The sequence below is a fragment of the Coturnix japonica genome, chromosome 2, assembly GCF_054131305.1.
Source record: "Coturnix japonica strain WE chromosome 2, WE-NBRP24, whole genome shotgun sequence".
Classification (NCBI taxonomy): domain Eukaryota; kingdom Metazoa; phylum Chordata; class Aves; order Galliformes; family Phasianidae; genus Coturnix; species Coturnix japonica.
This window is the reverse complement of record NC_140664.1, coordinates 72,620,950-72,860,632: the sequence shown is the minus strand read 5'-3', so window position 1 is coordinate 72,860,632 and position 239,683 is coordinate 72,620,950. Positions and strand designations below refer to the sequence as shown.

At 41.6% G+C, this 239,683-nt stretch overlaps 3 protein-coding genes and 3 long non-coding RNA genes across 20 annotated transcripts; 4 read left to right on the top strand and 2 right to left on the bottom strand.

Moving 5' to 3' along the window:
• Window positions 1–310: 310 nt before the first annotated feature.
• LOC107309643 (uncharacterized) lies at window positions 311–5,347 on the bottom strand. Of its 2 annotated transcripts, none has more exons than XR_014942762.1 (3): window positions 4,770–5,347; window positions 1,224–1,307; window positions 311–367 (listed from the first exon to the last, which is right to left on the bottom strand). It is a non-coding gene; the product is annotated as an uncharacterized LOC107309643 (long non-coding RNA). The 2 variants fall into 2 exon arrangements; XR_014942763.1 differs by having other exon boundaries at window positions 325–367; window positions 1,115–1,307.
• On the top strand, window positions 4,292–18,358 carry TMEM170B (transmembrane protein 170B). Its single transcript, XM_015854592.2, has 3 exons — window positions 4,292–4,771; window positions 12,090–12,260; window positions 15,872–18,358. The coding sequence occupies exons 1-3, from the start codon at window positions 4,675–4,677 to the stop codon at window positions 16,000–16,002; spliced, it is 399 nt and encodes a 132-aa protein (XP_015710078.1). The 5' UTR covers window positions 4,292–4,674; the 3' UTR covers window positions 16,003–18,358.
• Window positions 18,359–21,661: 3,303 nt separating this feature from the next.
• On the top strand, window positions 21,662–74,825 carry LOC107309642 (uncharacterized). 5 transcript variants are annotated; one of them, XR_014942760.1, is made up of 11 exons: window positions 21,662–22,589; window positions 25,444–25,545; window positions 25,649–25,787; window positions 32,383–32,593; window positions 43,268–43,438; window positions 45,343–45,453; window positions 47,359–49,827; window positions 50,368–50,490; window positions 58,132–58,280; window positions 63,602–67,611; window positions 68,305–74,825. It is a non-coding gene; the product is annotated as an uncharacterized LOC107309642 (long non-coding RNA). The 5 variants fall into 5 exon arrangements; XR_014942759.1 differs by having other exon boundaries at window positions 57,934–58,280; XR_014942757.1 differs by lacking the exon at window positions 58,132–58,280 and having other exon boundaries at window positions 21,663–22,589.
• On the bottom strand, window positions 46,873–76,068 carry ADTRP (androgen dependent TFPI regulating protein). Its single transcript, XM_015854591.3, has 6 exons — window positions 75,395–76,068; window positions 68,316–68,450; window positions 66,853–66,954; window positions 56,270–56,385; window positions 52,748–52,899; window positions 46,873–47,773 (listed from the first exon to the last, which is right to left on the bottom strand). The coding sequence occupies exons 1-6, from the start codon at window positions 75,545–75,547 to the stop codon at window positions 47,730–47,732; spliced, it is 702 nt and encodes a 233-aa protein (XP_015710077.2). The 5' UTR covers window positions 75,548–76,068; the 3' UTR covers window positions 46,873–47,729.
• A 47,771-nt stretch (window positions 76,069–123,839) lies between these two features.
• LOC146761936 (uncharacterized) lies at window positions 123,840–128,468 on the top strand. Its single transcript, XR_014943569.1, has 2 exons — window positions 123,840–126,054; window positions 126,573–128,468. It is a non-coding gene; the product is annotated as an uncharacterized LOC146761936 (long non-coding RNA).
• A 1,057-nt stretch (window positions 128,469–129,525) lies between these two features.
• HIVEP1 (HIVEP zinc finger 1) lies at window positions 129,526–237,915 on the top strand. Of its 10 annotated transcripts, XM_085540252.1 has the most exons (12): window positions 130,755–130,922; window positions 132,345–132,491; window positions 186,028–186,081; window positions 202,807–208,739; window positions 214,939–215,072; window positions 216,351–216,526; window positions 218,920–219,024; window positions 227,540–228,057; window positions 230,810–231,883; window positions 234,606–234,714; window positions 235,569–235,778; window positions 237,362–237,915. In XM_085540252.1, exons 2-10 carry the CDS (start codon window positions 132,452–132,454, stop codon window positions 234,612–234,614), a joined length of 8,043 nt encoding a protein of 2,680 aa, XP_085396378.1. In that variant the 5' UTR covers window positions 130,755–130,922; window positions 132,345–132,451; the 3' UTR covers window positions 234,615–234,714; window positions 235,569–235,778; window positions 237,362–237,915. The 10 variants fall into 10 exon arrangements, with proteins under 10 accessions (XP_085396373.1, XP_085396378.1, XP_085396376.1 ...); XM_085540250.1 differs by lacking the exon at window positions 235,569–235,778; XM_085540253.1 differs by lacking the exons at window positions 234,606–234,714; window positions 235,569–235,778; window positions 237,362–237,915 and adding an exon at window positions 189,456–189,563 and having other exon boundaries at window positions 230,810–232,534.
• The last annotated feature ends 1,768 nt before the right edge of the window (window positions 237,916–239,683 follow it).

Genomic DNA, 239,683 nt, shown 5'->3' with positions numbered 1-239,683 from the left:
GTGAGAAGAATGTTTGTGAGATGGTCTTTATTACCTCATCAGGACTTGGATTATTTTTAGGGAAGGGCGATAGCAACTGGTGCAGTCAGAAGTTAACGTTGTATATACTGGGAGTATTGCCATTGCATTCTTTGCCACTGTGGGTGAGATCTTACTTCTCCAAGTAGTGATAAGTTTTGTATTTTCTTCTCTATTGCCATACAAAGCAAGAATTTAAGACATACTTGTGTACTGATCCAACTACAAATATCTTAAAAGAATTTTAACTGTTTCCTCCCAGTCATGCAGGCAAAGCAGTTTTCATACAGCTCAGCTTACCAATCTGGTCTCAGTGTGCAGTTTCTCCATCGTTGGCTCAGTGGAGGACCTGAGAGAAGAGTGCGAGACTCATTTCCACCGTCAATGCCACCTTAAATGATTGAATTGTCTGTGAAGCTGCACTTTTATTTAACAAGGGCTTCGGACAGGGAGCCGAGCAGTTAAAATCATTATATTTGTTTGCAGAATGTTTCTGACTGTAGGCATTTCCATGCAAGCAGGTGCAGACTACTTTCATGCAGTTCTGTAGTATTCTCTGTTACCCTCCACTGTAGGTGCTCTACACCAAAAACTCTTTTTTTTCCCACATCAAAGAAGGAAGGAGTTTTTCAGAGCTGCTTACAGAGGGAGGCCATGCCCAGACATAGCTACTGAAGCCGCCTTTTGAGAGGAATAGTATGCTTTCTGTTCTCACCTTTTCCCCTGTTCTTAAGACTACTGAGTATCATGATAACCGACTTGGAAAGGGCTGGAACAAGTGCTTGTGAGGGTGATAAATAGCAGCTCAAACTTCACTTTTTATTCTCTGTATGGTTTTTAAACAGATAGAGCTTACAGATCTAGCAAATCAAATATTTCTACCACTGGTGGTACTAAATTGCACGCAAAGCACTGTGGGCTGGTAGCCAGAACAATAACAAAGCTGCCCTGAAAGTATTTATCTTAAGCAATACTTTTTACTTCTCATTGCTGTCTATCTGAAAATTTCAGTGTGAATTAAACCTCGCAGGTAAGGTTATCTCTCTTTTCCAACCGCAGAAATAGAAAACCAAAAAAGGCTACAAATAGATCTTACTGATCCTTTTGTGTTCCGAGTACCATCCAGGCCCTGGGACCTGCAGAAGACAAGAGGGCTATTCACAAAGCATGGCACTGCGTAAAGTGAATCTGGCCATGTGACTTACCTGTCGACATGGGGTTGGTCTGGAAAGAGATGTCATGTCTCTTAATTCATGGTTGTGTACTTCAGTTACACTGCTGTTTTTTTCCTGTTAGAAGAAATATCATTGAAGAGTCAGGCAGCGCTAGTATTGAAGAGCTTGGCAGTACAAACAAGCACTTAGAAGAAATACTTTAGAGTGTGGCTTGATAACACAAAGTATTTTCAGTACCATCAAGTCATGGTCCAAAATAAATGCAAGATGTAGTTACTGTTTTAACAATTGCAACTACCTGCAGTTTCATGTACATTTGATCTTCTTTTCCTAAGAAGGGTTTAAAAAAGAAGTGTTGAGGTGCCCTGTATTGTAAAATGACCATAATTATTTACATAGCTCAATGGGAGGTCTGTAAAATGTATTGTACCATTTAAAATTAACTTAGTGAATACCTGTTAAAGAAGGTTGCATTAGAAAAAGAGCAAGAATTTTAAGTCCATTCATAGATTAATGGAGGCAAAGTACTGCATGGATATTCTGATTTCAGTTCTGATTCCAGGTCTTCTTAGACTGAGTCAAACAGTAGTCAACTTAACTAATGTAAATGTAAAATGTCACATTTTCATCAAGAGTTTTATTTCCATAGTCTTCCACAGAGACTGTATTGTGCTGATATATGTAATAATTCATGCTTCTTTACCGATTCCCCTTTATGTATGTAAGTCCATGTTAAAATAACATGCGATCTGTTGCATAGAAACTCCACCATCACATAGAAAGGGCAAAAAAACATTGGGATAGAATTTCTGCGAAAGACTGTAAAACATCCAACGTAGAAAGACTTGAAGGGCAAGTTAGTCAAACTCTACAAGAGCAGGTTTGAAAAGCCAAGGCCTTTTGACATTTGGCTTAAGAATTCTGGATCTGCTGCCATTGAGAGAGATAGTCCACCATGTTACTAGTGAGATCAGAAGACAAATTCCTATCCTCATAGCTTCAAATTCCCTTCAAGTCTTTACCTATATCAACCCCAAGCAAAAGCTGGACTTTAGATTTTCCTCTCCTAGTTCATAGTTCAAACCAATCATAAATCTTTGCCACATAACTATACTTTCTGAAATTATCCAACTTTCTACTGTTGAGCAAAATGCCATAAAGTAGGAAAAGAAAGAAATAAATCAGCTCATACCTACAGCAAGGGAGGAAATAGGAGGTATGGCAGGAATTCAAAGACTTGTTATAATGGCATCAAAATGTCCGGAATTCAGATTGGACCTTCAGAATGGTCCTAAGTCAGATACGCTTGTGGTGGGCAAAAAAAGTGAAATTAACCATTTAATCAAGACATATGAGTCAGATTTTAAGTTTCATCAGATTGTGGCAGAACTGGAGGAACTGGGGATAGAGAAATGGTGGCAATACAGCTGTCTGTTTATAAAAAGGAAGAGGAAATATTCTCCAAAATGTCACCTGGATTAGCCTGGATTGGTAAAATGGATGACTAGGTTATATAAATCAGCACAGTAAATACCTTGGCTTAATCAAGAACTTTGTAAAACAATACAAAACTAACACACTATAAAGGAACAAAAATACATAATAGTGGCTTTTATTGACAGAAAATAACCCTTTCTTATCCACTCCAGCTAAATAGATAGTCTTATTAAAAATAATTATAGTTGATAGTTAAGGGGAAGATATTCTGCCATTCAAAGTTCATTCCATTTACCTCAGTGGACGTTGAATGAACTGAGGAAGAACCTATGTAAGAACTTTGGTACTGCAAAACACAGAATTCATTTGTGCATAGCACAACTGCCCTGGGGAGAAAACTAGGAGTTCTGAGGAAATGTCCTTTTTTATCATGCTGATGTGTCATCTCCTGTCTGCTTATGAGTGCACTGAGTAAGGAGCAAACAAAGTGAGGAGAGGTGGAGCTTGATGTAAGGGTGGGGGCTACAGATCATAAATGTTACAGATACTTGTGTGTGTGTATATATATATATATATGGTTGGAGCTTTAACTGTGGAGGTTTCAGCTACAGGCATTTCAACAAAATTTACATTATTTGAAGCTGGGTTTCCCTGAATCAGAAAAGAAATGCAAATATATTTTGCAAGTTAGATGTGATAGTAATTAGGATTGTATGAACAAGCCATGCATAACATTCTGTACTCTGGGGAGTGACGTGCTTACGTGAGGGTTAAATAAGTCGTTTAATGGAGGAACAAATTTCTCTACCAAACCACCAGGGGCAACTTAGTTTTCAGTATGAAACCTGGTAATAATCTTGATCTAACAAAAGAGTTCTTTGAAAGTGTGAGCACGAAGTAAACGAGACCTTTAACATAAAGTGGCACGGTTGATTCAATAGGCGGGCCTGACTTAGAACGGCGATGCCGAGATCTTTGGTAACGCCGAGCTCCATCTACTGGCGTGCGGGAGAAAACAGACTTGCGTGTACCACCTCCTCCCCTTTGACAAAAATACCTTCTTCGGCCTTGGAAACTAGCGCTGAACGAGTTTTGGCTTCGATCTACTTGTGGGGCTGTTCTCATGCTGGGGAGAGCTGCAATATTTAGCCTATGATATCACCTTAGTTCCTCTCCTGCTCTGCTGTAAAGGCATCTCCATCTATCATCGAGACCAGAGGCTGAGATCGCCTTTCAGCCTTTTAAGAGCTGAGATTACCAGGCCGAGTATCTCCAAATGACCCAGTTCTGAAACCACAGCTAACTGCAGCTGCCAGCTCTTCTGAATGAGCAGTAACTGTTGTGCAGAAAGTGGTGGTCTTGGGGAGGTGGGGAAGTTCTTCACTAGGAGAGTGGTTAGGCCCTGGAACAGGCTGCCCAGGGAGGTTGTGGATGCCCCGTCCTTGGAGGTGTTCAAGACCAGGTTGGACGGGGCCCTGTGCAACCTGATCTAGTAAATGTGTATGTTTGGTGGCCCTGCCAGGCAGGGGGGTTGGAACTACATGATCCTTGAGGTCCCTTCCAACCCGCAGCGCTGTGAGGAGCGGGCAGGTGAGCGGGCACCGCACCTCAGCGTAACGCCGCGTGTAGGGGCGGGGGCGAGCGCGGCCAATCAGGGGCGGGCGGGCGGCTCGCGCGCGACCTAACGGTCACTGGGACCCTGCCCCTTCCCCGCTCCGCTCCCCGCGCCCTGCACTGCGCCTGCGCCGCCGGCGCCCATCCCCTCCCCATCCCCTCCCGTCCGCAGGTGATGCTGCCGCCCGCGGGCACGGCGCCGTTATCGGAGGAGACGGCGGCGATGGGGCCGGTCCGCTCCCCGCCCCGCCCCTGAGCCGAGGGGAAGCGGCATCGTGGCCGGTCCCACCGCCCGGCTCCCTCCGGCCGCCATCTCTCCCCGTGGCCCCGTTCTCGATGTCTCCCCGGAGGCGCGGAGGCCCCTTCACCGCCTCCCCTCCGCCCGGCTCTCCGGCTCCCGCGCCCCCCGGCTGAGGGGCCTTGAGCCACCATGAAGGTGGAAGCGGGGGATAACTCCATGATCAACCTGTCGGTGCAGCAAGTGCTCAGCCTCTGGGCTCACGGCACCGTCCTGAGGAACCTCACCGGTGAGCTCAGTGGGGAGGATGCTTTCCTTGCCTGCCTTGTCTTCCCGGTCTTTCGTGTGTGGGTGGGGCTGGAGCTGATGAGAAGCTGAAGGTGTGTTTGATCCTTGAGGTCCATTCCTTGAATGATCCTTGAGGTCCATTCCAAGCCATTCTATGGTTCCATGGGCTCCAGCGTGTTGAGTGAAGGGCTGTATAAAGTGTGTGAATGCATAAATATGCTTGAGGAGGTGGTTTTTCTTCTTGCTGCGGGTGTGTGCTTATCAGCATTTGAAGGAGAGTTGTAAAAAAGCAGAGACGAGTGTGAGAAATAGATGCTTTTTGTGGTGTTTTTTTTCCTACTCTGGGTATGCCCCTGTACAATGAGAGAGGTGTGAGCAAATGGAGTAGCAGATGTTTCCTGGCAAGTAAGCACGGTTTTAAGCATCAAGGATTCTTAAAGACAAAGCCATTGTGTCACCCTAAAGCTCTGAGAGAGACGAGCAAGGCAAATCCCTGCTCCCTGCTACAAGGGAACCTTGGCTAGCTTTGGCAACAACTGGCTTATTTCCTTTCTGCCTCACGCTGAGAAAAGGATTCTGACCTAAGGGCTGCTATGAGACAACCCCATAGGCATGCAGTGGTGAGGTGCGTCTCTTGGCTCCCTGTTCTATCCAGGCTTCAGGTAAATCACAGACTTCCAGCTCTGGACTAGAAGGGGTTTTGTATCGGTAGCAAAGGTGTCACTGAGTGTGTTCTTTCTACTGTTATAGGGGTAGAATAGTTGGTGACAGATTAACAGTAAGCCTTGAGTTAAGGGCATTCTTGGTGCTTTTGCAGTGTAACAAGGCGTTGCACGAGGTATTTTTGATGTGGAATGGTTGTTCTTTATTGAATTTAAAGAATATGAAGAATAATTATTTATCCATGGTAACACCGATGGGGAATGAGTTAGTGCTGGTTGTTCCTACAGCTGTAAGCTGTTGTGTGGCACGACAGCAATGAATGGTTTTAGTGTTCGATGTAAGGCATTGTTCCTCATTGTAACCTAAGAGAGGTTTTAAAAGTAGTAACCAATAATACTGTAAAATACTGTAAAAGGTAAAAGTAGTCTATGTTAGCTTACCCTGTGTTGTTGAATGTAGAGGCTTGTGTTGTGCTGTATGGCTTCTAAAGTCAGTGTCTTCCTCCCCGTACCCTTAGGTTGTAGTGTCCTATAGTGGTGATCTTGAGACTCCACAGCTGTTTTAATATGTTTTAATATAAACCAATAAAACAAACAAAAACTACCTTGAAAGTGAACATTTATAAGAGATCATGGGAGTCACATAGAAGATGCTCAAGGTCTACTTCATGTATTCATGCATTTTTCCCTATACTCCATCCTACGGTTATTTGTCTAGATTGTCGTTGTACCTTATCTTGTAACTTCAATGGACTAGCCTCTCATTTATGATTTAAATGCTCTTCAGCAAGTTCTTCTCTTCCAGTTTACACAGCAAGAATCACAGAATCACAGAATTGTAGGGGTTGGAAGGGACCTCTAGAGATCATCAAGTTCAACCCCCCTGCCAAAGCAGGCTCAAAGAGCGTAACATCTCAAACAGTGATTCGACTGAGTGCTCCTGATAGCATACAGGGCACCCGATTACAACCATGCAGTTCTGTAATTCAAACCTCAGAAGCACGTGTTACTTTGTTGACTGAAATTTGTATCTTTGTATTCAGAGCACAGATACTTGCTAGACTTAATTTTGTAGCTAATGGTGATAGACTGGATACATAGATGAAAATAACAAGACCTAGAATTTGACATAGAAAATTTGGTTGGTGCTGTTGCCAAGGCTTTTTCTTGTCTGTTTTTTGTCGATGAAGTGGCCTACATGGCACGAAGCTTACAGGCAGAGGATGGGATTTATCTTTCTTAAAGGGGTAAGAGTCTTTTTGGAAAAGCTGTCAGGGCTTTAAACTAAAGTTTTGAAGGAGAGAGGAAGGTGGATAATGAGTCTGTCCATGAGTAGGTGCGTGACAGCAAATCTGTGTTACAGGGACAGGGTGCTAGTGGGCACCAGATGTGTTGGCAATGCTGTAATACACTTGAAGTCTTGTGATGATGAGCCAAGGACCACAGAGGCAATAGGAGAAGGCAGTGGGGAAACTCGGGGAAAATAATTCTAAGGAATGATAGAGTTATTCTCTAAGAAAGCGAAAAGGCCGGCTGCCCAGCTGAAGCACCTCTACACCAATATGTGCAGTTTGGGAAACAAACAGGAAGAATTGGAAGCCACCGTGCTAGAAAACCACAGTGTAGTTGCTGTCACTGAAACCCATTAGGAAGATTCCTATGACTGCAGTGTGGCTGTCAGTGGCTACAAGCTGTTCAGAGTGGATGAGTGTGGATGGAAGGGAGGAGGAGTTGCCTTCTACAGGTGCCATACCCATTTCTAAGGAAGATCTAGTGTGAAAAGCTGTCCCAGAAGAACAGCCATGAGCAAGTCAAAAGCCTGAGAATGAGAGTCAGAGACTGAGACAATGAAGGGAGATGTGGTTAGTAACAACTACAGGCTGTTGGATGAATTAGAGCCTGTTGATGAAGTAGCTACAGAAGGCATTGTGATCACTGGCTCTTGTCCTGCAAGGGTTCTTCTGACACCTACTGGAAAAGTGCTGCAGTGAGCTGTGGGCAATACAGGAGGCTCAAAAAATGCATAACTTTAGGATAACTTCTTGAGTCAAGAAACAGACAGCCCTACCAGAGGGATGCAATACTGAGCCTGTTGCTCACCAACGAAGTGAACAGATTGGTGACATCAGGATTGGAGGCTGCTTGGGCTGTGGTGAGCATGCAATGGTGGAGTTCACGCTCCTTAGGGATATCAGACAGATGAAAGTAAAATCAGGATGCTAAATTTTAGGTAAGCCAGATTCCAGTTCTTCAGGAAGTTAGTCAACAGAATCCCCTGGGAATTTGTCCTCAAGGGCAATGGAGCAGAGCAGTGTTGGCAGATCTTTAAGGAAGCTTTCCTTAAGGTACGAGAGCATCTCCAGGTATAGGAAGACAAGGAAAAGAAGGAAAGAGATTGGCATGGCTGAACCAGCACCTACTGGTCAAACTGGGGAGCAAGAAGAAATGCACAGACAGGTTGGGCTATAAGGAAAAAGGTATACTATAAGGGTAGTGAAACACTGGAACGTGTTTCCTTGTTAGATGCTCTGTCACTGGAGACATTCAAAGTCAGGCTGGATGGGACTCTGAGAACCTGATATTGTTGTATATGTCCCGTTTCCTTGCAATGAACAGGCAGTAAGTGACCTTTAACAGTCCCTTCCAACTCAGATGATTCTATGAATTACAAGTCATTCAAGCCCTGCTGCTTTTCCTGGTAAAAATAATAAGAATAATCCCACCCAGTGCAATCTGTACAACGAATCAGCTATCATTGCTTGTAAGGATCTGGAGCTTGCTGCTAAGTAAAGCTAAATCTTTGTTGCTACACCAGCAAAATACCCCACAGGTATATTTTTTTGACAGTAAGTTTTGTTTTCGAGGCAGCAGCAATTGATCATGTCAGTTAGTTTATACCTCTTAAAGTACGAATCTTGTATATAGCACATATGTATCTGTTGTGTCAGCATGTTCTTAAAACACTACAGTTTAATTTTCTTCTCATGTTTAGGCATCAACTACAGGGTTCTTTTTTGATCAAGCAAGATCTTGACCTTTTGTGCTCAGAAGTGTGCACTGTTTATTACTTCATGGAATCCTTGATCAAGTTTGACCTTGAATGTATCTAAGGAGAGGGCATACACGGCCTCTGTGGGCAACCATACAGCCATGTTCACTGCTTGTCTAATTCACGAGCAAAAGTGTGTGTTGAACTACTAAGCATAAAGATGAAGAAGAAAAGAGAATAAGCAAGTACAGCTTTTTCTGTCTTTTCTTTGGAAACTGCTCAAAAGATACTTGTCCTATTTCAGGTTTGAGGACTGAGATGATATTCATAGACTCATTGCAGTCACAGAATGGCTTGGCTTGAAAGGAACCTTAAAAGATTGTGTAGGTCCTGTTCCCTTCCATGGGCACAATTACCACCCACTAGATCAGGTTACCCAGGGACCCATCCAACATGTCCTGGAATACCTTCAGGGATGGGGCATCCACATCTTCCCTGTTTCAGCACCTCACTACTCTCTGAGTAAAGAAATATCCCCCAGCATCTAATTGAAATCTTTTCATAGAATCATAGAATTACCCAGGTTGGAAAAGACCTTGAAGATCATCAAGTCCAACTGCAGCCTAACCATAGTACCCAAACTCTAAAAGCCCTACACTAAATCATATCCCTAAGTACCACATCCAAATGGCTCTTAAACACAACCAGGGATGGCAATTCAACCACCTCCCTGGGGAGCCTATTCCAGTTTTAGTTTAAAACTATTCCCCTTGTCCCATCACTTTCAGATCATATAAAAAGTCAATCTCCCTCCTGTTTATAAGCTCCCTTCAAATACTGTAAGGCTATAATGAGTTCTCTCTGGAACCTTCCCTTCTCTAGGCTGAACAAGTCCAGCTCCTTCACCCTTCTGTCTAGGAGAGGTGCCCCAGCCATTTGATGATCTTTGTTGTCTCCTCTGGACCTGCCTGGATGCAGCATTCCGAGTGGGTCCTTGTGAGGGTAGAGTAGAGGGGTACAATTGCTTCCTTTGCCCTTCTGGCCACCTATCTTTTGTTGCAGCCTATTATATGGTTGGCCTCTTGTGTTGCAAGTTCATACTGCTGGTTTATGTCCAGCTTTTCATCTACTTGGACTTCCAAGTCCTTGGCAGGGCTGATCTCAAGGAGTTCTTCTCCCAGTCTGTGCTCATATTTGGGATTGCCTGACCCATGTGCAACACCTTGCACTTGGCCTTGTTGAACCTCATTAGGTTCACATGGGCCCTCTTTTCAAGCTTGAGCAGGTCATTTTTTCATACCTGTTACTTCCACCTTCTGTGTCTTCCTAAATTAACTCATTTTTATGTTTTTCGTCATATGCAAATGAAGATATTTAGGCTTCTGACCTTTATCTGCTTCCCATCCAGCTGCTGTGAGTGAATGCCTACATGTTTTAGCATCTGTAGTAAGTCTGGCAGAAATAGATGTTAAGAATGATATATAATAAGACTGTATTGGAAGAGTGCTGATGTATGTAATGCTACCTGCACTTCTTGCTTTGCTGACTTTCCAACACTATCTAATTGAAAGCCTAAGCCTCTGTGAAGTTATAGTCTATAACTGGATTCTTTAAACACTACAGCTGCATTTGTGGGAATCAGGAAATACTGCTGGATGTTCTATAATTTCCTTTTGAATGCATTTTATATATATGTTGCTTTAAGGAATAGGAGAAAAAAGTGGGTGCCAAAGAACTCTATTTTATGTTCCTTTACCCAATAGGACATTTGGGGCTGTTCTGTTCTGTCATCTCCTGCCCTAAATATAAAGTGCATGACAGTACTAATTTTCCTAAAGGTTTATTTGGAGTTTAGGATCAAAGTAGTTGATCACTATGCAGTTATTTTGTTGTGTAAGGAGTTTCTAAATATTAATGAATTCTTAGTTATAGGTGAGTAGTTAAACCTTTCATAATCTTTTATTTCCTTCTAACACTACAGTTACTGTAAGTCTTCCTACGACTGGGAAATCAATTCCATTTTCTACCTGGTGGAAGGTTTAGCAATGACCACAAACACTGATTTCCTATGGGGCACTGCAGTGCCTAGTAAACTCTGTTGAAATTCAAGGATGATGATCACAGAATTGTAGGGGTTGGAAGGGACCTCTAGAGATCATCGAGTCCAACCCCCCTGCCAAAGCAGGTTCCCTACACCACGTCACACAGGTAGGCATCCAGGCGGTTCTTGAATATCTCCAGAGAAGGAGACTCCACCACCTCCCTGGGCAGCCTGTTCCAGCGCTCTGCCACCCTCAGTAGGCATGTTTTATGTATCAGGATAATGTGATTTAAAATTTCTGATACAAAAAATTGGGTAGCTGACTTAATTGCAGGGAAGAGTGCTGCATCCAGAAAACAAGTAGCATTTCTGCTACACTATTTACTGGCAAACAAGGCAAAGCCTCCTCTTATGTGTAAGAACAAGTTAATTTTGAAACAGCGTATTCAACATTGCATTGAGCTTCCAGCATATTAGTTTTGTTTTCTTTAAGTCACCTGATAGATGGCTCAACCACATTGTCATGGAGGACAAGGTATAAGGTCTAAGATATTCAAGTAATAACAGATAATAACTAAAAACAGATGAGGCCTGCTAGGACTGCAAAAGTGGTTCTTCTCCTAAGCTATCTGTGCCCATGGCAGATTAGATCAGCCATTACTGTCTTCCTTAAACCTAATGTAGTGGAAATGCTAAGTCGTGACTGGAACCAGTGGTTGAGCAGCTGGTGGAAAGGCAGGGCCAACCAAGGGGAGCTCAGGTGCAAGCAATGCACCTGAGTGATTGGAAGGGGTGGAGCCAGGATCCATCCCTTTGCAGATCTCATTTAAGGGCTGGCATTGGTGGTAAGAGTATCTCATCTGGAGATCCCTGCGTAGCTGGGGACTTTACAGGCCTTCCAAAGGTAAGTAGTTTCTTTCTCATATTTCTGCACCAAGAGTACTTTAGTTCTGATCCTCCTGCAAAGTTGTTTATGACCTAATTCAGGGCTGAGGGTAAAGGGGTGGAGAGCTTTGATAGTGCTGCTTAGAACCAACGTGTGTGTGTGTGTGTGTGTGTGTGTGTGTGTGTCTGTTGGTATTAACTATGTGTACTCTTACTAGCAATTTTCCTTGCTCTTCTCTTGAAAGGGTCTTTTGGTTATCCTTAATGGACTGTGGTTGCTGTATAGCGACTGTTCTTTCTCCACAGCCTTTCACAGTCCTCTTTGCTTAATGTGATGTATTGATGTATTTTTGAATTAGCTAATTGGGTTGTATTTCTGCTCAAATGACTGACGTGTGTCAAGCTGCAATAATACGGGCTCACCTGATAAATAGTATCCTGCTGTTGTAAGGACGCTTACTTTTTTGGGGGGCAAACTGCAGCAGAAACTCTTAACTAAATTTTTTCATCTTTTTGTTGTTGTTGTTTTGTTTTCCTTTTAAAGCATAGTAGCACTATTCATTTAAGTTAGACTGCTGAAAGAGGATGGCGTCTTGATCATATGCTGGTGTTTTCATGTTAACTCCTTTCAAGACCAAAATCACTGTTGCACTTCTTCTACTATTGATTGTATGCATTGTTTCTAAATCTTTTATGATGCTATTGTCTGAGAAATATTAATCTTTTCACTGCTTTCTTTCAGAAATGTGGTACTGGGTTTTCCTCTGGGCTCTCTTCTCCTCTCTCTTTGTCCATGGTGCTGTGGGAGTATTAATGTTTGTGATGCTGCAGAGGCATAGGCAGGGGAGGCTGATCTCTGTCATTGTGGTCAGCATTGGATTTCTGGGTTCTGTAACTGGAGCAATGATAACCAGTAAGTCTATCTTTTGCGTTTTTACTTATTTACATCTAAAAATAAAAATACGTTAATTGCTTATTAAGGATTTTGTGTTAATTGCATAGTAATTCTAATGACTATGATGGCTAAGTTGTTCTTCCTATTATGTAAAGGTAAAATGACTCCAGAATTGTTAGCAGATGGTTATCTTACTCTTTCATTTTCTCTGCTTTGTGTACCAAGATATTCAAGTATCAATGGTCAAGAAGTAATATCATTTGAGGATCAGAATTTACAGTCCAGTCCTATTGTAATTGTTGCCAATTTTGGCCACAGGTAGTTTTTTCTTTCTTTTTTTTTTTTTTTTTTATTTTATTTTTAAAATCATTTTAATCTATCAGTACACTTAAAGCCATCAGTTTCTTTTAGAAATGAGGTCCATATTCCATTGACTTTAGGACTGGCTTCCTTACTTTCTTCTTTGGGCCTGCCAGAGGCTTTCATATTGCATCTGGAAAAGATATTGCTCTTTTAAAGGATGTAGAGGTGCTACGTACCTCTACAGCAAAGGATACCTGTGGCTTTTATTCTGTGTTTCTAATGAGCATATAATAATCTGAACTATGCACATCACTCAGAACAAACCTTTCCAGTTTTCCGTTGTCTTCAAATTGATATTTTTCTAATTTATTTGGGGTAATGGTTATTATTAAGGAGTAATGACAGTAGTTGTCATTCCTGCTCTGTTCTTCCTCTCAGGGAAAAAAAAGCCAAATAAGTGAGCTATTTGTGCTATTAACTTAGGTACAGTGCTCTTCAACAGGAGCATCGGTTACAGCATTTCTAATGGTATTATTCCAAACTCAGCCACCTGAGAAATATTTTACGTTTTTTATTTCTTTGTATTGGGATGTTAGTGTCTTATCTGTGGATATATTTTTTCTGTTAAAGCAGTGTGCTAAAAGATGAGTAAATACAAGGTTCATAGTTAGAAGTACTACTTCAATCTAGCTTATAAACGGTCTGTAGTATCTTTCCCAAATAGGCAAGAAAACGGAGTTTTCAGTTTGGGTTGAGCAGTGGGAAATAGTATTATTTCCATAGGAAATAAGCTTGTACTTACTGTCTGAAACAGTGCTGGAAGAATGGAGTTCTCAACACTGCAATCAATGGATTGAATGTTGTCTGTAGTAACTTGAATGGTAGTTTCTGTCCAAACACCTTCAGTGTTGTTAACAAGGAGGTCTAACTTGAAAGGTAGTAGAACCTTTGAAGGTAAGGAACTGTAAAACTAGAGACCACCATAGGGCTTTAAGCTCTTGTCTTTGAGCTGTATAGGTTATCAGAGTAGGGGTAACGCTTCAGCATTAGACACTCATGGTTGTTTTGCAGCAGATTTTCTCATGCTTTCTTAGACTTTTGCAGCAGATTTTCTCATGCTTTCTTAGACTGAAAGTTCTTATTGCCTATTAAATTTAAAATTTGATTAAAAGTACGAACTTTAAGAAAGGCTTCCTTGGGGGCTTTCTTCAGAATTATGTTTTAATGATGTTTTAATTGCTGCATATTTCCCACCCTGACATTTTATTGTTTAACAACATTTGGTGTTTTCTTTTTCCTTCTAAGGTGAGGCATATGGAACCAATTAATGCCTTATATTGCTTGTTATGCTGATATTGAATTGTCCTGTGTTTAAAATGGCAGTGGCGCTGTTATTAGGTCAGCAAAATGACCACTTCTGAAGAACAAAAGCTAGGAAATGTAATGTTGAATATCCAAGCAGAAGTTGAATATCCAAGCAGAAGTGGGGAAATCTGTTTCTGACATGAATTTACTTCGCCTCTTTTATCTATGTATGGAAAGAGGAGCGGTGCAGTTGTTTTTTGATATCTGAATTTACGTGTCAAAGTGTTTGTGGAAGCAGTACTGTTTGTGTGTAAATAATGTATTTCACTAGGGAATTTCTCTGAGCTTGCACTGTAGACTTACGTTATTCTCACTGGTTTTGCACAGAGAGATGAAACTGGATGCCCCGTCCTTGAGGTGCTCAAGGCCAGGTTGGATGGGGCCCTGGGCAACCTGATCTAGTAATTGTGGAAGTTTGGTGGACCTGCCAGGCAGGGGGGTTGGAACTGCATGATCCTTGAGGTCCCTTCCAACCCGGGTCATTCTGTGATTAGCCAAAAATGCCAAGGTGTCTTTATTTCTGGACAGTACTCATGTGAGTTATTTCATGCTGAAAGAAATTCTTTGGGGAAGCTTCTGAAGACAAGTAAAATATTAAAAAAACTGGCAGCTTTTCAGGTTTCCTCGAGTTGGAAAGGGCCATCATGTACTCTGGAAGCATTTAACTGGACTGCATTTGAGATATCGCATACAAAAGGTCTGTAGTTGAAAACCCCAGTATTTTCTCTAGGCAGGGGAATTAAGTACTCTACAGCAAATACTAGTAGAGAAAATACCAAAAACAAAAGCTGTTCTAGATAAATTTGAAGTGTGGATTGAATTATTTTTATACCTACTGACACAGCTGTATACAAGCTTCTTTTTTCTATTTTGCATAAGCATTTGTGTATCCTTACACTAAGAAGAAATTTGAGAAGAAAATGTTATTTATTAGCATGACAATTTTTTGAAAGGCGGATGCAAAGATTTTCTTTCTTAGGCTCTTATTTCAAGTCAACACAACCATTAATTTGCTCTGTTGCTTTTGTACATTAAATTGTGTGCCCTGGTGGCGCAGTGGTAGGAATGCCGCGTTGCAACACCTGAGGTCTGGGTTCAAATCCCCCTGTGGCGCAAGTGGTAGAAGTGCCGCTCTGTTACACAGAGGCTCGAATCCCGGGGGTTGGACTCGATGATCTCTAAGGTCCCTTCCAACCCGCACGAGACTATTACTAAATGCGCTTGAAGAATTCACCGTATGAAAGACAGTAGGAGGGAGTTGAGAACAAGTGACTTGTTTTTGGTGCAATGTATTGTATATGGGTAAAGTCTGGTCATTTGGTGTTATATTTCAAAGGAGAATTTGCATGCAACTGCACAGGAGAAATGGTTTCTTAATTTTATATAACAGAAAAGCTAATGATGTTGGTTAAAGTCTTTTCTCCATACGCACTCATGAATTACAGTGTAAGACTTCTTGATCTTTTTCATGTTTTGCTTGATTTGCCAGACAACTGTTAACTCTTTAGTAGTTTAAATCAAAGCTGATTAGCACAGTATGACCTGATTGTTTAACAGAATATGAAATGAAACAGATAGACATGTAGTTTTTTTAAGGCATTTTGTAGGTGTTCACAGTCTTAATGTTATTGTCTTCTCCCTGTCTGTATGAAGACAGTTAAACCACAATTTGGGCTTGGTAAATTCTAGATGCATGTTTTAGAGGGTTTGGCTTTTTTGCTAATTGCTTGTGTTGGAACAGTTAATCTGGTTCATTTGGCAAAATTATCCCCGAAGGCCTTTTGATGAAACTAGGAAAAGTCAAGTAAGGCTAAATAATTGCATAATGCCGTGAAGTAATTCAGTGTTTGGTAATATTCTAGCAATAGCTAATGCGTAAGTACAGTAAATCATTTGTCATATATTTCAACCTTAGTTTTACTTGTGTAATTTGACCATTGTTTTTTTCTTGTGATTCTTAGGTGCTGCAGTAGCTGGAATTTACAGAGTAGCAGGAAAGAATATGGCTCCCTTAGAAGCTCTTGTCTTTGGTGTTGGACAGACAGTACTGACATTAATTATATCATTTTCAAGGATTCTTGCAACGCTTTGAGACTTATGTAAAAAATAATGTCAACTAGCCTAAGAAAAATTCTCTAATCTGAAGAGAAGCTTCCTGCAAGTGGATTCATCAGTTATGAACGTGAATTCTAGTGCAAGAGAAAGGAAGTGATGAGGAACAAGCACTACAGATTTAGAGGTTCAGTCAAATGAACAGACTGTCCTCTAGTGTCTGAACTGTTGTACTTCTGCACTGCGCCTTATGTGCCTCAGTCAAAGGCAAGGTGTGATCTTTGTGCACAACGTTGAGATGAAGCACCTTGAGTAGCTGCCAGTCAGGTTATGCTTGGTAACGGGATCATTGTTCTTATCAGTGTTTTAATAAAATAAAGGGATGCTCCTGAGAATTGCTGCATGTGCCAAACTTGGACTTCAGTTCTTAGTAATTGACTGGATGAGCTTTTTGACACTGTAGTTATAGAAGAATGCTGTGGGTGTACACTGATCTCAAGTGGAATAGTAAGGTAACTAATTTTTGTACTAACAGATTATTTCTTTGAGTGTTCTTATTCAGCACTAAACACAGCACTTAGGTTTGATTCAAGCAGCTGATAAATATTGATGGGGTTTACAAAGTACAATTGGAGCAACCCTGTTGCAATTACCACAATCTTAGGATGACTTGTGGCAATTTTTTGAAGGTGAGCACGTTGCTTCTTCCTGGTCTTGGCTCTTTAGATGTCAGTAGTTTAAAGAGACACTGTGAGAGAGGTACAGTTTATGTGTGTATGCATCATAAAATGATGCTTTTCCTAAAATTATTTTGTCATAAAATTACAGATGGTTACCAGCACTTCTGAAAACCCTATAAAGGTATCTGCTGCAAGTTAGCTCCCTTTATTTGCTTAAGTGCTGGTAGGACTCTCAAGCCTACACATTTTTTTTAAAGAACAGGCAAATATAACACAGACTCTAAGAAAGTTCACGTATGACACAAATGGAAAGGGATGAAGAAAAGGGATACCAGTTTTCTACAGAACAAAGATGTTTGTTTAATAAAGTAGTTATCTTACTCCAAAAGTCTGGAAGCAGGGCAGCACTGATGTATTTACTACCTTGTTTCTGAACACTTTGTATTCTTGGAAAGGTTAAGATACCTGGAAGTTTCTATTACGTAGCTTTCAGTAGATTTTGTGCTTTTCTAGTTTAAAAGGATCAGTAGTGTTGTGCATGTGAGATGTCTTAAATGTGAATGCTTGGAGTGAATAGAAATTTTAATGCTATTTATGATGTGCAAAATTTAAAGGGCACGATGTTCTGTATGAGGAATAAGACGTCTTTTACATCTTTATTCAACTGGATATTTTTCAGGAGTTGGTTATTAATGCTGACAGGAAGAGTAAATTGCCCAAAGGTTTTGCTGTTAAGATATCAAAGAGACTTTTGAAACTGCTGAAATCATTGGTATCTGCTGTACAGCTAAAATAATATGGTCCAAAAGCAATTTACAATCAAAATACATTGCTCAGTGCTTCAAAATATTACAGTGAATTTACTTGCCATTATTTTTCTCCACATAAACTGCTGGGCTTTTTCACATGCTAAAGATGCTGATAATTCTTCTGTTTAAAAGTATTGTCAGGTTTTGGTGGCTTTTTTTGGGAAAAAAAATGTACAAAGTTACAGTCTATGAAGGGAACAAGATAAAATAGAGCTTTATAAATGTTTTTAATATTATACTTTGGTTTTGAATTGCTTTAATATGTGGCTGAATGCATATATTCTCATTACTTGGAATGTTCTCAAAGCTTATTTTTCATGGTTTAATTTTTGTTTTTTGTTTTTGTTTTTTTACTTTCTGCTGATAGTTTTTGAGATAACAATCACTGCACTTTAGACAACTAAATTTTTGCATCTGTAAAAAGGCAACTTAAACTTCTCCCCATTGTTTTATGATATGGGAAAAATGGTTTTGGGTATCTAAATCTAATGGAATAATAAAAAAAAAAAAATTGAAGATATTTTTCCTAATGTGCCTTGTTATACGTATTTTCTAGGGGAGAAGATTAAAAAGGTTCTCTTTGTTCTTGTTCTATTTTTGGTATTATGAATGATTTAGTTATTTGATATAATGTTTTATTCAGTAGGCATTAAAACATTTGTTTGACAACTTGGAAATATTTGTCTAGATCAAAACCAACCTTCTCACAAAGCATTGTATTCAGTAGCTTAAATTGTCTGATGACATTACCTCACCCTTCTTTCACAGTTTCATTGAGCATCTCAATTCTTATTTATTATATGGTATCACTGTTCAAGGACTTGTTGTCTTTCACCAGTTTAAATTGTCTGACTACCGCAAACTTAAGCGATGTATGTAACTAATAAAATTTTATTGATTAACTTCATTTTAATTGTAGTGCCTATGAAATGTCTTCCATTGTAACTTCTTGGACAAGGGGGCATCCTTGCACGTGTTAAATAACCTTTCTCCAAGTAACTTTTATTTTATGGATCCTATTAATGGCTTCAAATCAAGTAGGTGCTTAACTGTGTTCTGCTTTATATGGCATTATCACCTACCAACAATCAGTAGGCAGATACAGTGCCTAGTTAGTGTAACAGAAAGAGTTGCGTGTTTGGATGGGAAATTGGTCTTAGCTATTTATTGTTAAGGGTAAATGAGGCCAATTTAAGTTTTCCTTGTTTGTGGTGTAATAATTCCAGAAGAGAAAGTAAGTGCGAGTGGTTTATGCGTCTGAAACTTTCAGGATTCGCTACAATTCCATAGGAACAACATTGTTAAATAAAAGGTGCGCTAATCAAAGCAAGGTGTGTGTGTGTGTATATATGAATGATGGTTCTTTTGGACATGTATTCTATACCTTACACAAATAGACAATTTAAAAACTTACACAAGAAAATTATTTGGGATAACCTTTTGTCTTTCCTTGTTAGCATAGCTTGTATGTGAAGGGCACTGATGGTACTGATTCGCTTTGAACAATAAAGCATTGTGTGAATGACTACACAGGATCTTTTTGAGCTATCTTTAAACAGCTCTGCATTATATCACTAGGCACATTCTATGCATTGGTTATTTATTCTTGTGAGGAACAAGTAACGCCATCTTTAGAGGAGGTTATAATACTTGAGTTTGTTATTTGCTGCAAAGACAATTCTGCTGCTTTGTTAGAAACTGCTGTTGACAAAGATACAAACATTCCTCACGCTTTTAAATGTACCTCTATGATCAAAAACTTTGAGAAAATCCTTCAAGTAGCTCTTTAAGTTTGTGGGTAATTCTGGGTTTATAGAACTAATCTGTGTATTAACACTAGCAGTGTGATATTAAGTTTATGCTCAGCTTCTTAAGGAAACAACCAGTTCTAAACGTTCAACAGAGACTTAAGAGAGTAGCCCTGATTTTTATGTTGTGCAGCTTTCTTATTTTTAAGGTACAGTGCTTTTACTATTATAGTATTTCTTCTACAACGCTGGACATTGGGATTTATTTTTGTTACTGTTTATATCTATTTGAATTGTGCTAGGGTTGGGGAATGAGTTGTATATTGCCATTTGAGAGGAAGCTGAAAGAGAGTCAAAGCTCTGATAACCAATAAAATGGATTTTATTGGTGCTTTGTTTTTTATTTACTGAACAGGTTATAATAATGCATTTCCTTCAGTAAGCTGCATCTTTTTCTACAAGGCTGCTTAAAGTCACTCATGTATAATTCCACAGAATAAATTAATTTTCATCTTTAGTCAAAGTTGCGTTCCTAGGCTCAGATGAAGCAGATCAGATTTGGCTTAAACAAGGTTCAAGGAACGTAGTTGGAAATATGGTGAGATCTTTTTTTTCTTTCAGTTACTGTTTTGTTTCCAAAAATATGTGTTCATCACTTGTGTCTTTCAGTTATGGGGAAAGTAAGAGTACAGCATAGTAGGATGGAAATTGCAACTTTAGTAGCAAGTAATTTGAGATATTCATAGCATTGACATGAGATGCACTTGAACTTATTTCTAGTGATGTTTTTGATAGCTGGCAAGTCTTTGGGGATGACTTGCAAACATACTTGTTCTTCAGCATGCTAATGAAATCCAATTTTTTGCAATTCAAGGCATATCAGACTTTGATTTTAAGCTGTTTTGAATTCAACTTCCAAATAATATTTCGCTAGTTAAATTTTCATAAGGAAAAATAGTCATTCTTAACTTCTTTGTAGCAATGAGAATTTCTATATTAGGTGGTGTTAAATAGAGGAAGTATACAGAAGACTCTCTATATTCTTTCTCATAGTATATGAGCAGTTGAAATAGTGTTTCATGAGCTGTCATAAAGTGTTGGAGTCTGATATATCTGAACAGAGCTGCTAATGTGTAACATGTTCTCCACTCTGCTGTCATAAGGTTTTTCACATCAGCTTGCCAGCTACTACTGTGAGCAGTGTCTTATTTGTGCATCTTGCAGTCCTGAAAAGTAAAATTAATGATGAGGCACTTAAGGAGAAGTAATTCTTGGCTCATTCTCTTAAATCTTTTCTCATAACTGATTATATTACCTAGAAATAGCTGTTTTAAAGTATAATTGGATTATCAAGATGTTCTTCATTTCAAGTGAAGTAAATGATCTAGACAATCCAGATACAGTAAAATCAATCTATTTTCTTATGATTGTGGCTTAGCTGTATGCTTTAAAGCTGATGTATCAAATGCACAAATAGGTGGGGGATAACTTGCTTTGAATTCTATACAGAATTCAACGTGTAAGTGGCTTAGAATCATAGGATGCATTATTATATCAACAGTATCTTTTGAATGGCTTGTTAAAAATAAAACCAACACAGCTCTAACCTGTGAGCCCAAGACTAAATTAAGTAATGAGCAATGGCTGCTTGAATCCTTGCTTGTTGCTTCAAAATGGACTAAGTATTCTTTGTGCAAGTTTTTGGGTAAGTTTAACACAACTGAAAAAAATTATAGGATTAAAAGTCAATTTTTGTGGCCTTTAAATTCAGTGGGAAAAGTGTTCTGTACTCTGTTACAGTGATGAAATCTTCAGCTAGGTGATATTTGTTTCTGGACCTAATTGTGCCTATTTCAGTGAAAGTGAAGTTGCTATAGAAGACAGACTTTAGCCTTAGTGTCTACCATTGGATACCATGTAAGATAAAAAATGGTGTCCTGATGGCATCTGTTTTGACCCTCTTGTGCCAAAAGTTGCATGTAAAATACATTTAAATTCAGTGCACATATTTAATAACAAAGATGTCTCAAGTCTGCGTCAATATGGTTCTACTTAAGGCATTCCACCAGGCATGACAGGTATAGAAACAATTTAACTCTGAAGTATTGATCTAGAGAAACTTTTTTCCTTCAGAAACATTTCCTTACCAATACTGCTGGTAGTTACCAAATGCGTTAAGAAGGTACAGATTGAACGCTGGTAAGATTGTTAGTGATTAAAGGAAAATGGATAGTATGTCCTCAAGTGCTTCTTTTGTGAACCGGGGAAAAAGAAAAGGTAAAGTAAATTCCAGAGAGATTTTTGAAGAAGTAATGGTTGATTTAAATGATGTTCTATTTGAGATTTAACTTTTACATTTAATTTGGGTATTTAATGCCAACGTTGTATAATCTGATTCCAGATTATCCATCAGTATAATATATATTTATGAGGCCATCAGAGCTAAATATCCAAAACCTTTTGATATTATGCCTGAGGGTTTTACTCATTTGAAATGTGCTTAACTTTTATAACAGCTTGAAAGATAACACATATAGCTCATCATGTAGCTATGCATCAACCCTTTTTTTGTGGAATAATCTGTATTGCAGGTGAGCTTTAAGTAGGCTAAAGAGTCACTATCAAAGTAAGTAGTAAAAATGGTTTATTGAAGTAAAATATTGAACCTTGAAGCCACTTCTACAACTTATTAATACACAGAGGATACAACAATTCAGAATTCCCAATAGTAGATCTCACTGCCCGGTGGTATGAGTTACTAAAGAGCTATGGTTCATAAGGGGTCTTTCAGCCTTGAGAGATGACCCAACTCATGGGAAGATCACTGCCTTGCAGCCAGCAGCTTAGGAGCTCAATTGTACCATCATATTTATGGAATAAAATGCTTCGCCTGTAGTCAGGTTACAAAAGATGGGAAAAGTAAGTATAAGACTCCTTGAACTCTCAACTACTTATGTTCCTTGTTAGATTAGTCTTGGAAGAGCCTCCTTATATTCATGTGTTAATTACAGAATCCATTTTCTGGTTTCAAAACTTGGGAACATCAAAGCATGTCATGTTACCTGCTTTTGTGTGAGTCTTTCAAACAAGATGTTGGAATTAAGACAGTTCATAACCTTATTACAGTACAGTGCTTTGTTTTTAAAGAAGCTTAATTCAATATGAGTGTATTATTATGTCTTAGAGATGCCATTTTTACTAACTCTAATGAAAGCTTTGTGATACTCATATTAAGTGGAAGTATGATTTTATTTGCTTTCTATTTTATTAAATCATTCTCCTTCTTTCTTCATGCAGACTGAGATCGCTGCTTTTATAGACCCCTTCAGCTAATTTCTCATGAGCATCTTAGTGGACTCAGAGTATAAAACCAGATTGCTGTAACTTAAGGTAGTGTTGCTTTATTGCTTGACTTTTTGTTGTGCTTTTATTATTTGCAAGTAAATGTTTCTGAGACAAGCTTTGAATGCAGGTGGTAGAGGCACAAGAATGGAAGTTGGTCACAACGCTCAAGTCTTCCAATTATAAACAAGGGATGTGCATGATACTGTGTTGTACCTTACATAAAAATATTCTTTCATATTAACTGCATTTTGGCAGAGATTTTTGCACTGTGTGAAAGGGAAGAAGCAAGGACTGAGGGGGAGAAAAATTGTGATAACAAGAGAAGAGGGTGGATTGCATGAGCTTAATCTAAAAGTGTAACTTTAAAATAGTTTTCCTTTTCTGCAAGGAGAAATGTGTATATATATATATATTTAATATACATAAAAATATAAATATCAGCATCAAATATATCCATTAATGTTACTATTTTGAGTTATGACAATGTCGTCCATGATGGTGGCAGGGAGAAAGTACTGAGACAACAAAAGAAAAGAATTTGTTGGGAGAATTAAAGGCAAATTCAATGGAATCTCCTTAATTGCTCATTTGCAAAAGCTCTTTTAAGAAGGAAAGAACCTTTCTCTTTCATATATACCTTATCTTGAGTTTTTCATGTATCTCACTGCAGCAAAACATAAGCTCTGAATCTTTTCCTTCATACTCCTGAATGAAGATACAGTCTTTGTATTAAAAGATTATAGATGTAAAAGAATTGGATAGTTTTTTTTTTTTTATCCTAGTCAATGCTTGTAATCAAGCACATTTTTTGCAAGGCAAAAGTTCTGTCGCTAGGTGGTGATCTAGGCTTTTGTGTGCTTTCTGCTCTTCCCTTCTCTCCCACATTATTCCCATACTGCATTTCCAGACGGTGATCAAAACAATAATCCTTACCTCCAGCTCAGTTTTAAAAGCTGTTTCAGATTATCATGTTTACACATGTAAAAAGACTTAACGCTTGAAGTCTAGGTGCAAACAGAAATAATTTGTCTACATCGTTCTCCTCCCAGTTGTCTTTTTTGTTTATGATGTCCTGTACTCAAGACATGATTATTTATGACCAGCATTGTTCTTGTGAGTATTGTGCTGTATAACATGAATGCTTTTAACACTTGAAAGCTACATAAACAGGTAAGAAAACAGAGTTGAAACACTTAAGAGAACACTGGATTGCACTTTATATGGCTTGCAGGTGACATAGCTGATTCTTTTTTTTTTGATAGAGTAGAACAGCGCTGTCTTGATTTTTGTAGTCCAGGATACAGAACTTCTGACTGGTGTAAATATGAAAGGAGTTGTCAAACTGGTACAGAACCTCCTTGCATTCTTTCAGTCCATGTGGTGCAGATCTAATTCCGCCTAGTGACAAGGTGGGAATTTTTTAGTAGTTCACTAAACATTTTCTAAGCTGTCCTCACTTTGCTAGTACAAGTCAGAACTCAGTCTTGCATAGCCCTGCTTTAGGCTCACTTATGTCAGCATATTGCCATTTCATTACAGCTGTTATTCCATCATGTGTTTTGGAAAGAGAGCTATAGCTCTAACCCTTTTGCCCTTATATTGGACATCTATCTAAATGTTCTTTGAATACTTTTCTTTGGTAAACTCTATTGCTGGGTCTTACATATCAAATGTGACCATGCTGGTATCTTTGACTGAATGTGTCTCCCAGAGTAACTGATGTACCAAAAAGCTTCTTACTAATAGTGTACGTCTCCCAAGCTCTTGCATGTGGAGATAAACTAGTCATCTGTCAGTTCATTATTGCATTATCTAATAGTGAAGAAACTCTTCTTCAGTGTTCTTCTGTTTCTATCACTTTATATATAGCAATAGTGATTATTTTGTTCTATGCTAAGTAAATTAGTTGGTGGCCAAAAGGAAGAAAAAAGATCTAGAAATAGTCTTGGTGAGTTTTTTGGGTATTTTCTTCTATAGTTCATTTTTTCTTTCCAATTCTAGAAGTTCGAGAGTTCTGTTTTATATACTAGATACTTGAGAATGAGACACTTCAGTATCAAGACAGGGCCTTGCATTCGTCTTTACAAAGGACTGTCCATCTGAGTAATTTCTTTGTTGAGAGGGTCCAGGCCAACTGATGTCCTGACTGGCCTTCTTCATGAAGGTCAGACCTGTGAACAGTGAGATCAGTCAAAACTGGTTTTGATTAGACTGAGAGTGAAACCTGTCGATTCCCATCAGCAGCAGAGCTGCTATACAGGACCTCATCTCCTTAACTATCCTTTAGTGAACTTCAACTCCATCAGTAATTATGATGCAAAAAGAAAGTGCCTGAAATTCCTGTGATAACATAAAAATAAATAAATAAAAAATCCACAGCCATACTTTATCTTATCTGTTTAAACAGTCGCATAATCACAGTGATTTTATGTCCAGAATTGAGATACTCATTTTCATATTTAAGTTTTAACTTCAAGCCTGACTTTACTTCCCAGGAGATTGGCATTTTGAACAATTCTGTCCATATCGTGCTTTGAATTTGATAAATGTTATTTTCCAGATTGAGTGATTGCTTTGGAAAATATATTTCAGACAAATATGCTTATTTGAGCTTGCAATGTTGCAGAATATTGGGGAAATTCAATACTATTTTGGAATAGATTTATGAATGCTAGGTGACCTAATGTGGAAGGAGTTTTTTTTATCTTGTGTTCTTTTATTATGTTTTAAATAATGGAATCTGTCTTTTTTGATGTTTTCTGGCACTATTATCATAAAAATAGCAGCACTTGCATTGCTTTCCATGTTTGACATTTCTCATCTTGATTAAGAAGCGCTCTATGATATAACACAAACTTGTCTGCTGTGTTTGTTAATACTGCTTTTTATTTATTTTTAGTGAAAATGTATTGTTTTGTAATGGAATGGAGGAAAAAAAGGACTTCAGTCTTTGGAGAACACTGGCAGTTTAATGTGAACTCCCTTTTTTTGCAGCAGAAAGGTAATTTTATTTTATCAGCACACGAGTGTGGATATTAAGAAGCTTAATACCAATATCAAAATTTGGAGATGTTTTTTGAAGGGTTTTGCTTTTTTTTCCTAAGCAGGCTAAATGCATCTTTTCAGTTTTTGGAACTCATATGCTTACTAAGTCATCCAACTAATCACTTGAGGTGGGAAAAGTCTGTAGCAACTTTAAACGTCAAGATATTCTGTGGAAAATTCCATCTGAAAAACAAAACGGTGAGTCCCTGTTACAGACTTTCTATGCTAATAACAGTAATGTTCTGACCTTTACCATAGGTCTGAGGGGTGGTGAGTTTTCTGCTAAGCTTGCAGTGCAGTAGTTAAGCGTCTGCCTTTGCTGAGAGGCCTCTAAGCATGTACCGCTTAGTGTGTGGGTCATATGTCTGAAGGATACAAAGTTTATTTAAAGTATGAGATTTATTACTCCAGTAATTGAACGAAAAGGGTAAGGCAAACATTTATTAAATGCCAGAAATTGCCTGATGGGCTATTGTTCCTGCTGTCAAAACACTAACTTAGAAGTGCTGGAAGATTCATTGCATACATTCAAACACTTCTAGTTTTGAACTTGAACATGTAGAGCTTGAAGAAATAATGCCGTCATTCAAAAATAAAACTAAAAGGTCAATCTGAATTCTGAAAGTATAAGAGGAACTAATGCTGGTAGCAGTCTTCCTTCTGTGACCAAGAAGTGCAGTGTAACCCCACCAAAAACCCTGTGCTGATCAGCACTGTGATCTGGGTGAGGACGTGTGGTTACAGTTGACTGGGAAATTGTTGCCTCTGACTCTGGATGTCAGTGTGAGGGACCTGATCTAGTAAAGGTGTATGTTTGGTGGCCGTGCTAGGCAGGGGGGTTGGAACTACATGATCCTTGAGGTCCCTTCCAACCTGGGTCATTCTGTGATGGAGGTGATCTCTGTTGGTGAAGTTTCAGTTATCTGGACTATGAGCCTTATCAGATGGCTGATGTGCGTGCACAAGGCTTGAACGTGCCTTTGCTGTTTGGTGAAGTGGCTATTAAATTTTTTTAATGTATATGTTTGCAAGGTGCAGCGTAGTGCAATGCTTCTTCAGACTTCACTTCCGCTGATCTTCCTCAGAGAGTTTGACATCATTCTCTCTTGGCTCAAAAAGGTTCATCCCAGTGATTTCACCCTATACTTGAATCAGTGATTCAAGTCTGCATGTCCAGTAGCCCCATGCCCACAAGAGCAGTTTATAACGCAGCATCTGTGTTGAACTGCTAGTGACTGTGTAGCACAATCAGCCCAAATACTACTTCAGAATAATCAGGTTATGTCAATTGATTTCTTCTGCTTCTCTTCTAGAATTGTCAGGGAGTTTTTTCTTTCCAAGCTCAGTTTCACAAACATTCAATTTAATATTTGTATAATTGAATTGCTTGGCTTGGGCTTTTACATGGAAATAAAGACTGAGTGCTCCTGTGTCTCATGATGTAAGAGCATGCAGTGTTTAGGGGGATGAGGTTGAGGGGTCATAGCATTTGCAGCTGGACCTTAGTAAAAAAAGAGCTGTGCAGAAAGTGAACTTGGTGTTAGTTTTTTCTTCTGCCTACAGCAATGAACAGTCTGTGAGATCTCCCAACTGCTTACAGAGTAAGCTTTTGTATAAATAGCATGTGGAGTTGTAGTGTGTTCCAAGGCTGACCTAGGTGTGAACAGCTTTAGGAGCAGTTTGCTGTGTTGTTTTTTTTTTTTTTTCCTTCCATATCACTAATAGGTGCTATTTTACTACCTTGTCATTTAGAGGTTGTTGATGTGGTTATTGCAGCAGCACTCTGCTGAAAGGCTGTAATTTACATACACTTATCTCTGCTCTTTTCTGCTTCCCCTGGCCTCCTGTAATTTGCTTGTTACAATGAGTATGATATTAAGTAAAAACATGGAATGTATTTCTTTCATTATTGTAGTCAGCTGAGGTATTTTGATACAAAATAAGTCCTCTAGGCATGCATTGCCTCATATGCACACTTACCAAGGCAACGCAAGCTGAAGTGAAAGCATAATTCCTACTGTGTGCTGGCCTTGCAATTCAGAACTTTATTGGTTTGCTATTAATACGTTTTTAAGAGTTTCTAAATCTCAGCTGTCAGCTAGATCATATTCATGCTGTATGTTTGTATCTATGTTAAAGCCATGTCACCTTTTCAGCAGTGATTACTTTCTTCCAAATAACTCTTAATTTTTGCTAAGGGTTTCTGTCTGATCTCCCATTTTTTAATTAAGAGGGTTTTAATGGTTTGATTTATATTCTGTTGTTAAACGACAGCTGCTTTTGCATGTCTTGGCACCACTCCCCCATTGGAACTCACCTCAAAATATCCATAATGATTTGCCTTTAATTACCTGGGACGGTTGGTGTTAAAATTATGGTGCTATGAATGGACAGCGTCATATTCCGTTTCTCTGGGAGTTGCTTTTGTCTGCATCTTGTTGGCCGTATTCTTTATGTGGCCTATGGAATAGTAAACTTTTCTTTTATGCAATTTGTGATAGATATTAAGCAGGCTGAATATCTATTTTTAAATCTACGGGACATACAAACTAAAAGAAAAAAATCCTATCATAGTAGGGTCAGGCAAAATTGTTATCTATGGCACTGAGCACTTTTTGTCTAGTACCCTAACCCCTACTGTCCTGACCAGCTGTGGCATGTCTGATTGCTTTCAGCTGTACAAAAGAAATATAGTGGGTGATTTATGTCAGGCAAGATGATGTCAGCATGTAGAATGTAGTTCTTGGTTTTAAGGAGACTGGAGAATCATACAGGTGAACAACATGAGAAACATTCTCTTTGCCTTTCCCCAAGTAGCAGGGAACTATCTCCAAGGAGCTGCAGGGATGTGTGAGATTTTTCATGTGTGCCTACAGTATTTTGCTGCTCTTTTTTATTTGTGATGAGGAAATTGTGTTGCAGATAGAGTGGATAAAGGAGAAAAAATATATTAATATAGTAACATCCTTTAGGTTGAGACTGTGGTTGCTTTAGCAAGCCAAGGAGAACAGCTTAGGGTAACAATATTCCCTAGCTAGAAGAGGACTATCTCAGCTTTAGTTAGAGAACATGGAATGTTTTAAATTTGCTGTTGGTAAGCTGCATATTCTAAGATCTCTGATATGTTTTTCTAAGCCAAAAGACATTAAAAACAAACAACCGAACAAAACAAATGATACATTGATGCTTCATCCTTTGCAAATGACTGTGTTGCAAATAATACATTCTAAGGTAGCACTATGTTGTAAAAGATGACTTGGATTGAATGGGCTTAGGGTAGAGCAGTTTTCTTCCTCTTAAGTTTTCAACATTTCCCTGGGGTAGCAGTGTCATGAGGGGAGGGCTGAAGGAGTAGGAAAGGAGAATATGAAGTCCTGTTGATGTTATGTGACATGTGTGAATTAGGAGTAGGGTGAATATTCCCTATCCCAGTACTGAATGAATAGTGATGTTAGCCCTTCAGGAGAATTGCAGTTACTTTTAAGCACGCTCTGATTTATTTTACTAGAAATATTTTTGGGTAGCTGTTCCACGCCACTTATTTTTGTAAGTAAGCACTCCATGCTTTGCTGAAGCAGCTATAAAAGGAAGGCATAAATTAGTAAACACTTCTCACTCATGATTCTTTGTTGCTGTACATTTCGTGGATGCATTGATCCAGTGTCAAAAGAAAGGTCCCGTTTACTTTTAAATTATTCCTCTGGTGATAGCACGCTCAATCCACATAAAGGCAGAACAAATGTCAGATATTTGAAGAAAGAGGCTGACAAAATAAGATGTGTAGGGCTTGGTTTCCTTGGATATTTTATAATATGAAATAAAAGCAAAATTCTGCAGTAAGAGGGCCCATGTACACATCTAGGTAGAAATAGCTTACTGAGACTGTGTGGAAGAATTATGTTACAATAAGCCTCTAAGACTGGGGTGTTAAACATCATCACGTGGAAGATACAACTCTTGGGTACCATGATGCTGACACAAAAGACTAAAGATTCCAATTACTTCCATAAAATGTTTCCTTACTTTCATAACTGGACAAACACTGACGACAAAGTCCTAAAACTCTTCACTCATTCTTTTCACCACAATCATGATATGTCTAAAAAGCCCAGTAAAAAAGGAGAAGCAGTCGTTCAACATGTTACCCTACTTACTTCCTTATGTTTGTGCCTGCAGTACGGTGGCACATTGTGCACACTCATGTGCATTAGCGGTAGTGTGCTATGCTGCTATCTGGAGTGCAGTCTTCAGTACGTTCATTAGAGTATGGTTTTTTTCCTGGGTAAATGGGTGTCTACTGAGAGGAAGTTTCAGTGGAAAAAGTTGCTGAGTGATGTGGGAGTGTGGAAAGAAGTAAATGAATGGCTGGTGATTTAGGGGGAGAGAAAGAGATGTACAGGTTGGTTCTGAGAGTGAGAAACAAGGCATTTCAAGCCAAATGCCTGGCGGGTGAGGAGGTGGCAAACAATTAGAATGAATACAAATGTCTTCTGCTTTCTTTGGAAAACATTTTAAAACATGTGTTAGGAAAAGAATTAAGGATCTGTAATAACAGAAACGGCAAGTCTGATAATTAGCCAATTTAGCCCAAACAATAGATCCAACACTCATAAATAAGATCACTGTCTTGTCTCTGAGCTGTCACTGAGTAAATCAAGTCTTCTGTAAAACATGTTTTGAATGAAGACTAGTTAGCTCCTGTATAGCGGCTTCTTATTTTCTTATAAAAGATACAACACTAAAACCAAGCAGCAAGATGTTCATCTTGTCTGAATTTCACAGTTTTCGTTTCAGCTTACACTGAAACTTTTTGCAGAGATGATGATTCTGGGGAGAGGGTGAAGTCTCCAGTTGGTACAAATGATCAGGGACCTGTTACTCAGCTTTATTTTGCAGGTGGTTTTGCAAAAGCAGTAGGTAATCCCTGGGCAATTTAGATACCTAGTCAAATTGTATAAATAGAGAAAATCCTGAGCTGTGTGTTGGGATTCTGTGGGAGGAAAGTGCTGCATCTGCTGGTGGTTGAAAACTTACTTCCCTTTTAGTTCTCAAGCTTCGTAGCATGCCTATGGCAACATCCTCAGTCCACCTTCCTGGAGGTTAATCACAGGTCAGAGGGTGCATCTTCATTTTCCTTAAATTAGCTTTCTCTTTCTCTAGGGTTTCCAGCTCCCTCAGTGCAAATGATGAGGAATGAAGGGTGATGCACAAGGCTTTTCGTGCTGTACCAGCCCTGCTTGGCCATTTCGCTTCTCTTAAACTTAGTGTTTTACATCAAGCTTTTCCAGAGTCAGTTCCTGGGATAGATTCTGCATTTCACATTTGAACAACAACCTAACTGGCATGCAGCCAGGAATGGTAGTGCCTGGGGAGGGTAGGAAGAAAAGAATCTTAAAGGAAATAATTGTATAGGAGGTTTCTGAGGGTGATGAAATTGAAAATAAGAATCAAGTCTGTAATAAAACTGTGATGAATACGTACGTTCAACTACAAGTGGTGCCTGAATAGAATATTATTATTTTTGTTGTTTTATTTTTCAAATGTGCTGTTCTTGTTTTGTTGTTCTTGTTTTTTTTAAACCAAATATATTAACCTCTGCTAGCTGATCTGAATTGGAAAATTAAATCTGAGCAGCTCTGAACACTTGCGGAAATTCAAACCATAAATCCAAACCCAGAATCCTTCTCCGATGTGTGTGAAAGAGTTCATAGAATCATAGAATCCTTAGAGTTGGAAGGAACCTCTGAAGGCCATCTTGTCCAACTGCCCTGCAATGATCAGGGACAAGCACAGCTAGATCAAGTTGCTCAGGGTCTGACCCAGCCTAATCTTGAAACACTCCAGGAATGGGACATCAATCACAACACTAGGTAAGCTGTTCCAGTCCCTCAGCACCATCATTGCAGGAGATATTCTGCACATATCTAACCTAAATCTACCTTCTTTGAAATTCTGAAACCATTTCCCCTTGTTCCATCACCACAGACCCTGCTGCTTTGCATTTCTTTAAACTCGCAGGTGGGTTGCAGGTGTAATGGAGAAAGTTTTGTGTGTGGATTACTGGTGAAACAGTGGGCTGATCATTTTATACTTTTGAAAGCAAGGTAAAATTAATCTCAATTTCTGTGTGCTTCTTTGGGAAATAGATATGCTGACAAATTACATTTGGAAAGGCTCAAGGCAAGGCTGGATCCAAGCCCTGGGCAACCTGATTGAGCTGTGTGTGTCTCTGTTCATTGCAGGGTAGTTGGACTAGGTGGCCTTTAAAGGTCCCTTCCAACTCTAAGGATTCGATGATTCTGTGATTCTAAATAGCCTTTCAGCACTTTCTTTTATCAGGTTGACATTTGAGGTACTCTTAATTAGAACCTGCTGGAGTGCTTGTGGATCTTGTTCAGTCCTTGCCAATTTATGGTGACTGTTAACACATAAATCTTTTATTTAGTTTTTAAAGTACGGTGATCTAAACAGTGCCCTATGAAGTCTGTGAGAGATCTATCATACAGATGGAGCTGGAAATAAACCCTGACCTAAGCATCAGTACAAAATACCTACAAATGACACAGCCACAGAAATACAATAAGCAACAGTGCCAGAAGTGAAAACTCACATAGGACACCCACCTGTGCTTGCTCTTTGGTAGTTCTGTGGTCCTGTGGTCTTGAACCCTTGCACAGTAGATGGGTGTTTTGTATTTTGGAGGGGTGTTTTTTGGATGTTTTTTGTTTGTTTGTTTGTTTGTTTTGCTGTGGATATGTTTTGTATGCACAGTGACTAACTTGCTGCAATTCAGCTCATTGGCAGGAAGGCCTTCATCTCGCTGTCGAAATGGTGCTCTCATACTCTGCTATGGAGAAGTGTTCTTTGATGACACTGAAGAATTTTTAACAAAGCAACACCATAGAGGTCTGCATTATTTGTACTGTTGCTGGCAGGAATATCTGAGTGCTTCACATCTAAAATAAACCTGAGATTTGCTGCTTCCAGCACCAACTGAAAGCAAGGTGAGGTAGTATGCTTGCTCTGATTTGCTAAAGTGCAATGTAATTTCCTTATGAGTGTTGGTATGCTCTTGATCATCCTTTTCACAGGTCCTGGAAGGACACTGTGAGCTGTACTACTGTTAAGTCTCCTACTGCAGCTCTTATTTAATATACACATACTAGAATTGTCTGTTACCCTAACATGGGAGTTCTGTTTGGTCTCCTATTCCATTCACCTCTTTTTCCCTCAGCCTATGGTACTTGGTTTGTAGGCTAGTATCAGTGACCAACAATGAATAACAAATGCATAACAAAGTAATTTCATGATGTTTATTAGCACAGATGGGTCCCTGAACAGTGGCAAAGAATAAAAGAATGAGTACCTTGAAGTGTACCCAATTTACAAGCAGCTGAGAAGGGACTACTTAATTACAAAGGCTAAATGAAAAGGGTGAGAAGTCTAACTTGGAGAGATGGGTTTAATCTTCCTAGCTTGTGGTTAGTGCTACATCTAGACAAGTACTTATTTCTAATGTAAGATGGAACTGTTTGTTTACCAACTCAAAATTGTGGCATTTCCTTTATTTTCATAAATAATATCTCGGATGTGTATGGGTGCTTTCTGTGTACTTTTAAAAGAAACCAAACAAACTGCTTAACAAGTCTTACAGCCACTTTCTCCTGTTACTTTAAGGTTAGTCCCTCTCAAAACCCCCTGTCTGTTTGGCTTTATTTTCAGAAAAAAAGGCTAGAAGTGAGTGAACTAAATCTTTCCTTTTCCTTGAAAGCACAGATGTCTAAGGGAGCCCTGCTTTGCAAGGACTTCTGCAACCTTTGTTTTTTGACTCCTCAGGAATGTGACACATTGTTATCACAGTTGCCTAAGAGGCTTTAGCTGTGGGTTTATCATATACTGCAGGCTCATGAACTATTTCCCCAGGGACCACGCTGCATTCTTGATTTACATGGTGTCTCCTCGCTAGCCAGCACCATTCAATTCCTGTCCTCTTGGCATCCTGTCTTAGAAACTGACCTTCTATTCTATGTTGGCTGCCCTGAGCTGCTATTGAAAGAATGCCTGCTGTTCAGGAAGGCGCACAGTGGTGTCTGGCAAGGGAAAACAGTGCTGGAGATTCAGTGATGCAAACACATACATACTAAAAGCCATCTCAGGAAAAACAACCATGTTTATGTTCCTGTCTTTGAATTGATAAACTGTACATATTTGGAATTTTTCTATATTAATACAGGTGCAGAAGAATGCAGAGGCACGTTAAAAAAGAAAAACCCAATGCATAAAGCCCCAGCTTCCAAAACACTTACTTATTTCCAACATGCATTTAGGGAAATGCTAGCGTGGAGTTATGGTCTCTTGGTTATTTTTGTGTGTGTTGTGTCTTTTCACTTCAGTTTTTTAAGGAATTCAGTTTTGAGATGAAGAAAATAAATATTCCCTTTTTGGGAATACACCGCCAAATTGTCAAAGTTTCTTGTAGTTCTTGAATAGTAATAACTGCAGATCTTGATGAAGACATCTTTGGGCTTTGCAGGATCCTTGCAGAATGTTTTTAATTTGATGGACACTATCTTAACTGAGGACACAGGTAAAAGCTATGTTATATATTTGGAAACGTGCTTGCCATCTCCTCAACATATGGGAGTGACCCTCTGAAGGATATTCTCATGATAGGAAAAGCAATCATATTCTTAAGCATCTCAGAAATAAGTGTGCCAATTATAACTTTGCACCCACAAGAGCTTTTAGACTGGACACAAAGAAAATGTTTTTCTCTTATGTTCATTAAGATGTCATTCCAAACTGCCCACGCACTCCTGCTTTAGAAAATGGAACAGTAAGCAAAATTACATTTCCTGATTTATTTTGTACCAGTTTCTTGCAAATCTCACAGTTCCCAATTTATCAAGGTAGTGAGGTGTATATTCAGCTGTACGTGTGCAGTTTTCAGTGAGCTTATGGTGAAGTTCATGCTTAGTCACACTGGCAAGGAATTTATCTTGTGCAGTCTAATCAGTTTGCTATATTTAAGAAACACAATCTAGCTGAGTCTAAGGGCATTGCATATATGGAAACCCTATTTGTAGGGAGCATGTGTATATGTATAGTGTCTTTTGGAATATCTGTCTATGAGCTTATGCACATGGAGTCTCTTATAGCATATAGACCTGTGATCACTTGAAACATGTCTAAATATGTATTTAATGAGCATAAGTTAGGCGATGTGTTAGAGAATAAAGCAAAGGAACAGTTTGTTCCATCTATTGCTCTCTTACATGTAAATCCACTCCCCAGGCTGTATATCTGGAAACAGAGGTGCTCCTGAGTAGGTTAGCTACACTAAAACAGTGTAGAGTTTGGCAGATCCCTGACCTTATTGAGAGGAACCACAGTGAGGTGTTCGTTCCTTTATTTATTTCAAATATATGTTCATTTTTTCCAACATGTTTAAAGGCCTTGCCAAAGAGCAGTGTCCTAGTAAACTCTGGCTTGCTACCGAAGTGTTCTTTACTCATTTCAGTTTCAGATATGGCACTCATCATTAAGACTAATCTCAAAACAATAGAAGAGTAATAATAATAACAAATTCCTATCTTCCTGAGAGATTAGGTAGAAGTTCATGCCCTGATCCTTTCTTTCAAATATAACCTTTTCCAATCATAGTTTTTAATGCAATTTGAATGTTAGCGGAGACCAAACAAATGGTTATACTACATAGAGCACTGAGCAGGAAGGTTTTCCCTCATCATTTTAATGCTTGAAAGATTCATAATTGCATATTCTCTTCTCTTCAGATATTTGTCTTCGGTGCTGACAAAGCTGATACCAAGAGTCAGAAGCTAACGTCCTCAAGCATGTACTTTTCCAGTTTTCTGTCAGTGAGTTTTAGGGCTGAGTGACATTTTGATGGAGATGGTGCTGAAGAGCCTGGTATAATGGTTGGCAGCCCTGCCCGTGGCAAGGGGTTGAAACTAGGTGATCTTTGAGACCCTTTTCAACCCAAGCCTGATTCTATGATTTTAGGGGTAGGGAAGACCTAGGGAAGAAAGCTATGAAAGCTTTCCCAAGCTTCAGTGTTAGAGAGTGTTCTGCTGTTGCTCTGTGCCAAGCTGGAGCTGGGAGCGTTCTCAACCTACAACTTTCTTCTTCATAACATCCCCTGATTTTTATGTTGGACACTAAAAAGGGGTGATGTATGTGCATGATCACATAGATTTGGTGAAGAGAATACCCGAAACATATTGCTATCTTTCCTAAATGAACTCCTGCTTATGTAGTAATGATGCAATTAAAAATAGATACATTAAATAGCATTGTCGTAATTGCAGTGTATCTGAAACTTGTGAGGTTAATCAGTAATGGGGATAAAAATGCTAGCTGACATCCATCACCTGAATGACACAGGGAGACAGCTGAAGGTAATGAAAAGCAATAAATAAACACACATAAAAGAAAAACCAAGAAATTCCTCAACTGGACCGCTAGTGTTTCTTTGCAGTGTCTTTACATTCCTGACTAGTTAGATGATGTTTCTTTGCAGCAATTACGTATTCATCCACCCCCCACAGGGGCCCGTGTCCTCTTGTAAGTGTTAACGTGCATTCTTCTCTGACAGTTTTTGGGTCATGATAATTAGAGATAGTAAAGACCCTTTGGATCACCATGTCTTTCCCTCAGCCAGTACACTTCTGTGATTTGTTTTTGGTTTTTAATAGGAGATTAAAATTTTCGAAGCTTTGATAGATCAATTTTAAAGTGACTCAAGATGATGCAACTATTCATTTCTAGGGAGACTGTTTTGCACCATGTAGACCTGAAGGAATAGTCTTTTTAATGGTGTTTTCTTATTTTTCCTTCCTGCAGTTACTTTTTTCATCTGATAGGCACTAAGAATTTCCTATAACTATTGAATTTTGAGCTTGTTCTGTCATGGGCAACTGCCTACTTAATTATGTCATGCATTACCTCTATCCCACCTGGACCTGCAGGTGGACCTGCACTCCACCTCCTCTTCCTTGTCCTCATCTCCATCCCCCATTCTCATCCCACAGCTGGAGTCCTCTCAGATGGTTGGTGGCAACAGTCCACAGTCTTTGTTTTCTGTCCTTATAAAATCAATCTTAGTTCCCTTTACAACAAGTTTACCAATCGAGTTGACTGAGGGAATCCAGTATATGTAATGTTCTACAATTTTAGCAAAAGTTTGATACTGTTCTCGTATTATCCTTAAAATCCTTTTAGACAAAATGTCCAGCGTACAGTCAGAAAAATGTGTGGTACAGCGTGTGAACAATGTGGATCCCTTCCAAGTCAGGAGATTCTATGTTTCTTCAGCTGATCTGCTGCTATGCTTTGTGAGCTGCTATGGAAGGTCTGACTTCATTTTCCATTGTGCTTTGGGTGTGCCTCTTGTCCTCAAACTGAGATGAATCCTTCTCTTCCATTCCCATGTCATCTTTCTCCCTGCTGTATAGCCTTGTATTTATTGAATGCCTTGTGTGAGGGCGGACACAATCAGAGTCCAGATTCATTAAGTAAGCGTTACTTGTGCAATAATGTGCTACTGTTAATATTCACAGAGAAGCAAAATAAGTCTGAACGTCCGATATTCTGTTCTTCCTCCAGAGCTCTGTATTGTACTAGCCTAATGCTAAACTATTTCTTGTGCATGTCATACTCAATTATGAGCATTGTCTGAGTAGAGCAATGAAATAGCTAACGACAAGTCTCTGGCACAAAACTAATCTACGCCACTCATTTTTCATTCTGATGTGAATTTGATACATTGGCAGACCAATTGTATTAGAAATTATGCTTCATGAGTAGCGCTCATTTCTTTCATTAATTACGCTATTTATAACAATATGCAAACTGTTCTGTGCTCTAAAGAAACAAAAAGGTTTCTTAGGACGTGCGGAATAGGCAATGTCTCAGTCACAGTGAGTTAAACAAAATATAGGTGTTACAACTGTGAATCAATTCTAAATGGACCTTTTGTCTCTGTTAGCTGCCTAGTTTAGATAACTACTTCACTAGTTCAAAAGTTAGAGAATTAGAAAGGTAATAATGAAGATTTTATTACTATCATAAAGAATAAATAATTTTTTTCATTTCTGAAATGTCAAATTTCAGGTGAAAATCACAGTACTGCTTGGGAGGATATCGCTTCTTGTCCCGCCTAAGGAGTAAAAATCTTCACACTGATTGAATATTCACTAACAAATGTGGATGAAATGAAAGCTAACTAGTACCATGCTTAAAAACAAATAAATCATTACTGAAGAAAACAAAAAGGAGAGGAATATCAATTACCATTCTGTTTCTTAGTTATAGTGGTTTCTGTTTTGAGAAATCCCGAGCAGATTGTTCCCTTCTATTTTGAGAAGGATCAAAATTGCTGGTCTGCTGTATCACACCTGACCTATGCTCTCTTATCAGGGAATTGCTCATGTCTTTTTTTTTCCTTCATGGTCTGGGGGATTCAAAGATTAGTTATATCTAAGGACTTGGCTTCATCTGTTGTGAGATGCTGACTGATCTGTAGAAGTCTGGTTTTGTTGCCACATTTGGAACAACTAAAATCCAACAAAAGGGTAAGTATTTTTGTTTAATTAAACTGAATGTGGTACTCTGTGATGAAAACTTCCTGATTTCATTGAAAGATGATAACCATGATCCAACTATGAAATACTTTGCTAACAAGGAGCCTGTTATCTGTTCCTGGTCCATGAATAAACTTTCAGTTAAACAGACTGAGAAAGGGAACCCTACTGGATTTGGGAGTACTTACCATTCTTTCATTTTAAGCTAAAGAACGCAAGAGGTACTAAATGTCTTCTCTATATGGAGAATCTGAGAGCAGCAAAAAAAGACTGAATACAAATATATGTTAGCACGAGCTACTCAGTAATATAGTCCAACTTACGGCTATTTTCTTACATTTCACATATGGAGTGAAGTGTCAGGTAATAATTACTTTGTGTAGATTACCAGACAACCCTTTTTCCAAACAGAAAAGAAAAGCTTTCTAAAGGACAAGGGTCTAAATTTTTACGTAGGTTAAACACTACATTTGTCAGTACAGCTAGGAACAGAAGTTGATCCATCTTTTCACTTTCCCATGTGCGTTTGTATTTCAAAATGCCTGATTGTGTGGGAATGCAATGATGTTCATTTGCTTGGAACTGAGATGAGAGTTAAAGAAGAGGAAAATCCAGCCCCTTTTTTTTCTCTCATCGTTTTTGTGCAGGAATTCTCAATCTTATTTTGGTATTTGAATCCACCAGCTATAAGCAGCCTGGCTTGAGGTTGAACTCAGTGCTGCACAGCTGCAAATAATGTGTTTTGTCAAATCAAGTGGTGCCTCTTTACTGTAAGTTCATTTACTGAAGTTGTTGCCAAAGCATGTCCCTGTCAAAGGATCAGTTTAGACTGGTACAAAGATAAGGCTTTTTTCAACTGTCTGCATGATACAGAGTTACCGATCACAGCAAAGTAAGGATAAGGTGCTCTGAGCTGTTCTGTTGGCAGTAGGAAGAGTAGACAGGGGAAGGTGATTGCGTGTGAATAAAACAAATACAGAGCCGTAATTGTGACAGAAGAACTTTGCGTGATTGCAAAGCTTTGATAGCTTTGCGACTTCATGGCCAAAACATTACTGAAACAATGGATATGTTTTGTAATGTTTGCTAATTAAAACCATAATAATAGCATGTGATTATATGCAAATACATGGTTGAGTGGATAGCCAAAGTTAAAGCCTGATGGAGAAGAAACAATTTTGCCAGCACTGATCCAAAGACCAGTATAAGCAAAGGGAATAAAATAGTGATGTTGTGCTGGGAGCCAAAAGGCTTCTTCTGTTAAGCCTGCAGTGCTCTGGAGAGACCTGGCTGCAAGTGGTGTGCAAGGAGCTTTTGGTTATGTGCTTTTCTAATTCAGGGTAATACAGGCAGTGCAAGATCTCTATGGCATGGTCATCAACAGCAACCAATTCTCCTTCCATTTGTTGTGTGGATATTCTGTCTAGACATGTTTTCATGTGCTTCCATCCAGAAGCAGTGGATGTCATCAAGTTCCTAGGTCTTGTATTCTCAAGACCATTTCTCTGCTTGCAAACGTGTTGCATGATATAAAGCCTCCATCTCATTTTCAGATTTAGTTATTATTTTGAGGGTATTTTGATAATTTTAAGTGGAAGAAGCACTATGCTAAGTCAGTGACTCTAAATGTGGATAGATTTGCTGCCACTAACTTCAAATAGAGCTGTGCTGATACCCGACTTAAGATCTTACCCAAAGTACCTGCACATCTATTCAAACAAAGCATTGTTTAATACGCTCTTAGGAGGAAGGTCAGTCTGCTGAAAGAGAATTTATGATCATTATCCTCTGACATTCAATCACGCTTAAAGCAGCAAGGAAGCCATTCCTCTGGGATATCAAAAACTCTATTAATACTCAGCAAACTTTAAAACTTAACCTGAAAAATCTCTTCATTAGCTTAGGGTTAAGAATATTCTGTCATATTACCTTGTTTGCCTCGGAGCAGAAGTTTAGAACCAGAGAGTAAGGAGATTCAGTGCTTCAGTGAGGTCCTGAGGGGAAGGAAGAGGGAATCGTTGAGAAGGAAAGATATTCATTGTAGTGAGTGGTGACTGGCATCTGTCAGGGAGTCAAGTTTGGGATGGAGGAGGAGGAAAGGAGAGATAAAAAGAAGGCGGCTTTCTGTTAACTCAGAATCATCGGTTTAAGGCAGACATGGAAAGTTTGAATGACAGAAGAGAAGAGAGGTGGTCCTAATGTTTCCAGCTCCTTCAGGGAACAAGGGAATGCCCTGAAGGAGAAATAGAGAAGAGCTACAAAGGCAAAGCTTGCATTCAAATTTAAAAGCATTCTTCAATATTTAGCTTTTAGAAATGCTTTCAAGAATCAGCTGAGGGACAGATTGTATAATAGAGGTTGAAGTGGCGACAATTACTTTTTTGGATAAGAGCAGCCTTGTCAAGGAAGAAGCTGTGAAGTTTCTCTTGTAGGAAAGCTGGGAGAACAGAATGGGGAGCAACTAAATGGGGCAGCTGGAAGCAGGTTGTCATGTTAATTGGTGGCTTTTCTGGGTTATATGTAGTGTCATGTTTTGAGGCCTAGTTAAAAGTACAGCAAAGGAAATTATAGTTGGGTGTATTCTGGAACAAATATATAGGGGAACAAATATAAAGGGGAACAGAAAGGGAGATGTTTGGAAATAGGACAGAGCTGTTTCTAAGGCTCAGGAAAAGATTTTCCTGCAGTCACTGCTGCAGATACACACCCTGGCTGCTGCACAGATCCGTGTTGCTGGGTGAGCTGTTGTTCCTCAGAAAGCAATGCACCGAACCAGGAGACCAGTGCATAACAGTGCGCTTGTGTCACTTTGGCACAAGCAGAGCAAGCTGCTCTCCTCCCAGTTCCCCCCCTCCCCTCACACAGGAATACCCTAATCAGGGAAATATGTGCTGGCTGCTTAGCAGAGGGGTCAGATCCATTTGGATGAAATTCCAGGGCTGCTGTGATAACAATGGCAGGAAGTGAGGACCTTGAGCCGGCTGTTGTGGCTGCCTACCTTCAGCAATAGGGTGCTGGAAGCTCTGCCCACCATCTGCTGCTCCGCACTGCCCAAAAAGCCCTGGTTGTTCCCCGCACCGTGGAGAACTGAAAGCTGGCTGAATGCCATCAGAGCTAAAAGGCAGGAACCCCCCAGTAACCAGTGAGCATTATTCTGTGACTGAACCTGAATCACCTCTTTAACTCTTTGGGGGGTGGGAATCTGTATGTGCTTCATGTGGTCATATGTGTTTGCAGGCAGTGAATTCCCCTCAGCCCAGTGGGAATTCCTCCTGCATGAACATTGCTATAGAAATGCATTATTAAGCCTGATTCTCAGATATTTTCAGTTCATCCTAGTAAATCAAGCCTGTATGAGGGAAATTGTGCAATGTTTTTTGCTCTTCAAGGTATATATATTCTAATACAATAATTAATTTTCATTCTCTCCGCTGCTTTTTTGTTTTTTTTTTTGTTGTTGTTTTCTACTTGACTGAACCTTCCCATCAGTTAAGATAGGTGTGCAAAAGGATCTGACCCAGGGCAAGGGAGCACGTCTGGCATTTCCTGGAGCAGTGCAACAGTGCGAGTGCTGCTCTCTGGGAGGTGTTTGCCTATCTCACTCTGACCCTGAGATGACAAGGAGGAGGAACCTGAAGGCAAGTGCAAGCTGAAAGGAGCATGAGCACATTTTTCATTTCTAACATGCCATGGAGTGCTCTGATTGCCCGATAGCAACTGGATGGGAAAATTCTGCCTTATCACTTAGTTTCAGATTTCTTTCTCCTCTGGGGGCAGGAGACAGCACTTACATGCACAGGCAAAAAAAAAAAAAAGTGGGAGTGCTCTGTGAATGCTCTGATGACTAGAAAACTGCAGGCTCCAATATCTAAATAAAACAAACCCGGGACTCCTAAACAGCACCACCTCAACCACTGAAAAGAGCTGCATTTTTGCTGTTAGTGTGTTCACCATTTCAGTCTCATTCTTGTTGTGACTGTTTTTCTTCCCCCCCACTCCCTCCCCAGCTGCTGACAACAGTGCACTTGTGCAACTATTTCCTGCACTTTCCTTCAGGTCATTTCCTTCCCTTCAGTTCTGAAAGGAGGTTGAACTGTGTCACCTCAGCTGACCAGACTTGCACCCACATCCTTGTTTCCTACGTGCATGGATGCTGGGATCAAAGCGTGGATGTTGCTGCTCCCACATGTGGAACATACTTTTGTGATGAACATACACATGTTCCCCTAGGGCAGGCATGTCCAACCAATGGCCCACGTGTGGCCTGGCTCAGTTCTTCCTGCAGCTGCCCTGTGCCATCATGGCAATGGCTCTGCCCTACCAAGCGGCCCAGCCTGGCCCCAGGCTCACACCCATTGTACATCAGTGTGTGATCAGCACCGCATATGCTGAAAGCTGGACATAGAGAAGGTGTAGTGCAGCGCTGACTCAAGTGATAGCAAATAATTGTGTGCGTTGTGGTGCACTGGCTAAAATGCAGTCCTGTGAGCAGCTATCTAGCTACACTTATGTGTTTCTCCCTTATAAGGTATGTTTGCATTTAAAGAGAGCATAACTCAGCCTCCCTCGCGGTCTGGTCTTGTTGGCCACTTGGGGCCTGACATTTTTCCTCCTTTTTTTTATTATTTGTTCTTCAGCGTTTCTCTGCTATTCTTCTGTGACCTTGTAACACCACAGATCATTCATCAAATACCCAGCAATGGCCAAACAGAGGCCCGTTATAACAAGCATACGCAGCATTTTGCCAGCAACAATATGCTGTGGTTAGTAAATATCATGTAATTGGATAGCATTGCATGGAAATCAGCTTTGGTGCTTGCCAGATATTTAAGCTGTACTTTAAAAGTAAAAATTAGAGAATAGCTGCCATCTGAGATAGCTGAAGTGATATTTTTGGCCCATTGTGGTTTTCCTATTCTTATGATTCAGATCTTAGGTTAAAGTTCAGGGCTCTATTTGATCAGAGTCCAAGACTCAGACTTGGATGTCTGAGAGGTATGATGGAAAGATGTGAATGAAAACTTGAAACTAGTGTTTTCACACCGTGAACTTCCATGGGCTTTTCCTTTCTTTCAGGCTGTTCTTCATCAGTGAGATAAATGTAAAACTACAGAGAGTGAATGACCGATAGCACAGAGACTGTCACCGTTACTTTATATCCAGAAATATGCAGAAAGCAACAATACGAAGTTCTCCTGGATGACCAAGATGCCATAGCCATGACTTGAGCTGTCAGCAACAGAAAAGGTAAGCTGCTCCTTTGCTTTTTGGGCTTTGGGTAGGAAATAAGTTCAGTTGCGGTGGGTAGCGGATGAGGAAGCCGAGCACAGCCTCACCATGAGCGGCGCTGCTCCGCGGCTGACCGCCAGGTGGCGCTGTGGTGCCTCACAGCCACGGGTCGGGCCGAATTGGGAGATCGCCCCCAAAAATCACAGCATCATTTTGTACTGTAAAGCCAAGGGGCTCAACTCGAGTTCCTTTTGCTGGGGTGGCAAGTCAAGAGCTGTCATGTGTGCTCTTGTTGCAGTTTTATGCTTCAGTCTTCACTGGCAAGTAATCCTCTCACATCCCTCTAGTAGAAGGTAGAGACTGGTGGAGCAATGTACCTCCCTTTGCAAGTGAAGGTCAAGTTCACAACTACCTGAGAAACCTGAGCGTCCTATGGGTCCCAAGAGATGCATCCTAGAGTCCAGAGGGAACTGGCTGATGTAGTGACTAGGCCATTCTCAATGATATTTGCAACATCTTGGCAGTTAGGTGGTCTTTGGTGAATGAGGAAAAGGCAAAGCTGTACTTTAAGAGTAATGAAAAGAATGACCCAGGGAACTGCTGACCTATCACCCTCATCTCTATCATAAATATAAAATCATGGAACAGGTCCTCCCAGAAGCTGTGCTAAGGTACATGGGTAAGATAGAGATGATATGGGTGAACCAGACTGGCTTTACCAAAGGCAACTCCTGCCCAACCAGCCTTCTTGGTTTTTGTGATGATGTAGCTGTGTCAGTGAATGGCGGAACAGACACTGATGTCATCTATCTGGACTTCAGTAAGGCTTTCTAGATGTGGTCCCCCATAACATTCTTCTCTCCAAATTGGTAATGTATAGTTTTGACAGGTGGACTGTTCAATGGATGAAGAACTGGTTACAGGATCATACCTAGAGAGTGATGGTCAATGGTTCAATGAATGGAAATCAGTGATGAGTGGTGTCCCTCAGGGGTCTGTACCGGGACTGATGCTCTTTAACACCTTCATCAGTGACAGTGACAGTGGGATCAAGACACCCTCAGTAAGTTTGCGGATGACACCAAGCTGTGTGATGTGGTCAACATGCCTGAGGGATGGGATGCCAACCAGAGTGACCTACACAGGCTTGAGTAGTGGGCCTAGGTTCACTTCATGAGGTTCCATGAAGTCAAGTGCAAGGTCTTGCACCTGGGTCATCATAGACCCCAAAGTGGGAGATGAAAGTCAGGGGAAGTGATCCTGCCCATCTGCTGTGTGCTGGTGAGACTTGACATGAAGTACTGTGTCCAGGTGTCATGTCCTCAGTACAGGATCTGTTGGATCTGTGTCCAGAGGGATACATAAAAGACATAAGTGATGGAATACCTTCTCTATGAGGACAGGCTGAGAGAGCTGGAGCTGCTCCATCTGGAGAAGAGAAGGCTCTGTGGAGATCTGAGAGCCACCTTTCGGTATCTAAAGGGAGTCTGTAGGAAAGAAGGAGACGGGCCCTTAAGCAGGGTCTGTTGTGATAGGACAAGGGGAAATGGTTTTAAACTAAAAGAGGGAAGGTTTAGATTGGTTATAAACAGAATGTTTTTTTCACAATAACAGTGGTGAGGCAGTGGCACAGGCTGCCCAGAGAGGTGGTGGAAGCCCCATACCTGGAGGCATTCAAGGCCAGGCAGGATGGGGCTCTGAGCTCCCTGATGTAGTGGTCTCTTTTCACTGCAAAGGAGCTGGAGCATAGATGACCTTCAGGTGTCCCTTCCAACACAAACAATTCTATGGTTGTATGAACAGCACTCAGTTATGTTGTAGAGGTTGAATTTTGACCTTAAAACCCTGGCAGGGACCCAGACCATGAAATCCACGTGGGAAATTGGAGGGGGAATAAATTAGCATGTCTGTGCTTTTTGCAGAAGTGAACTGTGACAAAGGTGTGAGCTGGGATGGAAGCTCCTCAACATGGTGGAGACTGTCTCCCAGCTGCTGCTGCTGCTGCTGGAAATAGCTTGGGGTGAGCGTATGGGGTAGGTCCATGCGGTGCTGCTCTGCCATGAACAGCAATCCCTTTTATGTTTACCAGTGCTCTCAAAAGAAAACAGAAAACAAAAACAGTCTTGTAAAAAGCAAGTCCAGCGATAGGTTACGGTAATAGGTTGGTTTCTTTTTTTATGTACTTTTCCTCTGGTGAATTTAAACCTTCATTTTCTTTCTGCCAAACAAAAGTGGCAGGTCTTAGGGGTATTAGGTAATTGTGGTTGTCAGATTGTACATAGTGCTGGGGAAATATTAATTGCTGTGTTTTTGCCCGAGGCTTTATGCAGCAGCCCCTTCATTTACCTGGGAGCAGGTCATTTCCCTCCCGTTCCAGACTGTGTACTGTTGAGCAGCATGAAAGGATTCCTGTATGGCTGCACTGTGTGTGTAGGCGGGCATCTCATTCAGTAATAATTTCTAATTTATACAGTCATGAAAATCTGCTGCTATAAATAAACAGTTCTGACTGACTTAGTGTGCCTACTCAAAACAAAACGTGTGAGAGAGGGAGAGACTGGAAGAAAAATCTAGGGTAAATGTCATAAAGACCAGTGTTCCTTGGTGAAGCCCACTATAGAATCATAGAATGGCCTGGGTTGAAAAGGACCACAGTGATCATGTAATTTCAACCTTCCTGCTGTGTGCAGGGTCGTCAACCACTAGACCAGCCTGCCCAGAGGCCTTCATAAGGAAAATGTTTATGGTCAACAATGTACAGTTTGGTGGACCACTCTGGCTGGTGGGTGTAGGAAGAACAGTCCCATTGTCAGGGCCCAGGCTTTGTACTGAGCTTCCAACATTTACAATGCTTGCATTAGGTTATCAGCACAAGAGAAACACAATAAACCAAATAACCATATAAGGAGTATCCTGAACTCTCTTCTCTTCCCTAACTCGCTGCATGGCTTTCTTCTGTCTGCCTCTCAGCAATATTTCCTCCGACCGGCGTCTTTCAGCTGAACCCTTTCCACACTCTCCTTCAACAGAAAAGCTGTGTGTCATTTCCTATATTCCCCCAGTGAAGTTAGCTGGAGTGCGTTATCTAGATGGACTGTGAGCTGTTGAATGTGCACGTGTTATCTTACTGCATTGAGCCAGTTTGCAGGCTAATTCTAGGGTGTAAACTGTGCAGTCTAGAACTTAATCAGGTGCTTAACACCTGAGAAAAACAATTGTACAAACACAGTTTTTTTTATTGCTCACAACATCTTTCAATTTTCCTAAGCTATAGCAGCACTAAAAAGATGAGAATAACACCCTGGTGATCTGTGTGCACGGTCAATCTGAGCTATGGGCTTGGGCAATGAAGGCAGAAGTATTGCAGCTGGTTTCAAATCCTCATTGAAACGCGATGCTAATAACAGAGATCTCTCCCATTCACACTGACCATGAAGGAGTGCTTACACCACTGCCAGTTTTGTCTGTTTATTGGAGTTTACAAAGCACATCTCCAGTGTTTCAGATGTTAACAAGATGTTGGGGCTAATAACAGAAATCAACTATATTGAGCGAGTTTAGTAAACATGTGAATGGAGTGTAATTATATGGCAGGCGGCTTTATGTTAAACAGTGCTTTAAATTAACGTGCTTTCTGTCAAAGCAATCATACAGTCAGTATAATTAGGTTACTTTTGCTACAAGATTAACTGAAACCAAGAAAAAGGGGAAAAAAAAGTTGTGTTCAGATTTCATATTAATGTGTGTGTGTGTGTGTGGAGGGGGGGATATTTTGTGCATTAATATTCCAGAATGTTTCTCATTAGAAGAATTTGGCTTCGTGGTGAACTTTCTGAGCAAACATTCCTAATTGCAGTCCTTGTTAGCCCAATTTGTTATCTATCTAGCTTGGAAGTCACAGCAGTGTTAAAATTATCCCTCATCTTAATTTCTTCCAGACTTGATGAAAGGCAATCCAAACAAGAGCTGGCTTGCGTGCGCGGGTCCTTCACGGTGTGGTGCCAACTTGTGAGGGAGTTCATTTACCAGTGACAAGTTTTAACCGTGGACGCATCCCGACGTACGTTGTGCAAGAGACGAGAAATCTGTGTAAACAGATGAAGATGATTTTCTGATTCATAGCAGTTGCGGAGTTATCATGTAAGAGGCAAACGTTTCACATTTTCCACCAGTTTTCCATATGTCTGATGACATAATGGCTTCACCAGAAGCTGCAACGCATTGGAGAAAGGATTCATCACAGCTGCATTTATTTTCCTCTACTTCATGGCTTCAGCATTCATGGGGTGATTGGCTTGAAGAGGAGCGTTCACTTGCCTTTCCGTTTGTAGTCCAGTATTACTATTGAATCTCCTGTTCCGAGGAAGAGGAAAAAAGAATGTTTAAAAAAATATATATAAATAAAAAGGCAGAATATCTGAGGACTTCTCTAGCTAAATCAGGCATGCTGCTGGGAGGTGGATGTGAACCTGTCCCCAGCCTGCCAGCAGGAGCCGAGCTTGGTGGGGATTAAGAGCAAAATGCCTTGGACCAGCTGCCTGCAGGAGTCAGAGGAGCCTGGGATGTCACTGGCAAGTAAGAGATTACTCAGTTTCTTCAGGAGAGACTTCTAATCTGCCAAGGACCACGTCCTTGGTTGAGAATAGTGGTGCTTCACTAGTGGAAAAAGCCTCCGCCACCGAGCAGCCTGGTTTGCTGGCACCTTTATCATTTGAAGCATTGTCTCAGCCCCTGTTCATGTGTGCTGATGATCACCTACTCACAGAGAGCCCTGAAACAGTGTAATTGCTGTGTTGTACTTACCTCCAGCCTGCACAGCATGTGGCAATTGACCTGATAAGTAACAAAGCCCTGGCATTTCTTCCTTCCTAAACCATCCTGTGAGCATTTAGTGCTGACCAGTACAAAGACATCGGGGAATAACAGACTAACCTATGGGGCCGGAGACAGCATATTAACAAACACCTGTTTGTATCTGCCCTCCAGTGATGAAATCGTAAGCCTGGGGTTGCCAGAGCTTCCGCCTGTGTGTCCCTCTTTCCCCAGTGGATCATCAGATAAACCTGTCAGCACCACCACGGCATGTGACAGATGGTGTGGGTTCCCTTTAAACAGCTGAACTCCTGTATCAAGGGGTAATCTACAGCTTGGGGGAGCGGCAAGTATGATGGATATAAATATGCCATCACGAGTTTGTGGCTTAACTGCAATGAATGAATGAGGCAAAAGTGAGCGTTCATACGTGGCCTGCAAACTCTGGCCTGTTAAACCCTCTTAAACACAAGTCCCTTTCATCACTGGCAATATTGTGAGACTGTAGACTGAAATAAATGGATATACATTGGGCTGTTACTGGCCAGTCTTAAGAGGCTCGATAGAACAAATGCTCTTGATAGAACAAATGAAGTTATATTCTAGAAAAATTAATTTTTCTGTTTAAAAATCCCTGCTGGACCCTACAGAAACAAGAGGACTGTCATAATGAAGGGCGAGTTCTGTCTCTATGCTGACAATTAACCTGCAGAGCATTAGCGTTTTAGGGTTCATACAAAAGCTGCTGTTTGTGAACCTGTGCCAGCACAACTGTAGGATGACTTCTCATCCCGCACAGCTTTGCTTTGTGCCCTTCCGTTTGCCACTTGGGTTTCTGCAATTGCAACTCAGTAGCTGCTCAGGAAAACGCGAGCGTCAAGACTTCAATTGTATGGGGGTATTACTTTGTATTGTGCAGGTTCCTCTGCCATCACACGGACTGGGTATCCCAATAGCTGAGCACACAGTATTAAGGGAGCTTGGCTTCACAAGCACATAGGAACAAAAATAAAAACCAGGGAAAACAACCCAGCTCCTAAAACGAGTTATATGGTTCTGTAAAATACATCTTGCAGAAAGGTACTTCAGAAAGAAGAGGGAAAATATGTTAACGAGAAGATTACCCTCTATTTTTAGCTTAGCCTTGGGTGAATGTATTTCAGTTAAGACTTTCCAAAGCACTCAGGAGCTCCTATGGGTTCTGTAAGAGCACATCCACCTATGCCTGAGGCTGTTGCTAGTTGCTCACCTATTGCTCCTATTCACCTGCGCTTCAGAACATGAAAATGAAAACAGCTGCTGAAGGTTTTATCAGACCTGCTAGACAAAAGGCAAATGAATCCTTCGCATCTTCAAACGCTGGTGCCAGAGACCTCACCTGAAACGTTGCTTTGTCTGAATTGGAGAACTTTGATCCTGAGGATCTGTTTGTCTCAGCTGGAGCAAAACCTGAGGGAAGGTTGCTTGGCCTTGCTGTTCAGGGTTTTGCAGGTCAGAGTTGCCTGCATGATGTTTCCTACCCATCGGGAAAGAGAGAAGCTATCACACAGTTCATCTTTGGCACCAAGACCCCTCAACCAAATTCTTGGGCTGAGGTAAATATATGGCAGTGAAAGAATCAGCCCATTGTTTCCAATTATCCTCTTTGGAGTTTCTGTATTACTCAACATCGTCTAGTACTCCAGAAACTCTGGGATTTAAAACAACAAAAAAAAAGTCATTACTTGGTACTATTTTCTGTGCCTCTCGGCCTGTGCAGCTGGGTTGCCTTAGTTACCATGAATCCAACTGTGAGACTGGAGGGAAAGGCAAGTGAGAAATGATACATTTTTAAAGCCTCTAATACTATATGAGGCAGTTTGTCTATAAATAATAAAACAAATTTAGGATCTGGCATCTTTGGGCTGTTCTGAAAAGGCAAAAAAACAAGGTTATATTATTAAACAGCCTGCGTTTTTAGCTCGCAGAAATGATGCTGCATCTTTCTGGTGGAGCACAGGACATAGCTTTGAAATGACATGCCCTAAGCTGAAAGTCGCTATCCTTGGACTTTGGAATAATTTGGAGCTAAACATACGTTTATGGGTGGAAAAAACAGTAGCTGTTTATGTAGCTAATGCTCTTTGTTTTGGCAGAAGTGGTGGTGGCCTTTAGCTACAGAGGATCATGGCGGAGTCCTTATGGAGCACAGCGCTGTGGGACAAGCTTCATTTGCTGTCTACAGTTCTCCACAGGATGCGAGTCCTCCAGGAGACCAGGTGTGATGCTCTAGCTGAGCTATTTGTTAATCACTTCTTACCTCTTTGAATAAGCACAGCTTATCTCCATTGCTCTAGGCACAGTCTCAGCCAGCAGCAGCCCAGGCAGGTTTTGTCCATTCCCACTGCAAATTGCTTTGCTTTGTTGGTTTGGGTTTTGTTTTGTTTTTGTTTCATGTGTGTGTGTGTTTTTTTCCATGGCTTATTTTAACTGTATCATCTCTTACTGTGATGAGAAGGTGAGATGGGAAAGGGTAGGATGGAAAAAAAATAGGTGGAGGCATTTTTTTGCTGCAAGAAGGAAGGTACGTTGGAATTGCATCTTCATTCTATTTGCAGCTGTTTTTACTCTGGCAGCACTTAGCAGAAGATTTGTTTCAGTCAGGAATACATTAAGACTCTGGCACACTGTAATTTGGAATACCTTACCTCTGGCTGTGTTTCAACACTATTGGGATCTTGTTATCAATACCAGCTTAAGAAAGTCATGCCTTTCTCTTGGGTGGACACAGTCAGGAAATGGATCGCCAAAATGATCTGAGTTAAAAACAACCCCTGCTTACAAGAAGCACGCGTGGTGAAGTAGGAAAGAATTGGAGGTGGTGGGCAGGAGCTCATTGAGATGTTATCACTCCCAAAGCCCCCATCTAATCATACTGCAGGCTCAGATGCCACTGAGGGACCATCTATTAGGGTGTAGCTTGCAGCTTTTTGTATCAGTGTGCTGTAAATCTAGGGAATGCCATCAGTCCTGGAGGTAAACAGCTGAGGATGCATTTAAACAAAGAGGGAGAAAGTGAGAAACATAGATGGAGAGACAGAATCAGCACCTGGAGAGGGCCTCCGTGGGTTGTGAGAGCATGTTAGACATCAGCAGAGAATATCATGCATGCTGCACTCATATATATCCTCTGCAGTTCTCTAGACCTGAAATTGCTACTACTTAGTCACTGATGAAAAAAATCTGATTCCTGACTAATATGAGACCTGATGTCTAACACAAGACCTAAGCTGACTTGTGGTGGTTGTGTTGTGGTCTTGGATTAAACAGAGAGGTCAGAAATTACTCATAGTAATGGTTGCCATTTATGCAATGCCTCTTTAACCAGAACTAGTGCTGAGTGCCTGCAGATCTGTTTTCAGTTACTCAGAATCCTCATCGTGCATCATATTTATTCAAGCCTAGGATTCAGCCAAAATTTCCAGACTTGATATGTAGAGCAAGTGCCTTGTTTGCAAAGGTATGAACCACTGAACTTGGTTATTCAGCACATTTGAAATTCAATCTGCTGCTCTGAGGTAGCTGGGTACGGCTGGTGAGAGACGAGCTACAGACACTCCACTTTGGCTTGACAGGCATGTGAGACTTCACAAAATGGATCAGGCATCAAATGCTCCCTGAGAACAGAGGGAGGTTGTCTTATTTACTTTCAGAGGTGTTTCTGCAGGGCTTTTTCTTTCATCAAAGATCTAGTTTAAGAAATTGCAAATGTTCACACATTTGTCCCAAATAAAATACACACGTTTTCTTGACAGAAACGCTTTCATCCTCAAAAACTTAATCTTGAATGAAAAAGGAATGAGGCAACCAGAAGGGAAAACAATTAATAATAATAAAGTCCCATACCAGACTCTCAAGCTACATTGGTACTCTTTCCTCCTCCAGCTGTTGTCCTTCTAAGAGACATCATTTTTCCTAAGTGCTCGTTTATTCAAGTAAGGTTGACTTTCATTTTCTTTAAAGCTTTACTGGTCATGCCACTACTGAAGCCAAAGGGAGATGTTTCAACAGCCCATTAAAACTCCCCAGTTGCTACACTCACAGAGCTCTCGCTTGGATAGACTAACGCCTTCCTATAGATCGGTAGTAAACTGTTCCCGAGTCTGATAAACACCATGTGACATAGGTAACTTTTAGGCAGAGCTATTTTGCTCCTCTGAACCACCGTTTGAGAAGGAATTCAAAATACAGCGATTATGCTGGTGAGAGGCTCTTCTCAAGCCACATTGGAGAAAACTGCCCCAGACCTTTGTTTTTGCTTGGTAGAGTTGGCAACCTTCTGGTTTGTTCTGTTTTCTACTAAATATTTAGGACATGGCAATCTCTATCCCAATGTAACCCCCAGTACCAGTGTTTGAGTATCCCTCTTCCCACCTGCCTTGGTGATCATAGAGATTCATTTGATTTTTTTTTTTTTCCATATGGATAGAAATAATAATAATAATAATAATAATAATAAATAAAAATTGGACTGACCCCATATCATACGGTTTAGGAACTCTCCAAAATTGTAGAAACAGATGATGATGGCAAGGCTACTGATGAAAAAGGCTCCGAGCCCAGCTGGACTGAATGAAGCAAAGAGAGGGTATACCCACTCTCCTGTTACAAAATAAATCCACAGGACCCTGGGTGAGAGGAGAAACAATGTTTGGTTAGGGCTATTCAGTTAGAAGAATCCCTTGTTGATTTCTAGCTTCTTAAGTGCCATGTTATCAAAACAGTATTGACACAGAGAAAATTAGCTCAGCAGTTGATGCATCTTCTCAACATTTGGGCTCTTTGCTGTGAAGCACGCTTGAAGCACTGCTAAATTAGATGGATTTTGGTGCAGGTTGAAGTATACGTGATGTTCCGTTGTCACCTTAGTGGCACTGGCTATTAAAACGGTAAAACAACAGTAAAATAGCAAAATGCTCAGAAATACAGGTGTGCACTTCAGTATAGAAGTGAGGCTTGTTCAAATAAGCTCCTACATGGGCGTTTCCTCTTTAGTTACTGTGACTTTTCAGTCCCCATCCAGAATCTGAGGGTCTGTGGTGACAGAGGTCCTGTTTCTCATTCTCTCTATCCTGCTGATGTTGAATGCTGCTTTTGAAAGCAAGAAGAGGGGTTTCAGGAGATGACAGGGCATGGGCTATTCTCTTGCACTTTTTCTTTTAGTCCAAAATTATTAAAGGAGGAACAAGTGGGTAGGGAAGAGACGTAACCACTTTGCTCTTTTGCTCTAGAACCAATTGCAAGGTGCTGGTTTGGAAGAGGGAACAAATGCAAAAGAAGTTAACTATGTCTGATGTAGACCCTCTCTTTCTGCCTTTTTCTTCTCTCAAGAGGAGACCTGTGCCTGTGGCCAGTTCACTGATACTATTTATTCCATTGCTTACAGCTCCTAAGAGTGGATGGCAGCAAGTGGGCTGCTGTTTTCTTAATACATCTCAAATAGTAAAACAGAGTGAAAAATACCTTTATATAATGAGGAACGAGATTGTCTTGATCTAATTTAGCTGGCTGGAGTGCCTGATGGGAAATCTTGAACTTAAAAAATTACTTGACCGTTCCAGAAGGACTAAAGCACTTTCAGTTTTCTGACCTGATGGAAGCTGTGCGTAGCTGGGTTTTCATCTTGGGACCTACCTTCAGGTTCATGAGTTTATTCATTTTAACCACAGAATGGCTGATGTATTTATTTATTTATTTATTGTTAGGGATTTCATAATACACAACCCAACAACCTGCTGTTAAACATATGTGCAGTGTTCAGGGATTAGTTATTCTGTACATTTAGTTTCACCAAATTTCAATGTTTAGTAAGCTTTTACAGTGATAATTTAAAACCATACAATGCCCAGAGTTATGGAGGAGATAGACTGAGAAAACAACCTGTGTATAACCAAAGCCACCAAACTGCTGTGAGACTGAGAACAGTGTACAGATACTGGAGGAAAGTGATGTGCAGCAGCCTGATAAGGCAGCTTGATGCAAGGAAGAGGTTTACCCTGTCCTCTTGTCATCCATCCATTAAAGTTAATGGAAGCTCTGAATTCACCGGAGGAAAAATAAAGATGTTTCCCTAGGAAATTATTGAATGGGAAGAATGGAAGGAGAACATATTGGCCACATACGAGTTTTCTGAGGTAGTGGTTAATGCAAAATTAAAAGGTTATGAACTGAAAATGAGTATGCAGTAAAAGAAAAATGTTTTGATTCCTAACAGAGATGAAATATAGGCATATTTTAAGAAAGCCATCAATGTCTAGATTGTGTGTGTGTGTGTATTTTAGGTCTTTATAGATGGTGTGCAATCTGTAATGATTTATATTCCCTTACATTGGTAGTTTGATCTTTTCTCCAAAAATGCATGCACCGTTGTGAAGAGTAAGATTTATTTTGTCCTGATCTTTATTGCTAAATTGATATTGCCACTGAAATGGGAAAGAGCTCGCTGTTGTTACCTCCTTTCTGAGATTTAAATTGACAGTTCTGAAATTTATATATTCCTCACCGCTTTCAATGTGATGGCTCCAGGAATAAGGCAGGAGATGCAAGATCCATCCATGCAAGAATTAACATGTTGAGCAGTTCTCTTGGCCCTGATGTCCTTTAGCTGGAAGCTGCCCTTTCTTTTTAATCCTATGGGTATTCAAAGCTATCAGAGGCATGTATCTGGTGCAAGAAGTCACCAACTGCTTGATTTCTCACTGCCTTGGAAGGACCTGGCAGCTCTCAGCCCATCGATACAAGAGGACGGACAGTGTGATTACAACAAATAATTTTGAGTTGAGTGACAACTCAAAATGAGGCTTTTAGGGAACACTCTGTGTTGACTGTGAAACATAAGGCACCCAAGAGGGTCTATTTAATCATCAGGTAACAGTAAAACATGTGTACATGTTAAGATTTCAGTACACAGACTGAAAATCTTTTCTGTTAATTGGGGAGCCAGGGGGGGGTGGTAGTCCTGTGTGCTTCAGGCTTCCTCATGGGCATGAGGCAGAACTGACTGGAAAGAACTTGGCAGGGAAACACGTCTCTCACAGCTGTAATAGTATTAGGCTGTGGGCTGGATTAGGATAAATGGCTCCAAACTGAGTTGCATAACACAGAGCTAAAGTCTGCTGCTTCCAAAGCCGCTCCTATGGGTCTCGCATCATGGGAGTGTTTCATTTGTGAGGCTTATTTTCTGTTCCTCTGTTTCATTCAGTGGGCTGAGGTTACTCTCACCTAATGGGTGGGTGGAAGTGGGAAGGCTGGATCCCTGTGTGGTTCCAACTGCTTCTCAGAAAGCGCTGGGTGAGTGTACTCTGAAACTATGCAGATCCACTTCAGAACTGAGTCTCAGAGTGATCTGAAATGCAGGCAGCTGCCCATAACCTGGATGCTATGAGCAGGAATGGATGCAAACCCAGCTCCAGGGGTATATATGCACATAGAGGAGGTGGGTGGAGGGCTATGGACAGGGTGAGGCCCTGTTAGATGGCCTTTATTCTCTCAGGATCCCTCTTGGACAAGGTAGTGATAAAATTGGGCATATAGCTGGCAATGTAGGTGGTGTCTACTAGTGGAGATGGATGTGGAAATGGTACAGATGCCTCCTCAGTACCCATCATTTTGCACCTGCCTCTGAGTATCACTTTCTAACTCAAGTTTCTAAATCCAGCCTTGTGCTTCTGCGAAATATCAAGCTGAGTTCTGCTCCTTTCCTGCTCCCCTGGCTCCTAGACTTTGAGAGCTGATGTTTCTGATAATGTAGGGTCTTCTTTAAATAGGCTGTGAAAGAGCAGGGGATACCAGGTGCAGCCTCAGGAGCTGTACTTAGTTGGAGGAAACCAGCTCTGTCTGCATCTGGAAATGAACTTCGTGAGCACCACCTGATGTTTAAATGTCTTATCCACAGGCAAGATTGTTGTCTGAGGGGGAACTTAGCATAAGTGTAGAGCGTGGCCTTGGTTTACAAAGCAGATCACTTGAAGTATGTGTTTTAAAGTACGTGGTTCTTACCAACTGACATAAAGAAAAGAGACACATCCTAACAGGAACAGTCCCTTCTTCTTTGCTGGGTAGCGATGCGGTGTGGCAAGGATTTCCAGGAGAGCAAGTGGCAATACAGCTGTGTGCTGTGGAGAAAACAGAGTGTGTCACAGAGTGGCTGCAGCGCTGCTAACAAAGCTCGAGAGCTGGCATGTGGGCAAAGGGTATGGTACAATGGGAGAAAACTATTGCAAAGATTTTCACCAACTAGTCAATTAAAATCCTAGTAACTAAACAAATGGTTTCATTGGTAGTTGATGGGAGAAGGTGAGCAGGACAGCAGAGAAAGATGCACAGATTTAAAAAACAGAGAAAAGAGGGGAAAAAAGCACTGAACTTAGTAATGTTTTGTTTCTCCTGTGAAGTCTCAACCTGCTGGATGCATAGCATGCCATTTCCTCTTGCCCAGAGGAGGAGGTTCTATTACCTTCAATATATATGTTTGTCAGAAACTGTGCTGTGTATAAGATATGGTAGTATGGTATCAAAGATTTATTGCTGTATGTAGTATGAGATACCACAAGTACACATGAAATTCTTTAGACGCACATTGATCTCTAAATGCACATGTGTACAGCATGGATGAAAACGTTCTTTATCTATTTCTTTAAGAGGCAGACATCCATTTTTGTCTGTCGCTGCCAAGTAACAGCTGACTGTACATACTCCCTCAAGACCTTCAGTGTGCTCCCGGGAGTTGCTATTCATACCTGGCTGTCGCACTACCAAAACAACCCATCTGTCTCAGTTATCATTTCTCAGAGAAAACAGAGAGAAAAGATTTACTTGATGTTCCGGTTTCTCTCACTGATTGGCACCAATATTTTCTTCTGTTCTGCTTCACAAATACATTCTTCAGCTCTCTGACCCTGACAGTTGATGGGAGAGGTCTAGTTGTATCAGTACAAATGATTTTCTACTAATTTAACCAGAAAAATGCCTCCAGTGCATACACTTTCTTTTCAAATATAATCCCTTTAACTGTCTTTCACTCCAAAATCTATGCATTAGGCTGCATACTGCCGCATTAATGGTAGTTATTTTTGTTTTGTTTTGTTTTTTCCATGAGTGAGCAGCTGTTAGTCTTCAAATGAAAATGAGATGCCCATGGAAGACAGCAATGATAGAAAACTTCTTCATCCTCACAATCAGGCTTTAGCCATTCACCATGGATTTGCCCATTTTGCAAAGTGGATATAAGTTCTGGTTTTCATTTGACGTACAACAGCCTACAGAATTCCTTAGGGTAGCAAGAGATGTCCTTTCTAGTCCTTTAATTAACTTAAACACTTTTAACAACTATTAGCTGGTTGCTTCTGCTTGTATTTTTGCTGTACTGAGAAGAATTTAGTACTAGTGACCTGGTGAAATAATGCTTTGTTAAAGCAGTTTTCAGGTAAGGGTTATTTTATATACTTCCTCAGTTTGGGGCTTTTTGTTCTCAGAGTGAACAGTTAAAAAGCGCAATTCACCAGTATGATGCTGCTCTAATAGAAAAAGTATATGATGCTCTGGGAGCATATTAACAGGAAAGTTGTGTGTAAGAGTTGGGAAGTTACTGTTCTACTCTATTTGACACGGATGAGATTTTGGCTTGCATTCTACCTCTCATCAAGCACACTCCATTTTGACAGGGGCAAATTATTTGGAACATACCCAGAGAAAGAATGGCACAAATGACAAGAGACCAAATGAATGGGAAAGCAGTCCAAATGCTGGTAGTAATTCATTATTGAATCTTGAGAGAAAAGGAAAATGGGAGAGACTTTTAAAGACTGAAGATGCTGGCACAGCCATGACTGTGATGATTTCGTTCTCCATATCCATCACAGGTAGGACCAAGAATGATTGGCTCAGTTTTCCTCTAACTTTACAAACTGAACTGGCTTACCAAGGGTTATCATGCAGACTCTAAAGATGATGCAAAAGAATGAAGAAGCAGAGGGTGAAAGCATGGAGAAACAGGGGGTCTCCTTTTCTGGTAAGAATGCAGTCACACTAAGACCACTGTGGGTCTGGGTAGCCTGGTCTAGTGGTTGGTGACCCTGCCCATGGCAGGAGGGTTGCAACCAGATGATCATTATGGTCCTTTTCAACTCAGGCCATTCTATGATTCTGTGGTGATGACCACCAGCATTTCTACTTGTTTAACAATCCTTTATCTAAATTCATGCATCTATGTGTTGTCTTACAGTATGGCGATTCCACAGGAAAAGAAAAAGAGGAGAGAAAGGCACCTCATTTGCAATCTCTCAGTTTCTCTCATCTGCTTCCATCAGATGATTATAGAATCATAGAATTACCCAGGTTGGAAAAGATCTTGAAGATCATCAAGTCCAACCGCAGTCTAATGATGGCTCAAGACATCCCACCGCAGCACTTTGACCTCATCAGACTGCAATGCTCTCTGTTACACTCACAGAGAGCAGCAAGCTGGTAGTAGCAAAGGCAAGCCCACTACGCTAACATGTGTTGGCAATGGGGAAGTTTAGGAAACCTGCCGTGGTTGTGAGAGACCTTTTATTATCTGTTGATTTAGAAAATGTTGATTTGCTGAACTATTCATTTTTTGGTGGATCCTCCTCTATTGGAAGAGATAGAGAAAATACTCAGGGGCCTGTAGATCAAAAAAAGTTTGAAAGTCACTAGTGAAGCTGAAAATATGGGTACTTTTGGAAATAAACAAGAGTTTAGAGGTAGGAACAAGTTCAGATTTCTTCTATGCCTGATCTGTAAGGGTGTGAAGATGAATTTCCCTCTTGCTGGAAGAGTACTGCCACCACCAAGAGCAGGAAAGCTGTTCAGGAGTAGGGCCGCCTGCCTCTTGTTTTGTGAACAGTTTCTCTCAGCTCATGGATCTATCCTGATTTGGAAGAGGAAAAAGGAGAAAGATAAAAAAAAAATAGGAAAAAAGATAAAATGAAAAGAAAGCAATCTGTTGTAGTGTAGGAAGGCTTTTTTTTCCTCCCAAGTCTAATAATGACATTGGTATAGAATTTATTAATGTGCGTGTTGTGTTTTCTATACAAATCATTGTAGATTTCTAAACATATTTTGCCATACATTAACCCAATTTTACATAGCCGTGTATTGTCAGCTTTTCCTAGCTAGAAGGTCACTGTGTATGTTAACTAGATGCGCTGTCAAGGGCCATTTATATTTGCCATGCAGATAACTTCTCAAGACAGATACTTCTCAGTTAGTTCGTGCACATTCAGAATGATAATGTTTAACCTTTTGGTTTTGGGTATGAAGTTTCTCTTTTCTTTACACATTCAACCTAGATACCAATTGCTGGCCTGGAGAATGTGTCTCTGCTATCCCAGAGTCTGCTGGTGACTTCACATGTTTCTGCCAAGGCCAGTTTGTCCATGAGTGGTAAAATCACAGTGGAATTTCTACTGAATAACAGCATGTTTACAAGAGCAGATGAGTTCCTCACGACGCATATTTATACAGCGGATACCAGAGGAAAGCATAGCTTGCCACAGAACGCAGAGCCTGCCCTTTGCCTATGACACTCCGTTAGCTTTCCAGATGATTTCCCTCTCATAGCTGATAGACGCTGACTTTGGCAGCATCATTAGCGATAGGCTGTGTATCATAGCTAATCATATCTGCTGAAAGGCTTTAAAGTCTTTTCACATCCTCCTCAAAAATGATGTAGTTTTTTTTCTCCCTCTCATTATTTTTACCACTGGTCTCTAGTCCACAGTTCATTAAGCAAACTTTCAACCCTGTTTAGTTATGCTTTGTCTAAAGAGCACAGCATCGGTATGGGGCCAAATTCAAACACGAAGTTTTGCTTCTTTCTTTAAAGAAAACATAATAATTAAGCTCAGATTGACACAGATCAAAACATTGGCAAAAACTGCTGGAAACAGTGACTCAGTTTTTTGTTTTTTTTTATTTCAATTAACAGTTTCTCAGTTTCATGTATAAACAGCAAAACTGTCAAAAATAATTATCTTGGAGAATAAACTATTTTACTGCAAGGTATGGAAAACTGGGTATAACAATAGTGGTGTGTACTGGTCTGGCTGTTAGTGAACTGAACTGAATCACAGAGACATTTTTTGTCTTGGTAGGAAACCTGCTAGTACTTATTTTTCTGCTCTTTTAAGTATTAATTTACTTGTCTAACCACCTCTGTTTGACGAGGAAAGCTCTTAGCTTACAAGTTTAGTAAGGATAGAAGCATTCTGAGTAGCAATTATTTTATTTGTAGAGTGGGAAGGAGAAGGTTATGGGACTTTAAAAATCATTATTTTATTTACAAAAAGCATCTATTTTTTTTTAATTCTCTTTCCAGTCATTTGACTGAAAAGTCTTCCGTGGCTCTTTTTGTCACTTAGGGTATTCAGCTTGGACTTGATTTCCTTGCTCTTATTCTTACAAACTCAGGTGAATCTGACCTAATTATAAAGTTGTAGATTCTTTTTGCTCGTGAACTTTGGCATTTGACTGCAGGGGAAAGGGTTTCTTAAATGTATGTTGCTTGTTGGCTGAAATATTGGCGTGCTATCTTGTCTCCTACAGAGAACGATGAAATTAAAACATTTTCCTGTTTCTCTCTTCTTTTGTTTCCTGCCCCTATGTTGTCAGTTGTTTCCTAGGATACATTTCAGGTTCATGAGTTTAAACTGAGATAAACAGCCCTCACTGGATGTTATTTCCACTGTTGGGCAAGACCACATGGAATTTTCACTTCCAGTACATGTTATTTGAGTAATTTGTGTTTGTTTATTCAACATTATATACTTGCTGTGCCGTTGAGAGTATAAGTAAAAGCAAGTTTCCTAGGGCTAAGAAGACGGGGTTGGTCTGAGCTGTTGTTCAGCTGCAGGTTCCAGCTTTGCTGAGCTTTACGTCCATGAATATTCTCCCCAGAGCTGCTGAGATCACTCACACGCCTAACGCGTGCATTTCAGTTTGACTCAGCTTGACCCTGTTTGACTCCAGAGTCAAGGAAATGATGCCACGGCTGACCATAGCTGTTTGTTTCTCATTTGTCTGCATTTACATACCCTCTGTGTCTGCTTTTCATTAACATGTGAGACTTTAGCAGGGATTTTCACAAACATTTAGCACGGGCCAAACTAAATTTAATTGGGCTCAGTTGGACACCATTAAGTGCTTTTGAAAAATTGCCCGTCTTTTTTTTTTTTTTTTTTTCCAGACAAATTCCCAAGGGTGCTTGTGAGCTGAAAACCATTCATGGTAGATACCCATGTTTGTGTCTTCTCATAATAAAACTAAATGGCTTCCTGTCACCATAGACACTGTTTAGTTTTATACTCCTCATAACTTTCTGGATCCTGGCACGTCCATGGCTTCATCTTGAGATAAATTCCCTCTTTGGATTGATCTTGCAGAAATACTCTCTTCATTCAAATGCCTCTGTTAAAATCTTGTTTTATAGTTTGCCCGCATCCATGTTTAATTCTTCTTTCTTTTTTTAGAGTGGGAAAAGGTCTAAGCAGCGCTGTTCATTAAGATACTCATTAAGATATTTAACAACATAACTAATTTTCTCTTGGAGTTCTCAGCTGTCTCTCACAATCTTAGCCATGCTCAAGAACTCATAAACTATTCAAACTTGTATAGATAGAGTAGGAAATACAAGGAGCCCTATTATGAGCAGACGTGGTACCAAGTGAATTGGAAGCTACTTCTCTATTTAAGTCCAGCAGCACTCTGCACTGAACTTCAGCTACTCTCCATGTTTGCCTTTCCTGAGCCTATTCATGCTCATCTTAAAGGCATTATTTTTTGCATGTTTTCAAAAACATGTAGGTAGTTTGGGAGCGCGTTTGGGAAAATGGATGAAACATCAGACCTACTGTAAGATCAAAGATAAAGAAGTATCCGAGGTGACATTTCCTGTAGGCATTTTTTGCAAACAAGGTCTTGGCTGAATATCTGGATGCTTACTAGCAAATGTTTTGTATCCGTGTCAAGGACAGAATTTTAATTGCATTTCTGCCTGGCATTAGATGCATAGTCTAGGAGCTGATGTTGCACTGCAGATGGAAGCTGACATGGGACTGAGATGACATCCTTCACTGCAGAATACTTTTATCCAGATGTTCCTTCTCAGGGTGGGATATGAGGAGTGCACCTGTGCGCACCAGAGTAGCAGCAGCCAGGGAGGATACCCTGCCATAACATGTGTCTGTGAAACACATACTTTCTCACTGAGGAAATGAGCTTATTTCAACAAAAATGGGAACTTCAAAAGATATATATGTAGTGCTGGGGAAAATGAAGCATCTTTGCACTTAAACTGTGTAGGGTGATTAATTTAATATGCCATATCCCTCATGCACACATTCTTCTTCTTTGCCAAAAGCTGAATGTAATTGGAAGCCTATGAACGTCCATAGGTGCCAGACAGCTTAAAATTGAGATCCTATGAAATACAAACAAATTGAAATATTTGTCTCTTGTGTAAGTGAGAAAAGTTACTAAGCATTAAATACCAATTGCAAGAAGAATTATTTGAGATGGCCAAAAATGAAACTGTTCTTGTGTGGAGCAGGAGTCTAACTGGAATGACTTGGACAAGCAGGTTCTGCTTTACACAGTGGTTTGGCATCCCCCAGGCTGGTCAGTGTCACAGCAGCTTCCTCAAGTATTAAAAGATATAATAGTCTACATAGGTACCCTCATACACGTGAATTGCATTCAGACACCTCATTTTCTTTTCCAGATGGAGGTAAGCCATACTGTTACAACAACATTTCTGTTGGTGTGGCTGTGTCCACATAGGAAAGGCAATGGTTTAGCTAGATACAAGCAGCTTGTAGACGCCGACAAGCTCCAAGATGAGAAGAATATCAAGTCTTGATACTATTTTTACTGTCAGGGCACTCAAGTTGTTCTTTGACCCCCCTGTATTTCCTTTTTACTTTCAGTTTCTCCTTGACATTTTAGCTTCACCAGAGCAGAGTTCAAGGGTATTTGAAAGGCTCAGATGATGTGGCTTCTATTGTCTACTTTGCTGAGAGTCTGCCAGGTGTTTTTTGCTTTGCCTCCATTTATCATTGCTCCTTTTTAATTCCTAGCTGTTATGCTTACAAGATCTTCAGTACAGTAACTATTCATAACTATGTGTCATTAAAATGCCTAGGACACTAAAATGCTGGTTTTTTTGGTTTTTTTTTTTTTTTTTTTTTTTTTTTCCAAGGAGATGGGGTAGTATGGCTACGTAATAGCATAGGAAAATGATAGCTAAAATTAGCCAAGTCCTAAAAATAAAGGAAAATGTATTTTTTTAAAAAGAAAATTTGCGTTTTACAGGAACTGTGACTTGTGAAAAGAAAAGAAAAGAAAAGAAAAGAAAAGAAAAGAAAAGAAAAGAAAAGAAAAGAAAAGAAAAGAAAAGAAAAGAAAACTCCTCCTTTATGGAAACACAACTATAGTATTTCCATTTTTGGAAATGCATCTGCTCAACATTGACGTATTTTTGAGTGATCTCTTCTGACCCTACACTGCCCTTTTTTGTTTAGCATCCAATTCCATCAGCCCCTTCAAAATGTGGTATTCCCCTAAACTACCATTAGGTTGAATAATACATGCATATGATTTAATCCAAGCTGTCTCCAGCAGTTAGTGGTCTTCTGGAGAGTATCCAGATACTGCTTGAAAAGAGATAACTGGGAAAGAAATAAACAATTTTGCTTGACGAATGGACCAGTGTATCTTTTGTCCCAACCGTCTTAGTCTAGTAAAAAAATCTTGTTCAAATGCAATTATTTTCTTAGAGATGTAAGTAGTAGTTTTTTCTTCTTCTGTGATTCTCAAAGCTCGGTACAAAAGCAGCATTGTTATCCCAGTTAAATGGAAGATGCAACTGAGGCAGAGCCTGTGGGGTAAACTCAGTAGAAAGCTATAAGAGAACCCCAGGTAGCTTGAATTATTGGGCTGCCCTCAGTTATTAGTAAGATTCTTTTCTGCATTAGCCATCTTTTCTGTAGAATAAGAAATGTTTCAGCTGAGATGGTTAAATCTTGCCTAAAATGGAAGTACTGGATGATTCTGGCTACCTGGTGGGAAGGCGCTGACAACTTCCCACTCTGAGAGCAGGGAATGTGAGAAAAATAAGTGGCTAGTTCATTTTTTGCAGGGAAAGCACTGAAGCATCACTGTGGACTCGAGAAGATTCATATTCCTGAAGTGATTTTGTACGCTTGTTTTTTAGGCTCACTGTTTAGTTACATAACAACATATGCTTTCCCTATTTACCATGTTAAAATAGGCTGAGATAAACTCCCACTGCAAATGATACAACGCTGACGTATATTGCTGATACACTGATGTCTTTTTCCACCAAAGTCACATAGCTGCTGCCTCAATCTGCTGTGAAATGTCTGTAATCCCAGAGCCATAAAGCATAGCAATGTGCAAGAAACTGAACCAAAGAAAAAGCATCTGCTTGACAATCAGTACCTGGGAGATTGCCCCTTAAAATGTTGGTAGCTCCCCCATCTTCCCAGTGAGTATTTTGGGTTGGAAGAAATACCTCAGCTAAGACTGAAGACCTGAATGCTGTTGGGCTGGAAATAAAGCTTTTTGTAATGCTAAAAGAGAGGGTTTTTTTTTTTGTTGTTTTTTTGTTTTTTTTTTTTTTTCCCTGAAGGGCACTGAAGATTTATTTCCAAATCGTTTTTGTGGCATTATTAGAATCTTTGCCTTTGGCAATAAGAACTTTGCTACACACCTCACCTGCTTCCACAGCGAGGAAGAAGAGGTAGTTCTATCAGTTTCTTTTGGAGGGCTTATCTGACTTCTTCCAAGCTGGACAGTGCAGTGCATGTTACTGCTGTGTGGTGTGCAGATGATTTCTAAGAGGCCCCAGGATGAAGAAGTGTCCCAAAACACACGGATTGTCAATAGCACGGATCAGTCTGCACTCATGGCAGATGTCTTACACTCAATAGCTAAGGGAAGGAAAATGTACCACCCAGAACCTGTCAAGCATAAGATTGTCTGCGGTGTATTAAGAGCTTTAGAAATAAAATACCAGGTTGTGATAGAGGTTTGCTTTATGTGAAGTTTCTCTCGTCAAAATAATTTTGAGGAAGAATTGTTTTCCTTTTTTAACACTCGTTTTTGACATTTCCGAAATGGAAAAGCTTTTTGTTGTTGTCAAAATGACTCTGTTATGAAATGTAGATGTAGGTAGAGTAAGGAAGGTGTTATAATGAATACATGTTAGGAGTTCCTGCAAATACTTCTACCTTATGAAATAAAACTGCAAGTTCTTGCAGATCTCAACCTTCCATGTCATAAACAAATGTGGAAATGGAAAGGGCAAATTCTCAGCTGTGCACCAGGATTAAAACAAGAAGCAGAGCCCGTCTCCCCTCACCACCATCCTGTATCCTCCCTTTCCGCAGTACATCTTCTACTGGGAAGATTTTAAAATTCAGCCAGCCACCAATGCTCAATTCTGGACCTGAAGCCAGTATGATATTGAGGACAAAAGGAATCTTTTCTCTATTTAAGAAGGAACGGTGCCCTTTTCCATCTATTCAGAGGTTTGCACTGCTGCTTAAGAGCCCCAGTGGAGATAGATTGGTGGGCAGAGAGCAGGTGATAAGGTTAAAAGTGCACGATGGCTGCTGTTTATCAGTCGGATATCAGCAGTGCGGACGTGCCTATGTGTATTTGGATTCCAGACACGTACATTCAAAAACACGTATCAACCAAAGGGCTACTCAGAACTCTCAGCAAATTTACCTTAAAAGCACAGTAGAGCTGCTGCATTGGGTTGAAAAGGGGTGCACTGAAGAAATGAAGTCCGGAGAGAAGTGAAGCTGAGACTTCTGTGCACTTATTTCATACTTTCTGGCTCCTCTGATTTAGCCTAGTTCTGAACCTCTCCCTTCTCTCCCCCTTCCCATGAGCCCCATGAGGCCTCCCTGACCTTACAATCCACCCACGGTTTCCATGTTACTGTCATCCTCCTTACACTTGACTGATGAGAAATATGTGATTATTTAACACATCATAAAAACAGCCAGAGCAAATGAAGGAGAAATCTGGAAAGTATTTTTAGAAATCTGTAAACAATCATTTCAATTCAGCTATTCAAAGCTGTGCACACGTTAGCTTATTAGCTGTTGAGCTGTCAGATGTTCTTTGGTTCTTTCACCTTTTTTAAAACAAAATTAAGAAACGCTTTGTTATACTCCCAGCCATTTTGTATGTCATAGACTTCTGTTTGCAGAAACAATTTCTTTTTTCTAGCTAGAATAAACAGAGAAGGTTTTTCTTCCCTGTGACTGCACATCATTTCATTGGCTTCAGAGGTTTGACAAGCAATGATTCACTGACATTCCTGGTGCGCTAAAAGGCTTCTCGAGGCAACTTGGAGCACATGCATCTGTTTGTTGTGTACAGCTCAACATCAACGTCAGATAAGCAGGAAGGAGGAGGTGAGAAAGAAGAAGCTGTAAAACTTTTCTGGAAAGATGCCCAACGCAATGGTGGGGCGCACATTGCCAAGGCTCTCTGCTGTGCAAGAGGCAGGGGTGTTTGTTACTCACCATGGTGTGATTTAACCAGGATGGAATGACTCCATCAAGGCTTTTGGGATAAACCAGCTCTCGGTTGTAGGTATACAGGATCCAAAAGGATATAGAAACAAACTGGAAACAAAACACAAAAGGGAAGACTTTTCAAAAGGAGAGAAGTGGAACTGATGGGATTTGGATAGAGCTTTCTTTTTTGAGAAGGTAAAATATCTCCCATATGAAAAATGGTGGTGTTGCCGCATAATCTTATGTATCTCGCATGTTACAACATAAAGAATTTACACTGAGGTGCAGTGTTCTGTGCTGATAATGTGAGAAAACTCCTTTTATAAACTGACAGCACTGACATTTCTGTGGAATGTGTGATTAACTTTAAATGTTTCTTCCCTTTGCAGATGGGATTTTTTTGATGGTCCAGAAGTTATCTTTGAGAGATGTGCTGTCAAGCCACACTCCTCGGTACTGAAGTAAAAACAGACCTTGCTAAGGCAGCTCACCTGAAACTTACTCTACCTTCACACTTCATAAGCTTAATCTCTAATTTTCAGGTGTAAGCAATGTGGTGGGTACCCATCTTTTCCAATAAAGGAGAACTGAAAAGGAGGAAACAAACTCTGGTGTCAGCTACCAAGAGCTGGAAGCTGATTTGCTGTTTCTTGTCCTGGCTCTGCATTTGAGCATACATCATGTCACCTGGAAATATGCTGGAAGAATGTGGCTATGTTGTGCCTCCGTGCTGGTGAAGATGCATGGGGGATAGGACAGCACATGGTGAATATCGCTGTGCAGAGAAGATAAATTAGCCCATCCCACAGTCTCCATCCCTGGCAGAATTTCTTTAGTGAGCCAGCTGGCTGAGCTGCTTGGGGACAAGACTTAAGCAATGTTTCTCAGCCCTGTGAGATTGAGAGGTGACTACAGGCTTCACTCACACACAGTGGTACCCACATGTTTAAGTATCCCATGGGTTCTAAAACTCAGCATCAGACTCCTTCACCAGTCTGTGAAGGAGTAGGTTGTCCATGGTGAATCTGATGTAGGCTATGACAATAATGTCCTGTGAAGCTGTATCTCTCTGGTGCTTATTGTAAGTCATGCTGGAGTCAGGGAAGGAGGTTTGAGGTGTTGTTGTCTCCCAAGAACCCTCTCGTTCTCCTGGCCCATGCTGCCCTTTTGAGAAATGCCCTAAGTGGATCATTCCAAAGCTATTTGGGACATAAGATTAACAGAGGGGTTAGACTTCACCCTTTGGGGTCAATCTCTGTTCATTCGGGGACAGCAAGCCTAAAGTTTTCACAAGAAGCTTTGTATTCAATCATGGACACTAAAGGCTTATACTGTCTGCTCTGCTAGGTGGTCTAAATCTGTTTTCAAATGGTAAAAGAAGGTCTAAAATCCTTATTTGTTTGACATACATGCTTGTTTTTCTATTCACATCTATGTAAATGTTATTTTTATGTACAGAATTTACTTACTGTGGACACTGGAAAAGCCAGGACGCTGAAAAGAAGGTCTCTGCTGGAAATTACGCACTTAGCACATCGCAGTTCCTTAAGTAGCCTCAAGACATCAGCCAGGAAGGACACCCCATAGAAGACAGCCTGCAAAAACTAAAGTAATTACATCTAATGAGGGAAACTCATCCAGCTTTAATTAGCATGTTCCTTACTGAACTCCATTCTTGCTCTTCAGGGAGCTGTGTTGTTCGCGAGCTGCAAGCCCGCGTGAGGGAGATAGCTTTGGGCTAAATCTTTTTTACTAACTGAAAGTGATTAAATAAAGTAGTTTGGGAGATAACTTCAACGGTATCTCGTTTAACAGACTAAACAGAGATGTGTCATGTGATTCGGATCGAGGAATGGGAGGACATGTTGAAAGCAGCTCCATCGCGCCTTATATGTTAATGTTGTTATGTTCAGTGTATCAGAGGAGGAACAGAAGTAAACAAAATTCGGGATATGCCAGGAGATGTTTCCTGTAAGGGAACTCCTTGATAGCTTCTCCCATGGTTTAGTCAATGCGGGGTCTTCTCTCTGGGTACTCACAGTGCAGCTGACCCCAGGGCTGTAGGAGCCAAGGAGTTCAGAATGCTCTAGTATGAAAATCAGCTGCCGAAGTCACCAAACCAGAACCTCTGTTGCTTAACTCAGGGAGATTCAGGGAAGTATTTCAAGTGCTTGAAAGCAGAGATCCAGACTTTACTAACTAACACCGAGTGCATTAAAACATTTATGACTAATGAATTTTGGAGTGCGTGTGGGATGATTTTCCTTATAAATCATATGCAAGTTATGAGTGTAGGGCTGCTTAGGAAAGATGGTAGGAGGATTTTGTAAACGATCAGGTAAGTGCAATGTGACAAAACAGAATTCTGCAAATTGCGTGTGAAATTGTGTGTGAAATTGTGTATGAAATTGTCGGAATATTGTGGTTTAAGCCAATACCGCTTTTTCTGATTACTTTGTTTTCTTTCACAGTGCTATGCAGCAACTCATGCTGAACCAGATGTGTCAGACACACAAAGCCTAGCAGAAAAAATCTTCTCCTGCTATCTCGCATTCAGACAGCTGAGTCTAGTTTGGTTCTGTTAATTCATGGGGTAGCCTCTTCTTTAAGGCTAGAGTGAACTAAAGTGATGCAACGTGGGGAAATCAGCCTACAGCAAATTCTGGACTAGCTAATGATGCTCAAATGCTGTGTTACAGCTTTCAGGATGAGATCTCTTTTGCCATGATCTTATTCTGAATCAATGTTTATTTCGAGAAAAGTATCTGAAGTTGTTGCTGATTACTTCATTCGTTTGTGAAGGAGCTGAGAAGGGTGGTGCTTGGGAGGGGACAGAATTAGTGCAACACTTCTCCTTCCAAAATCCCTGTTATGAAAAGGATTGAGGGAAGGAAGGGCTGATTTCACCATACCCATCTTCACACTAGGACTTCTGCAAGTTTTGATAGAGCATTTTAGAGACTAAGGTGCCTTGCATGAGGCCACTCAGCATGAGGTGATGCATCACCTAGATCAGCTGCAAAACCTTATGTTTCCTCTGTAGAGCATAAAGTGAACAGCTGCATTTTTAATATAAAAATACACACATGGTTTTGTTTAACGCCAAGGTGTCTAATCCAGCTCTTTAAATGTGGTTCCCAGCACAGCTTCATAGAATCGTAGAATGACTTGGGTAGGAAGGGACCTCAGAGATCATCCAGTTCCAATCCCCTGTCACAGAGAGGATTGCCACTCAGTGCCAGCCAGGGCCCCATGCGACCTGGCCTTAAATGCCTCCAGGGAAGGAGCATCCACAGCTTCTCTGGGCATGAATCTGAATCCACTTGGGGATTCAGCCCTCCAAGTCATGGTTCTGGTTCATAGAAGTATATGCCAGGGTGTAGTTTGTTTAAAGCTACACACATGCACAACCCAAACACATGTTCGTGTGCTTGGCTTCACCAGGACACCAAAACCAAATCCTCGAGGAGCTAAGAAAAGCCTGGTAATAAACAGAAGCTCTTGTTACACCCTGTAGAGCCAGCAGTAACTTTCTGTAAAAAGCCTGAAAAATGAGTATGAGGGTGGTGACAATCTGGTGACACATAATGACTAACGACCAATAAAGCTGTTAGGGAAAGGCATGGTTCCCAGAGGATGGGGCTATTATTATCTTGTTCATGTTCAGCCTTATATTAGTCATGGGACAGAGAGAGGCTTCACCCTCCCCATGAACCTTCAAAATTAATTAAAATAAACATATCTGAAAAGAAACAGAGAGTTCCAAAACAGTCATGTCAGTCTGTTAAATATTCTCTCTTATTTAGGGGAGAAGAATGTTATCTTCTGAATGGAAAGTACTCATCCAAATATGTAACCCGATCCATTTCTCTAGCTGAGCACTAAGAGCATCTCCGGGAGAAGTCTAAATTCTGTCTCAGCAGCTCATTTTATGTACTGCTTATACCTCGACCCACGTCCATCAGGGTGAATTCAATGAGTTTTCAGTCACTTTGTGATCACCTTGTATTTTCAGAAGCAATGGAAAGACATACAAATAATTTCCAGAGCAGAAAACTGAACCTAGCAAAAACCATCCCTCTGATAGGATGGGCCAACAGTGACTTAAATCAGAGCTCCCAGCTTGCAGTGTCTTATTAAAGTGGTCTTATTACTGAAAGAAAAATGTGTATCCAGATCTAGTAGCCCTTCACTAATGGACTAGATGACCTTTAAAGGTCCCTGCCAGCTCAAACAGTTCAATGAGTGTTGAGAAACATTGGGAAAATGTTGAGATTTAAAAAATAATTTTAAAAAAGACATGAAGACATGAAATTATTCCAGATGTCCTGTGAATTTCCCAAAGATCAGAAGCATTCAGCTAACTTAACGATATATATAAGTTGTTATAATGATAACAACTAACCCAAGGGGAAGAATATGGATATGACAATCCCTTTTGGAGAGATGTTGCTTCCTTTTGCAGACCCTATGCAACTCCATGGTGCTGTGGAAACCCTTCATTTGCCAGATCCATTTTCCATTTTTCTATCCACTTCACTGATCAAAGGAGTGTTTCTGTTTAACCCATTAGATGTTACAGTCAACATTTAGTGCAGACACATGTGCCTACATATATCTGAAAAATAGGTGCACTAAATGCAAGGTCTATTATGAAATGCGTAAAAAAAGCTTCTAGAAGAAGTGAAAATGTTTCAGTGATAAGAGGCAAAAATGTATGGACTAAAATGGGGCAGGAATGCAATTAATGGTTTTTCAAGGTTCAGTGTGCTCATTGTTCAGTGATTTATGAATAGATTTATGGCAGAGAGCAGACTTTCATGAGCTCATCTATTTCAGGCAGTGAATGATTCTGTTTGTGTTCTTTTGTATCACAGACAAATAAATACAGAACTGCTTTTATCTAATATTTCTGCTTGTTCACTAGTCAGCCAATTAACTCCTTTAGTGCAAAACCCACTTTCCTTTTTTCTTTATTTCTACAAATATATATATATATATATTGTTCCCTTTCTCAGTTTTCACTGCTATGATCACTAGATGGATAAATGAAAGTGAAGGAACGTGAGAGCTGCAGCTCTCCTGGGAGCACCACATGTCTGCATTGTACACAGTGCTCGAAGAGGACCGTATCTAGAAGAAATTCCTCCAGCATCCCTCCAGCAGAGCTGGGAGTCAAACTGCATTCCCATCTCCTGGAAATCATCATGTTTTCACATATTTCCATAGCAGATCAGAGCAAGCTGGCCACAGCAGCTTTCTGCTGGATTGAATTTAGTGCCTTTTTAAAGTGCAATTCCAAACTGGTAGGAGGGATTGTTTGGGAAAGTTTCCGAATGATGCTAGAATCCAGGCAATCATGGCCTGGCAGGAAAGAGGTAGAAGAGCTGAACCAGAGCTCTGCATGGCTCTGGGGAAAGCTTCAAGGGCACAGCTTAACATGGCGGCTCCTCTGCATCAACACAGTGTGCTGGGAGCCTCTCAACTCTTCCATGGCACTGTGCTTCCTGGCACCCTGAGGCACTCCTGGGCCTATTCCCAGCTGTGCAGGAGCACAGCACAGTGGCTGTTTGTGGGCAGTGGCATAGGGAAGGAGTTATCTGGGTAACCACTGATTTTTTACAAGGAAATGCAATGCTGGGGACGTGTACCTTAGAGGTGGGCTCTATCCCATGCAGCAGAGTTAGGGTGTCAGGCAGCTTCTCTGAGGCAGAAGGGCTGCCTACCACAGAAGAGGAATTTTGCAGCCCATCACTACCTCCCTGCTGGCTGACAGCTCCCTCGTAGAGTTGGTACCAGATCAATCCATGGTTAAAGACTGGAGATGAAAGACTGAAGAAGTGGAGCAAGGGTCCCCACTCACAGAGATTTAATGGGACCGGAGCTGCTCAGCAGATTCATAAATGAGCTGGGGAAGGGAGTGAATATGGAGGTGGTAAAGCTTCATAAGTCTTTTTCTAGTATTATTATTTTTTTCCTGTTGAAGCTAAGCCTGACTGTGAAATTGCCAAAGAATCTCAGGACACTGCTAGATCAAATAGAAAGGCAGAAATCAGTGTGTGGGTAAATGCAGTGCAGAGCATTTCAGGATAAAAAGCATCTTTAGTTATATGTCTTGAAATGGTGGGCTCTAAATTAGCTATGGCCCTTCAGGGAAGAAATCTGGGGCTCAATGCAGACAGCTGCCTCACACTGCTGGCTCCTTGCACAATGGTCATCAGAAAAAAGAAACAGAAAGTTAAGAAACAGACTGGGAAACACCTTTAAGCCACCGTACATATACGTGTGATGTTCTCAGAGCTCAACCACTGTTCTACTTACCCCTTCCTGGAACTAGAAAGCATAAGGAGAAAGGCAACAAGGAAGTTTTAATGAAAGAAGTGGCCCTTTGTGAAGATAGATGAAAGAAGCCGAGACTTTCAGCTTGAAGAAAAGAATAACCAGGGGAGGAAATCTCGTAGAGGTCTGTTATGGGTAGCAAAGAGAAAGTGAACAAGGACGGACAATCAAATTGTAACATAGCAGTAAACGGGCACCCAATTCATGGTGAAAATGAAAAGCTCTTTCAAAATGAATCGCTCTTTCACACAAGGCATCGTATTGTGGAACTCATTGTCACGGGACATGGAAGGAACGAGAGGTATAAACAGGTATGATTTTTGTTTATAGAGAAGCCTATAGAGAAGTAGGCTTTGCATAAGTACTGGCTATCTCAGCTTAGGTTTACCTTCTTGGCTGGGTAAGTCTGGATGCCACTGGAAGCTGCAAGCTGAGAGGGCAGAACTGCGGAAAGATCATTTTGTACCTACACACAGTCTTGTCTTTGTGCATGTAGCCTTTCCCTGATCAGCCACTGGATACTAAGTTCAAGGGAACCCAAATACCCATTCCAATGGATATTTCTGCTTCCCAAAACGCTGCAAGGGGGGCGCTTGTTTTCTCTTCTAAACTTAATGCTTTAGGGGTTTGTGGCATACAGGGTGGTAGATCTCAATATAACTGTGCCTGGGGGTGCAGGATGGAGGCGCTGCTTTGACTGAAGGCATGGCTGGTGCTTTAATGGGGACAGCTTTAATCCAAAAAAACACAAAGGAGAGGAGCTGGGCACACAGGGAGAAGCTTGTCCACGACTCAACTATAGATGTTTTAGGCTACTGACAGATGTCCCAGCATGAAATATTGAATATCCATAAGGTAGTTGAATCCTGGCCATTTGATTGATGGCATTTTAGAATAAAATAAAATAAAATAAAATAAAATAAAATAAAATAAAATAAAATAAAATAAAATAAAATAAAATACACTGAAAATTTCACAAAAAATCTAAGTGTACTGATATGAAGATAAGTCAGGAGCAAACCACTCATGTGTCATCCTGACTGAAGTAAAACACATACCCTCATCCTTCCATTTGGAGCTTGCAACTGACTGCTCCTTGATGCCCAGGCTGGTATCAGCCACTCTGTGTGCCATTAACTTGGTTGCAAATATTTCCTTGAATAACAGAAAGAGTGAGGCTGGAAGGGACCTGTATTTCCCAAATCCCTGAGGGTGTTCAAAAGCCCTGCTTGAAGCTGGGGACGCCTTAGGCTTCCAATGAACACTGCAGCGAGGTGTCTCCTTCTGAAGAGTAAAATTAAAGACAAATACATCCAGTGCCAGGCTTCCAACTGATACTTAACTCTGACTGTCACATAGAGCAAACAAAAGACCAAAGGGACCTCCATCCCCTCGGTCACCTTCAGGTTAGCTGAAATCTGTCACCTGCAGGAACTCTCTCCCTCTGCTCAGCTTTTCCACCCCGCTGCTGCCATCACCACGAGTCATTGATGAACCTCTTGGACTGTGAACAAGTACTCAACCTCAGAATATCTCATGCGCTCTCATTTATGTCTGCTTCATATAATGTCAGCATAATAGCAGAACCAGAACGTATTATGGTCTACATTTTTCAGCGTAATTTTAGGAAATGCAGCAAACAGTTGACAGCACTATTAAAACACATGTAATAATGTCACGAGCATCTCTCCGTAGGCTGGAATTTCTTCCCCTTATGTTCTGAACTGATTTTCAAAGTCTGAACGCTTAAATTAACAATATGCCATGCTTTGTTTCACCCTTGCTCGAATTTAAAGGAGATGCAACATATTAAAGAGTGGAAGTCAAATTGCAAGCAGCGTGATAACGTGCATTGCTGTTGCTTAACTAGTAGTTAAGGGTTAGATTGCATGCATCAGTTCTGCTGGACACACTCTACTTTATGCCCTGCTTCTCTCTGGTAGCTCATCTTTCACAAAGAGGCAGCTTGCTGTGGAGTGCTCACTTTTCGGAAGCCAAGCAGCTTGCCAACCAATGCTCTTTCTGTATAAAACCTGTGACTACATTTCACTGCACAAGCACAGGCACCCACTGAGCTCCCTTTGGGCTATAATCCGTTAAAGGAAGCAGTTTAACAGCAGCAAATCCACCAGCTGCATATGTCTTGAGGCACAGACGGCAGACAAACAAATAGACATATTGGTATCACTGTACAACACAATTTGCTTACCAGATTGAGGACTGTCAAATATTTCCACTGCCCACCGTAAAGGAACACTTCAGATGGCCGTTCTTCTGTTCTTAGATGTGCGAGCGAATAGAGGACAAAAAAATACCAGGCAAGAACAAGGCAATGGTACGCTGCGAGAGTAGAGATTTCCATGCTTTAGCAAAAAGCAAGTGGTAATCGGTCTGAAAGCAGCTTTTCTTTTAAGGCCCTCAGTGGCTGTGCATGGGAGGCAGCAGGGAGGGAGGGATTGTTGCCTCTGAGCAGACTCAGGCCTCTGTGTGCCACTTTATCACGTTGGTAGGAATATTCACGATGCTGTGAACCTTGCTTCTGTTTTTCCCCTTTTTACTGCAAAGAGAGGCTGGAGGGGGACGGGGCGAGAGGAAGAATAGGCTTACTCCCTGGATTTAAATGCCTTGCACAAGATTAGCATAGATTAGTTGCAGAGTTACATAAGTTTTTTGGTGGTTGGTTTGTTGTTTGGGTTTTTTTTAAATGAAGAAGTCTGGAGGGGAGCTTTGATACCGATTTTGTGTAGCTGACTGTGGTGCAAAGGAGTGAGTGAAAACAGGCACCGTTCTGCTCGCTTGTAGCTCCAGGTATAGGCACAGCTCTGATTCATTTTGAGCAGCTTTTGGGACTGCCTTCCCTTGTGCCGAAGGGAAACACAGTGCTCAGTGAAAGAGAAACTGAGTTGTTAATAGGCTGGGGAGGTGGGAGGGAAGTTGAGAGGATTAGTAGGCAAAGGTTCTCTGGGTTGAAAAACACTGTGTTGACATTTTTTATGGGAAAAGGCTCAGCCTCTTCCACGCTGCTGTGTGCAGCTGGAGCCCTTCATGAACAAAACCCCGGTGGGGATGGAGACACGAGGCATGAGTGTGGGTGACAACACCAGAGCACTGTGCAGAGCTCCTCACACAGCTGCTCCCCCAGACAACCTCTCCCACAGTGTGACCAGCTGGGGTAAAGGGGAGCAGAACTGACACTCACACCATGGACACGGGGTGAAGATCTCATGGAAATGCTCATTTTACCCTCCCCTCCTGCCCGCCTTGCCCTAATACCCTGATTAGCACTGGACATTACACCCAACACTTCCTATCTGGGCCCATATAATCACAGTGCTGCCAAGAGTAATTGCCACCTGGGTATTTTACCATGCTCGAGCCCTGCAGGATGTGGCTCCTCTCAACACTGCAAAGGCTTTCCTTAGTCAGGGCTTGGCATTGGCCAAGCACATTACATAAAATGATGTCTTTTTGCACTTCACTTGTCCTAGATGGAGCATTGAGCAATCTGCTGTGTTTTGAGTTGATCTGTTTTTTCTCTTGGATTTATTTTTCCCCTCTGATACTGGACTTAAGGCTCCATGTGGGTTGATTTGCTATGAACTCAGGCAGCGATTTGCATGTATGTTGGGAAATAGCCCTTTCAGTAAGACTAAATTGACCTCTCCCCTGGTTTGGAATACCCACATTCTAATACCCTAAACATTCCAACCCAAATGAGATATTTCTGACTCATTTAGGGAGATGGAGATGTAGATGTTTTTGTGGTTGTTTGATGCTGAAGGAGAGAAAAATATATATACAAGGAATATGTTTTTGGACACTGAGAGGCCATTGGCCTTTTCCAAGGAAATCCAGCAGAAAACAGTGTCCAGTTGCCTTCACAGACAGTCTGATGAGGGGCAGTGTGGGATGAGATGTAAAGGCCTCGATCTGCATCCCTCAGGCTGGATACTAGGAAATAAATTACTTTCAGAAGAGTGGTGATGCAGAGGCATAGGCTGCCCAGGGAGGTGGTGGAGTCACTGTCCATGGAGATGTCCAAGAAATGTGTGGGTATGGCATTGAAGGATAAGGTTAGCAAGCATGGTGGGGGTGGGTTAATGATAATTTCAATAGTCTTTTCCAACCTGAATGATTTTATGATTCATGAGCTTCTTCCTCTGCAGCTCATTAAGACATATTAAGACTAGTCCCTGCAACAAAAGGCAAGAGTAGAATAGGAGTATGGCATGGAAGGGCCCTTTTTATTATTGATTTGCATATCAAAGGCACCTGGCATTCAGCACTTAACAAGTTATCTTCACACCAGTCTTTCTGATGGATTTGCTACAGTGCAACTTTAAAAACAGGAGTGTCTGCTTTTGCTCAGCAGGTTCCTGAATTCATGCAAATAAATGTAAATGTATGCAAAATGGCAAGGTATGTTTTTCTTTTCTGGAAGATGGTGGCCGGTAGGGCTGAGAAGGTGTCAAGTATGGTGACAGTTATTTGATGTGGGCACCTGTCCCACAGACTGAGACCATCTGCTTTGTTTTCCCATCTACAAGAAGCAGGATACGTACCCTTCAGCCTAGATAAGGAACGTAGTTTGGATGCAGAAAAATCACAAAGAAAGGATGAGTACCAGGTATGTCTGAAGTCTCACACACCGTGATTCACAGTCTTCTTGTGCTGCCAGTGCAACACAGGGAGGAAATACACTGGAAAAGCAGTACATTATGCCTTCTCTCCATTGGGATAAACATCTATTCAACGTTCAGTGGAACAGAAAATTCAACCCAAAACTTATTTTTTTTTTTCTTTTTTCTTTTTTTGCAAGGATTGAAGAGGAAGAAGGAGCACATCAGGATGTGGGCATATCTAGCACTGCTGCAGAGCAAACAGGATCTGCTTGGTACCACACCTGAGCTCACGTGTGCAGCTGAACTACATGAATGTATTAGTGCTCCCAGCCTGTCTGTGGTGAGAGTGAAAAAGGGAGTGATGAGCCCTCACCTCCATGATGTGTATGTTATGATGCGCTCAAATGGGCTGCAAGGGGTAATACGCAGAAAAAGCTGCATCCAGGGATTTGGAGGCTGCTTCTGCTGATAGAAATAAATATTCCTGCTTTCTCCTGGGCTAGAAATTGATGAGGTGCCTTTCCTATTACACTTTACACTGGCAAGTTTCGCTTTCTGCTAATGCTGCCTCCAGTGATGTCAAAATGGGGCTAAGCAGGAAATTACCCTCAGGTGGATGCCTCTAAGGGCAGGTGGGAGGGAAAGACTTAAAGCCAAGGAAGCCACACAGAAAAGGTTTTGGGGTGTGTGAAAGCCAAGCTGGGTCTTTGCACCTATCTTCTTTCCTAGGTGCGCTCTAGGAGTTTCTGAGTGATGTGCAAATGGAACTTGCTTCTATCAGAGGGATTTTGTTGGGTGAACAAAGCATAAAGAGTGAGGTAAGTACAGTTTTTCTTCTAGTTTTCTGATGCTTGTTTTAATCCTCAATGCAGTTCTGTTACCCTAGGCTTGAGTGTCATAAATTGTTCACTGCTAATTTGTTGCTGTTATCAGCTGGCTTGTGTTGAGCATGGCATCCCCTAAAGCAGAACCCATGGCTGCCCTTCTGTGGTATCTTCTGTATTTTATGTGAGCTTTTCCAGAGCTAATAGAGCATATCTCAGCTGTGTTCTGGTAGCTGTTGGTGATGTAGGGCTTTGTGTAGGGATACACCGTCTGATGAACGTTAGCCAAGAAAGCTTTTTAGCATGTAGAAGTAGTCTGCCTGAGCTTTATATCCTTGGGGACATTTTGTAATAATGGTTACAGAAACAATTCTGTGACTGTTCTGACAGCATAATTGACAAAATTGCAAGCCTGGTGAAGTTTGCTCCAAGCATCCTCAAATCCTGAGGCAAGCTCCTGGAAATCATGTGGTTAGTGTAATTCATGAGACTTAATTCTTTCTGATTTTATTTGTCTCGGGCTTTAGTAGCTTCTAGGGGTCTGAGTTTTCCAGCTCTTCCTCATAGCTGTGTGAGTGACAAATGTAAAGATGCTCTAACTACTTATCAGGGCTGAGGGCTTTGCCTTATTGCATGGTGGTGATAGCTGCAACCAATAAAAAGCAAATACCCTGAGAGTCTGTTCATTCTCCAGATTTCAGAGCTACAACTGCTACTTGCTGCTTGTGGGAAGCAGAAAAGCTCAACTGTTGAAAGATGTCACGCATCCTTCTGCATGGGCCTCTCGTTCTTATCTTCTGTGAGATTTTATTTATGTGGATGTTTAAGGCCAAGATGGGAAGTGATTTATCTCATCTTGACAGGCTTCTTCTGAATGGATTTAAAAGACTTGTTCTATGTTGATTCTATGTTGTCGAAGTCCAGGGGGGTTATTTGGTCCCCTGGTTATTTGGTCCCCTGGTGGTGACAGCTGGTGTGCTGGTGGAAGCTGGATGCAGTAAGTGGCCCTGTTTGTGTCTGTGCCCCGATTTCATTCTGTGCAACACAGTGAGTTGCATCGGTGTTTAAACTGTGCATTTATTCATGCTGCTGAACAAAATGTCACTGTGATACAGAAACAACTCTTCCAGTGTAACAATAACTAGCTTGACACTTGTGACAACGTAAAATGGATGAAAATTATGACATTACAGTGAAATATTTCCAGCAAAGATAAGAATAGAGAACTGGCTTCAACAGACATGGAGAAGGCTGAGGTACTCAGTGAGTTCTTTGCCTTGGTCTTCACTGGCAGCCAGGCTTCACACAGCTCTTGTGTTCTGGAACTATTAGGTAGGAGTTAAGGGATTAAAATCTCTTCTGCCTTAAGGCCAAGTGTTGCATTTGAGCTGGGGCAATTCCAGATATGAATACAGACTGGGAGAAGGACTTGAGGGTCCCAGTGGATGAAAAGCTAGATATAAGCCAACAGTGTGCACTTGCAACCCTGGAGACCAGCAGTATCCTGAGCTGCACCAAAAGATGCGTGGACAGCAGGGAGAGGGAGGTGACTGTTCCCCTCTACTCTGCCCTTGTGAGGTCCTGTGTGGAGAACTTCATCCAGAGCTGGTTCCCCAGCACAAGAAAGATGTGGAGCCCTTGCAGAAGGTCCAGAGGATGATCAGAGGCTGGAGCACCTCCCCTCTGGAGACAGGCTGAGGGAGCTGGGCCTATTAGCCCAGAGAGGAGAAGGCTCCAGGGAGACTTCATTATGGCCTTCCAGTACTGAGGGGAGTGGAGAGTGTATAAGCAGGAGGAGGAGATATTTATTTTTACTCAGAAGATGGTGGGGCACTGACACAGGCTGCCAAGAGAGGTTGTGGATGGCCAGTCCTTGAAGGAGTTCAGGGCCAGCTTGGATGGATTCTTGGGCAGTCTGATCACTGGTCTTTTAGGTTGTTCGTTGGGTTTGTTTTCTTTTGACTACTACACACATTTTAGTGATAACCACTAGATCAAGTTGATGATCTTGAAGGTCCTCCCCAACCTAGAAGCTTCTATGATTCTTCTTGTCCTGTTCTCTAGCACTGACCCCAAATAATGACAGTGGGGCTGAGCCACTTTCCTGAACTTTCTCTCTCATACATACAGCTGCTCTCTAGTTCTAAATTTGCATATATCTTCCTTTTCCTACCTTACTGACAAAATCCACCTTAACATTTTCGTTGTTGCTGCTGGCTTTGTTAGATGAAGCACGTCGTCATGCTTCTTTTCCTTATGGCTATTTTCAGGGCTGAGTAAAAGCGCCTCCAGCTTTTGCAATGCTTCGCTAGGCTACTGGTAGATAATCAGATGTACCTGTGAGGACTCTGAGATTGGGATTTTGCCATTTGCAACAAAACACTTGTACTGTTCTGATCCTTCTTGCATTCCTCTGACAGCATGTTTCATGAATGTTGCACCTGAGGTTTCTTGCTCCATGTGCTTTAGGTTCCTGATGGAAACTGAGACTGTTTGTAGATCTTAGACTCCTGGACCAGCTGCTGGGGGCAGTGGTGTTTGCTGTTGGCTTCCTGCTTTGTATACTTGAAATTTTCTTGCATTCTTCCTTCCTGAAAGTGGGGGTGGAGAAGAAATCTAGGAACTTGACCCTGCCAAATTCAAGATGCGGGTTATCAGCTCTTTCTGCTGTTTACCATTCATGCAGCTGAAAGCTTCCTGTATTTGGCAGTGAGTTTGAGTTCATCTGCAGCCTGCTAGACAGAGCTTTCTCCTTGTTTTCATCAGTTCTTCTGTTGTTTGATTTTAGACTTGGGAGTGATCTGTAGCAGTGCTTTCTGCTTGCATGTTGTGAAGCCCTTTAAAAAGGGAAAGCATTGTGATTCCTGCTTTGAAGGAAACCTGAGCTCCTGGACAAATTGTTCAGGGGTTCTGATTCCAAAGTAATATGTGGAAATTGGTGAAAAGACAATGGTTTTGAGTTGTCTTTTCTTGCCAAACCATGCCCCACTGTAGTGGCGTTGCCTGTATTCACATGAATGAGTGCTGCAGGTGGTTGTGAGTGAGTGTCTTACTGGTGATGGCCATGGCTGGGAAACAGGCAATTAATTGAAGAGCACCCAGACCTGGAGGAGTCTGTTGCCGGGTACCATTAGCACCAGCCTTGTGTGGGCCCAGCTGGGATTTGGCTGAGGCTGCAGCTGGGCAGTGCCAGCTCCCACAGAGAGGAGTGCTGGTGCCACCTAATGAGGCACCAGTGCCACTTCTCTCTATGCCCTGGGCTGCCAAGAGGAAATATCGGCTTCTGCGTCATTAGTGACAGCCTCATGGTGCTGAATGAGCCTTTGATCCCTTCCTCCCTTGCAAAACTGCGTAGTGGGTGGTAAATTAATCCCTGGAGTTCAGCCCAGCATGTGTATAGAAAGCACAGTGGAAAACGTAGGTGGTGTGCACTGATACTCAAAGCCAGAAGCTTGACTGTGTTCCTGGGCTCCGTTTGGCATGATTCCACTGGCTTTGGTGGCAGAAACTCTCGTTTGTGCAGGTGTTCATAAGCACGTCTCTGCTTCTTTCCTCCTCTCTGTGGAAGGGGGTCGTACAATAGATGTGAATGGAGATGCTGTTGATTTCTGTTAAATGTGCAGTCACTGCGGAGAGAAGCAGTGTTTGATTTCATAATGCAGAGCCTGCTCAGCTGGCAATGTTGCCTTTTCTTGAAGCCACAGTAGACTGAACCAGGACGCTTCTCTCTGAAAAGAGGAGAATCCAGGCATCTGTAGGAATGTGTGAAAGCCAACTGCGTGCACTATTTGGTGCATCACTTGCTGTGATGCTGGACTTGCAGAAGCCATTCCAGCAGCACCTCCAACTTTGCAGAGCTACTGTAAATAGTCCTCATCAGCAAGCCTAGTGTAATGGGAAGCAGCAGGCGAGCTCTGAGAATGGAAGCCCTTCTTTAGGGCTGCAGCAGGAGACTTGTGTGCTTTAGTGTATGGCTACTTTGAATGCATACGACCCACAGACAGTGGGATACTCTGATTACTTATTTGTTTTTTGTTCCAGATATATGGTGGGGAAAATCTGGCTTGCCGCCCCGGTCTGTGACACATGCAGACTTTCAAAAACATGTTTGAAATTTATTTCTGAAGTAGAGACAAAAAAAAAGCCCTCCATTCTAATTGGTCTCACTGAATTCACCTTTACTTTGTGAGCTTCAGTGGTTAACTTTGCATTTAGGCCACGGAGAGAAATTTAGCAGGTAAAAAAGATGAAGGTGAGGAATGAAAAATATCCTACAATCTACAGGAAAAAGGTATGCAGATGAAAAGAGACAGCAAGAAATGGAAAGGAGAGAGAGAGAGAGCACACAGCTTTCAGGAAGCTGAAGCATGATTCTTCCATTCTTCCAGCTGTCCTGCTTTTCAAATGTAGCAGCTGATCTGTGCAAGCAGGTAGCTGTCAGCAGCAGCAGTCGTGACTGCCTTGTTGCCTTTGGGTGCTCTCTTCCTAAAGGAGGATATGTTGTGAGTGCTGCTGGTTTGGTGAAGTAGGAAGGGAAATTCTGTCTCCTGGAATCCCTGTATTTAAATACAAGTATGTATGTATATGTGTATTGTCCACCCACTGATGAACCTTACCTAGGTTGCTTCATTCACAACAGAGCAGCTCTATGGTGGAGGAAGGAGATTTCTGAGTACTTTGGCATGACACTCTGGTATTGGACTCTTCTGGCTCAGAAGTTGCATTTAACTTGCAGTTTGCTTATTTTTTGATTATGACACTGACTAAAGCAGGATGAATGGGAATGCTGAGTAAGTCCAGCATATCCCTATGCTGCTTAGTACTTGTGTTATGTAACTGTAGGTCTTCAGTGAAAATCACAAAGCATCAGCAGTGCAGACTTTGTGGAAAAAGTTGTGGGAAATCATTAGCAGGCCTCTTTTCTTCTTGCCTTGTTCATTTTCCAGCCAGTTATGTTTTTAAGGGTAGAAGAAATAGTTTCCAGTGGTGATTGTTATGAACAAGCAGAGAGGCACAGTGCAGCATCTTGACATTTGAGTGAAGCACTGGGGGAAGAGATGTGGTTTTCTTGGCAATGCAAAATGCTGTAAAGAACTGCTGTGCTTATCGCTATTGTTGTCCTATTACCTCCTGTCCCTTCCCCAAATCAGGCTGTCCTACCAGCTGCCATGAGGACCCTTGCTCTGCATTAATGCATCCTCCTTCCTCAGTCACTGCAGTTTTGTCACAGCCTTCAAAGGCAAACTCATGACTCTCCTTCTTGCTCAACTGTTGAGGTGAAAAAGTGGTTAATGGTAATCAAGCTCTTCTTTTCTCTTCATACAAATCACTCTGTTACCCCTAATGAATGAGGCTTTGTTCCCTCAAGGTAATCCTATCTCTCCATGCTTCTGGTGGAATCTTTCACTGAGGACAAACCCATTTTCTTTTTTTTTTTCCCCTGCTGTGGGGAAGTAGGAAAAAGCAGAAGATAGACATGCTTTTTCGCACTGGTTTTATTTAAGTTTTGGTAAGCCTTGCTTTGAAGCTGCTTGTAGCTTATTGGCCTGACATGTTTGTTTTGGAGAGAATGTTCCTTATTAAGTTAGTGGCAGTTATATGCAATATATGTTTTTTTTAACTGTGGCAGCTACCCAGAGGTCCCAGAGGATGATATGTTTTTACAGAGAAGATGTTGGAGTGGGTGAAGAATTGTTATGAGGGGGTAAACAACACAGAAATCTTTGCTCCAGAGAAACTGACAACCATCTGACCTCTCTGCTTTAGCTTTCAACCCTCCTCAAGCACCTGCTGGGCTTCCCTTCCAGAGCTGAGGGCATCTTTAGCCTGGTTCTGGTCACTCACTTCCTTCCCCATCTCTCGGGACTTTTGGGTTGGGAATGCTTGTATGATGGTGACAGGCCACAAAACATATGGAGAGGAGCTATATCTGGAGGTGCTGTGACACTGGGGTTGATCCTCGCAGAAAGGGGAAGAGCATGGAGTTCCCCAGTGAGAATGAGTAAATGCGTTGCTTTATGCCAACATCAGAAATACAGGCCATATACTGCTTTTTTTTCCCCTTTCACTTCTCTATTTTTTCTTTAGAGCAAAGGAGAATCCTCAGACCCAATTAAAAAAAGTCTGCATTTGTTTCATTTTCACGCATATGTCATGATTTGGGTATTCCTGTGGTTCTGCAAGGGCCGTTCTCAAGCGTGCACAAGTGAGGGAAGCCAGGGACAACTGGGGCTGCTCAGCATGAGGGTTTGGTTTCACAGAGCAAGGCCCTGCTCAGGGCTTTGTCTTCCACTCCCCTGGGTACTCAGAAGGGGCTGCTGCCTGCAGAGGTTGCTGCTCTTGTGCAACAGCTGCAAATCATCTCCTAAACCAGCCAACACTGAGCATAGCTTTGTTTTGCTACCCTGAGTATTGTGAGGTGCTCAGTCCCAGGGGTTGTGGTGCTCCAGGGCTACCCTATAGGTGAGCCCATTCAGGGCTGGGGATGTTCACAGCCATCCAGGGCAAGGCAATTTGCTTTTAGAGACCAGGCATCCTTGGGAATACAGCAGAAAAACAAACTGCTCTCCTTTCATTTTTTCCCCCTCCTGCTTAGCAGTCCCCTGGTGCTTTGCCCTCCCTCGCGAAGCTCCCACAGCTCCTCCGCCAGCATCTCCCTCCCAGCCGCAGCCCGCGATTACCACCGCTGCTCCCCAGGGATGCCTGTGTTTAGCAATGTGCCACCAGAGACACCCCACGTGGCACAAAGCAGCCCAGCCTGCATCAGCCTGCAGATGCAAGGCACTTTACTGTGCTTATATATACATACACCTATAGGAAAGAGATGATTTAGCTGCATAAATTCTCATTAATGGCAATGAGATTGCATGGCTGACAGCTCCAGGAAGCTGTTTGATAGCTTGCTCCTGACGTGCAGATTTTGAAGCCTGTGGCCGTACCTGGTGATTAGCTTTTCAGCAATAATCTGCTGCCATGAAAACAGAGCCTCTCAGTGGCTTGCGTGAAAAGGCTCCTGAGTGAGCGCTGTGATTCATAGCCAAAAATAATACATCTCCCTTAAACAATGCCAGCTCTGTGGTCCAGGCTGACAAAAGCCAGTTAAATTTAAAGGGACCCTGTTAGAACAAGGCCTAAAAATAACTCCGGCCAGCTGTGTTTTGGTGAGTGGGTGCGCGCTCACATGGTGCTGTCCTTCTGCTCTGCCAATTTTGTTTTTGTTGTTGTTGTTCTTTTCCTTGCCTGACTTTGTTTCGCTCTTCTCATGAAGCAAACACAGGCTTTGTGTATCTGTAAGTATGTTCCTCTTTCCCTGTCCTCCTCCTGGACAAGTGAAATAAAATATATACAGAGTGTGCATGTATGGAGCACATCTGCTTGGAGAGCAGAAGAGCTTTGGTTGGTTTCCTTATCTGAAGCAGAAATCAGAGCAGATTTGTGTTTCCCAGCATCATTTGCCGAGTCCCCTTTCCACTATTTGGAGTGGTACAACAGCTGCTGGAGAATCCCTTGCAGAGGCCATGATAGGAGACACCGCCCCTCTTCCCAGAGGTAGCTGCCCTGTTTGCTCATCCCTCCCACATACCCGCCAACATTCCTGGTGATGTCACTCTGAATGGTTCCTGCTAACTGGGAATAACATACCCAAATTGCGCAATTACTGACCGAGATAATAACAAAAATGGCCCAAGCATTTCCATCCCACTCTTTTTCTTGTGGACGTAGATAGGGATTGCAACACTGAAAAGTGAGGCAGAGGTTGTTTTGAAGAGAGAACACCAGTGCTGTTCAAGCACAAGGAAACCATAAAATTCAATCAGGTGTCTTCTTGGAATTGACAATGTTCACTGCCTGATGTTATTTCCAAAAGAAATCATGAGTGAATGCTGGCATCTTGGTATGACTTTGGTATCATATGCTTTGATTTTGCTGGAATACCATTTTGCAGGGGATCTCATGTTCTCCCCAGTGTGGTTTACCTACTGTGGATGCTTTCAGCATCAGCAAGGTCTGATGTGTATTTTGCTGTAACAATATATATGATGTGGTTGGCTACAAATTTGGCTAGTGATAGGAAATTTAAACTTCTGCTTGCAATTTAGCAGGTTTCTTTTCTAGAATGGGTTTCTTCTTTGGCTTTGGGTTTACAAATTCTGCATAGGAGAGCAGTGTCCAAGGGTGAAGAGGGTATCTGCCACCAGGGAAAACAAAGAGAATGGAGACTATCAGACAGTCTCAGATATTCCTGCAGGCTTACACTGGTTGGAGGTATAACAAGCAAGAGACCCTTCATTTTGATCTCATTACTGTTACTGAAATGACAGTGGATTTCAAAAGGCTTTTCATCATAAGAAACAGAAAGGGCATCTTCAAGATATTCTTCTGAAAATAGTTAAATGGAAGACCCAAGTGTGTAGCTTTTTTGCACCCGTTGATCTGATCTTAGGCAAGACAAGGACCAAAACAGTTCACTTCAGAGCACTTTAGCTTTCCATGTTAGCAAATTGTCCACAGCTCATCGGCATGGATTCATTACTTGTCCGGAGAACCAGAGGTCAGAGCAAGTGTTGCAGAAAACTTTTGTGAGAAATAAGTTTCCATTTCTGCAAGAAGCTACTGGACTACATCCACATCTTCTGTTTACTTTCTGCAAATTGACTTACTGGGGAGAGTGCTGTGGAGTTATTTTAAATACAGAAAAGGCAAATGTTACACAGTAACGCCCAAAAGCAAATTCTGAATTAATAATAGACATTAGCTTTTGTTTTTTTCCCCCAAAAAACTGGAAATAATCATTCAAATACAGCAGGAGTGCTTGATTTGTGTTCAGTCAGGACTAATCAGCACAGTCTGAGTTTTGAATGTTAAATCATTATGGAGTCTGTTCACAAGTGATCTACATGACAAATTATACAGGTAGTTACATGATTAATTATTTCAACACATATATATATGTGTGTGTGTGTGTTGAAATTATATTATTTCAACACTATATATATATAAGGTTGGTATCTGCTGGCAGACAGTATGCAAGTGAAGGCAGATGTGAAGGAATACAGACAATAATTTCCTATGGACAGTTCACTTATTTCTGAGCTTGATTTTGAGGTTTGCAGTTCTTAGCTTTTCTGCAGTACCTGCTTTACATTCATAAGGGAGCCTTCTCTCATTGACAAGTTCTGGGTGTGCCTTGGAGGGAAGTACCTCAGTGCTATGAAGGTGTGACTGGTGCAGGTCATATGCAGTGCTCCCTCTGGAAGAAGATGCCTCTTGAACATGTTGTGCTCCCATCTGGGTGTTGATGCCATTCCCTTCTTGTTTATGGGTTTGTTAGCTTGTTGGTTTATTAGCCTGTGCCTCCCTGTGGGGTGGCATCATGCAGAAAGGAAAATCTTGTGTTTGGTGTGGGTGTATCACAGCCCAAACTCCATGGAAGCGTGGTCTGACTTGAAACATGCAAATTCAGACTTTCTAATGAATTTTATAGGGTTAAGGGAGAGAGTAATATCATGTTTTGGGCTTGGATTGCTTACGCAATAGGCTGCGCAGCTAATTAGGACTTATTTAGGCACAATTTGTATCTGCAGAAAGAGCCTCAGAATGGTCTGATATAGCGATCAAATGTATGTGGTAAGAATTATAACATATACAATGTTTTTGCCAAAATGTTAATTTGAAGTAGGTTTTATCAAACTGAATTTCACCCAAGGTTTTTGTTAAGGACAAATCCTAAAAGTAGAATAAATAAATAAATCCCAACAAACTATAAATCTCTTTGTAAAAGGACCCTGGGCTCTCCCGTTGCTATCATTATCATCTTCCTGTGACCTCCAGAACAATGAGAATTTTCTGACACTGTCATCTTCATCCGTTGGAATGCGTCTCTGATTTGCCACAAATTAGGCAATGATTGAAAAAGAGTTGCAGAAAATGCCTCCTGTTTGTTTTTTTAAGAAGTTCCATTGTCAGCAGCTGTTTTTCATCCATGGCTCTGTCCCCTCCCTGTTTCTGCCTTTGCAACTAAATCCCACCAGTGAAACTGAACCATAAGATAAAATTAGCTTGGTTATCCAATTTGAGAAAGGTGCAAGAAATGAAAAGTATTGTCGTAAGTCAAAGGGATTGCGCTTGATATTTTTTCGCTATTAAGAGGGTTTTCAGTCATCAGATTGAGCAAGTACGTTTTTGGGGGGGCTGTTTTATTTGTACTGTATTTTCAGTGAAGAATTAAATACAGAGCAAACAAAGGAGTAATGCAAGACGAGATCACCTAGGAAGTTCACACGTGGCTTTGCTTCCCTCAGTGATAGGCCTCTCTGCTGGAGGTGAGAACAGAAAGCTTCTGGTCTGCAAGAGGAACATTCCATTTCACTTCCTCCAGTCAAAACTCACGCATATGACAGGACAGCTCACTGTGATGCGCTTGTTCAAAAAGTCTCATCCAGGAAATTAAATGTTTCATTCTCTGTCTGTTGAAGCCTGTAGAGATCTCTCCTCATTATTTCAGCTAGTGCTGGAACAGGGGCATAACTGATCCTGGCAGGAAAATGAAAACCTTCTGGGGAATCCACAATAGCTTTCAAAAAGTACATTGCTGTGTATATGGTTAAGATGCCTTGCTAGATAAAAGAATATTGTATGGAAGTTACTATGCTTTAATTTTAAAAAAGAAAACCAACAAAACACAACCAGTGAAGTTGGCTAGTTGACTAGATAACAAGAATATCCCAAACTCCACAAGTGTATGATAGCAAATATGCATCAACAGCTTGGAAGAATCTCTAAATACTGGAGATTAGGGAGAGGTCTATTCAGGCAACCCTGTATTCTAACTCCTTCTTAACTTAATTCACTGTGATGAATTGTATTTTCCCCAAGGGAAGAGCAGAAAGGTAGATGAAGTGAAACTGGCTTAGTTGTTTCTCTGCCCCAAAAAACATTGATAAGACCCATGCAAAATTTTCAGTTCACCACCCTTGTTGCCCTTTGTGATGGGCATTTGATTAAGTGTTGAACCTTAAGATGTCTCTTCCAATCTCAGCTGTTTCCAGTGGGTACTCTACGTGGTGGTGTGTGGCAGTAGGACAAGGAGTAATAGCCTAAATCTTGAGCACAGAAAGCTGTGTACTATCATACAGAAGAACTTCTTTATGCTAAGGGTGATGGAGCACTGGAAGAGGTTGCCCAGGGAGTCTGTGAAGTCTCCTATGGAGATAATTAATTAAGACCCATCTGGACACCTACCTTGTGCAATCTACTGTAGGGAACCTGCTTTAGCAGGCAGTTGGACTTGATGATCTCTTGAGGTCCTTTCCAATCCCCATGATTCTGTGATTTAAGGTGATACAAGGCCAAAAAAAAACCACACACAAAAAACCCCCATTCTTGTACTGTCACTGCCATCCAGGCTGATTCAGCTTGGTATCTCAGAGTATGCCAGGGAGCCTGTCTGAAGATGTTTGTTCAAGCTGCTTAACAGCTAGCTCTGTTTTGGACATCTGCTGGCACTGTCTAAGATGCTCCTGTTGGAGTCATCCATAAAGCAGTACCTGCATCAGGGCTAGGGTTCAATCCTGATCCCCTCTTTGTACTGTTGGCATAGCCGGTTTCCAGTCTTGGTGAGTGAGAATAATAATGAGGTGAAGAATGGCAGAGCCTTTCAACAGTTCAGGGCAATGAAAAGTGAACTCTTTAGACCACACTGCAGTAATTGTGTGTGCTTCCCCTATTGATATATGTCTCCATAGTTCTGGCTACAGTTTCTCATAACAGCAAATATCAGGGGAAAAAGATAAAATATGTCTAGCAGAACAACGAGACTAACAATAATGCCCCCCAGACATGCTTTTTCCAACCCAATCCTTGGAACACAAAATAGAAAACCAAGCCAGAATCATGGCTTTTTTCTTTCTTTCTTTTTCTTTTTTCCTGGAGAAGTATGAGATGTGGCAACAAGGAACAATGCAGTACAATGACTTAGCGGAAAGGGAGATACTGTAATTTGGCGCCTTGCGTGGCACACAAGCAGTAGTTTCAGATATGCTTTTCCACATGGATGAACGTCAGCATTACCAGCAGCTCTTTCATCTCCAGTTCTAATCAGAGACACAAAACTGTATTTGTAAGTGCCTATATGTGTAAGGGTAGCAAACAGTGGAACTGAAAGCTTGAAAATGGAATTCAAAGGACCAATCATCCCTGTGATTGTTCTTGTTATGGAACAATCTTATGATGATGCCTATATTTTACGGAAGGGGTGATGTGTTTCTTCCCAAGCTGCCAGAGGAAGCTGCTCTGTCTCTGTTTCATTTCCCCTGGAAATGAAATGTAGAGTTTTTCACCTGGCAGATCAATAGCCTTTCAACATCTCCCTTCCTTCCCCCACGCTTTCCAAATGAATGTCTGTTATTTGGAAGCACAACAGAAAAGAAGACAGAAAATGACTAGAGAAAAAATTGAAGCAGAATCTTTCATTTAAGCAACTGTAATGCAAGAAAAAGGGACGAAATACGATTGTTGGGCTTCTTTTTTTCTTCTTTTGCGTGGTGAATGAGGCTGTTACTGCATAATGCTTCTGATTTGTGGACGTTGGGTCCTTTTTTGATGACAGAGAAGCAACCAGAATCAGCGTCTTCACTAGCATGCTCTGCACCTGGCATTTCAAAAACCTTCAGTGTAGATATCCCCAACTTTTGCTGGGTGCCTGGCAATGACTGCTTTGAGTAGGCTGGATTGGTCTTACTCTTGTTTCCTGCTAGGCAATTGGATGTACTCAAAGTTGTCCCAATAAAACTTAAGTATTGCCAAGACAACAGGATTTGCCTGTCTGCAAAGGAAAGATGCTTAAAAGTGTTCCTACATTGCTGCTTTGGAGATTCTCAGGAAATCGAAGTTTTGCCTTTATGAAAGGTAGGAAGAGAATCTGTGGGCAGATCATCCAGCAGTGCACCTATCCTCAGATCGCTGCCAGTGTCTGATAGCGTACATTTGGTATTTGTAGTCCTCTCTACTTTTTTTTTTTTTTTTTTCCATTGCTTCTGAGGAGTCAGGACAGCAGCAGATCTTGCTTGTCTCTGGTAGGAGCCAAAGCAATGAAGGAAGAAGAGTAGGCTGAAGAAAAGTAGCAGGTACGGGCTTCTCAAACATCTGATGGCTTAGAGAACCCAAAAGGGAGGCAATGTAAGGAGCAGTGGTTTTCAGAAGGCTCTAGGCCACTAGGGGTATTTAGGACTCGCAGACAAGATCTTGGCACTCTACTGAAGTTTGCATTTGCAATCTCGGCTACATTTTACACTGGCCTTTGTCCTGGATGAATGTTGCCTTTTCTGCAGGACAAGTTGTCTTTTCAGCAATGTTTAACTGTATTTTTAATGTGAATTATCATGTTGTACGGTGCAGCTTCTGAAACAGAAAGAGAGGCTTTGAGAAAGCTTTTTGCTGGCAGTAAATTAGATTCAAGTTTCTGTGATAAGCTGTAATAGCTCTTCAGAGCAGATGTGTTTTATCAATTTAAGAACACAGACTCAGAAAACATGTACTGCGTTTAGACTTTCAAAAATGTATTTTCATGTTAGTGTGTACATAGTCAGCAATAAATCTGTAGAAGCCATTACTTTCTTTCAGTTAAACATGATGCAGCTTGCACTGCACCTATTACTTACATGTGGGGGGTTGGAGGAGCTTTTTGAGTTGTATGTTGCTTCTTACAGCACTGGCTGAAATTATGGGCTATCCAGCCTAGGTTTGGCCAAGGGAAAATGCACCCTACAAGGCAGATAATCCAGATGCTGTTGTATAGACCCATAGCGCACAGGAGAAGCCTCACACAGTTATATCTGTGATCCAGTTCCCTGACACAGGGGCCACTGTGGCTACTGCTACACAAGGCGAGAGATACATCACTGACATGCCCTCCTCCTCCAAAATGCTGTTGCTTTCAGCCCTGGAAGAGGATGCTGGTGAAAGCTGCCAGCTGGAGCTGTGCTAGACTCCCAGCAATACCCCCTCATTGCTGCACTGCCCCTGCATCTCGCTCTGCTCAGGGGATGGCCCTGTATAGTGTGACAGATGTCAGATAGGTTGTACAGTCCTGTGACTGTGATCCACAAGAGAATCAACCCAGTCCCCATCTCGTAGATGCTTCTGTGACAAATCACTGTTGAATTTTTATGGTTGGAATGGAATAAAGTCCTTTCCATTGCCTGGCCATCTACCTCTGTTTTGCAAGAGCACCAGTCTGTAAACGAGGCGCTTGTACTCACCCCAGCTGTAAGAATTGATGAATACTGCCAACCAAATACTTTTAAAATCTTTTTTTTTTTTTCCTGGGAAGAGCATATCTCAGAGCAGGCTGCTCATTTCTGCACAAATGTCTGTTTTTCAACCAGGCTGTGAAAATAGTCAACAGAATTTTCATGACATTTTTCACCAAAAAAAGCAGTCAAATGAGGGAAGGTTTTGCTAAGCAGCAGGTTGATCTCTTCACTGCTGTAGAATGTTGGGTGCCCATACATTGAGAGAAAGACCTTGAATAGAACCTTTCCAATACAGCCCATGTTACTTCTGTGCATGGAACATTTTCCATGCCTGCTGGTATAATGACTTGCTAGGATGAGAGAATTAAGAGGCTACTTGAGATTTCTTTCTTTCTAGCAATGCTTTCCTAAGGAAGCAAGTATTATGCAACAGCATTAACTGTCTGGACTGGACCTCACAGTGGCTGAATCCTTTGGTTATTTTAAAGAGTCTTGCAAAGGAGGAGAATGGCCAGAGTCACTAGTAAATTCTGTCTGTCGTGAATATTAGAGACCCAAAAAGTAAAAGACAAAATGTTTGCCCCAGATTCAGGCAAAGTCTGCAACATCATTATGTTTGTTGCTAACTGCTCAAATACTCACATTAGAGAGGGAGTTTACGAATGTCCCAGCCAAAAAGCTTCCCTGAGAGCTTGAAATCAACCACAAGAGACAGATCTGCAAGAAACTCGCTTTCATTTGGTTCGAGTGTGTGAGGGACTGGCTCTCAAACCTCTGATTCCCTTCACCATTTCTATATGGCTTGATTCCTTTCTGCAGCTTTCTTTGCAGCCTTGAAAAAAAATGCTCAGATCTCAAATATCTAAGACAGCTTTCCCCCAAGTAAGGCAACGGCTGCTGGTAGACACACACACTCAGGACATACAAGGAATCTTCCAGAAACCCCTGCAGAACTGAGGTCAAGCAGAGAGAGTTAGATGTTTTGTCTTCATTGCATCTTTCAGTTGCCTTCAGTCCTCAGAAAAGCCTCTAGGGTTTCCAGGCTGGCCCTACTGATGTGACACAATGCTGGCTGTGTTGTTTCCTGTGATAGTTAGATGTTTTTCTGTTTCATTCTGTGGTTAGGTTGAAAGGGGTTGCCCATGGTTTGGGATTTCCACTTCAGTTCCTTCTTTCAGCATGGAGGAAATTCACAACTTCTCCTCTCAGTGCAACGTGATGTGGATCATGACTGTTCTTGTGAAAACCCTTTTCTAGTGTCATTCTGCCTGGAGTTTCATGACAGCAACCAAAACAGATCTGTTCACTTTCAGTTATTTGCAGAGTGGAACAGCTCCAACTGTAAATACTGAATCTGGTGGCAGAGGAGCCAGCAGCCCTGTGGTACAAGTCCATACAGACATCCCCAGCCTGTGTGATATGGGAACCTGAAGTGGTTCTGTCTGCTGGAGTGCCCTTACATCAGACATTGCTTTTGTCCTCAGAGTAATAAGCTTTGGACAGGATTGGGTCAAGAGCAGAGAAGCTGGTAAATGCCAGTGTGGTGTGTAGGAGGAAGTGGCTGTGCCAAAGAAAGCCACAGAAAATACAGCTTCACATTACCTCATCTCTACTTCATGTTCTTCAGCTGCTGGGCTGAGTTGTCCTGGAGCAGGTTTTCTCACCAAACTGTGCTCCTTGATTCCTCTATTTTAGGATCTGGTGTTCAGTAGGATGACTGCTACTTCTTATTGCAAGATTCTTTAAGGTCTGCCACCATGGGCGTTGTGACTGGCTAATTGTGAGGTCTCTTAGCTTTATCCTGAAGTGAAGAATAACACCTGAAGTGAAGAATAACAGCCCTTGTAAGCATGTTGGCCACCTGTAATGTTCAGGTGGGTGGCTAAAAAGGCGTGGAAGGAGATACTGTAGGAAAAAAGTGCTTGCTTATACCTGGATTGAATGGTCTTCTGGTGGCTGAAAGCAGTGCTGGCAGAGAAATGTTGTATTTACCTATTGCTTTTCACTTGTTTGGCCCCAGGAGATGAGAAGTGGAGGTTGTGGTTTCTGCAGCTGGTGATTCAGTTTCACAGATTGCTGTCCCTGGTTGGCTGGTGGATCTGCTGACTGACTTTGGAACATGGCAACAAGGCTCTGGCTCACAGAGGCACTCTCAAGGAGTAAAGATCAGTACAACTTCACTTTTTGTTTGCTGCAAAAGCAGGGCTTTAATTTTCCCTTAGATGTAATTCTTCTTTAAAACAAAACCTCCATGTACCAAAGTCGTGACTTTGGATTGCAGCAGGGGAAAAGAATGAGTCACATGGTTATAGTCATGCAACCACCATAACTTTACTTTCTGCAACAGCCACATAAAGCTTTTTCTTAAGCACTGGATATCTCCTAGACAGGTTAGAATGAAAGAGTGTGGAGGTATGGTTGTGTGATTTAAGAGGAAGGGTGCTAGAAGACTTTCTTAGAAAGGCTGTATTGGTGCGTTTTTATGCACTGAAAGCCATTTGCTTGACAAATTCCATGAGCATCTATGGTGTTACTGCAGTGACTGGAAGGCTGAGGCTCATGTCAGTGTGCCTACAAACTCTCTGACAAGAGCAGGTGACGTGGTAAATTTAAACCAGCCGAACAAAAATATTGGCAAAGCCGCAGGTTATTATTTTGTTTGGGAAAACTTAAGAACAAGTGACTGTGACCTCAACTGGGAGGGCAGTGAACGCTCCTCTTATTTGAAAAACAAAAAACCAAGAAAGAGCAAATTTCTACAAGCTGTCATCACAAGTATGGACAGAAGGGTGACTGCGCACCAAGCAGAGCAGAAAGCTTTCTGGATGTGTTTCGCAAGCTCTCCCACAACCAACCTTTTATGGAAACCCCCTGAACAATCTGGGCTATTTCATAGTGCTTAAACTAAAGCTACCCCACCAGCTTGCAGATGGATTTGTGAATGCACTGCTTAACACACACGTATGCGGTGTTCCTCTTGCAGGAGCACTCTGCAGGCAAGGGAGGCAGTGGGGCTCCCACTGGGTGCAGCTGAGTTACCATGGCAGAAACAGGTCCTCTGTTCTGGCAGGTGGGGAAATGCTCCTCTCAGAGCTGTCTGGGCTTCCTGTATCTCCAAGGACACTGTCAGTGTTATAAATAGCAGTGCTGGGGCTAGGAAGGAATGCAGGGCTGTGACTAATGCTCTGTTTGAATAAAGCGCCTTCTGCTGTGGATTTATGTTTTTATTTGCAGTTTACATCCAACATTTACAATCTCCCCTTCCTGGTGCATGTGACAGATTCGGTAGGGCGAAACTTCACTTTGTATTGGTAAACTCCAGTGGCCCCCAGTGTTGGGCCTTTTGCGGGTCTCTGCCTAAATGTAGGAGATATCATTTCCTATAAGAAGGACTCTAAGGCTATACCTGTGGGTTAACATATTGTGTGAAATGTTACTGGGGTGTGCAGATGTTAAAGCATCTTTCAGGAGCAAATGGTTTTCTTTTTGTATGTAAGTGGAGTTGAGAATTCTACTGGCACAGACTTCATTGTGTGTGAAACAATCTGAGCTTTCCTCAAGATTTAATGGCTATTTAATGAAGAATTAAAAATTCAGTAGTATAAACAAAAATATCAGTCTGAAAGCATATTCCTCATCCTCACAGACTCCTATAGGAAGCCTTGCTGCTTAGTGGAATCAAAGCTGGCCTTGAAGGAGCAATGGGAAGCAAATTGGACTATTACAAACTCTTTGGAAAAACACAAACTAAAACCCAACAGCTACATTTGTCTCATCTTTTCCCAGATGTTTCAGCCACTGCTTTATTAATGCATATGAGTGCTACTAATAGCACCCTAGGAAGGCATGTCCAGTCACACTTTGCATTTTACCTCTCTGCAATTTTTTGGCTCTCTATTAAACGGCTGGTTGGATTACTAATTATAAGTCAAAAATGGCTTTCCACAATGATTTCAGAGTCTTTAATTTCCTTCAAGGTCCAACAATGTGTGTTGTTGACAAAGCTCAAACATTCACATCTCCATTAGCCTGAAAAGGCATGGAAGATGTGATAACCAACTTGGCACGTTGCTCAGTGTGAGAAGTTGAAGGGGCCAGCTGCAGCATATGCTGGCAGCATATGATGAAGAAACATGCCTGATACAGGAATATCTGAGCAGATAAATGCTACTGTGGCTATTGGGAAATCCTGTCCTGCTTTAGCATGGCCATCTGCTTCAAGAGGGTATATAACTGATGGCACAGATGATCTAGAAGTGTTGGAATGGACCTTAAAGATCAGTCAGTTCTGTCCCCCTACCATAGACAGTGCTGCCCCCACCAGCTCAGGCTGCCAAGGACCACGTCCAACCTGGCCTTGAATGCCTTGAGGGATGGAGCACCCACAGCTTCTCTGGGTAGCTGTGCCACTGCCTCACCACCTGCCTGCCCTTCAAATCCCAACTCTCTCCAATTTAGAGGACCATATCAAAGGTCTTGCAGAATTCTTGGTAGCCAGTATCAATCCTTTGTCAACTGATGTTGTCACTCCACTGAAGAAGGCTACCAGATCATGGATGTGATGTGCCCTTGGTGAAGCCATGTCGACTGTCTTGGATCACTTCCCTGCCTTATCCATGTGTTAGCATAGCTTCCAGAAGGATCTGTTCTATGGCCTTTCCAGGCATGAGGATGAGGCTCACTGTAGTTCTCTGGATCTTTCTTTCTGTCCTTCTTTAAATAGTAAAAACTCAGCATCCTTAATTGTGTCCTTATTGTGTAGATCAGTATGGGGCTCCTCTGCCAATATGTAGAACAGGGTATGCTCAACCCAGCTGCTTCTGACCAGTGGGAAATCCCACCGGGGGAATCTCAGCAGTGAAATAAATCCATTGCTTCAAGAACTCTGCTTTTCTGCCATGTTGTGAGTTCAAACTGTGAGGAAGTGAGATAGTGGCTGTTTATTCTGGGGACTTTTGACAGGCACCCATTGCATCCATTGATGTTGTGAAGGGTCCTGGAGGGGATGAGGAGCCTCTGCCAGTGATTGATCACAGACCTTCAGCCTCTTCAGCGTAATATGTGCATCTGACCCTGAGGCTGAAGAGAATAAATGCTTGCTCTCATGACACACAGCAGGTGAGATCATTGCTTGAGGAGTGCCAGACAGTGTCGTAATAGTCTCACATGCTCATCTTCTGGATGGACTAATTTTGCTTAAGCTTTAGAAGACAATTTTTTGTTATTTCTGAAGTGGATCCTTTCCTGATGTGGTAAATGGCAATAAAATCTGCTTCATGTTCTCAACTTTCCAGAGAAAAAGCAACTCTCAGGTCAGGGCAGCACGTTGCAGATGGCCAAGCACTGCAGTTGGATTGATGACTTCTAACTTGAGGGCTGTCTGCCATGTATACTGAGTCTGCCCGAGGAGGGTTACATCTCATTTAAATAACTATGCCGTATCCAGAGAACCACCCAAATCCAAGATCCTCTCCTGCCATTCACTTTCCATCTTGTTAAGAGAAATGGAGGTGGACTATAGGCAGAAAGGGTCTGTAATCTACAACTATATCATCACTCTCTACAACTCTCCGAAAGGCAGTTATAGTGAGGTGAAGGATGACCTCTTTTCTGATATAACAATGATAGGACAGGAGGGAATGGACTCAAGTTGTTCCAGAGGAGGTTCAAGTTGGCTATTTAGAAAAATGTATTCTCAGAAAGAGTGGTGAGGCACTGGAATTGGCTGCCCAGGGAGGTGGTGGAGTCACTGTCCTTGGAGGTGTTCAAGAGCCATGTGGATTTGGCACTGAGGGACTTGGTCAGTGGGCATTGAGAGGGTGGGTTGGTGGATGGACTAGATAATCATGGAGGTCTTTTCTGATCCTGGAGGTCATTTCCAACCTTAATGATTTTATGATTCTGTATTTTGTTTACCAAGCTGGTGGAGTTGAGATCACAGGGCAGGGAGTATTATCCAACATTACACTTGTTGGCTTAAAGCAACCTGTACAAGTGTGTTCAATTCTCCTGGAGAAAAATGGACTTGTAGTCTGTATCTCAGCTAATATCTCAGTATCCAGGTGTTGGGGAAAGACTGCAAGATGCCACAGCTCACACAACTGTATCTCTGCCAGTGTCTGGCAATTGTCAATGAATGTTAATGGGCACAATTTTTTTCCACACTGAGGAATTCAGCAGCACACTTCATTCGCACTTCCAAGTTAGATGCCATTTTGTCAGACTTCCCCTCTGCTACCATCTGTCACATGGCAACAAAATGTAATGGGATACTGGTATGAAGGTTCATTCACTACTGCTGTCCTACCAACATCTGCCCCTGACATTGTTGGCGAACATAATAAAATAGGAAGAATTACTTTTGGAGAAGCCCTGTAAGATACATGAGAGTCAGCAGTGGCCTGAACCCTGTTCTGTTTTCAGCCCATGCAGTGCCAATTGCATACCTGTATGTGGTTGTTGTGAGCATTGGGTGCAGGCCCCAGGGCCAGGTTGGCTGCAGAACAGGTTGGGTTGGGCCACAGGTGACCCATGGGTTGGTCAGGTCAGACTTTGAGGGACAGGAAGGAGCAGGAGAGAAGGTGCTGGTGGAGAAATGGCCATGAGGGACCACAGCATCTGTGCAGCCTTGCAGCTGGATAACAGAAGTGATGAAAATGCACCCGTGAGCTTGGCCGCCATGGTTTATGCTCTTGTGGCTCTTGTGACCTCTGCTCCCAGGCCATAGGGTTGCTTCATATTACACTTCTGAGAAGTGGAAATGACCTAATTGCACTAAGTTAACCTCACACTGCTTTAGTTCTGTTTATTATACTGAACTCTTTTCTTTTTCTAGATCACTTCTGCTTCCCCTCCAGTAAAGAGTGCTGACCAGATTATATATTATTCAGAAAATACACTGGTCCTTGTTACAATATTTAGCATTTTTTTCCCTCTGTTCAAGCATCTCCAAAACTTCCATCAAGGAAATTAATTTGAAGAGCTTTTCTTTCCTTAAAACCTTTCAGTTATCAAATACCAGTACTGAAAGTAACTACACATTTCTGTTTCATAAAAACAGATAAAAGGTAACAGGAAACGCAGCCTTCTTTGTACCCCACTAAAAGTTAATGGGATCTCATTGTTTCACTCTCCTACAGTTATGAGTGCTGCCTTATATTGCAGTCTGTAGAACCATAAATAAACCTGTGCATTTATGCACGTAGATGGTGACTCAACTGCTTCAGATAAAAGGGTCTTCCAAAATCATCATCCGATTTGGGAGAGGAGAGAAATTTAGCAAGTAATGCTCAGTGTGATGCAAAATTAGAGAAGCAGCAAAATAGCAATTCTAACTACCCTCCTCTAGAGTATCAGATGTGTGTATTGACGCAAACAAGAAAACAGGGCTTAATCACTATTCACTCCAGTTATCTTGCAGTGCATAATGTTGGAATATCTCAAAATATAATGGCTTTTGTCCTGATTGGGATAGGTTTTATCTTGGCATAAGCAGGAGTAGATACTGCAGTATGGGTGGTACTGTTCATGTCTGGTAACAAGCTTCAGCAGCCACCTGAATGTGTGATTTTTGCTGGTCCCTGGTCAAGCAGAGGGTAAGCAGTGGAGTAATGCTGCGGTTTCCCTGCCTGAGCTGATTTACCGTGCTGGTAAGTCTGTCACTAATAATAGAGCAACTGAAGCCAAGGGGAACTCTAAGGCAAAGCAGGGATTTACAGTAACCAGAAAGCAAGGGTTTAAAAGCAGCCAGGAAGAGAGATAATTGCAAGTTGCAGTGTTCTTAAATTGTAATATCAGGTGCAAAGCATTAAGGGGCCAGCCTAACAGCGTGCGTCCATGCAGATCTGCACAAAACACTTGCCTGTTCCTTGAGAGTTTTGTTGGCATCACCTCAACAATCCCCAAACGCAGGCTGAGCATAGATCTAATCCAGCAAGGAAATGCTTGGAGGTGAGATCTCTCAGCATCTTGCACTGAATTTAGAACTGATCTGAGTACCAAAACTTCCATTCCAAATGCTTTGCTAAGAATCCCATTTGGACAGGTGAGAGCTTTATTTACCAGGCAGACGCTCCTCCTGTGCTATGCACAGTCTGAGTTTGTGTATGTGTTGAGACAGCGCAAGATGTATTGCTGCTGGGGAACACCATGGTTAGAGGAGGGATTTGAAATAGAAGAGGTATCAGTAACTTAGAGGGGAGGAAAAAAAAAGAAATAGCAAAGCAAGGTTTTTACCATCAGGAAGGGGGTCCCCTTGTAGCTTTTATTCTGTATTTTATGGAGCTGGGTGCTGGTTTCTGGCACCCTGGCAGTGTGCTGTTTGGGGATGCTGCTTTTTATCAGTTTTGTGTGATCCACGATCCAATCGGCTGCTGGGCTTTTATAGAGCTTTAATATGCATCCCTTTCTCCCCACTGTCATCCGTTATTTGCATTTATTAACTGTATGTACAACTGCAGTGTTCTTCAGCTTAGTTTTCAGCTAAGAAACAAAAAGAAGTCACTGCATTGCTGTTGCTGCATAGGGGCAATCTCTACTTTTAGAACTAAAAAGACTGTCAAAATAAGGAATTTTTTCTTATGCTGATGCGCTGCATCACATGCTGGGCTGGGGGATGGTATGGGAGGCCAGTGTTGTGCAGGAGAATGGGGCACAGGACCTCCATCCCCACTGAGCTGGAGCAGCCAGGTGAATGGATGTGTCCTGCACCACATCTTGGCTCCTGTGGGAGCTTGCTTTGTTCAAGCATAAGGCAACCAGGCTGTGCTTACAGATCTATTTTTGCCGCTGCTAAGTTTGAATTCCCTATAAGCTATTGAGTAGGGCAGGAAGAAATAATTCTTCTGGGAAAAATGACTCTGCTGCCCTTTTGGATGCAGTGCTGAGACCTGACCTCTGGGCCGGTGTAGGCCTATTTTTCCAACACGAGTTCTGGGCTCAGAAGCTGCTGAAGTGACACTTTTTCACTTGGATGTATAAGGCCACACACCAGCTGATGATGTCTCCTACCCAAAGCACGTCTGAAGGACTTTTTTTTTGCCTCTGAAAAGATAAAGTCTGTTAAACTAACCCTTCCGGTAGTATGCCATTTCAGTGTTCCTGGTCAGACAGCACTTATCTAAGTACATTAGCAAACTGGTATTTAGATCAGTGTTTCTCTGTTACAACTTCACCTGACTGATCTTATCTATTTTAAAGCTATGCTATTTTACAGGAGCCAAAATAATGGCTCGTCCTTTCCAGCAAGCGTTCCTGAAAGCTTCGTTACACTGAGCTTACCTGGGACGTTATATCCCAGACAATTTTGACAAATCAATCATGCTGTCTTAATTCAGAAACAATGATGAGCTTTACTGTTCCTGTGTGAAGATCTTTTGTTTTTATCTTCTAGCTGTGATTATCGCTCTTCATTATCATAGAAGGATTTCATCCAGCTTTGAGTTTCGGTGTGCTTGAATTCATTATACTGCCTAATTTTTATTTGATAAAAAATGACAATAGCTAGGAATTGTATTGACAGAACTTTATTGAAGATAATTACTCAATAGGAATCATTCTGGATGCGTTAATCAGATTGAAAATTTGCTTCAATTTTACAGCACTCCAGCGATAAGAAGTGTAGCTATACACATTTTCCTTGCTAAATTGTAGCTATAATTTTGTTTAAAACTCTTTGAGTTCTATCAGGTAAATTTGAGCTCCCCAGAGAAGCCTGTAACACCTAAGCTCAACTTCTGAGATTTGATTAATTCGCAATTGAAGATGATATTGCTGCAGGCAGACATCTCGCTCGCTTCCCTGCGATGGCAGGTTGTCACTTGCTTCGGGAAGATGGCTTGGTGGGAAGGCTGGGAGAAGCTGCTGCCTCCCTCAGTGTAATCAAGGCAAGGGAAGAGCTAAAGGCCGAGGTTCCCCCTCAGCCCCTTTTCTCTCCAAGTTTCAGCCACCGACTGCTATGGGACTAGACACAGTCTCTCATTTAACCATGCACATAACTCGCTTTGGGATTTCAGAGGCCTTACGCTCAGCGCTTTGCAGAATCAATATACCAACATAAGAAATATTGATTGTAGCTTTCAGTGTGGTTACGCACATTTTCCCTCAATAGGTTGTAATAATTTGCTCTCTTGGTAATGATCTATGTCCACTTGAAAGAGTTGTCATAATTGAAAACCTAAAACTACACCTTTGTGTCAATCTGTTAAAATCCACTCGGAAGCACAGGACTCCTCTGTAATATAGTGGCTGTTTCCCATCTTTAGCTAGAAACTGGTATGCATAGGACTGGTTTTCCTGTAACTGCCTTCTGATGAAATACTCCAGAAATGATTTTCAGCCGAAAGAAAAAGAAAACAGTAAACAATGGAGTGAAGGGAAAAAAAAGAGATGAACAATTGGCCGTGCACTGAGGTACATCTACGGTGTGTTCACACAGAGGAGGCATTCAGTGGCCACAATAGCTTATATAGGCTTGACCTAGTAAGTGGTGTAATTGTCACTCAGACATATTCAACTGGTATTTATTTCATGTCATATCTAAAAATGAATCGAGTCATAAAAGTGAGAAATAAAGAATACCGAAGATAGGAATAATAGATGTAGAAGGCAGACGAAGACAGAATGATCATGCTGAGAAGTCATATTGAGAGTGTGCATTATGGATCAGTTAATTCTTTTGTAGGCTATTAATTCAGGGTTTATTTCCTAGTGCTGAAGCCTTGTTGCCCTGATGCATTTAGACAGAGGAATGAAATGAAAAGATGGGGTGGGCATGATTCACCAGCCAGAGGAGAGAGTTCCCGCACATGGCCCACCCTTCCGCATGTTCCATCCTTCCCACTAAAACACTTTCAGATTCTCTTCTAAATCTTGGAAATCACTTATGTTATTGTGTTTCAGCTGGTTTATTTGTATTCATTTTCCTCTTAGCCAAATAGGATTGTTTATTGGGAAGCATTACAAAACACTGCTGTGCATTCCAGTCACTTTAGTTTGTCTGTTTGCTTTCTTCAAGTCTCAGAGGCTGCTAGCTGCTTGTTCTGAGGGTCTGGGCCAGCCAATTATTAGTGTTCATCTTAATGAATCAAGCTCTGGGGCAAGGGCATAAGAAAGGTGGTGTTTGATTTCAGTGTTGTGCTTTCTTTGCTTGGCTGGGATGCAGATGGCCATAGCAAGTAATCCTAATGTACTCTTGACATGAACGAGACAATTTCTTTGCTTTTCTGCTGATTTAAACAAAAAAAGAATCAATCTTATTACTTCAGAAGATGCTAACAGACCTGCATCGCCTTACATGAGATTCATTTTCTTGTCCCTGTTATAATGTTCCTTCCCCTGCACTTTTGTTCAAGAAGAATTTAATTTGGTTAAGCAGGACCTCTAACAGGCTGTGACAAACCAACTTTAGTTGGTTTACATGATTATATTATGTGAATTTGCTCAGTCTTTCTAGGAAAAGAGATAAAAATACTGTGTAAGATTATGCAGAGCAATCTTCCGTATGCTTAGGCTAAGCCCAGGTGTAAAAAAATGGTGATGTGGGAAACTGGCCCCTTACTTTTGCTCATTTTCACAGCCATAATTACAGACCTGTGAATTAGATGCTGGGAAAGCAAAGCTTCACAGTTGTATTAATGAACTCAGCTTCGTTTCCTGCTGCTAGCCAAGTACTTTCACGCATGAGATACTGCATAAACCCCCTAAACTATCTAAAGGATAGGTTTAAAATGAAAATGGAGTCGAAGTGATGGACTGTTTGCAGAAAGGTTGCAGACAATTAGAGTTATGGTGTCATTCATAGTCAGCAAAAGCATGTTGGTGGTTTTCCTTGGGCTTGGCATTGGGTGACAAAAAGCTCAAGAGGACTTCAAAGGACAGATGGGAGTGGCTTTTTGTTCTTTTGATTGTTAGTTTTATTAAATCCATACTTAGAGAAACTACAGGTTTTCTCCATCTTGGATGTTTGTAATATGGTGCTGTAGTGAGAGAAAAATCTTGAAATTGAAAGTAATTTTAGAATAATGTGATTGACAGATATGCCTTCATCAGCGTTGCAACATAGAATTTCAGCCACCTCTTGTCTAAAAATATATAGCACGTATATTTCAGGGAGAGCAGAAGAAAATAACAAAGTTTTGACAAGAAAGTAGATTTTCCTTCTTTTGTGGGGGGAGCATCTGGCTGCCAAAGTATTAGAAAGAAATTTCTGTAACAGGAAGCCATCCCTTAATTGTCCTCCATAGAATTTGTCTCTGGTGGACGCCACTTGGTTCCATGATGATCCAACTTCCTTCATTTCATTTTGATGGAAGTTTTTCACACCTCTTGTTCCCACTGAAGTCCAGTTTATGCTGCAGTGAAAATGGTGTGACAAAAAGCAGAGGTACAGATTGCTCTCTTTTCTTGTTCAGCCTATTCTGCAACTCTGCCCATGGTAAATTTGCAAGATTAAACTCCAAGTTACTCATACTTTATGACGAATCTGAGGCGAGGGCTGAAGTTTGGGGCTTTCATCTATTTGCTAACATTCATATCTTTCAAGGTCTACGGTAATAAGTTAGACTTACCCAAGGTCCCCTGCATTGCTATCTCTGTTTAATGCAAGTCATTCTTGGGAGTACAGATATAACTATATGTGATTTCAGTATGAGTGAGCCCCGTGTTTTTCTTGAAAAGGGCACTGGAATCAGATTATATTCTTGCAGCATTTTATCTTCTGGCTGAAAACTGGACTTTTGGATTGTAGTTTTGCTTAAGCTCACATCACACTGTACTTGGGCTTCTGAACAGTTTTTGTGCAGATTCAGTAATTTAACACTTAAAACAGCTAACAAGTTAAGTCTGTGGAGATCCAAAATTACTTCAAATGTTGAGCTGCAGATGAGGAAGCTTACACTGATGAAGAAATTAAAGGCAATTTGTGTGTTTTAATTCTATAAAATCATAGCTGGTGACTAAGTCACTGATGTTACAGAGTGCTGGGAATGCAGTATTTCTCCAGGCTGCTGTGGATGTACTTCTTGTCTTGACTCGTACAGAGATATTCCAGGCACTGGAGGGAGAAAGGCCAGGTGCTGTGATCAGACTGTACAAAGGGATATGTAATTACTGCACAACACATTGCTTTCATATAATAAATACAAAGGTCATCTGAGAGAGTGAAGAACATCTGTGCAGGAAATGTCCTCTCATCTGATCTTGTCTTACTTGCAGAGTTTTCCAGTGCAATTATGCCAAGTTCTCAAACAAGTATATGGTTTAGTAGTAGTGTTAAGGCAAGGCATTGAAGGCGTATCAGTGCTGAAGTGTTTGTCATTGCAAAAAAAAAAGATAAAAGTCTTCGTGTTTCTTGAAGAAGTAAAATTCTGAATTTGCTGGAAGAGGATTAAGGGAAAACTGCCCGTGTAAGAAATATGGGGCTGGGTTATGTACATGTTACCGAGCTACCCTCACCTGAAGTGATGAAGTACCTCAGCTTAGCTTGTCTGGTAGCAGAAACTTATGAGTCACTTTTGCAATGCTTGACCCTGACACCAGCAAATAAATCCTCTGAACTGGGAGGGATGGTCAGAAGGAGAAAATAAGATAATACATAGCCAGACTTAGAGATGTGCCTGATTTGTTAGCTGAAGAAATATGCCTTCACATTTTCCCTCTTGCTCTGAGGATGCAACACTTTATCTTCCTACTGCCAAGGAAAAGCTTGGTCACCCCTCTCAGATTAAGCGATCTACTTATCTCATCAGTTCCCGCTGACCCATTATTTATTTCACAAGTTAGAAAGTTGTCAGCATTGCGTAAGAACCATCAGCATGAATATTTGATGACCACAGCTCCCATAAGCAAAACAAATCCGATATACTGCTAGCAGCCATTAAATATTCTGTTTACTCCATAAATGTACGTTTTTAGAAATCTATTGAGAGATGCTGTCCAAGGAGACTTGATGCTTGGTATTTATTATGAAGCTTAGTTTTGAATATAAATGATGCAGTTCCCCGAGTGTCTAGTCAACATTTACATCCTCAGTACATATTCCGACGTTTAATGAACGCCTAGAACGCAGCATCGCTTTTGCTTCTGACTATTGTGCAATGAAATGCAATGACTTTTCAGTTTACACTCTACTGGGATGCATCTGAAAGCTACAAGAGCAAGTTGATATTTTAATACGCACCAGTATTTTTAAAAAGTGGAATCATTTTAAACTATGTTTTATGCAATACTTGGTTGTAAATGCATATTCTTGCAATTTTCAATCCTGTTAAAACTTTAACAGCTTTGCAAGAAAATCTCCCTGGATTTGCAAGTAGACTTCTTTGTGTTTTGCTATCTCTGTTCGGTGCTGCAGAGATTTGATTTATCTGTGCTGAAATGTACAGCTCCAGTGATTTATACTGTGAATAATGCCAACTCTTTCTCCAAACTTTGGAGTTCTAGATAAAATAAATAGATTTACAACAAGATTTGGGTTATAGTTGTTTTTATTACTAACCTCAAAAATGCGTTACAAAGACAGATAGTTAGGAGTGTTCATCAGGGACTGGTACCCTGCCTGTAGGGATATTTAAGTGAAGATGTCAAAATATAGGGTATCAGGAGGAAGAAGAGAGTCTTTTGCTCTGCAGTTCAGCCATAGAGAAGATGTTGAGCTTTTTCCTTAAATGCAGACATTTATTTTAGGAGAGATGTTTGGTACTAAATCTTCCTGAAAACCTGCCCCCGAAATGGAAATTGTTTGCACAGAAGTGTGGGGAAGCAGGGAAGACAAATTGGCATCACATATTCATGTGGCCAGAGCATGGTGGGCTGGTTCTCCATGGATAACCAAAGAGAGTACTACGCAAATCTTATTTAAAGGGGTCTAGTTGTGTGTCAGGATTGTGAATCTGTGTGGAAAGAGCACTTGTATTCTATGATGTAGATACATATTTTTCTCCAATGGTACAAAACTGGCAAAATCATCTAGCGATACGTAATATGCAAGTTTCACCATAGTAGATGAACAAAGCCTACATTCATTGTTTCTGTATTCACAAGCACCACAGATTGCCAGATTTTCCAGAAGCTTCTATGAACTTTTTAACCATCCTCCATGGTTCACATACTTTCACAGACTTTTGTGTCAGTATTTGTGGTAGACGTTCTGCAGGTAGCATCAGAATACCTACAACTTTTCCACAAAGCCTAGTTTGGCTAACATGCAATTAGATGTCTATATTTTAGAAGCCCTGAACAATGAGCAGAACTACCTGCACCTCATTCTTAGCAGTCACTGAAAGAAACAGACAATTCTGTGTTTCAAATACGTGAGGCAAAAAGCGGTGCAATGGTGGTAATCTGAACCCATTGTGCCACACAACGCAAAGCCTTTACTTCTTGGCTAGCAAAAGACTATGGATCTGATTGAGCTGAACATCTTAAATCTGTATCTTTAAAAAAAAAAAAGAAAAGAAAAGAAAATTGTTTACACCATATTAGCAGACAGGAAAAACCATGCAAACCACAGTCAAAAAAGAAGATGAAGTATCAGATGTACCTTTTACAATGTTTTTTCTTCTCTTTGCCAATGAGTATAACATCGCTGTAGGAGTCTGAAATTAAACCATTTCCCTGTTGATTTGGTTTGGCTTTTTTCAGTTGGAAAGAAAGAAAAGAATATGCTTTTCTCTTCTCTTCTTTTTCTAGCATTGCAAAAGCCCCGCAAGGATTCCCTTCAAAGAAATCTGATCGGTGGTTTAACACAATATAAAACATTATGTAAAAGCACTAAGAAATATTCTCATAGAAGCCATTTGGGAAGGAAAAAGAGACAAAAACAAATGTTTCAGACAACATTTCCGAAGAAAGATCTATCATTTTCATTATTTTTAGACTCAATTTTTTTCTCACTCAAGCACATGAAGTATTGGCTTTTCATATGTGTTTTGTGCCAGAGCCCAAGCTGGGAGCAAGGTGTCTTTCTGCTCTTCAGTATTTGTGATGGGGGAGTTCAGGATCCTGAGGGAAGGAAACACGGCTAGAAACAGGATTACAGCCTGGGACTTCAGGACAGCAGGATTTGGCCTCTTTAGGCTCTGCTTGGAACAGTCCCATGGGAAAATGCCCTGGAAACAAGAAGGGTCCAGGAGACCTGGCTGACTTTCAAGGATCACCTCCTCCTGTCTCAAGAATGGTCTATCCCAATGAGCAGGAAAATAAGAAAAGGTGTCAGATGGCCTGCATGGATGAACAAGGAAAATAAGGTGTACAAGAGGTGTAGGGTGGGCACCACAAGGGCAGGTGACTCAGAAGGAATATATGGGCACTGTTGGAGTGTGTAGGGAGTAGTTAAGAAAAGCCAAAAGCCATCTGGAATCTCATGCGGGACATGAAGGGTGACAGGAGGGCTTTTTCCAGGTACACCGTCATGACCTAATGTGATTGGTGACATGATTTGGTATGATCAATCTGCTCCAGAGGCTGATACATAGGCCAATGCTGTTCAAGCTCTTTGCTGATGATCTGGGAGATGGTACATGGCGCAGGCTCTACAGTGATCCAGATAAACCAGAGCTGGAAGGAGTGGTTGACAGGATAAGAGGGCTGTGTTGTCATGTAGAGGGACGTCAGCAGGCTGGAGAAACAGCTGACAAGAACCTCACCACCAATGGCAGGGATGCTTCTGCCATGCTCCTGGGGCTATTGCTGCTCCACAAGAGCTGTGGGCTGCAATAGTCAGAACCCTGATGCAAGTGGCTTCCCTGCTTTACAGAAAGCAGAAGCGGATGCAGCTCCTTGTTAGGGTCATCCCACTCTAGCACAGAGTAACTATTACTTCATCTAGTGGAATTCCTCTGGATAGCTTTGTGCTGTTGTGAGAGGAGGGGGGAAAAAAAGGGCTGCTAATTTTGGATAGTCGTTGCTGTGAGAGTTAAAACTACGAAGAATTTTATTGGCCTGCTGTGCTAGAAGGTAAATATAGGGGCATCAGGAATTTCCCTCCAGGCCAGATAAGTCCCACATGAAATATTTGAACTTTGCAGGCATGCACACCCCATAAGGCAATGCTGAGCATTTAATCTGAGTGGTAACATAAAGAGAGCTCACTCCCCAGAAGCTCTATGCAAGAAGGCAGCTTATTCCTTTTTCTATGTTTAATTCTTATGCTGTTATGCATGAGGTCTGCTCACCATCTTCCTTACTTCTTCCTGTGCAGTCCTTTTCTCCGATCCTTCTTCCCAACAACACAGAACTGAATTTACACTAACTCCATCATGTGGATTTACTTCATGAGCGTTACTTCAGCAAACCTGAGAAAGTTATTTACAAGTTCTGTAGTTTGTTCTTTCATTCCTTAGTTTTTTTCTGTTTCACTTCTTAGAAGTCTATGGGAGGTGTTTGTCAATGTAAAGATAAAAAGTATAGCTAAAAATAAAGGTAAAAAATGAAAGATATTGGGAAAAAAAAAAAAGAGGGAATGAGAGAGAGAGAGAAGAAAATCTACCAGTTTCCAGCAAATCGATCTGTTCTGGAACCAGTCCTCTTTGGACGTATCCCAAACATTCACTCTTTGTGCAGACACCCAGAAATCCCAGGATAAATAACTGATATTGTTCCAGTGTAAACTCCTACTCACATGTAAGCACTCACGGACAGCTCGTTGCCTGGAGAGGGAGGGGACACAAGATGTCTGGTATGAAAGAGCAGGTCAATGGAATTATTCCTAGAAACTTTTGAGATGTTTTTGGAATGAGCTCACTGTGTTAATGACTGCTGCTTTCCTATGACTGCGCGTGCTGGTGGGGTAGAGGAAAAGTGTGCTATGGCCATGAACTTGAGTTTTGCATGCTTTACAGAGAAAGCGCTCTGGCTGGGAGTGGACTGGGGGTCTTTGGTCCCCCTATGGGGCTAGGGGAGTGAATGAATAATATAGACAAATAAGGAAAATCATAGCCAGCAAGCAACACCCACACCAAAAAGGATAGTATAAGCATGTAGCTTGGCTTAAGATTTCTTCCAGAAGTGAATATAAGAAAAAAAGACATATAAGTCTATTTCCTTGTTATATAAGTTGTATTTTCTGAAACAGACCATTTAAAGTTTATGCTTATTCTCTTTAATCTTCTCCCAGTAAAACAACAAGTAAAAATATATCTCTTCAGCCTTTCCTTATGCCTCCAGCCTTTGATAGTTAATGGAAAGGGAGTTTACAGTAATCATTTTGTACAACAAGGGAGAAGTTGTATTGTCTCAATCACATCCTAGAGCTTTTCTATTTTAGATATATTACTTTGCAGCATTCTCCTGTGCCTGTAGATATTAATAAGACTGTGCCATTCAGATTAGAGCACCAGATGAATTCACAAAACTAACTGAAAAGTAGAATTAATGGAACCTGTCTCACAGCCAAGTGTCCTGTCATCTCTACACAGCAGGTAAGCTGGGTAACTGCTGTAAAAACTAGAGTCATGCACAGGTGTTGAAAGGTACAAAGAGAAGTCACTGTTGTGCAAAAAACTTATGCAGTCTTCCTTCAGGTACTTCATGCTCAGTTTGTGTTTCCTCTCCGTTTTAAATTGGATATTCTTACTGGGGAAAATAGGGTGATCAAAATGAGCAAGCAAACTAGAAACAAACATGCCAGCATCTTCCCAGCCTTCTGGCTGATAGCACAAGGCAGCATGTTGCAAACTTCCCATAAAGAAAGTGCAAAGCAGTCAACTGCTCTGAACTCAGCTGTAGCATATGCAAACTGAAATAATTGCAGTATTGCCAGCTGCAGCATGAGAACTTCAGGGCTGAGAGAAGCAGCTCCCAATGCTTGTGTCAAGGGAGGGTGTGACACAGGCTTTCACGGTAGTTCCATCAGACAAGGCACAACAAAAGGAGAAGTGCAGTGTGCCCTTTTGCTGATGCTATGTCTGATTTGTTTGGTTCTCTGTGCATTTCTGCAAAACTGTGAGCATTGGTTTTTGCAGCTAATTGTGCTCTTGAAAGTGACAGACCAGGAAATTATAATTGCAACACTCATTTAGGAGGCTGCTTTTGGTAGGATGCACTCTGCATCAATCTGTAAAGCTGTGCCGTGAAAAGTCATTTGATTTTGTGGAGGATTTCGATCTTGCAAAATCTGGTTGCTTTCCAGATTGGAAGGAAACCTAAATTTCAACATTTTCCATGAAAAGAAAAACCCTTGGGGTCATTGTGCTTCTGGCAGGCTGCTGGAGAAGGGAGGATGCTGGAAACTCAGGACTTTACACGTGATTATAGCAGGACCAGGCGCAGTGGTCCTTAAAACCACAGTGTTTCCCACTTTCCTGCAGAGCTGGGATGTTGTGGGCTGGTGATTCAGTTCCTCACCCCAGCAGTTTGCATAGTGAGTCTTGGAGAGCTCAGTGCTGTATGCCTAGTTCTGCCTTCCCTCCTCCATGCATGAGCTGGTCCAGTCTATAGAGTCTTTTCTTCATGGCTTTGGGTTTCCAGGCACGTTACTGAAGTGAGTAACCCCTTCTGAGAACTGAGCACTTGGCACCCAGCTCTGTAGGAGCCTTGGCATCCAGTGCCAAATTCATGTAGCTGACTTGTCTTTGGTGCCAGCTCAAATCTTTGTCAGTGCTGAACTTGACCTCCATGTAGTGATTTGCTGTCACTGATGCAGGCCCTGAGAGTGGTGTCAGGTCTCAGAGACTCCCTGACAGCTTAATCAAACCCTTTCCCAGAGCATAGCTCTGTGGGTATTCTGGCAGACTGCCTCTGTAGGGACACATGATAGCTGCAACATATAGAGCAGCCTTTGCAAAAGGTTTCCAACCACATCCCCACACTCCCTTCCTGCCCCCTCGACACTATTTATTTTAGGCAGCATGAGAGCAGCACAGATCTAGACAAAACAATAAAATGTCTGTGTGCCATAGAGGGCCTCAGTTTTCTCACCATGTCAGGACATTCTTGAGTACTTTCCTGGGCTGTGCTGTTGGGAACGCAGAACGTCTTCTCTCTGGACCTGACCATACACCATGGACCACAGCAGCTTTCCTTTCCTTCAGTGAGCCCTACCTATGCCTTCCTCCTTCTTCCAGAATCAACATCAACCAGAATGACAGAACTTGACACCGTTTTCCTTAACACACCTTTCTCACTGTCAAAACCTACTGGAAATGTCAGCAACCCATCTAGTCCATTACATCAGACAGACCTGTACTTTCACATATATACATCCATGCTTCATCCATCCACTTCCCAAGCACTAGCCCCAGGAAAGGTCTCCAAATGTGAGAGGTCATGTAGCAGTCAACAACTGGACATTTTCTAATCACAGTATCTTCAGAGCATGTGATGTAGATGAGTCGGCATCTTCAGACAGCTTTTGGCCAATGAGGACCATTAAGTGTTGTACTTGTGATTCACTTTGAGACTGAACATAAGTTAAGTGACTGGAAGAGGGAAAATTGTTTCTAAGGATGTGAAATATTGCCACCATTCCCCATTTTAAATATGCCAAAGGAAATAAGGTGTCATGTTAGAATACTGGACAAATGTTGACACACTACTTCTACTTCAAGAGCCAAATTAGACTTCTAGGGGCTTAGTCTGGGCATCTTAAGCTTCACCTGAATACAAAAAGGGTTGCTGGTGCTTAACATTTCTGGGAAATAGGCCTAGCGTGCACTGGGTTGTGTTGGTGCTCAGCCAAGAGCTTAGGAAGCACAGTCTTTTCTCTCCTTCTGCAGCTTTGGGGCAATCTGTTTTCTTGCAACAATACAGAACAGTACTAAGAATTTATGGTTATTTTGAATGGTGGCAGACACTCGATGGAAATCTCCATATGTAGGTCTGGATAGAGATCTGAGTTTGTTTTCTTTTTTCCTTTTTTTGTTTGACCATCTAGAAACTTTGTACAGGAGGAGGCCAGAAGAGCTTAGCTTGTTCAACACATCAAAACCCGAGTTGCAAGAGTGGTGTATAAATACCTGGTAAACAGTGGAAAGATGAGTGGTGCTAATGGATAACGTTAGCTAAGACGAGATCTAGCTGGAAGCACGGCACTTATAAATGGAAAGTATACTTTTAAGGGGAATGATAGAATTGCCCGCCCCCTTCCTTTTAAAGATAGAGCTTTATCACTTATGAGTGGTTCAGATGTACCATGTCTGCCAGCCACAGCAGGGAGCAAAAATCAGACACCCAGAAAATCTTTCCAGCTCTAAGGTCCTATAAGAAGCTTGTGCTATTGAACTGATAGAAAGCTGCCAGAAAAGGAATGCTATTTGAGCCTAAGCCTGCTCATGGTGAATTCATTTGAAAATTCAAGCAGATGATTTCAGGGTAATTATTATTATGTTGCTTGCTTAGCTGCAGCTGTGATTTTCTTTCTGCATAGTGTAGACAGAGCTTTACAAAATGTTTCCCAGCACCTTCTGTGATAATTAACAGCTATATGTAAACCCTGCCTATTGTTGCAGATAGCACAACATGTTCTAAATTGCATGTTTCAGATTAGAAATGGATCAAAATATGAAAAGACAAAACAATAAAATCTTTAGAATTGGTTTCACTCTTCGAATTTTTTTCAGCATCTATAATTGCTCTTGGTTATATTCTCCTCTTATTGCATATGTGTGGACCCAAAGCTTTCATGGAAGCTTTGTGAAAAAGATTGGAAATAACCACTCGTCTCCAGAATTCAAGAGGTGCTTTGGTATCTGGTTGTACAAGAATATATGAGAGATTTTTTCTCTTCAAAAGAATATTCTCTCTTGTTTCCTTTGCTCTTGTATATCTGATCATTGATTATGTTTGCTAAGACCATGGTACCAAAAAGCGCAAGGCCAGATTGTGCTGCAGAATTTTGTGTATGAATCGAATGGCTGTTTTTCGCAAGAAAAGGTCCCATGAACTCACAGCTTGCCCCCAGATGATCACTGGTTGGATGAAGGCTGAAGATGCCCAGGCCCCTTACAGACAGTCTGATGTAGGAATGAGACAGGCAGATGGTTACTTAAGATATGAAGTTGTAGGGCATAGGTATCCAGCCCTTTGGTGTGCCTGGGCCGCATGTAGTGAATAAAAATTGTCTTGGGCTGCATATATGTAGGTCACTCAAAAAGTAATCCTACTTATTTCCATGAGAACTACGACAGATAAAAAGAGCACAATAACACTGTTTGATAAAGCAAATCTGAGCTACAAAACACTATTTTTAACACAATAACCACCATAAGCTCTGCATTTTCACCAACAATGAACAAGAGCCTGAATGCCATGCTCATAACAGTCTGCACCAGCAGAGGTGACCCACTATCACCACAGCTGGAACACACCATTTCACTGTGCTCACATCCACTGTTTGGTCTCCATAAACGTTCAGCAAGCATTGGGGAATGTCAATGGGTGCAATTTTATTTTGCATATGGAGGAATTCAGTTCCACATCTTTGCTTCGTACACCTGTGTCAGATGCCATTTTATCTGCCCCTCTGCTGCCATCTGCCATATGACAACATGCAGCAGAATATTGGTGGGAAGGTTCAACCTCTACTGCCATACCATCAGCATCCGCCTCTGATGTTATGGGCTGACATGATAAAATAGGAGGTATTACTTTAAGAGCAGCCCTTGCATAATATATATCATTAACATGTAAGTAATAAAGCACTTTAATTTAAAACGTTTTTCTTAAAATCTTAAAAATAAAAGAGAGAACAAAAAGGTAAAACTAGTGGGATATTTGACCTTGTTTTTGTGTGGTGGAAGCCCCATACCTGGAGATGTTCAAAGTCAGGCTGGATGGGGCACTGAGCAACCCAAATGAGCTGTAGATGTCCCTGTTCATTGCAGGGAAGTTGGACTAGATGACCTTTAAAGGTCTCTCTCAACTACAACGGTTCTATGATACTATGGTTTTATTTTCAAATCCCTTTATCAAAATGCAAAGCACACTGTGTATTCTTCACTGTTCAGAGCCACGCATTTAGCCAGTGTGTCAAAATGAATACAATATCATCTGCCATCACTTGTGCCAGCACTGCCCTCCCTAAACCCTCCTTTCAGCAGGCACAGCACTAATAGTGTACTGACTTTTTGGCCATTGCTGAGCAATGGACACATGCCCAGAGAGCCATGGCCTTTAAACTTTGTGGAGAAAGTGGGCTGCATTGTGGGCTGTGCTGGGCCTCATTGCAAGCCATGTTGGGCCACTCATGGCCCATGGGCTGGGTATGCCTGCTGTAGGGAATAATGAAATCATGGCCTCTAGCGCAAGAGAGATAGATCTACCGGACATAACATCTGTGCTTGAGCTGAACTGTGTGATCAGCAGCTGCACATGCTCACCTTATGACTCATCAACAGCATAGTTAGACACAGTGGAGGATCTGCTATAAAGCAAGCCTGGGGAGAACTGTATAAGTACATGAAAGGAGGTGGAGACATGAGGAAAAGATGGAGATGATAGAAAGAAAAGTTTGGATGCTGTGTCCCTCCTCTACTAGGAGAGTTATTGTGAAACAGATTTGAATGGAAGATGGAATTACTTCTAATTTTAAATTGGAAAGGAAAATAAATATTGAAATATCATCACTAACCCAGTGGACTGGCAATGATCAGAAAGCCAGAGAATATTCTATGGCACTGGGAGGGATTTTATGCAGATGATATCATTCTTTCTTTCAATGACTGTTATTAATCTGCATCTGAAGCATAAAACCATGAGGTAATGGAATACATTAATTGCTACAAGCTGCCAATGTCTCTAGGCCAGTGGTTGCCAGCAGTTTTGGAGCAAGCTTTTGCACTGGCACCTTGACTTATTTTTTCCTCCCCACCCTTGTACCCAGTAGGTAACTTTCATGTTTGCCACAGGTTCCTATTTCAGCCTCCCATCACCCAGAGATTTTGCTGCTGATTACTGTCCCATGTCCCAGCTCCCCGTGTTCCTGCTGCTTTTTCCTGCTGCCAGCTCTGGGAACAAGAGCGCAGAGCCCAGCAGAGTTTATTTGCATGGACTCCTGCACTCTGCTGAGCCTCACCTGCACTGCGGGCACACCTCACTGCTTGGGAAACCCTGCATTACCTGAACCATTCCCCTAGCTCGTCTGCAGTGGTGAAAGGGAAGATGAATGCAGGGAATATGACTGGTGTTTTTCCATCACTAATTAAGCGCCTTTAAGAACCTTTGGCTCAGGTGGGACCTCATTACTATTTTCTCCCAGCTACGCAGCTTCTGCTCACAAGGGAACCTCCGAGGGTTTTCAGAGCACTGTGTAAATGACCTTGCAGAGCAAGCTATTAGCATTCACTGAGTATGTCCAAGAGCAGAAACTTATGTTAAAGCAATAGTCTGAGATGTAGCACTTCCATTAATGGTTTAACATCTAATTAGATTGTACATCCTTCAGGCCAGATTCTTCTACGTCTCATATAATAAGAGTAGGTAGCTGATATACAATAGATGTTTTATAGTAGTGCATGAGGGTTAGAAAGACAAAGATTGATCTGGCTGTTTTTAATTGCCAGGTCTCTAATCCCAAAGTCTGGCCAGCCATTCCCAGAGGAATTTCCCAGGTTCAAACCCTGTTGTATCTAAGTTGTATGTAAGGCTATATACTTTGTGCAGCTGACAAGCTGAGCTACTCGTGATGTCTGATAGAAGTTTAAGATATCTGCATGGACACAATCCCACTCTGTGCATGGACTCAGCCCTGGGTGAAAGAGACAAAAGCAGTCTATGTCTGTAGTTCCCGCTGCAATTTTTTGGACAGAGCAAATTACTTTCATCTCTCCATCACTGATAATCCATCCACATGCCAGTAGACCAGCAGTTTGGAGATAAGAGAAGTTGAGGTAGAGGAAATTGGGAGACAGGTTTTAAGAGAAGACATAAAGCTAAGAGGAAGTAAGATAGCAGGCTTGTCAAGGAGATGGAGCCCACAGAAAGAAGGGTTAGAATGGGGCCTGGAGAGAGGAGTTAGCCTTGGTCCAATAATGTGGTTGGAAAATCAGTCTGGCAGTGGGACAGGGGAAGGAATTAGGATGAGGCAAGACAGAAGGCTGAGGTTGGGTGAAGTGTGTGTTGGGGAATCCCAGTGGGCTCAGAATGTTTTGAGGAGGAGAATTCTGGGGTAGAGCTAGGACTGCCTGGGCAAGGAGAGTGAAGACAGAGAATCCATCTGGAGCCAGGAGACTACACAGTAAGGGGAGGCTGGCAAAGAAGAAGGACTGAAGGGAGGAAGAGACTCAAAAAGAGGAAAGTGGTTGGGCAAGGAAACAGGGATGGTGATATGCAGCCTGCAGGAGGGAGGAAGGAAGAAAGGAAGGAAGGGGTGCATCCATGGAGAATAATCAAAACAGGAATGGCGTAGTGGGGTGGGGCAGAGTTAATCAAGATTGGGAAGGAAAAGCAGAAGAGTATGTGCCTCTTGTACCACATATTTCTTTAGTACGTGCTTACTAGCACTGAGACCCACTGGGAAAGTCTCTCTCTGTCTCTCTGTCACACATGCAGACATCCTGGCTAATAGACAGGTCAAACACAGGTGGAAGATTTCCTTTAGTTTGAGTGGTAGACATCTTCCAACCCATTGTGCAGGTTCCTGTGTGCTAAGGACTGAAGTGTTCAGAAACAAGAGCAGCACACTTGGCTTTCAGTGTGCTTTTATAAAGCAAGGAAACAACGATTACATCATTTTCTGTTTTCTTTTTATTAACATTTAGAAATCAAGTACTTAGTCTATGGGCAATATGAGAATTAAGGATGTCCATGGAGCAAAATACTCTCACACGTGTGATTTTCACCTTTAATTTGATGACCGTGCACTATTTTTTCCTGGAGGATGTGGCTGAAGGTGCAAGATTCATCCTGTGGGATGAATTCAGGCTTTTTTTCCTCTGTTTTTCTTTGTTGCTGTTGTTTTTTTTTAACATAGAAATCAGCAGACATATGTTACATTAAATGAAGTATTATGGAAGGAGACTAGAGCTTGACAGTGCTGTGTCTTGCCCTGGAAAATAAAAATCTCTCCATGGTTCTGCTCTAATTCCTGTACAATACTAGTAAGATCTTGACAGCTTATTTTAAAAGGTATATTTCTTATCTTCCATGTTCCAAACTTCAGATGCTGATGCTTATGCTTGTAGCAAAAGTCAACATCTGTTGTTCTGCGATCAATTAAAGTGCTGGATAATGCTGAAGCTTTTACAAATAATAATTTTGAAAAAGAGAATGAAATTGGGCATTTAAAATTAATGAACAAATGGGTATTTGTGATACTACAGTGGTGGGTGTTGCAGATAGTAGTAATTCTGTCTTCACCACAGGGTTTGACAGATACCATTACTTCAGCTTCGTTACCATGCTTTGAGCAATATGGTGAAAGAGAAATATTGAACAGGAGCTCATTAATGGTGCAATCAGACACAATGTTCTCGCTGCAGCAGATCCTGGCTCATAGGCTGCTGACCCCTCAGATCTGCTAGTAGAACAGCACTTCTGGCTACTGCTCAGTTCTGTGAAAATGGTCTGGCTAGGTAGGGAGCACTGTTTTGCCTGCCCTTTAAAAATACATACACTCCCCACAAAAGAAACAACAAACCACAGATCATTTGACAGAATTTGTGCTAGGAAATGACTACAGATGGATCTGTGCTGGCAGATCAGGAAGTGTGATTGCATGCCTGGCAGAGAAGGGGTGATGAGCAGCTGGCGGGAGGGCCAGGCCAGTAGGACACTAACTTGGGATGAGCTGTGATCAAAACACATCTGACCCTGCTCCTCTGGATGGCCATCCACAGCCACACTGTGCATGGTAGGGCTCCCACCCAGAGATGAGTATCACAAAGTTGGTCTCTAATGCCCACTGCTGAGGACTGCGCTTTTGCTGTGTGGGCAGCCTTCCTTTCTGGGCTTCTTATCTACTGAATGCTGAACTTTATAGTCTGAATAATGTTTTCTGAGCAGGTTTTTGTGCTTACATACACATGTTACTTAAAGTATACGTTATTGTGCATATATTTGACTTTTCATAACAAGCTGTATCTTTCTGCTATTTATTCTTTGCCATCTACCTGGAAATACTCAAGGCACAAATGAATCAGTCTTCTACCACATTGCACAATAAGTCCATCAAATGGACCTCACAGGGAACATTCAAATCCCACAGGTATTTGAGAGACACTTAGTAACTTCTGGTGCTCCTTAAATATTAACAGCTGCTCTGGACTGTTGGGTGAATGATAGTTTGGAAAGCGTTCTGTGCAGATCCATGACATAAACGTGTCTCAGCTGAATAGGAATGCTTCCTTTAATCGAATCATTGTGTAACATGTCTGATTCACTGTGGAGTTGCTAAGAGTTGTGTCCCAAGTCTCACTGCAGCGGATGAGCACGTGGCATAACTTGAGGGTGGAAGTGGAAAAGAGAAAATGTTTAAGCCGTGCCTGCACTCTGAATCTTTGTCTGTAGGCTGGCTGGATGCAAAACTGTCTTCCCAACCTAAACTGGAGTCAGAAGGCTTATTTGATTTGTGACCCAACAACAGTTTGAAAAGAGAATGTCCTAGTTGTACTCCATATGTCATCCTCAGCAAAGATATGGAGATTTAGAAATGGTTCTGTTAGCTTTATGGTACCAAATACACAAACTGAATCGGCAAACCTGCTCCTCTGCTGTGATGTTCTTTGAGTGATTTTCATGTGCAAAGCTTTTGCTTTGAGTAAGAGGACTTTGCCAGTGCAAAGGAGATTGAAAGGTAGTTACAACTTGAGATCCATTTTGTCTAAGTTTAAAAGACAGCAAAATGTGCAGCACTATGGTGACATGGGTTTACAAGACCAAGAGGATCTGGGACACATTGCCAGCACCTAAACCTTGCTTGAGGGAACTAATCTTATCTGTTGGAAGAAAAATAATCAGTTGTCCTTTGAAAAAGAAAACTGAGTTTAAATATGTAAGTGATCTTCTGCTGAATAGTGCCATAAATCTGGAGAGAGCTCAGTGAGACATTCTGGATGTGATAACCTGGAGTAAGTGTCAGTCAGCTGAAGAGGCTACCTGCACAGTAACCATTTATGATATGTACAAGTATGCGATTGATTTCCGTAATCCCAGACTGAAGTAGACACTTCTGAAGCATTATCAGCCTGAGAAAAGCTTCCCAAGACCAAAACTACTGCTGAAAAACCAATGGGGTGGCTAGCTTCCAGCTTGGCATCTGCCCTGAATGTTCCATCTACCTAAAATTGCCATTATAACATAGTCAGAAAAGGCATTTTTCATTTCCTGCTCCACCTTGATGTGCAGAGCTAATCTGAGCTATTAGCAAATAAACAGCAGTTTTTACACAGTTCAGAAACAAATGCCTTTTATGAGGGCTGGATCCTGGCAGCCTCTCCATAACAGTGGAGAGGGAAGAGAGTGCAAGAAGCTGCCTGGATGCAAATGTACCAGAACAGTGCACGTTCCATCAAGTTAGGTTTTGTTTTTCCACTCTTCACAGCTTTAGTTTCTTATACACAAAAACTCTCACCTGATGCAGCCACGCTCGTGTAATGTGAAGAAGAGTCCTTGCTGTTACTTTCCAGTAGGCCGCTCTGTAGTTTCTTAAGCATTTCAGACTTCTGATTAAATATGCCATGCAACTGCTATTCTGCAGTTCAGAATACAGTGGCTTTACTGGTGGCTGGAGTTCAGTGTGAGTCTGGTTTATTTTCTCTGAAGTTGCTTCAGAAAGTGAAACTGCCCTTCTCCTCTCCCTGGATAATCCCCTTCTGCCAATGGTCATAAATCACCCTGGGTGAATTCTTCCATGGAGATGGTTCCGAAGTTCTGTTGAGTCATCTGTGCAATCTTGGAGGGTTTGCTGTGCACTGTCTCCAAAACAACCGAGAGGGAATTGCCCTGTGTAATCACTTACGTGTTCTGTAATGCTCATACGCAATATCCTGTGCAGTTCTTCTTTGCCACCCCCAACACTCTTTCCAAAGCTTAACCCCACTTCTATGGCATTCCTGCTTTCCTGGTTTTAATTGAGTTAGGTCATGAACGTGTCTTTACTTTGCAGTTATCTCTTCTGGTTGAAGATATTGCCAGTCCAGGTATTCATTACTGTTCCTGTGCCAGAGGTCACCATTCCCAGTGATACGCCTGCAGCTGGAAGTATGCCTACACATCCCATTCGCTGCTTTACAAAATTAACTCATTTAACTTGAACCACTAAAGAAGGCAGTCAGAACCACCCCACAAGTACTGAGGCAGCTTAGGGAAGAGTCCATACAACCCCTTCTGCTGCATAAATCATAGAATCATAGAATCACAGAATCATAAATCACAGAATCATAGAATCATAGAATCATAGAATCATAGAATCATAGAATCATAGAATCATAGAATCATGGAATCATAGAATCATAGAATCATAGAATGGCCTGGGTTGAAAAGGACCATGATGATCAGGTAGTTTCAACCCCCCTATGTGCCACTAGACCAGGCTGCCCAGAGCCACATCCAGCCTGGCCTTGAATGCCTCCAGGGATGGGGCATCCACAACTTCCTTGGGCAACCTGTTCCAGTGTGTCATCACCCTCTGTGTGAAATACAAGTTGTAGTCTTCATGATGGACAATAATGCACTAAACTGCATCTGAAAAGGAAGAGTGAGTAGTAGACATTTATACACAGCCTTGACAACCATTTGACTTCTACCTGCACCACTGGTAAAGGTGATGTTAGAGCACAGATGAGATCCTAAATATTAGCAAATTCCATCACAAACTAAATTAAAATCTAATTACACAAATCTTTAGCGAAGAGGGAAGAATAAATGCAATATTTGAACTCTGTTAAAGGATTTCCATTTGTATGGAAGCATTTGAAAAATTGTTTTTTAAAAAATGATTTGTCCAGGAATAATTATGGCTTTAAACAGACTGTAAATGCAAAGAAAACCAAATTAAGCTGGGACATGAGGTAGAGGAAGTTAGTCATAAGAACAATTGCTTTATATTTAATATACTTTTCCAGCAGCCCTGGAAGGTCTTGCTGCAGGATCATTAGGATCTAATCCTTGTCCCAGGAAACACAGCTGTTGCAAGCCTGATGCTGTGTGTGTGCATGCACATCTCTGTGTACACCACTTGTAACAACCTAGACAACAGCTCTGAATATCATAAGTATATAGAACAGCTTGGAAAGGTTACCCATGTGGAATGGGAAGATCAAATGGAGAATCAGCTTGGGGAAAATAGTTGAAAAGTAAACGTAAAATGCCGTAGCAGGAGTAGAAAGCAATAATGCAAATAAAAATACAAGCAGAATGCAGGAAGTGCAGAAGGAGTCTCTGTGGAATTATAACAGTTTGTAGCAAGGCAAGATGAAAAGTCCTTCAAGAGATTTTAATGTAGCCTTGATATAAGTCCAAGTGCAGGCCAAGATTATTTGTAGCTTGGAATTTAAAGTTAAACTTGCAATCTTTTTATTGCAGCTGTGTGTTTCTTTAACTTTTCAGTCTTTTCTTTCACTATGGTATTAGATACATTTTTAGAAATTGAGACTGCTCCAAGCCATAGAGAATCTAAAATTGTAAGCCAGATGTTTGGAAATGAAGAGAAGGTGTTTAAGAAACACAGCTTCAACATGATGACATTATATGTATTACATACATATATATATGTACAGACAGATATACCAGTGCATATACAAGTACAGTTTGCCAATTCTTTTTGCTCATTTCCTGAGTCACGCCCTGAGGGGCACTAATAGGTTGTAATATCATGACCTGACTCACTTGAAGCCTCTACCAGCCTTAAAAGCTCTCAGAAAACATTTAAATCTCAACATGAGCAATTTGGAGGAGTGCTGGTCTCCATCTTAGCTCTGCCTAACTATGGACTCCTTTTTCTTTTGAGCTTATGATGCGGTTTGGCCTCATAGCTTGAATTTGTCTTTGCCTCATCACCACTTTCCCTCCTGGAGTTCATTGGGTACCACCAGTGAATTGGCTTGACCTCAGCCCTGTTCAGTCACTGTGCTTTGGGCTTGTTGGACCTGGCCATCATCTTTGGGTCTGCACCACTTGGTGCTGTGAGCAGGCCATAGGATCACCTCATATTATGGCCTCCTCTTAAGGAGAAAAACTACTCTTGGTGCTCTCTGACACTCTCTTGAAGTACATATATGAGTGTATAGGGATGAGCTAGTCTAGACACTGGTACCGAGATAAGGTGGTAACTTGTCCCTTTTGCAGACGCTTTCTAACTGAAGTCACCTTCATGTCTAACGAAGGAGTAGTCTCTAACTGACCTCTTTTTCCCTACAGGAGGCAAAGGACTGAATGATGGCACAGGTAAGGAACTGAAATGTTCAGTAACTGCCACAACAATTCCAACAAATAGAAAATCTAGACAATTCTTTTATTTTCAGATATGAAGATCTATGGCTCAGTTTAGGCTAGAGGACTTTGACCCCAGCTGAAGATAATCCTATATTCTGTATCCTACCTCACTGACTTGAGCCTACAAATCATTGCTTGTCTAGATAAGAAGCATTTACCAATGTAGTTCATGTGAGCGTTTCAAGAACTTAACATTTAAATTGTGCTCCTGTAGGGAGCTGCTTAAGAGGCATGTACCAGATGGTCAGCCGACAGGGCAGGAAGATAGAAAAGTGGGTGAAGGAAGATTCCTTCTTCCTTCTAACCTACAGCCTCTCAAAAGATGCATCCAGACAGGGAGGAAATAAAGTGTAACATACAACATCTCCTCATTTGACATGGGTAAGGACAAGGTGTCTGGGAGGAAATCAGTATGGTGAGGAATGGATAAAGAGATAAAACAGTACCAAGATGAGCCCTGGGAATGGGAGTGGGGAATGAAGAAGTAATTAAAATGCGTGAGAAAAGGATGCTTATAATAACAATCTCATAGACAGATTGTGGGAAGAAAGAAGAAATGAAAAGGTGGGTATCACGACTTTGGCCTCCATAAACCTAACTGAAACTGTCTCATTTACTTCATTCTACAGTCCATGGCAATGCAGGGAAGCAATTCTGCATCTCTTGACTTGTGTGATTAAAATGTTCTTGGCATCAGCTTTGGTTTTAATGCGATTGGTTTGTAACATAATTAGAAGGGATTTTACAGCTTTGTGTATTTTTATTTAAGAGACAACAAAAGTAGTGCACAGTTGTGTTTTTTACCAGGGAAGGATTGCTAAAGCATTATAGCAGAATGACAGTACGGTCTTGATAATAAGATCATGCATAGCAAGCATTGGAGAACAAGCTCTTAATTTTTTTCACACAATGCTTCCGACTCAAAAAAAAAGAAGAAGGAGAAAAAAAAGACACAACCTCTGGTTTCTTAGCCCGGATCTCAGTGTCACATTGTGCAAGCTGTTGGCAGGATTGGATCACAGAATAGACCCTGAAATGGTGGTGGGAGTGTCAGTTATGTTTCAGTTCTCTGAGCTTTTCTGGATTTGGTAATATTCCCAATGTTGGTTTTTTGGGTTTGGTTTTGTTTCCATTTGAAGTTTACTGCTGAGGCCACAGTAAGACTGTCAGGGATGTTATGCATGAGTGCTCCCACTAAGCCAATGGGATAACTCATGTGTTCAAATAATGCCTGTAAAATTTGATACAAGGAGCACTTAAACATATGCTCTCTCTCCCTCGGAGCACACTTGCTGGCTTTAGTGGGACTTAACAGGCACACAAACTCCTTCCTGATGATACATACAGAATTACTCCAAAAGGCACATATCTCTCCAGGAAGGGTTCACAGCTGTACTACCCTCCCAAACTCTCATACCGCTGTGCCCAGAGCCTCATGGAAGTGAGTTTGCTCTTTGCAAGCTCCTCTCTTATCTGTGCCCAGCATCTGCCTCATGCGGCTGTGTCTTCTTATCTCTGTAGGCCTGACCTCCATGCTGAACTTCTACTGGAGAAGTACCGACCTGGTAGTTTGGCACCCCTGCCAACCTCTGTGCTGTGACAGGGTGCCTGTGGGCCACGTTTGGGGTTTCACAGACTAGCCAGGTGCTCTCCCAACTCCAATAGGACTTTGATAGCACATATCTCAGTGGAGCTGTGCCAGTTAAAACCCCTGGAGGATCTGATGTCTTAACTTCTCCTCAATTGGCTGTGAGCGTATCTACAAGGCTAATTGTGCTCTAATGCCAGGTTCTCCCCTCCACAAACACGGTATGGTTATTCCACTGTTCGGTCAAAACACAATACATGCTATATTTTTGTGACATAGGAGAACACTGGCTGTGAAAAGGGACCTGGGGAACAATTCACCTCCGAAGGAAACAAAGTGTTGCCTTTTCTGTTGTACCACTTAAGCCAACAGATGAGCAATTTTGAGGCCTCCTATTGTGCCCTAGAGTATGTTTTGATATTGCATTTTAAGACATTGCACTGCTTAAACAGAAGATATAGTCAGTTCTGAAATGTTTTGTACCTTCATGGAGCAAAGGAGCTTTGCCATCAGGATGCAACAAGCCCATGGCACAGCCTCCTGGAAGTGGTGTAAGCAGACTTGAAGAAGCCCAGACAAAAGTGGCCTAGTCAGCAGGGCTGTTCTGTGCCAGGCATACAACAAAGTATGTCTATTAGTGCTACTTAGCAGAGTGACAAGCCAGCCTTGAGCCAGGTATCCTATTTGTATCACTCTTGCTCTCTCTGCCTAATTTCCCCCTGTATTTTATGCTACATAGGTAATTGTTCGTCCATGTGTGAAATTTGGTATGTGATGCAGTCATGCTGCTCTGATAGGATTTTGGAGAATGAGACCCATGGCTCTTACTGCCTTGGCCTTGTGAAATTTTGGGACAGCTGCAAGACTACAAGGGCCACGTTTTCAACTTGGATTTGTTTGCTGAAGCATATTTTGAAACCGTGCTCCTCAGCACTGGAGCCTGACACTTGTTAGCCTTGCTTTAAAAATGTGTATATATAAAGACTTAACAAATTCACTGAACACAGCTGGAGGAACTGATTTCTCAGGAGACCCCATAAAGAGAAACATAACACAGCAAGGTTATTAGCAGAAAGGCATCAAGGTCATTTAGTTATTGCTGTAGTCCTTTGGATTTAAAAGAGACTGCAAAACTTGAAATGATTGGAAATACCATAGCTTATAAAACAAGCTGCATGGCCAGATTGTGATGCACCGCTGCAAATACTTGGTGTATTACTTGAATGCCATTTCAGTGTATAAATGTAAAGAAAAAATATACTACTGTAAACACCTTGGCAAGGGGAGTATGTGTTTTAAGTGCATATATGCCTTCTGTTTCTTTAATAGATAAAATGCTTTGGAAAAAGAATGAAAGAAAGAAAAAAAAAAAAAAAGGCTGGCAAACCGTGCTGTGTTTAAACGAACTGTTCAGAACTTAGAGCTGCTGAAAAAGAAAGATCAGAGGAAACCTCCGAGCTGAGGCAGAGGGAGATGCTGCAGTGGAAAATATGAGCAACTTTACAGAAAAGTTCAGAAGTAGCAAGAAACCTGTCTAGCCCAGCTGAAAGTAAAACTATGTAGCTGCAAGGAAGTAAAATGGTGCAAAAATACAGAAGCTACCAAGCTACAGATATATAATTCTTTCTGAAAAGACAAAGGCAGTACTCAGTGGAAAGCCTAAAGCTCTGGGACTCGCTCTTTTTGGATGCATCTGTGCTAGCTTCAGAGCACAAACCCAAGCTCAAACTTGCCTCGTGTTTGGACACAAGACTGTGCTCAAGGCCTTGGGTAAGCTCCATCTTGGGGAGGAGGAAGGGAGTCAGAGCTGGCTCAGCCCTTTAATATAACCCCAACAGTATCATACCCTGCATGGCACACGAGCCTTTGCCTTCTCCCAAATCTTCCTCTGTTCTCCTCATAATTCTGCTTGAAAACAGCTCCCTCCCAGACAGGTTTAACATCACATCTCACAAAAGCCTGCTGCTAGATGTGTGGTGTGCTGAGTCTGAGGTGGTCCAGCCTGCTCAGCAGCAGCATGGGTGCAGCCTACTCCAGGCACTGAGGCTGCCTTTAGGATAAAAGGGTGCTACTGGTTTCACTAGGCTCCTGTAAGTGGGAGCAGATGCTGCCCTAACCCTCTGGCTAACTGCAAGTGCAATGAGCCCTAGAAGCGCTTTGAGCAGCAGCCGGCACCAGGTAAGCCAAGATCCTTCCAGCTGAATGACACTGAATGAGGAGCCTCAGAGCACAAGCTATTAGATAGCAATTTCCTTGACAAAAGCCTCTATGTTAATTCAGTGCAGACTACTTACAGAATTTCCCTTCTCTGAGAAAATTTCAACTTTTACAGAGAAACGGTGCTTGGTGGGTTTTTTTTCCCCCTCCTTCCTTTTCAGAACTTCAAAAGTTACCTCAAAAAGAAATTCCCCGAAGCCTTAATAATAAAGATTCTCTGTTGTGTGCCAGGATGTAATGTACAATATAACATTCTTACATTTGATGCTCAGCGCAGTTAAATTTACCACAGTGCTTCACATTCAATATATATACCGAGAATTCCAGCGAAATCGCATGCTGTTCAATGAGAGATTTATCATGGGGTGCTTAACAATGAATTATTTAAGAGTACCTAATGTATCATGGTTTCCTGAGAGCCTAATGTGTGCATGTGTATATACTTATACATAAAATACCTGCGAGCCATTATAGGATACCGCTTTCTGAGCGTAGGGGTTTCGAGTGTAAATCTAGAGGATGTTTAAAAATAGGTGTCCTCCTGAAAGTGCAGCGGAGTTTTAGGAGGAATAAAAAGCCTTAATCTCACCCATTCGGATACGCATGGAATCATTTAAAAGGAATCCGTATCAGGCTCTTGGCTTTGCATTGTGTTCTTTGACCCAAAGTGCCTTGCAGATGACTGTTTGCATGTTGAAGTGTGTATGAGCTGGCACCATCTGATACGGAATCACAGAACAGCCCAAGTTGGAAGGGACTCATAAGGATTGTGAACTTCAACTCCTGGCCCCACAGAGGACTATCATCCCATTATCCTCTTTGTCTCCCCTATCAAGGACCTGTCTCCTCTTTGCCACCTCACTGAGTTGTTCTTGTAAGACAGTAGTGCCTGTTTGCAGAGGAAACACTCTCCTGGACGCAATGGTGAGCTGAGAGGACTGGGTTTTCACATTGCTGGGTGATTTCTATTGTCCACCACTCCATCTTGCAGATGGGAGCCCTGCTTTGAACTTGCTCGGGACCTCACAGAGAGAATGTGGCTGGGGACTTCCTTCACCAGCAGCAGCAGCTGCACTATGTCCCTGTTCTCATGCGTTGTATGAGGAAGGGCAGCATTTGGTGCTTCCTCCCTTATTAAGGCAAGGTGACGGCAATCTGAAGCTTTCAGGGAGTGGGTAGAAAGGGAAGACTGCAGCGTTCTGCAAAGGCCAGTGGGACAGATTCAATAGGACAGCTGAACAGGACAAGTCCAAGTCCGGAGATAATTTCAGAGGTCACTTGATCTCAGGTTAGCAACCGGTCAGATCTGGAGGACTAGTTTAAGCTAACAGCACCTGCTGGATCATATTCACGTTCATATGATCAGCCCGGTGGCAACTCTGTTCTTTAGCAGCAGCCCTGAAATCTGAAAGCCAGAGGGAGACGAACAAAGCCCCTACCGGGGAGTTCACCTCGTCTGACAAGAAGCAGCGGAATGTTCCTCCTAGGGGTGCTCCCTGAGGGTCCGATCCTCCCATAAATCTCTCATTAGCAATGGTGATACACACCGCCTCCGGGTGGTTTGAAGGCGGGCTGTCCCCCTGGGCTTTTGTCTCCTGCGGAAGAGGAGACAAGAGGATCCTGCCGCTCCCGGGCAGGATGCAGGGAGCCCACCGAGGCGCCTCCGCGTTTTCAAGGTATGGATTAAGCCAGCTCAAGAGGGAAGATGGCCGAGGCTGCGGCCAGTCTCACGCCTGCACGCACCTTCCCACCTCGCTTGTCTCACCAACACCTCGTGCGATTAAATGCCATTAGATAAAGGGACCTCTGCAAAACTCAACACCTCTGCAAACGCCGATCCCCGCTCCCAACCCATGCACGACACTAATCCCAGGGCAGACCCCGCTGAGCCCCTCCCAGGCACGTCCCGCCCGCCCCGCACAGCTGATGGGCGCAGCGCATCCCCCGGCCCCCTCCCACCATCCCCACGGCCCGGGCCAAAAAAGGGGCGCCTCGGCGGCGAGAGCGACGCGCCTCCTCCTCGTATTTCCTCCCCCGCCCACTTCCAGCGGCGGAGGGGCTCGCTGCCGCCGCCGGCTGCCGCCCGGCATGAAAAGTTCCCGGCCGCAGGATGCTCGGAGCGGCGGTGAGTTCCCCCGGCGGGGCCGCGGGGAAACCCGGGCGGGGAGGAGACGGACAGAGACAGGGAGGGAGGGGAAGGAGAGAGGGAGGAACCTCCGGGATCTCCGCGTCAAGCCGCGGCGCTGCGTGTGCGTGGCCGTGCCGGTGCCCCGGGGGCCGGGTGGCGGCAGGGGGGAGCGCGACTCGCACAGCGACTCGCACAGCGCCCGACGGCGGCGGAGCGGGGCTCCGGGATGGGGAAGGCGGGTAGTGCCCGCTGGGGGGCACGGAAACCCCCTCGGTGACCCCTCCCCAACCCCCTCCCGCTCGGGCCGGCTGCGGGGCGTGGGGGCGTGGCCGGGAGACCCGGTGACGTCAGTGCTCCGGCCCGGCTTCCTGCAACAGAAAGTGAGGGACGGTAAAACACCCCCCCGCCCCCTTCCCCCCCCCCTCCAACCCCGGCCGGCTCCTCCCCCCCGCCCTGCCCCGGTCACGGCGCGGCTCTCCCCGAGGGGAGCCCGGCGGGGGCCTCCCGCCCCGCCCCCGGACACGGCCCGCCCCTCGGCGCTGGGGGGGGCGGAGCCTGGGCCGGCCCGGGAGCGGCGGGGGGGGGGCACGGCGCGGGGAGGAGAGGAGGAGAGGAGGGCCGGGGCCGAGCGAGGCGGCGGTGGTGCTGGGTCATGTTTGTGTTGGAGGCTGTCAGGGGAAGGAGGCTGCCGCCCGCCCCCCCACGCGCCGCCATCGCCCGCCGCCGCCACGGCCCCTCCGCCAGGTTTGTAGTGGGATCGGGATATAGGGGGGGGCCGGGGTTGGAGCTGGGAGGTGGGCGCTTCTCTTCTGTACCTGCGGGGACCGAGTGCTTTCCCAAACCTGCTTTTAATTTTTTTTTTAAATTAATTTGTATTTTCTTTTCATATATTTTTCTTGCTTTTCTTTTCCCTTACGCTGCCCCCTCTCCCCCTCCCCCTCTCCGGCCCCGTCGCCGTCCGGCCCTCCCCCCCCCTTTTCCCCCCTCCCCCGGCGCGTACACGCGCAGCGCTTTGTTCGGTGTTCGGCGCGGCGTTGCGGAGGGGTTTTCCCAGGCTCCGCCCTCCGCATTCATTCATGCTTTCCCCCCCATTCCCCCCCCTTCCCTTCCCTCTCTCCTCTCCCCGTGTTGCGTTGCCCCCCCTCTCCACCCGCCCCCCTCCCCTCCACCACCTCCGTCCTTGGCACAAAGGAGCCCCCCGCTCCCATCTCCGATCCCGCAGATCCCGCTTGTTGCTCCCTTTGTGTCCGTGCCTGCCCCTCGTCGGGTCCGTGCGGCGGCCGCAGACAAAAGCAGCCTTAAACGTTAATGTTTCTCTAAGCTGGAGTGTTTGTAGGGGTTCTCAATTCGGTTTTTAAGGAAGCATCGTTGTCCGGCTTGAAAATGCTGAAAACCCTACGTGCTCTCTCCTATCAGCATTGTGCCTATATTAAGAGCTGTTCTGAAGTTTATATAAATCCAAATAAATTCATCCTGCTGTTAACTACAAAAATGTCTCGACTCGAGGTAGCACGACTATAAAAATAAGCGGCGTTTCGTTTTCTTGAGCTGGAACGGTGCAACAGCTCCACTTCTTCTCTCTATAAGTTCTATAAGCACTTTGCCATAGGTCTATAAGGGATTCCAGATAACGAAGGGTGCTGGAAGTATACCAGCAGATCACTGGGAAAGGGAGAAAGTGATGCGAGCATTCTGCTCCTTGCTGCATGCATAGTGCTTCCCCAAGGCTTCCTTCAAACCTGCACTCTGCAGCTGTGGCTTTCCCCTGTGTGTGTGCCAGTGGGGTGTACTGCCCTCCGTTCTGCTTCCCCCCTGCAGATGAGCATCCTTTATCTTGAAGCCTGATGTCAAGTTTAGTTTAGCTTTCTCATTTTTATTTGCATGGGACGCAAGTTGTTGGAAGTCGTTTTCGGGTTAGGAAACAGCTGATGAATGTGGGAAATGCAAAAGGATCTTGGTTTTCTCATGACTCCTGAGAGATCCCAAAAGGAGCATCACCCTTATTTAATTTACTTATGGTATTTGGACATGCTGCTCCATAAAAGGATAGGTACAGAAATATGTTGTGCTCCTCATTCATTTCCATAGCTGATGAAGGCAGGTAGATACCCTTTATTTTTCCTTATTAATTCACATATATATATATATATTTTTTTTTCCTGTTAGCATATGGATTAACTGACCCCTCCGACAAGTTTATGGAGCTGCCACATCTCCGCCTGCTGTACGTTTCATTTCTGGGAGGAGAAAGCAGTGTACGAGATTAGAGGAAAATGCCTCGGACGAAGCAGATACATCCCAGAAATCTCAGAGGTATGTTGCTGTCGGCTGAGAAAAAAGGCGTTTTGGGGACTTGAGGTGCATTTCCAGCTATGGGAGGTTAAAGGAACCTATGCTTTAGGAGGTTGTTTCGATCCAGATGCTGTTTGCCAGCAATCCGAGGAGTAACCCAGGAGGGCTCTCTAATTTGGAGAGAAACATGCAGTATCTGTTCTTATTCTTGCAGTATGTATGTGCCTGGCAGCACTCTCGTTATGCTCAGAGCAATAGCCAGCTCAAGCTTGGAAAATGCAAAGGAAAGGCATTGTTTTCTTACTGAAGAATTTACAGCTGAAATATACCAGGAGGTGGGAAGTGAGTGTGTAATGTAGGGGCAGTGTGAGAGCTGTCAGCCAGGGGTTGTTTTCTTAATAGCAATCAGTGTGTCTTGCTGCGGGGATGTGGGGGGATCAGGCTCTCCTCCCAGCCATGCCCCCGCACTATTTATCACCTCTGTCACTGTGCTGCCTTGGGATTCTCTGGGTTTGACCTTGGTCTCCTTGCTGCCCTCCCTCACACACAGCTGAGCTCAGAGAGGAGCAGGCGTGTGAGTGACCTCCCTATAAACTGGGCATCTCCTTGAATAGTATCCCAGCACGCTGAGTAGAGCCAGGGGTGGCCGGTGAACACCAGCCATCTGATCCTGTGATTGTTTGTTGCTGTCGTGGTCAAAGTGGCCATGGAGGAATTAAATAAGGGGAAAAATACAGATTAGTTGAAGAGTAGATGCGTGTGCAGAAGGAAAGTGCTCTTTCACTGCTGCTCTGATCGGTAGCAGTCAGTAGATCATGCTTCCACCTGCACCCTCACGTGTGGCTGCGATCAGCCCTTTTAAGGTGAGTTTCACAGCTGCGGTAGGGAAACATCCCTTTAGAAAATAAAAGCAACGACAAACCACAGATATCAATGTGAAGTTTTAGGAGGGGGAGGAAGAGCGTTTGTTTTTGCGCTGTATTTTGTTTTGAGGGGTGGTGGTTTCTTTTGTTTTTTAAACAGCAGCACCTAACATATGTAAGCGGATGTTTCACTTAGCGTACAGTTGAGAGGCTTTTAAGCACTGGTGTGTGCAGCTGTACCAAAGGCATTCCGTTTGTGACCTGTATCACTGTTATCACGTGGCAGCTCTGCTGTAGAAGACATTTTAGCAGTGTCTTCATTCAGGAAGCGCTGAGTAGTGTTGTTCAGCATGATGGATCAACTTCCATCACGGATGCTGTGAGGGGAGAAGCCGGAGTGGGCACTCAGCAGTGCCTGATGTTTGGTGGTGCTGCTTTCCCCTTCTTAGCAATAAATTAGACTCCAGTTTTTAATATTGCTCCTTACCAGCTTGCTGATACAGCTGATGTTATGTTTCCTGATCAAATGTAAAGGTGATCTGATTTCAGTGCTCTGTTATCCACTCGTATTACACTCTCCAGCTGAAAAGGAATTGGATCTGATGTGTAGTTCTTTCTAGCTTTGTGTTTGCTTCAGTAAATGCTTAAAATAAATAATCTAATTAAACTCCTAATTGCGTAAGAAAATAATTACTTTCTTTTTTCCTTGTGTAATTTCCCCAGTCGCTCAGCTTTTACTGCCTCTATTATAGAAGTTTTCATCCATTTATCTCTCTCCACAACAAACAGAGGTTTCGAATACATCAAGATGGGTTAAATGTTGAGAAGAGAAACAAGGGTGTAGAACGAGCCCATTCTACACAACGACACCTTTTATTAACAGTTAGAAACCTGTGTTGAGACTACCCGGTTTCTGCAAACTTCAACATGTTGTCAGCATACATTGCTACTAAATGGGTTATTAGAGGTGAAGTGATTTGAAAAATCAGTTTACTTCTCATTAGTTATGCCCTATTTCCATTTTTAGTCCAGATAATGAGGAAAAGCTGGATTTCAGTTTCTTTAGTCTTTTTACTTGTTTCTGAGAATATAGCAGAAGATGTTTGCTGAACACATGAGGTATTGGTGGAATTGGTATTGATGGAATTAGGAGAGACTGAAGGTTTTGTATTTCTCTTCTCTTTTTTTGTGTATGGAAAGTTGGACCAGCTTCAAATTGAGAGTTTTAACTATTAAAAAAGAAAACCCAAACAAATGTGTTCTGTGTCTGTGGTGTTGAATTCGTGGCTATTGGTACAGATAATAACTAGATATGTAAAAAGAATGCGTGGCTGTGATCTAAGATGAAATAAAGATGTATTATTAAGTGGCTTTTGTTCTGAGGATAAAAGGTATGTTTACATTATCTAAACTTAATGATTACCACCTGTACTATGTGCTAAGAATGCCCCATGCCCCCACCTGGCTTCTTTCTTCCTTGTCTCAACCCCTCCGGTTGCCCCATAGCCATTGAATGGCCAGCGGCTTAACTGGCCTGGGGTCCATCAATGTTTAACTTTAGAGAGAGCACTGTCTAACAACCCTTGGCTGCTCTGTTGTGCATTGGATGAGTTGCTGCAATTGCACTTGCTTTCCAAGTCAGCCTGAAGAATAAACAACCAAGTCCAAGAACCTAAAATATGTATACAAATTCTGAAGCAAAAGAAAACCAAAGCAACCAAACCCATAACTTCACTTCTCCCCCCTTCCTCCCCCCCCCAAAAAAAAGTTAATTTGTGGCTTTCTGCAGCATAGAAATAAGTTCTGAAGGTTTTCATGTTGCCTTTGTTTACTGTAAGTAATGTTATTGTCTGGGGAAAATGAAATAGCATTGTTTAATAGATAGAGCTAAATTTAAGGTTTTGGCAAGAAATGTGAAGGCTCTTCTTTTTTTTTTTTTGACATGGCTTTATTTTACTTCTTTTGTATGCTTTTGGTAGGCTCTGTAAAGATCAAATTTGTTTGCTTATTTGAGTGTGTTTGGTTTTTGTTTAGGAGTGTGATGAGGTCCTGTACCCTCTTCCTCTGTCTTGGTTTCCACCTTTTGTTTATAGAGGAATCACTATATAGTACCATACTAACCTGATTTTTACAGCAGGAAAGAACCTGTGTCAAAAGGGCAGGATATGGGAAGCATTGTTTTGCAAATAAAATGTATTTATCCATATATATGTGTATATATATATAAAACCAATTTTATATATCCCTATATGTATAAAACCAATAGAATAAGTCAGCCGTTTGTTTTCATGATTATGTGCTAGTGACATGGTTTTAATGCTCGGCTGCAGCTGAATGAGCATGTTATATCTGATGCCTTATGTCAGTAAGGCATCAGCTATGCTATGCTTGTTTCGTTATTCTGTTTTGTCGCATCAGTCTTCCCTTTGCTTCTCAGTGCAAATAGGTCCTTAGGTTTGAAAGCATCAGCATTAGCAGGGGACTGCTTTGGTGAGGAATCACGCGTAGTATCAGACTTAAGGTGAAAAAATAAAAGCAAAAGTCAAAATAAAACAACCAAACACTAACTAGATATGAGTTACCGGTCAGCTACACAGCCAGAATGGATTTCATAAGCAGGCATTCCTGATGTTGTCTTAGCCCCTTGGACGTCTTGGCCATTTATCGTGTTGCTAACGAAAGTGTTGTCATCCTCCAGAAAATGAGTGTGCTGTCAAAGAGGAAAACGTCTGTCTTGCTCAGGAGGTGGGCTGGGAACAGTGGGATTATTGCAGTCTTTACTGCTTACAAGACATCCAGAGCATTGTCTGTCTTAGAATTAACCTTGTGTGTCGTGTTTTAGGCAGGTGGTAGAAGACTGCTTTGCGTGCAGTCACACTATATATTTACATGACCAATTGATACATGGATGGAGCAAACATTTCACAGAAGCAGAAATGTATTCCCGGAGGTACATCTACATTAGAGAATCATGCTTTTAGCAGTACAGAGTGAGCTTGGTTTGTTGTCAGACGGTTGTGAGGATATAGGAGGAAAAACAGCTCATGTTTTTGTTCACTTTGGTGTACCCAATTGCAGAGATTAGACTGAGAAGTTATTTATTCTTTGTACACTGTTTAGCAGAGCTGTAATGCTCAGATATGAAACTGTTGCAAATATTTTGAACTCCTTCTTTTTCTTAGATAAGCTTTTTATTTTTCAAATACAAATTCTTGCTGTTTCTGGTTTTCCTTCTCAGTCAAATATTTCCATTTGAAACAAATGGTGGATGGGCTCATAAACTTCAAGGACTGTGTCTAAATATTTTTAACGCTTTGTGTTTGTTAAGGAAGTGCAGGTATAATACAAATATTTCTGTTCAATAGCCTGATAGCTAAAGTTGCTGGGAAGCCAGTTATGTTCTGTGTCTGATTTCTAGGAGAGTGAGGTGTCTGCTATGTCTTAAGTGTAATTTAGTGAAGGCTCTTAAAGTTGGTTCAAAATTATAATGTGTTTCAATATTGAAATAAGCCTGTTGACATTGGAAGCTGACCTGTTAATATTTCGTATTAGTCCTTAGTCTTGTAGTCTGTAAGACTTGAGAACAGACTGTTGTGCTGTGCTGTAACTCATGATTTGCATTAAAAAAAGAAAAAAAGAACAGGTTTTATAGTAGTTGCATCTTTAACTTGCGCCTGGTCTACGTAAAAGGAATCTGCAGGCATAACACTTGACTTTCAGGTCATAGTACTGTTTCTGATATAAAAATAATGCACAGTGTTATGGAAGCAATGAGGTGCTGTTGAGGCAGTGCTGGTACATCAGAGGTGATAGTAGTCTGCACTTTGTGGTGTGCCTGTGGGCATTTGCTGTAGGAAAAGCTCAAACATGCATCTTGCTAAAATTTCTGGATCATATGTGACACAGGTGGAACAAGAAGTCAGAGCCTTGCCTTGGTGATTCCGTTATAAAAATATGCATTGATTTGGTAGCAAGTGTTGTTTCTGTGTACTGGATTGTTTCTATTAATAGTACTTCAAACTAAAATCTCCCTCATAAAGATAGGAGGATCACCTGGTTCTGTAGGTATCAGCCGGCTGGCCAGGCCTGCCTGCCATGCAGTGTGTAGTCTGTATTTCCTGTAGACGATGGCAGTATTCTCCCTGTGCCTCGTGTTCTTCACCCTGGATGTGGAGTGATAGAATTTCTCTCGCTCTTGTTTTTGGTTTTGTTTTATATATTTAAGGTGATTCTTGTCTGCAGCCATTATTGTTGTTATTTATTGTAATGTGAATAATACGTATGTTTTTACATTTGAAAAACTAAGATACTATGCAATGTAAGAAAGGATAAATTTAAAGCTCTTGTTTGTCATTCTTTACCTGGTATTCATCCCCAAACTTCATTGTGTAAGCATTTTTTGACAGGGTCTGATCCAGTTCATTGCTCAGGATGGCTGGGCCCCCCTTCTGTCAGTGGCCACAGGTGATGGTCAAATGTCTGCTGAGAGCTGATTGCAACAGAGGAAAGGCTGGGAGGATGGATAAGATTGCACTGCCTCGAGAGCTGCATTTTGTTCTTGCCTCTGCCTCCAAGCTTCAAGTGTGAGGTTGAGTGATTCTGTTAAAAACCAAGCTTCCGCAGCCAACTGCTAATTGTGTTCCATGTTTTGCCAAAGCTGAGATGCCACGGCACAGATTCTCAGTTCTTGTAACTGCAGTTTGTGTTTTACGTTCAAATTGTCGCCGTGAACACCCTAAAAAATGAATTAATTCAGTTGGGGCCTAGGCAACTCAAGTTGAAGACTCAAGATTAGCCAACACTTCTGGTACATCTCTTAATCTCTGTTTCCTACCTTCAAATTGGAGATGCATCAGTTTCTAAGGGCCTAGAGGATAAGGTTGTTATTATTGTGCCTAAACAGTGGAAAAGATGGAGAAACTGCTAGTCTTGTGTTAGGGGTGTGCTGCAAGCAAGGCCTGGAGCCAAGCTGGCTTCCGTTGGGTAAGCAAATTTACTTTTGTTACTCTCTGACTTCAGTGCTCTTTTTCACCATCTTAACGTTTCAGATATATTCTTAAATGTTACTTCCTAGCTGTCAAAATAGCAAACTTGAAAAAGGAAAAAAAAAACAACCCAAGATATTCTGTTGTATTGAATCCCATCTGAGTCAGTGCCATGCTGGGACCCTGTGAGGTTGGTCAGGCCTTCAGCATGTAGGCTTTGCCCTCATGGAACATGGTTATGAGGATGGAGGAGGAAGCCTCCCACCTGAGTGAGCTTTTTGGCAGTTGGTGCTGGTGTTGAGAGCTGCTAGGGCCTTTGGAGAGAATAAAGCTTATGGGTTTTAAATGTTTGTACCATTTTCTGCAATAGCCCATTTCAAGTGCTTGGCATAATGTCCCTGAGAAAGCCCCTGGGTGCAGGGAGAGCGTTTAGAGAGGAACAACTTTAAGGTCATAGCTTCCCAAGTGGTTCTGAGGTTGCTTTAGCTGTTCTAACACTGAAGGCAGGGAGTGATTTTTAGGCTGAATCAGTCTCCCTCCAGTCCCACACACCCCACTGCTGCAGGAGTGTGTCCAGGGAGAGACAGCGCAGAGGCAGCCATAGCTAAAACCCTCCTGGCTCCACTTTGCTTGGGTTTACAAGCATTTGTGCTGGTCTAAGAGTGGGGAATGGGAAAAAAGAAGGTGCCTGATGCAGGTAGAGTTACTGAATTGTCTTTTTTCTAAGCCTTTTTTCTAAGCTGGAGCACAAGCTCTGGCGTGTTCAGAGGGTTTTGGGAAAAAAACATGTAATGCAGCTGTGAAAAGAGTAAGATTTCCATAGCTGTTCTTTCACATGTTTCTATTAGAGCAGGCATTTTGCTTTGGGATGAAACTGTGTTTTTTCGGTTCTCTGAAACAATGACATTTTGTGAGAGACGAGTTTTCTTGTGAGCATTTAGAACAATAGAACTTCTAAACAGAAATCCTTGCCAACCTATATAATCCTCACAACTTAGACTAGATGTTGGTTTGCTGTGCATGTGTATGTAGCGTAAATGTTTTAACGTCCTGTGTAGGCAGTGAACTTGCCCACACAAACAACAATGTAATAGCTGCTTTCAGGATGTCACCTTTAGAAAATAGCAGGTAGATAACAAGATCCTGGATAGGCTGGAAGAGTTCAGTTATCAGAGACTCCTCATGGTTTTATGGTTGCTGACGCCCTGAATTATCTGTTACAAAAGAGGACAGACAGGCTTATGGTCTCATATTTTCTCAAATTAACTTTTTCTTGCTCTAAAAATGTGCAGGTTTTCACTTGCATCTGTATTTTCAAAGTCTGTATACATCAGTGTCCCAGACTGTGTAGTTGTGTGCTGCTTTATTGCGGATCTCCCCGTAGTCTGACTTGTAAAGAATAGTCCTCTGGTTTTGGGCTTCCATTCTGTTTGTGTTTGAATAGTGAAACTGTTCCCTTTTGGTGCAGAAGGCACATTGCTTGAATTTCTTGTGATCAGACAATTTGATTTCAAGTTGCAAACTGCTCTAAATATTTATGCCAGGAAACATAAATGAGACTTTCCAGAGCTGCACGTTTTTGAGGAGCTAGTTATACAAGTATGTGCTTCCTAGGCTTGTTCATTCTTTGGTATGTCAGCCTTCTGTAGCAAGAATTATAGCTCAGTGATGGCTTTGGAGATTCTGAAGAGGGAAACTAAGGTTTATTGCTCAGTTGGAAGAGTAAGACTTTCCTTTCTGTATTAAAGGAGATGAATCAGCTGGACTTTACATTTCCAAGTTGTGCAAGGTGCAGTGTTCCCCTCCACTTGTTAAGCGTACCATAACTCAGGATATTTACATTAAGAAGGTGGAGAGGGGGGAGAAAAAGGTGCAGCAGATGTTTGGAGCCTTCTGTGACGCATTCATGGAGGGAGTGGGGAAGCTCTCGTATAGTAAGGCTGGGCAGGACTGTTTGTTACTGTATAATAACTTTTAAAATGTCTGTAAAGTTTGTCTCAGAATGAGACAGCTCAGGGAATGTGCTGACATAGAATTTCCCTTATGACCTCTGGTGACTGAAAAAGAAATGGCTTTGTAATGACCCACAGGTGTGAACAGCGGAAGACTGGAGCTGAGAAAGTCCGTGTGTGTGTGTAGCTTCAGTCTTTGACTTCAGATTTTGTCTGTACTTGTAATCACATCTGGTTTGTATAATAAACCATACTTAACATCTTTGGTTGACAGCTGAAGCCATGAGTAGAGAATGTGGACCGTGAACTCGTACATTAAAACATCCCGTGAACTGTTTCTCCCCAGATTCCTGTGTGTTTAGAAGATAAGTTTTGCTGAGTCCCCTTTGCAAATCCTTCTCTTGGGCTAAAACTACAAAAAGTTTGGAAAGAGGTGCGGAGAGGAAAAAGTGGTAGTTGAGCAGGATCCTGTGGTCTAACGTAGCTACAAAACAACTGTGTATGTGTTCCTAGTTACCTATGAAATATGTGGCTCGAGCTCTGCCAAGCAGTGATAGTCATGGAATATCCAGAGCATGCCACATGATTTCCTCTGATATTTTTTTTTTGACCTAATTTTGGGGGTTAGGAAGTAGAAGTGAGCGTTGAACTATATTGTTTTTAACTACTTAGTGCTGTTAAATCAGATGGAAGATCGAACACTTGCTCTTACCCTAAAGATTGTAACGCAGTTGTGATACCGAGCCAGGAAAAAGAAAAACGTGTAGAAATGGCACATAAAGTATAGTTTCTCTGGTGGTTTTGCTATTCCATTACCTCTGTGGAATCTCTAGCATTTGTGTCTTTTGAAGAGGAGCACGAATCTCAGAAAGTAGACGTACAGTTCTTACTCCCTCCATCAGGATTTCATACAGCAAGAAGTGTTTGTATTTCTGTCCCAGTGCTATCAAGGAAACGCAGTGGTGTGTATGTAGCGATTGTGTTTAAAATATTTTACTCTATAATTTTTATTAGTAAAATACATCCTATGTCAAAATGTTCCTATAATTCTCAGTTGTCAAGAGGCAGAGCTAAGTATGCATGTTGTGATAGTTTAATGCATTGAATCTTCAGAGAGAATTGCCTCCTTCGGTATAAGGACAATGCTTTTGTGAGGCAGATTAGGAACTGTGAAAATACAGAACTTTATTACAGGGATGATTTAATAATTTTCCAGTAAATCTTTGTGCAGCGTACACAGTGAATTTGTCTTGCACGCATTTGTTGGTGTATTCTTCTTCACGGTGCTGATTTATGGAACGTTTCAGTAAGCTTTCTTATGGTGTTTTTCCTTAAACAAAACCCAAAAAATAGAGAAAACAGAAAGTATTTCTAGTCAGGCTGGCTCTGAAGCTCTCACATCTAGAGGCTTCTCCTTTTCTGAAGCTTTCAGTTTCCTCAGTGCGCTATTAACATATGCAGGAAGGCTCCCCAGGCAAACTCTGAAGTTGTGGGCTGGAGGAGGAATCTCCCTCTGGGGGCCTTTGCCTGAGGGATGCTGTCTGCCCAAGTGGGTGGGAGGGCACCTCAGGCAGAGCCGGGCATGTCCCAGTGCTCCTGGGAGACTTTCACAGGCAGGATATGGCCAGGGCACAAACCAGATTTTAACTTTTAATGTTCTTCCAGTATCTTATGGCTGCCTTCTACTCTGATTTTTTTCAAAAATAAGTGAATAGTATATTCTTTTTTAAGGCTATCAGTTCAGCTTCTTAATTTTTTTACTTGGCAACTTATGAGTTTCTTTATATCCTTCTTTGTGCTTTTGTTTTTCCTTCTCATACTCTGTTCTCCATAACAAATTCAGTGTCTACAGATAATGCTTTGTTGCTGTTAGGCTTCCTCGCAATCATGTGAAAGCTTTAAAAACAGGAAAACCAAACCGTCTTTTTATTCCTCCTTTACTTTTCTTCCTATTCTTAAATTTCACAGGCCTTTTGATATTGCTGGCGTCTTACGCGTTCTGGTTTTCTTGCTGATCATAGTTGTAGATAGAAAGATGCTTGAGAGGAAGTGACCCTGAGTTTACGTGATGAGGCTTTAAGACTTCAGTTAACCAGGTGTGTTCCTCAGGAACAACATCACACAGCGCAGCGAGAAAGCAGAACAATGAGTTCACTTAATACATGGTGTATTAAGACAGTGATGCTGGGCTTCTGTAGCTGGATATGGTAATTTTAAAAAAAAAAAAAAGCTATTTAAAAATTCTTAGGAGCAGGGAGGAGTCTGAAAGTTAATGTTCTTTTGGCAGAAGAAAATGGCTCGACAATCATGTAGTGGTCAGTGTTTTCCTGAGCTTGAAGGTTTCTGGTTAACCACTTAATTCTGTGAGGGCATGCAGGACTTTAAAATGCTTTAAAGTTCACCAATGCATGAAAGAAGGGCAGAGAAGTCTGCTTCGGAGCTAGTAGAAGGGGTTAATGTTTGTGCACAGTTATGTACTTGTTACCTGCAAGTTAATTTAAACACTGCTTTTCAAGAAAATGCTGACACAAAACTGGTCTCTTGAGCCAACAGGATAACTGATCAGCTTTTCCTCCATGAAGCTCTGAAGATATACTTTCAGTGGCAGTAGCTATGATGATGTCTTCCAGAAGAAACCTCAGTAAATGGAAGGAAAGCTAGCAATCAGTGCTGATTAACAGATCTGCATTCAGTGACTTAAATGTCTCCGATTAGCCTGTTTGCTGCATTTAAATGTGCAATTCTGTATAAACAGAATGTGGTGCTTGGGGAGCGGAGGGAGCCTCTTGAATGCTGAAGACTGAAAATGTGAGGTAGAAAGGTGCAGGAGATGCACCTGCCCCCCATAACAGTCATTAGTACCTGTGGGACTGACAGTTTCAATTAGCTGTGGGGGTGATGGGTGTTTCCTAATCAGATAAGGCATAAGATAGTGCGTGTGTGGAGGTAGGATGTTGTTATTAGTGTTCGGTTTCTCTTTACTGCCAAAGAAAGTCAAGCATGTACAAAACATGGAGATTTTCTGGATTATTTAAATCTGCGTTTTCATAGTTATATTTGCTTTATATGTGTATATATATATATATTCTTTCTTGTGAAGGCACAGTTCTTTGGTACCAAAATATTGTAGCTTGCTTTGCTGACTTGCTCGTGTTGCTACTTTGGCCAAAAGCCTCAACTTTGCACGTACATCTTTCTGGGTTACAGATCCTGGCTTCAGGGAAGACAGACTGATTGTGCGGAGGGTTGGCCTGCCACGTAAGCAGGCAGTAAGAAATGAGCTTTGGGCGGCTCTGTGGCTTTAAGTAGTGGATCTGACAAAAGCATATGGAAAATTCATGCAACAGGGATACTGTATCAAAACAAATCCTGTGGAGAAGGAAACCCAGGGCTTTTTCCCTCACTTGTTCCCTTCTTGTTTTCTGTGTTGTTTGCTTCTCATCTTCTGTATCTTAAATGATCTATTTTTTTTAAGGATCAACATAATTTGCAAATACTCAACAGTTCCTCAAAGAGTTTGAGGCAAAATGGTTGAGCTTGGAAGGGAAATGTTCATGTGGAGATAGCATCAGGGAGGTGAGGCATGCTGGGAAATAAACATGGTTTCCTTTCTGCTGACTAACTACCCAATAAGAGAGAGCACAATGTACTAACACATCAGAAAGAGAAGTCCTGTGTGGAATAATCCTTTTATTATTTTTATTTTGCGAATGTTCTTTACTAGCAGAGTGGTTAGACCCTGGAACAGGCTGCCCAGGGAGGTTGTGGATGCCCCGTCCTTGGAGGTGTTCAAGGCCAGGTTGGACGGGGCCCTGGGCAACCTGATCTAGTAAAGGTGTATGTTTGGTGGCCCTGCCAGGCAGGGGGGTTGGAACTACATGATCCTTGAGGTCCCTTCCAACCCGGGTCATTCTGTGATTCTGTGAAATGTCATAGTTTATATGTATGGTCTCCAAAAGGATGCTTCTGTGCCTTCTGAGTACTCAGTCTCCCACCTGTCCCCAGGTATGATTTTGTTGTGTTACTTTTGAAGTTCTATGGAAGGTCTGGAATCCTGGGCTTAGGGAGCAGAGGCTTCCTCTGTTTGTATAGAAGGGCTTCTGTTGTTTGTGGTAAACTGGCAGAGGTTTTGAGAACTGAGAAGGAGTGGAAAGAAAACACATGCAAGCAACAAACAAAACAATCGCCTTTCATAGCAAGCAAGTCTATAACTGATCTTGCCAACTTTTGTTTTTTTGGTAGGCATTTTCTTTTTCCCTCCCTTTCTGCCTCAAATGTTTTAAAAACTGTTAGACATAAGCAGTACCAAAAATAAGTAATTTGCAATTGTCAATCTTTCTGCATATGCAATATCCAAACTTCTCAGTGCTCTGTGTTTGACTGTTACACTGTTGTTGGTACTGAACCATTCATACAGCCTGCTCTCTTCTGTCTCTGCCAGAGAGCAATGAAAAAAGCCACCAGAACTGACTTCTGCATTTATCCTGTCGTTTTTCTCCTTATTTTCCTCCAAGTGGTCCAAAATCAGCAACAATTGAACATAACATTTTTCACCATCTGTCATTTGGGCTCCGCTGTTCTTCTGTTGTGCTTCTTTTAGCTGGCCCTGCAAAATAAGGTGATGCTGCTGCATCCACTGCAGGGCAAGAAGATGAGATGCGGAAGAGTTGAGCAGGATCCTGACCAAGATGTGTGGATGCCTCCTGGCCACTAAAGCCTGAGGAGCTGCTGTGGTCAAGGGCTTTGCTGGATCAGTTCCTGCAGTGATCATTTAAAGTCATGCTGGAGATTGTAGCTGGGTCTTTCCTGACTATCCTAGGCAGAAGCATTTCCACTTGACCAGTTGTTGTCCACAGAGCCCTTTCCTAAAGTCTTTGAGCAACATGGCTCTCTCTCTTTTACTAATTGACTTGTTTCTTTATTTGCTTTGTAATCGTGGGGTATGACCAGGCAGAAAGCACTGTGCACTCTGAGACCTATTTGACATGCTCTTCTTTCTGACCGTGGCCGGGTTATATTGCCTTTCGTTTGAGGGAGGCTCTTGATGGTGAATGAATTATTGAAATGAAGTGCCTGAAGGTACAGTTAGGCTTCAGCTCATGCTGAAAAGTAATTAACAGCTGGATGTCTTCCTGTTGAGAATTAATACCTTTCAGTAGTGCCCAGGTTCTCCTCTGTGTCCCTCTGCTGCATTAGTGTTTCTTCAGCTGAGCTGGTCTATGGCAAGGAGCATGGCAAGTATCTCTCTAAATGTACTGGACCTTGCATACAGCAGACTCATGCTCTTCATTCAATTTCTGAAGCAAGTGCTGGGAGTGTGGGCTGTGGGTTTCCCATCTGGCTGCAGCCTCCCCTTCGTGCCTGGGGACCTGTGTTCGCCTAGCCTAGGAACCACAGAACATGAATCATGGGGATTAGATCCTCAGAAGAAGATAAAGGGAACAGGGCTTCTGGCTGCTTGAAGGTGGGAAAGGCTTTTCTTCGTTGCTGTTGCTGTCTTTGTGCTCAGGTATGTGAAGGAACTCAGCATGGCTATGTGGTGAAGGTGGTTGTGAGTTGGTTGTTTTTTAATGTGCCTGTGTGAGAGAAGGGTGCTTTGGTAAATGAATTTAAAATATTCTCCTGTTTCATATGTAAATCCAAATGTGGGAGCTGCATATCAGCTAGTTTTGCACTTGGAAGCTGCACAGGGCTAATGGTGATGGTGTATGAGTTGAGTGAAACCATGCTCTGGCTTTTTGTGTCCTTGTGCTGCACAGCTGTTAGCAAACCATTCAGGAGTCCTCTAGTGGGGAGGATATGGGGGCTGAACCTCTCCTGGTGCGTTATTCCTTTGCTCCCCTGGTAGATCTCTGATAGATAACACCTGGCTTTGCTTTTTTTGGAGCTGTTGTAAATCATACGAAACAATCACTGTAACAACAATGTAGACTTTTATATGAAAAGCCCATTGGAAAAAAAGCTGAGTGTTTTTCCAGAGATTTATCCAATCTTTCCACCTCTTTTCTTTCTGTTCAGAAATCACATCGTAGAGATCATTAATACAGTAGTACCTTTCCAAGTTAGCGTTCGTTTCACCCCCTCCATGCTAACACTGATGCTGTGCTGCTTAGGAAGTGAAGAAATGCTCTGGAACTCACCCCATCACCCTTGATACAGTGACAAAACAAGTATTAGTTTGAGGTTAGGTAGATAAACATACTCCGGAAGCACAGTTCTGTCCATACCTGTCTGTAGCAGCTGATGTTGGAGCATGTTGCTAAGGGGAAGAGGTAAGTATTCCAGCTGAGTTGTCCTTGCTTCTTCTAGTTATCCCTTCCCATGGAAATGCTATGTATTTCCTTAGACGCTGTTTTATTTGCTTTATTGAGGGGAGGAGTTTGGCATAAATCATGGAAAACTTATGCACCTTGAAAGCTGGCTTAAAAGAACCACTGGAAATCAGGGAAGTAGATATGTGGCTTTTTATTTGATGTTGATTTGTTTTAGGTTCTGCTGTCCTGTATTGAGCTGAGGGTTTTTTCCCTTTTACTTTCTGAGGGGGGAAAAAAAGAAGTGTGTACTCATGTCAAGAGCATAATAATTCCTGCTTGTTTTCAGCAGGTGCTTAAACACATTTATAAGTTCCAGCTTATCACAGAACAATTCACCTTCTATTCCCTGTATGTAAATTCATAGCGGAGGACACGAGGACTGGTTTGAGTGTATAAATTATGCCTTTCATAAGTGTGGAATTCCCATTGAGAGACTAGGCCTAAAAATACCGAATGTTTCCACAAACAATTCCTGTGCACAGCATGCTGAGTAATACGGTTACAATAAGGAGAGAGCTTCTACTGACAATTTCCCAAATGAATGCAGGAGTCCAAGCTGAGCTTGTTTATATATAGTTTTTATTATTGGTTATATGATTTTTACCAGAAATCCGGATGCATTTGAATCACACAGCTTAGAGACGCTGGAGTTAAAAAGAAAACTCAGAAGATAGAGCTAAGGCACGGGTGACCAGTCTTTGGCTTACCTGGGTCACACTGAGTAAAGAGGAGTTGTCTAGGGCTCCAAATGTAACTCTTCCTGTTTATTTCCATGGGAACTACAACAGGTACATAGAACAAAATAACACTGTTTGGTAAAACAAATTCTCAGCTACAGGACTATATTTTTTTCAATGTAATCCACCACCATTAGCCTCGCATTTGCACCTGAGTCTGCATGCTATGCTTATAAAAATCTGCCTCTACTGAAATGCACCATCTCCTGCCTTGCTGTGCTTGCATCCCCTGTCTGGTCTTCATAAACATTCAGCAGGTGTCGATGAATGTCATTGAGTGCTATTTTTTCCACATGGAGGAATTTGATTCTACACCTTTGCTTCATCTGCATTTCTACGTCAGGCGCCATTTTGTCAGGCTGCCCCTCTGCTGCTGTCTGTCAAATGGCAACAAAATGTAACAGAATATTGGTGGGAAGGTTCAACCTGTACTTCTGTACCACCAGCATTTGCCTCTGGTGTTGCGGGACAACATGTGTACAATTATTTGCCATCACTTCACACATTGACAGTTGGCTTGTTGTAGACGATGTGTGTGTGCCTGGGGCCTCTTTGCAGTAAGAGCTGTATTTGTTTTGCCCTACTGTGCCTTCTTTGGAAACATCCTAGTCAAGTGACCGTAGCTGAAAGTGATGTAAAGAAGCTGTTTATTGTGATATAAGTGATGGTATAGATGCTTCTACCACCTATAAGTTTTCTCCTTGCTTGTTGGGAAAGACAGCTTTTTTCCTCTCTAGGTCTGTTAGTTGATCTAATTTGTATTTCTGATTGTAATAGTCTTCATGAAATGACAGGCTGCCATTTGTGAGAGACACTTTTGAGGGGTGTCATGTCAGTGTCACGTCTAGGCTGGGGCAGTGCGGCTATTGGGTTGAAGGCACTGATAGCTACTCTGGAGATGGTCAGGTGCCTTCCAGCCTTTGATCATTGTGATGGCTAATGCTATTCTGTTTAGTCCTGGTAAAACTCATGGAAAATAGTCAGAGGTTTGTGAATATTAACATCATCTTCTTTCCAAATATGATAATGATGTTGGTAGGAACACAAATTCCGAAGGCAAACGCAGTATTGACACAAATGTTTTCTCACGGACATCAGCACTGAGTTGGTTCTGAGTTATTCCTTATACATACCTATACTTCTAGGCTTGTAGTGTTCTCTGAAAAGCAGCTTTATTAGATGGGTGCTTTCTGAACTCTCCAATTAGGTTATCTTTGATATTGTAGTCATAATTGAAGTCATATCTAGAAGCAAGATAGCCCAGGTCATATATATGTGTAGGAATGACAGAGGGGGGCAGGAACATGGCAGGGGTCTGTGGAGGAATCAGCACTGTGCAGTTTACTTTCCAGTACAGGGAATGTTCACATCTATGTATAAATAAAACTTCCAAAGGCCTTTTTGCAAACCCAAATATTGTATTTGCTTGAAATAAAGGTAGCGGAGAGAGATATGATTTTACCAGAGATTACGGAATACATTCTTATAGGAGTGCAGACTGTCATGTTCTGAAGAAGAAAAAATAAATATTTAAGTTATTGGTGTGACTGAACAGCAGATCTGGAAATAAGTACTAATAGAAAAGCTTAGAACCAGGGACAGACAGTTGATGATAAATAAATAAATAGAAGCCAGCAAATCTCCCACAAAACAAAATTAAATAACAAAATACAAACAAAGCGCAACTGGATCCAGATGGAGGAAGTGGGATCTATATTGTATAGCTGCAGAGAGACCGTCCAACGTTTATCCCTGTTTCCCATTATGTGCAGCACAATGTGAGGAATTCTCCTATGTTCATATACTGGAACCGAGAGTAAGAAAGTAGTAATGAGTCTGTTGTCAGTGTGTTGTGCTTTCTTTAATTTATAGGATCGTTGCTGTGTTGTGCTGCCTTGAAGGACAGAATATATCCTTTGTCCTTATTCAATATTAGCAGAACTAACAATGATGCATGCAGTTGGCAAAGACCTGAATAACAAAGTCCCCATTCATTGTTGCGGAGTAGTTTGTTTTAGCTTTGTGCATGGTGCCTCTGTTGCATAAGCCATTTGTGGTATAATTTGGGACATCACACAGCATAATATTGGGCATGAATATCTAGTTGTTGTGCTGTTGAGATGGAAAAAAAAACACCTTGATGTACTCTGGGATAGGTCTTCAAACATTTGCTGCACTGAAATTCTTTGACCCATTCCCTTGGCGGCATTATATGGCAAATGCTAACAACAATAATGTGTGAGTGCAATCGGTGTCCAACTTGTAGAAATATATACAGTTTTACCCTTCATGAACCTACTGCCAGCATAGGTGGTTTGTCAGGTGGAATAGACAGAATGGACAGGTAGGAGAAAGTTAATCCTGGAAATACGTAACTGTGAGTTACCAGTCTCATGGAGTAACAGCAGCGTCTTAGTGGAGCTGTAGGAACTACAAAGCAAATAAGAGTTTTTGTCATTGAGCTCTGTAAGGTTGCTGCCATTTAGACACTGTTTGTCCTGAAGGTAAATCCACCTGCCTTTTGCAATTAGCATTCTGAGCATGCAAAACAGTATGAAGCAGAATGTTTTTGACTGCGAGGGAAGGCAATGCTAAGAAGTTAAAAAGAGCCCTTAAAATACATCAGATGATGATGATACTGGAAAAACTGCTTTGCTATCCTGAATGCTGTTTGACAGAGAAGTCAAATGCTGCATAGGACTCTTCGGTTAAAGTGAGGAGTGTCTGCATTGTGTTTTGAAGGGAAATAAAGAAATAAAAGCAGGTATTTCCCAGACCCAAAGATTGCCTTTGTTTTGTCTGAACTTTGCTGGGAAGGCACTGGATGTGTTCTGTTGGGCAAAAAAAAGTTTATTTTTCTTGGCATTTGTTACCACATATTCTCAATGTGTTCTTACAAAGTGGAGATGCTGGAGATACTTCAAGTAAAAGCAGATTTTTATCAGCCAAGTGATGGGTTAATTTGTTCGTTGCTGAACATTGTTGTGTAAGCACAAACAAAAAATGATCAGCATTAACAACCAAGCGTAGACTGGGAGATTATATACTGTGTTCCAGTATATATATATGTGTGTGTGTGTTCAGTTATAGAAACCTGAGGGTTCATCTCTGTGTTGGTGTTTTTTATAGCACTCACTTTCAAAGGTGGAATTAAAGGAAGAAAGTTTTGGATCATGTTTCTGGTGATCTATTTGAGCTCTTCTTTTTCCCCTTGTATTCTTGTCTTTAGTTACGTGGCAACCAGGATAGCAGCGGTTTGTTACTCTTTAAGCTTATCTGGGAACAAGACTTCACAATGAGTAGGAGGATGCTTACAATTCCTATGTTTTACCTCTTAGGAACTAGCTTCATGTACCGCTGTGTTTTTTAGAGCTATCATACTTCATAGTGATTATATATGACATTAACATGCACTGTTAGTTTTACTTCAAGACCAAACTTGACGTGTTCAGTCAGTGACAAGACTTGGCCTTAGAGGGTCATATCTGTACACTGTCTTCAACTGCAGCCTCTTCTATGTTTCCCCACTTTTGGGGGCTGGCCATCGCAATGGTGAATTATAAATACTATTAGAGAGCCTAGTCTCATTGTCACTACAGTTTTTTGCATTCATATTCAAAATAGAGGTGGATAGGAATGCTGAGAACAAAGTTCAGGTCATCTTGATGTTTTTGGAGGCTTCTTCATTTGATTGTAACATTGAAAAGGCTGAATCAAGTCTTCCATACTTAGGCAATGTGTAAGCAAATTAATGAGAAGTTCTTGTGTTAGGGAACTAATTTGAATGTAAAGGAGACATGACTGTAAAATGCAGTGCTCCACCTTCATGACAGTGTTTATACTGGGACAAAATAGTCCTCTGTGTTTGTTCAGCATTACTCATTTTCTTAAAAGTATTTAATGAAGAGTAGCTTCTAGCTGTGAGTAGCTGGGCTTTGTGTATGGAATTTGTGTGTCTTGCTTGGCTTCCTAAAGAGGCAATACTCAAATATTATTTAACTTATCAGATTTCAGGCTGAATATTTTGAGTTGGCTTGTTTTGCAAGCCCCTGAAATTGCTGTAACTGAGAGCAAAGAAGCAAAAAGTGTAGTTTATGCTTCTGATAGCAGAATGTATGTAATCAGCACCTCCTGCTTAATGAATTAGTTGACTGTTTCTTTCATACATCAATAAGAGGGAAGACTGCTGGGATAATCAGCAAGTGTTGGCAGAGGGATTCAGCAATGTAGATCAGCTAATATTTCCTTTAAATAGGTTTTGTGTAGACTAGATCAGAATTCTGATTGTGTCCCTCTGTGTGTCTAATTATTTTCCAGAGACTGAGTCAAGTTAAATATTGTGATCTGTACGGTACTTATGTTCTTAAACCTGAAGGAGGCACGTGGAGTGATTTTTGTTTCCCTTTTCCAATGCAATCACAGTCTACAGAATAAACTCTTAATTCTGATTCAATGCTTTTAATGTATCTGAAGGCTTTTCTTTCCAAAGATTTTTTTTTTCTATAATGTCAGTATCTATGCCTTTTCTTAAATGGTAATAAGGATGTTCTTTCTACAGACACCAGTTGTGCTTGTAACATAGTAAGTACTTGGGTTCACCAACACAGAAGCAACAGTGCACACAAACTACTTGAAATTGTTGAGCCTGAATGTGTGTGTACTCATCCCATTTCTGAAGGCTGCCAAATTCTAGATGCCATCTTTCCTGGGAACTAACCAATGCTCCCTGGCATGATTTTAACTTCCCCTTATGTCTGTATTTGAAAAAAAAAAAAACCATATGTGTAGTCCCTAAATGAATATAGTGGTTAACAAGCTATGGATTACAACCCACAAAACATATTTTCTTAAGTAAGTTTCATAATGCCTAATGGAAAACAAATATCAGAGCTGCTAAAACAAGAATATTGCTGTACATGCATATACTTCATGCATAAGAAAAGCTGAAGGAGAAATCCCCTTCTGAGTTTTTCTTGACTCCGCTTCTTCCTCTTGGCTTTACTTTGCTAAAAATCTGGGGAAATAACCTGCTTGTTGCTGTACATACATTTCCCTGATAGGGCAGGATACCTGTATGGTGGGAACTGCAAGCTGCTATCGTTACATCCCCTGTTCTTCCCATACCACCTGCAGGATGCTCTTGGGAAAGGTGAGGAGCAGACCCAGGCTGGGAAGGAGCATGCTGGATAGAGCAAGTTCTCCTTCCATCAGCAAATTGCCGAGCTTGCTTGCAGTTCTTTGCTGCCCATCCTGGGTAGCGCTGAGTTAGGGAGCTAATTCTGCTAGCAACTGCTAGCTTGAACACAGCACAAAATGAGGGGTTTGATTACGAAGGGCTTGTGTTTAGTAGTGCTCTTAACCTCAGGGGCTCAGTCTTAAGCCAGGGCTTTCTGAACTTGGCTTCAACTATGCGATTTTTGACATTTCAGAAGGAAGGAACCTGAGATGTGTTTATTTGCCTTCTTTCATCTGTTGCTTGCACATTTGCTTCTTCCGTATGATCGTAGTGTTGTGAAAGTCAAGAACTTAAGAAGAAAATGTGAGATTTCTGTAACCTTTTGATTCCTCTGTCAAACCTCTTGAGAAATTATCAAACACTGCCAAGGTTTATGACATAACTAGAGAACTTAATACATTTTATAATTGCCTATTGCTCCAAGTAGAAGGGGAAAAAAAAAATCAGTTGTAGAATAATGTGTAATCATGCATACATATTAACTTTTAGATGCTTATGTAAGCACTCTTAGTTCTGGTAAGTGGAAATTATAAGATGAGATGGTCAGCACTTCTGATCTGAACCGCACCTTCCTGTTCCCCCCCCCCCCCCCCTTGCTATTAGTTTCTCAATAGTTTGTTGATATTAGTGCACTTTCCATTTAGGAAATAGAAGGTAACTTCTGTATTAGCTGCCTCTTTTGATGACAGTGGCTATTGTGGAACATCTACCCATCTTTCAGAGTTCAGTTTTGTTTTTTCATTTTGTACCTAATTAAACAGCTTTGTATATGCATGCATAACCTAATATATATTTTATTCAGTTCAGAAAATTGAAGTTACTGATGTGGGAAGTTACTGTGGTTTTCTGATATATAACCTTATATACACCAGAAAGAGCTCGCCTTTCTTGTTTCAAAATGAGTTGAAGCGTGGCTCCTAGGTACTTTCCGAATGAGTACATCATGATATCTCATTTAGCTAGCCAACACAAATCTCACTCAGTACCAGCTGTTGTTACCCTGTCAAGTACATCTTATGAAGCCAAAGGCCGTATCTGCCATGCACTTGTATAAGGTTTTGGATATTTCAAGAGAAAGGAGGATTGATGTGACACTTACAAATAAAAGTATGACCACAGCTTAACATTGTTTATTTTTCTTGGGCTTTGGAGCATATGTGCGTGTGTGGGATATAGGAACTTTCCATCAAGCAAAGCCCAGTATTACAACAATCCTAATCTGTTTCCATGGAAAAACAAAGGGGAATAACCCTTTCAGTTAAGGCTGTCTGTACTACAAAACAGAAAGTGATTCTAATAAATTGGCAGAAGCTCTTGTATCTAAACTCAGCAGTTGCTTTGCATGAGATGAGAGTCCAGAATGATAGTGATGCATTTGCTGTGGACAGGGCTTTGGTAAATGAAAAGTAGGGTAATGCTGAGGTGTTCTGTGCTGAGTTACTTCCTTGGGAGGCTACAGTTCTAAACCCTTCTACTCACTGTGTTACCTTTAAGAGCCAAAAGAATGTGTCAGTGCTATGGCTGAGATCTCCACAAAGACTGTAGCCCTACAGATTTCTCATAAAGCTTTAGTAGTTTTAACTGGGTCTTTGTAATCTCCAAGCCAGGGTGAACATTTCATCTCTGGACTCATGTTGCAAGCTGCACTGTGAAAGACAGCACATGTGTTAGAGTACTGCTGCCTTTTAGACATGATGGTTCGTGAAGAAAATTCTCCATAAAATGGAGCTCCAGGCATCCAGGTGATGGCAGGGCTCCTCCAAGTCCTAGAGCAGTCCAGAGACAGGAGGACACAGGATGGTTTCTGAAGCCACCTGCGTTGTTCTGTGATCTGTGGTTTGCACCTTAGAGGCACAATAGTTTGTATCCCCGTTTTTTAAGCCATTAGGCATAGTATAAAGAAGCAAACTAGTTTTTAGCCCCAACTGCTAGTAGTTTGTGTAGACAAAATACACATGTGAGAGGGGAAAAGCAGTATTGTTAACTTAGCAGCAGGGTGCAGAGAAGCTAATTTCAGCAAACAATATGCATTCTCAGCTGGTACAGTGTAGAGAAGTCAGAGGTGATGTTCCAGCAGATTTTTGCAGTTAGACCTTGTGGTATCTAACTGTGAACTACTCCGTTCTGTTTTCTCTCTACTGCGTTACATGGACTTTGGTTTTTTCCTTGGTTCAGGTGACTCGTGGGACTCGCATTGCTACGTCACTGTTTACTGTTCAGCTGTAGGCTTACTGCTGGGCCAGGGTGTACCTGACCTTCGCCCAGGATTACCGGGGACATCAAGACCAAAGCCTCTCCTCTTTGTGTATTTTGAAATTAAAGGGACTACTCCTCTCTTGGTCTGCACTTGGTGCTGGGGAAAGAGTGAAGAGGTCTGTGTAAATGCTGAGTCACGGGGGCTGAACTAGAACCCCTAGAAGTGATCTAAATAGCTTGCCCTGAAACAAAGCTGGCTAGGGCTTGATCACTTCTGACAGTATCTAGCATCTTCCTACATAAATGTATATTCTTCATCACATATATATGTATACACAATGAAGATAACTTATGAAATGAGCAGCATGGATGCTCTATCTCTCCCTCTACCCCATACTGTTAATTACACACACATTCTGTTCAAGTGCCTTTCTTTGTCAGGAATATTTTTCCTTGGTTTTGGTACAGTCTTTGGTATTGTAATTTGCTGTTCTGCTGGCCGTGGATGAGGAAAAGTTTCTTTCCTCTTGGCATTATCCTTCTGCACAGTTGAAGACTCATTACCTTGGCTCCCTTTGGTTTTCTTTTGTTTAGATTAGATAAGTAGCTTTTCTCTCCCCTTCTCAATGTATCTTGTGATCTGTCCATGCCTTTCTGACTGCAGCAACAAAAGCTGACCAAAATGCTTCTGCTTACACCCAGTTTTAGAATCATAGAATACCCAGGTTGGAAAAGACCTTGAAGATCATCAAGTCCAACCGCAGACTAACCATAGTACCCCTAACTCTAACAACCCTCTGCTAAATCATATCTCTCAGCACCACATTCATAGAATCATCAAGGTCGGAAAAGCCCTCTAAGATCATTCAGTCCAACTGTTTGCCTATCACCAATATTTCCCACTGAACTATGTCCATCAGTACAACAGTTATGTTGGGTAGAGCAGAAGGCTTTCCTCACAGACCCCTGTTGCTATTTCAATGAATTCATTTAAGAAAAAGAAAGAAGACAAAGCTTGGAAGGCTTCGCTCATATGTTTTCCATGGTCACTAAATTTGATGCCAAAAGAATTTCAGCAATAAATGTGCTGCAATTTAGCTTGGGTGTAAATGATATGACCTGACTGAGACTAGGAGATAGCCAACAGAATCTGTTTTTGTTGTACGTACAAGACAGTACTATTATTGGTATTAGCGTTACAAGTATGGATGTTAACGTTTCCTTGGTTGTGTGCCTGACTGCTGTCACTTTATAGCCCAAGTAGTTTGACCTTTTCATACCCTATGTTCAAAGAAATTTCTGCTGAAGCAATTTTTATATAAAGTGCTAGAGAAACTCACTTTATCTGTGTGTATCTGCTTTTGAATGGTAGCACTAATTTTGTACGTATGAAGAAATGGTACTTGACTATTTTCCCTAATTTTTTTTGTCTCACATTTGGAATGCCAAAGTGCTACTGCTGCGTTACGGTCTGGGGTGCAGAATGGAATCTTCTTGGCTGTTTAGGCTACACATACGTGGTGAGTTTCTGCTTTCTGAAGAGAGGGGAAATCCTCACTCTCCTCACTCGTTGAAACAATTTGTCTTTCAGATTAGGCAGAAAACTGTGGGTCTTTGTAGTGGGCTAAAAGCCTGCAAAATCTCACCACTGTATTTTTTCCAGTAATCCGAAGATTGTTTGCTCAGCTGCTTCTATTCAGAATAGCACTTAATATGAGTACTTAAAAAAAAAAGAGAGGTGGCTAAAGAAAGGAAATATATATATATATATATATATATATATATATATATATTTGAAGTTCTTCTATACTGCTTGTTTCAAACCTCCTTCCCTGTTTATATTATTTGTGTGTGCATGTGTGTGCGAGGAGTTTGCTTGGTGCACGAGGGGAGGGATGTCAGCAATTTTAGCAACTGAATCAGCAGAAGTTGTTGGAAAATGGACAGAAGTGGAGCAACTGCTGCGGTTGAGCGCTGCGGTTCAAGTCGTAGTGTCTGATCCCGATTATGGGCCTTAAGCTCATACTGACAGGCGCAATCCCATTGTTTATGAATCTGCCTCTAAATGCTTTTGGAGATGCACGCAGCCATAAGCACGCTGTAGATCGTTTTGATATTTCCTCATTAGCCTTGAGGGAGCTCTCCTGAAACCTGCTGCCTGCATGTTGTCTTCCATCACAGTGAAGGTTCCCAGCTGAGTAGTGCTGGGTTGGGGACTGGTGGTGGTCTGGGGTCAGGGAGCTGCAGGAAGAACAGAAGGGAAAGCTCCCTGTCAGACCCACCTCCGCAGAGGAAGGTTTGGGTTGAGACTTGCTGTCTCATTGACTTCTGCCTTTCAGATGGGGAGAAAACCCAACTGGTAATGTGGGAATCCAGGAGCTTTAATGTCTCTATTGATATTTTGCTTTGGGTCCTTTTGAGCCACAATTTCTGCTCTTCTCTTTGAATGAGTGTACTGCTCTGAAGGCTTGCACAAGGTGTCTTTGGCTCTAGGTAAAGGGGTGTTAGTTGTAGCATTGACCTGTTACTATGCCTTGCAATGCCAGCACATTAAATACATTATTTGTTCTTTAGCATGTTCTGTGATCAGTGCTGAACTTGAAGAGTTACATGTTTCTCGGAGATGCTGAGTAACTACTGATTCTTTTTTATTTTGTTGTAAATAATTCAAAAAGATGCTTCCACAAAGCTGTGGGTGCCCTACTGCATAATTAATGCTACAACAAAACCACAGCAGCATTAAAATAAATTAGTTGAAGAGGAGCTCTGCCTGCCTGCTAACTGCAGAGAAAACTGCCCTACCTTTTTAATGTGCCGGATATATATCTCTAGGTCTCTAAAGGAGCAGTTTAGAATGGATAGCATGGCTGGAGTCCTTGTGTTGATGTTTAAGAAGGGATAGAAGGAGTTGGAACAATAGAGAGTTCAGAGGCCATTTGGAAAGGACCAGTGGATGTGAGGCGAGATCAAGGCTTTGATCTAAAGTACTTCTCGAAGTAAAGAACCCTGTATCTAGAAGGAAACATGACACAGAAGGCAGCGTGCTGGTTTTAAGCTTGTATTTTGTATACAGATGTCATTTGAGTCTTTTTAGTGCAATATAAGCTAATGTGAATATTCAAGCATTTTCTTGTACTAGCAGCCTACTGGCCTATCTTCCAGCTGAGCTTCAAGGCTTATTCTTCCAGAGTTCAAGGGATACGTGCCCACTTTAGCTGTGTGCTGATGCTGTTGGTAAGACAGTGTTGCTTTCTGGTGAATCTGTTTCCTTTACCTTCATGCTCATGGGCAGTTCAAACACAGCTCTTCCTTTCCTCATCTTCATGGAAGAGGAAGGCACCTCATGGTAGTTAGTTGTGCAGCAGGGAACTGTTGTATAAAAGAACCTTTTGTACACCTTCATACAATACCATGAAAGATTTTTGGCCACCTTAGGGATGAGCACCACAGAAGTCCTCGGAGAACCAGCATCAGCATGGTGAGCGGCCATTCTGTTGTCATCTCCCATGACGTTACTGAAAAGACGTGTAATAAATACACGTGACTTTGATTGGCTCTGCAGAATGCCTCCTGACAGACAGCCTTGCTTGGGGGGCTGTATCTTTGGGATTCTGTTGAGTCATCCTGCTGGTTATTTAAATGTAAGTAATAATTGACACGCTTGAAAATCTGAATTTCATTAGGTGAGGGTATTAGATGTAGACACGTGAATTCTTTTTTACATAGCACACTGTAACATGCATACTAGTTTTGACAAAGCTTTCCAACCCCCCCCTCTACCCTGACAGAGATGGCAGATAATAATAAGCAACCAGACAGGGTTATACAACAGGGGAATATTTTAATCATCTTTGTCTGGGAGGAGACAGGCCAATGTGAGTTAGCTCTTAGACAGTCTACTTTACTGATACTTTGCTTCAACAGATTGACAGCATCTCAGAAAAGAAAATAAGTGTTTGCTATTCCTGTCATAGACTTCTTTCAATCACTGCGACAGATGTTCCAAGCATGTTGTTCCTCTGTTAGGTTTCTCTAGTAGTAAAAAAAATACTGCAGTTTTAAATATAGTTTAAACTTGTTGAGATACTTAGTTTGAGCATGGCTCAGAATTGCATGGTACCCAGTTTAAATCATAGTGTAATGGGACAAAACCACTGGATAGACTATGCAAGATTTATTTTTTCAAAGCCAGGTAAAACATTTTAGTCATATTTACAGCAGTTTTTCTACTATGTCTTGCTATCTGACTTAGGATGAAGGCTACGTATCATACTGAGTTTTTATTTCTGGAATTTATTATTTGGAAATGGGAACAAAAATAGTTAGTTAATGAGTTCTCTTCCTGTATCTGCAGCGTTGTCACTCGTGACAGCTGTGTGTTACACACCAGAAATGCACTAATTTTGTTTCAGTTTTTAATGAAAACAGAATTTAGAATTCGGCAGTAGATGAAGTAACTGAGATGAAACTAACAACCAAATGTATATGCAAGATACCTGTGTTTAATATGAGGAAAATCAGAAAGCAAAAGGACTGTGGCCCTTTCCATCTCTGTTCTCCCTGTCAGTGAGTTCAGAGCCTCCTCTCTGTCACCTCTCCTGCTCGTGTACCACTGGAAACCACTGGCACAGCTAACTAGATGGTGCAGGCAGAATTAAGATAGAGAAGTAGGTGGTAAACAGCTCCTCCTATTCACTACTCCCCTCACTTGCAATCTGGATGACTGCTTGATATTCATGAGACCCACTCTGGGAGACTACCAACTCTGTGTAGCTGCTGCTTCTGGCTCTGCCTGGAATTGCATTACAGGGCTCTTCCAGTAAGCTTCGGCTTCCCCTGTGATTTCAACAGCAATTCTAGTCAGTGACATTGATCAGGGAAACTCTTGTTTGGCTGCGTGCTCTCTGCAGGCTTTCTGCTCTCTCTTCATGACATCTGTCATCAGGACACGTGTACAGATTAAATTGCTTAAATTGCAGCGTCTGGGATGAGGCACTCATTTGTTTTGAAAAGCAATGAGTAGATCAGCAGCGGGACACAGTTCAAGGTTTATTTCATCACTTGGACTTTCACTCTGGTGGAATAGGTTGGATGTTCAACTTTTGAAAATGGAGACTGTTACTTTTACAGTCTGTTTCATTATTGGTTAATTTTGTAATACGTCCTGACATTACTCCGAGAAGGATGTAGATAAACAGCAGTGCTGTGGTCCCTGGTGCCTAATGACTGGAAACAGTTGGTATCCTTGGTGCTGTGCCCCTTCTTGGGGGAGGGAAGAGAAGCTTGCAGGTTGGAAAAGCCCTTAAAGATTATCAAGTCCAACTGAAATATAACCATACTACCCTAACAACCCTCTGCTAAATCATGTCCCTGAGCACCATTACTAAATGACAGCAAGGAGAGCCACAGGCATGGATTTAAAGTCTCTTCTTCCAACAGTGGATACCATTTCTTTGTAGAAAATCAGCAGCTGAGAGCGCTGGTGGTGTGTTGTGAAAGAGGAACTGACACAGCTGTAGCCGTTTTACCTCACTGCCAAACATTAATGAGCTGTAATGTTTGTATGTAAGGTATGGAACTTGTTCCCTATGCTATTTGTCAGGAGTTCTGGGGGCATCAAGGGCAGGTGGGTGTCACTTGTGCAACAGACAAAGACCTCAGCCTGTGCCTGTAACCTCATGTGAACTGAGAAGCAGCCGTCTTATCTGTGGCCGTTAGTGGCAGAAACACGTTCCTAGCAGCGTTTTAAAGTTGGCTTTGGAAGGGATCATCAGTAGATAAAGAACATGCATGGATTGTTCTGTGTGATCCCTCCTGGCTTGCAGCTGTGGGGCTTGTTGTGGGCAGTGGTGGTTCAGGTACTCATTGGTAGGGATGTGGGGCAGCGTGCAGCCTGTTGGTCCTACAGAGAAGAAAGTAAGAAAAAACAAGGACAAAATATGAAGTTGGGTTTGTCCTCTTAACGGAAAGTGAAACTTATTTTCTGTTTTCATTCTCTGAAGGCAGAGTGTGCTAAAATTATATGGGGGCAGCTCATTTGGTTGGTTCACAGCGACTTGGATGGAGTTAGGAGAAAAAACTGTGCCCTTAGTTAACACAGTGCTGACGAACTGCTGTTTGAGAACGCTGTGCTTAACCTCCAGCACACTCTTATGGGCTGCCCTGAGTAGCGGGGGCTTAAGAACATGCTGTAGTGTTTTCATGAAGGAAGACCCTGTCGGTGGCGGCGCTTCCTGCGCCCTCCTCTTGCGTAAGAGGCGGGCCCGGCCGCGCCGCACCGCGGTTGCCATGGCGCAGTGGCGGGGGAGGGCCCGGGGATCGCGGCCGGCCCGCGGCCTCCCTGCCGCCTCCGTGGCCGCCGAGCCCGGAGCAGGCGGCGGCCCCGCGGCTTCGGCGGCGTTGGGGACCGCCCTCGGGTCGGGGCCGGGCGGACGCGTTGAGGAGCGTGCCCGGTTCTGGGAGCCTTGTGCTGAGTGTGTAGGTGCCGCACGCCGGCATCGTGTGCCCAGGTCCCGCGTGGGACGGCTCCACCATGCATGGAGGGCATGACGGAGGGGAACGGCAGCGCCTGCTCCGGTGAGTCCGCTCGATGCCGCTGGGTGCCTGTCATCCCGCAGCTGGGGACGGGACAGCTCCCGGCTCGCCCCGAGGTGGGATGTAACTTGGGAACAGGGGATGTCTGGTATGGGAGTGAATAGAAGTGCTGAGCTGCGGATCCTCCTGCTGTTAAAAACATGTGTAAGGAGCGCAGACCCTGCCCTGCTTAACAGCGTTGTTTTCTGGCAGCGCAGCTCGACACAAACGCGTGTAGGGGGGAGAACCGAAGTGGATTGAACTTGGTGGAGCTGTTTTCCAGCAGTGGGGTGAGAAAGGCGTTAGGATGTGAGAGCATGCTACTGGGAAATCCTCTTGCATTACACCCACGGAGCATTTACTGTACATTAGTTCTAACCCTGTTGTTTTTGTTGTCTGCAATTAATTGAGTAATTTCTTCCATGACTGAAACTGCGGGTTGAGCGTGTTTTGCTCTGAGACAACCCTCCAGAGCGGGCGGCTTTGGGCTTATGGCATTAACGAGCTCTTGTGCGCTGCTCTGTGAGCTCTGGGGATGGATTCCTGAAAGGTGTCGGTGGGGGTTAATTCCCTGTTACATAAACAGCCAATAACAGCGTCTGGCTGCGCTGGAGCAGCTCAAAAATAGTTATTAGCTCCTGAGCTATTACTGAGGGGAAAAGGCTCCGTTGGTGTGCATGAGCAAAGGCACTTTGCTTGTCACAAACGGTATTTGTAAGAAAAAAGACAAAAATGGATTAAGAGAGGTTTGTAAGAATTAAAGTGAGAAGGCAGCTATATATGTAGAAAAAAACCTGACCTTGGGCTGTAAGGCAGCTTTAGCAGTCGATTTTACAGCTGGGATAGTATCTATTTCCCTGCTTGAAGTGGGAGGGGGAAGCAAAGTCCCCACAAAACCGATTTTCAGGAAGTTGAGTGTTGTACAAAAGCCATTTCAAAACAGCATTGTTGTTTCCATTAGCAGAGCGTTGCCTGTGTGTGCTACAGGTGTGTGCATGGGCATCTGGCAGTGAAGTCAGAGCTTGCAGTGCATCCAGCCGAGTAACGTCGCTCCAAGATAGAAGCACAAGAGCAGCAGGGTGAAGCCCAGCCTCACATTTATTGCTGCAGTATTATGCAAGAGTTCAGCAGGCTCTGGGCCGAGCAAGGAGAGAAATACACTGGAAGCTGAAGTGCTGTGGTAGGGAAGCTGGGTGTTTCAGCCCCGGGGATGTGCAGGGTTGAGTGTGTGTTACTCCTGGTCAGTGCTGTTTGCAGTTTCAAAGCAGGAAGGAGCCATCTGATGTGGACTGGTAGGTGAAACAGGCCCAGTACCTGTTGAAGCAGCCTGTAGAACCGATGCTGATGTTTACATGCTTTTGGTTGACTGTCGAATAGCGTACAGCTGTTCTTTATGGGTAGCAAAGATACTCTCCTTAGGATGCTTGTCTGTGAGGAAGCAGCTTTGTGTTTAGTTTAGCTTTTTCATTTCTCTGATGCTCATTAGTATTGGCAACTACTTTTCAAGAAATGAAGTAACATTTTGGTTGTTTGAGCTCTAGGGATTTAACACATTTGTTTTAAAAGACAGCATTGCTTCACATCACAGCAGCGATTTATTTAGGTTTGTAAGACAAACATGCGTTTGCATTAACCTTTCTTTCCCTCGCCTCCCCTGACCCCAAAGCAGTTCAGACTGAAACCGAGTAAGTTAATCGCAGTTACCTTGGCAAAACTAAAAACAAATGAAGACGGATGAAGCTTGAATATTCTTTAGGATAGGCTGGGCACACACACAGCTGAAGGAATGAATTGCTGCTGTTTTGGCAGCTACCTTTGACAGTGGTAGTGTTTCACCAAGTACTTCCTCCATGGAGGAAGTGACACATGCCCTGTCATCTGCTTTCCTCCTGGAGCTCCTCTGAAGCTGCCGGGATTGGCAGAGTCTTCAGCACAGTTGTGTAGATGTGCAAATGTCTGAACTGCCTGGCTGTGACATGTAGCTAGTGTCAGGGATCTTCGTCTTGGTATAGGTATGCTTGTCACAGGGAATTAAGTGTCTGTGCATTGCTTACAAACGGCAGATGTTTAGTACAGTCAATATAATTATACGGGAGTTCATGACGTTCTAAATTAGGAAGAGTTTTTTCTCCTTTGTCTGTTATGTATTATGATTTGATTATTAATCCCAGCCGTGCTGATGGTGCTGGAGATGACAGATGACAGGACACAGTATGATGTAGAGAGTCAGCTATTAATATCAGCTCATCCGTTCCTGGCTCAGATTGTGAAAAGACATTGAGAAGGCGCCTTGCAGTACAACAGTGGGATTTATTTTGAGGGAGAAGCCACAAGAAAGCCCAAGCTCAGATCTTCCATTAATATATTTGGAGATCTTTTAGTAATATCAAATCTGATGGGTAAGTTCATGAGGCATATTTTACCAAATATGAACTACAAGCTTGCTTTCATCTAGGAAGTGGGTTACTACAGGGAGGCTGAGGAGCAGACTTTCTCTTTGCCAGCATCATTCTGCTAACTGGGCTGGTGGAGGTTGGGCTTTAAAGCAATGCTCCCGCTTTTAGTGCAGTCTAGGTGTCCAATTGAGACTCTTTATGGACGTACCGCACTGTTTAGCTCCTGACTCTCCGGGTCTTGTGGGTGAATGGTCACAAATCAGCTCATGTGGAGCACGGCAGGATTTGATTCCAGTTGAACATGCCTTTATGTATGAGGTCTTTATTGCCACTGTGAGTTAAAATGGCACTTTTTTATTACTTCGTAATTAAGTTTTATCTTGAAAGATCACTCTCAAAGAGATTGAAGTAGGCCATAACCACGCCTGGAAGTTATGAGTGTAATCATCAGGAGCTCCTTGAAGTTGAGATGGATGATCGCTGTTTTAATTGCTGTGAGTTTTTCTGATGTAAAAAAACTTGGGAAAATTAGTTAAAGCCCATCACTGGGATTTTGCAGATCCTCCACGATGTTAAGATTTTTGATCATAGAAGTAATTGCTGCAGGTCAGAAGAAGAGAATGTTTTCTAACTATGCTAATTTTTGTGCTGTGCATGCAGTAATTAGCTTACACTGTATTTAGGAGACACACACAGAAGTCAAATGTTTTTGTAAAAGAGGTTTTGGCAGCTTACTTTGCACGAGTCTGACTGAAAACAATTTAATAGGGTCTGATTTTTAGAATGCCCCTTGTTGAAAATCAAGCTGTTTTAGGAGAACTGTGGTTGCTCACCTTCACTCACCACCAGCTGCTTTGGAAGCCATTGGCCCAACTATTTAGCAAGCTCTGCCAGAGTTTTTAAGGGTAGGAGGAGTTCATGCCCCCACTTTAGATATGACTGCCATATGTGATGGAATAGTAACTACTCAGGCTTCCTTTGAATCGTTGTGCGCTAAATGAGATGATGCTAAGGAGGGCATACAATGGGTTAACTTGAGGGGATGTTTTATGTGAGCTCTTGGCAATAAGCTGTCTAAATATCTCTATGAGACTTCGTCTCTGCAGCAAATGTGTTCCTTAGAAACATCCAATAACTCATCATTACAATAAATCACGGCAGCATGGAAATGCTGTTGCGAACCGAGACACACGGGAAGGCTGGGGTTGGCGCCAGCACCGAACCCGCCTGATCCAAGGCAAGTTCCTTAACTCTGAGACCAGGACTTTTTCTCCATAAATATTCTCTGTGCACTTCCCCAGCCTCATCCTGCATGTTCTCTTCGTTTCTCTCACTGAGCTGTACGAAAGCAAGCGTCCTCTTCCTTGTTCTCCGTCTGACAGGGAACACTGTGCTGCTGGTAGGCATATTGCTACCTGTTTTCATTGCTCCATTCCTGGATGCTTTCCAACGCAGCCAAGTCCTTGCTTTCATCTACGCCCTGGGATTCCAGTGGAGCTGTGAAGAAGCAAACCTTTGTGTGAGATTTGGCTGCTTTACAGAGTCGCTTGCCACAGGGGAGTGGAAGTAATAACAAGGGAGTTCCCACAGATGGATGGATATTGTGGGACTGTGCCAGGAAGTTTGGTTTCCTAATAAACCTGTGAGATGAAGTCTTCATTCTATTAAAATCGTTCATAGCCCTTGCAGCTGGCCTGAGCACGGTCTGAATTTCAGCAAAGGAGCACAGTTAACAATTTTCTGATGCTTAGGATTCCCTCTGCTCTGGAGATGCTCCAGTTCTATGCATGGGATCACTGTTCATGTTCCTCTGGTAACATCTTGGTGGAAGAGCAGTGTCTAGAAGTGAGTTAGGGGTGGGATATGAGCTTCACCTCATTTATTCCTTTCAGCATAGATTTACCTGCATACAAGCGTATGGAATGTGTATATATAACAAAGAAAAAGCTCGTAATTTCAGCATCTTTCATCGAGTTTGTAGGTTTGCAATGCATACAGTGCTGTTTGTGCAAAAAGCAAAGTGTAGCCCTACTAAACCACTTAAAACCTGAGCAGAATGAATCCTCAGAATGTGGGTATATATGTTAATTGAAGTGAATGAACAATAGATGTTAAATCCACTCATGTTAAGTGTGTGCCAAACTCTTCCTTGTGCGCTAATGTATGTCTTCCTTGTACGTCAGATGACTGAAGTAATAGGTGTGGAGTCTATTTCTGATCTGCACTTAAAATACACCAAGATCATGTTCACAGACCTTTAGAAACGTGTTTTTGTTATTCTTTACAACTTTGGAGATTTTAATTTTCACATTAAAAAGAAAACAACTTGCCACGCTTCTGCAATTTGTGGTGGAAGTAAGTATTAATGCAGAGTACTTAATTGTTATAAACTTCAAACACTTGGACTCGAGTTTCACTTCTGGAAGTCCACGTGGCTGTTCTTCACGTAAGTTAATCAATCAAACTAAACAAACGTTTGGATGACTTTTTTTTTTCCTTCTTCAGTTGGGAAATGATGAAACCATTCTGGATGAAGTGCTTCACAATGCAGAACTTGCAGAAGCCCATAGAATCCACAAGCAGTTTAGATTTCGGTAACATGTTTTCTGACAGAAAGTGCTTCTACGTAGGTTTAGATTTAGGTTTCTAGGCATCTTCCTATCAGCATAACAGCCTACAGTGTTCCTGGGGAAGCAGGACATCAGCCTAGCCTATGCCATTTCCTAAGCTATAGAAAATTGGCCGGCTCTGCAGTGCTAACTGTGCCCTCTGGTAATATTAGTATAGGAGAAATAGCCAGTAGATCACTAAGTAGAATTTAAATTCATTTAGGGTTTTGAAACACCATAATCCTGTAATGAGTATTGACTCCTGTGTTCATAATGCTCAGTTACAGGATGTGCATGTACCTTAACAGTGCGCTTACCAACCATGACAGGTTTCAATTTATTTTGCCATCATTTTATGGATATGCGTTACTTGATTTGGGGGATAATGTGCCATATAATGCATTTTACTCTCCAGTACTAAGATATCAATCTGATCTTTTTGAAAACGAGTTCTTACAAAGGAATCTTAGAGGGCAGCGTATGGTTTGATGTGCCTCATCTATTTCTTGTTACACGGGATTTGTGGTACAATACTTAAAGCTCCTTTGATAATACAGCGCAGAAATTCTTATTGGCATCTACGGGGTATTCCCAAAATGTGTTTATTAGTGCATTTTACTGCAGCCTTCTGGGTTTTTCTGGCATTAAGCTTTACCGTTAGACCGTTTGGTTTCAAGTTTTACTTTTACAAAGTAAATCAGACATGATATATTTATAAAGCAACGTTTTCTAAATGTAATGTGGCCAGCCATCTCAAATCTGAACAGGAAATAATATACTGCCAATAAATTTTCTGTTTGCTTTGCCTGAGTCTTGTTAAATGGTGCAATAAAGAGTTATAGTTTCCCATTGTGTGTCTTCAGCCATCAGTAGTATAACAAGAATCTAATGAGTTACTTAAATTTTATTTATTTATTTTACTTTTTTGCTGTAGATCTTGAGCTCAACAGCATTGAAGAGAAACGCAGCATGTTCATTTTTAGTGTATATCTCTTGGTCACGTAGATCAAACCATGAACAGCTTTTGGAAGGCCGCGTCTTTAAATCCTGATGACTTCATATTTACTCTCCTTCCTGCAAAACTGTCTGATTTCCCTCAGACAACTGAATGTTTTTCTTCTACTTGAAGTGATGCCAAAGACAAAATAGATATTTGTCAGTGTCTCTTCAACCTGCTGGTCCCATTGGTGTCTTGGAGGCCAAGAGGAGCCCTGCAGCAGCCCTGGCTGCAGTTGGTGATGGACGGCACGTCAAAGGGCTAGGAAGGAGGTAGACATAATTAAAATATCAGGATGTGCTTTGCTGCTAATCCCTGAGCAGTCACTTATGCTTGCTTTTAGCCTGTGTGGAAACCTCCTAGTTTCATTTTCTCCTCTACCAGTCTGTAAGCTCTTGTACAGTCTGGTGGCTGCTCTTGAGTCATTGTGGAAATGAAGTTGTTCTTATAGAATTCCTTCTGCTGCAGAATGTGGAATAGGCGAGGAGTGCTACAAGAGACAGGGATGTACTGTGTCTTGCTTTCTCCCAGTGCAGTGCTGTATTGTGTCAGACCTGTTGGCTGTGACAGCTTAGAGATGAAGTCAGGAAACCTTACAGTACTTTCAAATATAGGATGTTTATAAGATTTGCCTTTGCGTAAGATGACTAAAAATAGTGTTCTGGATGAAAGAATGAATAGCACTTCAGCCACGATGATTTTGTCATGGTATCTAAGACCTTAAGTATGGATTTCAGGATTCGTATGTTTGGTGGCCCTGCCAGGCAGGGGGGTTGGAACTACATGATCCTTGAGGTCCGATCCTTGAGGTCCCTTCCAACCCGGGTGATTCTGTGATTCTGGAATGCTTATGAGATACAGTTATTATTTTTAAGGCTATATTTCTTTTCTTGAACATCTACCCAAATTGAAGATTTCCATAGTTTTTGCATGGCCTTCGGCTGAAAACCTGTTCAGGAGGGAAAATGTACTTTAAGGAAGCCCTGGGGAGCTACAGTACATCCTTGTAGGAAGACTCTTGTGGCCTGTGTATAGGTGCCTCACTGGTTTGGCTTCATTGATGACTGTTTAAATGCAGGGTGCAATTTTCTATGTCTTACTACTGTTGAATGTTTTGCGTTGTCTTGGCTGCTGCTGCCTCCCCAACACAGTGTCCCATTGGCTTTTCATGGTGAAATACTCCTGTAATTGTTGGTATCCTGCCCTTTGCCACTTTCTTTCTCTTGTAAAGGCTTAAAGGCTTTCATTTAAAATGGGATAGGTCAGAAAGCTGGTGCGGTTTTCTTCTGTTTGAAATGGCAGACAGGGCATTTGTTTTGGGTGGTGAGGCTTGCTAGCATAGCTCACTGTCTTTTATGGCTTACAGATGAATGTTCCATCGAAACTCGATGACTTGCTGTAGGAGGAAGAAGGTGCAGGGGTGAAAATGGAGGAGGTTGCTGTGAATGTCAAGGTCTCTTGCAAGCCTGGAGCTTGGCCTGCATTCCTATACACACAGAGAGGAGCACTGACAATAAGCTAATTTACACATTTGTGGGGGTACTGAGGGTCTTGGTTACAGCACATTCAGAACCCTCTTGTAACATTGCTTACAGACCTATGTTTGAAAAGAAGTTCCAACTGGAAGCAAACCATATATATATATATATATATATGTATGTATGTATGTATGTCACAGAATCACAGAATGACCCGGGTTGGAAGGGACCTCAAGGATCATGTAGTTCCAACCCCCCTGCCTGGCAGGGCCACCAAACATACACATTTACTAGATCAGGTTGCCCAGGGCCCCGTCCAACCTGGTCTTGAACACCTCCAAGGACAGGGCATCCACAACCTCCCTGGGCAGCCTGTTCCAGGACCTAACCACTCTCCTAGTAAAGAATATATATATTTAATTTAAAACATTTTAAAAAAAAAGTGCCTTGGAGTGCTTTGGGTGTTGGGTAATTGTGTACTCAAGAAATGAAGTTACATAAGTGAAGACACTCCTGTAACCCTAGCCTGGCAGGAAGATGCAGCAGAAAACGCACTCGTTGCCAGAGAACTCTGGTAGGTTGGAAAATGGGGAAGTTCCAGCGCTTGTGTTGCGTTTCGTCAGAGAGAGCTGTTGTCTTTGGCATCTCTGCTTGGTTTTGGAGGAGTCCCGGTTTTTAGCCTGGGGAGCTGCTCCTTCTTGCTGGAGTTGCGAGTCTCTCTCCTTCCCCATTACAGAAGGGGAGAGGCAGACGTTTTCCACAGCTCAGCACCAGTCTCCTGCTGCCAGGACCTAGGTAAGGTCTTTCTGGAGGCAGGGTGGTAATTGGAAATGGAATTCTGGGCAGCAGCTCTGGCTGCCTTCCCAGTGATGCCTGCGGAGGAGAAGGGAAAGATGAGGATGGGTTTAGGGGCAGTGCCTGGGACAGAACGGTGTGTCAGTTCCCAGGGCAGAAAGGAAGACCCACACGAATTCTAAGTAGAGGACAAACAGCTCTACACTCTTACCTGTGCAGTTTAGAGAAGTTTTAAATGAAGAAAGAGTTTGGGGCAAAAAAGATACATATATATGTATGTTTTCCAGGCTATGCTACATTAACAAGTATGAATATTTTCAGTTATCATGGTTTGTGAAGCATATGAACAGAGCCTAACTGTTTGCTTATGTTGCTCGTGGTACATATGGCAGATTTAAATGAATATGGAACTGTTTCATGTGTTTCTTATATTTATTTCAGATGTAATTTGCTTTGACTGTGGAAACACTTCATGAGTTAAGTTTGGGATGTGGAGCGGAACAGCGAAGATATTTAATACTTTGCTTAATTTAGAAAAATGACCTTTCAGAGAAAAACACTGTGCTTGTCAGAGATACACTGATGAATTATTTTCTTATGATGCCAGTGGGTTATAGCTGACTTTTGAGAACAACCTTGTAGATAATGAGTCTTATTTTTATCTTAGATCTGTCTGATTGTAGTGCCTCTCACAGATCAAGTCACTTCATGGCTATAAATACAGAGCAAGATTTGGAAGTGAAAAAAACCCAACCAACCCAAAGAAAACCCAACAACAGACCATCTAGAACCCACTGGTCAGCATGGATGGAGGGAATTTGAAACAATAAGGCCAATTCCCCATTGCACTCATCCATTCCAATTCCTCCAGCTCACCCTTGCAATGCTATTTGGAAATACATACTCTTCCTCTGCTTTTAAATGGCCTCAGTAAAAACTATGTTATATCTGCTAGTTGGTCTTAGTAAGAAGTCAGCAACTTTAAACTGTCTTTATTTGTGCTAACAAAGCGAGAGATTCAGCTTTTTGATTAAAACAAACAAACTTGCAGCTTTCTGGTCCACGAGAACTATTTTCTTACCATTAATTCAGTGTCATGACAAATGTGTGCATTCCTACACGTATACAGGGGGAGAGATGGCAGTTTCATTTGCAAGCTGTTGAGCTTTGTTTTGCTTTTAGTTTTAGTTTGAGTCAGGACTGTCTCCAGAATGTTCACATAACTGAGTCTCCTAAGTCAGGGGATGAGCTAACATATGTTGTATCATTTACTGTTGTTCTGCCTGGTGTGGTCCCTTGAGCTCTGCTTACATGAGCAAGGCTGGGTGGCAGAATATGGGTTTGCTTTCCCTCTAAAGCCATTCACTGCCCACAGGGCTCCCAGCAGAATGCAGGAGCTGGCTCAGCACGGACAGCCTCGTGAATGGGTTTATGCAGACTAAAATATTGCAGATCTCTGATAAGCCCACCACTTGGGACAGAAAAGTTGCTGCTGAAAATAGGAAAGCCTGCATTGCTATTTTGATCGGTGTTTTGCTTCAGTTTTTTGTTTGAATCAGTGACCTGTGGGTTATATTTTGTTGGTTACAGTCAGGTCCGCTCCAGTGCAGATACAGCTGAGCATTTTTGGTAATACTGAGAGAGCATACTCCTAACTTTGCTACAGCAAACTTACTGTAAATCTGCAGTGACCTCTTTTTGGGTGGTAGTTTCTCAGAATAGCTTTAGTTGTTGTTGGAATGGTGGCAAGTCTAAACTGTATTGCACGCATGTAATGTTATTTCATCTGAAGCAAAACAAAGGATTTCAGTGTCTAAGGCAGCCAGAATCTTTTTTTAACTCTTTCCTTGTTTCTTCAAAGCCAAACCGGACTGATTTATCCCTATCCTAACAATGACTTAAGCCAAGTGTTTCTGCAGGGGAATGGCAAGTGTTTCAGTGGGCAGCTTTACAAGAAACAGCTGTAGACCCACGAGTGTTTTGTTTTCTGTTTTGCTGTGGCTGTTTTTTAGCTTCCCATGCCATGCAATTAGTAGCTGGTTGGTGTTCTGAAAATCACATTTGATCTCTGTCAAGAGCACTGTCTGTTTTGCCTTTAACAATGTCTGTTTTTATTAATAGGATCATCAAGATTCTCCTGCACATACCTTCAGTATTGTGTGACAAAAGCCCAGGAGCCTATACCTTGTTGTGTTTAAAAGGATTGCTTTTCAATGTCAGCAGACAGAATCGATCAATGAATTCATTTGTGGTGGGAAAGCTACATCTAAAACGCATATATTATAAATATCTGCCTGATAGCAGGGAGGAAATGAGAGTTGAGATAAATTGGTTAAACAAAGCCTGTGGGAAGTTCAGCTGCTAAGGCTTACATCTTGATATTACAAATAAGATTTATGAGTTTTCGATTTGGTCTTTTTTTTTCCAGTAGTGCTCAGCTTGACCTTCCCTAAGACATTTATTATTTTAGATACTTGTATTAAGTCAAATATTTTCCACCTCTCTGTAAATTGAACTGCTGTGATCTTTTGGACTTTTCTCATACAGACTCTTCAGCAGCCTCCTCAGTAATTTTATTGCCCTTTGAACTTTTCCCGTTTCTGGTACTTTCCTTTCTAGATGAGGCAGTCAGCATAGAACAAGGTCCTTGCTCACAGCACTGCAGTAGTTGGATTGTTGTTATTATTGCCTCTATTTTTTCCTAATATACCCCCCAAAAGTAATAAAAACAAGCAAAAACAACAACAACAAAACAAGTGAACCTATTGCATTAAATGACTGTTTTCAGAGAGTTGGCAAGAACTGCGGGTCAGTTTTTCAGTACCATACACCAACAGGTTATAAATTAATTATGTGAGTAGTTGAAACAGATAAGGGATTTGATATCTTCATTTCCTTCTCTATTTCAGTGCTTTCATCTTTATTTCTTTAAATCCCTTAGCATAATTTTAAGACAGCCTTCTGGATAAAAGCATTTTTCTGTAATTCACAATTTAGGTTTCTAACGTGCTGGTTGGTTTGCATTGCTCATGCTGTCTTATAAGGAGGTGACTCCTGTGGTGTCATGTAATAGACTGTATTTAAATGGTGGATTAAGTTAGATACTTAAACTGTTTGCATACTGAGAACTATATTCTGTTAATAATTTGAAAATTGTATCTATTTTTCCATATTCCGGTCTTGCTTTTTGGAGGTTTTCTAATGAGTGTAGCTGGATTTACCTCTGCTTTTGTGCTACGTTTGGAGTAACAGTATCAAATCATTTACCATAACATATAAGCTAATGAAATTGCAGTCGCCAAAGTCTTCAAAATTATCTGCTTAGGAGTGTGAAGGTGTAAATTTTATCCAGCTGGTAATTAGTAATTAAGGTCAGATTCTGTTACCTTGAGTTGATAATGAATACCTGCTAAGTATTTAATTTAAATAAAACTTAATTTCGGGAAGTTCTTAAGAAGAAAAGTTTAAACAGTCAGAGTTCAGCGTAGCTGGAAGTGATTACTAAATGGGATAACCCTAATGAGAACTAAAATATTTGAACAGTTGAACCATAAGCTGATCTGAGGTGGAGGCACTGTTATTTTTTGGTTTGGTTGTTTTTGGAGGAAAGGTATTAGATAATTAAAATTAATTTTGTAGTATGAGGCCAGAAGCAAAATACCTGCCTACCTATGAAACTGGTTATCTCGAGTCATATAACAAGCAATTAAGTTTGGCTTGTGATTATGTATGTATGTAACTACAGAAAATGAGAAGCTGGACAGATAAAGTGCGAAAGGTGTGAAACCATCAGGGCATCCATTGTGAGAGTGTCTGTCCAGGTTAACTTCTGCTTACCAGTAAAATAGTGTCTAATGGTTATTTCCATGGGAAATCACGTGGTTATTTTCTGTATCTTTTCCTAAGCGGAGACCCAAAAGTATAAGCTAATCTGTGATTTTCTTAGGAGGAGGCAAGAATTGTAATTTCTGCTGTGTACACTACACTTATCAGCTCTGTACTTCAATCTCTTTTCCTGCTTTTGTTCTTTCTCCTTTTCCCTCACCCATTCCAATTCAGAGCAGAATGTTTGCCCTGCTGTTATAAGAAAACATAAAAAGGAAACAAGGTCCTCCTCCATGTAATACGTTAGAAACAGCAGAAGGCTCTGGCCTACTGCAGTGTGTGGTGGACTTATAGGAACAGATTTGGAGAAGGTACAAGTGTTAGTGAGAAGATTATTTGGAGACAACTAATTACTAGGGAAGCAGGACTTGGTCCTTGGCAGGTGATTATTAATGATGAGTTCAGAAAATCCAAGGGAATAACATCCATACTGTAGGGTATGGCATCTACTGTGAAATCTGCCATCAGGCCAGCTGTGTGTGTCAGTGGAAAGTGATGCGTCTCTGTCTTTCATCACCACGTGTCATTAGGAGAAATGGCAAACTGACAACTAGGGACTGTTTTTTTCCCTCTCACCTGACACCTTTTCACTTTCTCCAGTTCTTTACTAGGAGAGTGGTTAGGCCCTGGAACAGGCTGCCCAGGGAGGTTGTGGATGCCCCATCCTTGGAGGTGTTCAAGACCAGGTTGGATGGGGCCCTGGGCAACCTGATCTAATAAATGTGTATGTTTGGTGGCCCTGCCGGGCAGGGGGGTTGGAACTACATGATCCTTGAGGTCCCTTCCAACCCGGGACATTCTGTGATTTTCCTTGGAGAAATTAAAAAGCACAGTGTTGTCTGGTTGGCTTCCCTCTCTCACCCTTCTTTTCCTCATGTATGTGAAGTTTCCGATGTTACTTTTCTTCCTATTTACAAAGCAGAACTTTTGTCTCCACTGCCCTTCCTCTGGCTGGAAATGTGAAATGTTTGAGCAGGCATTCATTTTATCCAAGCAGTTTAAAAGAAGTTTTGAAAAAAAAAAAAAAAAAAAAAAAAAAGAGAAATGTAGTGCTGTAAATAGGTAATAAGTCTTGTATTTAAGCCTGAAATTAATACATTAGGATATATATGGGAAGAAGGCCGTTTAAAAGCCCAATAGTATTTTGCATTTAAGGCTGTTTCTTAAGTGATTAATTTTAGTGCTACCAAGGAAATGGCTGAACGGGCATATTAAAAACAAACCCATAAAGTAGTTCCATGCCATTATACTAGCTTTGTATTTTCATTGTTTTAGTCAAGTAGTGTGTTCTAATTCCTTTTCCCACTCACCATGTTTTTTTTAGAAGTCATCGTTCCAAAACCAAAAATACTAATTCTTACCATAAATGAGTTAATAAAGTCGGGTGCGAGTCTTCCTACATCGTTATGGCGCAGGGTTTATGTGGGTAAAATCTTCTTGCTGGAGGACAGAGCTCTCGAGGACATGCATCCCTGGCCACACACTTTGGCACGGGGCTCATGGAACGAGCTCCCTGCAGGCTTTGTTGTTCGCTTCCCGATGCGACTTGGAGTTGGGTGTGTGGCAGCTTGCTATGGCTTCCTGCCACGCGTTCCTCACCGCCCCCTCATCCTCAACCAGACAACGCAAAACGGAGCGTGAATTCTAAATAAGAAAGGGGGAAAAAAAACACATGGGGTGGTGTTCAGATTGCAGAGTGCCATCAGTCTGTGGGCGTCTGAGAAGCAGCTAAGTTAATTACCTTTCCAATCTTAGAAGTAGATAAAGAAAATTCCAGCAGAGTACCTGGGAAAGGATTAAGCTTTTGTTTCCGTTCACGTTTTTCTTGTTTTGTAAGGAAATTATAGTAGTTTGTTGTTCCATGCGAGCAGGAAGTGTACTTTGCAAGGGATGATGTATAGAATGGTGAAGGAGGTAAATGATGCAAGTAGTTCTGTAGAATTTTAGCTGTATTTTTCAAGAGATCTCTGTTTGAAATAGCACATTAATAATGTACTCAAATAACTATCATGTATATGGCTACATTTTCCCTTCCTTTACTAAGTAAAACCAAGTTTCTTGTAATAAGTAGTTTTTTGTATTAAAAAAAACAAATAGATGAATGAACTAAATTTGCAGTGTCAGTGTTCCAGAATGGTTTTTTCCCTGAGTGCTTGTTTGTTGTTCAGGGATATCTTTGAGATCATCAATGAAGGAATGCTGAGAAGATTCCTCAGCCTACTTCCTTTTTCTCCTTGGGGAGGGAAGGAGGGCAAGCAGTTTTTGGTTTTATTTTTCTTCAGATTTAGTGCTGATTAGAAACGAGGCTACAGAGGATTTTCATATATATATATATAATACATATATATATATATGTATTACCAACAATGCCTTCTAAAGCCCCACAAAGGCACCTCCAGGTTGTGGTGAAGGACCTGTTGCCGTCTGGTGCGGGCACTCTGCAAGACCAGCTTACAGCTTTCATTGGTGACTGATGGTTTGTAACTTTAGAACTCATTCTAAAAAGCTCTTTTGAAGGCAGTGAAGCAAAAAGCTTCAGCATTGCTTGTAATTTCAAATCATCCTAGTTTGCTGGGTGCATGTTGGTGAATGTACAGTCTAATCCTTTCTTAATACCTTTCTGCTTTGAATCAGGCCGCGCCAAACTCCTCCCTGATACATCTGATTTCCTCTGTGCCTGTCTGCTAAATTGCCCCTTTCTTCTCAGAGTAGCAGCTTGGGAAGTATCTGGTAGAGTTGCACAATTTAAGCCAATCTGCCCACGACTTTCCTGCTGATTTTAATTTTCTCCGATTAATTCCCTCATCTTTCTCCTACCTGTGTTGTACTTTTCCCCTGGGAGACGTTTTGCCCCTAGAAATGCATTGCCAGACAGCACTGGAGGATGCCGTAGGCTGTTCTGCTGCTCCTCATATCCTCCATGCAGGTCTGAAGGAATTCTCATGCCCAGACTTCCATATTGCCCCTGGCTCTTTGTTGTCTGTGTTCCTAAACCCAGGCTGCTCACACAGTGTTCCTGAAGAACCTATCACTTTTTCATGGGCTCAGAATCCCCATCTGCAATGTAACTGTTTACCTGGAGAAGCAAACGTGTACTCCTTATGTCAGGGTTGTTTGCAAGACCCCCTTCAAATGGCTGATCCCACTTTCATGGCTGGAGCACCCAGCTGACATGAACATCACATCATGCTGTGAAGACATTGATTGTGAGTTTTTGGTGGTTTGGGTTGTTTTTTTTAGTGGTAAGACCCACTGATGCCATTCTGAGTGTCATAGGATAAGAGTTTATTCGCACACTCCAGCAGGCAACCTGTTAAATCCTTGGAAAAAGAAGCAATCAAAAAATGAGATGCATTAGTTTGAATAATGGGAAGCTTTAAATTTGCATTTGGTATTTAGTTTACTAAAGAGGGATTGAATTTGAAGATTAATGTGACAAAAGTGATTCTGTAGCAGTGTTCAAAGTGGATTTACTGAACAGCATAGGATTTAAAAATGAGCTACTTTTTGGAGAAGCAAGTATTGACATGTTGAGCTCCAATCAATGTAGAGGTCAGGGAAAAAGAAAGGTGGAGCAGAAACAACTGAACGTTCAAAAAGACCCTAGACTGTGTTAGGGTTGGCCCAGTTATAAGGCCAATTAATGCAGATGCTGTGGTTCTAGTAAGAGCTGATGAGAGTGTTCTGCGTGTGGCTGGGGATGAGGGGACAAGGGACAATGGAAATAGTCACAGAGTCTTTGGAGTTGAAGGGGACCCATATAAAGGTCATCTAGTCCAACTCCCCTGCAGTGGTTTTAAGTCCCCTGTAAATGGTTTTAAGTTAAAAGAGGGAAGATTTAGGTTGGATGTTAGGGGGAAGTTCTTCACTAGGAGAGTGGTTAGGTCCTGGAACAGGCTGCCCAGGGAGGTTGTGGATGCCCCGTCCTGGCCAGGTTGGATGGGGCCCTGGGCAACCTGATCTAGTAAAGGTGTATGTTTGGTGGCCCTGCCAGGCAGGGGGGTTGGAACTACATGATCCTTGAGGTCCCTTCCAACCCGGGTCATTCTGTGATTCTGTGTGAGTGTACGGGGACGTTCACAGCACACCAGTGCAGAGTGAAGGGGGGCACGGTCACCTCCTTCCACCTACAGGCTACACTTCTCTTTGACACAGCACGATTTTCAAAGAAGGAGTACTGACCGAGCTCTCCCTAAGCTCACACCCCCAAAAACAAGACTTATCACACGGCTGATATTTACACATTTTGCAGTTAATACCTGTTCCTTAGCAGGCAAACACTGCCTGTCACTTTGCAGTTAATAAAAATGTGCATCTGTCAATTCCTGTTCTTCCGAGTGATTCGGGGCAGAGCACCAGTAGCGAGGTGACAGTGTTGCTGGTTGGATGGACTCGGCCATGGTAGTAAAGATGAAGATGCAAAATGAAATGCAAAGGATTTCAAAATGCAATTAGGTTGCTGTGCAACCGTGTTATAAAATGACAAATGAAATTCAGTGCAGATAAATGCAAAGCGATGTCCACATGGAAAAAAAAAAAATTCCAACTTTTCATTTAGATTGAGTTGCTAGTTAACAATCTCCAGGTCATATATTTGTGTGGAGATGTCAGCTGTATACTCAGTAGCTGTCAAAAAGCAAATAAAACATTAGCAATGTTTATGGCAACTGTAGAGGAAAAATAGAGGAAAAACGTATCTGTCACATTACGCATCTGTGATGTGCCTTCATCTTGAATAGTGGGATTGATTCTGACATCTTTCTCCTAATTCTCTTTTCCTTCCTCACTTCCACCTACAAAGAGCATAAAATAGTACTGCAAAAGCTGTCGGTCACGCAAAAGGCTATTGAACAGCCTTTGTGTGAGGGATGAAGAAGTAAATGCAGCTCTGCAGTCTGGATGGTTGGACTAAATGATCTTGGGGGTCTTTTCCAGCCCTAGTGATTCTATGACTTATCACTTGCTCAGCTCTGTTTTTCCCTTGACTCCAGCTCTTGGTGGCTACTGGAAGCAAGATACTGGGTTGGACTTTGGGCTTTAATTGTAGGGGACTTTTTTGTACTTACTATTTATTTTTTGAGTCTCATCAAAACTGTGCTTTGGTTATTTTCATATTTACTTAATATCTAATCACTATAACAACTTCTGTATCTAACATCCTAATGAAGATTTAATCATTTCAACGGTTATATCAGTCAAGATTTTAGGATCTCGGTGAAGAGATCACTGTTTTAAGTATTCTAATCTTAAGGAAATTAAGATGTTTTCAACAGTATTGCTGGTGCTTTAGGTTCCTGAATGCTGAGTTTATCTGCCTGCATGGTTTCTGCCTTGTAAACTCTTTGCGCTTGAGGAACTCCAGAAATAGAAGGAGAAATTAAAGAGCAGTTTGACTCATCAGAGAACTTGAAGAAAGTCTCCAACCTGTTGTCTCAGGTGATGAAACACAGACTCTCGATGTTGCTCTGCTTGCAGAACCAGTTCTGGTACTTGCTGGGTTTGGTGAGCCTTCCTTCAGCAGCCTTAAAGTCAAGTACGAGTGCTTTTGGGGGTACCAGAAAGATTAATGGAAGTTGTTCCATGTTTGGCTGGGGAGTGGCTGCTTTGGCTCTTTGGCACAGACCAGTGTCAAGGAAGGTGGGGAACCCTGGGGCAGCGCTGAAGGTGTGCAGGTGCTTGTGGCAGCAGCCTAGAGAAAGCAGTGAGCTCAAGGCAACTTCAATGCTTTAACTTTTAACTCGATACTGGGGTAAGTATAGAAAAAACATAATGCCAGAATTAAGCCTGCAGTAGTGAATGTTTTAAGTGGCTCTTAAATAATTATTAAACGAAATGCAGTGATAGCGATCACCCTGTCCTTGGATCGGTAGAACCTGGCTGACAATGCTCTAAACATCAGCATAGCAGTGTTGTAATTACTTTACTAGATGGCTGATTAGAAGCTAGGCAAATGTAAATGCAATCAGTACCTGTGTTCCTGCTTTGTTTGAAACAATGTGTAAATGAATTATCTCTTGTGTCAGGCTTATGTCTCTCTAGGGAGTAAACACAGGAGCAGGGACTGGCCTTCAGAAGCATAGGGATGAAGATATGGCTGTGGAACGATGCCAAGCAGGAGCTCAATCTGAGGAAGAGCCTCAGCTGCATGTCAGTTCTTGTACTAGATGGTTTCTAAGCCCACAGGTGCTTCACTGTGCACTGTATTCTGCCCCTGGCCCTGGAGGGAGTCATCCAAAAACCCTTCCCTGCAACCCTCATGTGCTCAGCTTCTCATAAGTCTAAATGCTACATGATAAAAAAACAAAACCAAACAGCAGTCATATCCAAAACAGCTGATGGTTCCACAGTCATAAGTCGATGATAGATAGTGAGCTTGGGTTCGTATGCAAAGTGTATTTGTAATTTATGCACATACACCATGTCAGTCTCATCAGGAGTCATTGCTGTGCTTAAGTAATATGCGTGTGATGGCAAGGATAGAGCTGGTATATACATAATTTATGTACAAACCTCTGCATTGACTGTTTTATTGTATATGCAGTATAACCATACATTGCTGATACTAATCTAATCTCTAGAGTACAGATTGCGTTTTCAAATATGCAAGCAAGCTTTTTTTTTCGTTGTTGTTACCATGAAAAATAATAAGGGGGATTTTTATATTCTATTTTTAAGGGAGTTACGTAAAGTATCTGTCATCGGTTTTTCATTTTTAGACACAAATAATTATATATGGCAGGGAGCATGATGAGCATTCAGAGTTGACATTAGAATGGAAATGCATAAAGCGTTCCTGAAAAGCTGATCAGATAGGTCATTAGTCAAGGTTACGAACACGTTTTAAATCTCATTTAACATGTGTTTTAAAAGAAAGAGAAAGATAATTCCTCCTGCATCTTCATGAGTGTTAAATTCACATTTCCTAATTTTTAGGGAGAATTTTTGATTTCCCCTCTCTTACAGCAGCATGAGGAACCTTCAAACCTATTGCCGTCCGACAAAGTGGGATTTAATCTGTTTCACGTTGCATTTATGGTGGGCTGGGATCAGCCTTGCTAGCAGCTGTCAGGCTCATACCAGTGTCTGGTAACCTACTGAGCCCTGGGCTTTCACTCTCCAAGCCCCCAAGGTAGAAAGGAGAAACCAAAGCAAGTGCCAGAAAATGTCAGGTTCCCACACTGTAAAATTAAAGAGAAGACTTAGGGACTGCTTTTGCTTCATCTGATCTTTTCCTTTTTCATCTCGAACATTCCTCATTAAATGAGGAAAGCGAAACATTTGGGGACAGAAGAATGGTTTTTAATTAGGAGCAGATTTAAATTTGAATGTCATATAGGTTTTGCAAAATGTCTTTTTGCTGCTGTTCGCCAACTTTGCAGGATTTAATTTTGCAGCAGAAAGGCGACGGTGGGAATTTAGGGCCATCAAAGAAGTCTTTGGCACAACTGGTATAGGGTTCTGCCAGGTCTCCCACCTTTGCTTGCTCAGGGATGAGCTCATCCTGCACCAGTGCTGCTGCTGCCACCTCTCCTCACCCTTCGTGAAGGGCAAGCTTCTTTGGTGTTGGCAGGCACCTCTGAGTTGAAGGAAGACCAGAGGGCTTCTATTTTCTCCATCCTTTTTCTCCATCCTTCATCCTACCACCGTATCTCAGTTAGGATTCATCTACTTAACGTTTGAACTGAATGATGCCTGCAGTGCTGAGGGAACAGCTCATAGGTATCCCCTGCATTGTGCTGTGGCCTGCTGGAACGGAGTGAAACCACCACCCAGGGCAGCAATCCAAGCTCAGTCCAGCCATCGACTCCTGCTTTCCTGGGTGAGCACTGGCCCCCAGACTCCTGAAGCATAAGGTTTTTCTTTAAGAGAGGTGGAGAGTTGCTCCCCATGAGTGTGGAGATGGGTTGTGGTCACTCCATGGAATGTCTAAGCTGTTCTCAGTGCCACTGTGCAAGATTCATGCAGAGCCGGGTGTTTTATTTTATTGTAATTATTATTTTTTTTTTCTAACCTGGTAGTATTCTTAATGCTTACACAAGCAATTCTCATATAGTCAAATACAGAGCACTGACACAGTGGTTTTAGCCTGATGGGTTTCGGTAATCAGAAGATGGAGATTGCTGCACAGCATCTCAACCTCATGTCACTTACTGTTTGAGTTCTCAAGCTGTGTCTGCCCCTGCTAAAAACCACAAAAATCCCACTTAACGTTCTGATTTCAGCCATACTTCCCAATGCACATAGCGTGATTACATTAATGCACTTTAACTGAGGAATATTTGGCCTGAGCAGTTCTCTCTCAGTAATCCAACAGAGAAAAACTGATTTATATCTTCCATTGTGTCCACTGAAAACACGCAAAGCATCTTTTAGAATTATGTTTCAAATGTCATCTGATGAAGAAAGGTAAGAGAGTGGGTTTTCTTTAGACAGCCGCACGAAACACTTGTCATCTGAAGTTGTTTTGCTGGAGGTATTTTTAGGATGACTCAGGCGTAAGGTCTGAGAGTTCTTCTTGCCTTTAACTGAAGGGAAAAGAAATGCTGACAATTTTCCTCCCAGCTGTTTCGGTTAAATATTTGAATGTAAAAACCCAACAGTTGAGGCAAATAAATATATATATTAATTTCTTATTTTAAAGTTCTGGTACAGATTTGCCCCATATTATTTTTCATCCATCACAGCCCTACCATCTCAAACTCAATCTATTGGTATCCTCTTAAGGATCTTCCATAGAAGGGGACATAGAAAACAGCAACCATCTTTTCTTGTGTGTAAATCTCCTTTCGGACGTTCCTAGAAAGCACGTTTACATTATATATTTAAAACCCCAAGGAATTCACTGTTCTTTCTGTGCAGCAAACATTTGCTGCTTGAGCTGTGTTGGACAGTAGCATGAAAACCTTTAAAACCAGAGAAAGAAAAGCTAGTCCTTAGCTGCAAATGCTGTCATAGAAGTGCATGTCTTGTTTGGATGGAGTGTGATATCAGTGGCGCTGTGATGGTTCTGAGCAAGTTGCATTCGTAGCATAGGCAATTAGACTGAAATATAGCACTGTTGCTGTAGAGTACTTGAACTGTCTTGCTGCAGGAGGATGGGCTGAATGCAGCCAGGACAGACAGACAGCTGGAGTAGGTGGGAGGTGTTGGTGCAGTGCTGCAGCTCGTGGGTGTCTGCAGCTACAGCCAGGCTTAATAGGGAATTGCTACATCTCACAGGCACTCACTGGCTTTTCTTTTTCTTCTCTTCCTCTTTGTACCCATGTTGTGCCACTGTATTTTATATATATTGCTATTACACTGGATTACCTACACTTTACTGTTTTGTGGTATGCACCTGCCTCTGATAATCACGAGCTCACTCCATGATTGTTACGTGATGTGGCATCTTTGATCTCTTCACATCCTGAATGCACAATGATTTCATTATCGTTCCTGTCTAGTGAGCACTTGATGACAAGTGTCCTCTCCCTTAAATAAGAGTCTGTGTGTCACATGCTCATCGTTTGCTCTAGATGTGTGCCACTCCAGCAGAACATCTACTGGCAGTGTTAGAATGTGTCTTACAAGACTCCACAGTCTACCAAGGCACTGTTATAGGATCACAGAATGGTTTGGATTGGAAGGCACATTAGAGATCACCCAGTTCCAGCCCACTACTGTGGGCAGGTCTACTACCCACCAGGTGATGCTGTCCAGGGTTATTAACGATTAGGTAAATCATGGTCATCCTGCCTTGCCTCAAATGCCTCCAGGGACATTCTGTCATTGTACAGGCAATAAAGAGGGAGCTGCAACTGCAGCATACCAGGAATTTCTGTTAGTTATATTATTTTCAGTTGTCCTAGCAAAAAGCAAATGAAGTACATTTGACTTCATTGAGTGGCTCATACTCTTGCATGCTCCAGTTCAGTGGCATTTCAATGTAAGTTGGTTCTTCTTCCAGCTTAAATCTTCAGACATGGAGGAGACAGCCACCTGTATGGTATCTGGAGCTGGGTTGTGAAACATGCCCCAGTGCCTTGGTAAGAAGGGGCAGCCATCTGATAAAGGTCATGACAAGGTTGTAGTGCTTTTTGCAGGTAATATTCATGCCTCACAAAAACGCTTCTACAGGTAGGAAAACACCTACACAGTAGATGTCACTCATTGAGGAAAACGTTTGAGGAAATGCATGAAGTATAAGAGACTATTTGGCTATATACCAAGCGTGTGGTTACCTGGTTATTGTTTCGGTTATCTGTGGTTTTTGGTTTGGAATTAATCTGGCAGAGGAGCAGTCAGCAGTTTCTGATACAAACTCTTTCTCTTTTTTTCATCATTTTTTGAAATAAGAGGGAATTCGATTTGGGAGATCAAAGTACTTCTATCTTTCTGGCAATCTAATGTAGCACTCTTCCAAAATATGTAAATAATTTTGTCTGTATAAAATAGAACGATTATGAATTTAAACACATGGATTTATGGTGCCATTTACATGAGGTATGCTGATAATACTTTTAATAATGAAATTGCGTTTGTCTTCGTAGCTGCGTATAAATTTTTGTGACAAATCTTTTGCATCTTCTCAAGAGCCAGGCGCTCCCTGATGCATTAGATATATTTCTAAACAGAGGGGAAAAGAGTTTGATAACCAGTCTGCATGTTTGTTTATTAGTTTGTTGGTAAAGCATTAGTGACATACGTATATACAAGATGCTTTGTTTGTTTCTTCTTGTTTTTGTTAGAAATTGTCCGAGCTCTTTCTCCGTTAAAAAACAAAACAAAAAAAACAAGGGCTGCTCCAGAAGTAATGCCTCTTGTGTTACTATGTTGTACCACAACGTCAGAGGCGGATATTGGTATGGCAGTAGAGGTTGAACCTTCCCACTATTATCCCATTACATTTTGTTGCTGTGTGTTTATGTTCAGTGGCCAGTATATGGGTTTAGAAAGCTACATATAGGAGAAGCTTTGCTTTCATTATGCGTATACGTTTTGCTAGCACTGGAAGGAAGGAGTTTGACTTCTAAAATCGTGGTGGTATTCTTTCTTATCAGCAGCTCAGCTGTGGGACTCTGCCCTGTAGCCATTTGTGTGGGTCAGTTTGTTTCATTCTCTGTGTGCAGGAGAGGAGTTACCGAGCTTCAGTGAGAACCTGGAGCTAGATTTAAAAGACAGAAACATAGAACTGGAGTGTGCTGAACTCAGTCTTAAAACCTATGAGAAGGGTTTGGTTTAGTTGCATTTTTTTTTAGTTCTGCTTTAATATAATGGGAAAACAATTTGGGGCTTTAACTGAAAACGAGTGGTTCCAACTTCCTTTAGTGGTTCAGCTCATAAACATTGGAGATGTCATTTAAAACCACTTATTTCAAGTATTTCAAAGAAAGGACTGTAATCTTGCATTACATAAGAATGGTGAGTAAATGGACAGATCAAGTAACAGCCTTCCCACTGGTGAAGAGAGGTGAGGCCTGTGTGGAGCCATCCTGATCCTCCTCATTGTGGCAGCTGGGAAGCCCAGTGTTTCCTGAGCTGGAGCAGTACTGTCAGAGATGTTGAGAGTGATTGCAGTTCTCTTCTGTTCTTTCCATTTAATTTCATAAAAACTGCAACCCAATAAAAGAAATACTTCACAGGCGTTTTGGGAGATATCAGTGATGTGTGTGAAAGCTGCGTTCCAAGCTCAGGGCCTGGTCTGTCACACCACAGTGCTGCTGCTCCTCGTCCTTGTCAACGTGACCTCTTTTTCCTTATGCCTCTCAGAGGACCGTGTGCTACCAGAAAGAAACAGTTCTTAAATTTTAGCTCAATTCCAGCTGCTCCTTTCATTGCTTCTTCCTTTGCACACATAAGCACAGGCGCACACACAGGATGAAGCTGCTCCTCCCGGCAAGATCTGCTGTGTGACAACAGCAGGAACACAATTCCTTCTCCTACGCTGATGAGTTTGGGGGCAGCAGGCGTTTTGCTAAGAACAGTGAGCGTAAAGGCTGGAGGCTGCTTTTTGCTCCTGCTGTGTGTGCATGAACTATGTATGGGTGGTTTCGCAGAGGAACGAGAACTGGGCTGCTGCTCATCCCCCCCCACCACTCCCATGTGGCCACTTCGTGTATCAAATCCCATTTGCTGTTTATATCACCATGCTTAATGCTGCATTGTCTTGTTCTAACAGCATTTTTCAAAATCGTATTAAAATACTCCGTGCACATATTAAAATACTCTGTAATGCATGGTAATACCTATTCCGAAGAGTCCCCTGACTGCATAAATTCTTACAGATGGTATGAAGCTACAGAGGGATTAGCTGTTGACTGCAGATCTGATGCCATTGCTTTTCTCACTGCTGTTCCGTGTAATTTAACATGTCAATAGCCTTCCTGGTAAAACATGATGAAATTTTATATGGCGGTATTACTCATAATGTACTGCATATTTACGTGTGAATGGTGTTATTCCTAAATATAAACAGCTAGTTCGAGACAGGCTTCGATAAATGACTTTCTCAAAACTTGCTTCTTTTCTAATATGTTTTAATAATTACTTCTCTTTCTTGCAGATAAAATTGAAGAAGCACAAAAACAACTTAATGGAAAAGAAGACCAACAAAGAGGTAATAAGCAAAATCAAAACAAAATAGAAAAAGCACATTGTGATTCTACAGGCTGATGCAAAAGCTTTTGTGCATCAGTGAAAAGACTCCCATTGGGCTGTGGGCGTTGGATGGAGCCCAGGGTGTGTGTACTGCAGATCAGGTGCTGTGATCTGTAACACCCCAATTTTGCTGAGGCACAAAAGCTTTGTTTTAACCACTTGAGTAGCTGTATTGACCTTGATAAGGCTGCTGAAGCTATAGCACTGGAAGCTGCAGAGTTTATTGACTGAAGCCCTATACTAACAGTTTACTTCATAATATGATTTACCTAATCGTTAATAACCATATTTGGTTTATGACAAGCAATATATGATGATCTCTAACAGATGCTGAAGGGAGATTGATCCTCACAGGCTATTTTAAGAAACAGTTGACCTGTGACAGATTAAATCTGTGTGTTAGGGCTTAGAAAGCTGGTGAAAAGTCATTGTATTTCAAGGCTGGCTGACTGCAGGAGTACCTGTTAGGTTTTATGTGATAAAGCTCATCTGTGCACCCACAAAGGAGTGAAGAGAAGCAGCATGGGAAGACCAAATAATCCCTGGCCAGGTTCCCCTGGGCAAAGTCATGGAAGACTCATCTCCACAAGCCCAGAGGAGCACAGGTGCATGAGGGAAGGTGAGAATTCCAGTGAAGGACTTGAGGAAAGTAGACTCTCTTCAGTACCCTCCCAGGGCCGTCATAGCAGAGCCACAGCCCCTGTGTCCAGATGTGAAACCCATCATCATGAGCCATAGAGAGTAGCTGTATGGGTCACCTTTTGGACTAAAGGTGTGGTACTTGAAAGGGGTCACATGGGAGGATGCAGGGAAACAACTCGGTGTCAAATCTGTGTGTCCAGTCAGGTTTGTGTATGAATGTGGTGCATATGTGTGCTCTCAGTGTTTGTGCCTACTGGGAATACATTTTCAGCTTCACAGGTGATTGGACCTGGTGTCATTGAGCAACAGCCTCGCTTTTCTGAGTCTGGTGGGTCCAGCATGCTGTACTTGCCTCTATCAGTACCACATTTCACTGGTTTATCTTGTTCTATGTAGATATTCATTGTGCTCGTGTTAGTGACCTGTCCTTCTGACCTCTGACACATCTGTGAACAGTGTTGTTAAATTGTTGATACTGGACTCAAAGCATTTTACCTTTTCAAACAGTGAATTTAAAAACTTGCTGAATGCTACAGAACAAAAGAAATACCCTGCTGGATCCCAGCAGGGTCCGTTTTGACACATCATTCTGCCTCCAGCATAGGCAATAAGGCATACAGATTGAGGACAGCACCTCAGCTTGGCCACTCTCTGCAGTCTGTTCCCCTTAGGCCGTCCTTGGGATGTCCTGCCTCATCCCTTTTAGGACGTGTTACTGTGAATCTTTTTCTTTCAGTGCTGTTTGCCTTCAGCATTCTCTGGCAATGAATTGCAGGAGTTCACTACCAATAACATTAAGAAAGTACGTTATTTTATCTTTTTCTCTCCCAGTTTTCTACTAGTTATAACAAGTGTCCTTTGGTTCAAACATTGTCTGATTTGTTAAATAAGAGTTCAGCATTCACCTTTCCAGCTGCTTTTGTGTTTTCATAAAACTTGTCCATATCCCACTCAGCTTTCTTCTCTCCAGACTCACGTTTGAGTTAATTTTTCAAAAGAAGATTTGATACAGACTGTCTTGAATGGGTACGAAGACTATGATGTTGCTTTATTCCTCTGTAAAATGTGAAGGAGAAAAAAGTATGTGGCTAGGGGATAAAAGAAGCCTTCTAAATATTTACAGAGACTTTCCAAGAAGCAAGGCTTTAAACTGAATAGGCTTGTGATGTATTTTGTTTAGTGTATCATAGGTAAGCAGCGTTGTCAACCAAACATAAAGGCTCAGTGTGTGAAGTATTACTGTCTGCTCTTGTTGATGTTGGTCCTAAAGAAGTAATATTTCTCTGGATTTATTTATTTTGTGATAGACTTGTTCAAGCTGAAGATTAACTAACCTCTATTTTCAGGATTTTCTTCTCAGCTGTGCACGAGTACAATCTTTGTGATCCCACACAAAGGAAGAAACCTTCTCCACCGTGCTCTGAAAGGGACTGGGTTGCAAAGATTTGCATGATGATAGCACACACCTTCCAGGGGCTCAGGAGGCAGAAAGATTATGGCTTAGTTTTTGCCTCCTAATCTAAATTTGTATGACTAGTTGTTGAAAATATATTTTATACATATATAAAATTGGTACAGAAATGTCTGGAATGATACAGCTACTTTGTACCTTTTCTTTTCCACTGAGAAATATCCTTTGTCATTTTTATCACTTTCTTAAGTGTCTAAATTGATTTTTATTTTTTGTTATGTGAAGTAAATTAAATTATATGTTTGAAAGCCACTGAAAAGAAGGAAGGTATGTTTTGAGCTAAACAGTAAACTAAACTGTGAAGATGCTCACGTAAGGTATTTTAATCACAATCCAATGTATACAGGTTCACCTTAAGTGTGGTTGTTTATTTTTATCGCAAATTAAATACTGTGCTGTCAGTACTGGAGCTGTTAAACGTGTAGCGTGTTTGTGGGGAGGAATTCTTTGTAAGTTCAGCCATACTGGGTTTTCTGCTGACTGGTATTGTACATTGATCAGTCATAACTTTATACATGTGTGGGATTTAAGATGAATTTAATTGACTCCAAAAAGATATGTATTTAATGCATCGCATTTTGTCATTAGCTGTAATAATCCAATTAAGTGAAAATTGAAATAGATCTCTATTAAACACAAAGACAGTAAAGAAACAGACGGTGTTGAAGTTAGCAGAATTCAGTTACTTAGTATGAATTTGCAACTGAAAGATATATATAAATACATATATGTGTGTATATATATAGAGAGAGAGTGATAGTCCGTAAATATGTTCAGGTTGTAGATAAGTGGCCTGCAAGTTGAGACCAAGAATGTGTTCTATAGGGACCAGCTCCACCCTCTTTTCCTGCTCATCAAGTGTGTAAGGTGGATAAGTCTTTCATCATTTCATCTTCTTGTAATTGCCCAGTTGCCAGTATGAATTTTTAGTAGGAGAACATCAGCATCTCTTCAACTGTGATTGTTGTTGACATGACAGAGAAAGTCTTGTTTCTTGTGAGTGCTCTGTGTGTTGTCCTTTAAAACCTGGAAGGGATGGTTATCTTGAACAACCAGCATTTTCTCCTTGTGAAGGCAATGAAAGCTTTCTCTGATGTGGGACCCATCTGCGTATCATGGTCTGGAAAGCAGTTAACTGAATCTGCTTTGGCTTTGATCTACTGCTGGCCGCCTCCTAACAAATCCATCCCAAGAAAGTCTCTCTGTCTTCTCCCTTCCAGACTATCTGATAAAGTCAAGTCTTCTCAGATCCTTGTGGTTACCACAGAGGCTTCTGTTATGGTCATCCTCTGAACCAGTTCAGCCACTGAAGGTCATTATGAAGCACTGTAAGCATTTGTTTTCTTCTTTATGCATTGCAGCAATTCTCTGCTTATCACAACAGGCTGCATCCTAGGGACATCAGTTCCTCAAGCACTGTCATAGGATTTTAATTTAGGGCTAGTAGCACTAACCTAGTTATCTTAATACTTGGCACCAGCAATGCTAGGACTGCTAAATCTCTCTCTGCTTCTGAATTTTTTAAGGGAACTAAAGTTGGTGACAAACTCCAGCAACACCAGGATGTGCCATGAAGAGGGGTTGCAGATCCCATACAGACACTCGGTACAGTGGAACTCAATGGAGTTGATGTGACCTTGCATATACTCCACAATATCCACCTATCCCACAAGCTCTCTGCCTCTTAGGAGTACAATTTCAGATTAAGCTGTGTTATTTTGATGGCTACTTCTTGCTGTGTTGCTGAAAAAAAAAACCTATCATTGATAAATTACCTGATATATCACAGGGAACATAGGTGTACTTATTCTGCTTCTCCATTGTGGTGATGGCTGATGGGATGATCTGGGGATGTGTGTGTGTTCTTCGGCTTTGTTGCAGTTTAGACTTGCAGGCTGTCATGGTTGTTTGTCAGGTATCAATTCATCCCTTTAAATAAGCTATTGCTCTTGTTTGAATCTCTACTCATGTTTTTTACTTTCTTCTGAGATGGGTAGACTTCAAGTACCGGTTTCTTCAACAGATAAAGTTGTAAACAGTTTGCTAACCCTCAATGCAAGCTGTGTGCAGTGTAACAAATTCATCCTGGACACAGACTTCCAGTCCCTCTAATGGTACGCAGACATCTGCTGAACTCCTCTCCTGATCTCTTCCCAGGACTGGTAGGTATGTCTCTGTCTAGCTTCAAGGAAAAAGCAATTTTCAGTCTTTTTTATCAGCAGTCAGCCACATTTCTATTCTTTCACACTTGAACGCTTTCAAGTTTTTCAGGGAGTTCCAGTTATTTTTAATTCTGCTGGACATGCTCCATAGTGTAATTTGAACACGATGCTGTATATTCTCATGAATCCTCCCTTTTAGATACTTAGAATTGCTACTCACTGCTTGGTCTGTGAAGGTGGGTTTCCAATTTGCCCTCGCCACATTCAGAAGTCCAAACTGTTGTGGCACATCTGTCTTGATGATAGTGTTCTCTTCCAGAGTCACCACAACTTTCTCCCTAAGACTGTATTGGAGTTTCACCCAAATAGTTCTCCTTCTGGAGCCTCATGCTTCAATGTTAGTAGTACTCTCTGCACTTGCAGCCTTAGACATAGTAACATTCTTGACTGGTCAAGAGTTTTGTCTTATTTTGATCTGTGCTGGTATAAATGGCAGCAGGGTCTTACCTACATTTGCTGAGAAACTAGAGATATAACCATCCAAAGCCAGGGTTTGGACTCCAGCAAAGTCCAAACAGTTCACTGGTGGCATTGGAAAAAAAAAACAGAAAACCCTATATTTCCAGCTTTTGTCTAAAAGGTACCTGAAGCCACTGTCCACTCTTTTGATAGGTGCTAGTCAGTCTTAAGCCTTAACAGACAGGCTTGGCATTTGGCGTAGTGGTTCTTTAGTCAGTAATAGCTTACAGAGCTATGAAGTTCACCATTCACTGGCTTATGATGGCACTTAGCAGTGTGAAACCATTCATGGTGCAAAGGTATATTTGAACTACCACGGAAAGAAATGATAAAGAAAGATTACTTACCAGCAGCAAGCATTCTCAGAGATGCACAATCTACTTGCACATATGTTCCCCTCCCACACTTACAGCCCCTTCAAAGAAGCATATTGGCATGGAGGAGAGGCAACAGAAATCAAATGCCCTTTACATTGTTTGCCCATCTGCTATTTTTTTTTTTTTAACTAGAGTGGTTTTTTTGCTAGTAAATTGCACTGCACTGAGATTTAGGGGAGGAAGTTTGGCTTTGTAAATGGAAGCAGGAGACATTAGTTCAGAAATGTAGGTTCTGCTGCAGATGGACTGTAGTCATATTTTTGTATGTTCTGAGTCCTTCAAAACCTCCTTACCATCCCTCTTGTTAAATGCACAAGTTACTGACAAAATTACGAGGGGAGTTTCAAATACAGGATTAAAAAACACGCCAGCCTTCACTCTAGTTAATCAAAATGCTGCATACATCATAAGATTGAGTACCCTTTTTATGTAGCCACGTCCCAGCTTACAGCTGACTCTTATTGGCCTACCATCTGGCCTCAAAGGAGCAGCCAGGTCCCTTCCCTCCTCTCCCATCCCTGCAGGCGCTCCTTATCCTTCTTCCTGCCACTGCCGTACTCCCTGCCAAAAAGCAGGTGGGAACACTGCATGCTAGTGATGTACCCTGCCTCACAGTTTCTCAGCTGTGATCAGGGTTGTGTTCTTTCATCCCAGTATTCAGGGGAGATGGGAAATCATACAATCATAGAATGGCTTGGGTTGGAAGGGACCTCAAGGATCATCAAGCTCCAACCCCCCCAGCTACGTGCAGGGCCACCAACCTCCATATCTAATACTAGGCCAGGCATGGAATAAAAAAGGGATAGGTTAAAAATTATAACAATAATAATAGTAAAAGGAAATGGGGCAGTAAACAAGCGTTTTGATTTACCATCTTAGAGTGGTCTCATCTTCCACAAATGTTTCCCAGGGTTTTTCATGTGGATTTGCATGTGAGACCTGTTTGTTTGTTTGTTATGTGTACTATTGTTAGTCCCAGACTCTTTCTTTCCATTTTGTATTTGTATGAAACTTACATTTTGGACTAGAAATATAACTGAGAGCCAAAGTCGTATTTGATTCTTTTCATCTTTCTGTCCTTATCGTCAACAACCACATTGGCTAGAAATGTAGTTCCTCTAAATGGAAGTATATAATCTTCAGAAGTTGCAGGTTACAGCACAGTCCTGTTTGCTACTTAATGCTGGTGAGGGGATTAGCCAGCCTTTTTATTTTTGTGTTGCTGTACACCAGAGCTACCTACCTACATTTTACTTCCAAATGTTCAAAATGACAGCTAACAGTGCTATTTCATGCAATTCAGTTGTGCATTTACACTGTGTCTGATTTCATAGTGTTTATATCTCCATTAAAACATGTCAATACGTGTGTCTGAGAGGTAATTTGTTTAAATTGTTCTGTGTACGTTGAACTGTAAAGTTTTAAATCAAGACTGAATTATCTTCCTCAAATATTTACAGCAGCTCAGGCAGTGATTGGCTTAATGGGGGAACTCTTGATATCTGGAACTCAAGTCATACAAGATCTCACATTTTCATGAAGTCCAACCTGTTCCTAAAATCTCTGATGGTTGCACATTAAGGGAATATTGTATTCTGCTTATAATAGCAAGGCTTCAAAGGTTCTTTCAGGCACATTCAGTGCATGGTTTTGTGCCTAGGAAGGACAGTGAGAAAACTGCTGATTTTCTCTGGGAGCAGAAATAGTCTCTGATATCATTTATTCCCATTTCTCTCTGTGTTCAATAGTTAAATACGTTTTGATGTCCTCATAGTGTCTGTGTAGGATAACTGATAAAAACTGAGAGGTCTACGTGTTCTTTACACTAAGAAACATTATGAGAATATGAGCTTAACCTAGTGAATTTGCTGGTTCCTGTAATCCTCCTGGGTTGTGGGGCAATGTCTATCTGTTATTTCTCTTCCTTTGTTTTGTTATTACTTTTAGTTTAGAGAATCTTCCTGATAGTAAATGGGAAGAGGCTGTTCCAAAGTAGATACAGTATGTTGTTAAATTGATAGCTGTGTACACAGACACTGTTACCATCTTCATATTGGCCCAGCTATAGTGAATGGAAGGATCTCTTGCAACATGAGGTCAGAACAAGCTCATTTTTGTGGTGGGAGGATGCTGAGCTAACAAACTAGCTAATTCAAGTGGCATACCTACGTGTGTGTTGTAAATGCACTAGGATTGCTAATTTTAGCTGATGTGAACGGAGAGCAAGCCAGCTGTGGAAATGCAAAATTTTTTGCTTGTTAGCTTCTTTGTAGTCTTTCTAGTGTATGAGTAATGACTGTGGTTTTGGTACTTTCCAGATAATCCTTCAGTTCACGGAGTTGATAATTTCCTTCAGTCTTCTTCTAAAGGAAAAAATAGAATGTATAAATGAACAGCGAATTAGATACAGTATATCTTTTTGGTAGCTGTATGTTCTAGGCTGACCTGATGGAGTCTTTTGTAGGTATCTCCAAGAAGTGTGTGTACACATGTGTATTCTTTTTTTACCCTCTCACATCTGTGGAAAAGGGCAAGCAAGGATGGGGAAAGAGCTTTGAGCCATTCAGTGAGCTTGACCATTGCAGACCTCCAAAGCAAACACTCTGGAGGAGATCAACCTTCCCACCTCTGGCACAGAAGAATGAGCTTCCGTGGTTGGGACATTCCTGGTTTCCACATTTCCAGCAAATCAACTTTTCCTGTTTTTGTCAAGTGAACAACACCATTTAGCTCTAAAAGAAGGGTCTGTTGTGTAAGGCTTTTTCTACTCCCTTTGCCAGAGCTCTTATTCTTTTCTGTGTTTTTAGATAGTACTGTTGTCAGATTTGAGCTCTTCACTGCTCTTTATTTGCTATAGGCAGTATGGAAATTTCTTCATTTGATCCCTATTTTTCAAATGGAAGATGATGTTAAAGAAATGCATAGAATATAACTAAGAAGATTTTTCTGTTTGAACATCGTTGTGTGCGAAGTCAGTGTAGTTAACATCTTGTTCCTTTCATTTCTGTTTTTTTTCCCTTCTGACTCATGTTTGGGGAGTTTATATTCAGTATCTCATCTGACCAGCTAACAGTGGCTGCTTGCTGATAACCCATACGTTAGTTGTTGTTTCATGAGCTGCTCTGTAATTCTGTTTTAATGGCCTTAATGTGCTAGGGTAGGAGTTGCTCTAATGATTTATTAGCCAAACCGACCTTATCAGTAATAACTGATAATCCTTAAATTGCTAACGTAAATTATTTGTAAAGCTGTTTGTAACACTGAATAACATTCTGGAAAGATTTTTGTGTGTCCCTCAGGAAATTCCATATTCCCCCACCATATACCTATCCCCCAGGCATTTCTAACAACACACTTTCTCTGACTAATTACATTTAAATGTCTTTATTATTCTGTGGATAACTGGGTGAAACTGACTTCTGCTTAGACTTTGAGAGCCCACTCACTTGCCTATGGGGGCAGGTCTTTTTTCATGTCTTTGGATTGTCCAGCAAAGTACTTTTCAGACTGGGATTGCAGGTAGAATTAGCTATTCACAGCACTGCCTCTCCACCTACTAGTTGATCTGTTTTACCTTAACAGCATTTGAGTGGTGATTAGTTTTCAGGCTGCCCATGGAGGCTGTGGAGTCTCCTTCTCTGGAGATATTCAGGACCCTACTGGACACCTACCTGTGAGACCTGGTGTAGGGAACCTGTTTTGGCGGTTAGACTCAATTATCTCTGGAGGTCCGTTCTAATCCCTACGATTCTGTGATTCTGTAAAATCTATGTTTAATGTGTTTTGTGCTGGGCAGGAAATTAACTTTTTTGGGAAAATAAGCAATGTGCTTTCATTTTGGTTATTGGTCAGAGTCGGGTCAGCACAGATGCATCGATACGTTACATTTCATTTCTGTTCCCTTATGGGTGTTGGCCTTTCTCAGCTGAAGCTCTTGCGTTTACTAAGTGAGATGTTTATTGCTATTTGCTCTTGGTGGTTTTTCTCATAGGGGAGGTGCTCCAGTCCCTTCATCACCTGGTTGGCCCTCTACTGGGCACTGTCCAGTGCTGTAGAATCATTAGGTTGAAAAGGACCACTAAGATCATCTAGTCCAACTGCCAACCCATCACCACCATGCCCACTGAGCTATACCCTTCAGAGCCACATCTGCATGTTTCTTGTCAGCTCCCAGATATGGTGACTCTACCACCTCCCTGGGCAGCCTATTCAAATGCATTAATGTTCTTTCTGAGAAGAATTCTTTCCTAATATCCAGCATATATGCTGGCTGTTAAATTTCCTCACCTAAGCCAAGAAGTTAATTGCACAATAGTTTTGAAGATGACCTTGGTTAGTTTAGAGCCCTTACACCCCTGAGATCTACCTCTATCAAGACTAACTTGATGTGAGTAGCCACAGGACTTGAAAAGATGCTGTCATACAGGCAACCCTGGATTGCAGCATGTTATTTACTTTCTACCTATCCCAAGGGGGAAAAAGAAAAAAAAAGTTGGCAGGCTGTCAGGTCTGGATGAAACTATATCTCAGCAGAGCTTCCTGATAAGTCCAAGTTGTGTGCCTGAGGCAAAGGTGTCTTGCTTTCTTTATGCTGAGGTATTATTGCTCAATGTCTAAAACCTAATCCACTCTGCACTTGCTAATGGTTGCACAGTGTTTCATTTAGTGTGTGCAGAGCAGCCCACAGTACACCTTCCTCTGTGGCTGCACATTTAAACCCGTCGTTCACTTTACTTTGCATGGTTGGTGTGTGTTCTTCATTTTCATGGAAAAAATGCTCATGTTTTCAGTTACCTACTGGAATATTTGTGTCTGTGTAGCTTAGGTTTGGTCAGTTTTTTCAGCACTCCCACACCAGCTCTTCTCTCCATCATGCAATTTTAACGTACTGCAGGGCTTGTATTTCAGGAAGATGTTACTCCAAGGTGAGAAAAGTGTCTCCTTTTCTCTGATCTTACCTCCAAAGTTACAATTTGCTTATTGTATTATATTAATATAATTAATTCTATATTAACATTATCGATTCTGTATTAATATCAAATATTAATATAATTAGTGTCCTGTATTAATGTTGTATATTAATATAGATTTACAGGGAACAGTAGATTGGATAGCTGAAATAGTGCAATTTATGCTAAACATTGTTAAACAAGATTTTCCCATTCTTAGCTATTCCTTACTTTTGGTAGCCAACACTGTGAGTATTTCATGGAGTATAACTGACTTTTTCCCCCAAGCAATTGAAGGTTACTGTCAGATGTTGTGCTAGTTCTGTCCTTGCAGATTTCCAAGGCCCAATTGGACAAAGCCCTGAGCAACCTGACTGGCTCCTAGAGCTGGCCTTGCTGTTAGCAAGAAGTTGAATAAGAGACCTGTTGAGGTCCCTTCCCACCTGAATTATAGTCTGAAATACTAGTTCTTATATTTGAGGAAATTTTTGTGGTAGAAGCACTAGGTTTCTTGAGTGTAATTTGAGATACACTGATATTACAGGTTTATCAGTCTGTGATGGAAAGGAGCACTAAAATTTCATTTGACTTTGCAGAAATTAATACTGTCACTGTGCTTAAGGGAACTATTCAAATGAGTGCTGATGCTGTATTAGCATAGCTGCACCCTCCTTGAATCTTGTGTTGGCAGGATGTTCACTGTTTGAGTTAACAAAGGAAAAATGTGATAATGAGAGACTTATTTCTGCATGAAAGCTTGGATTGAAATGACTTTTAAAAGAAGACTGGGAAACCTTTTCCTTGCTGAGAGTGGGTGTGATACCTTTGGTGGGTCACAATTCAACCCAGAGCTTAGTGTTGTCTCTTAAAAACACCAAGAAAAAAAACAACACATATGTTTACAAACATCACAAAACCATAAATTCAGTTTTACCTATTTACTTTGTATGGAATGATCCAGTGTTTGCTGATGTGATCAAAAGGACAGCCATAAGCATAGACGAACCTTTGATCCAGTCCCTATGGGACTGCTTTAGTGTTTGAATGTCAGCTCTTCTCCCCCATTTTTAAAATGAATTAATGACAAGTTGTGATTTACATACAGAATAAATGGATTTTGAGATTCTGCTCTATATGTGCTTGAACTATTGTCCCCAGCTGTAAAAGCACTTAAGTATAGGTTAAGCCTGCTGGCAGATTCACAGATGTCACTGCCGACTTGGAGTGCCCCAAGTTCATTGACTTGAACCCTGACCTCAAAAATGGTGAGTAACTGCCCTGTGACTGTCCCAGAAAGTATGAAGTACAGCACCTGAAATACAACTGTAATTGACTTTAAAATTAACTCTTAAGATCCTCTGTGTTTGTGCTTAAAAATGAAACATTGCGCTAGGCTTAATTTTGTTCACGTTTTACTGTTGACTGAGAATGTTTTTATAGTTATATGGGCAGTACATGTAATCACATTGTGTTTTGTTATTGTTGTTTTTTTTTTAATACACTTTGGACAAACTGTAATTTTAGGAAAAATACTTGTGGCAGTACTTAGCTTGTATGAAGCTAAAGAGAGGTCATTTAATAACAAAATAATAATAATAATAATGAAAGCTTAGTTATGCCCTGCTGTGTTTAATGTAAGTTCTGGTGGCCTTAAATTTGCTGGCTAGACTTATTTCTTTATCTCATAATCGTGTTCTTTTACTTATTCATGGAAGCAGGCCCAGTGGGGTGATTTATGACTGCTTTGCAGTAGTTTCACTGAAATCAAAATTAAATAAGCATCAGATGTCAAATACAAGAATACTTTGAATATTTTAAAGCACCAGGAAGCTTAGCTTTAATCAGAATAAGATCCTTGGTTACGGTCTCTCTCTTTTGAAGAACCTTCCATCTTTGAATGTCTGATGCTGTTAATTGTCAGTAACCTTTTGGCCACGTGTTTAAGATATAATATGAATTCATTAATATTTAAACGCATTCAGAAGAGGTTGATTTTGCTTGCGGTTCCCTGGGAGCTGAAGTTCAGGTTTAGGCTCTGAAGTTTAGGTACGTTGAAAATCTGGTCTTCGTATGCAGTGATCTGAAAAATTCTGCAATATTACGTAAACACAAAAGGGGGTGGAAATTATGCCATTCATTGGACTGCAGGGATATGTAGTGGTTGCTGACTAGATGCTTCACAGGGTTCTACTGGGAAAACAGGGAGTTTGGTGGTTTGCTTCAGTTCTTTAAGTACAAGCACATAACTCTACTGGAAGGGAGAGAAAGAGAGTGGGTGTTATAATAACTTACAGGCTTTAAGACAGGCAGTTCTGAAAGTTATTTAAACAAAGCCACTGAGATTGTTTTGTCAAGACAATGCCTAGTTTGCCAGCGAATTCTAGAGAAGAAACTCTCAGATCTTTATTATGCCTCTCCTTTGTTTGCTGCTTGAGTTACTTCTCTAAATTGCTATCGATACCATCACACTTGTGTTCTTTTGCTCTATTTCCTGTGCACAGAGCAAAGTTCAGTGAAGAAATTACAGATGAACAAAGTCGTGTTTAGAAATACACAATGTTTTGAGAGCAGAATTGATATTGAAGCAAAATAATTAGAAGAGAGTCCTGAGAGCAAAGCAGAACAAAGCAAAACCAGGTAGTGTGAGGGAGAGATGCTCTGGTATCTGAAAATTGATATGTTATGCACAGTGGCATTATTACCTCTCCTCTTAGATTGGGTGACCTGATCCTGTTTGATGACCTGAATAAGATGCATTTTAGACATCTGATTGAAGTGACTGCACTTGGCAACAAAACTACTTCACCACCTAAAAGGAAGAATTGCTATAGTAGCTTCGCCAGGTGAAGTGAAGGGCTTTGTGAATGCAAGGGAAGGAGAGCAGAGCGTGGAGTAGGAAGGAGTAAGAAAAGGAAATCAGCTTTCCTCCCCCCACCTTCCATTTCAGGTTGTTTTGCATTCCCTTTGTTTAGTTTCACCTTGTTAGTTTGTGGCCCTGGCAAGATATCAGCCTCCTGTGTCTCCCAAAGACACAGGAACGTTCAGCATTCTGGGATCCATGCTTTCTGCTGCTCCTTTTATCTAATCCTGTAGAAATACTGATGCAGCTGATCTCTCTGCAGCCATCTAGCTGCAGGTTAACAACCGTGTAGTGGAATATCTTCAGCTTAAATGGGGAATACAAAAAGAAGACTTAAATAGAAGGAACAAAGAATTAAAAATAGGTGAAAATATGTTGTCAAACATTCTTTTTGTGTGGTTTTTTGCTTTTTTTCCCCCCCTAAATATTCTAGAAATTTTTTTGCTAGCAAACATGAAGTGGGTATTATTTCCATTAACAGTAAGTATTTCTAAACTATCAAGGAGTGAAGTTCAGCACAGCGCTTGTATTATCATTGAGCTTTGCAAAGCCATTGTAAAGAAAGTATAGTTAACAAGATTTTATAGAGAGACAGACGTAATGAAGTAAAGATGAGACCCTATCTCTGGAATTGCAAAAGATGTAGAGTCGGAAATAGAAATAAGAAACTAATTCTCATCGTTTCCATAGACTGGAATTTGAGAGGTATAGACGGAGCACAGGTACAAATTAATGCAGGTTAAAATAAGTGAATATTACTACAGGTAATACGTAACTTTTTGTGTTTCTTTCTTTCTGTTTCAAATAGTGTTTATGAGTTGGCATGTTCGAATGATACTTTTTTTTAAAAAAGTAAAGCAGTAAATAGATTATAGAAAATGCTGGTGTTAATTTCATGATGACTTCGTGTTTTTAATTGCTCACTTGGTAGATTGACGATAGAAGGTTGTTGTTTGTTTTGTTTTGCTTTGTTTTGGTTTTTAATACTGTCTTTAAGGTGTTTTCAAGCCACACCACATCCTTCAGCCGTGTTGTTGGCTTCCAGTCTCCATCATGGTGCTTTTAAAGTATGCTTTTTCCTCTGCACTGTAGCACTGAAGCCCAGGCATGATAGTTATTTAACAGCCGGAGGCATTGAGGAGAAGCACGTTATTTGATTGTTCAATTATTTCATTATAAAACACCCTAGTCTCTCTGTGTATGTCTGTCTGTGGCACTTTTATCTTCCTAGTCATATGTAATCCGCCCAGCTTTCCCCCTAGTGCTCCGTCCAGCACCAACACTGGCAATGTGATGGGTGTGGGGGCGTGAATGTGACAGGATAAAAAGCTGCAGCATGTGCATAAAAGGAACCAAATTACTTACAGTCAATTAACGCGGTCATGCTTCTAAGAGATCACCAAACCATGGCTAAAAGCACCTTTTTTATATAATTATCTTGCTGTTTTCTCTCTGGTTCATATAAAATTGTTTTTGTTGTTGTTGTAAAAACATACGCAGTAGACTATCATCAATTTCAAAGAAATTGCCACTAATAATATTAGTGTAAGATGCACGTTTAGGTGGGAAGTGGTAGAAAGTACAAAACATTGTGATAGAAGACAGCTCTGCTTTGAATTTGCTAAATCCAGACTAATACAAATAAGTTAAAGTAATGACTGCAGAGTTCATTCAATGGTCAAATGAACAGTCAGTACAGAAATTTCTTCCTGGGTGTGCAAGATGAGCATGAATTCCCCACAGCCAGCATTTCAGAGGTAGTATTTCTCAAAAAGGATTCCAACACCTCTGTTACATGATGGCAAAATGCTATAAAGCCCTGTCTTACTCCTCTTCATAGTTAAATTTCCTCTGGTAGGGCTGGGAGAACAATAGGTCACGTTCCACAGGACTTCCACATGCACACTGCATTATGTATAATGTTTATTTATTAATCTTTCTGTTTGCTGGGAAATCTTCTCAGTAGCCATTTGTTCTACCGGAATGTATGTGTACATCAAGTTAGCAGTGAGTTGAAAACAGGATTTTGAGTTTCCCAAGCTCTGGCCTTAAAACGCAGTTGGGTTATGTTTCTGCGCCAGGTAGCCATGTCATTTTCTTACCCTTCTTTTCTCACTGGTCACTTTGTTTTCTCATTCCTAGACAGGTTTTAGGCATTGCCTGAATTCTTTTTAAATGGAGCAGGAATTTCATGCTGGATTTGTCAGCACCAGTATCTCTTGTCAGATGCACATTGTGTGTTGGATTTCCTCCCACCATGTATAGAAGCCAGCTGGTGTTTCTGCAAGAGGATACTATGTGCCACTGAAAAGGAGTTGTAGGGTGGATCAGTATTGGGAAGTATGAGTTTTCTCTGTGAATCTGCTTGTGAAGTTCACTGTGAGAATCCGTCCGCTTGCATATAGTCATAAGGCTTTTCTTACCTAGAAGTGTATGTAAATCTCTGTACCTGAGTACCTCTGTGCGCAAGTAACCATGCTACATGGAGTTAGTACTGCTTCCCAAAGTATGTATGCAGCTGAATATTTCAGAGGTATCAGACCTCTTGTCACATCAGATCTTTACTTTGCATTGAACTCATGTTTTTTGACTAACAGCCAAACAGTTATAAAAGCTTGAGAAAATGGATTTACACCCATTTAATATTTAGCTTTCTCTGCAGTAACTGCCAGTGATGCTAGCTAAGACAGTGGCTGTGATCAAGTGTTTGTGTGCTAGGAAGTAGGTTAAACATAATCAACTGACAGATTGTTTATCTCAGCAGCATTATATTTAAAGGTATGTAAAGCCAGGTAGCTACTGAAAAATAAGTTTGTAAGAATCAACTCTGAAATTGAGTCTAAATGTATTTTTTGTTATAGGGAGTTTGGGCTCTTGAGAAATACATCTGCTTGCTACAAAATTATTCTGCTGAATAATATTTCAAATTGTTTGCTCTTCACTACCTTCCTGAAGTCCCTTGTGCATACCTGATTAGGTTCAGCAACAAGTGTAGCAAGTAATGAAATAATTCAAATCTAGTTTATTTTGTTTCACGATGCACAAATAGAGAAATCATTGAAGTGTGACTGATTTTATTTATCTGCTGTAGTTGCTCATCTGAAATGCTATTGAAGTTCAGTAACTGGAGGTCTGAAATACAGTATCTGACAGATGGTGTGGGTGGTTTGTGTCATTTCCATGATAAATCTACTTATAAATATAACTATGAGGAAGACGTCTGCAGTCCTTGACTAGTGCAAGATATAGACAGAAAAGGTGACAAATACAACATGAAAATGGATTTGTGTCTTGGTTCTTCATTTTCCTGCTGCAGTGGTTTCAATTTTTGAGCAAGTGCGGAAGAGAGATTTCTTTTTACTTCATCTGAAAAAGAATTGCTATGAATACTAAAATATTCTTTCAGTGGCCTCTCTTTTATACATTTTTGAAGCTTTTCCTATAGTGAATTACCTTTTGTAATGACTTTTAGAATAAAAAAGCATTACACTTGGTAGATGAAAACAAAATAGACCTTTGGTAAGATGCATCTACAATTAAAGAAATATTGGAGGCAGGATATTTGAACAATCCTGTTGCCCCAGGGCTTACTCTGTGAACCACTCTTACAGTTGAAGCTTAGAGATAATAAAATGGCATAAATAAAAATGTAACTGCGTTGTTCCCTTTTAATATTCTTTCTTACTCTCTTTGTGTTTTAACAGAAGTCACGGATTCTGGTACTAGAGGAAACCCAGATACAATTAAGGGTGTGAAAAGAAAAAAGATTGTGACTGAAAACCATCTTAAAAAAATACCAAAATCGCCTTTGAGAAACCCTACGGAAGCCAAGGTTAAACAAAATGCAGACCCTTCACCACTGAAAGTTCTTCAGGATGCCTCAGAACATGCCACAGCGCAGGATCACTTACCTGTGCAAAATGGAAATCAGTGTACCAAACAGAATGGGGGAGTGCTTAGTAGTGAGATAAGCACTGAAACAACCAAATCTGAGATACCAATGCAGACAAAGCTAACATCAACACATCAGTCCTCAGACTTGAGTAAGAAGACAGTGGAGGATTCTGATGTGAAACAGTTAGGCTTGCCAGAGAAGTCATCTCTCTCCAAGTCCTTATCAAGTAAAGCAAAGACTGACAGTAATGAATGTATTACTTTTGTTGATAGTACATCATCCCCGTGTACACGTACTGCTTTTGATGTCTTACTAAAAGCTATGGAGCCTGAACTGAACACCTTAGCACAAGAGTGTCCCCCTTATGGGATGCAGGTAGAGAAACTGAGACCAAATAAAACTGTAAGCACCTCTGCGAGTCTCGTGTCCAATACAGTGAGCATCCAGAGTCAGTCTCCTTTGTCACAGAATGAGTTTGCAGCTGGACCTCACTATTTCCCATGTACATTAAACAATGTGCGTGTAGCAACAGCAGCCAAGAGTGGACAGGTGCAGGTCCAGACCATTTCTCCTTCGCAGGATCTTGTTACTAAAACCAGTCAACAAAATCACCAGGTGGTTGTGTGTCCAAGTTTCACTGGACCTGTGGTGCAACAGCAGAGCCAAGAAAACCCCAAGCTGCAGCAGATATACAGCATAGCAGTTACGTCGTCTGGCGTTCACACCTCATCTTCCACAGTAACTCAGGTTTTTCCTCAAAACCAGTTAGTAACAAGTTCGTCTACACCTTTGTCTATTAACACGTCTAGTTCAACACATTTGTCTATAGGTCCCGTGTATAATTCAGCCCAGATAGCATCAGTTGTAAACCATGGCGTGGAACAAATATGTAACCTCCTGAAAGACCAGAAGCCTAAAAAGCTAGGGAAGTATGTCTGTGAGTATTGCAATCGGGCCTGTGCCAAGCCCAGTGTTCTCCAAAAGCACATCCGATCCCATACTGGAGAGCGACCTTATCCTTGTGTGACATGTGGATTTTCATTTAAAACCAAAAGCAATCTGTACAAGCACAAAAAATCTCATGCACATGCTATCAAACTTGGACTTGTCCTACAACCAGATTCTGGTGGTCTCTTCTTATCTAATGACTCAGACAAAGCACTTAGCATTAATTCAGATGTGGAAGAAAGTGGTGAAAGTGAAGATGAAGGCACTGCTGATGAAAGACAAGATGATCAGGAACTGGAACCTGCACAAATAGTGAAAGTCATTTCAAGTGCAGAAACGTTACAGAAAGAGAGCTCTATTCCACTACGCAATCCAGACTGCATACCGGGTGATTCTTCATTATGTGATACAGAACCACAAGTAAGAGCAGCTTTACCAAAAGTAGTAGTTCACCCTGTAAGTGTTTCTCCATTAAGGGCTGATAGCCCCAAAGTAAAAGACCCAGCACCTGAGCTTGCAGCAGCACAGAGAAAAGGAGATTTTAAGGCAACGAATCTTCAGTCAAATTTAACACATACAGCGTCACTCAAAGACAACGACATAAAGCAACATCAGAAAACAGAAACGGGCTCATTAGAGGAGCAACTGGGATCTGCAGTAGGAGCAGTGCATGCTCAGCTTCAGAGACAGCAGGCAACGGATTGTTCCCAAGAGCAGCAAGGAAAATGTCTTTTGAGCCCTAGAAGTTTAGGTAGTACTGATTCTGGTTATTTCTCTCGTTCTGAAAGTGCTGATCAAACAATGAGCCCACCAGCTCCTTTCGTAAGAGGGCTGCTGACCTCTGAGAAGGATTCAAATAAGAGTTTGCCTTCTGTGCCACGAACAAGTGGAGTGGTAGCTTCAGTGGTGCAAACCGTTTGTGCTGAGAAAAATTTAATTCTTTCTGGCCAAATGCGACCTCCCATGGCAACAAAAACTCTTGAAGAGCGTATCTCAAAGTTGATTTCTGATAACGAAGCTGTTGTGGATGACAAACAATTAGATAGTGTGAAACCAAGAAGAACGTCTCTTTCAAGAAGAGGAAGCATAGATTCACCAAAATCCTACATATTTAAGGATTCTTTCCAGTTTGATTTGAAGCCCATGGGAAGAAGAACTAGTTCGAGCTCTGATATACCAAAGTCCCCTTTCACACCCACTGAAAAATCAAAGCAGGTTTTTCTTCTCTCTGTACCATCTCTCGACTGTTTGCCTATTACACGGAGTAATTCCATGCCTACCACCAGTTATTCAGCAGTACCTCCAAATGTAATACCACCTTCTCATCCACTTCGAGGAAGTCAGTCATTTGATGATAAAATTGGCTCTTTATACGATGATGTTTTTGTATCTGGACCTGCTACCCCACTGAACCAGGGTGGACATCCTCGGACTCTTGTTAGACAGGCAGCAATAGAAGATTCTTCTACTGGTGAAAGCCAGGTTCTTGGACCAGCACGATCTGTAGAAGAAAGTTACCTGGGATGTAATTTATCAAACGACTCTTTATTGCAGAGGAGCAAATCCCTGGCACAGGCATCAAGCTTAGAAAAAACAAAGAAGACCCCTCAGGTACGAGGAACGATGTTTGAATGTGAAACCTGCAGAAACAGGTATAGGAAACTGGAAAATTTTGAAAACCACAAGAAATTTTACTGTTCAGAGTTGCATGGACCTAAAACTAAAGCGGCAATTCGAGAGCCTGAACATAAAACTGTTCCGAATAGTACACAACCTCAAATTCTGCACTACAGAGTCACTACTTCAACTGGTGTCTGGGAACAGACGCCCCAAATAAGAAAAAGAAGGAAAATGAAAAGTGTTGGAGATGATGATGACCCGCAGCAGAATGACACTAGTATGCCATCAAAGAATGCTGAAAGCCAAAGTAAGGCAGCAAATTCTTCCAGTCTGTCAAAACATGGTGCAGCAGGTATAGCTTCACAACAACCAAGCAACCTTTTACTTCAGAGTTCACAAATTCAGCTTGTGGCTCAAGGCACAGATCTGCCTACTGAGACAAAGATGTCTTCTCTTGGTGAAAAGCAGACGAGTTCAGTTTTGCAAGAAAAGGTGGAATTGAAAAGACAAGGGACTGGCATTTCAGTAATACAGCACACCAATTCTCTGAGCAGAAATAGCTCTTTTGAGAAATCTGAGTCCTTTGAGAGAGTATCACCGGTTTCATCTCAAGAGCCCAACAAGGTTGCAAAACACCTCTCTTTGAACACACTTGGAGTCCAAGAGGATAGACACTCGCATCTGAATGCTACCCAGCATCAGCAGCCGCTGTCATCAGAAGCAGCCAGAGGGGAAGTGCAGGGAAGCCAAGTAGTTTCAAATGAGAGAAACATCCCAGCGCAGCCATCAAGACTTGTTCGCCAGCATAACATCCAGGTTCCTGAAATTCTGGTCACAGAAGAACCGGACAGGGACCAAGAAAACCAGTGCAGCGATCAAGAAAAGACAGAAAGATTTAATTGGCCACAACGCAGTGAAACACTGTCCAAGTTGCCAACAGAAAAACTCCCACCCAAGAAGAAAAGAATTCGCTTGGCTGAAATGGAGCATTCATCTGCTGAATCCAGTGTTGACTCCACGCTTTCGAGAAGTCTAAGTCGAGAAAGTAGTTTGTCTCATGCCTCCAGTTTTTCAGCTTCACTCGACAAGGATGAAATTTCAAAGGTGGAGAATCCTTCCAAATCAGAGCATGTTAGTAAGTCAGCAGAATTCCTTATGATTCCAGCAGGCTCTCACATTCTGGGCGTGCCTGGCCCTCATTATAGGGAAATGAGGCGTGCTGCATCAGAGCAGATCAGCTGCACGCAGCCCTCAATGGAGGTAGACTACAGGAGTAAGTCTTTTGATTGTGGAAGCATATCTCCATCAAAACCCGCTTCAGTCGCAGAGATAGCTGCTCCAAAACTGTCATCTGGAAATGGAGTTACTGGACATGTGACTCTGCTAGAAAGAAGGAGGGGGCCATTTGTAAGACAGATATCTTTAAATATTGCTCCAGAAAGTAGTCCAGTTAAATCAACTTCTTCATTTCAGACAGCCCATGCTACTGATGTGCCGTTTCACAGGCTGCAGACCTCCAGCAAATCCTTGGTGAAGTTTCCTTCGAGTACTCAGCATTCACAGACACCCTCGAGGCCTCACTCAGCAATTCAAAATTGTAATCCAGGTAATATGTCTTTGGTTCAGCAGCCTCTAGATCATGTTTTGAATAATCAAGGACAGACATCTTCAGTGCATCAGCTTTCCCAGACCTCTACCAAAAAATCAGCCCAAGGGGAACAAGTGAACACGAATACACTTTCTTGTCATCCTGATGAGAAGAGAGATTGCTTTGCTCCAAAATATCAGCTCCAAGTTAAAACATTACATATAGGTCAGACATACTCTTCAAAACTGCTAAAAAATAATCTATCAACTCAGTCTGTCTCAAGCCACGTTGGGGTAGACCAGAACATTCCCTCTTTTGAGCTGCAGGCTAAACTGTCCGACAGTATGTCTAACCCATACTCTGTGCCTCCTCTAAAACAAATTATCCCAAACAACTGCAACAGTCAGTTACATCAGATTCCTCCTTTTGTAGTTCCTGTCCGTATTCACAGTAGTATGCCATCATATGGCTTTGCAACCGTTACACCCCTTCCTCACATTTTGGTGACTCAGGATCAGGTGAGCCAGTCTGCTTCCAAAACAAATGTTGTGAGCGTGCCAACACTTGAAGGCAAAGCTCAGCTGCCAAAATCTCACAGGGATCATAAAAGGACTTTGCCAAATTCATTTGAATTTGAAAATCCACTACCAGAAAGTGGAACCAGAAACTCACCTTTGTCAAGCTCTTTGAATATTATTCAGAAAGTGCCAGTAAGTGGGCTCTTCCCTCAGCAAGAAGCTACAGCTTCAAGTAAACGAATGCTTTCCCCAGCCAACAGTTTAGATATTGCCATGGAAAAACAACAGAAACGTGTTAAAGATGAGAGTGGAGCTGCCTGCATGACAGAAGCTAGGCCACTGCATCCACTGAATGCTCGATCTAACGACCCTGCTGGTAAGCAAAAGAAACCTGTTTTGGTGAGACAGGTTTGCACCACAGAACCTCTCGAAAATCACCCCTTAGATCCTGATGGTGTTGCACAGCATGAAAAAAGCAGCAAAGCCAGTACTTCAGACCTGCTGTTGCCTAACCGTCATTCATCTGATACTGGTGTTTCAGAAACTCCAAAGGAATCATCAGAATCAGAAGACCTTAAATCTTCAGCACCACCAGTGTTTGTAGTTAGAAAACCATCTGAACCATCTCCAGTGAGTAGCCAGAGTTCTATCCTAAAGACAGTGAACAGCAGTCAAGAAAGAAGGTCCCCAGGTCATAGTCAAGAGAGTGAGGTAGTCAATAGCCAGGACCAAGCAAAGCTACTGACTACACTAGCTGTGATGAATGCAGGAGAAATACAGAGGTTGTCATTTCCAAGCCTCAAGACCTCAACAAGTTTTACCTGGTGTTATCTCTTGAAGAGGAAACCACTACACCTGCTGCAAAACGATCAGAAGATTTCAGCCTACTCTACATGGACCATTAGTCCTAGCAATCCCAATCCACTAGGCTTGTCAACAAAGGTAGCTCTTTCTCTCCTAAACTCAAAACAGAAAGTGGAAAAACCGCTATACACTCAAGCAAGAACTACTCATCCCAGGTCAGATATACTGGTCTACTCAAGCAAGTGGAAGAACGGCTTAACTAAGGTACTTAATTTATGCTTGACGTCTATTTATCGTTTACAGAGGATTTGCTTTGGAAATCATGCTTCCTCATATTTTGGAGAACGCAATATGCCTGACATGTATAATATATGTGCTTATTTATTTCAGTTATGCTGGATCAAACCGCTAAAGAAATCCATAGTAATTCCATTAAGAAACCTCTTCATAAACATTTATCTCTTTTCATGGAAATTAGTTCCTGGATTTAAATAAATCTGTATATGACGTATTTATTATGGTAGGAATGCATTTGGCTATTTTTTAAGTACAGGGTATGTAACAAAAGTAGTTCTGGTCTAAGTATTTTTTTAAACACAACATAAAACAGTTTAATTTCAGATCTTACTTGCATATTTTGCCTTAAAAATCTGCTGGTATTTTTTGTTACAAGAAAGTGCTTAGAGTGAACAGGTGTCCATGGATACGTAGTAAAGATATTTTTCACCATTGCTGATCATTTAGTGTGGGAAGAACAGTGTACCACTTCCCTTTCTCCCACCTAGGTTAGTTGACAGTGTGAAATATTGCCAAAAATAATTGTTTAAAACAAAATTGCAGCTTCCATTTAAACACTGACAACTTCTTAGATCAATATGAATCCAAAAATGCTATTAAGTCTTGCGCAGTGGAATATACTCAGGGTAATGTTCGTGATGTGCATAAAATATTATGTAATTCTTGAGTCAAATGTGGTTTTATTTAGTTCACCACCTTAGGGCTGCATGAATATTGGCATGATTTCATTACTGGACTGTGTGGTGATTTGTGTTGAATTTGGCTTTCCTGCACAATTGATACGCCTCTGTGAATTGGTAAATGCAGCACTTGGCCCTGTAGTATGGCAGTGGGTGTCAGTGTCTAATGGATCAAGTGCTAGCTCGCCTGTTGAAGCCATACAGCTTACTCAGGGGAGCCTTGGTGTACAGCATTGGTTTGTGCTCTTCTTTCTCCTCTGCTATGCATCGGGTTAGCTTGTTTCTATGCTTCTCTTCTAAACCTGCAAAAATTGAGGGTAGGCCATGGAGCACTGTTTCTTCAGAATCGCTTGGAGGCTGCCTAGGGCATATAAACCATGTATAAACCATTTGGGAGGTAAGAGCAATTGTAGTTATTGCTTGCCCTAATCTTGCAGTCAGAAAATCTTTCTGGGCATCAGGCTGGGAATCAAAACCCATAGGGCATACAGTCACTCTAGAGGAAGCATACCACAGCCTTGGGAAAAGATGTACGTTCCTGGTGATGTTGAGTGATAAAGGCCAATGCTGTTACAGGTCGCAGCAGGATGTTCCTGTGTTTGCTAAATGCTTTGCTAAAATACAGAGTTGTCAGTGAGGAAAAGAGCTGCAAGATGGGAAACTGTGTGTAAGAAGAAGAAATAGTTTCAGATTTACAGGAAGATTTGAGATGATATCCAGAAACCCTTAAGGCCAAAAGAACATTAGGGTTAAATCTGTGACATCTTGATATCAGTGAGAGATTTCACTAACGTTCATACCGGAGGTCCAAACTTTTATTTTCTGTATGACACATTAAATAGACTGCTGACTTGGTGCTAGTGACCTGAAGTACTGGTTCCATATTAGCATGTCTCCTTTTGCCTGAACTCATATCAGCTTTTTCAGCTTACTTCCTTGTATGTTCTATGAGATGTACTTAAATAGTGCTTAATTAAAAAAGAAATCCTTGTGTATAGTTGAGCATTTTATTCTAAGGAAGTCAAGGCTCTCTTTAGTTTTGTCATTGACACACATTTGTTTTATTTTTAAAGAATGGTCTATTAGTAGAAATTCTCATGTAACAAAGCTGTTGTGTGCTTCACGAAGAATAAATTTTGTCAACAAACAAATTCTGTTTAGAATATAAATAATAGATAACAATATTCTGAAAAATATTTTGACAGCACCCTTTTAAACACTTTAGGAGTTCTTAAGTGCTGTAATAGGCAGCTGTCAGGTACATTCATATTGCTTCTTCCACAAAAGAACCATAGTTATTAATCTTTCTTCAGTCTTTCTTGCTGACATTTTGAATGAAGCATGCTGACACAGTGAAGATGAAGAGTTTTGAAGCTCTGCTTGGGGCTGATTTACAGGTTTCCCTCAGTGCCATTACATAGGAAGAAATGACCAATTAAAGTTTAAATGGCATCTCAGATTGTATGAGCAAGGTTTAGAATGGCAGGAAAAAAAGAAATCAAAGGCTTGATAGGCACTATGACCTAAGACCTCCAGAGTTTGCCTTGTTTTATTTCAGTGACTCATTCAGCAGCATTTCAGCCATTTGCCAGGATGATGAGGGTGCTATTAGAAGGCAGCTCTGTATTGCTAATCTCCAGCTAGACCTGGCAGTGGAATTACAGGTGCCCTTGTGGAAGTATCCAGTTAGTGTCATCATTGAAGCTGTCCTGGATGAAAACAAAAACTAACTTTCCTGTCCTGTTCCCGCCCGTTAATTCTCTCTGTCGTTTTTCTAATAGAGAACATAGGCAATCCTTGGGAAGTTAATATTCCATTTTAAAAAGACAATGGGGAAAGAAAACAAATTAACAAAGTAATTCTCTTGTTATCTCCAAAAAAGAAAAGAAGAAAGAAAAATGTGATTGATTTCTTGCTTAAAAGCTTGGCAGAGCACCAAGATCCTTGGAGAACCGCAGTTTGGGCTGCCAGTTTTCTGGGGTTTGTGACCATCATTCAGATGTTTTTCCAAATGATTTGCAGTTTTAATCCTGACTGGACAGACAGATCCAAGTACTGTTATAATACAGTGTATAAATAATAACAGAAAAGTGGTGCTGTTGTCCCTCACTTCTTCTCACACAGTCATAACCCTTTCTGGAGCGCCATACAACATTCTTCTGGGGTGGCTGTGTCTGCAGATCTCACAAAGATAAAGTGACTTCATGAGCAGTTTTGCCCCCAGAACTTAGTTGTGTTTACTGAGAGCTCACGTTGCTGCATAACCACTACTAATCACTGCCGCAAACAAGGCAGTTCTTTCAACAGCGGGAAACGAAGAGACATGTGAGCAAAATGCAAACAAGAAGGAACCCCAGCACGTTGTTTGCTCTTCACAATTCACTGCTCAGAGGCAATAGGTGAAGTTGCCACGTTCCAGTGATTCAAAGAACAAAACACAAAATGGTTCTATGAAAGAAGTTTCTGGAATGAATGCAGCATGATGAATTGTAACATGGGGTTCACCTGTACGGAAAAGGATTGTTTTATCTCCTTGTTCTTTTTTTTTTTTTCCCCTTTCCTGAATGTTTTTGTTGCCTGAAATCATTGGCGTTGTATCAGGGGCTCTTTCTCCAGCCTCTGCATTGGTTCTGGCTTCTCTCTCTGAGATGAATCAGTAAAGTTTGGAGTATGCCAGTATGAAGATCTCCCAGTGTAAACAGGCTGAAGAATGGAAAGTTTCTACTGACTGGAAAGCTTTCCTTTCTTGGATAATGAGCCGCAGCAGTCCAGCTCACCTCTGGAAAGTAGTTAAATGCAGAAGATTTTTATGTGTGAACTAGTAAAAGTTTAAAGATATTGAAAACATTTCCTTCAAGTGGCTTTGTGCCAGTGGGAAAAAATATATATATGTTTAGTAAATACTATAATCTGAAATTTATAACTTCAGTGATTCAGGCTCCAAGTATGTTTGGCTTTTCTGGTGGTGTTATTTTTTTTTTTTTTCCAAGGGATGTTTTAAAGTACCAGAAGTATCTACTGAACTCTGGTCTCTGGGCAGCCCTAACAGCAGGTTTTTTCCAGTTTTATACCAGTAATTGGAGACTGTGAAATTGGATCAAAACGAATAAAGTAGAAGTGAATCATGGTCTTTGTCTCTATGGTAGGAGAGAGAAAACTGTGCTAGAAATGGAAGCTGTAAGCAGTTGTGGAGAGGAGAGGAACATTTTACAACACGGTCGTTTTTCTGCCCTTCCCACTGGCATGTGTGGGGTGTTCCTAGGTTTTAGGTGAGGTGTGGTATAGAATATTCAAGCAGGAAACCCATGCTGCTTAGAAACTGATTGCGCCTAGAGGTTTACAGGGGAACCAAATCCTCTCCAATGTGGAAATCTTCTTAAAAATTAAGCATGTTGTTCTTCATTACCTGTGAGCACCTCTGTAGATTTCTTTGGTAAACCCAGTGTTTCTATTAGAGCGTTTCTGGGAAGGCAGTATTTTGCATGTTGAAGACACTGAAATGGCTGCTAAAAGTAGCATATAACCAGTAAATTAAAGTACATCAGTGGGAGGTAGATAGTAATTTGAACATGTTAGCTTGTCTTATCTCTGTACATTATTGTGTGTATTAAAAAAAAAAAAGAAGAAAGTGGGTGTAGGGGAGGAGAAAATCCTGGAGGTATTTAGCCTGGTGTTAGCTTTTGCACTCTAAGTACTTTTGTGAATACATAATATATTATAACAGTATTTCACCTCAGATTATATAATGACACAAACCCAATACATTTGGAATCTATTTTTTTTTTCTTGGTCTTTTTATTATTGAAAATGAAATGTGTAAAAAAATGCTTAGTATTTATCCCTGATCAGTTGCTTAATGATTGCATTATTCCAGCTTCAGGGAATATTTATGTGGTATTGGATTTATTGGTATATTCTGTTTTTTACACTACTCTTTTCCTTGTTAAATTATAAATATCACCTGGTTACTCTTTGTTTGCAGTGGAAACAAAAGCAATTCATGTTCTAGATAGTATTACAGAAACTATGACATAGTTGAGTTTCAACTGCTAGAGCAAGCTCATCTTCTTGTATTTCTTATCCTAAACATCACCTCCTTCTACTTTGTATGAATACTGTTAAAACACGTAGGGTGAAATTTCTTTCTTCCTACACACAAGCCTGGTTGTCACTTATGCTTTGGTAGGACTGCTCATATGCTTGAAAATCCAGCCCAAATCAATGTCAGAACCATGTGAATGCATATGGCTTGGAGCTGTACATGCAAGCCTGTGCATATTTTCTAGGTCTTTGAATCTGATAGGCAGTCACTTTTCCTTTAGTTGGTGTTAATTCCTCATCAGCCACGTTCCACCTCAGATGGGAAGATGGATGCTGAGATCTTGGGGTGGATGATGAGCAGGGACCAGGTCCCAGAACTTTAATGCTTGTAATGAATCAGTCATTTCAAGTCAGCCACTGAAGCCATTCCTCTTGGCAAGAATTCTCAAGCTTGCAGCATTAGATTTTATAATGAGTAGAAAACATAAGGCCAGTCTTTTTTCTCTCATCATTTTATTCACTTATCAATATGAGCAAATGTGGTGAGCATGCCAGCTATGTGGGTAGAACAGTTTATAAATACAGCAGTAATAATTGCTGGCTAATTGGATCTTTCCTTCGTTGTTGCCCATTTTATAAATATCCTAGACTCTGGAAGGAGTAGATCAATTTGGCAATTTTTATTTTTTTATATATATTTAAGGGGGAAGAAGTTCATTAATAATCAGAGAAAATTGAGAAACATGTTTTTTGTTCGGCTAGACCACTCTTACGCTTTCTCTTATAATTTGGTATGGCAGTGAGGATTAGCCGTGGAGTCCTACTCTGGAAGGGTTCTGGTTGTTCATTAATAACCTTGCCAAACAGAACAGACAATACCCACACCACAATGGGAATATATTGTGAAACATACTAGAAAGCAAATATGTTACTAGTTAGTACCTCCCATTAGTGTTCCCCTTTTCTTCATTGCTGGGCCACAGGAAATGAGTTCCTCAGTGGTGGTCTTCCTTCTCTATCCATGTCCCTCGTAGGCAATGGGCAGCTGCAGCTGTGAGGGTGCTACTGAGATGTCATGGGACTTGAGCCTTGAGGAGAAAGCATCACTAATTGGCTGTGAGCTAAAAAAAGGTCACCTGTACCATCCCAAAGGACAGAAGAGGCAACTCCCGCTGTAGATTCAAAGCATTTCAGTTTTCCAGCAATACCTTAATCTCCATATAGATTTGCCACTCCATTAACAGAGTCAGCGTGTAGTGGAAAAGAAATTTAGTGAAAGATGTTTTTTGATTCTTGTATCTTAAAATATGTTAAAATAATCAGTTATTATAATGGTGGTTTGTGAAAGGAGTTATGCATTTATTCCTAATGCTTTGCATATTTGAATGGTGTATGAAAGATACTAATTTTAATGATAAATGTATGAATATCTCATTTTCTTTCAGCGAGCGTTAAATAGGAAAAAAATAACTGCATCTGAATTCAGCAATAAGGAAAGCTCCGAATCAAGCACTGAGCATGATAAAGAAAATTCCTTTATCAAAAGCGAACCAAGAAGGGTGAAAATCTTTGATGGAGGGCAAGTATTATACTTTATATACTAGATATTGCTGGGAAGATACTTTATCGTGATTTTAGACCTTGCAGAGATGTTGCTTCCTGTTAAGATTTATTTTAAACAGCAGTTCCCATTTTGTGGTCTGTGAAAGTTGGTTTATGCTTCTGTGAAAAATGGATATTCATCAGAAGCATGGAGCCATGAGAGTTGGGAAAGAGTAATGAAATAGAGAACAATAGGCAGCGTGATTCATTTTTTTCCAAAGGGCAAACATTAATCAGCAGTAAAGGCAGCTAGATACAGCCATAGATGTAAATTCTTTTCCTGTATTTCTCTTCTGTGATAAATAATGTGTATTCTACAGCAAGCTAGTGAAATTGTAGCCAGAGAGGATACAGTCCAGGGGCTCAGCAGCAGACTGCAGTTAAGTTGCTATCTGGCAGTTTGCTGTGGTAAACGCAGGCTGCAGAAGTCCTGATTTGAGAAGTGCCATGGGAATATTTACTGAGTCCTAGTCCATGCACTGCAATAGTTTTAAATCAGTTGCCTGGTCTGAATAACAGTTGCTTTAGATTTAACGGCAACGTTGTGCCATGTGCAACATCTTATAAAACAGGATTTATCGTAGAAGAGTGTGCCAATAACACTTGTAAAAGTTTGGGCACAAATGGTGCATATTTTATTGTTCTGGTAATTGGTAACAGTCTGTAGAGGGCTTTCCATTTACAGGTTTATAGTTTGAGCCCAGTCTGGGTCAGCAGGTAGGCTATTGCCAGCCACCCCGTGCCTCTGCACAGCCCCAGATGTTACAGAGACCAGTTTGGAAAAGCTAAACATTTGGTATCCTTGAGCAGAGAGATGAAACGTTGGGATTGCATCAGAGACTTTTTCCATCAAGAGATGGTCCCAGTCGGCTGAGCGTGAAGTGCATTAACAGATTTTGAAAGACTTTCCCACAGTCATAACTGATGTTGTTCCATCCCTGTATCCATCATGAAGCCTCAAAGATGCTCCTTTAAAGCTCTCTTGTGGTCCTCAAACTCACTTCCAAGAGCTGACTCTATAAAAGTACGATCCTGTGTTCTGCATATGAAATTTGAAATCTTGAAATGGTTAGACTCAAATGGTACCTTTATTTCAAAAGATGCACCATTGATTCTAAGCAAGTTCGTGATTGTTAAGTTTAACAAATAAATGCACAGGTTGTTTTTATGTTTTTTTATAGTTTCTTTATTTTGATCTAACTACATTTTTTTCCCCTCAACTACAATTGCCTTATTCTTGTGGTGCTGTTACTAGGTACAAATCAAATGAAGACTATGTGTATGTTCGGGGGAGAGGAAGAGGGAAATATATTTGTGAAGAATGTGGAATACGTTGCAAGAAACCCAGTATGCTGAAGAAGCATATTCGCACACATACAGATGTCCGTCCTTATCATTGCAATTACTGCAACTTCTCCTTCAAAACTAAAGGTAGAGGCACTTCTCTGTGTACATTTTTCCCTCTTTTCCTTCTGTGTTATAGCCCAGTTCTCAAATCTGGCTGCCCATGCTCTAAAGAGGTTATCTTGCTGTGGAGTTTTATTGTCTAATGTTTACCAGTGTTTGCAGTCCCTTCTGTCTGCTTGTTCAGATAATCATGTTGTTTATATGAACAAACTGTGAGGCATCTCGTGGTAGGTTAGAAACTGAAATGGAAAAGGAAAATATGGTGAAAGCTAGGTCTCACCTTAAGCAAAGATAGGAACACAGTTTTAATTCCCCACTGATTATTTGGACGTATGATGTGGGCTTATTTTGTGCTCCTATTGGCACTCAACAAATTATTGTATTAAAATGGTTTTTAGACCCTGGAAGAATGGAGTTTATTTTCCTCATTAATCTTCTAAGACCCAAAGATGGTGTTTAAAGTCTGTTTACGACAGTACTTAAACACATCAAAATTTTAATATGGATATTAAACAATGGTAGATCCAAGACTTGTAATAAATAGAAGAGCTGGGGTATGTACACAGCCAAAAGACTTATAGTGAAAAGTTCTAAGCAGTCACATTTTTTTCAGCTTTGAGTATCATTCAGGTCTGCTCTCCCCAGCTCTAACCTCAGGAACATTCGTATTTACAGGATTTGAGACTACTCAGCATTTAGGTAGAAAACTTCACAGGACTGCAGAAAATAGGACTGATAGTCTTCAGATGTGTGATGAACTAACATTGCCTCCTTACACCTTAGGGCATCATGTTGCTTTGTTGCACTGTCTTTAAAATTAAATGCTGGATTGTGAACCCAGTAAATTCTGATGAGGATTTTTGCATAGTAGGCTTGCTGGCCCAATTCCATTAATTAAGCACTGCCCATTTAAAATTGTCACGTGCTTCGGTTGTAGAAGGTACTTGTACTTGCTTCATGTTCTGCCGTTGCTAACCATGACTGTTGCCACTGCTAGCAGAGTTGGACCTGGATCTGGATGCTTGACATTTGGTATACTACCTCTCATGAAAAGAAAGTGTAGGCAATAATTTCACACAGCATGTAAGGCCAAGAATTTTGCTATCTGTGAGCCAGTAGCAATGCCACATAGCTTCATAACGATCATTTCAAAATCTGGAGTGAAATCCTAGTCTTCTTTCAAAGTAGGAATTAAATATTCCACAGCCACAGAAGCATTTCACCCACATTAATTTCTTCCATTTAAATACCTCAGAGAAACTGAATTTTGTAAGATAATGTAAAGTCTGAAGAAGGCTGTTACTTACGATAATATACGTGGATTGCCCCGAAAGTACTGCCTCCTATTCATTTCTATGGAAACTACAACAGATACAAAGAGCACATCAACACTATTTTATAGAGCAGATTCTCAACTACAAAACACTACTTTTCAATTCACCACCATGAGCTATGCGTTTTGGCCAGCTACCAGCAAGAGCCTGCGTGTTGCGCTTGTAATAATCTGCTCGTGACATAAAGGTGCACTAGGCATTGAAGAATGTCAGTGGATTTCTTCCTCATAGAGGAATTCATTGACACACTTCTGCTTCATCTGCACTTCCATGTCAGTTGTCATTTTATCAGGCTGTCCCTTTGCTGCCACCTGTCCCATAGCAGGAAAATGCAGTGGGATACTGGTGGGAATTCTGGTTCAAATTCTACTGCCGTACCACCAATATCTGTGTAGGATGTTGTGGCCCAACAGGATAAAATAGGAGGCATTACTTTTGGAGTGGCCCTCATACATTTCACATATTCATCATTTAAATCTCTGTTTTTAACTTTTAACTTTTTCTTGATGATAGTTGCCATACTTTCTTTCTTCTGCTTAAGGAAGAGGGAATAGCAGCTCACGAAGCTTCCCAAGCTTTATGAATTCACCTCTGAAATTCAGAGCAAACATTTTTGGGCTCACATTTTGAATAAAATTATTGTGTTTGTTTAAGTTGTCAATGGAAATAATTACGCTGAAATAGAATCCATACAGTACAAAAAGAATTGCAAGATATGAACTTTAGTTCCACATAGTTGTTTTCTGTCAGTATTATTTTGAAGACTAGATTAGTCTTTCACATTTGCCAGAAACAAATGACTTTTTTACACATATGCAAAATGCATAATCTTCCATGATTTCCATTTTATTCTATCTTATCTTGGCGAAGAACTGAGCCAGAGGCGCACTAGCATTGAGGATGATGAACTTGCCGTAACCCTTGTCAACTTACATTGAAGGGCAGGGCTCTGCCAGACGTGAAATCAAATTATAAACATGGTTGTAAATGTAGCTGAATGAGGTATGGACATGCTGTGTCTATATCACCGTACATTTGTGTAAGCGAAGAGCAGTTCATTTTTGCTTTTGTTTGTTTCTTAAGGAAATTTGACAAAACATATGAAGTCAAAGGCACATAGCAAGAAGTGCATGGATCTGGGAGTCTCGGTAGGCTTAATAGATGACCAAGATGGAGAAGAGGAATTTGGTAAGAAATTAAATCTTTTCTTTGCTGCATTGTTGGATTTATTTTATTGTTGCCCTTTATTACCCTTTTTTTCTGAAGTGCAGGAAAAAAATACAGAGAGGAAAGCCTTAGAAGGTAGCCAAAGGGAGCAAGGAATACTGGAAAAACCTTCCCTAAAAGAAATGATGAGCATATGCTAAAGATATGTTGCTGCTGAATTTTTCACAAAGTGTTATGCAGTTTAACTTTACCCGTTTCACAGATAAATCTGAGAAGATTGAAAATACCAGAAAAACAGCTGTTTGGCTGGGAAAAAAATAGTAAAATGTAAAATAGTTCTGCATAAAATTGTCAAATTTTTGAATACATGTTTTGTAAATTGTATCACTAATTCACTACCCAGAACTATAAATATTTGCTGTGTGCTTTGCATAGGCTTTTTAGGGAGGCTGATGATCTCCTGGTGTAGAGTGCTGACCTGCTTCACAGATATGAATGGGCATAAATCAATAAGAAGAAACAGGAGTTTTTCATCTGGATCTGTTCTACCCTTCCATTAGCACCAAGAGCATTATCAAAATTATTTGCTAATAACTGAAATTCTGTAAGTCTTACATACCAAAACAGCTCTGCTGAAATGGAGGTGAGATTGAGGAGAGCTGAGGAGGGCCACACTGGGTTCACGTGTGTTTTGCTCAGGACATTAAGAAATCTATCTGTACCAGATGCAGTGAGATGTATGTCAGGACTGTGTGCTAGCGCTTTCCTTGGGGTCTTGGCACGTCTCAGTGCAGTGGTGGCATTTTCTTCATGCTCCTGCTTTTCAGCAGCAGCGTGAGCTTTGCACTAAATTTTTCTTTTTTAAGTGGAATAGTTTATTAGATTGCGGGTGAGGTTTTGAGAAAAGAAAGCATTGGCGATCTTCATTTAAACAATAAAGGGCAAGAAAGATGAATGCACTTGCTCCCATATGACAACTGCTAGCAGAATAAGCGAATTGGCTTGAATCTAATTCTAAATAATTCTGGGAATATGACTCAACTAGTGTGATTCAGTAGTGCACTAGGTACCAAGAAATCTGCCTTTTCCTTTTTTAGCATTGTTAGATATATTCCTTTTTGGTAAGCTGAAAACATATCCTCCTTTGCAGTTGAGGTACCAAAAAGAATAACACAGAAGGTAAGCAACAGTACAGCTTGCAGTCCTTCGCTCAGACACAGACAGTGTTCGTTAACATTTTCAGCCTTCACATGAGGGAAAAATTGTTGTGACTCCTTTAAGCACTGTTCTGTAGGTTCGTTTTGTTTGGTTTTAAATAACACCACATGTATCTTTTTCCTAGGAAGTGAAAACATTGTGTTGATTAATAAGTTGATATTCCCAATTAACATACGTTTGCTATTTAGTGTAATGGTAAATGCTCCAAATGTTAACAGATTATCAGTAATACCCTATAGAAAAAAAACACTTCAAGCAATTGTTGAAAGATGGCTTTTCTTTGGCTGTAGGACTATATAACTGAAAGACACAGAGTCCATACATATAGTATAATGGTTTGATACAGGTGTGTATAACTATCCCATAAACAAACTACATTCCTTGACAAATAATTTTTATTTCAGTGCAGAAATTAATAAGTTAGTATTCTCTTTTGGGGAGAAATAAACAAAACCCACAAAACAAGGCAAACCATCACCAGAATTTGCCATATGAATCCGTGAAGTTCTTCCAGGTATTGAATTGTAAGGCTGCAGTGCATTTTTTTTATCAGAACAAAACAGGTAATGCTTCCTTTTTTGTCTCTTGTTTTTAACTAAGAACTCAGAAACAAAAGTCCCACCCAAGAGGCAGGGTAATTAAGTCCATGGTAAACACATGTCTATCCCAGCTAGACCAGTCCAGCTTCTCCAGTTGCCACACAACGCAGTGCATTTACAATTATCCACGGACATTCAATGAGTAGCTCAACATTTAAAACATATGATTGAATCTTTCACCTCACCTAGCCACGCTGGAGGGTGTTTCTCTGGGTAACTCAGGAACTTGCTTGTTGGCCCATCTTTAAGGCAAAGAAGAGGAAGAAAAGTGTGAATTATTTCCACGTGAGCTCTTTAAATGTAGGTGGTTCTGCTGTGCTGTCTGAAATGCTGTACGTACTAATTTTGTTGGCCACATTTGAAATGCAAGCAAGTGGGGTTTTTTTGAGGTGTGTAGGCAGTCTCCTTGCATAGAGTACCTTTCACCATCCCTTGGCTCCCCTTATCCAGGCAGCCCCACTCTGGCAGAGCTGGGCTTGGGAAAGGAGCTTACCCTGAGAGCCAGAGGTCTGCTGGGTCTTTCCCTAGTTGAAAGGCAATGTGAGATAATGTGGAGGAAGGTCAGAAGATGTAATAGGAAATAATAATGACCTCAGAAATAAAATTTCTTCTTTCCCATAAGCTGTGCAAGATTGTCTGGTTCCCTGACCCACAGAATGTCTCTTTTTTTACCCAGATAGTGGTTATTCTCATGGCAGTAGCAGTGTCAGCAACTTTCCTTCAAATAACTAAGGTGTATTTCTTTCAGCAGACATTGAATTAAAGAATTAGTTTTGGAGAGTTGGCCTTAAATTTAACGAAGCCACCAGGCTTTTATTTACTAAGGAATCTGGCATTTCTGTGAGTGTTTTGCACGTGCTTTTTAAGCGCAGGCTGTCATGATGATTGACATCAGAAGATAGCTTTGACCTGATCGTAGTTCAGATTAATAACATATGCATATGAGTAAGGAGTACAGAATAGTGCACCATCCTGAACGCAGGCATGTGAACACAGAGCCTGCTTTTTCAGTAATTTGAGAAGCTGAAATTTTGTTGTGCTGTCACATCTAGGGAAAAATAGAGATGCTCTCTAGCTGTCTGCGAATACATGGGATCAGAGCTTTTAACATAGCGTTCTTTGTGTTTGGACTTGTCATCATTTGGGTATTAGTAAATACTTTCTGGCCTGGGTTTTTGTATTCAAAACCATTTCCTCATCCATTTATCTTTCATCTTCTGTCCTGTGGAATGTTCTTGTCACCAAAATACAGGGTTACAATGTAAGGAATGTTAATATCTGAATTAAACTGTCAGGCGAGGTGAACTATTTAGTGTGACGGACTGCAACTGGGGATATCCTCTTCTGCCATGGAGACTGGACACGTTGCTATTCAGTCTTAAAAACAACAATTTGTCTTCAAATTAAAATAGTTAATAAGTGTGAACCCATTATGTTTCATATGTAAGCTAATATGTGAATGGTAGAGTATTCCTGAATAAATGTGAACAGTGAAGTTATTTAACGATGAAATCTATAGGTGTGAAATTATTTACATGGTCTCTGGGAAAAAAAAAAAAAAAAGTTATCTACAAATAGTCACTACTTTACCTGCAGAAAATCCTAATTTTAAGTTTCAGGTGCATATCATATGTGTGTGCATATATATATTACATGTATACAACTACATATATATTTAAACTTTCATTTTCTGCAATATTAAATAGACCCTTCTAGAGATACGGTGTTTCTGAGTTAATTAGCTATATCTTACTTATCATAGCAGATCTTAAATTAGTTTCCACGGCTCTTCATTAGCTTAATCATGACTCAGTCTGTGTTTTCACTGCACCTGCGTATAAGAAGTAAAAATAAATGGAAATTATTACAGTGATATCCTCCCCTTGCAAATAGAATGGAAGGCTGGGTCTGCAGAACTCACATGACTAATTTTCTTTAATTTTTAATAGCACTGCCTTGTCTTCAACTAGATATATGTTAAGTATGCAGGAGTTTTACACCTGCAGCCTGTGAACAGACTAGCTAATGCTAGGGTGGCTTTTACAATACATAGGATACCCAGGAGGACTTAGGTGTAAATAATCTCTTTAAAGCAAGAGTTTGCCCTTATTCATTTATTTTTGTTGAGTTTTGCCTAGTTATTTTCCTTACTCTTAGGAAGTAAAGTCAAAAGCTCACTTTTTATTTGTTTCCCTCTTCTCTGAGAAGCAGTGGCTATTACCAGTCTGAATTTAACCCAGTAGATGTCACTGTGAGTCCTGCGTGGTGGTGATGAGCAGTGGACAGTAGCTGATGCAAGACTGAAATCAGTCAGCAAAAACCAATGAGCACAGTTGAAAAGTCAAGGAGATGTAGAATCTGGATGTGGGTGCTAGTGTTGTTTCACCCAACAGTACTTTGTTTACCCTTTCTTTTTTAATTTGTTTGAATGCTTGTGAAATGGTCCACTACGAGACTAATACAATAAGCAGAAGGCAAGTCTGAGCTAGTATTTCTTTAGCAAAACAAAGCGTGTGTTGATGACATACAGACCTTGACTTTCAAGTTAACAGTAATATGATGCCATACTCCAAATATTTCATTGCTCCAGTGTACGTATATTTTATTATGTCTGATGAAGAACGTACATAGAAAGAAAACAAATGCATGCATTGTTAGATACTATATATGCTTATAGAGTATATAAATTTTGTTTTAATCCCTAACAGAAGATGACTACACAATTTGATCTGATAAGCGTTGCTTTGAATTACTCTGGTGCTAAAAGCCATTCAGTGTAGTGCAGTCAATTATGGAAACAAACAGATACTTAATAGGATATATCTTTAATCTTGATAAGCAGAGCTAATAGTGATACCTATGGTTAGTCTATATGCTTGCTTCCATTTCCTTTTAATCTTGTAAAACACAAGTAATCTGGACGTGTGTCTCCAGGTCTTCCTGTCAATGAAAGAGCAAGAATGCACATTTTACTTTTCTCCCGAAGATCTACCCAATTGTGATCAAGTTACAAGCCATTGAACTTACTGTCATTTTAACTACTGCAGAAATGGCTTGTCTGTAGGACATGATAAACCAGGTCATGTGATGGACTTTTATATATATATACAACTTTTATATATATATATATAAATGGCAGCTTGTAAGTTTAGATTCTGAAGAGCCTGTCTAATTGGTACTGTGCAGTATAGTGGGGACTAGATGACTGTTGTTAAAACCATACGCAATACAGATTCCTGTAGAAAAAAATGAAGAGCTTTTAATTGTATAGAGATCCCTGCATCAGTTACCTAATAGCATCACAGAAAAAGCAGTGCATGGACTTAAAGTGCAGTTTACTAATGTACATGTTAGGATGCTGATAATTTCAACTAATGCTTTTGTGTTAAAGAACTTCAGTATTTTTCTTTCTTGCTTTGGGGTAAGATATCAGTATAAAAAGTGTAACAGAGCATAACAGCTTTTGGGTGTTCTTGAAACATGAGAATTACAGGTTGAGATCACATAGGACTTTGGATATGCATTTTCAGTAATATTTGCAAGCTCTCAAAGCAAAGGGTGGAAATGAGAGAAGTGCAGCATGGCCAGGAAGGTGTTTAGGGAGTCCCACTGGGAGCATGCTTTGCTGATGGCAGCTGCTTCATCCATGCTCAAGGGTATGTGCAGAATAACTTGAAGAGGCTTTGGATCAGGCATGCATTGGAGAAAGGGAAGGCATTCTTCCTTATTAAGTGTTTTTCCTACCTTTTTTTTTCCTGTTTTTAATTATTGTTGCTATTGTTTGGTTTTGGTTTTGGTTTCAGAAGAAATTTGTGACTTTTCACACCAAAAGCCATTTCCTAACATGCTAGTGGCCCTTGAATTCTTGACATATCCCACAACCTCATACAAAGCTGAACACAGCAGTAGTTCCTTTTGAAAACTGAGTTCTAGTTGTATGTTTTAGCTACATAATCATACAGTTGTAATTGTGCATAGTTTAAGACAGGAAGCAAAGGATTATTTTTTTCCTAATTAAAACTGCAAGGTAACTTGCAGGCAGAGTGGAATTATAAAAATGGAGCTGGTCCACCACTCCTAGGTTAACAGGATGGTACTTAGGAAGAATCTTTAACCATGAGTGGTCACAGCCTTGATACCACTTTCAGGTAGACCATGCTTGGTTCTGCCACCTCCTTAAACTCTAGATTTAGGTCCTCCCACACCTCCACTGATGTACAGTGATGCTTAAAGGAATGACTGGTTACAGAAGCTTGGGCACCTCTTGTTTCAGTGGACCCACACACAGTTATGGAAGGCAGAGCAGTCTTTTTTCACATTGCCGAAGCAAGCAAGTCAGGAATGCTTTGTTTTTTTTACATCTGATGTTTCAAAGCAGTGTGGGAGTAAGGGAGCTGTATTCATTGCTGTCACCTCGCCTACATTGCAGGCTCTGGCCCCAGGTAACTACTTTTAAATAGAAGCTGGCAAACTCATAAGGGGTGGAGGTAAACAGAGAAACAATAGAGGGAAATTATATCCCACAGAGCACTGCTGTGTCCCACGCATAGTTCCCCTTCTCCCTTTCCATGTTTTCCTTCCAGAAGGCTTCTAGAATGCAGAAAATGCTCTGCATAAGCAGGGTTTTATAGTAAACCATGTAGTGTTTCTTAGTGCTGCTTTGAAAATACGGTTTCTTACTTTAAATCAGGGCACATTTGAGCATATAGTTTTCCTGTTGTAAAAATGCGGTGTCAGTCTAATTACTTCAAGTAGTTTCTTTTGCCAGTGGAAACAGTCATTTGTGATGGCCGTCCAACTTGATAGCAAAGGTGATTCGTTTAGAGAGAAGGGGACAAAAGAAGCAGTACAGTTTCTCAGAGGAGATGGATGTGTGTCGTTGGTAAGGAGAAGAGTAACCTACAGAGAGATCCAGTAAATACTACAGCATGAAACCCAAGCCTTGTGATGCCCCATGCAGTATTTAAAAAGATACAAGACGCGTAGGTCATCCTTTAGGTGTAAAACACAGAGAAATTTGTGACACCTGTCACAGAGGCATTGAGGGAGTTCGTTTCTGTTCAAAACTCAAATATATGTGAGCATTCTAAGTTCATAGATCATTTTGCTTTGCATATTAATTATCAAGAAGTATTAAATAACAAGAAATGAGGAATGGAAATGACAGAAATGAGGAGAAAATGCAGTTGAACAAATTATGTATTTTCTTTTTTGAACGACTTTGTAGATGAGAATCATAAATGAAGACTGGATAAAATCGTAAGCCATATTTTGTTATTGTTATTCCAGTGATCTGGAGGGTTTAACATATTTTTTAATAACATTTCGGTTTCATGCCTGCTGTAGAAAATGTAGAAAATCTATATTTTCCATATTTAGTTAATGTACAAATTACTGTGTAGGCAAGAGAGGGGCAAAATCATTACAGAGGGATTTTTTCAAAGAAGCTATTAGTCTCGTTCCTAATTGCACTGCTCATTTGAAACCATAAAGGCTTATAATGGTAGGTAGCTTGTTGAGAGGTAGCTCAATTAAACCCATTTATTTTACCTACAGCTCAAGATGCTTATTTTCGTTTTGGTAACTTAGCAGCCTAATGTATTTGTAATGCATTCTACTTCTAGAAAAGGTTTCATTCTTTTTCACAGTCGTTCATTTCAATAGTAAGTTGCTGTGCAGATCCCCCCCCCCCCAGAACAGAATCTCTTACATTTTTAGCTAACCAGCCATCCCTGCTTTTGCAGAGCCAAATGATTTTTATGCTGATATTTTTTCTGGGAGCTCAGCAGACAGACCTTTAATCAAGTATGAAATATTAGTGCATCCAAAGCATTTTGTCTTTTTATAAAATGTGATCCCAGACAGTCTGGCTTGGAATCAGATACAGCAGATGGGATTTTGTCTCTTTACTAAAGAAAGATTCTTTCTTTCCAAGATGTGATATAAAAGAAGGGGAAAAGCTGCAGTAGAGCTGTTTAACGTAGAAAAATTTACCAATAGACAGCACAAAGTTATCTGTGCCAGTTTGACTGTAAGAGCTGAAGTCAGGAAGGCTTCTTCTTTGGGGTAAAATTTCATGCATAAGTAAGTTTTTATAGAATTAGGGCTTTCTTGTCTCCTAGGACATCTCGGGTGACTTGTTCATAATTCTTTCAAAACGTGAACAAAGTGAGAAATCTGGTAAGGTCTAATTTTGGTCTCTTTTGCCTGCTAACGAGACAGATTCCTGACTAACAGCCCCCAGTCTTTCTGTTTGTATCTTTCAAAACCTTTTGCAGCAGTGATTCATATTGGGTACAAGGACACCCACTTATGAGTCAGAACCAGCTAGAGAGTATCCCACTGCGAAGGTTGGCAGACGAGCTTTGCATGTCGTCACTAGGAACTTAATGAAGCAGGAATCTGCTCACTTCTCCCCAAGCGAAAGAGAGAAGGGTGACTTTGAGCAAAAGGCTATAAATGGCTTAAAAGAACAACCAAATCCAGAAGGTGGAAAACAACGGGGAAACAGGAGATGAAAGATTATGTAACTGCATAATTTAATATGTACACTGGAAAACAAAAGTGAAAATCTTCCTTGTTGCTTTGATGACATGGGAAGAAACTGAAAAATGCACATGGCATTATATTTTTTTGGTGTTTCTAATCACTCCCTCCTACTTCTTTCCTTATCGATCTGGAGCCTTCATTGGCTTAACTTCTGATTCTTGCTTTTGCAGGAGAGAAGCAAAGATTGGGCTGTGATCGGTCAGGGTTTGATGCAGAGGAATCTGATGGTGCAGATGAAGATGAAAATGACAACGAAGATGATGATGAAGACAGCCAAGCTGAGTCAGTCCTATCCACAACCCCCTCGGTGACAGCCAGCCCTCAGCATCACCCCTCTCGACATGGCCTGCAAGATGCCACAAGTGCTGATGAGGACAGCAGACTACCGGACTGCTTTGGTGGGATTCACACGGACTCTATGGATGGTCTCCCAAAAGCGCTGCTCACAAAGATGACTGTCCTTAGTGCTGCGCAGTCAGTAAGCAGGACCTCCAGGTCACCAGCAGAGTTCACCCACCAGGAAGAAAATGAGGACAAAGCCCAAGAGAGAGGAGCTGGCCCCCACAGTGCAGGTACTGCACTGGTGGACTCTGCTCCTGCATCTCCAGGTCGACATATGTCCGTGGATTACCCCGATCCAGAAACAACTGCGGCCCACTCCTCAGCAGCAACCACAGTTCTTACAAAGGTAGGAATCCGGCTCTGGGGGTGAGAGTGTTATTTAAAGATCACGTTGGTGATTTTTCTGAGGTCTTGCCCTTCATTCTTAGAGTTGTTGGCTCATGCTTTAAAAAGAGTTGAAAGTAGCCGAAGCACAAATGTGTAGGACTGTAGAGACAACAGTGTTGTAGTGGCACTGCTTTTTAAAATTCTGTTATTCCATCTGCATCGTTTCTGAAAGGATTAATTGGGGTGTGGTCGTTTCAGGTTAAGTTTGGAGCTAGTAGAATGTATTGCAATTGAGACTGGATACTAGTGATATGTAGAATGAACGTATGGTGGGGGTCATGAAGTTTTCAGTGGAAAGTGATAAAATTCAGAAGTCATTTTACTCTGAAATGCTGCAGTGGAATCATTGGTATCTTCCAGGGAAGACTAAGCTAGTCCCAAAGGTTTTTGCCTTATTGCTGTAAAAAAATTGTGCAGTTGCTTATCTCTCCCCAAATATGTTTAGCAGTAGATTTAGAATGAGCACCATATGTTCAAGGAATCCAGGGATTGCCTTTGCAGAATAACAAAAGGAAACTGAAGCACAGAACTGAGACCTGAGTTCCCACTGCTCTCAGTTTTTCTCCAAATGAAGGAGCGTTTTGATAGGAAAAGGATCAGTTTTGTCCAAGCCTATTCCAGGTAGAAAGAATGTGGAAAGATGAAGTCGGTCTATGTGCAAGACAGCAGGTGTGTTCAGTAACATTTGCAACCAGTGTGTGTAAAACTACAGGGAGCCAGCAGGTGTTGAGCATTTTACAGTCCAGCCGTATTTTAATGGAATTTAACGGGGACAGCATGAATCATATACTTCATTGACCCTAATGATATCACTTGAAAGTTTTGAATTCTTACTTAGACCGTGAGGGCAGCAGGGCTTCCCAGAGTAATGCCCAGAAAAAAATATGATGCAAAATATTGTATAGTTTAAGTAGAGGAGTAATTACCTCCCTCTCTGTGATGACTGTAGCATTTACAACCCATACATGCATTCTTTTACAGAAAGATAAGCGGAAGGAAATTTTCAAAATCATGAACAGTAAGTAAAGATTTGGTTGTAGTTTAGGTACTTAGTGGCTTGTGCTTTGAAAATATCTACTACTGTGAATTTGCTTTTTAAAAGAGTTAAGATAATGAACCGTTGGCAGGGAAGACCAGTAAAAACTGTTGCCACGTTTCATTGTTTGACGTCCTGTCATTCCTGCTTGTAAGAACTGTGAGTCCATGTGGCAAGTATGAGTTGGAGCAATTTTGTAGTATGACAGGGAATAAAGATGTAATGATCGTGGTCACTGCAGACATCTGTCACAAAAGGTAGGACCATAATGTTTGTGTTGTGTATCAGCTGCTATCCATAGATACCAAGAAGACCGTTTGACTGATTTTACTCTAATCAAACAGAACTGCTGAAGGTTCAAGAAAATATTCACACAGATAACATTGTGAAAATGTTTTATACAGCTCCTGCAGTTCTCCACATTAATATAAAAAGGCATGTAAGTAGTACAAGGCAGTAATTCCATACCAGACTGCCTCCTCCTTTCCCAGACAGAGGAGGTGGTTGCTGTGGGTCTAATGTTTAACCTGCAGTCTGTTCCCATCGTGCATGTTTCTGGATCCAACTTCTTGCCTTTGAGACAAAGGATCGAGCAAGCTTAGGAAGGCTGTGTGTTCCTTCAGAAGTATCTGTACCAGCTTAACAAGATTTCTTGTGAAGCGTCAGACAGTGCTTATTCCTGAGAAAGACTTTCACTTCCTTCTGACACACGTCTACCCATTTAGAATAGATGACACTGTGTGGTCAATAAATCCTATTCACCTTTAACCAGCATATTTCCTACTAGCTGTTTTCAAACATATTTCTGTTAGTAATTTGTTTTTGAGCCTGCTCTGGAGATTTTTTGAGAGTATGGTCAAATCCGCTGGATTGCAGTTTAGGACTCTGTAAAGCAAGTTAAGTTGTGCTGTTCTTTGTGTATTATAGGCAGTCCTAAAATTACAAATTAACTTCAACTGCACTTTAAGACTCCTTGATTTAGGTGTTTTTAGGAAAGCAGGTACCAGCCTTGGCCAGTAATAGAGTCTGCATGAGAAGGGAGTATGTGATACAATTGTTTGTCCAGGTCTGTGCACCAAACCAAGGCAAGATGGAGTGGCAGTGGGATGTGGGTCTCACACCTCACTCCACTGTCCATCCATCACCTCAGCATCAGTGAGTGCTGCAGTTACCATCCTTCTCTTGTCACCCATTTTCTCAGTTAGGTTAATAAATGGACAAATAGGTTGTGATGCTGTCCCTGCCTTCCAGAGGCTGCAGTGCCTCTGGTAAGTGGACCTGGTGTATCAGAAGTGCTGGCTTATTTAACATTCTTGTCTGAGGTGATTTTCACAATAAACAGCTCTCTAAAGCTGCCTTCCTCCTTAAAAAAAAAAGCACCCAGCCATGTACAGAGGATATTCAGCAATGTTTGTGAGTACTGGTGCTCAAGAGAAATGAGCAAGGATAATCCTGAGAGGAAAATTCAATTAGTGGGAGAGGAAGGAGTTGGAAAAAGAAAGGAAGGAAATCAGTTCATTGTTCAAGCTGGGCAGCATTTACTGTGAACCAGTTTGTTGTTGTTTTTGTCTAAAATGAAGTGTGAGAGGGTTGGCAGCATGCCAGGCAACCTCCCATGTAACCTGGGGGCAACAGCAGCCGTCCTGTTAACATGTCCCCTCTCATTCTCTCCCAGAGCACGCCCTCTGCCAGCTCTCCCTCGTCACCCGCGGACCAGAGCCTGCAGCCTACGACGGCATCGCCCTACACTGAAATCCAGGAGGAGAAGCCGCCCAGCACCCCACTGCATTCTGCTGAGTTGAGGCCTAACCAGACACACCTCTTCAGCCACCTTCCGCTGCATTCACAGCAGCAGGCCAAGGCCCCCTACAGCATGGTGCCAGTAGGGGGGCTTCAAGTGGTCCCCGCCGGCCTGGCCACCTACTCCACCTTTGTACCCATTCAAGCGGGGCCAGTGCAACTCACCATTCCTGCTGTTGGTGTCATCCACAGAACTACAGGCGGCCTTGGCGAGGTGGGTTGCACCGTCTCGGGTGCCACCACGAATCCCGTTGGGGTTGCCGAAGTGAACAGCGTTGTGCCGTGTATTCCTATCGGCCAGATCAATGTGCCAGGCATCCAGGGTCTCAGCGCGCCCAGCTTGCAGCCTCTCCCACCCCTTGGCATGGAGACGGTGAACATCTTAGGCCTGACAAACACAAACATAGCCCCACAGATGCGCCCGCCTGGAATCACTCTGAATGCTGTGGGCCTCCAGGTCCTGACTGCCAGCGCTACCCCCCAGGGCAAGCCCAGCCCTCAGGCGCACATCCCAGGCTTGCAGATACTGAACATTGCCTTGCCCACCCTCATCCCCTCCATCAGCCCTGTCAGCACGGATGGGCAAGGAGCCTCTGAACCACCAGCTGCAGGCAGCAAAGCTGGTGGCGTCCAGCAAGAGCCAGCTCCTGCCAGCTTCCCCGACGTCGGCCATGGGGCCAGGGCTGCTTCTCCTCAGGTGGTTGCCGTTGGCCAGCAGTACAGCGTGAAGAGCCTTGTAGAGCCTGCCCCTGCGAGTGACTATGAAAGACTCAATGGGCCAGGGAAAGGTGATGCTGACAGGACTGACCTCGCCAACCACAATAAGCCAAAGGGCGACATCTCTTTGGTTCAGGTCAAAAGAGCTTCCCCGGTACAGCCTCGCTCTAAAGTGAATTCTGATGTTTCAACCAAGTCCCCGGTCCATCGAACTGTCTCTCCGGACAGACAGGTACACAGGCCAGCAGCATTGCCCCGGAGGCAAAATACGGTGCAGTTTAGCGATGGCAGCAGTGACGATGAGGATAGACTCGTAATAGCAACCTAGTTTTTGTTTTTCCATCGTGTTTATTTTTTTATAACACTTACAGGTTTCTTTGCAAACCTTCCTTTCCTTAAAGCACATTTTTCTGACACAAACCCATTACTAATCTTTGTGCAATCATGAACTCTTGACCAATAATTGTTGTTTCTTGTCAGCTCCAGCCATTTTTGTACATGTTGTATAGACAATTGTGCCTTTTTGGAGTTTTATGTTTAGAAACCTGTACAGATTGTTGAATATATATATATAAAATATATATATATAAAATATGTATATTAAACCCAGGTAGTTGCTTGTGTTTAATAAGTAAACATCTTGTGTCAGATAAATAAATGATTAAATTATATGTTGCACTGTTAAATGTAAATTTTTATGGCTGTGGGACAAAGTTTCTGTGTACAGATCTAGTATGTAAAACTCCATATTTATTGTATCCATATTAGTCTTGGAAAAGGGTCTGTCCATCTTTCTTGTGTAAGACGGTAGCTTTACACTTCAAAGAGAAATACAGTATCTGTGTTATGAAATATTACAGTAAAATTTTGTTTACTGACTTTATCATTGCTTACGTTGTACCTTCTTGATGCAACCCAGTGGTTGGAGAAGCGCTCGACTCAGTCATCTTAGTATCGTTCCAGTTGCGTTCAGTTTAAAAGGAGTTGGCTGTGGCATGTGCCCACGTGGTTTCACCTGCTGTAAGAGAAAGGAAGCCTTCTTTAGGCATTTGGAACAGAAGCTTCCACTGCAAAACACCTGGCGGTGATGAAGCAGGGAGGGAATCCTTCAGCTATTTTTTACAGTGAGCATCCACCAGCCCCAATTTTTTTCCTCTTCATCCCTTAAATTTGAAAGCTTCCCCGAGGGAAGAGGGTCAAGATGGCATGTTTTTGTAATGTTGAACGATAAGGCCACTTTTTATCAAAATTAAAATGCTGTTAAATGAGTAAGGAATACCTCTATGTCTGTTTGTAATTGCGGAAATCTGCCTAACAGGTGGCAAAACTCAACTAAGTTAATTGTTCCCTAAATTTGACTTTGTCTTAGTGGGGATTTAAAAAACAAACAGGCTTTACACATACGATTCGTGTGCCCTTACGTTGACAAACTTGTTACGGGCATATAAGGCATGGGTGGATCCCAGAGTCACGCAGCTGCATAAAATGGTGTTTGCGCACAGCGAATATGGTGCAAGGTGCCATGAAAATGTTAATGTGTTCAGCTGCTTGAAGAGAGAAGCCTCGCATGCTGCAAGGAAACGCATTTGTGGAAGTTTCCAGCTGACCTGTGATTTTCATAGAGCTGGTTTTTCCGCTGTGCCCTTACCTCACGTTCTTGCAGTGATTACAAAGGCTATAAAACTATTTGAACAAACTAATTCCAGTCAAAAACTGGAAGATGTCAATTAGAAGCAGAGTTGCCTAAATGAAAATAACCGGGATGAGTGCGCACAAAGCAGCTGGAGGAAAAGGGTGGGAAGCAAAGCGTAAAAACACGAGGAGCGATGCTGAATGTGAGCTGAGCTGTGTAGTTCACAGTCCAACTCCTGTATCCGGCCCAGAGAAGTAATTCGCACCTTGTAATGCCTGTATTCAGGAATGGCAATGTTTAAGATCCCTTTTTAACCTTTTCTCAGCTCTTGCACTGTACTTGCATTGTACTCATTGCATTATCCCATGAAGGTGTGTTGTGAATCTGTAGGCAACGTTGAGTGAGCTTTATTAGCTTTCAGAGCACTTCATGACCAGAAAATCATTTCTATTACTGTGATATCTGCCAGGTTTACTAATCCAGCTATTAGAAATGCATGTACTAGAAATGAGAAATTGCTCTCAGATCAGACCTGAACATTGGTGACGTTTCTGATCGTGTGGAGCCTCCACTGAAGGCTGAGCACCCAAACCATGAAGCACTCTCAACTTGCACTGAAGTTAATGAGAGTTCAGAGTTCTCAGCGCTCTGCAGCATCGGACTTCAAAGTTGTGAGCGTCTTGCGTGCAGCCACTTGTGTAAAGCGTCACTGTGCTTTTGTATGTTCTTTTTATAAGCGTGTGGTGATGTCAGTGTGTCTTACATCATCATCATTTATACCAAGGGTGAAATTACCTCAACCAGCCCAAGTTAAAGAAAGCCATTGCTGCATTATGTATGACTTAATAGCCTTGCTACAGGAACCAGGGGAGGGTTTGGTGTTAATCAACCCTAGAAACTTTGCATTAGTTTTGGCATCAAATGAGCACTTACCAAAAAACTAGAACTATGCTGTTTAATTTGAGGCCGTTTACCTACAGCGTGACAAAAAGATGGCTGGATTATGCAGGTTTACAGCAGTGTAAGCCTGTCACCAACATTCTGAATGCAATTGCAAGTGATAGTACTTCCCTGAATTTTATCAGGAAGGATTAAGTAGTAGGTGTTCCACATGCCCTGAAGTCCTCACTCTACTAACCATTTAGAAACTCCAGAGATTTACCATATACACATCTTAAATATTTATTTAGCTAGCAATTATTCGTGTTCTGAGGATTAATGACAGGAAAAACCGTAGTGGCACAGAGAGGCAGCCACCAATTGAACAGATAACTCAGCCTGGTGAATCAGACCATCTACATGCATCTCTTTTCTGTTCCAGGTGTTTTGAAGATGACAAGGTCAAGAGATGGAAGCCATATCTTGAAGAGTAGGAATGACAAGACAACAGATAATGTTGTAATGAAGAAAGTTCAGATGTCTGTCATTTGGTAAGTCAACAGCAGTAAAACAGGGGAAACTGACCAAGAGACAGTGAGCAGTCACCGCACTTCACCATATAAAACAGATGAGGAAGTACTCATTTGAAGCAGGATCTCAGATATATCTGACTTGGTTCAAGTGGGGTTGGGAGGACATGTTATATCTTATATATATCTTCTTATATATGTTATATATCTTCAATTCCTTGAAGATATATAGGCATTTGCCACCCTGATGACTATACTGTTTTCCTTCCCTCTAAAATGTTTCAAAATGAGTTTTCCTTGAGGTACTTCTGTAGCACTGGGCAACAGGGGAAAAAACTCCTAGGAAAACAACCAGAGCAGAGAGAAGGTTACACTCCTTGCATATCCTCTGTCAGTGCCCATCGGTTCCACTTCAATCACACATGTAATCAATATCTATACTGGACACCTGCACACAGCTGTCCGGCATTTGCACGAACCTGGGAATGCTGCTAGCAATTGTATTTTCAATCTGAATTGCATGATATCTTCGTTTTCCTCCTTCAGATCAATACTAGTGCACAGTAATAGCAGTGTGCAGTTGCAGTCTGCTTGCCACAGGGATCCTTTCTGTTCAAGTTAGCAGCAAACATCACAGAGATTTGCCAGTTCAGGATTAGGCACTGGCAGTCTTCAGATGGTGTAAATTATCACAGCTGAATTGGAGTAAATAGCATTGGGTTGTTTACTCAGGGATCAATTTTTAACGACTCTGTCAGACATCCTCTGGCAAATCCAGGACAGCTGTTCAAACATTAAAAGGCCAGGGTGAGTGTTTCTCCTCTGCGCACCCAGGCACAGTCTGGCATCTTCACACAACCTATTCGTATAAACAGGGTGCAAACAGGTGCTGGCTAAAGACTGGGCACGAGTACAGCTACAGTAAGGGCATGACACTGTCAGCTTCTGTGAGAGACATGCAGATGCTTCCCTGTTAAGTGCCAGGGGCCCTCCCTGGAAAAAGAATCGAGTGGTTGCCTGGAGCTCTCCTTTCAGCTTGGACCGCAATTGATTTCTCATTGCAGGACATGATGTCTGCTGGTAAGGTGAATATCAGATTTTGAAGACAACTTGTTTCCTTGCAGTCCATGTGACAATATTGCTTTTAGGACTGGGACTCTATTAAAATAATGGGACTATGCGCTGTATTTCATGATTCTTTTTCCAGAAGCCCTCATTTTTGCAAGATAATCCTCACCGAGTTTTATCAGCACTTCAGGTTAAACCCATGAATAGCCTTTCAAAGATGCTCTTAGCGTGGGGATGGTTTCCTCAAAATCAAAACCTAAAAAGATCAGTTTTAGTGTGACTGACTTGCCAAAAGCCAGGGAAAACAAATAACCTACAATGAAGAGTGCTTGCTTGAGAAAGCCTTCAGCTGACTCATCAGCAGGGCCTCTACTTCTGTTGCATTTGAAAGTTCCTTTGAGACATCCCCTAGCAGAGAGTCCTTACCTTGCTGTCAGGCTTTGTAAGATGAACACCAGGTGTCAGCCATCGTAGACTAAGTGTTATGGTCCGTCTCTAGTGTGAATGTTAAATCAGGAATGTCTTAAAAAAACATGTGGCTAAAATAGTCCTTCCACGCCCTTGAGGGATTCTCCTTTGCCTAGTGTGGCTCTCCACACCTATGGATGGCCATCTTTAAGGATATATAAAATATTAGAGCCTTAGGTCACATAGAAACCATGAATGGCTTTTGTGTCGAGGGTCAGACTGCTGTCATAGACTTGGAATTGCTAGCACAACACTGGATTGCTAACTCTATTCTTGGCTGAGGATAAAAACAGGCTACTCTAAAATACTTCAGATGGTTTATTAGATAATCTTAAGTGGAATGGCCGTGGGTGGATGAGCAAACAGCAACGAGGATGTAACAGCATGCAATTATTTGATTTGATGTTCGTGTTTTGTTCCAGAAATGCTGAATCATAAAAAAAGCCTTATGGCAAACATGTTGCTGTTGTTATGTTGTTATGTTTGCCCCTCCGCTTCTCCCCTCCACACAGACAGGTCAGTGAATGGTGATTTGCAGATACTCCATGAGAGACCAAAGGAAACCATGCTAGCTGAAAGATAAGCAGGCTTTACATTCCTCAGGTTCTGTCATGGAAAGAAAGCTTGCCCTAAGATCAGTAAATTAGCCAGGCATGCTTAGTTTTCTTTGGTAATAGGAGGCTTGTTTTCCCTAAGAAGGTCAAATGTTAAGGCCTGTTTGGTTTTGTAGCTGTGTTCTTTAGTGAATTTGAAATCCATTACCACGGACGAGGCATTGATGCTGGAAACAGGCCTGCTGAAGGCTGTTTGTGAGTTCCAATACATCTACCATGTCCTCTTTTTGTTAAGTTAGGTGCTTAAAACATCCTTCTTGTGCTTTAGGAGTTTCACCTAAACCAACTGCAGGCATTTATGAGCAAGGTTCTTTAGCATCAACACCAAATACCTTCCTCTGGAAAATAGCTGCTCTTGCCACGTAGATATTGCTGTTTTCTTCTGGACATCAGAGTTTTGCTTTGCCAACAGATCCAGTGGGCGTTCAGAAATCATTTTTTGACGCTTGGGGGTTTAAATCATGTTTCTTTGTTTATTTAAATCCCTGTAATAACCTCTGACTCTCTCTTATTTACAGTGTTTCAGAGCAAGAGCTCCCACACCTGGCGCTGATGAATTCTGCTGCACTGGTTACCTGGCTTCCCTGTGGATATCCTGTTCTCCTGTGAATCACTGTTCCTCCTCAGTACATCCTCCAGCTCAGATCAAAGGCGCAGGATATATTCGGTATGAAGACATCAGACAGCTCAAGCAGATTAGAAAAGGCACACACAAAGAAATGCATCCCAGCTTCTCTCTTGTGTCCTGCTGAAAATGGGCACTGCGCAAAGCATTTGCGATGTAGAAACAGTAGATGGAGGCGAGGGGGGGGGGGAGGAAAGCAAAGAGAAAAACAACAGAAAGGGGACACTTTGGAAATGATGATAGTTTACACGGAGCCTTCTACAAATCACCCTTCCTAAGTATTTGCATTTTGTACTTGGCTCTTCCTTGCACTTGGGAGATCCTTCTGATGGAGGATGACACCTGCGAGCGCCGGCAGAGAGCATCACATCAGCACAAGCCTTGATGGAGCCAGTCTCAGTGTTGAGCCTTGCCTGCAAACCCACAGATTAAAGGGAGATGAAAGCACGTGGTCTGTCTCTTTCACGTTTATGCGTCCTGTTGCGTTCATGGCCGTTTTATTCCATGGTCCATTTAGTGATACGAATGACTGAGAAAATGCTGTACCTGTGAAACGCCAAAACTTGGGGTCACCAAGTTAACATAGATTATCTTAATCACTCCTCCTCCCCTTGCAGTCTGAACACAGGTCAGGGCTAAGTCTTTATTTCAAGCAGTGTTTGATCTTGAAGTCTGCACAAATTATTCTAACATTCTGAACCATGGTTGCTGTTTTTGGGGTGTTTATTTTTTTCAATAGAATTTTAAGCTCCCCTTTTAACGCCTGCCTTTTGGTCCTTCTTATTATAAGAACAAAAGCCGCGTGTGATTTGGGACAGCAGGTGATGCGTTTGGATAATGAGAGAACCCATTTCTATAGGAGTGTTGGGCAATCCATTGTGTTTTTTCTAGAAGCCGTTCCTCCAGTGAGTGCAAATAATCAAATGTTGGACCAAAGGCTGCGACATTCTTACTCCAATTAAGTAACTTGCTCCAGTTACCAGTGCATCAGAAGTAATGCCTCATCACGTCGCTTTACAGCGCTGAAGAGAAAGAGGAGCAATGGCTGGTTTTCCAACAAAGCTGTCTGCACAATGGTAGTGCCAAACATGGGGAGTTGAGCTTTGCCCATATCCCTGTTGAGTACCTTTTGAGCTTCTGGTACCAACAAAAACAGGATGGGATCTGGGATGAGGTTGGACTTCGGTACTTTAGAGAAGAAATTAATACTTCAGGTTGAATACTTCAGAAATAATACATTTTCAGAGCCTGACCTTAGTGTGGTGGGCAGCAGCGTCCTTCTGCCTGCAGGGTGGCCAGGGTTTCACTCACGGATCAATAAGGCTGAAGCAGGGAGGGTATCCAAGCACAGAAGGTGGCAATTTCTGGCACAATGGGGATTGCTGTTAATGACACGGGAAAGTGATTTTTTATATCTTTTTTTAAGCCTGGCATTGCTCCTTCAAGCAAATTACCGTCTGATACATTTGCATTTCTACGTGTCATTAACCCAGACGCATACTGCAGGCCCTACAAGCTTGTGTCTGCTGGCAAGGCTAAATCCCGCTCTCTCACGTTCCTAACACACTGAGGGAATTTGGAGCCTCTCCGTTTGCAGCTGACTTGCTATTTTGACTAATTGCTTCTGGTAACAGTTAATAGCGTTCTGCAAAGGCGCTTCATCTGCTGACAGCAGATTGATGTAAGGAAGGGACACAGTTCACGTTTCCAAAGGGAGCATCGGGAAACCCATTACCAGCTTCATTAATCTGTTAATAATAAAATTAAAGTACAAATAAAATGTGACAAATTGGGTTCTGTTGTGAAAGTCACTTTAACAGGAGGCTCTGAATAAAGGTCAAAACAGACTCTGATTTCTGCTGTGTTTTAATAGTAGAATCAGAGGAGTGCAATGTAGAAGCACTGTAATTAATCCGGCAACACCATAATCGTCCCCAAACGATACAGAAAGAGTTTGACAAGTGTTTCTTTTTTTTTTTTTTTTTTCTTGAGAGCATTTACAAAGCCTGGGACATGAAGCTTCATCACACAATGTTTAAGTGCTAATCCAATTTCACGGGAAGCTTCCAATACTAAAGGTACAGGAGATGGGCAGACTTTCCCCACCTGCCTATCTGTAGCTGCTCATGCAGTTCAAACTCAAGTTTACCTGGCACAAGGGCAAAAGAGGGAGCCCCCAATGTGCAGATCTCCCAGCAGCAGACTCAGAGATGAG

Bases quoted from the DNA above. Each gene is read 5' to 3' on its own strand.
- HIVEP1 (XM_085540247.1), top strand. From the start codon at position 132,452: ATGCCTCGGACGAAGCAGATACATCCCAGAAATCTCAGAG. The intron at 132,492-186,027 runs GTATGTTGCTGT...TCTTTCTTGCAG, and splicing joins ACATCCCAGAAATCTCAGAG to ATAAAATTGAAGAAGCACAA. The intron at 219,025-227,539 runs GTAAGAAATTAA...TTGCTTTTGCAG, and splicing joins AGATGGAGAAGAGGAATTTG to GAGAGAAGCAAAGATTGGGC.
- ADTRP (XM_015854591.3), bottom strand. From the start codon at position 75,547: ATGGAAATCTCTACTCTCGCAGCGTACCATTGCCTTGTTCTTGCCTGG. The intron at 68,451-75,394 runs GTAAGCAAATTG...TAATTACTTTAG, and splicing joins ATTTGACAGTCCTCAATCTG to TTTTTGCAGGCTGTCTTCTA. The intron at 52,900-56,269 runs GTAAGAACCACG...CCTCTCACCCAG, and splicing joins TCTTTTCTTTATGTCAGTTG to GGTCCTGTGGATTTATTTTG.
- TMEM170B (XM_015854592.2), top strand. From the start codon at position 4,675: ATGAAGGTGGAAGCGGGGGATAACTCCATGATCAACCTGTCGGTGCAG. The intron at 4,772-12,089 runs GTGAGCTCAGTG...GCTTTCTTTCAG, and splicing joins CGTCCTGAGGAACCTCACCG to AAATGTGGTACTGGGTTTTC. The intron at 12,261-15,871 runs GTAAGTCTATCT...TGTGATTCTTAG, and splicing joins AACTGGAGCAATGATAACCA to GTGCTGCAGTAGCTGGAATT.